Source organism: Megascapheus bottae, chromosome 15 (genome assembly GCF_031878675.1).
Source record: "Megascapheus bottae isolate mThoBot1 chromosome 15, mThoBot2.hap1, whole genome shotgun sequence".
Classification (NCBI taxonomy): Eukaryota; Metazoa; Chordata; class Mammalia; order Rodentia; family Geomyidae; genus Megascapheus; species Megascapheus bottae.
This window is the reverse complement of record NC_143523.1, coordinates 42,727,367-42,969,072: the sequence shown is the minus strand read 5'-3', so window position 1 is coordinate 42,969,072 and position 241,706 is coordinate 42,727,367. Positions and strand designations below refer to the sequence as shown.

The window sequence follows — 241,706 nt, the reverse complement described above, 5'->3', positions numbered from 1 at the left end:
GAGCTCTAGTCTTGAGAAAAGTCCAAGGACAGTGCTCAGGCCCTGAGCTCAAGCCCAGGACTGGCAAAAAAAAAAAAAGAAAAAGAAAAGAAAACAAACTAGGACATTTTCCATGTTCTAGTTTTGAGGCTGCTTACCTACAGGTCACAAGGATTCCAATCACCAAGCTCACACATCAGCACCCACCTCATCTAAAGCAGGCACATGCCGGTGACAGTCCACGTCCATAAAATCCTGGCTACTCAGGAGGGTGAGATCTGAGGAGCACAATTTGAAGACAGCTGGGGCAAGAAAAGCCTATGAGACTCTTCAAGTAACCACCAAAAAGCTGGAAGTGGAACTGTGGTTCAATTGGCAGAGTACCTGAGTTCAAGGCCCAGTGCCAGCGATAGAGAGATGATAGCTAGCTAGCTAGCTAGCTAGCTAGCTAGCTAGATAGACAGACAGACAGACAGACAGACAGACAGACAGACAGACAGACGGATGGAGAGGCAGCTGCCATTCAGCCATGGCTGCCCTGTTCCTCCCAGATCCCCTTGTAGGATGCTGTATGTGATGTGGAGAACAATGTCCAGCTGTTACCCACTGAGGCCTCACATCAGCTACAAAGAACTGAGGTCCATGGCCACACCCCTTTTCAAGGATACCCTCATCCAATCGTCTATTCCAATCTGCTCTCCTCCAATAGGGTGACCCTGATGCAACCCGTACCATCCACTCCACAATCGCATTCCATGCAGCCTCCTGCCCCCTCCCCCACCACTTCCTGTCCACTCAAGGGTTTCCTGAGCACAATCCTGAGGGAGCAAACTGGAACTGGTGTGAGGGTCTCACAGGGGTGAGCAATTTAGGATCTTTTGTGTTCTCTTGAAACAAAGACTGTTCTTCAAGACTATTGTCTATCCAAGGTTCCCTGACTGCTCTGAGCAGCAAAGCTGATCAGCACCCCTCATTCAGAGTTCCCCCCACCCTCTCCTACCCAGAGGCTGCAGGCCTTGAGCACATAGTTGAAAAGCTGCAAGAACATATGATTTAGTGGGGGAAATAAAAACTCAGATTTAGTAGCTCCAAAATATAATCCCCATTACAAATATGGTGGAGGTGGCAGAATGTTGGGAGGGGGGACTTGGACTATTCTGGGCTTGCGGGGCTGGTGACATGCTCTCTCAGTGGGTTTGCATCCAAAAGCTCAACAAATGCTGGCAGCCCCAGAGCCAGAGGCCAGGACAGCAGAGAGAGAGAGAGAGAAGAGCTTTTCTTAGGCTTACATTCTCATTTCCACTCCATTTAACCACACTCCATGAACAGGAGACAGAGAGCAGTTGACTGGAGACCCTAGAATAAGAGACGAAAGTCCAAACAGCTCCTGTGCCTGCTCCAAAGAGGAAATAGCTCTCTGCCCCATGGCCCAGCCAGGACTGGGGCCCATTCTGTCCGAGCTGGCTCTGAAGGGGCAGTGGTCCTGGGTCTCTAGTCTCCCCACTGCAGGAGGAAGAGCCCCTGGAAGTACCCTCCCCAACGACAGGGGATGGACATCCCCAGACCCAGCATCTCAGCACAGCCAGCAATGAATAGAATTATAATGTTGAATGTATTCAGAAGTGCAGTGAGAAAAATCTAAAAAGAAGCTCTTTTGATTTCAGTGTACATTTAAGTTTCATGATATTAATGTTTTTATTTTGAATTCCATAGACTGCATAATCTTTCCCACACTAGAAAACCTTAGAAGGCTTTCCCAGCTATGCCAGGTGGGCAAGAGGCCAAACACATGGAAACTGGCACAACAGAAGGAAGGGAAGCAGGCAGAGGTACCTGGTAGAGGAGATTTATAGCCAGGAGAAATGCAGGCTATGCCGGGCAGAGCCCGAGGCCCCTATGTGAAGGCTGCTGAGAAACAGTCTTCCTAGATTCTCATGAGGGACCTGCTCTGGAGAGCCTGTCCTGCCCTCAGCTCGCATGCCACAGGTGTGTGTGTGTGTGTGTGTGTGTGTGTGTGTGTGTGTGTGTGTGTGTGTACAGGTGTACGTGTACCTGTGTGAGTGCACGCATGTTCTCATCCATCAGCTACACACATGCAATCACTTAGAAACACCACCATAACTAAATGCCCCCAAACCTTCATAGCTCCACCTCAATGGTTTTGTGATGGAGTTTTCCCTGAAGATTTCATTTGGAAACTCTTCCCCCCACCAACCCCTACAAGTTAAAAATAAAAAAGCTTGAGCACCATTCATCTAAGGCTAGAAATGATCAGATTGCTGCAAGTCAGCCAGCAAATCAACTGAGTCAGGGAGCAAGAGCCCAGCCCTCTGGGCTATGGCTACAGGAGAGATAGCCCCTCATCGGATGGCCCCCTCACCACCAAATGTACCACCCTGAACCCCCCACCCCCCAGATGTTTCTGAATGTCTCACTGAGACTTTTTCTCTTTGAGGATTTAAGGGACTTTCCTGGGGGCACTAGAGCCTGGCTTCAGCTCCCGTGGGCTCCCAGCTGTGCGCTCAATCACTTTCTAGATGCGGATCCTGTCCAGGCTGAAGTAAACACTGCTGAAAGCGGTGCCCTGTGAGCTACCCCCCCATACTGTGCCTTCTCCCCTAGGCTTCTCCTGGCCTCCAGCCTGTCTGAAGTCTTTCAAGAGGCAAGAGGTCTAAGGGGGTGGGGGGGAGGACAAGGGTGGGCGGGATATCCCCACCTCAGGAGCCCGCAGCACCTCCACAAAGGCCTGAGTCTGCCTTGCTGAGAAGAGCAGCTGAGAGCGACTGCCAAAGGCTGGCAGCTGGCAGAGCCAGGAAACCCCAGCCCAGCTTGCACCACCCCAAAGCCCGGAGAAGAGCGGACTTGTAAGATCCAGATTCCACTGTTCAAATTCTGGCTCAAGTTCTGGGTTCAAATTCTGGCTTGTGACTAACTTACGGCAAGACCTCAGCAGCTCGTGTTCTCTCCTGGCCTCTCAGTCAGAACCTGTGCGACAGCAGGACATCTTCTCCCCTGAAACCCTGGTGGGAATTCTGGTTTGCTGTGTATTCGGAAGGTCTGGCAGGAGCCTGGGAACCTGACGTGACAATGCCTTTGAAGTGGACTTTCTACTCAGCCAAACTCATCTTGGTTATGAGACAAAGGCGTGGCCTGCAGGCTGGACGTCCCTCACTTTGCCTTTTCCTCTCTCCACCCCTTTCACCCCCATAAATCCACGTACCAAAGAGGATTTCTCTTCTGTTGTTGCACATCTAGGAGGAGCTGCCGAGGGAGGCCCAGAACCTGGACTTAGAAACAGCCATGGGGGCCTGTGCCACAGGGACTGATACCAACGTCTCATCTGACCCTGGGGGCAATGCCACGGGTATCACCGCCTTTTCCATGCCCGGCTGGCAGCTGGCACTGTGGGCCACTGCTTACGTGGCCCTGGTGCTGGTGGCCGTGACGGGCAATGCCACGGTGATCTGGATCATCCTGGCTCATCAGAGGATGCGTACTGTCACCAACTACTTCATCATCAACCTGGCGCTGGCTGACCTCTGCATGGCCGCCTTCAATGCCGCCTTCAACTTTGTCTACGCCAGCCACAATATCTGGTATTTTGGCCGGGCCTTCTGCTACTTCCAGAATCTCTTCCCCATCACAGTCACGTTTGTCAGCATCTACTCCATGACTGCCATTGCTGCTGACAGGCAAGAGGGCAATCGGGGAAGGGTGTGGCCACGTCACTTTGCTCGGGTTCCGGTGTTGGGGCGATGGGCCTGCCCCACAGCAAGTGAGGGGACAAGGGTCGCTCCAACCTGGATGTGATTCAAAGTTATGAATCTGGAAGACAGAGCTAGGGGACTGTGGAGTCGAAGCACATAGAGCTGAGGTTAGACTCAGCTAGGACTCTGCCCTGGGTGGTTGTTTCAGGAGGTAGGGAAAGAACTAGGGAGAGTTGTGCTGTTGGCAGGACTGGATTTGATCTTTGTTTTGGTGTCTTTCTGTCTCGATGAAGACATTGTTCCTATTGATGGGATACATAAATGGTACGTGTAGTTTGTATCTGCTTTTAACAAGGCTAACCATTTCCCCCCACACTCTTTTCAGAGGCTCCGACTGTGAGCCTGGGAAGGGTGGAGGAGTTAACCACAGGCTGGGCTGGAGTCCGAGGAAGGCTGCTGGACTGGGAGGGCTGGGTTTGGCAATGGATGAAGACCTGGGGGCCTGGGGAAAGTCTGTAACGGTTGACAGCACTCAGGATGGGACGTGGGAAAGACCCCGAGGGAGGTGAGGAGATGGGTTCCACAGTGTGTGGGCCCTGCAGTCTCCTCACTCCAGCTCGCCCAGCAACTTTCACAATCGATCCCTCACTGTTTTATGATGACGTTTCCCTGAAGGTTTTATTTAGGAACATTCTTCCATAGGTAAAAAATGGGAAGAAAACTTTGAACGGCATTCTTTTTTAAAATTATCATCAGGCTGATCCATAGAGGGGTTACAGTTACATTTGTAAGGTAGTGGGTACATTGTTTCAACATCCTTCTTAGACGATTGACTTCTACCTTTACCCCTAGGGAAACCAAGGCTAGAGATGGAGTAGTCTTACCTGAGTTCACTCAGGAAGTTCTAGGCAAATCCAGGGCCTGGAGCCCTGCCCTCTGGGCTGTGGACACAGGAGCAGCCCACCACCAACCACCAAGTACATCCCAGTGCCCCCTGGAGGTTTCTGAACATCCTCTTAAAGCTTTTATTGATGCAACTTGGACGGTCCCTCTGTTATGGGTGCCATTTGGGTACTGTGGGGACACATGCCAATGGAAAAATGACAACCAGTGGCTTCCCAGAACTTCAACTTAAAGGGTAGATAGGCTACAGAGGACAGGGTAGAGGTAAAAGGAATAATCAAGGTGAGAGAAGAGTGATGGTTGGAACAGGTCACAGGACTAGGGACTTGCCATTATCTTCTGTTTTACATTCAGCTATTTATTAAACAAATACATGTCTGGTGCCTGCTATGTACAGACACTATTCTGAATATTATAGGAAAGATGATCTATACAACCTAACTCTACTCTGGCACACGTCAAGTACCATAGGCTCCTTTCTAATGAGTGCGTGCATGTGCGTGTGTGCATGTGTGATGTACATGCATGTATGTGTGTGAGAGATTTGAACTCAGGATCTTACACTTGCTAGATTGGCATGATAATATGATACTCCTGAACTATGCCTCCAGTCTTCCTAATACTTTTTCACAGCACTTGTAATCCCAAAATACAACATAGAGCCCAGTGCCAGTGGCTCACACCTGTAATCCTAGCTATTCAGGAGCCTAAGACCAAGAAGCACAGTTCAAAGCCAGCCTGGGCAGAAAAGTCCTTAAGACTTTTATCTCCAATTAACCACCCCCCCCAAAAAAACCCCACAAAATCCTGAAGAGGATCTTTGGCTCAAGAAATAGAGTTCCAGCCTTGAAGAAAAAAAGCTCAGGGACAGAGCCCAGGCTCTGAATGCAAGGCCCAGCCAGAACTTGCATGTACACACACACACACACACACACACACACACACACACACTATAAATTTTATTTATGTGCTTATGATTTAAATTCTCAGCAGAGCAGCCACATTTATCTGGTAAGAGGATGTCAGGATGGGTGTCAGTGGGTGGCGGGGGTTTGGGTAAAGATGACAGGAGAGGATGAGCCTGGTGGACTCTGCAGGAAGGAACATTCCAGAAGACCAGATGGAAATGTTCACCGGGCAGTCTTCATGCCCAAGATGCTGACAGAACTTCCTTACTTGGATTACATAAAATTCAGGGCTATGTGCTATTATGCTGGCCTTGTCCCAAGGCTGAGATTAACCCCTAGGAAGGAAGATCCTGAGGCCATCCAGGACCAAAACCAAAGTTCTGGTGAATTTAAGGGCACAGCACAAACAGGAATAATCACATTTTCCAACACCCAGTCCCTGTTGCTTTCGGACTCTTCATTTCCTTCTCATAACAACCTAACACAGGAATTAGCAATATTTGTCTCCGAGGCTAACGTGGAGTGTTAAAAGCTAAGGCTAATTGCTTGGCATCCTTTTGTTAGAAAGCAGCAGAGACAGGATTGGAATCCAGGTCAGTCTGTATCCAAAGTGGCCCAAGCTGCCCCTCACAGGAGACCTGTCCTCCTCCCCACCCACCCCCAAGAACAGCAGTGAACCAGGGCTCCAAAGCTGGCCCTCAGTCACCTACAATGTCTATGGAGGCAAGAAGGGATGTGTTCAAGAACTTTGTGGAAAATGGCTACTTGTCTGTCTTACTGAGGCACCAGCCTAGGTCCAGGCTGATGAAGGCGAAGCTGGCCCAGGGCCTGGCCAGGGCCAATAGGTCAGGGTTGCAGAGGTAAGAGCGGGGTGCATGGAACCATTGCCTGTGGACTGTGAGGAGAGAGAAAACAGAGGTGCGTGAGTTCATATGTGAACAAGGACAGTTGATATGGCACAAAGACAAACGCAGGCAGCCAGGCGGCTGGCAGGACTGAAGAGGAGCCTGGGCTTCGTCTTAGATGTCAGTTGCTGGGGTTGCAGAAGTATTCAGAAGCTTGGACGCTGGTGGCTCACACTGTAATCCTAGCTGCTCAGAAGCCTGGGGATCCACAGGATCACTGTTTAAAGCCAGCCCGGGGAAGGAAAAGTCCATGAAACTCTCATCATTCATTAATCACCAAAAAAAAAAGCCAGAAGCCTCAGGTGGTAGAGCACTCGCCTCAAGAGAAAAAGCTAAAGGCCCTGAGTTCAAGCCTCAGCACACAGACAAGAAAAGAAATATCCAATCGTGTTGCTTCAACATCACAGTAGGTTCCAGACCTACTATGAGGTCATGTTCAGTGGTACACACACACACACACACACACACACACACACACACACACACACACACACACACACTCTTTATTTGCATATATGAATGGGTTGTCCCCAATAACTCATTGTATACATGTGTATAGTATACTTTGATCATATCTTTCCACAGTTCTCTGTGGTCTCACTCCGTCCCCCTTCTATTTTCATGTTTTTTGTTTTGGTTTGGTTTTGTTGGTGGTGGTTATGGGGCTTGAATTTAGGGCTTGGGTGCTGTCCCTGAGCACTTTTTTTGCTCAAAGCTAGCACTTTTAGCCACAGTGCTACTTCTGGTTTTCCGGTGGTTCACTGGAGAGGAGTCTCATATAGACTTTTCTGCTTGGGCTGGGTTCAAACTGTGATCCTCAGATCTCAATCTCCTGAGTAGCTAGAATTACAGACCAGAGCCACCAATACCTGGTTTCTTGCTCTTTTTTTTTTTTAATCTAGAGAAAAGTTTATATTTGTTCTTCTATGTCTGGTTTATTTCTTGTAACATGATGATCTCTCTGAATTTTCCTGCATACATGATTTGGTTCTTCTCTATGGCTTCTAGTCCACTGTGTGCAGTCATCATCTTCATCCATTCATCCATTGAAGGGCACCCTGGCTGGTTTGCACGATGTGCCTATTGTGACTAGTGCTTCAGTAAGTGTGGGCAGTATTCAGGTGTCTCAATGACTGTAGGTCGACTCAATTTGCTGCACGCTGAGCGTGGCTGGATCATGTGGGACTTCTGCAGTTAGTGTTCCAAAGAACCTCCATACTGATTTCCACAGTGGCTACGTTCATTTACATTCCCGCCAATAGTATGTAAGAGTTCCTCTTTTGCCACCACCTGTCCTCTCCAACCTGTGTTATTGTTGCTTCTTTGCTTGGTGACAGCCAGTCTGACTGTCTGTACATGTCTAGCTTCTTGATGTGGGAGGGAGTCTCTAGAATAGTTTCAACTGCCTTTTCCTGTGCCTTGTCCTCAGGTACATGGCCATTGTCCACCCATTCCAGCCGCGACTCTCAGCCCTCAGCACCAAGGCCGTGATAGCAGGCATCTGGCTGGTGGCCCTGGCCCTCGCCTTTCCCCAGTGCTTCTACTCCGCCATCACTGTGGACCAGGGTGCCACCAAGTGTGTGGTGGCCTGGCCCGAAGACAACGGGGGCAAAACGCTCCTTTTGTAAGGCGGCTGGGGTGGAGGGTACCATGTATGTCTGTGGGGGGGGGCATGCTCACATGTGTGCAGCAGGTACCTGTGGGTATGCACAGAACTCTGTGGGAATATATAGGATTATACTAACCCTCCTTCACCAACAATGGGATCAGGCCTCATGTACACATCCTTAGTTAAAAAGGCCCTCAGGAATCATATCTATTCACTTATTTGCTGGCTGGTGCTCAACCACTTGAGCCATACTCCCAGCCTTACTTTTTGTTTTGGAGATGGATCCTCAGACTTTTCTGCATGGGCTGGCCTCCAACCTTCATCCTCTGGATTTCAGCCTCCTGAGTAGCTAGATTTACAGGCATGAACCACTAGCACCAGCTAAAAATACCTTATATGGAAAACACATTTAATGTACATCACTGAGCAACACAGTACACAGTGGAGTGTCAGCTGTCTCCTCTGCGGCTACATGGCTCACCACCATTGCAGCCTGCTGCTCGAGGAGGCTTTCCCATGAGTCAGAGGGAGCCAGGGACACACATCTCTTGACATCTCAACTGTCCTCTCTGGGAACTGGGTGGTGGCTGTGCAGTAATGCTCTGAGCCACTGGCCTCGAGGTGAATGCAAAGGTGTTTGCTGACCCTCGGGATATTTCCAATCAAGTGCTGATGGCAAGGAGGGGAGGAGACAGTGGCATGTGCAGCCTGACAATTTTCCATTGCCCCTTTCCTAGACCTGGACGCTTACTAGCCCCATATGGCCATATGGCAGCTTTCTCCATCCATCCACCCATCCATCCAGCCAAGTGTAGGTTAGATATATCCTCTCTCTGATATATGCACATATGTATTCACAAACATGCACACATGCATATATAAATACACAAACATTTTTACCTATACATGTATGATTCCAGAAGAAAAACCTTGTTAACAAGAATAGGAACAGGACAATTTTTTTCTATGTGCTTAGCAATATATTATTTGTATTTTGCTTTTAAAAATAGTTTTTCTATACAACCCATGTCCCAGAATTCAGTATGTAGCTCGGGTTAGCTTTGAACTTGTATATCTTCCTGCCTCAGACTCTCATATACCAAGATTACAGGCATGTAGTACCACACTTAGCTGGTATTTTACATTTCCCATTTCCTTCTCTGGTATTTGTCTCACTAAAGCTGGTGGCCCTTTTGCAGGGGAAGCAAGCCCTTTGGGGGCACATATGCTAGCCTTTGTCTTAACTCAGATCAAGGCCTTGGGTGGTGGTCTGGATAGGGGTGCACACACAGAGTCCTAGAGCAAGCTCAAGTGGTCATCAGAATCACCACTTCCCCTCCAGATACCATCTTGTGGTGATCGCCCTCATCTACTTCCTGCCTCTTGTGGTGATGTTTGTGGCCTACAGCGTCATCGGCCTCACCCTCTGGCGACGGGCCATTCCCAGACACCAAGCACATGGTGCCAACCTGCGCCACCTGACAGCCAAGAAGAAGGTGAGCACCAGGACGGGGTGGAGGTCAGCTAGCGTCCGGACAGGCCTGGCCTTAGGAAGCCGCCCTTGCTGGCTCAGGACTTACCCACTAGAAGGTGCCAAGAAGCCCAGAACAGCTCAGAATCACTGGGCTGTCCAATCTGGACTGGACCTCAATGCCTTATCCACTTCATCATTCCCCTGCCTTACTCCACCCCTGAAAGGAGGGTTGACCTTTTGGTCTTTGGGCAAATAGAAGGTTAAAGAAATTCCCTGGAATGTTAGTAGAGTCTTAAATCCCCACAGAATTTCAGATACTTCAAGTATGCTAAAATCTTAAGATTTTGAATAATTGGAGTGTTGGGTTTCAGAAGCCCCCTAGAATTTACATACTGGAGGCTCCTTGCTAAAGTTCAGAGAATCCTCCAGTGCCAGAGCTAAAACCCCACCGATCTTGAGACTTGATTATAGTCCAGCTTCTTTCCATTTCTAAGCTATATAGCAGTATCCCTTCTTTCCCCCAACATCTAAGCTTCCCCTGGGATTCTGGTCAAGCCTTCTATGCTCTAGATTTTCCTCCTTCTTTCAAGCAAAGCTCAACTTGACCTTGGCTGTATCCTCTTCTGGGCAACCAGAGGAGATAAGGGGTTAATTGAAGCATGTAGTCAGGTCAAAGAACACCTGAGCTTGTTACCACTGGTAGATGTGGGGGAGAGGGCGCGAGGGGGGGGTTGAACTCAAGGCTTTGCACTTGCTAGGCAGGTGATCTATCACTTGAACTACATCTCAACCCTTCTTGCTTCAGTTATCTTACGAATAGGAAGTACCTTGAATCCCCCCAGCCCCGCCCCGGGGTAGCTTTAGACCATGATCCTCTTATTTTTACCTCCCTGGGATGATAAATGTGCACTTCCATGCCCAGCCTACAGACATTTTTACAGGGAAATTCTGGGAGGCAGTTAAACACAATCCATTAGTGTGTCCCTCCAAATAGTTGCTCTTCATTTGCTGAACCAGCCCTCGTGGGGAGCTGGATAATGTAGATGTATGTAGATCCATGGCACAAAGGCCATGGATCAATGAAGTTTGGGGGTGACGGTGATAGGAAGGACACCCCATACTGCTCTGGGAAGGGCACAGGGCTCTGGGGCAGAGGACTGACCCAAGCGTCTCTTGGACCAGTTTGTAAAGGCCATGGTGCTGGTGGTGGTGACCTTTGCTGTGTGCTGGCTGCCCTACCACCTCTACTTCATCTTGGGCAGCTTCCAGGAAGACATCTACTACCACAAGTTCATCCAGCAGGTCTACCTCGCACTCTTCTGGCTGGCCATGAGCTCCACCATGTACAACCCCATCATCTACTGCTGCCTCAACCACAGGTGAGCCTCACCTTCAGGGAATCCCCTTCCCTGCTAAGGCCTCCACTCCAAGTCTAGGGGTGCCTCTCACCCACTGGTGAGTACTGTCCTCTAGGTCAGCCCTTCCTCTGGCCTGAGCCTAGCTTGGGTCATACATTCTCCCCAAAGCCTTTCCCCAGGGCAAGTTAGTGCTCCACTTCTTTCTTCTTTCTTTTTCTCTTTTCCTCCCTCCCTTCTGTGCCTAGGCTCTATTTCCGAGTTTTTGTGCTCAAGGCTATGCCCTATCCTTTAAGCTACAGCTCTACATCTGGCTTTTTGTAGTTTATTAAGAGATAAGAGTCTCACAGACTGCTCGGGCTGGTTTTGAATCGTGATCCTTAGATCTCAGGCTCCAGAGTAGCTGGGATTACAGGCACGAGCTGTCATCCGAGGGCTGTCTGTTGTCTTCCAGGGAGAGATGGGGTCATGATTGGAGTCTGGATTGTGGCATGTGGGGTGGGAGTGTTGCATGGATGCCTCCAGGTTCATATAATAGACCTTTAGGCCGAGTCCCAAGCAACATGGCTCTTTTGGAACACAGAACCCTGCAGCCCAGGAAGCAAGAAGGACTGAGCCCCCTGTACCCCCAGCCCCTCTGTGTAATCCATAGCCAGTATTTTCTCCTCCAGCCCCTCCCTCTTACCACATCTGCTTCCTCTTAACTCCAGTATATTCTTGAGCATTCCGCGCTGCCCTGAGGAAAGTTAACTTTTCAAGCTCATGTACCCACACTTGGTGGCTCCATCTGTGAAATTTCCTCCAGAGCAATCCCTTGGGAGAACACCTCTCTTCCAATATTGCCAGAGCCCAACTTTTTTTTTTTTTTTTAATCAATGCATTACTCTTTAAACAGGGCTTTGGAAGTCAGTCACCTGTCACCTGGGAAAACCCATTAGTCATTACACTTGGTTTCTTTCTGTTGGTAATATTGATTGGCCAGCTTGATCAGCCACTCAAACCACTAGACCAAACTGCAGAATATGTCTCTCTGGCAGTTTCCAAAACACAAATGCACTCAAGAATGTACCCTGAAAGAGACCCTGACCCTACAATTGTAGGATCTTGGTGGAGGGGCAGTGACTTTCCTCTGGGAAGCAGCTACATGACATGCTTGCTCAGGTGAGCCTGCACTCTTCTTCCCTGCCAGGTTTCGCTCTGGATTCCGGCTTGCTTTCTGGTGCTGCCCGTGGGTCACACCAACCCAAGAAGATAAGATGGAGCTGACCTACACGCCATCCCTCTCTACAAGAGTCAACAGATGTCACACCAAAGACACTTTGTTCATGACTGGGGACATAACCCACTCCCAGGCTACCAATGGTCAAGCCGGGGGTCCTTAAGAGGTGGGGCCTTCTGGAATCCCAAAGCCACAGGCCAGGCAGCTAATTGAGAACAAATATCAATGTTTGACCCACATCCCACTCTTCAATACACCAATGGAAAATCAAGAAGAGTTCAGAGCCTGCCCATTCCTCAAGGAGCATTTCAGGGATCCAGTCAGAGCCCAAGAGACAGTGTAAGCCACTACTTACCTAATTCAGGAGCTGCAAACTCAAATGCTTCCTGAGCTGTACAACGCAATGAACAGGTGCCTTGTCAATGCGCCAATAAAGGGTCCCTACTCTCACCAGAGGGGACGGATAGTCAGTGTAGGGAAAAGTTAGTGGAAGGAAAAGGTGTTATCCTACAGGGCACAGATGCCAAAGGGGGCACAACTCCTTCCATGTGGTAAGGTAGACCACTGTTGCCAGCTCTTCCAAGAACTGAGAACCTAAATTTGCATGTGAACCCTTCAGGCTTGACCAACTGGACTCACAAAAATGTCTCTACACTTTGGATAAGACCAATATAGCATTATCTATAAGCAGTACACAGCACAGTCAACCTATAAAGACACAAGGACCCTTCTTTTATGGCAAAGCTCATTGGCTGAGAGTTGACGGGGGTGCTTTTTAGATCTAGGAACTCAGATCCTCCTGGGCTGGGTGGTAGTTCTGGGCAAAACTACTCCCAGGGATGCCGTAAGGATCGATAGGAACCATATTCACACACTGGCAGGCAATACACAGATTTAGCCCTCCATAAATAGCAGCCCTGGTTTTGTTTACTGTGCCAGCCATTCACATTTATACCACCTGCAAGTCAGCAACACAGTTCCATCCTCACTTCTGCAGCCAGAAGCTGATAGGCAGAACACCAACTCCCAGAGTGCTCTAGGCATGGCCCAGTCCACACCAAGCCTTATATCTCCCCATTTGCTGACTAACATCTCCCCCCCACCCCCCGCATACCACCACTTGGTGCCTTCTGCTAGACGCAAGGAACACCGTAAATACACACCCAAAGTCTAACGTTATTCTTGCTCTGCACAATGATCACTGGGCCCTGTCAGTGTCCCAGCAAAAGGTGTCTCATCTCACCAGTGTGCATGCAGTCCTGGGAAGCTGATTAGACCCGTCACTGTGGTGGGGCATCACAGGGTGCCAGGATGCCCTGGGGTGGAATCCACCACAGCTTAGAGGAAAATCCAAAATGGCAGTCCTTCTGAAGGTGAGGGAAAGGTAAAAAGGTTCAGACAAAGGCTTATTTCCTGTGGACTGCTTATTATGACAGAAATAAAAGAGAGCGGCTGCCCTATCTCTCTGGGCTGCCACTGGATGCCAGCTGTCACTGGCTGTCATGAGGCAAGGTGTGCGGGTAGCAGAGCCCCACAGTCCTCCACTGGCCATTGGGTTCACTTTGCCTTTGTCCCAGCACATGAAGAAGACAGAGAATTCCCCTTTTTTCCTTCCTTCCAGGTCCTAGGGTAGGAGTTCAGGACACTGGGGCTCAGAAACTGGCAAGGCTGGAGCTGGGAGATGAGGTGAAAGGAGACTATGTCAGTGTGTGCTGTGGGGCTGGTATAGAACTCCTCGTGCCAAACCAAAGCTGAGGGTTACAGACCATAATTTTATTTAAACCCTTCCCCCACCCAGAAGGCCACAAACATCCCAGGATCTGGCTTTTGCCACACGCCAAGATCTCCCCTTCTCCCTAGCAGCAAGCATCACTCGGGTGGGTGTTTGAGTCGGTACAAAGTTTACTAGTCATACAACATGGCTCACAAAAGCGACGGGAAATTCCAGTGATGGCATCATTGGTGGGTTGGTTCCTTTTTGACTCTGTTGGAGACAACACATTTTCCCACATGACTTCCCACCTCCCCCAGCCCCCAGGAGACACACACAGAATGCAAGACTGTCACAATGTGGCTAGGACCACGGACACACGACGTAGTGGCACTGACTCCTCCTGCTGGCATGCCAGGCTGTACAGGGCGGGGTAGGGAGGGTGGCTAGGATGGACCCACAGTACTTGCTCTTCAAGCCATGCCCCCGCGACAGGGAGTCCGGCAGTGTCTGCTGGTGATAATACACTTGACATGGAGGAGGTGACCCCAAGGACGGGCTCTGGAAGCCCTGCAGGCCTGTGGGATGGTGTGTCTTCATCTGAACCAGCCAGGGCTCGGCTGGCGGGGTGCCAGGAGGAGGGAGGCTGCCGTGGCACCTCACTCGTGGGGGGATGCACGGCCGGATGGAGATCAAATCATGCAGAGTGGCAGGGCAGTGAGAGGGGTCAGGGCGAGAGATTATCAACAGCACACACTCTATGTGGGAGCCTACGCGAGGCGCCATTGGTTGGGTTCTGTTCTCCTCCCGCATGGGCAAGGCGGGCTCCGACGCCAGGGTCGCCCAGCACAGCTTGCTGGGTGGAACGGGGGTGGGTCGTGGCTTGTAAAGAGAAGTGCTGGAAGGGCAGCAGGCTGGGGTCCTGGCTCCTAGCTGCTGCTCTCTCGGAGCCGCACGCCCACGGCCGTGATGAGGGCAGCCCCTTTACCACTTCCGTCTTCAGACAGGAGGAAGGACACGTTACACTGGGGTGACAGCTCCTTCACGGTTTGGTGCATGATTCTAGAGAAGCTGCAAGACAGAGAAGGTAGAGAGAGGAGGGTGGGGTCAAAACCATGCTCTTATCACCTCTCCAGCAGGGGGCACACCTGAGAACCCCAAACCAAGCTATCCATATAGCTTGGAAGAGCCAGCGTGTGAGCAATACTCAAGACACCCCTCTCCTCAGAATCCGAGGTCTGGTGCTCTGGGCTGAAAAGGAAAGCAAGGACCAGAATTAGGCTCTTAGAAATTGTCCCTGTCTTGGTGCTCGCTTCGGCAGCACATATACTAAAGAAATTGTCCCTGTCTTTTATGGGCCTCTACTAGGTGCCTACCTTTCATACACAGTTTCTAGCCAGGCCAGGGTTGGCAATCCCAGGAGGAAGACAGGACTTGGCAGAGATGAAGCAATTGAGAACAGCTTCTATATGATGCCAAGACTGAGAGTAAGAATACATGACTTCAGCTAGACACCACTGGCTCACACCTGTAATCCCATCCTCACGAGGCTGAGATCTGAGGATCGCAGTTTGGAGACAGCCCAGGCAGGGAAGTCCATGAGACTCTCACCTCCAATTAATAACCTCCAAAAAGCCAAAAAGTACAGCTGTGGTTCAAGTGGCAAAGAAAATAAAGCTATAGGTTAACACCCAGGATCTGAGTTCAAACCCCAGCATGCACATACGCACACGGGCATGCGCACGCGCGCACACACACACACACACACACGAAGAGCTTATGACTCCAAAGCCTCACTCTACCCCCTCTAGTGCCACCTCTAGTGATGACAAGGATAGCAATGAAGATGGGAGATGGAGATAAGGGTGGCACAAGAAAGACCTTTTATCCCAAGCATGGCATGAAGCACGCAAGGAATGACTGCCCAGAGGTAAGTGAGATTGCTTAGGCGGGCTGTGACGTTACAGTCCAGTCTATCTCCCATGGAGGGTAATTACTAGTAGCATTCTTTTCACATACCCGATTTGTAGACACGGCCACTTGACCCTAGGAGCCAAGCTTTGAGATGTGAGCAGATGGGTTCATGTCCCGCTCCCCATAACAGGGGCATCAGACACCTGACCAAAAGAAGGCCACTCCCTGCCCTCCCCACCTAGGAACCCAAGAGCAAACGCGTTCTTCTGGATCTCCAGAAGCTCCAGATGCACAGGTGAATACAACTCGCCCTCCTCCCCTCTTCTTAGGTTCCTCTCCAATGGAGCAAGCCCAGCTGTCCAGGAAAGGCTGTGTGAGCTAGTCAAGGGTCCCCATTCAACTCCAGGGCTGCCCATTATCCACGCATGCACAGCTTCAGGCTGCTGGGCCCCATGAGGCTTTGCCCCTGGGGGGAACCCCCCCCCACCTATGACCCAACCCAGCAAGCTCTGTACTCACTGGGGATGCAGCTTGTAGAGTGTCCCGTCCACCCCCACGGTCACATTCAGATGGTCCAGCCCTCTGTTCTCACGGATCTTGTCCACCACGGCAGCCATGCCTGCACCACACAGCTGAGCGGCTCGCTTGGACACAACCCCGCACACCATCTTCACCAGGATGCTGTCGTCACACGTGCTGTTCAGACCCAGTTGCTGAAGGATGGCACGGACCTGGAGCAGCGCTAACCGGTCACTGTGGTGGACAACCAATAAAAAAAAATCAGGGCCGGAGCTAAGGTTTAACATTATTATACCAACTGAGCGAGGTCAAAAACCAAATGTAAGAAGAAAAGCAAGGAAGAAATGCTGATACAGGCTGCAACTCGGATGAACCATGAAAACATTCCACTAAGCGAAATAAGCCAGATGTTGAGAGCAATCTACATCTCCACAATGGACCTGAGGCACCGAGAGCAGCAGAGTGCATAACCCTTACCTCTCAATCTGAGAGAGAAACTTGGTCTCAAAGATGCCCCGAGTCTTGAGTGGCTCAGAGATCTGTCCTCGGAAGAGGAAGCCTCTCTTGGTGAAGTCGATCAAGATGTTGCGAACAATTTCACCCAGGTACATCCCACTGATCATCTTCTCATACCTGGGACAAGAGAAGGGGCTGGGCGTCTATGCCGAATGATCAAAACCACTGCTAGCTCTCTACTAGGCTCCTCGGTCTCAGCCACTTCAGATCTCTTACTGTCCCCATCCCGGGCAGAACCACAGAACTGCCCTGTGGTGACCCAGGAGGCAGAGTAACAGGAAGGACCGCCCCCAACACAAAGCCTGCAGAAGTCATGTCAGCTAGATGGTATCCTCCCATGGACTTCCTGCTTTGACCTGGCTAAATCTCTATGGCCAAGGGCCCTGTCCCCAGCAAGGCCTGTGGTGCTCCCCATGTAGGGTCTGCCTGCCTGCTTCAGGCTCCCTCACACCCCCATCCTTTTCCTTCTTTCTGGAAGTACACAGCTCCCTGTCTCCTTCTGTCACCACGGCAGTGACTGACAACCCTGAGGGCAGGGAGAGTGAGGCTCACTCAGATGCGAGTTCCAGGGCACAGTCCAGCATGGTGACAGGCCGTTGGCAAAGTCCAAGTCCCTCTGGTAAATAAGCTCTGAGGCTTAACGGGGTAAAAAGACAACAAAGGAAAATTCCTGTGTTTCTTTCAAAGTTCTGGAAACATCTAGAGGGCCTACTAGCACAATGCCACATGTTAAGACCACACAGACCAAAAAAAAGACAAATTGGTTGGTCACAACAGTGCTACGGTCAAATGAGAGCCCATCTTCCTGCTCCATGGACATGACTTGGGCCAGCTTGTTCTGGCTATCACTGGATGGCCTGATTTTGAGGGAGTTGGGATAAAGAGCCATTCCTTTCAATTCTGAGTGGACACTGCCATTTCAGTACAGTCCCCCAGTAAACTGCAAAGCTGCAAACGGCCACTAGGTGGTGTATGAGTTTGCAATGGCATGGGAGGAATTGAGACGGGGACTAGAGATAACACCCTGCCCTCATATTATTCCAATGGGGAGGAAAAGCAGAGCAATTAGAAGGCCAGAAATGAATCAGAAGGACCAGTTCCCCAAGCCTCTGACTCCACCTCAGTCTTACTAGAAACTTCTTCCACTGTAAAAAGGAAGAATGCAGCTCAACACTCTCCTTCTCCCTCAGCTGCTTCCTCTGCCAGACAGTTACCTCTGCTTTCCAGTGTTTAGAGAATATTCGTCCACCGTTCTGTCATATTCGGTTCTGATGTCGTCCAGACACCCATTGTCCCCAAAGGCACCCCATTCCATGTTGATACACATTAGACCCTGGGTCCCTTCCAACATTTCCACGTTCCTCATTTCCTCCATGTAGCAGGCGTTACAGCCAGTACCTGCAACACACAATGGGGTGAATGATGAGGAAGGCCTGCAGCTGAGCCTGAGGCCTGGGGTCTGGGACTGTACCAACAGGGAAACACATTAGAGAGGAACAAAACTACAGCTTCGCTTTCCCCCAGGTTCTCTAGGAAAACCACAAAATAGAACTTGAGAATCTAAGTCACACAGAAAGCACCTGATACCAAGATATCTTGACCACAGAGTGAGTGTGTGTGTGTGTGTGTGTGTGTGTGTGTGTGTGTGTGTACGCGCGCACGCGCTACTACTCAAACTTGAACTGAGGGCCTGGGCACTGTCCACGGTCCTGAGTTCAAGACTGGCACTCTGCCGCTTGAGCCACTGTTTCATTTTCAGCTTTTTTCTGGTTACTTAATAAAAGTCACATGGGTTTTCCTGTCTGCTGCCTTTGAACCACAATAATCAGATCTCAGTCTCCTGAATAGCTCCAGCAACACCCACACTGACCTGGGCTATATTAATGTCTTACAACAAAGGGAAAGTCACTGGACTCTGGCACTAGCTCCCAGGTAAGGTAGAGCTGCAGGCCAAGGATGCCACCCACTCCACACCCAGGTCCTAGAGACCAGGCCTTTATTCTAGGTGGGAAGGGATGGATTTTCAACACCAAGAGGACAATTCAAGTACATGCCCTGGAGCCAAAGAGACCCAAAGCGCTTGGTCCTTTGGTCATTTCCATCAAGCAAGGGCTCAGAGGTCACTAGACTACAAGGTTGTCTGCACACATGTATCTACTAGTGGTGGAAATACAGACCAATGAGAACCACCAATGAGTCTTCTTCATGCATGCAAAGGGTTCTCGCAGCTATTTCCCCCACTTTTTCTTGTTCAATTAAAACAAATATTGGCTCAACTTCCACCTTGAGAGATTCTCCTTCTGTGAGACCTTTCAAAACACCTTCCATCATCTTAATCCCTGTAATCTATATGGGAAAAGGACATGACTCCTTTGTCCTTCCCCTCTTTTGTAACCACTTCCAGCCTGATCCTCACCCCTCCAACACATCCGGGAGCCCCACACAGCCCCAGTTGGCTGCCCTGCTGACACTCAGCCTTCCTCTCTCCAGTTAGAGACCCTTGCAGGACACCTACCTACGATAAGTCCAATCTCACAGGTGGGCTCCTCATAGGCGCAGGTCATCATCGTGCCCACTGTGTCGTTGACCATGGCCACGATATCCAGGTCAAATTCCTTTGAAAAGAAAGGGCCGCGGTGTTAGAGCAGCAGCAGCTGAACCTAGGCTTGAGTCCTGTTATTTCAGCAACTCTGGAGTCAGGAAACATGGTGTATTCTAGAAGCGGGTTCAGAATTCCAACATGATTACTCTTTATGTCATGCCAGCAGAGCAGTCGTGTTTGACAACTGAGCTCTAGAAAATCACGTTCGTTACAATGTGGTGGTCTAGCGGATAGAGCCAAGCTACGCTATGTACAGCTAGCTGTCAGGGGCTGGCTGCACTTTTCTTTTCTTTTCTCTTTTCTTGGGGGCTTGGGGCTCAGGGCCTGAGCACTGTCCTTGGACTTTCTCAAGGCTAGAGCTCTACCACTTGAGCCATAGTACCACTTCCGGCTTTTTTCTAGGTATGTAGTTCCAATGAATTGAACCCAGGTATTCGTGCATGCTAGGCAAGCACTCTATCACTAGGCCAAACTCCTGGCCTTGCACTTTCCTTTTTTCATTCATACAAGTCATGATTTTTCCTTTCTTTAAAAAGGAGTAGGAGTAGTGTACAGGCACACACAGTTGTAATCCCAGCCCTCGAGAGGCTAAGGCAGAAAGATGGTGAGTATGAGGCCAGCCAGGGCTATTATAGGGTAGAAAGTTCTTGTCTCCAAAAAAAAGTATTTTTTTCAATACTTTAATAACATGGTTTATTGGCTGGCAGATGAGAGAAAAATGAAGAACTTCTACAGAACCTGATCTTCAGATCTCAACCTCCTGAGCAGCAAGGATTATAGGCATGAGCCACAGCTTCTGGCTTCTTCCAAATCTTTACAAGCTGGCATAATTTGGGGGGGGGGTGGGTCATGGGGTTTGACCTTGGCCTGGGCTCTATCCCTGAGCTCTTCAGCTCAAAGCTACTGCCCTACCCCTGGGCCTGGGCACTGTCCCTGAGCTTTTCAGCTCAAGGCTACTGCCCTACCCTTGAGCCAAGCCTCACTTCCAGTTTTCTAGAGGTTAACTGGAGATAAGAGTCTCAGGTCCTTTTGTGCTTGGGCTGGCTTTGAACCTTGATCCTTAGATCTCAGCCTCCTGAGTAGCCAGGATTACAGGCGTGAGCCCCTGCACCCAGCAATGGCACAATTTTATAACCCCCCCCCCAAAGTAGTAAACAGCTTTTACCAACGTTGTTATAATAGTTACCTCTCTCCTTTTTATTGCATCCCTTAGTAAAGTGGCTACATCATGACCAACGCAGTCCGTTGCCTTAAAGCCTTTTGTCCAGGTGACCAGGATGCCCTGAAACACGAGAAGCACCGGCACAACCTAGTGATTAAATGTTCCAGGCACCAGACAACTTGGTGATTAAACAACCCTCCCTGGTAACAGCTATCAAGGCTTCCATTCATAAACACCAGGGTAGTGAGCCAATAAAAAGCAGAGGCCTGCAGGCTGGCTCTTCCCCACTGGCCTGTGTGATTCATAATCCCCATTTCATGAATGGAGAAAGTGAGGCGTAAGGTTCGTGGATATGAGGATGTTGTTTAGTGGTGGAGACCTTGCCTAATATGCACTGGGGTCTTGGGTTTGATCCTCAGCATTGCAAAAATATTGAAGCATTAAAAAAAAAATTGGTCCCAAGTGCTGGTGGCTTATGGCTATAATCCTAGCCTCTTAGGAGGCTGAGAACTGGAGGGTCATGGTTGAAAAACCAATGCAGACAAGAAAGTCTATGAGAGTTCATCCCTGATTAACCAGCAAAAATGTTGAATTAGAGGCATGGCTTCAGTAGTAGAGCATTAGCCAAACAAGCCAAGCTACAGGCAGTCTTAAGTTCAATCCCTGATGCCAACAAATAAATATGTGACTTAAAGATTTTTTTTTTTTACAAGAAAGTGGTAATGGTGGACCATTCTTAGCCTGATTCTTAGCTGGGTAACATCCATGGTGTGAACAAGTTATTCCCCAGAAGTGTTTGCTGACCATATAAACTAAAGAAATGCAAATTTTCTTAACATTGCATTACACCCAAGGAAACTTTAGGGGTGGCTGAACTAACGTCACAGATTTGCTGGATTAAAAGAGTCACAGATGTGCACTACAATAAACAGCATTAAAAAAAAAAAACCAGGAAGCTGAGCACAGTGGTTCCAATCTCATGTGTAATATTAGGCAGGAGGGTTTCAAGTTCAAGACCAGCCTGGGCTACGTAGTCTAATCTTGACTCAAAAAAGAAACAAAGGGGCCTGGAGTTTGGCCTAATGGTAGAGTGCTTGCCTAGCATGCACGAAGACCTGGGTTCAATTCCTTGGTACCACATACATAAAAAAAAAACATCTTCCTGCTAATATTTGGTGGGGAAAAGGTACCACAGCATGCAGCTGCACCACATCATCTTATGTGGCCCTGCACTGCTGCTCAACATGGCTTAGTCCTGGCCTGAGGCCCCCTCCCCTGGCCATGCTTCCACTGGTACCACACAGGCCACCTGAAGCTCTGCAACAGACAGGCTGATTTTGCCCTGAAGACTGCACTCTGCTCCCTCAGCCTGCAATACGCCCACTCCACCCCAGACTCAGCCCCACTCTACACCCCCATCCCCACCCCAGCCCTTCCTGACAGGTACTAAGCTCAGGTGAAAGTGTGGACTCCCCAACAGCAGCACCATAACCCTCTGTCTGTGCCTAGGGCTTGAATTTCCATTTACTGAGCAACTATTACAGTGATTCTCTGCTGACAGAACACTGCACTAGGCAATGTTCACGCAGGTCTTGGCTCAAGGAGCACACACTAGCCAAAAAGAAAAACAGAGCTACCAAAAGTGCACTCAGAGCTACAATGAAAGAAGCGATGGAGTAAACAGGGAGGGCAGCAGAAGGCGAGGCTCTTCGTGATGGAGATTCCAAAGGAGCAAGTGCTCTCCTTGACAGAAGAGCAGAGTCTCAGGATGTGCCTGAAGCGGGGGAAGGAAGGCCTGGGTTGACCCCAGGTGACCTGTGAGTTAGTTCTAGATACCCAGGTAGGATTGGGAAAGGCCTCACAGCATAGGCCGCCTGGGCCATGGTGAGCCTGCGCTGTCCAGGGTCCTGACACCCTCCAGAAGAGACTCACCGCATCCAGACTCGTCTGCTTGCAGGGGAAGGAGAAGGTGAAGCCCAGAGGCATCCGGGGCCCTTTTATTCCCATATAGTCCAGGAAGTCAGAGATGCAGGAGACGATGTGGTCAAACAGCTTTTAGGAGACAAGGAGCGATCACTAGGGCTCTCTTTGCTTTTACACTTAGAGCACACAAGTGTTAAGTACACACGTACACGCACACACACACACACACCACACACAGAGGTACTCTCATACGCTTGCAGCATGAGGCCCTTCAAGACTTTCGCAGGCCCCATTACCACTGAGAGGGCATGGCTGAATGTACCCAATCCTGTGGCTCACAAGGTCCTAGGCACAGGGCTGTGACCACCACATGAGCACCAGCGGCCACGGGCCCTGTGTGTGGCATAGGCATTCTGGGGTGTAAACTCAGGGCTACCTACCTCCTCCCCGGTGCCCTGCATGATTTCCACAGGAATGGCATAGATCTTGTTGTGCATCTCCACTGTTCTCTTTTTCCCACTACGGATTTTCACCAGCAGGACACGGAAATTCGTTCCTCCAAGATCCAGGGCCAAGAAGTCACCATGCTCTGTTACAGATATCAAGGAGAACAAAGAAGGTTGCAGATAGCTGAGTGCTTCTAGGCAGCCAATAACCCGAGACTCCAAATTAGCAAGAAGAGAAACTGCAATTCCCAATCCTGTCACTCCACAGTGCAGGCTCAGAGAAGGGTGGCCATGGGACTCTGACACAAGAACCAGGCCCCATTAAAGGACAAAAGGTCTCACGAGTGAATCACTGTCACAATGAACAAGTTTCACATGGACAATTAAACAGCCTGGCACAATACACTGATTTTAGGGAACCTCATATAAGAATGACTAATTTGTATCAATGTGAATTATTCCTCCTTTCCTACACCAACCTCTGTAGCGTGGCTATGCAATCTCCAACCAAGAGATGCATCTTGGATCAAGAGAGTGCAGCAAAGCCAGACACAGGGTAGTTCAGGCTTGCAATCTTAGCTGCTGGGGAGGCTGAGATCTGAGGATTATGGTTCAAAGACAGCCTGGGCAGAAAAGTCCATGAGACTCTTATTGCTAATTAACTAACAAGAAACGAGAAGTGATGAGTTAGAAGAGAAGGGAAAGAATGATGAGAAAGGTGACAGTGATCGAGATGCATTTTGTTTCCACAAACTGACATGTTGAACAGAAACTCCTTTGCAGAACTACTTAAAGATGAGGAGGAGGATAATAAGCTGGAGTAGCTCAAGTGGTATAACGCTAGCCTTGAGTTAAAAAAAAAAAAAGGCTAAGTGAGAGCTTGAGGCCCTGAGTCAAAGCCCCAGTACTGGCACACACGAATTTACTTATACATGTATCACAAACACTGACTGGTAAAGAGCCACCCCAAAAATGACCTCTAGCCTCTGCCATATCCTGCACACCTAACCCACGGGACGATGAAACTCCCCGAGCCCCACTGTCCCTAGGCCATGGCCACGTAACCCACAGCCCCTCACCTGTCCCATCCGGGGTGCTCCTGACAAAGGAGGGCAACATCTTGACGGAGGCATTTTCGTGTGTCTCCTTCCCCAGCCCGAGCTCCATCTCGGCCCGCATCCTGTCCTTCACCTCCAGCAGCATCTCCTTGGTGAGGCAGAAGCTGGCCAGCGTCTCCTCTATCTGCCGATGCTGCTCAGCCAGGCGATACGCCACCGCGGTCACCATGGCGGCTCCTTTGCCACTGCCGCTCTCCGAGAGGAGGAAACGCACATCCGTGTCAGGCACCAGGCGCCTCAGAGTCTTGTGGAAGCGCCGGGAATACCTGGGGGAGAGAGGACAGGGAGGAGCACTTTAGCAGCCCTGGGCTACCATTCACGACGCGTTCACTCCATGCTCTACAGTGGCTTCTTGTCTTCATGCAAGTCCTATTCGTTGACTGCAAAAAAGGCAACATGCAGACAAGTAACGGAAGAAAGAATACCCGCCTCCATCGCATGAAGGAGAGGTTTCAGCTGCATGCCTGTGCCTCACACTTGGATCCTGCCCCAGCAGGAAGGTATGAAAAATTTCCTTTCCAGGGCTGGGAGTTTGGCCTAGTGGTAGAGTGCTTGCCTAGCATGCATGAAGACCCGGGTTCGATTCCTCGGTACCACATACATAGAAAAAAGCCGGAAGTGGTGCTGAGGCTCAAGTGGTAGAGCTCTAGCCTTGAGAAAGTCCAAGGACAGTGCTCAGGCCCTGAGCTCAAGCCCAGGACTGGCAAAAAAAGAAAAATGTCCTTTCCAATTAACTGGCAAAATGCCAAACTATAGGCATGGCTCAAATGGCAGAGCACCACTTGAGGGAGGGGGAGGAGAGAGGGAAGGGGAGAGGGGGCAAGGGGGAAAGGGAGAGAAAGAGGGCGGGGGAGACTATTTTGTGTGTACTGAGTATACAAGTTTGAGATCCCAAAGGATTTTGTCCTTCCACAAGATATACCACAGTGGTCAAAAACACAATACTCCAAAGTCAGATAAAAAAATGAGTGGACCAGGCTCACACTTGTAAAACCCAGCTAATCAAGAGGCTGAGATTTGAGGAACTCAGTTCAAAACCAGCCTAGGAGCAAAAGTCCATGAAACTTTTATCTTCAATTAACCAGCAGAAAACTGGAAGTAGTACTATGGCTCAAAGTGGTAGAATGCTAGCTTTTAGCAAAAGAGCTCAGGGACCGCACCCAGGCTTGGAGATCAAGCACCAGGACCGCTAAAAATTAAAAAAAAAAAAAAAAAAAAAAGAGGGCCGGGAGTTTGGCCTAGTGGTAGAGTAGCTTACCTAGCATGCATGAAGACCCAGGTTGGATTCCTCAGTACCCACATACATAGAAAAGCCAGAAGTGGTGCTGAGGCTCAAGTGGTAGAGCTCTAGCCTTGAGAAAGTCCAAGGACAGTGCTCAGGCCCTGAGCTCAAGCCCAGGACTGGCAAAAAAAAAAAAAAAGAAAAGTGAATCTCCCCCTTCTCCCCATCCCACACATATAAGGTGACCTTGAGTCAGTTACTTAACCTTAGAATAAACAAAGATCTTAATGTCTGGATAACAATGGCACGGAGTGAACTGAATGAGTCTATTAAATGCTGGGATTAAGAGAAAGGATTAATAAATTATTGTTCTTGTTTTTTATTTTCACTTGGCTCTTTTCCTCCCACTCCCTCACCAAAAGTATGGATACTGCTTGGTGGCAAGAAGAAAAGTTAGGATTGTATGACACATGGAAACTGGCTTACTGGGTCAAGGAATGCCTGCCCCCCCCCCAAAAAAAAACAGGAAAAAAAAGATAATCAAAATATTAACAATGTTACAGGCTTTCTTGTGCAAGAATTAGCCAATGGCTTAGGGATAAGAAAAACATTTATTCTTTTTGTAACTTTATGGACTGTCTATAGTTTCTATTCTGCCCCAAGTACCTGTGGCTCATGCCAATAATCCTAGCTATTCAGGAGACTGAATTCTGAGGATCAAGGTTCAAAGCCAGCCTGGACACAAAAGAAACTCAGACTCTTATCTCCAATTAACCACCAGAAAACTGGAAGTGGCACTGTGGCTCAAGAGGTAGGGCAGCAGCTGAAATTCAAGGACAGTGTCCAGGCCCAGAGTTCAAGCCTCACAACCAAAAACACAAAATCCTAGAGTGTAGTGAGGTGGACCTATACATCCCAGTTACTTGGGAGGATGAGGCAAAAGACGTGCTGTGTTCCCCAGCATGCGCTACACAGCAAGATATCCAGCTTCTTACAGGGGACGTGGGGTTAGAAAGAAATTCCAAAGGAATAGATAGCTAGTTGTACTACAATTTCACACACACACACGCACACACACACACACAACCAATATCTGAGGGTGTGGTGGGTTGTACTCTAGGGGGAAGCTTCTGGAAAGGAGAATGCAGGCCACATCTGTGACACAGGTATAATAAGGATGAAGGCAGACATGCTGTACCCAAGGCTCCTGGCCTTGGAAATCTCTAAGGAAAGTTTGGAAATGAAGAGAGGCAAAGTGTGTAAGAATCTGTTGAGGGTAAGACTTCACGGATGGAAACTCCCCAGCACTCAAGAGGCTGAGGCAGGAAAATCATGAGTTGAATCAAGGCCAGCCTTGGACATGGGGAGTGGAAAGATCAAGACCCAAACCAATGGGATACTGTTACTACTGTTCTGCCCAGAAGTAGGCACTGTCATGTCTGCCAAAAAGTAAAAAGAATAAAAATTTAAAAAAACCTTCCCTAGATGCACCAGTCTGACCTCTGGAGAAGGAGAGCCAGGTGGAATAAAGGGCCAACTCACTGTGGATGCGTCTTGTAGAGAGAGCCATCCACACCAACTGTGGTCCGCAGCCTGGGTGTTCCCTTGTTATCTCGCAGCCGGTTCAAGATGGCACTCAGTGTGGCTGCCACCAGGTTGGCCGAGCGAAATGTGACAATAGTGCACACATGCTGCACCGAGATACAGTCATCGTCGGAGGGCTCGACTCCCAGGCGGGTCAGGATCTCTTTGGCATTGTGGAGACCTTCTTTATTCCTGTGGGTTGGAGGCTAGCAGTTATGAGTTCAGGAGCGCACCAGCAGGGCCGAAAGGACAGGGAATATGGGACCCATGTGGAATGGAGTCTGTCAAAGGCCTGAGGAGGAGCTTCCTCCATAAGAAACGCAGACCGACTGGAGGAGAACTGTGCCCGATGGGGTTATGACATGCCAGGCACACAGATGAAAGTGGACAGACAAGACCACGTAGCCACTGAGCAGGTGGAGGAAGAACTTCTTTCAGGGCCTGGCAGTGGAAATCCCTCTTATGGGATATGAGAGTTGCTTTTGTATCTTTCCTGGTGGGTTTCAGCCATATTTTAATGTTCTGCTATTGCATGTCATCTATATCTTCGGTTGGATTTGTTCACAAGCACTTTCTAGTTTTGTTGTTACTGCACATAGTACCTTAACCTCTTTTTCTCTCTCACACATACAAGGGGAAACCTGGGTGAGGACTATGAAATATTCTTCTATACAGCTACACTTGAAATTCATTTAAAAATGATAATCTGGGAGGGCCGGGAGTTTGGCCTAGTGGTAAGAGTGCTTGCCTAGCATGTACAAAGACGCAGGTTCGATTCCTTGGTACCACATACATAGGGAAAAAAAGCCAGAAGTGGTACTGTGGATCAAGTGATGGAGCTCTAGCCTTGAGAAAGACCAACAGTACTCAGGCCCTAAGCTTAAGCCCAGCACTGGCAAAAAAAAAAAAAAAAAAAAAAGATAATCAGGGGCTGGGAGTTTGGTCTAGTGGTAGAGTGCTTGCCTAGAAGACATGAGGACCCGGGTTCGATACCACATACATGGAAAAAAAGCCAGAAGTGGTGCCGAGGCTCAAGTGGTAGAGCTCTAGTCTTGAGAAAGTCCAAGGACAGTGCTCAGGCCCTAAGCTCAAGCCCAGAACTGGCCAAAAAAAAGATAATCTTAGTTGAATGAAAACAAGTATAAATACAATGCTTTTCTATGATCCCCAGCTCTCTAAGCTCTCCTGTCACTCTCTCATTTGTATTGAGATGTATTTGAAGGCTCCATAGAGGCATTTGATTACATTTGCAATAGTAGCAAATGTTATATTATTCTTATGCCTTTAATGTCTTTTCCTCCCTTTCGAAAACCCTGGCTAAGACACCAGCACAATGTCAGTAAGAGAAATATCATAGTGATTTTAGGAAGAACTCTTACACATGGGAGCATGCTCTTTAGAGATAGCCTTTATTGTGAGCCATGTGCTTTCTAGACCTAGGTCACATGTATTTACGTTTTTTGGTATCAGAAAAACCAGTTGCAAAAGGCAGCCAAGAGGAAGGCAGGCATTTCTTGACCTTACCAATGACTTTGAAGTTATACCATAACCTCTTCCCCTCCCTTCCTAGCAGCCAACCAGGAGACCAAAGAGGGAAGGATGGAAACTCAGGGCTGGGGCTCTGCACCTGTTCCTGAAGCAAAGCACACAGAGGAGTAAGTCTCCAAACACTCCAGAGCCCAGGGCCTCTTCTATCAGGTAGACAGACATAGAAGGGTAGGGTCCAGTCAGCACCCTGCTTTGATGGCCCATAAGGAACCTATGCCTAGAGTTCACTGTCTTTGTGGTTAGTCACAGGCCTCTGTTCTCAGAGAGGTTGTAGGTAAACTTGATTTCATTGCTAATCAGTGTTGAAAATGTGGCAGTGGAGAGTGATTTGAGGCACAAGATTTAGGTTAATCCAAAAGAACTGAGTTTTCTTTAACATGCTAATGAACTTTGTAAATCTCTAAAAGGAAGCTAAGTGGACAGTGTTTGCCACAGATCCACGCCAGTACCACTTTGAAGTCTCCAGGGTTCTAGAAACACAGTCTAGAGAAAGTCAGGATATAGCAAGAGGAAATTCCAGGAACACAGACCTGGGTCTGACTAGCTGTGGGACTGTCCTGGACTCCTGGACTCAAATCTTATTTGTGTGTGTCTGAGTGTGTGTCTGTGTATGGGCGTGTGTAAAAATGCTTTCCTAACCAGGCAGGAAGCACTTGCTGCTATCTGGGCTCTCCTTCAAGGATGCCCACATAGTGCCTACCGTGAGAGCAGTGGGATGAAGGGTTGAGTGAGAGGGGATGGGCCTGGAGGTCCCTCCACTTGGATGAAGAGCAGCTCCCACCCCTGCCCCTGTCACCAGAAGTCCTCAGTATGGTACCTACTTTTCTATGGCCTCCACATCACTGGTGTTAAACTTCCCCCGGGTGAGCAGCTCTGGGGTGATTCGCCCTTCAAATAAGAGGCCCTCCTTGGCCATCTTGACCAGAATCAGCCGGACCAGCTCCCCCAGGTACAGACCACTGACCATCTTCTCAAACCTGCAGGAGAAAAGCACAGGCACCTGTCACATTTTCCTTTGCATGCACCTGGGCCATTAAATGAAGGGAGATAATGATGCCAACTGCAGAGGGCAAGACAGCCAGGTCCAGCCTGTGTCAGAGGACAGGAGCAGGCAAAGAGCTCTGTCTGGAGTCAGGGCAATATGAGCATCTAGAATGGAGAAAACTAAACAGAATATGATCATCCCTTAGGAAACCATCCACTCTAGTTTTGCTGTTGTCCTGCTTTCAGCAGGGTCTCACTATGTAGCCCAGATTGGTCTGGAACTCTTCATCCTTCCGCCTCAGCCAGGACTGCAGGTATGTACCAGTGAGCAGCCCCACCAATCCCATTACACAAGCCCAAGATCTTTCTCATTTGGCAATATTGTTCTCTTTTTGGCAATATTGGATTTTGAACTTAGAGTCCCACACTTGTTAGGGAGATACTCTACCACTTACGCCAAAACATCATCCCTCTTATGTTGTCTTTTTCCCGCCCCCCCTTTATCTGCTGGTCCTAGGGATTGAACTCAAGGCCCTGTGCTCTCCCTCAGCTTGCTTGCTCATAATTGGCTTGTGCATCACTATTGTGGGCCATGCTTCTAGCCCACAATTTTGCTCAGTAGAGCTCGAGTCTTGCACTTTTCTGCCCTGGTTGGCTTCAAACCATAATCCTCAGATCTCAGCCTTCTGAATAGCTATGATTATAGGCATGAGCCACCAGCCCTCAAATTATGCAGCGGTTTTTTTTAAAGGGCTGTCACTTCCATGACTCCATCATAAACTTGGAGCCCTCCTGGAGGAAGAAAATGGCCAGGAGATACTTTCCCCACTTTTCAGCATAGAAAGGGAAATGTCTTCTCAGAGGAAAGGCAGCCATTCCCTATGGGACTACTGTAAGACAAGTGTTGGTCACAGTCTTAGCATTAGTCTTCTTTCTAGCTAAAGGGACCAAGAATTTGCTTTGAAAAACCTCTGCCTCCCTACTGACCTTCAGGGACTAACTCTGGGTAGCTGCAGGCTAATCAATCATCTCATCCCACCAATGGGACAAACTCAAAAGAAACCAGCCCTCTTACGCGTGCCCTCCCCCCTCCGCCCAGGGGAAAGTGGCAGGATGGGTGATTCTGTAACTGCAGCAGTCACTACAGGCCTCTGCTTGCAGGATAGGTAGCCACAGGGAGACTTATTAAGGGCAAGATCCATCCCAGAACCAGTACCCTAGAGCCAGATTCAGCCCTGGGCCCTGGCTAACCAGGGGCCAGGAGGAATCCCAGATCCCAGAGAAGGCAGATCACAGAGCGGACCCACACTGAAGGCCTCTCCTCTGCAGGAGACCACTGGTGCCCCCAGGGCTGGCAGTGACAGAGCAAAACAATCTGCTCCAGTCACAGCCATAGCAGCCAAGGTTGCTGCTGAGACTTGAGGGCTGGCCTCACCCATCAGCACACACAGAGCCTTGTTAGAAACACAAGCCTCGTTGTTCTGGCTTCTGGCAGGATCAGACAGGCCTGCCCAGACACAGCCAGTGGAGGATCCCTGGCAGGAGGGAGCCCTCAGCGCCAGCTGCCAGGCTGATGGCAGGGCTCCTATAGGATCAGTTCCTACAGAGCTGGGTACAGCATGCCTGTCATGCCCAAGCCTGATTCCACAACTGCCTCTTCATTCTCTGGGCTTCAATCTCCTTACCTACGTAGTAGGGAAAATGACAGAGCCTTCCTTCAAGGTCACACAGAGAACATGGAGTAACACAGGTCAAATTCTGTGCTATCTGGTTAATAATGACCCTTCCTAGGTGTCTGTCATTCTGCTAAGGTCTTTATATACATTAACCTATTTTATTCCCATTACACTCTATGAAGTAGACATTAAGTCATCCCTATTTCACAGGTGAGGAAACTGTGGCACCAAGAGGTTGCAGAGCTTGTCCACAAGCATTGCTAACATGTGATCACGTCACATTTTCAACCCACTTAAACTGAACACTACTGTGCTGCTCTGCATGTACCATGGACGGCATCATTCAATTAGCTGAACAGCTAGCTCCCTCCCTAAAGTTCTGCTTGTCCTCCTATAGCTCACTTTCTCCCCAGGAGAGTAACAGAAAGATCTCAACACCAGCCTTCAGTGCCCTCTGTGTATTGTGTTATCATTTGGCTTTTCTAGAGGCACTCAGAACCACTGTTCACACACTCAGATACCAAGGCACCAGGGCCAGGCCAGGGATCTGTCCCTTCCCAGGCTCTACTGTCCTCATCTAACTGTAGAAGCCACCACAGCACTCTGCTGGGTCCTGCTCTGCTCAAGTCAAGGGTTTGTAGAGACCCAGGGAAATCTGCCTGAAAATAACCCAACAACTCCTGCCACAGCCCAGTGGTGGGGGCAGCAGAGGTGCAGCCTGCCTTGCTGATGAGCCTAGGAGGTTCTGGGCAGGCCCAGGGCTTGCATACTGATTAGAAGCTTCCTTGGTAGCACTGCCAGTCCAGCTGCCAGCTAGACACATGAGCAATAAAAAAGTACGGTTGACCACCAGTAATCCTAGCCACTCAGGAGATGAGGGTCATGATTCAAAGCCAACCCAGACAGGAAAGTCCACGAGACTCTGATCTCCAATCAACTACCCCCATTCCCTCCCCTCCCCCCCAAAAAGAAAAGGGACCCACAAGCCTACAGTAGAAGACAGGTACCTGACAAGAATGTAGAAGACCTAGAAATAAAGGTAGAAAGAATTTTTTTATTCTAGTTCTAGATCTGGAGCCAAGGTTGATGTTTTCAGTAGTACCCAAGATAGTTCTGTGTACTGTGTCCAACAATCACCACTATAAAGATCACTAATGAAGACAGTAGTCACACTGCTGCTGGGACAATACATTCCTCCAATGTATACAATAGGTCCTCTTTAAATGCTTACAAAATGGTCTGCAGTGCTCCAGAGCCTACCTGGACACAGAGAGCCTTTGCAAACCTCTCTTACAGTTAGATTTTACCAACCTTGGTTAAAAACTAGAACCACTCAGGAGTTTCTATGATACTGAGAACCGACCAGTGTTAGCCAACTGAACTGGAATTGGTAAGCAAGATGGGGTACCTGAGGGGGCAACTGAGAATCAGTACTTTTTAAAGGCCCTTACATAATTCTTCTGAGCACTCCAAATAGAAAATCAATCCCCAGACCAACCATCCTTGAAAGGTTTTATAACTGAAACAATTCTCACTGCTCACTGAAAATCTCAAACTTTCAAATAAAGCAGAAAACCCCAACCTTCCACCAGATCTGAACTTAACAGTGTCTCGGGCCTATTTTGTCCTGATATGGTGCTCTAGTAGTCAAATGAGCAAGCACCTTTCCCTAGCACAGAGGACCAAAAGCTTTGAAGAAGGGCACAAATATGCTTGAGCAAAATTCTCTAATCAACCTATTTCCAGGAACAAGTGATTTCAACAAAATTCCTCATTTCATCTGTCTTGTTTGGTTTTGGTGCTGGTACTGGGACTTGAACTCTGGTCTGGGGCACTGCTTTAGGTTGGTTTTGTGTCCTCTCATCTCCTATCTCCAGTCTTCCACTCACTGCTCCCTGTGTCATAGTTGAAACTAGAAGCTGAGGGCAAGGACTCACAGTTGCTTCCCAGGGTTAAGCGATCCCCGGTCCAGCTCCCTGTCAAACTCAGTGCGGATGTCTTCCAGGGACCCGTCGTCCCCGAAGGCCCCCCACTCCGTGTTGATGCACATCCTGCCCTCGTCGCCTTCCACCAGGTCGATGTGCCTCAGTTCCTCCATGTAACAGGCGTTGGTGCCAGTGCCTGTGAGAGACAGTGTGGGAAGCTGCCACCACAACAGCAGAGAAAGGCTGCACGGGGGGCTGGGCACAGGAGGGAAGGGGCGTTACCGATGATCAGGCCAACTTCACAGTGCTGGTCATCATAGCCACAGGTCATCATGGTCCCCACCGTGTCGTTCACCACAGCGACAATATTGGCATCATAGTCCTGGGGACAGATAACGAACGGGGAGTTACCACACGCTCGCACATGCACGCACTCTCTCCCCAGCTTAGGGAAATCTGGCAGGTGCACTCTGGTTCTCCTAACCGCCATTGCACTGATGTCGGGGTGGGGGGTACTGGCTTAATTGCTACCAGGCTTCAGATTATTTGGATTAAAGAATAGTGATCACATGCTGAAAACTGCAGTCTCCTTAATCATCCAGCTTAGGATTCTTTGGGGAGAGGATTTTGCTCATGGAGCCACATTCTTCCACAAACCCAGTGCCTCATGCCTATAAGAAGGCAGCATCTCTGCTCTGTTCCAGCCCCGGCAGGCTGCACCTGGGACGGCAGCTCCCCAAAGCCACAAGTCCTGTCACAATCATCCCTGCCCTGGGCCCTGCCTGTGGGCATCACATCTGACAGCTCAGCACCAAACCACCCCTGACCTGCCATATGCTGCAGCCTCATCTCTCCTCTACAAGACTCTGTCTACTCTCTCTACTGTCCCCCAGAAAGTTCCTTAAGTCCACTACAGGCTACAGCTTCCCCTGCCACACCCCATTCTGCAAAGCCCAAGAGAAATTACCCCTCGCTTCTTGATGGCTTTGTCCAGCAGCTTTACCACATCCGTCCCTTCCACACCACTGGCTTTAAACCGCTTTGTCCAGGTGATCAGGATGGCCTGCGAAAGAGCATATGGGTGGGACAAGGGCCAGGAGCCTCCATACCCCGTGACCTGGGACAGCTCCAGGACAGGGATGAAGCAGAGTAACACAGGGTAAGAGCCTTCCTTCCTCCAGACCACATCTGGGGGCAGAACCACTCTGTCCATCTCCTACATCCACACGATGGATTTCTCTGGGAGCAACCATACAAAAACCAGCTCCTAATCTCCAGCTAGCACCTGAATAAAGCTAAGGGGCAACTGGTACTAGAGTGCTATACATTGTACAATTCCTCATGGGTAGCAGCTCTGTGTACAGAAACATATTGGTTTAAAAAATAGCAAGGCTAGGTGTCTGTGGCTCATGCCTATAACCCTAACTACTGAGGAGGCTGAGATCTGAGGATCAATGTCAGAAGCCAGTCCAGGCACAAGACTCTTATCTTCAATTAATCACTGGAAAACCAGAAGTGGTGCTGTGGGCTCAAAGTGCTAGAGTGGCAGAGCTAGAGTTCAGGGACAGCATCCAGGCCCAGAGTTCAAGCCCCATAACAACAACAACAACAACAACAACAACAAAGCTCAGCATTGGTGGCTCATGTCTATAATACTAGCAACTCAAGAGGTTGAGAACTGAGAATGATGATTCAAAGCCAGCCCTGGCAGTCCATGAGACTCTTACCTTCATTTAATCACCAAAAAGCCTGAACTGGAGCTGTGGCTCAAGAGAAGAGCACTAACCTTGAACAAAAAAGCTGGAGACATCACCCCAGGCCCTGAGTTGAAGCCCCAGGAAAGGAAGCAGGGAGGGAGTGAAGGAGGGAAGGGAGAGAAAAGGAAAGGAAGGGAGGGGCCCACACTTACAAGAGACTACATTAGGGTAGGTGAGTCCTTGGGTAGGTTTATGGTTCACTCAGAAAGAACCATAAACAACTATGGTTAAGCTAGGGGTGGCAAAGTCCCTGGATACTCTATTTGCTTCCCTCTGACCTGCCAGCTCTCCTGCCCATTTCCAACTGGGCTGTTTTCTTCACTTTTCTGAAATCCCTTCTGCTCATCCCCAATAAGAGAGCTGGTCTAAATCTGGACAATCTTAGAGGCCCCAGCCTCCTAGATGGGGAACCGCGAGTATGATACACTGGATCCCTGGCAGACAGAGGGAAGCCTGCCCCAGATTAGAGGCAAGGCTGGTAAGTGGGTCTTGCCATTGGCTCCTTCACTAACCCTTTAAGGGGCATCTGCCTCCTCTGCAAAGCTCCAGTGCCTATGAAGAAGTCCCACCCCCTTGGCCACACCTGGCAGGATCAGGCCACATTCTCTCCCAGGGCCTGGCCCAGTGCCATGAGTCACTTATTCATCACTGAGGAGCCATTTCAGTCATCTGATTGATTGATGCAATTTGGTATTTTGAGAGAGGACATTTGCATAACTTCTATTACAGTACATATACTGTTATTATTTGTTATTAGGGATGGTCATTAATCTCTATGACAAATGTATAAACTCCATAATAGGTATGTGCATAGAGAAAAAAATCTTCTGAGCTATGCACAGTCTGGGGTGATGGGACATAATCCTCCACATATCAGGAATATTACTGTTCACCTTTGGGAAAAGGAAAGGGGAGACACCCAGAGGCCAAGTTGATCAGAATGCCTTGGATGGGTCAGCGCTGACCACCACAGGGAGTGTGGATGGCCACAGTAGTCCTAGACGGATTAAGGATGGGCCAGGAACTTCTCCAAGGCCTTTAAGGGAAAATGCCAAATGGAAGGTGGCGCCTGGGACCCTAGTCCAGGATCTCTATTAGCTCTGTAACCTTTCAGAGCCTCAGCTCTCCATCCTGAAATGCAAGGCGTGGCCCCTGCTGCTGATTCCCAGACTGTACAGGTAAACAGGCTTCATGATTATGGGGTCCAGGATGTGGCTCACAGTACAGTGAACTAGTGACAAGGACAAGCCTGCTCTCTCAGGCTGATGAATCTTGGGCAGGTTGCTGACCCCACTGAGCCTCAGTTTTCTCATCTACAAAGAAGGGATAACCAGCATATAGCACAGTGTTTAAAGATTGTGTGACCTGGGCACGGTGGCTCAAACCTGTAATCCTAGCTACTCAGGAGGCTGAGATCTGGGGATCAAGGTTCAAAGCCAGCCCAGGCACAAAAGGACCTGAGACTCTTATCTCCAATTAACCTCTAGAAAATGGGAAGTGGAAGCCTTGACATGAAGAGCTCAGGGACAGCACCCAGGCTGAGTTCAAGCCTCATGACCCACAAAAAGAAAAAAATAAAAATAAATAAAAGATTGTGTGAGATACCTGTGAAATGCACATTAAAGCACCAAAATTATTAAAATTCCTAATATGAGCCTAATCACAGAGAGAGGGGTGTGTGTGTGTGTGTGTGTGTGTGTGTGTGTGTGTGAATGGTACAGGCTACATCTGTTCCTTCTGTGCTTTGACAGTTCTCAGAGGTACAAAACAAGGGCTTCTTAGGAGGCCATTGTACATCCTTGGTGAACACATAACACACGTCAATCAGGAAGATGGTGTAACAAGTCACCCAGCTGACCAGCAGGGGAAGCCAGGCCTCGCTGATGCTGGAGCAGTGAGCAGCACAGGCTATGGAGAGGTGCCGTGACCCCTGAGGGAGGAGGGGCCTGAGCAGACGCACAGTCACCACATGTATGGCTCTGACAAGAGGCCTCTGCCACCTGTCTCCATCATCACTGAAGCCTCATGTACTTTCCTTCCCCTGCTTACATTAATAAACAGTCCCGGCTGGTGGCCACAAACACCATGACGTGTCTCTACGTACACATCAGCAACTCAGTGGAAAGAAAAAAAAAGACACCCAACATGTCCTATTGCTTTCTTAAGTGATCACACATGCAGACCATCCTATAAGCAACAAGGAAAAGTGGTGGCGGACAGAGCACAACGGCCCCGAGTCATCCTTACCTCATCTATTTTAGATTGTCGGCAAGGGAAAGAAAATGTGAATCCCACAGGTAAGTTCTTGTCCTTGATCTTTCTTTTCTCCATGAAGTCCCCCAGGCACTCAGCAACATGATCGAATAGCTAGGAAGAACGAGAGAGTACAGTCAGATAGGAGACAAGGGAGCTGACATTTCAGCTGGAAAATGTCCATAGAGAAGGAGCACATCTCCCTGAGAGGCCAGCCGTGGGCCGGCATAGCTGTTGGGAGGCATCTCAAACCCTCAGAAGGAAACAGCCTTCAGCAGTCTATGTGTCATCGGGCACTGGGAAAACTAAAAACAATGGGGAAAACAAATCAGTGTATCTCTCTATGACATACTGACTGACCACGGGTCTCCATCGACCACCTCAGTGCAGACATCTGGCTCCTTCTGTTAAATCCTGCTCCCTCTAAATTCCCAGATCTTGACCCACTGCTGTGATAGACGATCTTCAGACCATCACATTTTTTAGTCTTTGGTTGGAGGATACTACACACAACACACACACACACACACACACACACACACACACACACACACACACACACATCATACATCCATCCTAAGCTCACTGGTTTCCTACCTATTTCACCAGTACTCACATCAAGAAACCCAACAGTGGGTTGGGGTGCAGCTCAGTGGTAGCATTCTTGCCTCGTGTGCACAAGGCCAGCTACCCTTGTGGGCCTGCTATCAGTATTCCTGACTTCTAATCCCAAGGTTGATTAGTTCTTCCTGTTTATCTCATTTCCATACAGAAATAAGGTAGGACGTGCTCTTTGGTATCTGTGTAAATCATCCAGAGCGAGGGGTCTTTATGGACTGTTCACAAAGTATTGTCCACAACACCACTGCAGTTTTCTGATATGGAAACACTGTATCAGGAATATTTGCCTATTTAACAGCACATGACCGATGATTCATTAGGATACAGACATCTTAGAAACCCACTAGAAAGAGTTCCATAGCTTCAGCATGGAAAATGCCAATGGGTGAAAGACTGCCTTCAGTGAGACTGCCACAGAGTTGCTCAGAGCCCAGGCAAAGGCAGTGAGGAAAGGGCCGGCCAGAGTCACCCCAGCTGTGCAGTACAAGCTCCCACACTAGCCCATCTTCTATATAAGTTTTCTTGGATGGGCTTCCTTGACAAGGAGCTTTAAGCTTATTATGGCCACTCTTGTCTTTCCAGTGCCCCTGACCCAGCTTTCAGGTTGGACTCTGGTGCCAGGATAAAGGAAAACCTGGTCATCTTTTATGTAGGAGCCTCATCCTGAGTCATTATTAACACAGATAATGGCACTGCTGATAGGAGACCTATCAGTGCTCCCTGGAAGAGCCGGGATAAGCTTTCTGTGACCTATTTCACCCTGATACAAACCCATTACTAAGTTGCTCCACACCCCTCCCCCCCTTCTGCACCAGACACTCCAGGCACCTTTGCTGCAGGTCAGTCAGAAGGAAAGGAGCAGAGCTGCTGGAAAAGCAGGGAAATAACTGGGGTTGGCAGGTGCAGAGTCACAAGGGCCCTGGACCCAGAGCCTGGATCCAAACCAGCTCCCCAGGGTGCTCTGCTATGAAATTTCTGAATATTTCCCATAATGTAGCAGAGCTACAAACCAGCCCAAGGGGGCAGGAAGCAGGCCTGGGCTGACTCAGGACTGGCTAGGAGAGCCACCAACTGCAGCCTCATGCACATAAGGTGTCAGTCCACCCAAAAGGCAACACCCATTCCAGTGACTCACCTGCAATAGACAGTGCCTCCTTTCATGCTTTCTGTGGTCTAAAAAGCTCTGAACCCAAACCCTAGGGAGAAAGTTCACGACTACAATTGACCCTCATTGACTCTTGGACAAAGAAAGGCTGGGTGGTCTGCTCCAGGTCCCACCCAAACTAACTTAGAAACAGTTCCAGGAGCCACCCACACAAACAGGAACAAAGAGGCAGCCAGAAATGAAGCTTCCTGGGTTTCACCTCCAAGCCTATCCCAGAACCAAGGGGGCCTCCAGAGATCTCAGCTGTGAGCCTTGAGGTGAACATGTTCTCCCCACAGAAAATGCCTGGCAAGCTCTCAACAGTTACCCTCAATGCAGCCCTAATACCGAGTAAGCACATCCTGGAGAGATGCAAAGGCCCAACAACAGGCTCCAGGGACCCAGAGTTAACTAAAAATAAGAGAGGCGTAAGGGGTTTGCAAAAACTCTGGTGACAGAGGGAGAGACCCACCACTCACAGCCAGACAGGCCCCCTTCCTGGTTATGCCCAATGGAGGATGACAGTGCTCCTGCCCTAGAGATCCACCCAGGTGGGAAAGTGGTGAAAGAATGGATGAGCAGCCTCAGGTATAAGGGTAAGATGACAGTAATTTCCAAAGCAGAATCTGCTTTCTCCGCATGCCAAGGATCCACAGCAAGAAGCCCCAATACCTAAGCTGTGAACCTTACTCCTGTCCAACAAGCAGCCTCTCTGTAGGGAAGCATGTTTCTACCCAATGGCTATGCTAAACCTGTGCTAGGGAACACACAGCACAAATCCTCCAGCCCAGCACCTTCACCCTGACGAAGCCCAAGCCCCACTCCACAACACCCGTTTACTCAAGACAATGGACAGGGCACAAGCCAGACCCATCACACTGCTACCCCTTCTACCCAGGAGTCCTTTATGTGTGCACTATGTCAGACTCCAATAAACACTACCAGGGACTCAGAGCGCCACTCTTTGGCAGCCTGGTCCCGAAAGTGTCCCAGGTGACATCAACCTGAAGGAAATAGGGACCCACCTGGCTTCCACTGCCATGCACAATGTTCTCTGGAGTGTCGAAAGCCTCAGACTCCATGTGAACATTCTGGTTCTTCTCATGATTCACTTGCACCCTCAGAATTCGAAACGAAGATCCGCCAAGATCCAATGCTATGAAATCCCCCTTTTCTGCAGAGGGAGACAACAAGTATCACATTAGATTTAAACATCAGGAGGAGAATACATGCCTGGCCACCCCTTGGACCCAGTCCTGTCTGCCTTCACCCTCAGGGCAGGAATCACATGACCTTCATCCAAACCCTGAGCTGCATGAAGTGGGCAGAGAAAGTTTACCTAGCCAGGTAACTGAGAAAGAAAGGGCTTCAAGCGATTTTAATGGCCCCACTTCCAGCAGAGGAAGCAATACAAAGACTGACTTCGACTTCCTCTACTTTCTCATCCCATTTCAAAACCAGCACTCTGGTAGCCATAGATAAAAATCACACAGCATTTCACTATGAGACAATGCCACACCTGAGGTTGCCCTGTGCCCTGGGGTCCATCCAGGTGTCTCAGCTAATCCACAACTTGGCCTATCTCATAGAGTTGTTTTCTCATAGTATACTAATAGAAAATCTGCACCTACCCACTTTTATGTGTTAAGTGCACTAACCATGTTAAGCAACCATCATGACTTGTTTTCACCCATCCAATAGAAACCCATAAAGCATTAATCTAAAACTTCCCATGGTAGCTAGCATCTCATTTTCTATCTCTGAATTTCTGGCTGGTTATCTTCTAGGTATTTCATGAATAGAATCAGATACTAGTCTTTTTGCTTCCACGACTGGCTTCTTTCACTTAATAAAATGGCTTTAAAGTCATCCAGGTTTTAAAGTATTTTTAATTCATTCCTGTGTCCAGATACTATGCCTGGAGATTACACGTTGTATTTGTTCATCTGCTGCTGGGTGTGGGCTGGTTCCCTGCTCAGCTATTCCAAGCAAGGCTCTCACAAGCACTGGTTCACAAGCTTCTATTGTGAGGACATTTTTGTTTCCCTTGGCTACAGCTCCCTAGGGGGATCGCTACTATGTCAAATGACAGAGCATGTAGCTTATAGAGAAACTGTCCTGTTTTCCAAAGCTGCTACCAATGACCTCCAGGTTCTCCACATCTTCAGCATCACTTGCAACTTCCACTTGCATTTCTCTGAACACTAACAGTGCTCGGCAGCTTTGTTCCTGCTTACTAGTCATTCAGAGACCGTCTGGCCCATTCAGGTCATTTGTTCACTTAAAAAAACTGGGGCCAGGAGTTTGGCCTAGTGGTAGAGTGCTTGCCTAGCAGGCACGAAGACCCGGGTTCGATTCCTTGGTACCACATACATAGAAAAAGCCAGAAGTGGTGCTGAGGCTCAAATGGTAGAGTTCTAACCTTGAGAAAGATCCAAGGACAGTGCTCATGTCCTGAGCTTAAGCCCAGGACTGGCAAAAAAAAAAAAAAAAAACTCATTTGATTTGGTGCCAGAAACTGGCTCACACTTGTAATTCTAGCTACTCAGGAGGCTGAGATCTGAGAATCAAGGTTCAAAGCCAGCTTGAGCAGGAAAGTCCATGAGACTCTTCTCTAATTCATCACCAAAACCCCAAAAGTGGAGCTGTGGTTCAATTAGTAGAATGCTAGCCTTCAGTAAAAAAAAAAAAAAAAAAAAAAAAAAAAAAATAACCCTCAGGGTCAGCATCCAAGCCCTATGTTTTGAGCCACAATACTGGCATCAAAAAATTTTTTTTGTTTTAGCCACTCTAGTTCTCTTGAGCTTTCTAAAACAAATTTTAATGTAATGATTTATTTGTCTACAAAAGTATTACACACACACACACACACACACAATACAGCTCACCCATGCTTGCATTTAACTCATCAGAACTTCAAAAATAGCAGGAGAAGGGGAAAAAAATGAGAATTTTTTTTCTATTGCTAGACCAGTTTTATTTTCAGATGACTCAAGTGAAAGCAGATGACAGCAGCTGGGAGTCAGCTTAGTCAGTATCCGTATGTATACAGAGCAGCAAAGGGTTATCAACCCTGACCGGAAATGGAGTAAAGGGTCAAAGGCCAGGCTACACCTCTGAAAGGCACAGGGCCTGACAATTTTCCAGTGGTAGAGAAATAAAATACAATCCCTGTTGCACAGAGATCTGGACAGAACTTTGCTTTAGTCTTCTCACCGTCCAGTGTTCCTTTGTAAACAGGCATAGATTTGTGGGGTCCAGGGAGTTTTAGGTCAGAGCAGGAAGGATGACTGCCATGAGATGCCTGGACAAAGCTAAAGACCAGAAACATGGCACACTGCAAGTCAAGGCTAATGGCTTCCAGGGCCTCAGTCCCTGATGGCAGTCCATCCCAAGCAATGCATGTGCTGAGGGATCGCTCTCTCTCTTTCTCGCTCTCTCTCTTTCTCTCTCTCTCTGCCCCTGACCCTTCTCCCTAATACATGACTCTGGCTCTATCAGAAGGTTTGTGGTTGCGGAAAAGAAACCACACCTCTTTTGAGAATCACTCTTTCAGCTTAGGAAACACTGGAAAAATATTAACTTACCTCCTCAGTTTATAGGTAAAAGGAAGCACCAACCGAACCGGTCACACCTGTGACCAGGCCAAGGCAAACCCTCCCTTCTCTCAGACTGTGGTTCTCATTCTTTTGTATGTCTAATCCTCCAAGATTGAGTGATAAGCAACTTAGAGCCAGGGCAATTTTACCTGCTATCTCCCGCCCCTCTGCTCCTCACAGCACAGGTCCTACAGACCCCAGGCAGGCAGTGAGTGCAGGAGGGTGGCCTCATCTGACACAGACTGGTCACTGGGTAAAAGACACCAGGCCAACACTTACCTTTTGATAAATTCCATGGAATGTGTAACATTCAAATAAGAATATAAAAGCCATGATTCCCCACAGCTATGCAGGATAATGGAAAAGTGAACATTAAAAAAAAAATCTCTTCAGCTCATTCCTTTCCAGTTTTTCACCCACAAGGCTCGGGTGGAGCTGGTCCTGCTCCAATTGCAAGAATGACAAGGTGTGATCTAGGTTCACACTCGCAGTTATACCAATTGGTTTCAGATGGACACATACCCAAGTTAGCCAGTCATGATCCTGCAGGGAATAAGGCTGGTTCTCTGGCTGTGACACTAACCAAAGGGGAAGATGCGAGCCTCACCCAACAGGGCTACAGGGCGAGAGGTGGCCTGCAAATGAAGCCAAGACAAGGACAGTAGGGTTGAGCAAGAGAGTCAGCGACAGGGAAGTTCCTGGACACAGAAACCAGCTGACAACGGGACAACTTAGACTACCCAATCTGTCCCTCCCAATCTCCCCCACACCTCCAACTTTTTGTTGTTGTTGTTGTCGTTTTACCTTAACTGGTAGGAGTTTGGTTTAGTTCAGCCATAACCAGAAAGTTCCCAAGTTTATTATTGCTTTTAGGAAAGGAATATCCCCAAATACCCTAGCTTCCCTAACAAGAGGAATCTGTCATCCCCCTTGATCTCTCAGTCCAGTTCTTCAAGTCACACTGGAGGGCAACAGTCACTCCACTGTAGAGGGACCAGGGCTGCAGCCTGAGTGCTCACCTCACTTTATGTGGGATAGAGGGCGAGAATCTGACTTGGCTTTCCTTTCTGTTTTCTCTGCTTCCTCCTCCGACAGTCAGTGGATTCTGGAAAACTGCATCCTTCCCTTAGGACTAGGCTTACACAAAGTGGGTGGACTGAAAGGGGAAAATCTTCCCAAAGAACTTGTACAAAGTCACTTAGTGAGCTTCAATAAGGAAAGGACCTAAGCACTCTCCCTAGACCCTATCACAGTCATCACACACCTACCAGACAGAAAGGGGCGCTCAGGGAAGTGAATTCGCCAGTATCATTCCGAGACAGAAGAACGGCAGCAGAGACTCACCAAGGGTTCTCAACTTTTACTTTATTGTGTTTTGTTTGACTTTACTTCTGGCCTCTTTTCTGCAGCAGCACGCTCCATTCGAACTTACAAATCTTGGTCTCAGACCTGCCTGCCTTCCTGCCTTTCTACTCCCAGGCCTCCTGCTCACTCCTTCTCACATTTCCCATTTCCACTGAAGCAGGAGAGCCACTCTGCAAGCCTCATTAAGCACAACACCTGGAGAGCCCGGTGACTCTCTACATCCTAATGACAGCCATTATTATCAGCAAATGATAGAAAACAAACACAGGGACAGATGTCTCTCCAATCCAGGCCTGTGCTGGAATACAGTGCAAACACAAATCGTGCCTTCATGAAGTGCCTCTTTGCCAAAGACATTCCTTCTCTCCTGTCTGCAAGCCAGTCCTGATGAGAACGGCTATCCACAACCCAACCAGAACACAGACAAGCACACTTCACGGGTGGAGCATGTTCCAAAACGATCCAATTCTCTTTCCAGACAGGAAACCTGATATACCTCGAAGGCCCCAAGAGAAAACTCTTTCTTCCTTTGGCTGGGAATGTTTAAACAGGTCCCCAAATATCTATGACCATTCCATGCCCACAGTGGTAGGATATGCCTGCAATCCAAGAGACTGATTCAGGCAAGAGGATCCAGAGCTTGAGATTAAGCAATACACTTCCTCAAAATAATAATGATGTTAAAAGAAAAGAAAGATCAATGAGCACATAACTATAAAGCATTCTGCTTTTTATGAAAAAAGAGACTGCATAGCCAAAAGATTACAAAAAATATTTTTTCGGCTTTCTCTTTCATTAAGATTATGCTATGAACTGTGAAAGAGAAGCAAAGAACTATCCAATAGTAAATACAGAAAATACGGGGCTGGGAGTGTGGCCTAGTGGTAGAGTGCTTGCCTAGCATGCACGAAGACCAGGTTAGATCCCTGAGTACCACATGCATAGAAAAACACTGGGAGTGGTGCTGTGGCTCAAGTGGAGGAGTGCTAGCCTTGAGAAAGCCCAAGGACAGTGCTCTGGCCCTGAGTTCAAGGCCTAAGACGAGAGGGGGGGGGAGAGGGAAGGAGGGAGGGAGGGAGGGAGGGAGGGAGGGAGGGAGGGAGAGAGAGAGAGAGAGAGAGAGAGAGAGAGAGAGAGAGAGAGAGCGAGCGCACGCACGCACGCACACAAAGTCAGGCACTAGTGGCTCACACCTACAATCCTACTCAGGAGGCTGAGATCTGAGGATCAAGGTTCAAGCCCTACAACAGACAAGGAAGGGAGGGAGGGAAGGAGAGAGAGAGGGAGGGAGAGGAGGAGAGGGAGAGAGGGAGAGAGGGAGGGAGGGAGGGAGGGAGGAAGGGAGGGAGGGAGAGAGAGAGAGAGAATATGAATATAGCAGGATGCTGGTGGATCACACCGGTAATCCTAGCTAGTCAGGAGGCTAAGATCTGAGGTTCACGGTTCCAAACCAGCCCAGGCAGGAAAGCTCATGAGACTCTTATCTCCAGTTAACTACCCCCAGAAAAGCTGGAAGTGGAGCTGTGGCTCAAATGGAATAGTGCTAGCTTTGAGTGCAAGCCCCAGAATCACAAAAGAAACAAAATAATAATGACAATCTAAAAGAACTATGTAACTTCAGCAGGGGGACAGGAGGAGAACATATGAAGGGTGTCACTGACCAAGAAGCACTGTACTCATAACCTGACTTATGGAATGATAACCCTTTGTACAACTATATAATAATAAAAATAATCTAAGTAGCATCTATAATACCCTTATTTATGAATAAAAGGAAGAAAAGAAAAGCAGCGAGGGCCAAACCTTTAAGAATATCCATTCAAACAGGCCCCAAGGGGAAAAAAATTAATTTTTCTTTTTGCCAGTCCTGGGGCTTGAACTCAGGGCCTGAGCACCATCCTTGGGCTTTCTTCAAGGCCAGCGCTCTACCACTTGAGTCACTTCCAGCTTTTTTTCAGTGTGTGTGGTACCCAGGAACGGAACCCAGAGCGTCGTGCATGCTAGGCAAGCATTCTACCACTAGACCCAACTCCTAGCCCCGGAAAAAATTAATTTAAAATGAGCTGGCATGCATCAGAAGGTGTGGTTTTATTTTATTAGGTGGTTTTAATTAGGTATGTTTTTCAGAAATCTTTCTGAAAACTCAGCAGTTTCTAAATTCTGAGTTGCGGGTCCGCGGGCAGGAAAGGGAAGGTGGGCTTCTCCCAGGAGGCAGGTGTTCCCCACAGGCCCACACAGCTCTCGGCCTCAGTGGTTTGGGACTGCCACTCATTCGGTGACTAATTACAGAAGAAGAGTGATTAATGTCGTGGACTTCCAACTAAGGATACCCAGGGAATTCTGGGAGAACAAAGGAGCCTGGGACATCAGGAGAGCATACAGGAGGGCCTTGCTTCTCCACAGGCCAGAGAGTGGGGAGGGGGCCTTGGTACCCATATCAATGCCTCAATGGCTGTAAGGACCACTGTGCCTGGAGGGCAGGCCCACCCAGAAATATCAGGAACAAACAACTACATAGAGAAAGGCTATGGGTGGGTTTCTAGTTGCACTGTGTCTCCTCCAAGGTCCACTGGGGTCCTTACCCCTGTGCTCGTGAAGGCAGCCTGTCTGGAAAGGGATCTTCAGAAGGGAACATGCTGAGGCCTCGTCCTCTGTGACTGGCATCTATGAAAAGCACAAGGCCCCACTCTCCTGTGCACTGAAGGCTCCTATGAACTGGAGCTTTGGCTCACCAGCTCCACTCCTCTTCCTTGTCTTTAAAACACTGGTCAGTGCTTCTGAAAGATTTCAACACTTGGGCCCCATGAGTCCTGGAGGAATGAGGCTCAAAGGAAGCCAAGGCTCCCATTCCACATACCAGGATAATGTTTCCCAGGAAGGACCCACATATGTTATTACAGTTAAGACACCACTGGTGGGACATGCACCACTATCTGATATGACATTAATAAACGCAAGCCAAGCAAGGTAGAGCATGTCTGGAACCCCAGGCAAAGGCAGGAGGATCAAACCCTATCTCAAAAACCTTAAAAGGCCCTATCTCAAAAACAAAATCCAAACCTAAGGGCTAGGAGCGTGGAAGTGGTAGAACACTTTCCTAGCACTGCTATGAAAGAAGATGCCGCAAATGACAACTATGAAATGACTATATAAAACTGTGGGTTTTTAGAAATAGTTATTTAAATTTTAAAAAGAATGAGTTTCAAAATAGATGAACTATGATAGCAGATATTAATCACAAACAGTTATGCCAACTTCAACAGGTCATGTCATACTTTAAGACCTTCAAAGCCTGGAAATGGTTCGTGGAAAGAGTGAGGAAGGGCCAGGAGTGTGGCCTAGTGTGCTTGCCTAGCTATGCAGGTTCAATTCCTCAGTACCACACACACAGAAAAAGCCAGAAGTAGTGCTGTGGCTTAAGTGGCAGAGTGCTAGCCTTGAGCAGAAAGTGTCCAAGGACAGTGCCCAGGCCTTGAGTTCAAGCCCCAGGACTGGCCAAAAAAAAAAAAAGAGTAAGGAAGGAAGCATCTTCTGCTGTCCTAGGGTCTTGGAACCAAACTGGCAGGAGGCAGAATTCATGAGAGGGGAAGGGAAGATGGCACCGCCGCTGCCGCCTCCTCCCTCCCTCCTTCCCTCCCTCCCCAGGGCTAGCCACAGCACCAGGTGCCTGCTGGATCAGGTAGCCTTCAGAGCCCCGCCCTAGCAGGTGCTCTCTGGGAACTGCCCCCAACACCTTCCCTCCCTCCCTCCCCCTGCTCTCTTCCCAGACAGGGATATGCTGCTGGCTATGGGGCCATCCAGGCCTAGGGACAGAATGGAACTCAACAGGAGTGGGGGTCTACGCTTCTCAGCCACAGCCACAGGCACACCCAGGGCCCCACACTCTCTGGTCATGTTAATCAGAACCCCTCTTCAGGACTATTTCAAAAGCTACACTGCTAATAACCAAGTGCAGATGTGGAGAAGGCTCTTAAATAACCTCTATGGGGGCCAAGGTTACATAGGCGGAGCGGCCGAGCAGCTTACGCCCTTCGTCAGCAACTCTCACTCAGGACTTCCCCTCTGCATACGCTGCCATGTACAGTGCTCACTTATCCTCTGTCACACAGCAGCTGCACCCGCTGTGGCTACCCTGGCGTCTGCATAGAAGTGGCTTGGGGAACCGAGGCCTCCAGAGCAGGGAAGAAATTGAGCGTGAAGGCCATACTCACAGGTATGTGCTTAGTGCTTCACTTCCTCATAACTCCCCTCCCATGCCAGGCAGCAGGTGAGCCCAGCCTAGAGCAGAGAGCAGGTCACAGTGAATTCTTGTGCAAGTGCCAAGCTGGGGGCAGGCACAGCATCCGCCTCTGCCAACTATTGACTATGGATTTAGCTGAGCAAAGAATGGCTTCCGCAAAGCAGGCCAAGCCCACAGCCTTCACTGTCCAAGTGCAGGGCCAATGCTGGGTACTGATGGCCCTGGAGGGGGTGTCTCTCAGCTCCCCATGCCACAGAGATGCAGAGTGAATTCTACCTTCACGTAGGTCAGCACATCATGGGAGTATAAGACTACTTTGATTTAGCATCCAGGGAATGTTCACATGAGGACTTAAATGCAGCCCAGCTGAATGAAGACACAACTAGCCACTAGGTGGACTGTCACTCATCTGAGTCCTGAAGACAGGGGCTCTCTGAAGAAGAGATTCTCCTAAAATAAAGCCTTTGTTTGCTCTGGAAACATAGGAGCAAAGCCCCAAGCATAGCTAAGCCTTCCAAGTGTCACAAGCTATTGCGCAATCTAGCTCATGAGGACAAGTCAGCCTTTTTTTAATAGTGTCCCCAGGCCTGGCACACGGCAGATGTTCCACAGACTGCTGACAGATAGATGGGTGAAGGCATGGATCAATCCATGGATGAATGGAGGGAAAAACAGATGAACAAAAGGATGGATGGATGGATGGATGGATGGATGGATGGATGGAGAAGTAGGCAGGTAGACAGATGGGCAGATGTATGGATTGGATGGATAAATGGATGGATGGATGGATGGATGGATGGATGGATGGATGGATGGATGGAGAAGTAGGTAGGTGGATAGATGGGCATATGTATGGATTGGATGGATGGATGGATGGATGGATTAATGGACAGATGTACAAAGAAGTTGGAAGGATGATTTCACAGAACAGTTAACCTCAAGAGACTCACCTGAACCATCAGGAATGGACCTGACAAAAGTTGGTAACATCTTGACAGTAGCTGTTGGATTAAAATCTCGGGAGAGGCCATTCTCCATCTCCTTCTTGAAGCGAGTCATAATATCTATCAGAGTTTCATCGGAGAGCCGCATGGCATAGAGATACTTGTCAATCTGGGGAAAGGATGAGAAGGAAAGAGAGTGAAGCTGAGAGAGAAGGTCATTCAGCTCAAGCCTGGCTGGGGTGAGATAAGGAGAAACCTGCCTGTCTAGGACAACCCAGCTCCTGCCAGCCCTGGAACACGTATGCCAGCACATCAGGTGATGAGAGGTCACTGACCTGCCACTAGCCACAATGCCCAGAGCAGCCTTACAAATGCTCTGGTCCCCGTTACCTCACAGTAAATGAACTGTACATGCCAAGATACTGTCCACCCCTGGGATATTACATGAAGACAGGCCATGCTGAAATAGGCAGAGCCCCTCCAGCTGCCTTCCCTGTGAGAGGTGATTGACTCACCCTCATGTGGGCAGCAGTACCACAGAAGTTAAGAATGAATGAAGGCTCTGAGCCAGCCAGCTGGGTACAAATCCCAGCTCCAGTTCTTAACAGTTATGTCAATCTCAGTCTCCCAAGCTGAAAGACTGAGATGACAAAGAAGGCCTAACTTATAAGATACTGTTAAGCTCAAATGAGATAGAGAGGCACTCAGAACATAGTAAGTGCTCAATTAACACCGACTATTGTTGCTAGCATGAGAGTGGTGCTGGAGAGTTTCCCTTGGTGTAACTTCTAGGAAAGCACACATAGTGATTATAGGGCAGGACCTTTGGTGTACAGGGGGTGGCACAGCAGAGACCTTACTCACCTTTCCAACACATGGCCACAGACATGGCCCCCATGGCCCTATACAGGCCAACGTACCAGCTCCAACACACACAAACCTGCATGCACACCATCCTGTTCCCACACCACCACCAACCAGCCTGCTTCTGGTCCCCAGCTCCCCCAACCCGTAGGCCCCCAACTGGTGTTAATCGTTGTTTCTTCAGAGTCTCTTCCCCACTTAATCTCTCATGAGCGCATGAGGAGCCAGGCACAGGTGTGTGATCTTGGCTACGACTTGAGACCTGAGGAGAATGGTTTGAAGCCAGCCTGCTCAGGAAGGTCTGAGAGACTCTTATCTCCAATTAACCACCACAAAGCCAGAAGTGGAGCTGTGGCTCCAGTGGGGAAAGTTGGTAGCCTTGAGTCAAAACAGCTCAGGGGCAGCACTGAGGCTCTGAGTTCAAGTCCAGGACTTATACAAAAATAAAACAAAATTTAAAAAGACATTCCAGCACCTGGGCTTCAGATAACCCACCCTCACAGGGCACTAGCCCTCAGCAGCTCTGGCCTGGATCACTGCTTTCTCTGCACCCATCGCCTCGCCACCTCTGCAGTGTCTCAGCTCCACTCACCTCGCCCTCCCCCGTGCCTGCCAGGAAGCCCTGCACACCAAGGCTGCCAGCAGATACAGAGAGATTTATGAGCCAGTGACTCTGAAAAGAACTCAATGCCGATTTGCTTCTGAGACCAGCCTCTCAGGCTTGCTGCTCAGGGTGACTGGAGCATCCTGATGCGAGGACACAGGGAGTCTGGGCCCTCCTGATCTTGCCTCGTGGACAAACACAGCGCTGGAGGAAGTCCGCCAGCCTTCTATGGCCAGGGATGGTCCCTGCCCCCCCCACTCCCTGCTACCTCCCAGCCACCTTTTCCTTTTCACCTTGCAACAAAGCAGTATGGAGGACAACCAGAAAGCACAAGGAATGGGACAGAAAATTCCAGAAACTGGGGAATAGACAAGACGTTCTCCTCTAAGGCTGGCAGCCCCAATGCCAGCACAGTGCCCTCAGTCTGGAAGCATCAATGTGTGCCAAGGCTGTCCTGGAGGGGCACATGAGAGTGTTCAAGATGTACGAGCAGGTGTGCTGGGAGGGACAAACATGAAAAACAATCATGTTTGCAGTCCAGAGAAATGAGTTCAACATGGATAGACGCAATAACCCAGCCAGGCGCAGTGGAAGTCTCAGGAGGCAGAGATCTGAGGATGGTGGTTCAAAGTCAGCTAGGGCAGGAAAGCCCATGGAACTCTTATCATTAACTACCAAAAAGCCAGAAGTGGAGGTATGGCTCAAATGGTAGACTGAAAAAGCCCAGGCCCCGAGTATGGGGCGGGCAGAGAGGGGAAAGTATACACCTGTTGTCCCCTTCTCCCTCCAGCTGAATGCCCAGCCCAGGGAATGAAATGTCACATCTCACCCCCTCATTGCCACAGAAGAGCAATTCATATAACACTGGCTGCCAGGAGACTGCTTCGTACTTATACATGCTTTACATATCTAACAAATGCTTCCACATCATTAAAGGGGACATTCTTAACCCCCATTCTACAGATGTGAAGACTGAGGCTGCAAAATACTGAGGGATGAGTTCAAAGCACACAGCCAGGGGAGTGAGGTCTAAAGCCTAAGGCTTATCTGTACATTCTTCCTGGATCCTAAGAAAGGCCGTCCCCTACTCTATGGAGGGCTCATCTAAAGCAAGTGCTTGAGGTTTTCCTCGGATGAAGAGGAACTACTAGAAAAGGCTGCGCTCTCTGAAGCCCCACAGCCCCTCCGCCTCCTAGGGTCAGGTATAGGGAAAGGCTGTCCACTTTCCTGCACAGGCACGAGTCACACAGGGCACAAACCCTCTAGGGAGAGACGTGGGAACTGGGAGGCCTCATGCAGATCACAAGGATCTAGCAAAGCCTTTTCTTTTTTACTTTTATTTCTTGGCAGTACTAGGCTTGGAATTCAGGACCTGACATTTACCAGGCAGGCATTCTTACTGCTGAGCCACATCTCCAGCCTAAGCAAGGCTTCTTGTTATTGATCCTCAGCCCTGCAGGGAGGAGGGAACCAGGCAGGCTCAGGGCTCAGCTGGACAGGGGAGCCATCAACCCCCAGGTACCTGGCCACAAGGCCCAGCAGGGCACTCCCTGGCACAAGTCTCAACAGAAATGAGCCCACTGGACTGCGGCCTTTGGGGGCCCAAAAGCAGTAGTACTAGAGAAAAGCCATCAAGGCAACCTGAAGAAAACTCCCAGAAGTCCAGAAGAGGACCTGGTCACAAGGCCTGTTCCCTCTTCAGACCAGTCCAGCCTGCCATCATCTTACACATTTGCTGTGGAGCCTACAAAAACTCCAGCAGAAGCCAGCATGGTGGTACATGCCTATGATCCCAGCACTCGGGGTCAGAGGCAGGAGGATGGTGGGATGAAGGCAGCCTGGGCTACATGGCGAGACTTCACTTTAACAGAAAGCAAGGATGAACCAAAAACTCAGTAGGAAGAGCTGGCAGAGGGCCCCCGGGGTTTGTCCTTTGTGACTCTGTTACTTTTGTAATTTCGGTCCTCAGCATAGCATATTCAGATACTTTTGCTCTATCCTCCCTCATCCCCCCCCACACACATACACAAATTCAAGGATGAGCATGCCCAAGTGAGCAGGCTGGTTGTGGCAGGGCCAGCAGTCACTACTGGCAACTTGGGCATTTTTACCTCCTCTAAGAAGGGGCAGGGCCATGGACGATTTCATTCTCTCTCTCCCATTCACTTTCCCCTGACAATCAAGAATGAATGAATGGCTCTGAGGCTCAAAGCCAACTCAAGCAGAACAGTCCATGAGACTCTTATCCCCAATTAACCAAAAAGCCCAAGTAAAGCTGTGGCTTGAGCAGTGAGAGTGCTAGCCTTGAGCACAAAAGCTCAGGGACAGTACCCAGACCCAGGGTTCAAGCCCCAGAACCATTAAAATTTAAAAATAAAAAGTGAGGCAGTGTCAGGAGGATGGTATACATCTATAATCCCAGCACTGAGGAGACTAAGGTAGGAGATCCTGAGTTCAAGGCCAGCTCAAGGCTCTAGCTCAAAAAAGAGGATGAGACAGAGCAACCAGCAGGACTAAAGCTGATCAGAACATGCCTTTAAAATGAACTTGCCAGGGCTAGGGCCAGTGGTCTATATCTGGAATCTCAGATACTTGGGGGACAGAGATCAGAGTATCACAGTTCAAGGCCTGCTTAGATAAGACATTCAAAAGAACTGAACTGAGGTGCTGGGAATGTGGCTTAGTGGGAGAGCGCGTGCCTAGCAAGTATGAAGCTCTGGATTCGATTCCTCAGGACCACATAAACAGAAAAAGCCGGAAGTAGCACTGGGTTTAAGTGGTAGAGCACTAGCCTTAAGCAAAAGCAGCTCAGGGACAGTGTGTGGGCCCTGAGTTCAAGCCCTGGGACTAGCAAAAAAAAGTGGGGGGGGGGGCTCAGCACGCGGCCTAGTGGTAGAGTGCTTGCCCAGCATGCAGGAAGCCCTGTGGTTCAATTCCTCAGTACCACATACACAGAAAAAGCTGGAAGTTGCACTGTAGCTCAAGTGGCAGAGCGCTAGCCTTGAGCAAAAGTGTCAAAGGTCAGTGCCCAGAACCTGAGTTCAAGCCCCAGGACTGGCAAAAAAAAAAAAAAAAAAAAAAAACAGTTGGCAACATCCCATCTCAACCAACAAGCCAGATGTGGTGACACACACCTATCATACTCCAGCTACATCTCTGCTATGTGGCACACCATGGTAGGAGGAACATGGTTTGAGGCCAGGCTAGGCAAGAAGCATGAGACCCCTCAGAAAAGTAACGGAAGCAAAAAGGGTTGGGGGTATGGCTCAAGACTCTTATCTCCAATTAACCACCAGAAAACAGGAAGTGGCACTGTGGCTTAAAGTGGTAGAAAACTAGCCTTGAGCTCAAGAGCTCACAGACAATGCCCAGGCACAGAGTTCAAACCCCATGACTGACAAAAAAAAACAAAACTTCAGAACCACCCTCAAAAATGTTAAATACAATGAACTTTCCAATCAAGACACTTTACTTGCAAATGAAACTGGAGAACAGGCAGTAAAGGGTGAGGAGGGTGTTACCACACATCTAGGGCGGACATTTCAACATAGTCTTCACTTCCCTTCCCTAAGGAGGCTGGCTGGGGACAGAAGGGTGATACATTAGCAGGGGCTTTCTGTCTGCAGCCCAGAGCCAGAACTTGCACCCTCATTCCAGTACACTTCATAGCAAAGCATGAAATGAGCCAAACACCAACTCACTATAATGCTGGGAAATAGGAAGGAAAAATGTCATCATCTCCATTTTACCAGAGAGGAAGTCGAGACCAGTGACTCATTCAAAGTCACAGGTTTATATGAGGGTCTAGAGTCCAAGTCTTATAACCTGTCATTTGGAGCTTCTGCTTAAGCACATACATTCTTCCTCATGGGTTAGAAGGAACAAGAACTATAGGCAAAGAGGGCTGCATTCTAATCCAAGATCTATCTGCCAATCATGAGATCTTCAGAAAGTTGTTATTTAACTTCACTGGGCCTTGCATTCCTCTTCTAAGGTGAGGATCCACCACCTCCACCTCAAAGGTTTATAATGTGACAGCAACAAAAAAGTAAGCATCGGTAGCACTCGTTTTCCTCATCCTCCACTGACACACTGTGTGTGACTGGGGAACTCCTGGTAGATAAGTAACTTTAAAGTGTACCTGTGACAAAGTCTAAGGAGCTGAACATCTGTAATTCCAGCTACTAGGAGGAAGAAGCAGGAGGATGGATATTAAGTTGGGGCCAACAAGAGTAAAAAGGCTCTTGAGACCCTAACTCAAAACACAGAAGAAAACAAATGACTGGGGAGTGGCTCAAGTGTTAGAACCCTGTGTAGCAGAATCAGTCCCCAATAGCAAACAAGCAAATATATACAATCTCTCTGTCTCTCTGTCTCTCTGTCTCTGTCTCTCTGTCTCTCTGTCTCTCTGTCTCTCTCTCTCTCTCTCTCTCTCTCTCTCCTCTCTCTCTCTGCATCTCTCTCTCTGTCTGTGCCTCCCCCCCCCTCTCTCTCTCTCTGCATCTCTCTCTCTCTCTTTCTCTCTCTCGATTCATTGTTGCTTTCCAAGTGGTTTGGTTTAGAGCCAGTGAGGTGGCACATACCTGTAATTCCAGCACATGGGAGGTTGAAGTAAGGAGACCAGAATTCAAAGCCAGCCTAGGCTACATCATAAAACCTTGATTCAAAATAATAACCATTACTATGACCATATTTAAATTTTTGTTCTAGAAATATTCGAACAGAGCTAGGTATGTGGCCAGAGTGCTTACCTACAAAACACAAAGTCCTGGGTTCAGGACCACAAAAATTAAAGTATACATAAACACATAAAGTTAAAAGGTGTAAATTTTCCCTAAAGCTCCAGAAAATGAGAGAGATAGACAGACAGAGACAGAGAAATACAACTTTCCATCTTAGGATTATTGTCCTACCTAACAAACATTCGAACATTCCAACAGATATCAGGGTTTGTTTTTTGTCTGTTTGTACAGACAAACAGGCTTGGGGCCAGACTCTGTAGGTAAAACCAGGAAGCAAACTAAAAAAACAGTTAAGGGGCCAGGAAGCCTAGCCTAGTGGTAAAGTGCTCGCCTAGCATGCATGAAGCCCTGGGTTCGATTCCTTGGTACTACACACTCAGAAAAAGCAGAAGTGTGGCACTGTGGCTCACGTGGCAAAGCTCTACTCTTGAGCAAAAAGTATCCAAGGACAATACCCAGGCCCTGAGTTCAAGTCTCAGGACTGGCAAAAGGGGGGGGGGAGGAAGGAAGCAAGCAAGCAAGCTCCCTTCTTCACTTTCCTCCTTTCAGTTACAAGGATGAAGAAATCTAAACCTGCCTCCTCTTTTGGAATGGTAAAAAGCTGAGAACCTCCAAGAAAGGTGAGATGCTTATCCCAGAAACGAACAGAACCCTAAAACCCACCAACAGTTCCTCATACTAAGCAGCCCATCCAGGCCACCAGAATAGCCGGGGGTGGCAGCACCTCAGACCTAGTGCATCCTCCCAGTATGAAGGCCACAGAGGAGAACCACTATTTGGAATTTTAACACTTGTTTCTTGCACAGGGAGCAGGAAATGTTTCTCTTTTTTCCACATCTCCCTACTTTCTCTTGCTTTATTGAAATAAATCCTTGCTAAAACTTTCACCTTGTGACATTCTTCTTGTGACACATTCTGAAAGGACTCATAGCTCAAGGACTTGTGGTTTTGCATGAAACCTGGGGAATTCAGGGAAGCCCTTGGATGCCTTGTGATGCCATGACTCTTTCTCTGAAAGCCACATCCAAACTCACCTTGTGTAGAGCACCGACTCCACACCACCCAACCCCACACTGTCCTCTCCTAATCCCCACAGCATAGATGTCACTGCAGAGTGCTCAGCTGGCCCCAGGGGATATCTTTCCTCACCTTGCGTGACCCATACTTCTGCTCAGTTAGGAGTGCCAGGAACACAAGGGCCGTGCCTTCTGCCTCAAGCCCTGGGGATACTGCCCTCAGCTGGGCTGGATGGCTCCTCACTGGGCAAGAGGTCTCTGATGGCACCTAGCCCAGGGAGGTCTCACAAGGTTTGCTGGCTCAACTGAGGCCTAGAAACTCTTCTGCCCGCAATGGGTCAGCCCTTTAGTGCCAGTCAAAGCTTTAATGCCATCTCCAGCACCTGGGAGGTGTGGTTCTTCCCCTCAAAACATCTCTCTTGCTGGGTGCAGTAGCTCGTAACTGTAATCCTAGCTACTAGGAAGGCTGAGATCTTAGGATCTCACTCAAAGCCAGCCCAAACACTAAGTCGGTAAGACTCTTATCTCCAATTAACCACTAGAAGACTGAAGTGGCACTGTGGCTCAAGGGGTAGGACAGCAGCCTTGAGCTTAGCTTAGGGATAATACCCAGCCCCAGAATTCATTTTCCATTCAGTTTCCATTGCTGGCTGAGGCCCAACAGACACTAGAAGCTAATCAGGAGTCTCCTGCTGCTGCTCAGCTTCCTAAAAACTTCTGAAATACGGCAAATCACCAAAGTAATGTGCTTGGGGAAAACAGATTCCACTGTAGACTTTCCTCAGTGCAAAAGCACCAGAGAAGAAACAAAATCCAAGAGCATTCAAATCCCTTAGGCACCCACAAGCCACACATGCCAAGCTTCTGCACTGTTCCCAACTGCTTACACATCAGAACTGCCCTGAAGACTATTCATGCAACTCAGTGTACTCACAACAAATCAGGAAGAAAACAAAATTCTCCATTCGTGTGTGTGGGCATGCACGCGTGCGTGCCCACACACATGCATAGACTTGAATATCTGTATTAGAGCTGAGCTCAGGAATTAAGGACTGTCCCTTAGCTTTTCCACTCAAGGTGGATGCTCAACCACTTGAGCCACAGGTCCACTTCTGGCTTTTTGCTGACTAAACAAGTCTCACAACCTTTTTTGCCCAGGCTAGACTCAAACCACACTCCTCAGATCTCAGCCTCCTGAGTAGTTTAGGATTACAATTGTGAGCCACTGGCATCCAATTTAAGATCCTCATTCTTAAGTGAAGAGTCCCCATTTTTAGATGGAAATTTCATAAACCTTCACCTGCAGGTGGTGACAAGGCCATAGGAGGAGAATGTGGCTAGGAACACGCTGGGCACCCACTCAGATCCAAATCTACACCTCACATACAAGCCCTGACTTCACAATCAAGCAAAACTACCCCATTCACCTAGCAAACAGGGCAATATGGGCTTCAGCCTCCACACTCAATGCTCCTTCCCTTATTCCTCAGTCTCTTCAGCCAGGAGGGCCAGAGTGAGTCTTTGGCCCAAGGTCCTCCAGGTGACTTTTACACCGTAAGGAACTCCCAGGCTGGTAACAGTGGTCAATCCTCTGTCACAAGGAACTAGCTAAAGCTATGAAAGGCTTGCAGGGCCCAGGAGGGAGACACAGAAGCTCCTGAATGTGGCAGGGCAGGAAAAACAGGCTCTAGTGTGTGGCTCCAGAGGGGATCAGCCCACAATTCCCAGTGACCTAGGCATGTCAGACAAAAAGAGGACAACTGAAGTGCAGACAGGTTTCTTGTCCCAACATGCAGGTTACAAATACTGCAGGGAAACACAGTCCAGAAATGGAAAGCCCTTGGGCCGCCCATCCAGTGACATTGAGGACCTGGAGCAAGTTCCTTTCAGCTATGTTCCCATCAGTAAAGCACAGCAAAGTGAAAGGTTTCACCTTGCCCTCCCACGTGGCAGGCACGTGTCTCACAGCACTGACATTCCCCAAACCCACATGGTGAGGCCCAGGAACTCCCACAGTGAGAGGCAAAGGCTGTCTGTGCTCAAGGTGTCCCAGGTGAGAACACAATGCCAACCTGGCAGTAAAATGCTACATCCAGTTTATTGGGTGGGCAGGTAACAGGTAGGAATCACCCGATCTGACAGAGGAGGAAACTGAAGCTCAAGGACCCACAGGAATTCATTGCTTTCAATGCAAGTGTCTGAGCATCCCTTATTATTCCTTCTTAGCAGTGCTACAGGTTTTTAATTCAGTGTATCCACACCTCTGAGCCATCAAAATCACTACCTACCAGGAACAGAATGCAAGGCTAAGCACTGGCAGTTCACATGCACAACCCCAGCTACTCAGAAGGCTGAAATCTGAGGACTAGGGTTTGAAGTCAGCCAGGGCAAAAGAATCTAAGACTCTTACCTTTTCTTGCAAAAAGCCAGAAATGGAATTGTGGTTCAAGTAGTAAACGTAAACAAAAATTTTCAGGAACCACATTTATAATAAACAAATGAAAAATAATACTTTATTCAGTCCAGTAGATCTCAAATACTACTAGAACATGTAGTCAATATTATTACTTTTCCAAGGCCATACACATGCCAGGCAAATGCTCTTCCAGCTAAGCCCCCTAAGATATTAATGTTATTTTATTTTATTGTTTTATGCCAGTGCTGGGGCTGATCTGTCACTATAGTTCTTTCACTCAAGCCTAGTTCTCTGCTGCTTGAGACACAGCTGCTGTTGCTGTTGTTTTGGTTTGGTTTTCTGCTGGTTAATTAATGATAAGAATCTCACAGACTTTCCTCGGCTAGCTTTGAACTGGGATTCTTAGACTTCAATCTTCTGAGTTGTTGTTATGATTACAGGCATGAGTTGCCATCATTCAGTTTAATGAGTTATTTTATATTCTCTTGGCACAGTGAATTTTTTTGTTGGAACTTGCGTGGATTTGACACTCAACAGCATATCAAATCGGACTGGGCACATTCAAGCGACTGGAACCTGCAGGAACAGGTGGCTGCTGCTCTGGAAGGTAGGACTCCAACCTTTAGATGGCTCCACTCTAAGAACCTGCCATGGCAGTGGTGGTTTCTGCTGAGAGGCTTTTATAAAGCAGAGCACTGTAAGGGAGAGAGTTCTGGGATAGGAGTCCCGAGCCTCCTACCATAAAACAGAGATCAATAAGGGAAAATTTACAAATTAATATGTTTTATGTGAACGCCTTCATAGGAAAATGATGGTCCAGGGTGCGGCTCTAGTAGGACCTGTATCTAGCACAAACAAGGTCAAGTTCAAACCTCAGTCCCCACTAAAAGAAAAAAAAAAAAAAGGAAATGGACAGACATAAAATAACATGAATGGACAAAGAAGCTAGAACCCATTGGAGAAAAACTGGGGAAGCTGAGCATAGCACACTGTGATGCACACCTGTAACCCTAAATACTTGGACAGTAAGGCAGAAGTTCAAGGCCAGCCTGAACTCAAAGGGAAACCTTGTCCAAAAACTAAGTAAATAAAATGGCTGGACCTAGAACAAATCCTGTTACATGAGGTAAGCCAATCTCAGAGAGACAAATGGAGCATTTTTCTTCCTCATATGTGGAGGCTAGAGCTAAACTAAGGGACATACTGTATTACACAAGTCTCTACACATTCACACACAGTGAGACCGGAGGAGGATGCTCTTGGGAGAACAGAAAAGCACAATGCCTATGTGCATCTGATCCTACAACATGGTATCTACCAAAATGAATTCTAGGAAATGAAAACAAAAAGTTTTGGTTTTTTGTTTGTTTGTTTTCCTTTTTCACTGTTTTCCTTCTTTCCTTTTTGTTCTGTTTATCTGTCTTTGGGAGTGTAATGGGGAGACAAAGGGTAAGTAAATGCACCAATGGTACTCACTGGACATTATGTTGAAAATGAACTACACAACTTATGAGTGGACATAGAAAATCTGGGAGAGAACAAGGGCTGGGGTGATTTGTCATACATATATATACACACATATTCTTCACCTTATTTATGTGACCACTCTGTACATCCCTTTTATAATAATAAAAAACCAAAAAATAAAGTAAATACATAGCCTGGCACCAGGCATAAGTGGCTCACACCTGTAATCCTAGGTACACAAGAGGCTGAGATCTGAGGATTGTGGCTTGAAGCAAACCTGGGAAGACAAGTTCCTGAGACTTTTATCTCCAATTAACCAGCAAAAGGCCAAAAGTAAGGGGTGGCTTAAGAACAAAAGCTCAAGGACAATACACAGATCTTGAGCTCAAACCCCAGGATTGGCACTAATTAACTGGGGAAATTATCCATAGTTCTGGTTTTGCATGCACAGCAAGATCCACCCATGGAGGGCAGATCAAGGAGGCTGTGTCCCCACATTGGCTCTACTGCTTTCTGACCACGGGGATCCTGTCAACTCAACTCCATTTTGTGGGCCTCACTTACCCTCCAGATAAGATGTAGGAAGAGCTGGGTGCCAGTGGCTCACGCCTGTAATCCTAGCTACTCTGGAGGCTGACATCTGACATGGTTCAAAGCCAACCCAGGCACTAAAGTCCATGAGACTCTTATCTCCAGTTAACCACCAGAAAACTGGAAGTGGCAATGTGGCTCAAATAGTAGAGCACTAGCCTTGAACTGAAGAGCTCAGGGACAGCGCCCAGGCCCAGAGTTCAAGCCCCAGCCCCACGACAAAAAAAAAAAAAAAAAAAAGGAAAGAAAGAACAAATGAACGAACAAAAGAAAGACCTACATCCCTTACATCCCAGCTTACTTTGCAAGAGTGGTGGGGTCTTTACTGTAATAGCAGCCTGGGCTTCCTAATCTACTTACCCTGCCCATGCTGACGAGGTCCTAGAAGGGCCCAGCAGCCATGAGAGAAATGAAATGTAGACAATGAAGGCAACCTCCATGTAATCATGAAATTTGACAGTCACATTTACACAGAGGCTACTAGCAGACATTAGAAGGGGCTCTGGGGTCTTCTTCTAGTATAAGCATAGGGAGGAAGGATTCCTCTTATGTTGCTTCTTTTTCTTTTTTTTGTCAGTCCCAAGGCTTGAACTCAGGGCCTGTCCTTGGGATTTTTCCTCAAGGCTAGTGATCTTACCACTTGAGCCACAGCACCACTTCCAGCTTTTTTTTTCTATGTATGTGGTAGGGAGAAATTGAACCTGGATCTTCATTCATGCTAGGCAAGCACTCTACCACTAGACCAAACTCCCGGCCCCAAAAGGCCACATTTTGTATAATCTCATTTTGATGAAATGTCCAGAAGAGGCAACTCCATAAACAAGAAAATAGATGTAGGTAAGTGGTTGCCAGGAGGGATAAAAGCATTTTACATTAGGATGGTGACACTGGTTGCACACCCTTATGAATGTATTAGATACTAGTGAACTGTACACTTTTTAAGATAGAGAACCTTGAAGCCAGGTGAAGTGGCTCATGCCTGTAATTCAGGTTTGGGAGGCTGAAGCAAGAAGACAGCGGGTTTAAGGCTACAGAGTGGCTACATAATAAAACTGTCTCAAAGAACAAAGCAACAGCAACAAAAAGAATTCATGCTATATGATTTATAGTCCAAATGAAAATAGGTCAAAGCCCCCTTTGCCATGCTCCACGGGTCTGAGCACAGGCTCTATCTTCCCTCTCTGGATGAAGTCCAGGGTCTCCATGCAGGAATCTAGTGGGGGTTGAGAGGGTTAATAACACCCATAATATAGGTTGGCCTTGATTAGGTTGATTAGTGTAACAGTAAAGTAGAAGACCTCTGGTAAGAGAAGCTGAGAAAGAGGAAACACTCACAGAAGGCAGGAATGCCACCCACCTTTCCCTCTCCACAGGTTCCCTGCTGGTCCGAGCATCTGGAGCCTACAGCTAGCAGAGACTGAGTTGAGCCAGAGCCGACATTTTCGGCTTACACAGGGCCAGTTCAGCTTCTGTTTGCACCAGGACAAGGCTATAATCTTCACCATTACCTTTCCTTCCCGCCAGGCCTGGCCACAAGAGTACAGCCACCCTCTCCTTTTAGGAAAGATAGTTAGAAAGAAGCTGCTGCCTCTAAATGGGGGTGGACACACTTTGGGAACAAGAAAGCCTGCTCTGCAAAAGGTGGATCCACAGCACACAGGGTGAGTTTCCAGGGATCTTTAGCCCTCCTCTGCAGCCACCCCACCGGCTCACCATGAGGCTCATCAAAACAGTTGTCAGGTCACTCAATGAAACTCTGCAACCTGGGCTGTTTGTTTGATAAGGGACATTAGGTAGCAGGCTAATTTTAAAGTAAGCTACCAGGCTGTAACATGTATGGAAATGACTGAAAACGATGGATTACAAGTTCGCAAAGGGTTGGCATGAAGAATGGCAACCCCACATACTCACAGGAATGTAATATGGCACAGCCCAGAGGATGGTAACTGGGCAAAATGAAATGAACAGCAAGGTGCCCCAGTTAGTAACTCAAGTTTGAGAAACAAGGCCAGATCAGGGCCCAGAGAAAGTTGCTCAGGTGCTAGCTGCCACTGTTTGAATGTCCACCGAAGCACTGTTAGATGAAAAACTAGATACCATGAAAAGAATGGTCACATGTATAAACAATATAAGAACACCCAGTAGTTTAAATGATTGAGAGTTACATGACTGAGCATCAAATATACATATATATATCCATATATATATATATATATATATATATATATATATATATATATATGTTGGAGTCTGGGAATGTGGCTTTGAGATACAGTCCTTGCCTAGCATGCATGAAGCCCTGGGTTTGATTGCTCAGTACCACATAAACAGATAAAACAGAAGTGGTTCTAGTAGCAGAGTGAGCAAAAGAAGCTCAGGGACAGTGCCTAGGCCCTGAGTTCAAGCCCCCAAGACTGGCAAAAAAAAGGCACATTGGCAGAAGGATGTGTGTGTGTGTGTGTGTGTGTGTGTGTGTGTGTGTGTGTGTGTGTGTATCACCACCAACCAAATCTAAGGCCATAAGAAGCAATACATAAGGCATAACAGCACTTACAAATGGTTAAAAACGTACATACAGCAATACAATATGCTACATACAAAATGCATGCAAATATACTAAAAGTATAAAAGCATTCATGAAATGACAAATGCCCAATTCAGGACAGAGGTCATCTCTGGAGAAAGAAAATGAGCCCCCCAAGAAATGCTGGAAGGGCTCTACCTCCAAGGCTATCTGTGATGTTAACTATAACCTTGTCTAACTTCTCTAGCTAAATACTGGGTGCACATGTACTTGTTATGTTAATCTCAACTTTTTTCCAGTGTGCCTCGAGTATATCAAAATAAAAACTCACAATTGTTTTTTTTCATTTGTGGAGGATAGAACTAAAAAAAGTTCTAAGATGAACTACTAAAATAAGCACAGATGCCTTTTTCTCCTACAGGAAGCAGAGGCAGCAAGATGAACCCTTTGGGTCCCATTCCTAATTTCCTTGCAAGCTAAGAAAAAGGTTCTCTTCTGGGTCGGATTTCTTTCCCTGTTTCTGTGTGAGGAATGAAACCTCTGCTCTCAGGCTTCAGTCCCCAGTAGCACACAGGCAGGCGAAGGGAGAAAGCAGCCCAGATGCCCAGGAATAGTATGTCCTGTGCTAACAATCTTGCAGAGAATGTTTGTTTGTTTGTTTATGAACCTTCTAATGAAATTCATCAGTCACAGAATCAAATAACCCTTTCCTAATTGGCACTGCTTTCTGCACTGACCTGCTGACAACCCTTTCCCCCCTGCAGGAATCTGCCTCCTTCTCCCTAAAGTTTCTGAATGAGCAAATGTCTAGCAGTGTATTTTTTTAAAGTGGCAAGTCATCTTTTAATATTAAAGAGCAGTATATTTTTGCAGTTCAAATACTTATAATGTAATTATGACTCGTTATATGTATATATGTATAAGTAACTGACATCTGAGATGATACACAAAGTACTTTAAGATGATCAGATCTAAACAACCATTGAAGACAGAGAGGAAGAAAAAAACTACATTTTGGCTACTATCTGGCTCCACTTTACAAAGTTTCAAAATAGGAAGGATATCCTTGTTTAGAGAGGTAAGCAGAAGACCAGATACAATAAACACAACCCAGTGTAAATTAGACTAAGCCCACGCTTTCTCAGATTAATAAATCCAGAGCTAGGCTTTATTGGATCATTGTGACCTTCCCTCCCACAATGTGACCACCAGGCCACCATAGCAGTGAGTATTCTACACATTGTGGTTCATTTGCTTGGCACATATCTTAAGACAACAAATAATTACTTGTATTTTATGAGACAAGGGGCCGGGGACCCCTTCTGCCTCATTTAGAGCTGTCACCTTAGCCTACCTAGCACAGTATCCTGAACAACCTTTTTTACAGACATGATTTTGTTCCTGTGATGGGATGTGATTCTAAGGCGCCGCAAATCAATAGCCAGCCATCTGGCCACCGCCGATTCTTGGATATGGAGGTACATAGCTGCCTCTGTACCCAACAGCTCTCCCAACCTCAGGCATGCGCAGAGTTGGCTCCAGAGGTTACTTCTACTAACCAGGCAGTATGCACTCACAGACCCAGACAGTCTCAGTCACGCCCAATCAGCCTTTTGGGGGAAAGCTACCCATGCTTCCCTGAGAACAGCAGGAGCGTAGGAGGGAGCACCGTGCAGCGTGGTCAGACGTGGAAGTACCTCCCAGCCACTCCTCCTGCTCGGTTTATTCCCTCACGACATTCCTGAGTGATCCAAACAGATGATGACAGGCTGCTGTGGGGGAGAAGCCCCAAGATGGAGAGACAGAGGATTACAAAGTGAAGACTCATCAAGGATGTTTCACTGACTATGTGTACACTACCAGGTTGAAAGGTGTAAAGGCATTCTTCATAATTGTATAACTCATACCTCTTTCCACAGCAATAAGGAACAGCCTCTTCCCTGGCTCTGAGGATATGGACCTTGGGTGGCCCTTTAATTACTAAGCATAATCTACCTCAAACTTTCTGAGCCAAGGATTCAAGGGACTCCAGGGTTGGGCTACCAGGCAAATCTCACCAGTTTGTCCACCTCCTAATGGGGATTACTTAGGGTGGGGCTGGGAGATGAAGATCCAATACAGAGATAAGATCCAGAGAAAATCCATTAATATTCGCTTGCCATTGGGACAAGCCCAGGGAAGTCAAACCTTTCTTTAAAGTTTCTTTCGGACCTTCCAGAGCCCATCTTCATTTTCTAAACAAACCACACACTATCCTACACCTTTCTCCAGGTTGGTCAGAGTCAAGCCAAATGGAGGAAGCTGGCAGGAGAGAGGCATGTTAAAAGTCACTTAGAGGTAAAAGGACCCACCTCTGACTGCACAACTAGCATCTAGTTAATGGGGGGTATTCACAAGTACACACATGCCTCCCCCTTCCCCTTTCCCTCCAAATACCATAGGAATTACGCCTAGGCACCCTTTTACAGCACCCAGCACCTAAGCTGGGTGCTCAGAGCTGAGAAGTCAGATGCTGGAACTATCACAGCCCAGAACACACTCTGTGAAGCTGAATGACTGAGGTAGAGAAAGAAATGTACCCTCTGGTGGTAGCTGTGGTATAGTGAGCAATCACAGCATGACCCCACCCTCCTTCCTCCTGCTGGAGAGCCAGAAGACCGGCATGGATTGCCAAAGGAATGGGAGAATGTCAGGTCTGCCTCCAGAGCCCAGGTCTGCCTGGGACTAGAGGGCTGAATCATCATGGCCGGCCCCTCTGGAACACACAGACTTTCCTTTGGGTAACACACTAGGCCCAGCCCCACAAGAAGAAGGGGGCTTGGAGTCCTGAACTCCAGCCAGCCTTTCTCTCTATGAGAGAAAGGTAGATCTCTTAAGTCTTGACCCCTAAGCAGGCCACCCTCAGCAGTGGGTAAACACTAGGTGCTTATCTTCAGGAAGCCCAGGAAGCCTCCCAGGGACCACACTCACACAAGGCAAGGCCACCCAACCCACCATGTAGGTGAATGTGGCACTCTGGGGCCAGAACCAACATGCTGCCTCATCCCAAGAGGTAGAAGTCCTGGGTGAGGTATAAGTAAGCTATTTGGGGGTTTTGTTATTTGGTTACTGTTTTAAGAATCTGATAACAATACTAACTGGTAAAAAGTTTTAGCCTCAGGACCCTCCCTCCTCCAGCAAGGTTCTTCAGCTAGAGGAAAGGGATAAGGGATCCCAGATTCAGAATGAGCAGGATTTAGGATTAGAGAGATAAAAAAAATATCACACACTTAAGATACCTACATGGCCTAGTAAACCGTGCAAACTCTGTGGCTACACCAGACACTGTGGGTCTGATGTCTATGGAGTCCAATCCAAACTTGGGTTCAGCTTAGCTGCTGAGCACCACACTGTACAGCCCATAGCCCCACAAGTGGTAGGTGTGGATGCTGGAGGGCTCATAGAAAGTCCTTATGGTCCCAATCCAGGGACCTGCTGTCCTAGGCTATAGAGAATCCCAAATGCTGGAGGAGGACAGGAAATGTTTGGCTTCTAGAGACTTCTTAGAATACACAGACTATGCTAGTGGGCCTACCTCCCACTAGCATGGTGGGAGAAGCACCTGTGATGCACACCAACACTGAAAGGCATGCTTTTGCTTGCAAAGCTCCCAGAAGGGCTCTCAGGGTGCACCATGCGAATGTGACTATATACCCTAGGGCTTAACAACTCAACCTTCTAGGCAGATTTCCCAAGCCTATCAAGTAACTATTCTGGTCCCCTAGTCAGCATAAAATGTGTGATCAAGGTGCAGGGCCCTTTTCTCAGTGTGTCCCCCACCCCACCCCACCCCACCCCAGCTGATTTCCAGGAGTCCTGGTCAAGTTCTTGGGTGGAGGGAGGCAGGAACCCCACCTTGACTCCACCCCTAACTGGCTGGGTGACCTTGATGAGGTCACTGCCTGCCCTAAGGAAGGCCTACTTTCTAAGGTCTCAGGTGAGAAAGTCTTAAGGACAGGGCCATCCTGTAGACTGCCAAGCAGAAAGATCACAGTCACTTCCAGCTCTCACCTGTACATAGAACTACTATGAACATCTGAGACAGTTTGACTTTGCCAGTCCATCCCAGCTAACCCTACCACTGATGTTACCCAGGTGGGTAAAGGGTTTATGCCATGCTTGGCACACCGATTTAAAAAGAAAAATGAGTGTCTTCCCCTATGGCTTAGGCAGTTTCTGGAAAATACAGTCCTAAAGCTGGCAGAAAGATGATATACATCTCCAAGAGCCTCCAGTGGATAGTATTTTACCCTAGGCGGTGATGTTCTGCTGGGAACACCCGGGCCACATGTCAAGGCCTTCATCCTACCCGAGGGACTAAGTTCTCTTATTTGAGCTCCGGACCCGGAGCTGGCTGGAAAATGAAGCTTAAGAGGAATAAAATATTCCATTCAGACGTGCGGCTGGAGACCTGAGGCCTACGAGCCGTTTCCGGTGGCCTCCACTCCCCGCCCGGCTCCGGAAAGCCAGGCGGGTCATCGGGTCTTCAGATTAAGAGCAGCTGCAAGAGCTAGGGGACTCCTGGTGATAGCTTCTCGGCGTGTGTGCCTGTGGGGGGAGCGGGGCGCTACCCAGTGCCTTCCGCGGGGAACCCAAATATGGGATGCCTGTCGTCCAGCCCGCACCCCCGCTCACCTCCCCGGCGGCATCTCCGTGATCACGCCTCCCTCCGCCCACGGCGCTCAGACCCTTCCACCACGCAGGCCCCGCGGGCCGCCCCGCCGGTCCCCACGCAGCCGGCTGCGCAAGTGCGACCCCGAGCCCCCTCTGACATCCACGGCCCGTCTCAAGGACATTGCAGCAAGCAAGCCGCTGTCGGGGGGCCCGCGGCCCGCCGCGACCCTCCTCCACACACACGCGCGCGCGCACGGACGCACACCGTGCGGGAGGAGGGGAACCCCAGGGCGAGGTCTCTCATCCAACCAGCCGCTGGCCTGGGGGAGGCCGGAGGATGGAGGCGGCGGCGAGCGGATGCGGGAGGCTCGGCGGCGGGCGGGGGCGAGGGCAGGGGCGGCCCGGGCGGGGCTCACCTTTTTGACTTGGTCATCCTTCAGCTCGGTGAAGTAATAGGCCAGGAGCTGCGCGGCGATCATGCTGGCGGTCGGCGGGCGGGGGGGGCGCCGGGCGGCGGGCGTGCGCGGCCGGCTGGTCCTCCGCAGCCGGGGTGAGCGCAGTGGTCCTCCCGGGGCGGCGCGGCGGCTCCTCCTCCGCTCCCCTCAGGCTCCTCCCCTTCGGCCTGGGGCGCGGCGTCAGCCCGCGCGCTCCCGGGCCCGCGCTCCCGTCCCGGGGAGAGTCACCGCGCCGCCCGGTCCGCCTCCTGAGCGCCCATTGGCTGCCGTGCTCCGGGGCGGGGCGGGGACGGAGGTGCCGCGCCCTCTGCGCCGGAAAGGGGGCGGGCGACGTCTGAAATCCCCTGCAGCCTGGGTCGGGCATCACTCCGCACGTCCTCCACGTAGGGAGCCCCGCGCGGGCTGGGAGGCGCTCTGCCGAACGCTCGGTCCCGCGTGGGCCATTCGCCGCCGGGGAGGCACGGGGCGCGGTCCGGGAAGGACGAGACGTCCCCAGCCCGGAGGATTTGCTGCGACACAGCAGCCTAAGGCTTGGCGGCAGTCCCCGTCCTCGGAAATTAGGGCTCCCCTGCACGCGCGCGCGCGCGCACACACACACACACACACACACACACACACACACGCCGAGGAGCCTCGCGGATGGGGAGGTGCCCGGCGGCACTGGGCGTGGAAAGCGAACGGAAGTGGGAAGTGGGAGGCCTCAGGGTCCTCGAACCCGGGTCCCTGCGCTTGCCGGCGCTCACGGCTCCGAGGGTCCAGCCCACCTTGGACTTCGTGGCCATGCTTCACCCCACCCGTGGCTAACCCTGGAGCGAGGCTCTACTGCAGGGCTGCACTTGGGCTTTGTCTCCTAGCCTCCTCTCCTTGCCCTTCACTACTAGTCCCAGTGGGAGTTGGCCCAAGTGCCTTCCTTTTCATTTCTCCAGAGGAAATTGGGGAAAGGGCAGCTTGTAGGAAGAGCTCAAAGTTGTAGCCATGAGCCTTATTCAACAGGTAAAGAAACTGAGGCTCATTGAAGCCTTCAGACTAAATCTTGGCAGGACTGTATCTGACCCGAAAGTTATGATCAGGAGTAAGGCTTGGGTCTGTCTTCAGAGCAGTTGATGCTCACTCCTGGGCTTGCTGTCCTCCCCTTGGACCACAGCCCATCCTGTCCAAATAGGCCAAGGGCCAGGACTCACCTGTGCCATACTGAGATTGCCAGATGCAACCTCTATATAGATGATGGGAGGGAACCTTTGGGCTGCATGAAGGGAAATACAGTCTAGGTCCCAGACAGCCTTCCTCAGGACCCCTGAGAGCCTGAACGCTGCCATTACCCACTGAACCAGTAGTTTAGATGCTGCTTGGATATCCCAGCCCTCAATTCCAAGAACGTCTTCATCTCCTGCTTGATGACCTATGGGAGAGTCATCCTGAGTCACTTTTCTGAGCCTGTGTATCCATAAGGTGGATATACTAATGACTGTCCCCTTCCTTACTGTGAAATACTATAAAATACCCCTGCTTAAAATCTGTCCAAAACATTGTAACAAGACAGGTGTCAGTGGCTCATGGTTACAACCCTAGCTAATTTAGGAAGCTAAGCGCTAAGGATCACAGTTCAAAGCAATTTGGGCTTGCTTTGAACTGCAGAAAAGTCCATGAGACTACTTCCAAGTAACTACCAAAAACCTGGAAATGGTGCTGTAGCTAAAAGTGGTAGAGCACTATCTTGAACAAAAAGCTCAGGGATAGTCTTAAATTTATGCCCCAGAACCGGCACCAAAAAAATAAATAAAATCGGCCCATATTGGACTGGGAGTTTGGCCTAGTGGTAGAGTGCTTGCCTAGCATGCATGAAGACCCCGGTTTAATTCCTCAGTACCGGAAGTGGTGCTGATAGAGCTCTAGCCTTGAGAAAGTCCAAGGACAGTGCTCAGGCCCTGCGCTCAAGCCCAGGACTGGAAAAAAAAAAAGCCCATATGGACTATGCTACCAATGTGCCATATTCAAATTTGAATCGATAAAAGGACAACTTCTGAATTCCCATTGATTTGAATCCTGCAAATAAATAGGCTTCTGTCAAGCTTTTGAGGCTGAGAGCTCTCTGATAATAAAAGACTGAGTTTTGCACCTTTACACTAACTCTACACCTACACATGGCTGGTACCACAGTTGGCAGGCTAACAGAGGCAAAGATAGTGATGTGCATGGCCTGTGCCAGCCCCTAACCAGTGCCATCACCCACCTACTCCTCAACCCTTATCTGAGCCTAGAGTCCTGGAAAAGTTGCCCTGCTTCTTATGCTATGCTATACACATGAGCAGGAAGGTACTTCTGTTGTCTCTTGCCTGATCTAGAGGGAGAAGCTCCTAGTCAAAGTACCTCTGTGATCTGCAACCCCTGCACCCAAGGACCAGCAGTATTTGGTAGACACAGCTCTAGGCCTGAGCCATAATCGCTCCCAACCCCCTCCCCACAGGCCAGAAATATAACAACAGCCTTCCAACATCCTCTCTGCCTGCTGGCTTCCCGCCATCCCAGCCATTCTGAGCTCCAGGCCACATTAATCTTGCTAAAAAGCAGCCTAATCACATCATACCCCTTCCCACAGTTCCACCTAGCCCCTTCCTTTTGTATAGAGCAAATTTAAACATCTCCGGTCTAGTGGCTGCGGCCTTCTGTAACCTGACTCCACTCTTTCACACTTATCTCTTCTTTCACCCAGGCCGCAGGAAGTCACTTCCCACCCTACCCCCACTGTATCCCCCTGTTCTTCCCTCTCATGTAAGGCCCAGCTGGTCCACCTTCCATAGGCACTACTCACCACAGTAGCCTCCTGGGCCTCAGTGCCTCCACAGGGCATGCACAGACAGCGGAGGCAATCCATCCTGAGCAAGACCAAAGCTCTTCTGGACAGACGAAGAGCCCAAGACTCAGCTGGTAGGTCATCTTGCCCATGAGCAGGTTGGGGAAGAATTAAAGCCAGGTCTTAAACCCAGTTCTGATGCCTAGCCAGAATTCTGTCAATCCTAACTCTACCACCTCCAGCGGCCTGGACTCCAGATAAATACCACTGAGTCATGCCTACCTCATAGATAGGGGTTTCTGTCCTCTGGGGCTTTGCTCTTATCAGCCCCCATCAGACAGCTTCCTAGGGATGGCTACAGCCTATCCGGTGTCTCTCCCCACTCTCCCCTTAAACATAGTCATTAGTCTGCCTCTAATTTCTGTTACTTGGCTTTGTAATTCTAGCTTTTTGTTAGTTTACTAGAAAGAAGAGTCTCATGGACTTGCACTTTCCTGCCTGGGTTAGCTTCAAACCTCCATCCTCAGACCTCAACGTCCTACAGAGGAGGATTATAAACCTGAGCCTGTTACATGACTCTCAAACTCCCACTCAGTGGCCTTGATTACTCCCTAGATTTCCTGTGGAGGAAGACTTTAACCCAGAGGGGGTCCCTAATTTCCTCCCTTTTCGTGGCTTTCCACTTTCTATCGTGTCCCCAAAATTCTCAGTTCATTCTTGTGACTCTCCTTATATATGTTACAGGAGAAAACATGGTGTCCTATTACCAGCCCACAAAACACAATTCAAGTTGCACTCTTAAGAATGTCTCCCCCACGGCCAAGAGAGTAGCGTAGTGGTAGAGTGCTCACCTAGCATGCACAAAACCCTGGGTTTGATTCCTTAGTAGCACATATATAGAAAAAAGCCAGGAGTGGTGTTGTGGCTCAAGTGGTAGAGTGCTAGCCTTGAGAAAGGCAAAGGACAGTGTCCTGAGTTGAAGCCCCAAGACTGGCAAAAAAAAAAAAGTCTCCCCCCAGACAGAACGAGGGAATAGATGACAATATGAAAGTAAATGGACATATTACCTGATATATATAAGTGTGACCCCACTGTATATTACCTCTAAAATAACAATAAAGTAATAGATTTTTTAAAAAATATTGTCTCCCCCACTTCTCACAGGTGGAAACCAACCCCGGCCCTGGGAGCAGCAATCGTGTTTGCATAGCGTTGACAATTTACAGAGCAGTTTCACATTTATTGCCTCATTTCTCCTGATAACAGCATGGAGATGTTAGAAAGGCAAATATCATTATTTATGCTTAATCAATCAATGAGGTAGAAGGGTTAGAGAGCTTGTTTAAGGTCGCAGAAAGAGAGAAGAGCATTAAGGCCAGTTGCCTATATTACTGTACATCTGGGAATCCTGTCTAGTTAAAGACTGCCATTTACAGCCCATCCTAAAGGGACCCTGACCCAGTTTTTCTGTGCATTCTGATCCATGGTTTCTATCCTGGCTGTCCATGAGTCATGTGGAGGACTTTTCCAAATGTCATTTCCCAGCATGATGGCAAAGCCAGAGGTGTACTTGCCTCTGAATTATTTAGGCTACTGTCTACACAGAGCCTTTTCTCCCTGGGGTGAGATTCCAGTGCTGTCAGGAATGAGAGCCACTGACATCCACCCTGGCTTTCCCTGGGGACATTTGGAAAACTATTTTTAAATGAATTGATCTCTAGTGCTTGTCATAACCTCTTGTGGGCAGAGCTGAAGACAGCACCTCCAGCCTGGAAAAGACTCTGAAGATTCTGAGCGAGGTGGGGATAAAGTTCATCTCAACTTTTACATCAGCATTGCTGATGGTTCCGCTTCCACTGTGGGAAAGCTAACGAGAACCAAGTGCCAGCAGCTCACCCTTCTATTCCTAGCTACTCAGAAGACTGAGATACAGAGGATCACAGTTCAAAGCCAGCCTAGGCAGAAAAGTCCTGTGAAACTCTATCTCCAAGGAACTATGGGGGAAAAAAAAAAGAAAGAAAAGGAAAAAGAAACAAACTCTGGAGACATGGCAGTTCCAGTCAAGCAAGCAAGCTGAGCAAGCAGCAGGCCCGAAGTCAAGGCCCCAGGACAAAGTAAAAGAAAAGGCTGATGAAGCTGCACCAGCTACACAACTCCCTGGTGTGGCTGGACTTGTAAAAATCACATTCTCACCTGTGTCCTTCCCTGTTTCATTGACCAGAGTTCTACACTTCAACCAACATCCTATCAAAGCCCCCCCCCAAAAAAAAGACACCATAACCTATTTTATTTGGTCCATATGATATAAATATGGGCCACAATTTAAAAGCTGGGGTATATTACCTTAAAACCTCCATCTGTGGCATGTGGAGGCCATTCACACCACCATATAGGTGACTATGTGGCAATAGGGGTAACAGCTGAGTTCAGCCCCTGACCCTCAGACAGGCAGCATAGGAGCCTCCAGCTAGCCCATACCCAACCTACCAATTCACTAGCTCTAACTCACCATTCATACTCCTCCAGCCTCTGTGAGGCCAGTTTTTAGCTCCTAATGCTCACAATATAACAGGCCCAAGGCCTCAGGTGTTAGGACCAGGGTTAGAATGACACAAGAGATAAGAGTAGGGTGCAGGTTTCAGCCTTCCACCTGGATCTGACACCCAGGATGCTTTTCTAGTTTGCCCCAAGCAACTGCCCCTTTCTCCATCCTGACCTATTCACACAGCTCAGAGAGGGTCTGGAGGAGAAAGGGTTAACCAGTCTGCCTAGAGCTTTTAAGGCTTTGACCTGTTCTTTATCTCAAGCTGATCCTTCCCTCCCCCTCCCTCCCAAATGAAACCCCGTATCTTGTTGGGCCAGAGCAATTGCAGATCAACAAACTGTACCCTGAGTTTCCTGGGAATGGGTCTCTCCCTGCCCTTCCCCACCCCTATACCTAGACCTTAGAATTAGCCAAAGTTAGGCTGAGCAGAGCTGAGGCCTCCTCTTCCATACCTAGGCAGGGTTCCTAAATGGTAGAAGTTTAGCAGCCAGCAAATGATAATTAGTTAGCAACTCCTTTTTTATTTTACTAAGAAATTATTTTTAAAGTAATAATTCCTATTTCCTATCACCATAATTTCCTAGAGGAAAAAAAAATGTTTAAACCCAGACATGTAAAAAAATAATAGCAGTTTCTTTGTGTGTATGTTGGGGGGCAGGGAGATGTGGTACTGGCCTGTGCTTGCACAACAGGTTCTCTTAACACTTAAGCCATGTACCCCAGCCTCTTGTTATTTTCAAATAAGGTCTTACTTTTTGCCTAGGCTGGCTTAGGTGTGATCTTATTTATGATTCCCAAGTAGCCAAGATGACAGGAATGTACCATTGTGTTCAACTTTTATTCCCTAAGCTGGGGTCCTGTGAACTTTCTTCCTGGATTGACCTCCAACTGCAGTCCTCCCAGTCTCAGGCTTCTGAGTAGCTTGGCTTCCAAGTATGGGTTACTGTGCTTGGCTTAACAACAATTACTATTTAAGTAAGTTTGACCTTGTGATATCAATGGCTGATACTTAGACAAAGCTTATTATATACGAAGTCATTTTGGAGCTAAAGGTATAGCTTAGCAGTAAGGTCTATGCTTAGTTCTTGTGAGGCCCTTGGTTCGACTCTACCAATGACAAAAACAAAATAACGAAACTCTTGGCTTACTTTATTTGAGCTTCAAAACTGACCAATGAGGTAGATATCTGTAATAGCCTCATTTTATAGATCAGAAAACTGAGTCACAGGGGAGTTGAGCCCAAGGCCACAGGCTCCTCAGTTGGAAGTCTGGTAATACAGCCAAAGTGGTCTAACTCGAGACCACGCTGCCATTCCAGTCAGGTGAATTATGCATTGTCTTCTTCACTCTCATTTTACTAAAGCCCAATAAAACATGTCATCAATATTCTGAGGACCTGCTTTGAGGAGTCTGTCCCTTAAGGAATGGAGTGCCACAGAATTTGAGTTGTAAAGTCTGGTCAGTGGATCCTGACTCTGCAAGCCATGTGTGTGTGGGTGGGTGTGGATGTGGGTATGTCGGTGTGTGTGTATGTCATCTGTGTTTTGTGTGTCTGGCTCTGTGTGTGTCTGTGTCTGTGTGCATGTGTGTGTCTGTACATATGCAGGTCTTAGGGCTGGAACTGGGCACTGTCCCTTAGCTTTTGCACTCCAGTTTGGTGCTCTATCACTTAATCCACAGCTCTACTTTCAACTTTTTGGCCATTAATTAGAAATAAGAATCTCAGCTTTAAGCAGGTGCCAGTGACACACATCTGTAATCCTAGCTACTCAGGAGGCAAAGATCTGAGGATTGAGATTCAAAGCTAGCCTGGGAAGGAAAGTATATGAGACTTTAATCTCTAATTCATCAACAGAAAACCATAAGTGAAGCTGTGGCTCAAAGTTGTAGAGCACTAGCCTTGAGCAGAAAAAGCTCAAGGATGTGGCCCACGCCCTACCCTGAGTTCAAGCCCCAAGACCAATAACAAAAAAGTCTCAGCTTTGAACCCTCATCCTCAGATCCCAGCCTCCTGCATAGTTAGGATCACGGATGTGAGCTATCATGCCTGTCTTCTGCAAGCCTCTTTTACAGGGCAGAGGTATGTGATCAGGGAGGGACGGTGGGTGGTGGGCTCTGTCTGGAAGGCCTTGCTTGGGGGTGGGAGTGGGCATCTGGCTTCAGTTGATTTCAGTGGCTTTCTGAGTGTCCCTGCTCCATCACTGTCCTCTGCTGGCCTGTGTCCGAATGCCCATCTAGCTTGTCAGCCTTTCAGCCTCCATCCCAAGCTTCCCTTGCCTCGGAGCAGCAGCTCCTCAGGTCCCCTGGGAGCCATGTTCTCCTTCTCAAGCTTTCTCTGTCTTCTTCCTCCACCTAGTCATTTATTCTCTCAGCAAATATTTCCAGAGCATCTAATCTGCCCTATCCTGACAGGTCGCTAGAAATGCAGCAATGAATAAGACCAAGTGCCTGCCGCCTGCCCAAATGCTGCGGGGTGGGGGGTGGGGGGTGGGTGGAGAGACAGACAGAAAACAAATTGCTAATTAAATATACATCAGGCCGAGCTCTAGCAGGAAAAATAGAGCCGGGTGTAGCCTGCACAGCTTCATCCCATGCTATCCATCTCTCCCTTGACTTCACTAAAGAATGCTTCAATTTTTAGCCGAACTCAGGCTCCCAAAGGATAATGGACCACATTTCCAGCTTTCCTTGCCCCTAATATGATCATATCACCAAGTTGTGCTTGAACCTAATAGTGTCTCCTGGAAGCTTCTAGAAGTCTGCCTTAAGACTTATGTGCTACTTTCCTTTCTTCCTTTCTCTTTTTCCTTTCTGCTTTCCTTCCTTCCTACTCCCCCTTTTCCCCTCCCTCCCCTCCTCTCCCCTCCCCTTCCTTCCTTCCTTCCTTCCTTGTGGCTCCTTAGATTATGAGCTAACCTGAAAGATGGCAGCCACACAAAATAAAGCAACAAAATAAACAGGTATGTGCCTATCACAAGGGTGCCCTGTATCAGCACTACCAACTTTTCCAAAATAAGAGAAAAATAAAATTCTAGTGCATTTTTTTTGTTTTGTTTTTTCCTCCAGTTGTGGCTTTGGGCCTCCTATTACTACCAGCCAAATCTAATCCTAGCTGATACCCAGGTTAAATATATACAGGGTATAGCCTGGGAGTTTGGCCTAGTGATGGAGTGCTCTCCTAGCATGCATGAAGACCTGGGTTCGATTCCTTGGTACCACATACATAGAAAAGCTGGAAGTGGTGCTGTGGCTCAAGTGGTAGAGCACTAGCCTTGAGGCCCAGGCCCTGAGTTCAGTCCCCAGAACTGGCTAAATAAATAAATAAATAAATACAGGGTCTGATGTGTCCTGTGAGCCAGGAAGGACAGGAGGGGCTCTCTGAGGAAGTGACAGCTGAGCGGAAAATAAAATAAAAGGAGGAAGGGAGTCAGGCCAATGTTAGAAAGTATCCCCCGCATCACTCTCTTCTGTCACCCAAGCTGGAAACCTGAGCAACACCTACATCTGATTAACATCTACAAACTCCTTTGATTCCAATCTTTCTCATCATTCCTTCCCCATAGTGAGTTAAACTGGGCCTTCAAAAAGATGAGTCGGGCCAGGAGTTTAGCCTAGTGGTAGAATGCTTGCCTAGCACGCACGAAGACCTGGGTTCGATTCTTCAGTACCACATACATAGAAAAAAGCCAGAAATGGTGCTGTGACTCAAGTGGTAGAGCTCTAGCCTTGAGAAAGCCCCAAAGCCCAAGGACAGTGCCCAAGCCTTGGACTGGCAAACCCGTGACCTTATTTGGAAAATGGGTTTTTGCAGAGATAATTGAGGATCTCAAAGCCTAGGGCTATAGCTCCTGGGTAAGTATGGGTCCAGCACACTTGAGGCCCTGGATCCAATCCCATGTGTGCACGCACGTGTACATGCACATACACATGTACACATACACAAAAAGTAATCATAAAAAGAAGGATAGTAATAGCAGCTGAGTGGCCAGTGTCAAAGTCAGCCTGGAAAAGAAAGTTTGAAATACTCTTATCACCAATTAACCACAAAAAGCCAGAAGTGGAGCTGTAGCACTTGAGCTCAAGCTCAGAGACAGTGCCCAGGCCCATAGTTCAAGCCCCAGGGCTGGCCAAAAATATAATAATAATAATAATAATAGTAGTAGTAGTAGTAGATTAGGTCCTGATACAAAGCAGAAGAGACCACATAAAGACAGAGGTAGAGACTGGCAAGCAGCAGCCACCAGCCAAAGAACATCTGGAGTTGTCAGAGATAAAGAAAGAAGAAATTCTTCTGGTGATACTTGTAGAGCTGTTGAGAATACATTTCTAGGTGACTGTTTTTTTGTCTTCGTTTTTGTTGATAATTGGGCTTTGGATCTAGGACTCACTAGGCAGATGTGCTGCTACTCCCTGAACCAAGATCCTGGCTCAAATTTCTGTTGTTATAGGCATGAGCCACCGGTACTTGGCTGATTTGTATTTTTTTAATGCAAAAGAATCATTGTATTCATAACTCTGACTTATGAAATTATAATCCCTTTGTAAAACTACTTAAAAATAACAATAAAAAACCCAATACCTCTGAATGCAGGATTAGCTACTCAGGAGGCTGAGATTTCTGGATCATGGTTTGAAGATAACTCAGAAAGGAAAGTCCTTGAAACTTTTATCCTCAGTTAACCTCCAAAAAACCAGAAGTGGAAGTATGGCTCAAGTAGTCGAGCACCAACCTTGAGAAAAAAAGGTCATGGACAACACCCAGGTCCTGAGTTCAAGCCTCAAGACTGACACTAAAACACAATCAGCACAGTTGGGGCCAGGAGTGTGGCCTAGTGGTAGAGTGCCTGCCTAGCATGCATGAAGCCCTAGGTTTGATTCCTCAGTACCACATACACGGAAAAAGCTGGAAGTGGTTCTGTGGCCCAAGTAACCTTGAGAAAGCTTAAGGACAGTGCCCAGCCCCTGAGTTCAAGCCCCAGGACTGGCTCATGCCCATAATCCTTGCTACTCAGGAGGCTAAGGATCATAGTTCAAAGTCAGCTCAGGCTAAAAATATCCATGAGACTTTGATCTCCAATTTAGTTAGCAAAAACCAGAAGTAGAGCTGTGGTTCATGTGATAGAGCAACAGCTTTAAATACAAAAGCTAAGGAACAGTGCCCAGGCCTTGAGTTGAAGCTCCAGGAAAAGTTCCAGCACCAAAAAATAAAAAGGAAAGATTGAACATTTGTCCCTGTTGAGTGCAGAGTGGACAGGTGTCATGTTCTGGCCTACCTATCCCTATACAAGTCAAAAGACAGGGGGAGGCACCTCCTCCCTCTCCAAGGCTACCTCATAGTTGCTAGGCAACACAGCTCTGACACTTAACATTTTGCTTTCAAGAAAAGAGTGAACCAACTGCTGGTAGCTCATGCCTATAATCCTAGCTACACAGGATGCTGAAATCTGAAGATCATGGTTCAAAGCCAGCCTGGGCAGGAAAGTCCATGAGATGCTTATTGCCAATAAACTACTAAGAAAAGAGCCAGGAGTGAAGCTGGGCTCAAGTGGTAGAGCACTAACATTGAGCAAAAGAAGCTCAGGGACAGTGTCCAGGCTTTGAGTTTAGACTGTAGCACCAGCACCAAAAAAAAAAAAAAAACAACAAAAAACAAAAAAAACAGAGAGAAAAGGATGAGTACTGGCTTTTAGAACAAGGCCACCTCAGAAAGCACCTGTGCTGTGGAGATCTGAGCGTGGGACAGAGCGGGCCAGAGGTGCAAGAACTCCCCCCCAAGGGAATTCAACCAAAGCCATTGTCAGAATGCCCAGTGGCAAAACAAACGTGTTGGTGTCTTACCTTACTTTCAGTAAGTGGGGGTTGTATTCTTGCTTCAACTGCTACAGCCTTAAAGAAGGACAGGATGAGAGAAAGCGTTACAAAGACACCTCAGCAGCCTTTATTCACAATGCCCTGATGCCTGTCACAAATCAGTCACACTCCAAAGGCAAATGCAATTGCAAGAGCTTTACAATGTTTAGGCAGATTCAAACACTCCCAAGGTGTCTCTGGTAAAGGCAACAGCACTTTAAAATGTGCAGTTTATGAATTTATTCCCATGCACCCATATCAGGCACTTGCAAATGCGCCAGCACTGTGCTAGACACTGGAGATTTGGAGATGAGAGCAATCCTAGCCCCACAGGTGGATTTCGTGCTCCAGATCAGTGCCTATGCCTTCTGGCTGCCACATGTGGCCTGTCATACTAGCTGCTTTGTGCCCTCTCCAAAGCTGGCCCAGCCTGCTTTCAGCTCTTGGTGGCACCCTGCCTGGGGCTGGCAAAGCCAGCCAAAGTGCACAGGAAAGGGGACAGTGGGGGCTGTGAGGTGGCAACAATCTCTCAAACAAACTTGGTGGCTTGGAAATGTTCCTCCTTTTCCAGAGCGAGCAAAACAATTTCCTGCTCTGTTTGGGAGATGAAGAAAGCAAAAAGGAGGTGTTGGCATTGCAATGACCAAAGGGAAGGCGAAGTTTACGTCTTAATGGCTGCATGCCCTACTGTCATCCGAGCCAGTGCCTTAGCTTCAGCACACGTGAATGAGGCACAGCTCTCTTCCAGTGTTAGCCCAGGCAGGAATTGTAGGCCCTCAAAGCCTGTATGAGTAAAGACATGTCCGGGATGCACTTTGCAAAGCCCTTCTCAGAGCAAACCAAGGGCTGCATTTCAACCACTCCTGCAAGATGTAAAAAATGCAGGATGGGTGGGGGAGCATCCCTGAGCTCATAGTCACAAGTTCCTGAGACGAAGCAGGACCATCCAGGCCCCAGGGATGACCAGGCAAAAGTCTCCCCAAAGCAGGCTGCAGCTTGACAGGATTCTGGTCCTCAGGCACATGTCAGTGGGCATCCCAGGTCTTGTCTTTGCTTTTACCCCATGGTGTTCGATTTCCCACTTGATCCTGTGAAAGGAAACAGCTGGAGTGTTTACTCCAAGGACACCTCTGCCAGGAGGAGGATTGCAATGAGCCAGCTGTTAGCACCATGGGAACTAGCATGGTGGAGAGTTAGGGGTCAGCCACATGGGGTCTGGGCTTGAAGCCAACACAGGACCCTGGGTAAAGGCTGTGGCATGTAAGCCCGTCTCTCTAGAAGAGAGGAAAAGTGATAGAGAGCTTACCCCTTCCTTCTGGCATATCTGCCCCATGGCAAGGAGGTGCTTCTATGCTGGGTCTTCTCTTAGTACCTACTCTCAGCACCAGAGTCTCCAATGCCTAAAGAAAGATCAAGTTCAAAAGAATTAGCTGAATCTCCACAGTCTCATCCCTGTCTTTGCCAACTTCAAAGCTAAAAATCCCAGTACTGAAGATTGAGGACAGGGCAGGCCCTGTTTCTAGAAGGATCCATAAACCTAGATACATCTCCTAAGAGGAGATTATTATAGAAGAAAGTCCCAGGAATCTTAACTTAGAAGAGGGTAGAAAGTCTTTGTCGTTGTCCAGCTCCTCCGTGTAGGAGTCCAGCTGCTGAGCTCTGGGGAAGAAATCTCGCAGAAAACACAGTAGGGAAAAGCTTGAAATAAAACTTTTTTTTAACGTACCCCTAGTGACTTATATCTGTAATCCTAACAACTAAGAAGGTTGAGATTTGAGGCTCAAGGTACAAAGCCAGCCTAAACAGGGAAGTCTGTGAGACTCTTATCTCCAATTAACACCAAAAATGCTGGGGGGGGGGGGGCGGGGCGGGGGGCAGGAGTGTGGCCTAGTGGCAGAGTGCTTGCCTTGCAAGCAGGAAACCCTGGGTTCCATTCCTTGGTAGCACACAAACAGAAAAAGCCTGAAGTGGTGTAGTGGTTCAAGTGGTAGAGTACTAGCTTAAGGAAGCCCAAGGACAGTGCCCAGGCCCTTAGTTTAAGCCCCAGGACTGGAAAAAAAAAGTGGAGTTGTGGCCCAAGTGGTAGATAGTGCTAGCCTTGAATTAAAAAAAAACAAAACAAAAACCTAAACAACCACCACAAAAAACCTAAAGGACAGCATGTAGACCTTGAGTTCAAGCTCCAGTACACACACATGTACATGCATGAAGGAAGGAAGGAAGGAAGGAAAGAACCAAAGGAAGGAAGGAAAGGACAGAAGGAAGGGAGGAAGGAAGGAAGGAAGGAAGGAAGGAAGGAAGGAAGGAAGGAAGGAAGGGGAGGGAAGGAAAACAATGTATATTTGTCAATTACACAGCAATAAAACAAGGATAGGGAAAAACTGCCTGCTAGCTAAATGTCAGATATCCTGGGTTAACTATGGCAATTTGGTTAAACAATCTCTGTCATGTCCTGGAGAGCTCAGAGATGTATGTGGTTTGCCTAACAATTATCACACTGCAGCAAATCGAAGAGTCCTTCCAGTTAAGGCCCCTTCTCCTCTAACAGGAAGCCAAGAGTCCAGCCTTTTAAATGCTGGCATGTGCTGTGCTCCTGGCTGCTGATTGGCAAAGGCTCAGGTATAGCTCAGTTCCACTGGAGCCTGGCTCAAAGGCACTTAGTGGATTGTTTTTGTTATTGTTACTGTTATTTGTTTGTATCTGTAATGTGTGTGTGTGTGTGTGTGTGTGTGTGTGTGTGTGTGTGTGTGCCAGTCCTGGGGCTTGAACACAGGGCCTGAGTGTTTGTGCTCAGGGTTATCCATAGCTCCAGAGTCTTATGACTTTCCTTCCTGGACTGGCTTTGAATTGCAATCCTCAGATCTCAGCCTTCTGAGTAATTAGGATTACAGGCATGAGCCACCAGTGCCCAGGTTGTATCTCTGAGTTCACATGTAATCCTTTCTTCATGAGTTTGTGTGGGAAAGGAAAGCCAGACTTGGGCACTGATGGCATTTTATCTGTTTCTCAGCATGCTTGCACATAGCAGCCACTGTCTCGTGCTCCCTGTCTTGTTACCACGTATCAGTAGACTCTCAGACTGAGGCTGCACAGACTCTGGGTATCTACAGCAAGTACATGCCATACATAATTCGCGCTTATACAGCCCTGAGGTCCAGGGCAGGCACTGAGGCCAGGCTGCCAGGCTGACCATGGATCAAAAGCTTCTTAAACAATTTGAACTTCGGTCCCCTTGACTATAGACTATAAACAGTAAGGATATAACAGCTGCACAGGATGGGGAGATGTTTTCTTATAAACAATACATTTAAAATACAATGCTTAATGGCGGGCACACAGGTGGTTCATGCCTATAATCAGCTATAATGTAGCTCAGTAGGGTAGAACTTGCTAGTGTGAATGATTTGATTCCCAGGGCCACCAAGTAAATCAATAAATCTTAATTTCTTAGCTTATTTTCTGCAATGCACACATCATTCTAGTTCATTACTTAAAGGCATAGAATTTTAAATTTTTAATGTATACTTCTTATCAAATGATTCACTTTTTAACATATATATTTCTGAGTTGGAAGTGTGGCCTAGTGGTAGAGTACTTGCCTAGTATGCATGAAGCTCTGGGTTCAATTCCTTAGTACCTCATACACAAAAAAATCCAGAAGTGGTACTGTGGCTCAAGTGGTAGAGTGATAGCCTTGGGTAAAGTCCAAGGACAGTGCTCAGGCCCTGAGTTCAAGCCCCTAGACCGGCAAAGAAAACAAAACAAAACCCCAGGTCTTCATGCATGCCAGGCAAGCACTCTACCACTTGGCCAAACTCCCATCCCCATCAACTTTGTTTTTATAAAACAGTGCTCTACTAATCATGCTGGAAAGGCTTACAGTTCCACAGATTCCACATCCATCTGCCTTCTTTCTAACATGTAATGGTTTTCTGAGTCTACACCAAAAGTTACTCTGGCCAGGCAGGAGCCACCTGCCTGTAATCCCAGTCACTCAGAAGGCTGAGCTCTAAGGATCAAGGTTTGAAGCCAGCCTGGACAGGAAAGTCTGTGAGACTTATCTCCAGTAAAAGACCCAAAAAAGTCAAACGATCAAAAAAAATGAAGCTGTGGCTCAAGTGGTAGAGAGCTAGTCTTGAGCCCAAAAGCTCAGGGTCTGAGTTCAAGCCCCAGGATAGGACACCAGAAAAAAAATAAAAACAAGATGCTCTGGATCACAGGGCACCTTACAGTGAATGAGCATCATCCTTCCTCACTGTGCTGGTGGGAAAGGCCACATGCAGGGGTCTGCAGGGCTCAGGAGGATCTGGTGTACGGCCCCTTTCTCCTCCTTCCATTCTCTACCTGTTGTTACCCAGGAGTTGCAGGGGGAAGGGAAAGAACTTGACAGACTGACCCATATCAGCAGATGATGCAGGATTGAGGGGAGGGGGCCCATCATACACATAAGATATGCCTCGTGGTCCCACTGTGCATGCACCCCAGTTCATATTGTCCCATCTCTAATACCCTTGTGGATCATTCTAGAACTTTCTCTTCCTGTCTCCCTCTCACAAAATCTAAAATATTGGTATAACCTAAGCCCTGGCCCTTCCAAAAAAATTCTGGCAGAGACATTTTGATACACTTTGCAAATGCCTTATTTTCTGGATCAATTCGCCTGAATTTAGGGTTCCAGCTAGCTCAGTACTTAGAAACAAGAGAAAGCCATCATGCATTCACATCCTGTTCTGTATTTCTTTCTAGTTCTGGCCTGCATGGTGGTGTTTTTGCCTATGGTTCAGAAAGGACATGCCAACAAAGGCCATCTCCCACCTTCCTCACAGGCAGCCCATTGGGAGATCACTACAAACTGCACTATGGAGTTCATACGATCTGTCAATACACTCTAGATAACTCAAACAGGTGTTCACAAGAACCTCCAGTAAGAACCATTAACCCTGTTTCACAGATGAGGAAACCGGGGCCCAGAGAAGTCAAGTGACTTCTCAAGGTCTAACAGAGGTAAGTAGCAAAGCCAAGATTTGAAATCGGGCTTTCACCCAGTCACTTCTTTTTTTGTGTGTGGGAGGAGCTACTAGGGATTGAATTCAGGGCCTCACATTTACTAGGCAAGTGTTTTACCACTTGAGTAATGGCCCCTTTTGCTTTGCCTTGTTCTTTTCCCATGGTCAGCAATGAAATGTGATCCTCCTATCCCCTCCCCTAAGTCCTAAGTAATTAGATTTATAAGCTGGTACCACCATGCCTAGCCAACATTCAAATTCTCCTCCCCCCCTCCCTCTCCCTCCCTCCCTCTCCCTCTCCCTCTCCCTCCCTCCCTCCCTCCCTCCCTCTCTCCCTGTCTCTCTCTCTCTCTCTCTCTCTCTCTCTCTCTCTCTCTCTCTCTCTCTCTCTCTCTCTCTCTCTCTCTCTCTCTCTCTCTCTCTCGTGCCAATATCCTGAGAGCTTGAATTAAGGGCCTGTGTGCTGTCCTTGAGCTTCTTCTTTTTTTTTTTCTCAAGTTTAGCACTCTATCACTTGAGCCACAGCTTCACTTCTGGATTTTTTGACAGTTAATTAGAGATAAGAAAGCCCACTAGGCTTTCTTGCCCAGACTGGCTTCAAACCAAGATCCTCAGATCTCAACCTTCTGGGTAGTTAGGATTGTAGGCATGAGCCACTGGCGCCAGCTATCCCCCAAATTCTGATCACTGCACAACACACAGCAGCTATTCAGAAACTAAGGTTAATAGAGAAGGGAAACTAGAGGCAGAGGGAGTGAGAGTTTGAAGCCAGCCTGGGCTAGAAAAGGAGACCTTAACTGATAGATGAAGAGAGAAAAGGAGAGGAAGAAAGAAGGAGAAAGAGGAGGAGGAGGAGAAGGTAAAAGAGAAGGTAGAGGAGGAGGAGGAGGAGAAAGAGGAGGAGGAGGAAGAGGAGGAGGAGGAGGAGGAGGAGCAGAAGGAGGAGGAATGGGTACTCAGGGGAGAGTTATTTTACAATTTATCAGACTGTGCTATTGGCACAGCATCCATCTTTAAAGTCATCTTCAAACAAACATTTGGGTCCTCTACAAACTATTGTGTAGTCTGGAGAAAGTGCCCTCTCTGGGCCTCATCTGTGAAATCCATCAACTTAAAATGTCAGGATCTACCTTCCAGAGTCTGAGACATACTCTATTATGTATGTTATTTTACACAGGGCTGGAAGCTACCTGACGCAGAAGGAGGGGTATGAGGCCACAGCGGGGCCGCCCCTGCCCGGCCACCTGCACACTTGCCTTGGGATGGCTTGAGTCGCCCCGGCTGGCTCTTCACTCAGATTCACTCTCATGTTTCCGGATGGACAACATACGCTTCCCTTGCAGTCAGCTGTGGATTCTTGGCACAGCGTGTGAGGCGTGGGTTTGGTGCTGGGCTCTTTCTTTCCTCCTTCCTTCAGGAACAATGCTTTGGGTAACAGTTTGTCAGCTGGTTCTTTTGAGTCTTGAGAACAGAAAGAGACAAAGGATGCATTTATTTATCATAAAACCAAGAGTCACCAAACAGTTGGGGTGTGTGATGGCCTGTGGAAAGAAGGGCCCAGGCCTTGGCTGCCACCACAGGCCTTGTGGGCAGAGGCCGGGACACTGGGATGCCCTTGACCTTCACACGGTGGTTGGTGATGTTGAAGCTCTCAGTCCCAAAGGGCCCCACAGAACTGTTGTGGAGGGTGGGGGCCCAGTCTGTGAGAGCGGTGAGGAAAACAGTGATGATGTGTGAAGGTGATGAGTGCCAGGCACCGGACTGGGGACTCCTGGAAGCTGCCCACAGCATGGAGAAGTAGAGAGAACTTCACAGACAGTGCAGCTGAAGCTCAGAGAAGTTCATTCCCATATTCACAGAAGCACCATGATTGCAGAGTTGGGCTCTGAGCTCAGTCTCTGGAGCTCTGAGGCATTAAAGCTTTATTTCAGGGGTATAGTAGCCAAGCATGGAGCTTGTAAGAGATCAGAGCTAATGAAACCAGCCCAGGTTTTAAAGTCTGTGAAGAAATACTCAGTTAGATGGATACGACTGGAAAAGGTAAAGCTGTGGTTGGTACTGGATGGAGCTGGGCTCCACCTGGCAAGACAGAGCTCTACTGAATGTCCCAGGCCTCTTCCTTTTCTTCCTTCCCTCTCTTCCTTTGTTCTGTGGGGACAAAACCTTCTGTTCCTTTCCTGGAGGTGACTCAACTCCGTTTCCCACCCAGCCACCCCACTTCTCCTTGCTCTTCTTGAACAGGGTCCTCTCATGGCACTCACAGACTGCAGGGGAAGGTGCTAAGTTGGATATCACCCAAATTTAAGTGGAAAACTGTGAGTTTAGTAGCTGAGATGAGCCATGAAATCTAATCATGGAAGAATTCCTGGAGGGAGGGATTTTGGAACTGTGTTACGGTCCTCTTTGTACATCCCAGGGTTTAAACCCAGAACTTTATACTTGCTAAGCAGGTATTCTATCACTTAAAGCCATGCCTCCAGCCTTTAATTTTTTTTTGCTATAGTTATTTTTAGTGCTCTTTGTCTAGAGAAGCCTGAACTAAGATCCTCTTAACTATGCCTTCCACATAATTAAGATTACCTCTTTTTTTTTTTTTTTGCCAGTTGTAGGGCTTGAAATCAGGACCTGAGCACTGTCCTTGGGCTTTCTCAAGGCTAGTGCTCTGCCATTTGAGCCATAGCACCACTCCTGGCTTTTTTTGTACATGTGGTACTAAGGAATTGAACCTGGATCTTCATGCATGCTAGGCAAGCACTCTACTACTAGGCCAAACTCGAAGACCCAGCCACTTTTTTTGGAGATAGGATCTTGATAACATTTTGCCCAAGTTGAACTTAACCTACAATCCTCCCAGTCTCTACTTCCCATGTACTGGAGAAGTGTGCCACCATACTTGACCCAAGACAACCTCTTTAACAAATTGCACTGGGAATACTAGATATCTATATGCAGATGACTGAAAACTATGCCCTCATCTCTCACCCTGTATAAAAACCAACTCAAAATGGATCTTAAGTTAAGACACACATTTTTGAAAATACTAGGGGGAAATAAACATTCAAGAAATACTTAAAAACTGAAGCATAAGTAACAACATTCTGAGGAGGACTCCAATATCTCAAGAAATAAAAGCGAAAACTGACAAATGAGTTAGGCACCAGTGGCTCACATCTGAAATTGTAGCTATTCAGGATGCTAAATCAGAAGATCAAAGTTTGAAGCCAGCCAGGTTAGGAAAATTCATGAGATTCTTACCTCCAATAAACTACCAAAAAAGCCAGACCTGAAACTGTGGCTTAGGTGGTAGAGCACTAGCCTTGTGCATATAGAAGCTCAGGCCCTGAGTTCAAGCCCAAGACACACACACACACAATTAAGCTGAGTGTGATGGTGCATGCCTAAAATATCAGCATGCAAGAGGCTGAGACAAGAAGACTGGGAGTATGAGGTCAGCCAAGACTACATATTTTTATTTATTTATTTATTTTTAAGAAAAAGGGTGGGGGAGGGGCGTGGGAGAATGTGAAGAAATAAAAAGCAAAGAAAGGAAAAAGAAAAAAGTTGACAAGTAGAATCAAATTTTTTAAAAAAAATCATCAAAGAGATAACCTTCAGAATGGGGGAAAATCTTTGCCAGCTATTGATCTGACAAGAGATTAATATCCAGAATACAGAAGGAAGAAATAATTGGGACCAGGAGCATAGCCTAGGGGTAGAGCGCCCCCCTAGCATGCACAAAGACTGGGTTTCCATTCCTCAGTACCACATACACAGAAAAAGCCAAAATTGGCGCTGTAGCTCGAGTGGCAGAGCACTAGCCTTGAGCAAGAAGTGTCCAAGGACATTGCCCAGGCCCTGAGTCAAGCCCTAGGACAAAGCAAGAAAGAAAGAAAGAGAGAGAGAGAGAGAGAGAGAGAGAGAGAGAGAGAGAGAGAGAAAGAGAGAGAGAGAGAGAGAGAGAGGGAGAGAGAGAGAGAGAGAAAGGAAGGAAGGAAGGAAGGAAGGAAGGAAGGAAGGAAGGAAGGAAGGAAGGAAGGAAGGAGCCAATGAAGTAAACAGATACTTTCCAAATAAAGTTGTACAAATAAGCAATACATACCTGAGAAAGTGCTCGACCCCCAGCAGCCATCAAGGAAATGCTAGCCAAAAGCTCACCCCAGTCAGAATGGTCATCGTCAAGAAAATGTGAGGTGTATGAGGCAGTGGGGGGACCTTCTCCACCGTTACTGGGAATGTAACTTTGTGAAGCCACACTGGAAAGCAGTATGGAGGTTCCAGAAGTAATTAAAATTATAACACAGCCTTATAACACACTACTGTTTTTGAGTCCATGCCTGGAGGAGTCAGCTTACACCAAAGACACCTGCTCACCCGGGTTTACTGCAGCACCATTCGCATCAGCCAAGTGATGGAATCAGCCTAGGTGCCCATCGATGGCTGGACGAAGTGTGGTACGTGCATACAGCCGAGCACTACTCACCACAGTTCAAGATGAAACCATGCCATCTAAAGGCAAATGGGTGGAACTGTCGATCATCGTGTGAAGTGAATAAGGCCAGACTCAGACGCGCCAGAGCTAAATGCTTTTTCTCATTTGTGGAATCAGGAGGGGTGTGGGTCATGAAAGTAGAAGGGACACTATCTGAGAAGAGGAAAGGGATGGGGGTAAGATAGAATGATGGTGGGGTGACTATGATAAAAGGCCCATATGAAAATGTCACAAAAATCATTATTTTCCGACAATTAATATATGCAAATAAAAACTCTTTTTTGATGGCATACACACTTGTTGTTCAGACACAGGAAGAAGTGAGATGATTCACCATGTCGAGACAGCCCAGCTGAAGTCCAGGAAGCCCTTGAGTAGGGGTCTGTCTGCCCCCCAGCCTGGTACCCACCCAAAGCAGCACCCCCAGACCAGTGGAAGCCCACAGGGACATTGGCACCTGCAGAGGACCTCAGCCTTTCAGCCATGATGTGGCATCCACCACGACAAAATCTCCATAGAACTTACTATGAAATGGGCCCTGACGCTTCTAGCATAGGACGGGCCTTGGAGAGTCACCACAAAGCTCCTTCCTCGGAGGCTGCAGTCTCTGCTGCTCCACTGTCTTGATGATGCCACACAACGTGTGGGCCCACGCTGGCCTCTCGCCATACTCTGGAGACAATGATCATCTGCCCACCACCACGTGATGGCCAAGCCAAACCTCTGTCTCATTTTTACCATCCAACCACAACAGCTCATTTAATTCAAGCCTTTTCACAGAGGAAGCAAAAGACTTCCTAATCTCAAGCAAAAAAATGCCAGCTATGCGCTCCCACATTCTGCCAGCCCTGGAGCTGAGGGCGCCAGGGCTGTCACCCTAACCTCCCAGCTGATCTGCAATTCAATTCTCTTTTGTACACAACCACACAACACTGCAGACAGTTCAGACCCAGGCTTCTCCCCTGGACGGTCCGTCTTTGTCCTCACCCCCAACCCACAGCCTGACCTCACAAGCTGACTCGGAAGCCGAGTCAGACTAGAATCCGAGCCAGAGACTAACCACATAGCTCCAGCCGTCTTTGGGAAGAGAAATGGTTTTCCGGTTTTCCGGTAATCATGGTCTGCTGTGTACCAGGTACTGGAGGGAAAAGGGATGGGGAGTGGGAGTGGGTAGAATTGAATTATGACGGCCTTCAAAAGCCTCACAAGCAAAACACAGGTGAAACACTGGCACTCAAGAAAAGTAAGCTAGGCAGACCGCATAGGAGCCTGCTTTATGCAAGTGCACAGGTATCACAGCATCAGGTTGGGATGCTAGCTTAATCTGTCACATTCTCATTTCCATGTACCCCTCTCCCAGCCATAATCCCACCATCCTATTTATTTTTGCCCAAGCCCTGTCTCTCACCCACCCATAGTTTACTATGAAACATCGTTTTCATCAGCACTGGAGTACCTTGTAAAGCCTTTTTTTTTTTTTTAATAGGCCTATAAGTAAGGAGCTATAGAAATGCAAAGCATGGGGCCCAGAGTTTGGCCTAGTGGTAGAGGGCTTGCCTAGCAAGCACAAAGCCCTGGGTTAGATATCTGAGCTACCACATACACAGAAAAAGCTGGAAGTGGTATTGTGGCTCAAGTGGTAGAACTCTAGCCTTGAGAAAGCTCAAGGACAGTGCTCAGGCTCTGAGTTTAAGCCCCAGGACTGGCAAAAAAAAAAAAAAGAGCAAAACATGACATAAATCATAATGGATATCCATGATTTTTTTCAGAGTCTTTCAATATAGCCCAGGCTAGCCTTGAATTTATGATGCTCTTAACTCAGCCTCTCTATGCTGGGATTATAGGTGTGTACCATCACATCTAGCTTAGCCACATTTTGTGGCTAAAAAAAAAATTTAATAGTAAATCTTATTGTCTGGCCAAAAGAATTAATGCGGCTTTCACTCTTATTAAAAAAAAAAAAAAGAGTGAGACTATAGGTGGCCCAAACCTATAACCTTAGCTACTTGAGGAGCAGAAATTAAGAGGATTGTAGTTCAGAGTCAGGAGCATAGCCTAGTGGTGGAGTGTTCCCCTAGCATGCATAAAGCCCTGGTTGAATTCCTTGGTACCACATACATAGATTCATAGAAAAGCTAGAAGTGGTGCTATGACTCAAGTGGCAGAGCACTAGCCTTGAGCAAAACATGTCAAAGAACAGTGCCTATGCCCTAAGTTCAAGCCCCAGGACTGGCAAAAAAAAGAAAGAAAGAAAGAAAGAAAAGAAAGAAAGAAAGAAAGAAAGAAAAAAGAGGATTGTGGTTCAAAGGCCAGCCCAGGCAAAGTTTGTGAGACCTCATCTCAGTCAATAAAACATTGGGCATGGTGATATGTACCTGTCATCCAGTGTCAAGTATCCTTTCCTTAATAACTCAGTGCCATTGGTTGACTTTATAATTTTATGTATTTTATGCATTTTAAAGCATTGTTTTGGGGGCTGGGAGCATGGCCTAGTGGTAGAGTGCCTAGCATGCATGAAGCCCTGGGTTTGATTCCTTAATACCACATACACAGCAAAAGCCAAAAGTGGTGCTGGGGCTTAAGTGATAGAGCACGAGCCTTGAGAAAGTCCAAGGACATTGTACAGGCCCTGAGTTCAAGCCTCAGGACTGGCAAAAAAGGGAAAAAAAAACATTATTTTTGAACCAGATCTAGATGTCTCACGTGTAATCATAGCTGTTCAGAAGGATGAAATCTGTGGCTCACAATTTGAAGTCAAATGGGGCAGACAAATATATGTGTACACATACACACATATATGTGTGTATGTATATATATATATATATATATATATATTGACAAAGTACCTCCTATAGGTTTTATGTCAGTGCTAAAGGGGTGTGTGTGTGTGATTGGCAGTTCCTGATCGAAGGGATGTTTCCATCTTATGCTTGTTTACCAGTTATATTGTATTACAGGTATTTGGCTTCCTAGATAACTGTGAGTTCTTGTGGGCAGAAGTAGTGTTATATTTTGGGGGGTTTACAATATCTGCATCAGGACTTCAATCTACTTGCAAATGGCTCAAGCTCTGTTGGTTGGGCATAAGCGTGGAGATTCAAAGGAAAGCGATAATTCACATGGTGCCTGCCTGAGCATTTCTTCAAGTGTTCTTCAGGGTTTTTTTTTGTAGCTATTAGATTTCAAAAACCATTTTGTAAAAATAGTCTTGATATAAATTCATCATATAAATTCAGTTTTTCTCATTCTTCTTACTAGAAAACATTGTTTTCATCAGCACTGGAGTTTGGTACTGTCTAGCTAGATATGTTTGGTACTGTCAAGTTAGACACAAGAATCCTCAGATTTACTGAGTGTAACATACAGATGATCATATTTATGTGGCATACAGGGGTAAATTTGAGGGTGTGGGGGCATCTTATATGGGACTTGGTGAAAAGAGTCATAAGTATACCCAAAGTATCAAGTGAAAAGAAAGCTAACATTCCATTTATATAACATTATAAATATTATAAAAAATGTTTTTAAGAGGAAAAATCCAGCTTACCTGTTGTATGGTTGCTGGTATGGCCTAGTAAACCTTGAGGAGAGGGGGGCAGGCCATGGCCCCAGGTGTTGTGGGGCTGTCTGGCCTGGGTAAACACAGGACGGTACCTGCGCTCTCTGGACTCCCCGTTCTGATTCAAGGATTCTATGATGCCATCAATTGCTTAGAATGAGCAAGGTTGCCAAGGTACTGGAAGGTTCCTTTTCCTACCAAGACGTCAGAGTTTGGGGAGAAGCAAGCTGGACAAATGCTAATGTACCGAATGTGCTGAGAGCCCAGGCGAGCTTGGTGGCACAACATCCTGAACCTCCAGGCCAAAACATCTGTTCCAGAAAATGGTACCGATCCAGGAATACAAAGACAGACGCTGGAGGTGGGTGTCCTGCCCAGTAATAAATGTCTGGAGAAAGACAGTAAGGACAGCCAGGTTTCCATTAATCAGGTGAAAGAGTTCTAGAGCAAAGTCTAAATTCAAAATATAAAAGACTAAATTTAATAAACCCACATCACCCTTCATCAGAGAAGTATAGACTTAAAGTACAAAAAGGTTAATGTCAGTAAATCTAGGACTTACCCACAGCGAAATCACCACACACGTTTGTTAAATGTTTAAATGCTTCCCTGGGACCTCTCAGCTCTCCCCTCCACCACACAGTCTCTCACTGTCTGGTACTCTGTTTCCTCCTCCATTCTGTCTGAACACACTGTTTCAGCACATAGTGTCATTCAGTCCTGGAGCCATCTTTTCATGAAGAGCTAGCCAGAACCTCAGTGTAGCTGAAACTGTATGCAACTAAATACGTAAACTCAGCTGGGGCCGGGCTAATGGGGAGGCTGAGATCTGAGGATCAAGGTTCAAAGCCAGCCCAGGCACAGAAGGACCAGAGACACTTATCTCCAATTAACCTCTTGAAAATGAGAAATGGGGCTTAGCTCAGGGGTATGGTGGTAGCCTTGGGCTGAAGAGCTCAGGGACAGTGCCCAGTCCTAGGATTAGGGCAGTAGCCTTGCGCTGAAGAGTTTAGGGATAGCGTCCAGGCAGAGTTCAAGCCCCATAACCCACACAAAAAAATAAATAAAGTCAAATGGCCACCAGTAGCCCACACCTATAATCCTAGCTACTCAGGAAGCTAAGATGAAAGGATTGCGGTTTGAAGCCAGCCTGAGCAGGAAAGTCTATGAGACTCTTATCACTAATTAATCATCAAAAAGCAGGAAGTGGAGCTGTAGCTCCAGTGGTAGAGCATTAGCATTGAAACAAGCTCAGGGACAGCACTCAGGCCTGAGTTCAAGCCCCAGGACCAGCACCCCAAAATTATATATATATATAATATATATATGCATACACATATATATGTAAAGTCAATATAGACCATGTGCAATATTATGTCATTTTCTAGGATGTTGTTCTCTAGTTTTTTAGAGGAGAGGTCCTCAGGAAGCTTTATTTTGTCATCACGCCTCTTTCCAAAAAAGTAGTAAGAATGACACAGTGTTGAGTTCACTCAAGCAAAAGAAACATGCCTAAGAAAGTGTACAACCTCCTGGGCTCACATAGCTATGCGAGAAGTTAGAAAGTCAAAGTAATGCCTAGCATGCATGAAGACCCAGGTTCAATTCCTCATTACCACATAAATAGAAAAAGCTGGAGGTGCTGCTATGGCTCAAGTGGTAGAGCTCTAGCCTTGAGAAAGCCCAAGGACAGTACTCAGGACCTGAGTTCAAGCTCCAGGACCGGCAAAAAATAAATAAATAAGGATGAAAAGAGGGGAGAGGGAACGTCCACTAGAGAAAGGACAAGGACACGCCAAATCCATGTAGCTCTGAAGGGAAGAAGGTACACAAATGTTGTGTATGAGTGAGATCCAATTTAGGGAGACAGTGAAGCTAAGAACTTAGGAGAACTTCCAGTCACTTCCAGGTATTCATAAGCAATAGTTGTAAGATCTGGTGGCAAATGTCTCTGGAAGTAGCCATTCAAATCATAACTGGGTAATGTGTTAAGTGCTATGGAGTTCTCGCTGTTGGTAAGAAGTGTAGATGAAAGGGGTCCTCAAACTCCTTCTGATGCGGTGGGCCCTTGATTCTACCAGCAAGTCATAGAGATAATGAGTGGGCCTCTCAGAAGAAAGATCAACACTTCATTTCTTGGAAACCACGTATGTTTTATTCATTTACTGGATTTCATATACCTAAGAGTTCTTGGTACTACCAACAAGACCCGCAGCAGAGACCACACTGCACACACATACACGGAGCCATGGTGCCTTGAGGCTCACCCCACCCAGGAGGCGGGAGAAGATTCACAAGGCTCCATGACAGACAATTGGCCATTCTGAATCACAGAGCTGACCACTCTGTAGTCTTTGTTCTTGCTTCACATTTGAAACCAACATGGCAAGTTAAGATGAGCTTAGAAGAAATCTTCTAGTATGGAGCATGAGTCTTCCTCCCTCTCATCTTATCATATGCAGAAGGCCCAGGCTACCACCAGAGACAGCATAAGCATCTCAAGGAGGAACTCAGCCAGCCAGCCAGGTACATGGGCAGATTCTATGTATGCTTCCAGTCCACAGGACCCAAAGTTGCATTGAAATAACTGCTCGGGGCTCAATTGAAAAGTTTGCTAACAAGGGCTCTTTTGGACCAGACACTGATTTTCACAAGGTAGCCATAGAGATGTCATTCGGTGCCACTGCACAACCAGTAACAAGATGCTAGTAAGCGCACCCAAGAATCTGGGTTTTCTTTTGACCATGGAGAAGAGGAAGTCAGCCACAGGCTGCTGGCTGGTTCCTGACCAACTCCTCCTCTGGAGGAAGGGCTGGTGAGCATCCAAGGCATATTGGGCCAGAGGGGGATCCCTAGGACTCCTTGTGAGCCTGCTGTAATCGTTTGGCCACTGCGGTGATCAGAGCTGCCCCCTTTCCACTGCCATCTTCTGACAACATGAATGCCACATCACACTTAGGGGCTAATTCTTTCACCATCTCCTGCAGCACCCGGGAGAAGCTGTGAAAAGAGAAATGTCATCAGCCCTTGCCCAAGAGATCAGCAGATTACAAATTAATTTCCTCTGTCCTGATCTTAGTTGCAAAGCATCCACCAAAGAAAAGAAGAAAGAAAGAAAGAAAGAAAGAAAGAAAGAAAGAAAGAAAGAAAGAAAGAAAGAAAGAAAGAAAGAAAGGAAAGAAAGAGAAAGGAAGCCGGGCAGGCAAGCAAGCAAGCAAGCCAGGCAGGCGCGGTGGCTCACACCTGTAATCCTAGCTACTCAGGAGGCTGGGATCAAGGTTCAAAGCCAGCCTGGGAACTAAAGTCCATGATACTCTTATCTCCAATTAACCACTAGAAAACCACAAGTGGCACTGTGGCTCAAGGGTATGGCAGTAGCCTTGAGCTGAAGTGCTCAGGGACAGTGCTCAGGCCTGGAGTCCAAGCTCCATGAACAACAACAATAACAAAAATCTCCACAAGGACTCACTATGTAGTTCTGGCTGTCTTCACACTTGGAATCCTTCTATCTCAATCCCCAAGTGCTGGAATTACAGGCATGTACTACCAAGCCTAATGGAAAATATCTACTCTTTTACCACTAAGCATCATTGTTAGCAGTGGGTTCAGATGATAGGTTAAGGAATTTTCCTTATTCCAGTTGCTTTGATCATAAAAGGGGATGGATCTTATCAAGTTGTGTCTGTGCTATTGAAACGGTCATGTATGTGGTCAAACCTACCTCTCAATCAAGGGAAAGGTAAATAAGAATCAGGCCAAAATGTGTGCCCCCCCCCCCCGCATCTCCAGGGAAAACCCAGAGAACAGACCACCAGCCATCAGTACTAGAAAAAAGGATTAAGAGTTCAGCATGACCGGGAAGGTTATGAGCTTGTTAATACATTTACTTTTTACCAAAAGAAAACATGAAACATTGAATTAAAAAAATAACTTTCCTGGGCCAGGAGCATAGCCTAGTGAAAAGTGCTCACCTAGCATGCACCAAGACCTAGGTTCAATTCACTGGTACCACCTATACAGAAAAAAGCCAGACTGGCACTGTGGCTCAAGTGGCAGAGTGCTAGCCTTGAGCAAAAAGTGTCCAAGGACAGTCAGCCGGGAGTTTGGCCTAGTGGTTAAAGTGCTTGCCTAGCATGCATGAAGACCCGGGTTCGATTCCTCGGTACCACATATAGAAAACAAAAAGCCAGAAGTGGTGCTGAGGCTCAAGTGGTAGAGCTCTAGCCTTGAGAAAGTCCAAGGACAGTGCCCAGGCCCTGAGTCAAGCCCCAGGACTGGCAAAAACAAACAAAAATAACAAAAACAAAACAAAACAAACCAGCTTTCCTGCCAAGCACCAGTGAGCTAGTGGCTTCATACATATAAATCTAGCTATTTAGGAGGCTCACAGTTCAAAGCCTGCCCTGGGCAGATTAATCCTCAAGACTCATAGCTCCAATTAACCAGCAAAAAACTAGAAGTTGAGATATGTTTCAAGCATCAGCTGTAAGCAAAAATGCTGAGCAAGAGCTCAAAGCCTTGAGTTCAAGCCCAAGGACAAGCATAAAACTCGAACACTGTGTTCTAGAATCTAGGTGGTAGAGACTGGCACTGCTGACCGTGAAGACCTGAGGAGTCTGGGGGTCTGTAGAGGTGAACCCACATTCCCACGTGGTACTTTCCACTCTGTTTACAGGTACTCACTGAGGGTGGAGCTTGTATAGAGTGCCATCCACACCCACGGTGATCTTCAAGTGTTCCAGGCCCTGGTCTTCTCTCCTTTTCTCCACAATGGCGGCTAGACCTGCACCACAGAGCTGGGCTGCCCGCCGGGACACAGCCCCACACACCTCCTTTACCACAATGCTGTCTTCACATGTGCTATCCAGGCCCAGCTGCTGCAGGATCCTCCTGACCTGGAGAAGAGCCAGCCGATCGCTGTGGGCAAGCAGGGTGGGATGTCAACGACTGCTTCCTGGCGTCCCACAGCTGCTCACTGTGGCCCAAGAGGCAGAGTGCCAGCCTTGAGCAAAAAAGCTGAGCAACAGTATGAGGCCCTGAACTCAAACCCTAGTGCTGGTACATGAGAGAGACAGAGACACGGAGGGAAAGGGAGAGAGAACAAAAATGTGAGAGAACAAGAACTATGAAAGACATATGGTCAGGTAGGGATAAAGCAGGTAGTATAACCAGAGCATCAATCACTGCGATCCAGTGATTTCTTCCTCCAAGTAGGCAGGATGAATACAAGCTCAGCTGCATAGAGAAGTTATTGTGAAAATATTTAATGCCATAGAAAATGATCAGGACATAGAGGGGGAAATAGATGATATAAACTACATACTATTTTATCTCAGACTTAGTGTATTTGTTTTCTTTTTCTTTTTTGTCCTCAGAAAAAAAATGGGAGAACAGTTATTCAGATGTTAGTAGGTTTATAAGTAGTTATTTTCTTTCTTTTGCTTATCTGATTTTTAACTTTCTGAAGTGTATGTGTGTGTTTAGGGTAAATAAAAAGAAAATCTGCAGGTTCTTCCTGCTTTCTTTCTGGTTTGTTATTTAGTGTCTAGTTCCTCCCTTGATACCAGGGAAACTCTGGAGAGTAACCAGCAATTATTTATCTTATAAAGAAGTAAACAGAGACCAGAGAGAAAGCCACCTGCCTCAGGTCCCACAACACAGATAGGTCAAGATCTGAAGCATACACTCAGGCTCGGACTGTAAATTCTAGGCCCTTTCCCTGAGAACTGTTTCCAGCAGGTGGGCAGTGGGCCACTGTGAGCAGAGCACCTGAGATATGAGTCTCACGGACTTTCTTGCCCAAGCTGACATGGAATCTCCATCCTCACACCTCAGTCTCCTAAGTAGCTAGGATTAGAGGCATGAGGTACTGGCACCTAGCCAGATTGAGATTTGCACATGGAAACATCCAGGCAGTCAAGCTCTATAGCTCAAATGGTAGAACATTGACCTCAAGGACAGCACCCAGGCCCTGAGTTCAAGCCTCAGGACTAGCACCAAAAACAAACCTCAAATCTTCCTGATGTTGACACAACACATCCCATTCAGAGTGCCTCCCACCAAGCAGGTAAACTGATCACACATCACCTTTCAATCTGGGACAGAAATTTCGTTTCGAAGATGCCCCTGGTCCGGAGACGCTCTGAAATCTGCCCTCGGAAGAGGAGACCCTGCTTGGTCAGGTCAATCAGGATTTGCCGTACAATCTCCCCCAGGTACATTCCACTGGTCATTTTCTCATATCTGGGAGAAGAGGGATGAATAAGGCTGGTGAAGGCCTGGGAAACCTGTTTCTGCAGGCCAGTAGGGCCAAGTGTGGAGGGCATGTCTCTGGTAAGTCACAACAACATGGCAAAAATTAGCCTCCCGCCATCCCCTTTCTAGAACACAGCCTACTTACCAGGCAGCCAAGCCTTAAAATGATTAAAGGCCGGGACTGAAATGTGGCCTAGTGGTAGAAAGCTTACCTAGTATGCACAAACACCCAATTTTGTTTCCTTGGTACCACATATATAAAAAAAAAAAGCCTGAAGTAGTACGGTGGCTCAAGTAAAGCTCTAGCCTTGAGAAAGCCCAAGGACAGTGCTCAGGCCCTGAGTTCAAGGCCCAGGACTGACAAAAAAAAAATTGGTTGAAGACCTTAACCCCTAACCCAATCTATGAAAAGCCCATGGAAAGATCTTACTAGGTCACACAACTCTTGGTGCTCCATGACACCCAGCCAGTGAAGAGATATTCTAACAGCTCTGCTTCCTTCTAGAACCACCATTTTTTCTTATAAAGCCTGGTAATAATTAGAAAAAGGGATCCTCCCCCACTTCCTGTCTCCAATCAGAAACTTCATAATTCATTTTCATTCCAGGAAGACACTTCACCGACCTCTGATGCAGACATGTAAGTATACAAAGCTATCATGTCCACGGGGTGAAGATGACACCCCCTCCCCAGGCCTGGAGAAATTACTCGCTGCAGAACCTGTGTAAACACATCCTCCCTTCTCACCTCTGCTTGCCAGGATTCAGGGACCCCTCATCCACCTCCTTGTCATATTGGGTCCGGATGTGATCCATGCAGCCATTGTCTCCGAATCCTCCCCACTCTGTGTTGATGCACATCTTCCCTTCATCCCCTTCCACCAGCTCGATGTTCCGCATCTCCTCCATGTAGCACAGGTTACTTCCTGTCCCTGGAAGGAATAATCAAGGTACTTCAGGCCCCACAAGACAGCACGAGGTCTGAGGGAGGCAGCAGAGCCCAGGGAAGGAGAGTTGAGGCTTGGACTCTGAGCATCAAAAATAACAGGACATGAAAATAACAGGGTTTTATTTCTTTGTTTTTGTTTTGTTTTGGTCTGTTCATTTCTCTGTCTTTGGGAAGGAAAAGGACACAGAAATAGAGGGGCAAAAGAGTAAACAAATGCAGCAGCGGTACTCAACATTTGAAAATGAACTATACAACTTGTGGGTGGGGATGGGAAGCAAAAACTGGAAGAGAATGAGAAGGCAGCAGTGACACTGTCCAAAAAGAAACGTACTCTTAACCTGACTTATGTAACTGTAACCCCCTCTGTACATCACTTTTATAACAATAAAAATTTTTTAAAGGATTGAGGCTTAGAGTGAGACTCAGCTGAACAATATTCCAGCTTTACTCAGCTGATGAGCCTTAAGTAACTATCTTATCTTTGTTTGTGCCTATCAAAAAGGAAATGATGCCTGCCAAGGGTTTGTCATAAAGTAAAAATGAAGCATTTGTAGGCTTTCTCCACATGGTAAGTGTCCAGTGAACAATACCTCTCATCTTTATCGTCACCATAGTCCAATGATGAAGACATGCCAAGCTTCTGAAGAGACACAGACTTGGCAGGCAGAGCTGGAAGGGACCATGAGAAATCCTCTAATCTTAGATCAGCAAACATTTGGCATCCATTCGCCACTCCTCCCTTGCTCATGATCTGACCAATTCTCAACACAGTGTTTCAGACAACTATCAGGCCTAGTGACACAGGCCTCTCCCGACTTCCAGAGCTGGCCCAACCCTTCCCACAGATGAGGAACTTCAAGTCAGACAAAATAAGCAGCTTCCTAAGTCCAAAAGCAGATAGGAGTCCAAGTGAGCTGGAGCCTAGCTCAATGTCCATTATGATTCATACTCAAGAAGTACCACTAACACCCTGGGAAATGCTACCAGATTTTACCACTCTGCGACTTTGCCTGCCACCTGGAAGGCCTTTCCTCTTCATCTCTTCCTGCTCAAATCCCAAGCTCCCAGCCTCTTAGGAAGACTCACCCTTCTAGAACCCAATCTTGGTCTTGCTTAGCACAACTTCTTCCAAAAGCCCTTGAAAGGCCTGCAATGCCTTGAGCCTTTCCCTTCCCCTCTTATAAGATTACTTCCAGCTCTTCCCCTTCCCAGACAAACAGAAGGCAGAAGGCAGGTAAGCAGAGGAGGTGCATACTGGAGGCAGAGTGAGAACCTAGCTTGGTCAGCCCTGGGCCAACATGACAACTGTGCCCTCCTTCCTGACAGCTGGCCCCATGGCCATAGTTGGAATATCTCATCTTTCTCTACCATCTCCTTTTTTTGTGTGGGTCATGGGGTTTGAACTCCAGGCCTGGGTGCTGTCCCTGAGCTCTTCAGCTTACCACCCTACCCCTGAGCCACAGCCCCACTTCCCATTTTCTAGTGATTAACTGGAGATAAGAGTCTCAGGTTCTTTTGTGCCCCGCTGGCTTTTGAACCTTGATCCTTGGATCTCAGCCTCCTGAGTAGCTAGGATTACGGTCGTGAGCCGTTGTACCCAGCTTGTCATCTATTCTCAAAGATAAAAAAAGGATGACTGTGGCTCAGAACCCTTAAGGGAGAATGATATTAAGGAGAGATGTAGGAATGAAGTAACCTGAATCCCAGTCTTAATGAAGGCCATTTCTGCCTTAGAGCCTCTAAGTGATAGATCAATGACCCCTACCACTTTGAGACTCAAAGTAACATAAAACAGAATAGGAGTAGGCCATCAGGGCACAACCGAGTGCTTACCTGCAATCAAGCCAATCTCACAGTTAGGATCTTCATAGCCACAGGTCATCATGGTCCCCACTGTGTCATTCACCACTGCAACAATGTCCAGGTCAAACTCCTGCAAAGGAAGCAGCCTTACCGGAAGCAGACTGCTCAGGGGCCTGTGAGCCCAAGGCAGCTGAAGCCTGTGTCCCAGGTGACATGGGATGGTAGAGGAGAAGGGTGTGGGGAAAGGGGTGAGTCAAGCACAAGCCTCAACATCATGTCCTACATTTCTCCTCTTGATGGCCTCCCTGAGCATGTCCACCACGTCTTCCCCCTCACAGTCAGTGGCTTTGAAGCCTTTGGTCCATCCTATGAGTGTTCCCTGAAAGAAAGGAGGGGGCCATTCACTCAAGCAGTCATTCACAAGATGTGCATGGTGCATCTTCCCCATCTAGAAGGCCACTAGATGTCCTTGCTAGTCCTTGCATGCATTTTGCAGTCCTAACCCAGTGAAGAGGAAACACAGAGATGAATGGCCAGACAAGGGCCACTGCCAAGTGCTTCATAGTCTTCAAGGGTCAGGTGTTAACTTCTGAGGCACACTGTTACCACACAGAATCAAAGCCTGTGTCAGCCTGATCCCACTTCTAACAGCCTACTCCAGGTGGAGATGCCATCCAAGGTAAAGTTACAAGATGCAGGCCAAGGCTTGGCTCTTCAGTGAATACCAGTCATACTCACATTCCAACAGTGGCAAGGAGACCGCTCATCCCATACAGAACATAAAAAAAATCTTTTTCAAATTGATTTATTTATTGTATCTATGTGGTACCAAGGAATCAAACCCAGGGCCTCATGCATGCCATACAAGCACTTTACCATGAGTGCTTAATACAGCCACAAAACGCATGCAGTGGGAGAAGGCTGGGCAGAAAGAACAGAGCTCACTATACACGGTTAAGTGAAAGCTCACTAGACAAATGCACACCATGAGTTATTCAGTTTGTTGTTTGTGTGTATTCCAGTCCTGGGGCTTGAACTCAGGGTCTGAGCATTGTCTCTGAACTCTTTGGCTCAAAGCTGGCACTCTACCTCTTGAGCCACAGTTCCACTTCTGGCTTTTTGGTGGTTAATTGGAGATAAGCGTTTTTTGGAATTTCCTTCCCAAGCTGGCTTTGAACCATGATCCTCAGATCTCAACCTCCCAAGTAGTTAAGATTATGAATGTGAGCCACCAACACCTGGCTCCTATTAGTTTTTTAAAAAATATATACATACTTGAACCTGGAATACCATTTATAGCAAGAGGCTTGAATGTTGTGCTTTTAAAAAAGATGTGTGCCAGTCTGGGGCTTGAACTGTCCCTGAGGATAATTTTTCTTTTTGATCAAGGCTGGCATTCTACCATTTGAGCCACAACTCTTCTGGATTTTTAGTTGTTTCTTAGAAACAAGATTCTCATGGAGCTTCCTTGACTTTGAATCTTGATCCTCAAATCTTAACCTCCTAAGTAGCTGGGATTACAAGCATGAGCCAGCTGCATGTGGCTCTGAGTGTCTATATTCTTTAACTTTTCTAAAATTAACATGTTTAATTTTTTGTCAGTCATAGGGCTTGAACTCTGGGCCTGGATGCTGTCCCTGAGCACTTCGGCTCAAGGCTATCACCCTACCCCTGGAGCTACAGCACCACTTCTGGTTTTCTAGTGGTTAACTGGAGATGAGTTTCACAGTCTTTAGTGCTCAGACTGGCTTTGAACCTTGATCCTCAGATCTGAGCCTCCTGAGTAGCTAGGATTATAGTTGTGAGCCACTGAACCCAGCTCATGTTTAATTTTTTTACAACTCTGAGAAAGTAGTGCTTTGAAACTGCCAGCAAATCTGATGGCAGCTCCCAAACCCTGTGATTACATGACTTCTCCCCTAAGACCCTCAGCCAACAATCTTGTTTCCTCCTCAGCACCATCCTTGGGATCCTGGACCCCCTTGTTCCTTTCCTGGATATCTGTGTAGATATGCTAGATAGATATAGATATGATATATATATTATATATAGAGAGAGAAGTAGAGAGATGTTCTCAACTGAAACCCCTTCTTACACATTGTAGCTACAGAAAAATAAATACCAATTTTATATTTCTTTTTGCCTCCACACCAAAGATGGCCTTGCCTGCAGCTTCCCACCTTCTTCAGTGTGCTTTCATAGGCTTGTCAGTGATGTCAGAAGAGACATCTCCCCTGGGTGAGAGGCTCAGCTCTGTCCTACCCCATAGAGACCATCCATCATTCAGCACCATGGACAGCTGCTCACAGTGCTCCTCCCCGCCAAGCATTAATGTTTTTTGGTGGGTCATGGGAGCTGGAACTCTGGGCCTGGGCGTTGTCCCTGAGCTCTTCAGCTCAAGGCTACCACCTTACCCCTTGAGCCTCATTCCTACTTCCTGTTTTCTAGAGGTTAATTGGAGATAAGAGTCTCAGGTCCTTTTGTGCCGGGGCTGGCTTTGAACCTTGATCCTCAGACCTCAGTTTCCTGTGTAGCTAGGATTACAGGTGTGAGCCATTGCATTAATTTTTAGTTACCCCAGTGACACAAGGCATTAGTCTAAAAAATTTATTAAAAGAGAAAGTTAAAAAATTTTACCTGGATACTTATGAGGCTAAGATCTAATGATCATGGTTAATAACCAGACCAGGTAGGGAAAGTCTGTGAGGCGCCTAACTCCTATTAATTACAAAAAAAAAGCCAGATGAATAGTTATGGTTGAAGTGGTAGATTGCTAACCTTGAGCAAAAAGCTAAGGACCTGAGTATGAATTCCAATATCAGAAAAAACAATGGAACTTAGAAATGTTAGCTGGGCACTGGTGGTTCACGCCTGTAATCCTAGCTACTCAGGAGGCTGAGATCTGAGGATCATGGTTCAAGGCCAGCCTGGGTACAAAAAGTCCATAGAATTTTTTTGTGTGGGGGTCATGGGGCTTGCACTTGACCTGGGTGCTGTCCCTGGGCTCTTCAGCTCAAGGCTACTGCCCTACCCTTGAGCCAAATCCCACTTCCCCTTTTCTAGAGGTTAATTGGAAATAAGAGTGTCAGGTCTAGGGACAGCACCTAGAATTCAAGAAAACAAAAGGAAGAAGAGAGAAGGGAGGAAGGAAGGAAGGAAGGAAGGAAGGAAGGAAGGAAGGAAGGAAGGAAGGAAGGAAGGAAGGAAGGGAAGGAAATGAAGAAAAAGAAAGCGAACAGTGCCACAGAGGAACATGGAGTGTCCCCGGTGAAGGAGGAAAGCTTTGGGGTTGGCTTTGAGCCTGGCAAAGTGTCTTACCTTGTCGATGCTCATCTGCCTGCACGGAAAGGAAAAGGTGAAGCCCAAAGGTAGCTGGGCTCCCTTGAGGCCCATGTAGTCCAGAAAGTCAGCAATGCACTGCACGATGTGGTCAAAGAGCTGTCAAGAGAGAGAATGGCATTCATACAAGGCAGGCACTGCTGAGGGCGGGTGGCTGGTGCCCCAGAGCACAATGGCCTTGCCTGGCACTCACCTCTTCCCCAGTGCCCTGCATGATCTCCAGGGGGATGGCGAAGATCTTGTTGTACATGCGCACTGACCTCCGCCCACTTCTGATCTTCACCAGGAGGACCCGGAAGTTAGTTCCCCCCAAGTCCAGGGCAAGAAACTTGCCTTTCTCTGTGGTGGAGAGAGGAGGCTGCATTGTACAGCAGACACTGAGCAGGTGCAAGCCCTGTAGACTCAAAGCTTTCCTTCTAGGGCCCCTACATGAGAGAGAGGGGCTTCAGGCCCTGGGTTGGTATCTTAAGCTAGTCTGTCAGCCTGCGCTTCCCCTGTGGCAAAGTTCAGGTCCAGGTGGCACTATGGAAAGAGCCCTGGACCAGAGAGAGGTGAAAGACCTGGCAGGTCTGAGCACTGGCTTCTCATCTTCAGGTCTACAAGCCACAGCTGCAGAGAAACTGGCAAAGCACATGCCAACACCAGTTCTCCTGGGGCCTCTGGGATAATTCAGGGTGGGCCACCCTCACTGACAGGAGCTCAGGGTGTTCTCTTGTCTGAACAGCTTAGGGAAGCCCTCCTCACAAGCATGAAGCAACTCTTCTTGCTCTGCTTTTCCCTGGTCCCCTGCCGCTGCCAAAAAAATATAACGAGTTCTATCACTATGGGGCCATACAGCATTCTCTCTCCTCCCTCCCGACTTCTCTCTACGCCAAGGCACACAGGTTCAGAAAAACTAAACTTCTACCTCATATTCCCTTCCCTTCCTTCACAGATTTGAATTCACTCTAAACACTGAATTGTATTTAGTCTTTTTTTGTTTTGGTCTTCTCTTTTTTCGTACCCCAAAAAGAACCCAGGATGTTGCCAGGATGTTGGCAAGGGCTTTGTCAACAAACCACATCCCAGCCCTGCTCTTTTGTTTTGTTGGAGCCTTTTGTTGTTATTGTGTTTTGTTTTATTTCATTTTGTTTGAGACAATGTTTCATGTTGTAGCCTAGGTTGACCTGAAACTCAGGTACCTCCAAAATTCACCCAATCCATCCATTCTCAACTGATTTAAGGGTTTGGTTTTGAGGGGTATTTTTGGGGGGTGTTTATTTTGTGATATTATTAGGGCCTAGAGTCCTGTTCCTTAGTTTATTCACTTAAGGCTAGTGCTCTACCACTTGAGTCATAGCCTCACTTTCAGCATTTTGGTGATTGAGGTAACTACAATCCTAAGGTCTCAGGCTCTTTTTTTTTTTTTTTTTTTTTTTGCCAGTCCTGGGCTTGAGCTCAGGGCCTGAGCACTGTCCTTGGGTTTTCTCAAGGCTAGAGCTCTACCACTTGAGCTTCAGCACCACTTCCGGCTTTTTTCTATGTATGTGGTACCGAGGAATTGAACCCGGGTCTTCATGCATGCTAGGTAAGCGCTTTAACCACTAGGCCAAACTCCCGGCCCTGGTCTCAGGCTCTTGAGTAGCTCAAATTACAGGTGTGAGCCACTGGAGCCCAGCAGTTTGGAGGAGTTTCGAGGGGAGCTGTATGTGACCATTCAGAGAAGGGGCTGTGACCCCACCTGTGCCATCAGGCATCCCGCAGACGTAGGTGGGCAGCATCTTGACCGTGGCCAGGGCATGGGTCTTCTTCTTCAGTCCATACTCTAGCTCAGCCCGCATCCCGTCCTGCACGCCAGCAAGCTGCTCACGGGTCAGCTGGAACAAAGCCAGCACCTTGTCGATTTGCTTCCGCTGGGCTTGCACGCGGGAAGCCACCGCTGTCACCATCGCGGCTCCCTTGGTACTGCCACTCTCTGACAGGAGGAAACGGACGTCACAGTTTGGGACCAGCCTCCTCACCACCTTGTGCAGACGTTTGGGGTACCTAAAGGTAGTGGGGAAGGAAAATGCTGAGCAGTCACGAAGGCCAGGTCTGGCCAGTGGGAACAGACACAAGAGGAGGGAACCAGTCCAGGGCATTGTGCCAGGCCAGGGCTCAACCCTTTATTAGCCAGATGCTACTGGGGTGGGGGTGGGGGTGAGTGGGGTGGTGTATGAGTGTGTGTGTGTGTGTGTGTGTGTGTGTGTGTGTGTGTGTGTGTGTATGGAAAGATCACTTGGAAGTGCCCATTTGATTAGCCAATATTTCATTCAAGGCAGGTCCTCCATGTGTGGTATGCTGACCGGATATTATCTGGTCAATGGAAAGGATTTTTCACAGCTCTTTCTAGGGTACGTCTAGGGTACATCCCAAGAAGCATTCACTCTATATTTCTGAGAGGTTCTCATTTCTGTGTCTTCTTACCAGGTTACTTCATACAAGCTGTACCTTACCTTATAATAGTCTTACCAAATACTCAGTATTTAATAAATAATACAGTGATAAATGGATGGGGCAATGCATACATCCATACATGAATGAATACATGAAAGGATGGATAGATGGACATACATATAGATGGATGGATGGATGGATGGATGGATGGATGGATGGATGGGTACGCATATGCATGGATGTATACCAAGATGAACGGATGCATGGATGGGTGGGTGGATGAATGTACAGATGGATGGCTTTCCTAGTTAGGCAATGGCTTTCTTTTTTATCTGGTCCTGGGACTTGAGCTCTGGGTCTGGGCTCTGTCCCTGAGCTTCTTTTGCTCAAGGCTAATTCTCTACCACTTGAGCCACAGCACTACTTCTGGTTTTTTGTGAATAGATAAGAGTCTCATGGACTTGTGGGGTACAGTTCAAAGCCAGCCTGTGAGACTCTTATGTCCAATTAACCACCAGAAAACCAGAAGTGGTGCTGTGACTCAAGGGGTAAGTCAGTAGCCTTGAGCTAAAGAGCTCAGGGACAACACCTAGGCCCAGAATTCAAGTCACATGACCAACAAAAAAAAAGTCTCATGGACTTTCCTGCCCAGGCTGTTTCGAATTGAGATCCTCATTTCTCAGCCTCCTGAGTAGCTAGGATTACAGGTGTGAGCCACCAGTAACCAGCTTATGCATGACTTTAGCAAAATATTTCTTTTAAGTGTTTCCCAGCTGGGAGAAAGCAAGGGAAAGGGCTGACATTGTCCAAGAAGAAATGTGCTTATTACCTGACTTATGTAATGGTAACTCCTTTGCACATCACCTTTATACTAACAAAAACAGTAAAATTAGGCCAGGAGCATGGTAGAGTGTTTGCCAAGAAGGCACAAAGACCTGGGTTCAATTCCTTGGTACCACATACATAGAAAAAGCCAGAATTTGTTCTGTGGCTCAAGTGGTAGAGCACCAGCCTTGAGAAAGCCCAAGGATAGTGCTCAGGCCCTGTGTTGGCAAAAAAAAAAAATAAAAAGTGTTTTCCCAAAGAAATGTAGCCAACTAGATGAAAATGCTCCGAATCGATTGTTGCTCTTCTTACCTCAGAATGATTTGAGTTAGTTTAAGCTGCTCAGATAAGCAGGACAGACCAGAGCACATAGCAGGCTCTGCTCTGAGGGCAGCAGGTTGTGGGGTATGGATAGGAGTTGGCACTCACTGGGGGTGTATCTTGTAGACAGTGCCATCCATGCCCACGGTGGTCCTGAGTCTTGCCAGCTTCTTGTTTTCCCGGAGGCGTGTCAGGATGGCTGCCAGGGCGGCCGCACAGAGATTAGCCGAGCGGAAAGAGACGATGGTGCAGACATGCTGCACTGCAATGCAATCAGCCTCAGAGGGGTCCAGGCCCAAATCCACCAAAATCTCCCTTGTATTAGCCAGGCCTTCTTTATACCTAGTCAGGAAACAGGATGAGAAGATCATACTTTGCCAGACTAGAGGCTTCACCCTGGAGGAACCAGATCTTCTTCTGCCCCTCAGGACTGTGCAAATCAATAGGCTGGTTCACTGATGATGATGATGATGATGATGATGATGATGATGATGATGATGATGATGATGATAGTAATAACTAAAGTGGCTTCTATTTACCAGGCAACCATTATGTGCCAGGTCCTTGTCTAAGGATTTTATATCTATTAACTCATCTAATTCTCATAATAGTCATTGAAGGAATACTGTCATTACAAAATGACAGTATGAGGCCGGGAGTTTCGCCTAGTGGTAGAGTGCTTGCCTGGCATGGGCAAAGACCCAGGTTCGATTCCTCAGTACCATATACATAGAAAAAAAAAAACAAAAACCCAGAAGTGGTGATGAGGCTCAAATGATAGAGCTCTAGCCTTGAAAAAGTCCAAGGACAGTGCTCAGACCCTGAACTCAAGCCCAAGACTGCAAAAAAAAAAAATGACAGTATGACAGTGTGCATATGAATGATGTGAGGCACAGAAAAGGTATGTAACTTGTTCCTTGCCATACAGTAAGTGCTAGAACCAAGCTTTGAACTCAGGAGATTAGACTGTAGAACCTACACTTTTTAAATCACCGAATGCTATGCTGTCATTTGCAGAAACTCTATTGTGGGGTCAGACTCACACACTGAGCTCAGACTCTGCACTGACTAGAAAGAACAGAACAATGTCAGGGCTTGTCAGTCTGAGGAGTTAGGCGCCAAGTTGACTGAGCTAGCCCCTTCACCAGCCAGCTCTCCACTGCAGGGATCCAGATGTGGAGCTCATATCACCAGGTCCAAAGCCGGCCTTACTGGCAGCAGATGGAAAGGACTCTTTCTGTATCAAGAGTTCTTAGCATTTAGTGTCTTACACTAGAATCCTAACTACGCAAGAGGATTGAGAATCACATTTTAGAGCTAATCCGGCAGACAAACCTGAGGGACTCTTATCTCCAATTAATCTACAATAAGCTGGAAGTGGAGGTGTGGCTCAAGTGGTTGAGCCACCATCCTTGAGCAATAAAGCTAAGTCAGAACATGAGAACTTCCGTTAAAGTTCCAATATTGGCGTACACACACACACACACACACACACACACACACACACACACACACACAGAGCTCTTAGCTTGGGTCTCATATATAGGCTTTGCAGGAGGCAAGAATATCCTCACAATGTAGTAAACCTATACATAAATGTGCACTCGAGGGCTAATGCATCTGAAATGTAAATCCAATTCTCAAATGGATCCAACATTCCAAAAACTTTCCTAGTTCCTCTCAAGGGAAGAAGAAGGAAGCAAGACATGGAAAAAAGGTGGTCCTCTGACAGCCGAGTCCCTGGCTGATAAAGACAGCTATAACCTGGCAACTGAGTCACGGAAGAAACTGCGATCCATCCAAACCTGTGCCCAGACCTGAGCCCTGCTGTGAATGAGGGACATCTTCTATTCACCCACCACCTGGGCACCCTACCCTCTGTCATCTATTTCCCCAGCCCTCTGCAAAGGTGAGGCAGTGGGGAACATGACAGGTGGCTTACTTCTCCATGGCAGCCACGTGCTGTGTTTCTATCTTGCCCTTCGTGTGGAGAGCAGAGGATTTCTCACCACCAAACAGCAAACCAGCTTTGGCCATCTTCAGCAAGATGATTCTGACGAGTTCCCCCAGGTAGAGACCACTGATCATCTTCTCAAACCTGCAAGTCAGTGAACACATCAGTGGAAGCAATGCTTTGGGCTACAGAGCATCACTTCCCAAAGTCCAGGAGTCTGCACCCAAGGTCAAGGATATGTGCAGGGCAGGAGCCCTAGGGACTGAGAGTCTTCAAAGCAGTCAAGGCTCAGGGATGACCTTGGAAGAAGAGGAGCGCCTCGCTGTGCTGGACCATCAGGAGAGGGAGGGTTAGGATTCCTTCCTGCTCGAGAAGCACTGGACTCCAAACCCCCTCACCCACTGAGGGACTTTGGGAATCAGGAACTTTAATGTCACAGGCCTCAGGTACCTTCTTACAAATCAGTCAGCTATGGCTTGGCAAGTCAAGACACAGACACAGATGCTTCCTACATGAACCTTCTGTACAAGAGACTAGAGATGCTGCTATGGGTTGGATCTGGAGTGCCCCTCAAAGTCCCATGTGTGGATGTCTGGTCCTCAGCACTACTAGGAGATCATGGCATCCTTATGGGCCCAGTGAACGATCTTCCAGTCACTGGGACAGTATCCTTCAAGGGGATATTGGTTATTTCTTGTTTTTTCCTTCTTTTTTAATCCAAGACTGATACTTGAACTCTATATCTGATGTTTCTGCACATTGCCTGGTGCCCTACCACCTGGACCATGTCTCCAACCCCTTTTGAGGAGATAATGGGACTTCATCCCTTGCCTCTTGCTCTGTCTCTTTTTGAATCCAGCTATGAGATAATCAGGCTTCCTATAGCACATACTACTGCCATGGCTCACCACGACCCAGAAGCAACAGAACTGATGGAACGTGAACTATGAGCTAAAATAAACCTTTATTGTCATAAGTTGATTACCTCAGGTATTTGTTACAGGAACAGCAAGCTGCCTTCTTGCCACTCTTGTCTCTTCTGTGGCCAATCACTTACAGCCCCAAGAAGTCACAGCCATGTCATTTGGCTTCCAGCCTTATCTCTAATGCTTTGACTGCACGTACACACTTAGGAATATAGACTGGATTAAAGTTAGGGTTAGGACCTAGGGGATAGCTTTCCATTTCCTTAGCTCCCCTGTCAATGCAAGCCTTGTCTTACAAACTCGTGGGACAGCTGGCTTCTCATGACCAGAGTCCTCTCCCTGAGACAAAGAGGACCCACTGCTGATTCCAGGATTAGAGCAAGAGGGACTCACAATTGCTTCCCTGGATTGAGTGAACCAAGGTCCAGCTCCCTGTCAAACTCAGTGCGGATGTCTTCCAGGGACCCGTCGTCCCCGAAGGCCCCCCACTCCGTATTGATGCACATCCTGCCCTCGTCGCCTTCCACCAGGTCGATGCGGCTCATATCCTCCATGTAGCAGGCGTTGGTGCCAGTGCCTGGAAGAGAGATGAGAGAATGAACGGGCAAAGAAGAAAGGGTAGCTGGGCAAAACAAAGGAAACTTGGGCATTCTCCTTAAGATCATGCACAAAGTGCCATTCACTCACCCCTGGGGAATGTTTCTCGTGGAAGAAAGTAGCTTTGGCAAGATGGAGCCATAAGGAAGGAGCTCTCATGTCCTGTGTATGCTTCTCAGAGTGTTAGTTAGTGGTTTGCTACTGTGAATGCAGTTGATTGGGAGGCAGGTCCTGATTAATATGTATGAGAGCAGTCCCCACCCACTTACAAGAGGAGGAGGAGGAGGAGGAGGAGGAGGAGGAGGAGGAGGAGGAGGAGGAGGAGTTAAGCTAACCTTGTAAATACAGAAACCAAACCCTTGCCAATCTAGAATAATATTTATTTATTTTGACCAGTCCTGGGGTTTGAACTCCGGGCCCGGGTACTATTCCTGAGCTTCTTTTGCTCAAGGCTAGCACTCTACCACTTGTGCTACAGCATCACTTCTGGTTTTTTCTGAGTGGTTTGTAGGAAAGAAGAGCCTCAGGGACTTTTCTGCCCCAGCTGGCTTAAAACCACCGTCTTCAACCTCCTGAGTAGCTAAAATTATAGGTGTGAGCCACCAGCTCCCAGTACCAGAGTGATTGTTAATCTTTACTTAAAGCTATTTATATACCTCTCTGTTTGATATTTAAAATATTATTAGCCAAGCACCAGTAGCTCATGCCTAACTCTGAATTCTACATCTAAAGCAAGAGATTTTTTTTTTGCCAGTCTTGGGCTTTAGCTCAGGGCCTGAGCACTGTCCTTTGACTTTCTCAAGGTTAGAGCTCTACCACTTGAGCCTCAGCACCACTTCTAGCTTTTTTCTATGCATGTGGTACTAAGGACTCAAACCTGGGTCTTCATGCATGCTAGGCAAGCACTCTACCACTAGGCCAAACTCCCGGACCTGCAAGAGAATTTTTTATGCCTCAATAAAGCTGTTTTAACTTTTTTGTATATATACCATTTCTGAGACTTGAATTCAGGCCCTGGATGTTTTCCCTAGACTTTTTTGCTCAAGGCTACACTTGAGCCACAGAACCACTAATGGCTTTTTAGGTGCTTAACTAAAGAGTCTCACAGACTTTCCTGCTTAGGTTGACCTCAAATTGTGATCCTCAGATCTCAGCCATCCAAGTAGCTAGGATTACAAGTATAAGCTACCAGTGCCCGATTAAACATTTATTTTAATGTGTTATCCTAGTTGCTATTTTAATCTGAGTTCTTAAAATGCTAATATGAAAAATGAAATGTCAAGAAGCAAGGTATATGGGGATGGGAGAGAAAAACTTGGAAGCTGGGTGTGGTAGCTCAAGCCTGTAATCCTACCTACTCAGGAGGCTGAGATCTGAGGATCATGGTTCAGAGCCAGCCCAGGGAAGAAAGTCTGTGAGACTCTTCTCTCCAATTAACCACCAGAAAACCAGAAGTGGCACTGTGGCTCAAGGGGTAGGGCAGTAGCCTTGAGCTGAAGAGCTCAGAGACAGAGCCCAGGCCCAGAGTTCAAGCCCCAAGATCAACAAAAAAAATTAAAAAACAAAAAACTGGGAGAGAGTTAAGCAAGGAAAGGAGTGACACTGCCCCCAAAAGAAAGTAGCCCATCTGCATATTGCCTTCTTAATAACAATAAAAATATGTAGCTAGATGCCATGAGCAGCAAGTGTGTGACCCAGTGTGTGGCGAGGGGCTCCTGGTGGCGGGAGGATACCTCAGGAGAGTCCTGCTGCTCAAGTACTCTTTAAGGGAGCAGCAGCAAAATCAGGTCAATCTGGCCTTATTGTTTCTCTAGCTGCCACCTCCCTGACCCTAGCCCAGGTCCTTCTGAATATGCCCTCTTGAGCATCACTCTGCTTGAACACCCCAGCCTCATTGCCAGTTCAGAGACTAGAGCTTTCCTCTTTGCCAGGGACTCTCCCTTCCATTTCTGAATGGTTCTCTTATCTTGTCACTGAGGTCCTTGGCTGGATGTCCCCCACACAGCAGCCCTCTCTGCGCCCCTCCCGCTCTCTTGCCACATAGTACACTGACCACCCCCATGTGTGTTTCTTAGCTTAGGTATTCTTGGCTCCTCTAAACTGTGTGCCCCAGAAGCACACATAGGTGTTCTAAACCCAGCACAGGGCCCAACATACCACTGGCATTCCCAAGACACTCAGTGAATGAATGAATGAATGAATGAATGAATGAAGAGTACATGAACTTTCTGTCTCTATGAGCTGCTTCTCCTTACATAGACAGCTTCTGTGCCCTTCCCACTTACTCAGAGTTTGCTGAAACTAAGACTTGGCAGCCCATGCCCACCTCCAGAACACAAGCCCAGCCACTTACCAACGATGACACCGACTTCGCAGTAGGGATCGTCGTAGGCACACGTCATCATGGTCCCCACTGTGTCATTGACCAGGGCCAGAATGTCCACGTCCAGATCCTGCTGAACACAAGGCCCAGAGGGCATCAGATCTGGGAGGAAGATGGGCTCCCCTCTGCCTTCCCCTCAGAGGACGTGAACGCAATGGAGGCACCAGCTGACACATCAGTAAACGTTGTGTGCTGAGCCAGGCTGGAAGAAACAGGCCTTTGCCAGGGTCTAGGGGAGCCTAGGAGGGGACCCCATGCTCCTGAATCAAGGGTGGCAGGCTGTGTGAGAGGAAATTGGGGACAACCTATCAGGAAAACTACACTTCTCAGTCTGCCCCTTGGCTGCAGCCCAGCCCAGTGGCAAAGGGCTTGCCCAGCATTTCAGAGGCCCTGGGCTCTATCCTCAGCTCTTTGGAGGTAATGAGCAATTTCCCCAGCAAGGAGCAAATGTTACTTTGTTAATTATTCAGATTATTCTAAAATACGTTCAACAAATAGAGGTATTCAATGAATAGCGAGTAGAAAATGGAATAGTGGGCAAAACTATAAAGGAAATGATCAGCCCAGCACAGTGGCTCACGCCTGTAATCCTACCTACTCAGGAGGCTGAGATCTGAGGATCAAGATTCAAAGCCAGCCTGGGCACTAACGTTCATGAGACTCTTATCTCCAATTGACCACTAGAAAACCGGAAGTGACGCTGTGGCTCAAGGAGTAGGGCAGTAGCCTTGAGCTGAAGAGCTCAGAGACAATGCCCAGGCCTAGGGGTAGAAGGGTAGCCTTGAGATGAAGAGCTCAGGAACAGTTCCGTGGCCCAGGAGTGTGGCCTAGTGGTAGAGTGCTCAACTAGCATGCACAAAGCCCTGAGTTTGAGATTTCTTGATACCACATACTCAGGAAAGGAAAACAAAACAAAACAAAACAAGTAGTGCTATGGCTCAAATGGCAGAGCACTAGCCTTGAGCAAAAAGCATCCAAGGACAGTGTCAAACCCAGGATTCAAGCTCCAGGACTGGCAAAAAAGGAAAAAGAAAAAAGGAATTGATCAGCCAGGCACTAGTGGCTCACACTGGCGATCCTAGCTATTCTGGAGGCTGAGATCTGAGGACCATGGTTTAAAGCCAGCCTGGGCAGGAAAGTACCTGAGACTCTTATCTTCAATTAACTACCAGAAAACCAGGAGTGGAGCTAAGGTAGAGTGCTCGCCTTGAACAAAAGAGCTCAGGGACAGTGCCCTGTGTTCAAGCCCCATGACTGACAATATAAACAAAAAGGTCTCTTAAGTGTCAGAGAGGAGGGGTGGAAGCACTGCCCATTTCAGAATAGCCCCCATGAAGGGCTGTGGTGAGGGTGGGTACCTTTCCATGTGATGGAGCCAGCCCCGCAACCAAAGACTGATGGCTGCCCTTACCTAAACTGTTGGCACCTGTGCTACATGAGACCTTAGCCCACCCCTGGTTCTTCTTCTAGGCAGATAGGCAAAAGACTAGGAGTGGCCTTGTGCCAAAATGAATCACTCACCTTATGCTTTTTCATGGCATTGGTCAGACGGCTCACGACATCAGTGTCCTGAACTCCCCGTGCCTTGAACTTCTTAGTCCAGGAAAGCAGAACACCCTGGGGGAAGAGTTCACAGTCCAAATGAAGGGGCTGACTGATGGGACATAGAGCCAAAATGTCACAGAGAGCGGAAAACCTATGGGCTTCTCTCTAACCAAGGCTGCCCAATTATTTTCCACTGTGTTCTTTTCCCCGGTTGTTTTGACAAATATTATTTTATATGATCAGATGATCATAGACATTGTGCCTTTGTGTTCCTCTTCTAGGAATATCCTCTTTTGGTCTCACTGTGTGTGAATGTCTAGAATCCTGTATGGTTTACCTTGCTCACATATATATTAGATCTAGCTTCCTCATGTGAGAGTTCATTGTGCTTGTTTGTTTGTTTTTTTGTTTGAACTTTGACTTTTGTTTATTCCACTGGTTCTCCAAGTGTTCATTGTGTTTTTAAATGACACATAATAATTGAATGTATGTATGGAATATGATGTGGCATTTCAGTATATGTATACAACGTGGAATAACAAAATCAGGTAACTAAACAGGATACAGTGACCCATGCCTATACAATCTTAACTACTTGGGAGACAGAGGTAGGAGAATTGCAAATGTGAGGTCAGACCAAACAAAGTAGGTGAGACCTTATTTCAGAAATGAAATAGGTTAATTTCCATATCTTGACTATTTTGAACAAACTCAATGTTGCTGCAGAGGCATTGTGTGTGTGTGTGTGTGTGTGTGTGTGTGTGTGTGTGTGTGTGTGTCATAGGGCTTGAACTCTGGGCCTGGGTACTGTTTATTAGCTCTTCAGCTCAAGGGTACTGCCTTAGCCCTAGAGCCTCAGCCCCACTTCCCATTTTCTAGTGGTTAATTGGAGAAGAGTCTCAGGGTCTATAGTGCCTGGGCTGGCTTTTGAACCTCGATCCTCAGCTCTCAGCCTCCTGAGTAGCTAGGACTGCAGGTATGAGCCACCACGTTCTGCTTGCAGAGGCATTCTCTAATCTCAACATCTTTATTCCTCTCATCTAAGTAGATTGAAATACCATATAAAAGTAACTGGCCAAGAGTCAAAATATTTGGATCAATGAGACATTGGTACCTCTGTTTCCTCATTTGTATAGTGGAACTGCTACATTTGTACAGGGAGAAGGGAGAAGTATCACCTCTCTCCCAAACAGGCTTCAGTGAAAATATCTGACATTTGATAGCTATGAATTATAAACTTCAAAACAAAACTAATATATGGCCTTTACCTTGTAGGACTCCCTCAAGAGCTCATTTTTTATCTTGGAAAAAAATGATTCTCGAGTTGCATTATCAATTATTATTATTATTATTACAAATGATGTTTCCCAAGTATTTCATAGCTGAAATCCCAAATCAATCATTGAGCAGCAAAGAACTTCAAGGTTAATAGAATCACTCCAGGGCAACTAAGCTGAAGCTCACAAGCTCCCCAACCACACCTCTTCCAATCCCCTCAGCTTACAGAGAAACAGATTTAGACATCGGGAGATGCCACGGTGTCACGGAGTAGAGGCTCCAAAACTATTAAATAACGCTGTAGGATTGCAGGTCTCTAAATGCTCAGACTCCAGGTTGTTGGAGTACAAGGGCACCACAGTGCCATGGTGTGGCAGCTTTCTATCTTCTTCCTTCTTAGGCTAAAGCAACAACAGTTGCTTTATCAGAACTAGAGACCTAGCCAGGTGTCAGTAGTTCTTGCCTGTAATCCTATCTACTCAGGAAGTTGATATCTGAGGATCACAGTTTAAAGTCAACCCTGGTGGAAAAGTTCCCATGAGACTATTATCTCCAAGAAACTACTCAGATAAAGCTTGAAGTGGCACTGTGGCTCAAGGGGTAGAGCGCTATCCTTGAGCAAAAAGATCAAGGACAGAGCCCAGGCCCAAACTGAGACACCTGACTCTTTCTTCTTATTTTTATTATTCTCTAGCTTTCATTTCCTGAAGAGACTTGACTTTTGACAACAAACTTCTGGCCCCAGAAAGCCACCCTCCCTCACATTTTCTATTTTTTTGCACTACTGGAGTTCAAACTCTAAATCTTACTTAACTTAAGGAGGTGCTCTACCACATGAACCACGTAGTCATTTTTGTATTCATTGTTTTTTTAATTAGGGTCTCAACTTTATGCCCAGTTTAGATCTCTGCCTCCCAAGTAGCTAGGATTACAGGTTTGAGCCTCTACCCACAACCAGAAAATCATTTTACAGCCAGGCACAGTGGCTCATGCCTGTAATCCTAGCTACCCCTGAGATCTGATAATCAAGGTTCAAAGCCAGCCCTGGCACAAAAAAACCTGAGACTCTTATTTCAAATTAACCTCTAGAAAATGGGAAGTGGGGCTTGGCTCAAGGGTAGGTCAGTAGCCTTGAGCCGAAGAGCTCAGGAACAGTGCCCAGGCCGAGTTCAGGACCCATGACCCACAAAAAAGTCATTTTACATGATCTATTATCTATTTTCATAGATATTCCACAGAAGATTGAAACAGGCTTTCCCTATTCACAAACTGAAAAACTGAGATACACATAGGGCTGAGTTCCTGCCACATAAGCAACATGGCTGAGAATGTATATGCCCTGTGCTGGGTCTGCTCACTGGCATGTTTGCTCATAACCCAGTCCTCATCCTAAAGGCTCACTACAGAGTGAGGTATGGAAAGGTCTGAAGCTTCTCATTCAGCAGCTATATCGGCATCCTAAATCTGCTCCTCAGACTGGCAGTCCTGTATCTCCTGATATAGCTAGAAGTGCAAACTTTGGTTCTGGCTGCAGACTACCACTCCATAGTGCCCAGTGATGGGTCTCCCAAGCCCTCCAGAGGATTCTGGTATCCAGTAAGGCTTGAGAACCAGTGAAAGCCCTTCCGTTCTCTCACACTGGACTCATGGGAAGTATAGAACCAAAGCCACAATGGGGATTTGTTTTGGTTTGGTTTTGCGTTGGTTGTGAGGACTGAACTCAAAGTCTGTCACTTTTGCTCAGCTTGTTTTGTGTCTAAGCTGGTGCTCTATCACACGTAAGCCACAGCTTTGCTTCCAGAGTGGAGCTGTTTTGGTTTTTGGGTTCTTTTTTGGGGGAGGGGGGTAAGGTTTGCTAGCTAATTTAAGATAAGAATCCCACAGACTTCCCTGCCTCGGCTGGCCTCCAAGTTCAATCCTTGGATATCAGCCTCCTGAGTAGCTAGGACTACAGGTGTGAGACACTGGTGCCTGCAAGGTAACGATGTTAACTAGCACTCTACCTCACATGTCACAAATCAAAATGCCCATGCTGTTGCCACCTTACCTCTTCCAGCTTTGTCTGTCTGCAGGGAAAGGAGAAGGTAAAGCCCAGGGGCAACTTCTTATGTGTCAACTCTTTGTTCTTCATAAAATCTGCCAGGCAGTCAGCTACATAGTCAAACAGCTGCGGAAGAGAAAGCACTTACTGAAAGAAAAATGGATGATTAAATCAATAAAGGGGCCTGGACCAAGGCTCTGTTTCTCCTGACGGATCCCAACACCTTCCCTTGCCTGCCGATACCTCCATGCCATTTCCCCGTGCAATTTCATTGGGCATTGGGTAGAACTGACTCTCCATCTGGACGTTTCGTTTCCCCTCTTCTGAGACTTGCACTTTCAAGACACGAAACTTTGATCCTCCAAGATCCAGAGAAAGGAACTCCCCATTTTCTATGAAGAAATCAAAGCAGTCAGCATTACATGAGAGCATGCATTTCAAGAGGATATGTCACAAACTCCATTTAATCTTGAAGCCTCCCTCCTCTCCCCACCCCCACTAGAATCCTGTGTGCTTGGGGAGATTCGAGGAGCAACTCATATTGCCATGCAATAAGGGGCAGAGTAGAGATGAGGCCTGGGCCCAAGTCTTCTCCACAGCCTCTCCACTGGTGAACAGAGTCCTCGTTTACAGATAGATCCATCTTCCATTTCTGGGGACACACTGGGACTGCCTTCCCAGGTCAGCCCTAAGATGACCACTTTGGGGATCCACTTGGAGGGAGGAGAAGGAATTCTTCCCACTTTGTTTTTGTTGTTTCTTTTGTCAGTTGTGGGGCTTAGACTCTGGGCATGGGCACTGTCCCTGAGCTCTTCAGCTCAAGGCTACCCCTGGAGCCTCAGCATCACGGACTTTAGTGCTCGTGCCGGGTTGGTTTTGAGCCTGATCCTCAGATCTCAGCTTCCTGAGTAGCTAGGATTACAGGCATGAGCCACCACGCTCACTTCCTACCCACTTCTTAGCACTAAGCACATACCCAGAAAGAGGCTTTGTCACTCTTATCCTGGGGTATGAGCCTGCATACCTACTCTGTGCCAAGTCGTGTGGCAGGTGTGAGGGATACAAACATGAAAGCCTGAAGGGATTTTGTCAGGACAGGAGTGGACAGGAGCCACTGTCATCTGGTAACATTCTTCTAGAGTACTGCTCTGCTGATGGGACGCACAGGGAGGCACCCAGATCCCCGGGATGGTAAGACAGAGCTGAGTGTGGAGATGAGTGGGAGCAAGGGGCAGGCAGCATCCAGGGACAGGAGCCGGGAGCAGAGGGATGAAATAGCCTACAGGGCTGCAACAGCCATAGGGCTGCCAGGTGGTCAGGGAACTCCGGAAGGATTTGGGAAGCCACTGAGCCTAAGGAGCTCGGGCTTTATTCCAAGGGTGAGAGTGCTTTTTCCTTTATGTGACTTTTCTTTTGTTTTTTCTTTTTGTAGGTCTTGAGGCTTGAACTCTGGGCCTGAGCACTGTCCCTGGGCTCTTAGCTCAAGGCTAGCACTTTACCACTTGAGCCACAGCATCACTTCTAACTTTTTCTCTGTATGTGGTACCAAAGAATTGAACTCAGGGCTTTGTACATACTAGGCAAGCACTCTACCACTAGGCCAAACTCCTGGTCCCATGAGAGTGATTTTTTAAAAAGGGAAAGCCAGCTGAGTGCCAGTGGCTCACACCTATTATCCCAGTTATTCAGGAGGCTGAGATCTGAGGAATGTGGTTCAAAGTCAGCCAGGCATGAAAGTCTATGAGACTCTTATCCAGTTAACCGCCAGAAAGCTGGAAGTGGTGCTATGACTCAAGTGGTAGAGCTGAAAAGTACACAGGCTCAGTGTTCAAGCCCCACCAATGACAAACGAAAAAAAAAGAAAGAAGGAAGGAAGGAAGGAAGGAAAGAAGGAAAGAAGGAAGGAGAAAGCTAAGATCTGATTGAGATTTTGGGGAAATCCCTTTGACAGTCAGTCAGGGGAGCTTTTGGCTTTAACCACAGAAGGTTACTGGGTTGTCCCAATAGGAAGTGAAAAGCCCAGAACTCCTTCCTGGTCATTGACACTCTTATCTGTGACTCCAGATGCCTGAGCACCTGGAAAGGTGTGGTGTAATCCCTTAGGAGGTGACTCTGACCCCAAGGAAGGACTTACTGGATCCTGGGGGAGGGAGGACCGACCTTTAGAGCCATGATGATGAAAACAGGTCTCCAGGAGGGAAGGTCTCAGTTGATTAACTGCTGCTTCTGATCCTCAGAAACCTGGGGCTCCCTGCTCCTGAGCCATTGCCAAGGCTTGTGTTTCTCTTTCCCCACTCCCCAGTGCAGCTCCCCACCCAGATATATTGAGACTCAATGCACAGATTCCCAGAGATTCAGTGGGCAGAGGGAGAGGCCTGAGAAACCATGTCTAGGAATGGCCCAGGTAAAATAGACTCCATGCTTTGTCTTGGTGCAAAGCCCTGGGCCCCTCAGGTGGCCCCGGACGATGTCCTCGAGACTTGAAGGCTGGCCCAAAGCCTACCAAGGAATAGTGACAGAGGCCAAAAAGTCAGCCAGCTCGGGTAGGGCCAAAGAATTGTAATCAGCATTACTGCCATCCTCTTGGGCTAGATGTTTCCCAAGAACTTGCTGTGTGACTGGCAGAGGAAGACACAGATTCTAAAACAATGACTAGGACAGGTTGGTGCAGCTTCCCAGTGAGAGCTGGTAGGCCAGGAAGGCTCAGGAGGGATGAGGAGGGAGGGAAGTGGGGAGGGAGGGTACATATGAGATTCTAGAACTTGGCCCATCTCACTGCTAACCCTTCTGGAGCGGCCTGCAGCCTTCAGCCTCTCCAAGGCCACTTTCCCTTACTTCAGAGCCACACCCTGGGAATAGCTGGAGGAGAGGCTGGTAGGCCAGGAGGACTTAGTTCCCCATCACCCCGCGCACACCCCATGACTCAGAAACTTTGGCAGAATGGCCCTGGATGACCTGTGAAGGACCACAGTCCCCTCAGTGTGCTCATTCAGTAAGTACTGTCAGATACACACCTGAGACAGGAAGCGGAATGGTCTTTCATGGGGGTGCAAGCTGCCTCCCGCCAGAGAGCATGGAAGGCCTTTCCCATCACAGTGTACCAATTCAGCCAAGCTGCCTTGACTCAAGCATTACCGCCAGAGGGGACCCAAACTCATCTAGTCCAATCAAACCCCCTCAGACGTCCTAGCTCTTTGATCCTAGCTCTTTCAGAAAGCACGAGGCTCTGAGCAATTGAACTCTAAATGTGGATGTTTCTTTGCTCCACAAGACTCCCATATGACCTGTAGCTACCCCCATAGTGCTCTATGAGGAACTCATGGAACAGTAGTCCTTTGAATCCACTCAGTAAATACCACTTCTCCTACAGTGCTGCCCAGAGGCCAAGAATGGAGAAGTCATAGGCGCCCTCTAGAGAGCTCCAGGCTGTAGTGGGCAAAATAATGCTCTCCTCTTCCAATGACATCTAGAGCTCCTAATTACCGGGTGAAAGGATGCAAGGCAAAGGGGAATGAAGGCTGCAGAGTGTAGACAGATTCAAAATAATTCATCCAATGACCTTGAGGTTGGAGATGATCCCGGGCTGTATCAACGGGCCTAACCTGGGACAGGGAGAGAGAGGTGGGATGAACAGAAATTGGGAGAGCTAGAACTACTACATCTGAGGATAGAAAGGAAGATGAGCAAAAGACTATGGGTACTTCTAGACATTGGAAAAGAAAATACACAGATTCCCCTTAGAACCTCTAAAGGGAACTCAGAGGCTGAGTTCTGAGAATCAAGGTTCAAAGCTAGCTTGGGTGATAAGTCTATGAGACTCTTATCTCCAACTGAACACCAAAAAGCTGCAAGTAGAGCTGTGGCTCAAGTGGTAGAACACTAGCCTTGAGCAAGTCTAGCATTCAATCCCTGAGTTCAGGGCCAGGATCAGCACAGAAAGAAAGAAAGAAAGAAAGAAAGAAAGAAAGAAAGAAAGAAAGAAAGAAAGAAAGAAAGAAAGAAAGAAAGAAAAGAGAAAAATCTTCCTGGGATGACTACCAATCCTTTGCTCAGGCAAAAGAAGAGCCCAGGTCCAAGTACAGATACGTGGTCTGCCAGCTGACCCCAGCTGACTATCTTTGTGCTCCAGGGCTCCGGTTCAAGAGTTGAACACAGCACTTAGGCCAACTCTCCCATATTATAGCTGGAAACACCAAGGTTTAAACCAGGATTTAACACAAAGGTGTTAAAACCTTTGTCACAAAGGAGTGGCAGAGCTGAACCTAGAACTCAGGTTTGTGGAATTTCATGTAGTGTCACTCCCACTCTACATTCTTCTTTCCATGACTTACTATCTGTAACCTAGAATGGAGACCTCCCGGAGTAATGTCACTTGTTCACCGAATGCCTGTCAGGGCCTGGTACATGTCAGGAATGAGGAACTGGTGAAGAAGGCTCTGGATTCACAGGGTTGTGGACCTGGGGGCTCTAACCAGCCCCTAACCCAGCTGGAGACATGATACAGATACATGCATCCCAGATGCAAGCACTACATGATCTCTAGGCTGTGCTTGCAAAGCTAACCTTCTTGCCAGGGCAAGAAGGAGAGAACAAGGTGCCTCATCTATGGAACCCAAGGAGTTCAGTGAGGCTGAAGCAGAGAGAGGAGGGCAGCAGTGGGAATGTGGACAGAGCAGCAGGAGCAAAGCAGATTATCAAGGATACGTCAGCCAAGGAGCCGGGGACCTGAGGTCCCAGCAGCCCCAGCACCGCTCACTCACCTGAGCCATCTGGGATGGCCCTGACGAAGGTGGGCAGCATCTTCACAGAAGCTGTGGGGTTGGTGTCCTTCCCCAGACCCTTCTCCATTTCAGCCTGGAACCGAGCCATGATGTCCAAAAGGGTCTCGTCGGAAAGCCGCATGTGATACAGGAACCTATCCACCTGGAACAGAGGCGAGGGTGACCAGGGTAGCTGCTGAGGGCGTCTGCCCTGCAGCCCTGCCACGGGGCTGTGCTGTTGACTCTGCAGACAGCCTTGTGATGTAGGGCCCCAAAGCTCCTTGCCAACCCCCTAGCAAGCCAGGGAGGAGGCCAGAAAGGAAAGCTGTGACGGGATATGGATGGGACAGGAGGATCTTGGGGATGAGAAGGATTCAGGGTTTCTAATTCATTTCAGCCATACCTTCCTTGAATCTTAAATTCCTAAACTCAGTTTAGGAATTCTAAACACAGGGATTTTTTTTTTTTTTTGGATACAGGGTCTTACTATGTAGCCCAGAGATCCTCCAGCCTGGGGTTTAGGCATATCCCACCATACTTAGTTTAACATGCTATCACGTTTAGTTTGTTGTTTGGTTTTTGGATTTGCCAGTTGTGGGGCTTCGCCTCAGGGTCTCACTTGGTTATTTGTTCAAGGATGGTGTTCTATCACTTGAATCACACTTCCACTCTCTGCTTTTTGCTAGTTAATCGGAAGTGTTTCACAGACTGTTCTGCCCAGCTCTAAACCTGGATCATCAGATCTCAACTAGGATTACAAACCTAACACACCAGTACTTGCCAATATGAGATTTTTATTTTTCCTTTGTCAGCAGTGGGACTTAAACTCTGGGCCTGGGCTCTGTGCCAGAGTTCTTCAGCTCAAGGCTAGTGCTCTACCACTTGAGCCACAGTGCCACTTCTGGTTTTCTGGTAGTTAATTGGAGATAAGACTTTCATGTCCAAGCTGGCTTTGAACCAGGATCCTCAGATCTCAGCCTCCTGGATAGCTGGGATTATAGGCTTGAGCCACCAATGCCCGACTGGAAGTTTTATTTCACCCAATAATGACCAAAACAACAACAACAAAACCTATCCATACACATCCTCTTTCGTTATTGACTACGAGGATGCTTAGAACTAAATTCCAGTTCCAACTGCAATCTTTAAAATTCTAGTTCTTGGAGACCAGGAGTTTGACCTAATGGTAGATTGCTTGCCTAGCTTGCACGAAGACCCAGGTCTGATTCCTCAAAATCACATACCTGGAAAAGCCAGAAGTGGTGCTGGGGCCCAAGTGATAGAGCTCTAGCCTTGAGAAAGCCCAAGGGCAGTATTCAGGCCCCAAGTTCAAGCCACAGGACTAGCAAAAAAAATTCTGGTGGAGTACTTGCCTAGCATGCATGAATCCCTGGGTTCAATTCCTCAGTACCACATACACAGATAAAGCTAGAAGTGGCACTGTGGCTTAAGTGGTAAAGTGCTAGTATGGAACAGAAAAAGCTCAAGGACAGTGCCCAAGACATGAGTTCAAGCCCCAGGACTGGCAAAATAAATTAAATTCTAATTCTTTAAACATCCATTTTGGTTTAACTGAGGTTGTTCAAATTAAGGTCAAATTAAGGTCATGCTTTTAAGTGTAAAAGTAAAACTTTGTCTCAAGTATAAAGTCACCACAGATTGCACAAGTGCAGGTGTCATTCAAGTAATTAAAAAGCTGAGGCCAAACAACCACTACCCCAAAAGAAGGAAGTTATAAAAATCACTGCAGTACACTCAGTCCACTATGGTTCCGTGAGGAATGGCAAAAAACACCCTCACCATACTAATGTTGGCCAATTGCTGGTGACAATCGGGGCTCGTTGGGGTTCATTAGAAAGAGTTCTTGATGGGACAAGAGCGGCTCTGTCATGCATTAGTTGTACTGACTCAGGACCTCTTCCACCCATCCTCAAGGAAGTCACCACGGGGCTTGAGGGGATTGTAGTCTACCTCATCAAGATCTCCACAACATTCCTCTGAGAGAGATGAACAAGACCGGGCTCAGGGCCACCACGACCAGCCATAATTCGGAGGCAGAACTAAGGCTACAATGCAGTCTCTAAACTTCTCACTCCACAGCCTGGTTTTGACTCACAACTGTGTGGCACCCTCATCCACAAACAGGCAAATCAACAGTCTCACATCACCAAAGCTTCAGCCAGGCCTCAGAGGCCAGGGAAATCCAAGCCAGAGAAATGGCCCCATGAGAGGCCAGAACACCATTAAAGAGCCATCAACCAAGAAAGGACAATTGAGCATTCAGCATATTGGAAGATGTAACCAGGTCATGCTTCGTTAAGGGCTTCCTGCCCATGCTGTGTGTGACTAATTGGTTGGCACAACCACATACAAGTGGGGCAATCTGGATGGAAGGGACGTGACCCAAGTAATTGGGGTAGAGTGGTAGAATGCTCTTCGTGGGAACTAAACCTGATCCTTTATCATCATGCCTGAACCCCTCAGAACCCACTGATGAGCTTTGTTCAGACCACCAGCACAAAGAGCTTCCCCAAGCATCACAGCATGTCGTCTTCCTCCCTAAGTGATGGTAGTTGAATCTGCTGCATAAGAATCCTGTAGTACCTTGGCTTATTGATGCTCTTGGAAGAAATTAAAGATGTCAGTGTAATAGTTTCTTACTCTTTGTATCGCCCTAAGGGAAGATAAAACATAGTAATAATAATAATTATTATCGGGCTGGGAGTTTGGCCTAGTGGTTAAAGTGCTTGCCTAGCGTGCACAAAGACCCGGGTTCGATTCCTTGGTACCACATACATAGAAAAAAGCCGGAAGTGGTGCTGAGGTTCAAGTGGTAGAGCTCTAGCCTTGAGAAAGTCCAAGGACAGTGCTCAGGCCCTGAGCCAAAGCCCAGGACTGGCAAAAAAAATAATAATTGTTATTACTATCTAATAGTAAGTCATCTTTTCCATGCCAAGAGGTAACTTTGGACAAGTGTAAGCAGGGACACTCAATCTCACACTGAGGAAGGGAAGCTGAGTTGCAGGGAAGCAAGCCTCTTCTGGAGGTGTCACAAACAGAACGGGACATATGGTCTGCACAGGAGAGCCAACAGCACCCAAGTGTTTAGAAAGAGCAAGTTAAAAGAAACCGAAACTCAGACCTCTTTCATTGCAGAATGCAGGTGCTGAAAAGGAAGCTTGGAGGAAGTGGTGCTGTGGCTCAAGTGGTAGAGAGATAGCCTTGAGCTGAAGAGCTCAGGGACAGTGCCCAGGCCCAGAGATCAAGTCCCACAACCACCAACAACAATAAAAATAAAAAAAGACCTTGGGCCAAGAGTTTGGCCTAGTGGTAGAGTGCTTGCCTAGCATGCAAGAAGACCCAGGTTTGATTCCTCGGTAACACATACATAGAAAAACCAGAAGTGGTGCTGTGGATCAAATGGTAGAGCATTAGCTTTGAGGAAAGCCCAGCGACAGTGCTCAGGCCCTGAGCACTTTGAAGGTTAGTCCAAAGGTCCCATATGATGGATTGAGTCATAAAGAGGTTCTACTCTTTGATCTATTGATTTCATTTTTGGAATCTAACCTCAGGAAATATCTGATATACAGAGAATGATAAGCATATGCCAATGTCCAAAAGGTGATTTTTTTCATTGAGAGCATTTAGTCTTTCTTATGAATCAAAATTGTAAAAATTAACCAGGTGCTGGTAGCTAGTAATCCAAACTACTCAGGAGACTGAGATCTAAAGATTATAGTTCAATGCCAGGCAAGGCAGGGAAGTCAGTGAGACTCTTATTTCCAATTAACTACCAAAAAAAAACCAGACATAGAAATGTAACTCAAGTGGTTGAAAAAGCGAGTAAAAAAATCTAAGGGATAGCAGGGCATGGTGGCTCAAGCCTGTAATCCTAGCTACTCAGGAGGCTGAGATCTGAGGATCAAGTTTCAAAACCAGCCCAGACACACACAAAAGGACCCGAGACTCTAATCTCCAATTAACCTCTAGAAAATGGGAAGTGGGGCTTGGCTCAAGGGTAGGGTGGTAGCCTTGAGCTGAAGAGCTCAGGGACGATGCCCAGGCTGAGTTCAAACCCCATGACCCACAAAAAAAATATATCTAAGGGATAGAGCCCAGGTCCTGAGTTCCAGCCCCATTACCAGCACACAAATGTGGTGCATACACACACATACACATCAGTAAAAATTTTGAACAGAGAACCTGAATATTCTCTGTTTACATAGAATAATATTTTAATCGTTTCAAAGAATGTTTGATATTATCCAAATGCCCTACAAGCCAGAAAATGTTGAACAACTTACAATACCTATATACTTAAGTGAATATTAAGAAGACATTTAAATGACACTTATGAAGATGAGGGAGAAATGTATGGAAGTGGTCAGTATAATAGCATATTATTATATTATAATTATGATAATAAGTGAGGGTAAGGAGATTCAGAAGTGCATGAGAGGACTAGGAATGTGGCTTACTGATAGAATGATTGCTTAGCATGCATGAGCCCTCAGTACCACATAAACAGAAACAGCTGGAAGTGATGCTGTGGCTCAAGTGTAGAGTGCAAGCCTTGAGCAAAAGAAGCTCAGGAACAATGCCCAGGCCCTGAGTTCAAGCCCCAGGACTGCAAAAAAAAATAATAAGTGTATGCACATTATCAATAAATTTCAAGAACCAAAAAGACAAAGAATGGTGCTGGAGCATGACAGCACAGGTTTAGTGACTGGCGGGGAATTGCTCAAAAGTGAGGTTCCTACTTTCTGTAATGTTGACTTACTATACTGTAAAAAGCACAACCAGTCCTGCTCTGATGAATGGATAATCTGCAGGTCAATGACCAGGCTTGGCCCAGTGTTACCAATAGGTCAAATAATGTCAATATATTGAATGGAAAAGAAGCTGTGGTTTCTTTCTTTCATGTTTTTTTTTTCTTTCTTTTGTCTTAGTATTAGTATAGAATACTGTCCCAGGATCCAACTGGAACCCTCACAGGTAAGTGTAGTCTAGCATCTTGACACTTCCTGAGGCAGGAAGTACACAGTCAGGCAAAGGCCACCTGACCCCTGATGGGGAACAAGCTGTGTCTTTGAACAGACATAGACTTGCTACTTACAGGAATGTTCTCAGAAGCTGTGACTCAGTCCAGACACCATAAATCAGCCTCCACCAGTCTCCCAGAGACCTGCTGGGCCTTTGCTTAAGGTGCCTCCAAAATATGTCCTACTTTCCTGTCTCCCACAGGGAGGGAAGGTCAACTCCAGCTTTGACAAATGCTGACCCTTCTTCTAGAAGGATTTGAAACACATGAGTGGAGTACACATCTGGGCGGGTAGACAAACAGCTCCCACCTTATCCTAGTAGAACAAAGGCCAATTACCACACATGCACTACGGAAACTGACTTTGCAGAAGTTCTCCCAGGTTACCAAAAATTCCCTCTGGGGTAGGCGCGGTGGCTCAAGCCTGTAATCCTAGCTACTCAGGAGGCTGAGATCTGAGGATCAAAGTTCAAAACCAGCCCAGGCACAAAAGGACCCGAGACTCTAATCTCCAATTAACCTCTAGAAAATGGGAAGTGGCACTGTGGCTCAAGGGGTAGGGCAGTAGCCTTGAGCTGAAGAACTCAGGGACAACGCCCAGGCCCCAAGTTCAAGCCTCATGACCCACCAAAAAAAAAAAATAATAATCCCCCTGGTGTGAGAGACAAATGCAGATTGCATCTTTCCTAGGCACATAGTAACAAAGCGGATGCTACAAGACTTTTGACCTCCTGCCAATAAGCACGCGTGCTCGTGCGCACTGGTCTTAGGACTTGACCTCAGGACCTGGACACTGTTCCTGAGTTGTTCTTCCCCCCCACCCCCACCCCCACCCCTGGCTAGCACTCTACCACTTGAGCCACAGTTCCACTTGCAGTTTTTTGGTAGTTAATTGGAGATAAGATTCTTACAGATTTTCCTGTCTGAGTTGCCTTCAAATCTTGATCACTAGATTTGGGCCTCTTGAGTAACTAGGATAAAAGGTGTGAGCAACAGGTGCTTGGGTGATACACACACACACACACACACACACACACACACACACACACACACACACACACATAGAGAGAGAGAGAAAGAGAGAATAAGAGAGAGAGAGAGAGAAAGAGAGAGAGAGAGAGAGAGAGAGAGAGAGAGAGAGAGAGAGAGAGAGAGAGAGAGCGTGTACCAGTCTTGGGGGCTTGAATTCAGGGCCTGAGCACTATTCTTGGGCTTTCTCAAGGCCAACTGAGACATAGCACCACTTCTGACTCTTTCTGTATGTGTGGTATCGAGGAATCAAACCCAGGGCTTTGTGCATGCTAGGCAAACACTCTACCACTCTCCGCCCTAATTTGTATTTTTAAGTTTGCTGCAACTCTAACTCTAGTGATTAGAATGAGTAGACGTTTACCCACAAACCACTTGAGGGCTGGAAGAGGCCACGCCTCTTCTCTCTTACTCTGAAACATAGTAAGGCATTCTCTTTCTTTGGAAAGAAGGAAAGAAAGAGAGAACCATTGGTTTAAGTTGAATCCTCATTTTTACTTTAAATACCTGAGTAGTCTGGTTCAATTGAGAGATGCTAAGTGCCCTCCCTTATCTACCCCGCCCCACTATCACTGCCAGCCTGCAGTTGTGACTAGTGAGACAGGTTGGCCTCATTTCAGCTGCCAGGAGGGGATCTTGAGTCCCCAATAAACTAACACAGTTTGGCACAATTTTTTCCTAGACTAGCTTATGAAGCAAAGTGACAAAATCAAGCATCCCACTGGCAAATAGCACATGCTAATAATAAGTACCTCAATGATCATATATCAAAACTCATATCTCCATTTAAATCCCACTATCAGCAAAAACAAACCCCAAATCCTCACATCTCAGCCAAACACAGTGATACACCCCTGTAATCGTAGCTACTCAGAAGGCTGAGGCAGTAGACTTGATAGCCCAAGGCCAACATAAGCCATACAGAGAGAGACCCCTATTTCAACAAAACAGTAATCTTACTAATTGTTACATTGCTGTTAGTGCCATGTTTTATATGCTTTTAAATATATAAGCCATCAAATCTGGCTTCAGGTTTCATAAGACTTCTTTACAAATGACTCTCCTCTTTGGCTGTTTCCCCCCAAAACTCCTGAATTGAGCACAAAATTCCTCAAGCTTTCTGAAGCCTTCTTCATTCTGCTCTACAGCTGACATCATCAGAAGCTCTGACTGAGACAGTTTGGTTTGGGACAGTACTGCAAAGCCCGGGGGAGGGGGCATGGGGCATGGGCTTTGCTTTCCTCTTCCTCCTGAGTGTGTCACTGGCCCTCAGTATCTTTCTAATAAGGTCTCTTAAAATTGTTCAGTGTTGGGTTTCTGATGCCAGCCCCTGGCACTCCTCTGGCAAGCGCTCTGCCGTTGAGCCCTACCTCAAGCCTCTCAATCCTTTCTGGCACCATCAGGAAGGCTTTTGGGTTGGTCAGTGGGAAAGAGTCTCTCAGCTTCACCGTCCTTACCTTTTTGATCTGATCTTCTTTCAGCTTGGTGAAGTAAAACGCCAGCAAGTGGACTGCAAACATCTTCCCCAAGTTCCGTCTCTCCTGAGGTGGGCAGAGAGTTCTGTGAAGTTTGCTCTGTGTCTAGAGCGCTTTGCACTGCCTGTTCAGGCTGGGAGACAGACGCTGTGTACTAAATACTTTTAGCCTGCCTGGATCAATGATTAAACTTCACTCGTCTCTTGTCCCTCCCTCTGCCACACACTTAATTGTCTAACAGGAGATCACAGTAGTAGCTGAGGGCCAGTGAACAGGGAGGAGGGGAATGGATGGGTTGCTTGACTATTTGAGACTCGAGTGCCACAAAATCTTGTTGCTAAGCAACGCCTTCAGGCTAGTGCTCCACCAAGCCCACTGAGCTGAGGAAAATCTCCTGAGAAGTCGAGTACAAAACAAAGCCAACGTCCAACCTGCTCTGCAGATCTCTAGTGGCCAGCTTTCTTCTGTTTATTCCTTTTCTCCTCTACCCAGTAAAATAGCTTCATGACTCCCTCGTCCTCAGAAACTCTCTTAATTAAGACTAAACAGTGCCCTGGTCAGGAGAGTGCAAGAATGTTGAGGCAAATCTTCCTTTTGTGACTGAGGTTAGCTAACAGCTCATCGTTAACGGAAAACCATCAATAAAGGGTTGTCTCTTGGCAAAGCCACACAGCCCCTTATTTCACGGGCAATGATTCAGAAAATAAAAGCATAAAAATGAATGGACACTACCAGGGCATCCTAGGAAGCTGCCAGAGAGAACACTGGAATTGGAAGGTGGGAGAGAGTCCTTGCCACTGTGATCTTTGGTTCACGTGCTTATCTCACTTACCATCCTTGAAGTGCGAAGGGCCCGGGAGGAGCCCATGTGTGGAAAGGATAAACTTTGGACTTTTCCCACCATCCCTGGCTGCCTATAGAAATCAATAAGAACTCTTGTTAACAGCAACTAACATGGATGGAGCATTTATTTACTAGACTCATTTTATAGATGAAAACATTGAGGTCCAGAACAGTTAAGCATGTTACTCAAAATCCTAAAGCTAGCTTGGTGCCAGAGGCTCACACCTGTAATCCTAGCTACTCAGAAGGCTGAGATCTGAGGGTCATGGTTTGAAGCCAGCTTGGACAGAACAGTCTCTATGAGACTTTTATCTCCAATTAACCACTCAAAAAACTGAAGTGATAGGATAGGGAAGGGAGGAAAACAAGATGAGGGGAGGGGGTGGGTGAGGGAAATGGGGACAAAAACATGAGAAGAGGTAGCCATGATTGTTAAGTAATGCACCTTCTATCTGGCCAATATAATGTAACCCTTCTATTAATTACAATAAAAAAAGAAATAAAAAAACTGAAGTGGTGCTGTGTAGCTCAAAGACAGTGCCTAGGCCCTGAGTTCAAGTCCCACAGACAAAAACAAATAAACAAACAACTATCTTAAAGCTTGTGAATGCTTCAACCAGCAATCAAACCCAAGAGTGTGATTCTCCAGTCTAGTTCTTAACTAATATATATCACCGACTTACAAATTCTTCTTTTTCCATGCAATGCTCCACTGACAAATATCAGCACCATTCTGTCTGCTTACTGTTAAGAATTTCAACTATTTGGGAAATCAAATACAGGTCTATCATATCACTTCAATAGAATCTTCCGTGCAAGGGAAAAGATTTTCCAGAAAAAGAAGTTCCTGATTCTAATGTTCCACAAATTGATCAAATGCTAGGCGCCTGTAGTTTATGCCTATAATCCTAGCTACTGAGAACGCTGAGATCTAAAGACCTGAGGTCTTCCCAGCCTGGGAAGAAAAGTCTTGTCTCCAATTAAACCAGTAAAAAGCCAGCAATGAACACGTGTCTTACATGATAGGGTATCTTACATGGTAGAGCAAAAAAGCCAAGACAGTGAGAAGTCCTGAGTTCAACCATCAGTACCGGCACACGCATACACACAAAAACATTCTTATCTTGATCAGCTTAACACCCTCCACTTTGTCTGCTTTTCTGCTGCACAATGGACAGTGGCCAGCACAGGCCAACACCTGCTTCACCAAAGCCACTGCAGGCAGCCTTAGGCCCAAAATGCAGGGAGGGGAAGGAAACTGATCAAAACAAGTCCAGATCCAAGTACCAGCCTTCCAGATGGAAAAAAACCTGTCCTCTGTCTGTTTAGCCCCCAAAACCTATGTCTTTAACTCCATTGCTTATCTCACAAGCAAACAAAGTCTAACCTTTGCTTCTCAAAGCCATCTCAATTCCCCTGCAGGACAGATTGCTGGCATTCTGAAACAGCATTGTGGTGCCCTTCCTTGGGCTAGCCAGGATAATATCCCAAGCGAGGTCCCCTGTCTAAGAATGCAGATGTCACCAGTTTTCAATCCTTCATTTCCATCTGCAATGAACAAGGCACTGATAGGGTTGATTTACTCAATAAGAAGCAACAATGGTCCCTAGGTGAAAGGAAACCAAGACATAAGCAAAGTTCTCCAGAATCTCAGGATTGCTGTGTGAGTCAGACAGGTGAGTCAGACAGGCAGCCTTTGGCATTTCAATCAGCAAAGTGACACCATAGGCTTTTCGTATGTTGACACCAGGCTATTCTTAAGCACACTACATCTACATTCCAGGTGTGAGTTAGCAGGCTAAACCAAGAAAGTTTAATGATTATCAAAGATCACATGCATTTGGACTCATCTAGCCCAGTCCCCTCATTTTATAAAATCAAGATAAAATACTTAGCTTACTTTACTATTCCTCATCTGATTCTTTCCAATTCAACTCTAGCAATATTTCACCCTAATGAAAGCTTTATAGACCTACTGAAAGATACTTGGGTATAAGGTTTACCAATTCAGGTTTTACTTAAGAACACACATCCAGTTGTTGCTAAGTAGTTTCAAATAAAGCAGATTATCTATGTAGCTCAAATTTTCCAATAAAAAAAATCCTCTCATTTCTTTTTCCCTTTTCTTTCTCTTCTTGTCTTTCCTTTTCCTCTCTGCCTCCCTGGCTTCCTCTCCCTCTCCTTCTTCTCTCTCTCCCTTTTTGTTTTGGTGTCAAACCTGGTGCTTGAACTCAGGGCCTTCGGGCTTCAAACCAATAATCCTTAGGTCACCTAGCTTCCTGAGTAGCCAGGACTACAGGTGCGAGCCAACAATGTCTGGTTTTGCTTCCCCACCACCCCCCCTTTATCAGTTCTGGCGTCGGAACATAGGGCTTCTTATTTGCTAGGCACATGATCTTCCTGAGTCATGCCTGTCTATCTCTGCTTGAACAGGGTGGGAGACCCAGGAAGTGCAATCATTTTCTGCTGACTTGGCAAACACCTGTGCCTACTGGGTGCTTTGCAGTATTATTAATTCCCCAAGTAACTATCATTCTTCCTATTTTAGAGATGGAAAGACTTAGTGTCGAAGTCCTACTGGTATGTGGCAGGATACAGACAGCTGGTGCCAGAGTCATGCCTGTACTGGCCCTGACTGCCCTACAAAGACATGAGGAAATCAGGGGATTAAGGTAGGAAAAGAGCCCACTGCCCTGGAAATCACATGGGTCCTGAGTTCTCACTTCAGCCTCTCTGTCCTCTCAAGATAAGTCAAGTTCACAACTGTAAGGGGTTCATGGACACCTCAGTGGTCCCTCTGACAATGAAGGCAAATTAATGAGGTCACCCAAGGGAAAGCAATGTGACACTGGACATGCTAACCGCATCTCCTGAATCTAAGCCTTCACTAGTCCAGGGACCTTTCATTAAACTCCTCTGTCATCTCAGACCATTTGGTCTCTCAGAACAACAGCATATGTGCAGCCCTTTTGGCCAAATCAGTTCAATACAACCATAAATCTATTTGGGGATAATAGGAACAGCTAAGAATTTTATAAACATTCTGCTTCCATTACTAAACAAAGTAGACCTTGAATTCTGCACAGTAGTCTTTTGAATGGGAAGTCTGAAGTTAAGTTATCCATAAATCAGTTGATATTTCACTTGCCACAAAAGAATGAGTGTGTGAGAACCAATGTCCACCAAAAAAAAATCAATGTAAAAACTTCCAAACTCTGCCAGTACTTACAGTTACTATGGTGTCTCCATGGGAGCAGCCACAAATGCAACAGAAATGTTAACTTCAGCAAGTGAAAAGAATGCCACTAGCCATTTTTATACATTATTAATCCAGAGAAGGTCATGAATTTATAACACAACCTTTTCCCCCAAACTGTACATTAAGAGTTACTTTTGCTAAACACACATCAAGAAAAATAAGCCTTACAAGGAAATGCATTTTATATGGCTTTTGATGTTTTTTTGCCAAAATTAAAATCTGAATTGCACAAAAATAACTATCTCTTTTTTTTTGCCAGTCCTGGGCTTCAGCTCAGGGCCTGAGCACTGTCCTTGGACTTTTCTCAAGGCTAGAGCTCTACCACTTGAGCCTCAGCACCACTTCCAGCTTTTTTCTATGTATGTGGTACCGAGGAATCGAACCCGGGTCTTCGTGCATGCTAGGCAAGCACTCTACCACTAGGCCAAACTCCCGGCCCCCAAAATAACTATCTTCTAAAAAGCAAATGTGAGGGCTGGGAGTTTGGCTTAGTGGTAGAGTGCTTGCCTGGCATGCATGAAGACCTGGGTTCAATCACTTCATACCACATACATAGAAAAAGCCAGAAATGGTGCTGTGGTTCAAGTGGTAGAGCACTAGCCTTGAGAAAGTTGAAGGACAGTGCTCAGGTCCTGAGTACAAGTCCTGGGACTGGCAAAAGAACAAAAAGCAAATGTGATTTCTGGTTGAACATGACATAAACCCAAGATGATAGAGAAACAGGAAATAGTGATCTTAATGCAATTTTGGAAATAGAAAGCTAATAGAGACATAGATTTTAGCAGAGGAAACACTGAATTTAAGTGCTTGGCTATTTCTGAGGAGCCTGTCTTGTAGGCCTGATTTATTTGTGGATTTATTACCTTTGGTTAATAATAATAACAATAAACAAAAAGAAATTTCCAAAACAAAAATGTTAAATTATACAGCATAGTTGATACAGTTCTCAGTCAGTTCTGTAGTGTGGTCAGTTGTGTCTATCATTGTTGTAATCCAACATTTGTTTCCTTACCCTTAATTTTGTGAAAATACACAAAGCCTTCCTCAAAGCAAAAAGGCTAAAAAAGGTCATATGATGTGCTTAATTAAATTATGAAGTTAACAATTTGGGATTTGTTGAGAGGCAGCATGTCTTCAGCAGTAACCAGATGGGGCTAGGGGAGAATGGATCATAATATTTGAGATAAAGAACAAGAAGGAAGATCTAGTTTGGGGTGAGCAGTGAGTTCTGTGACAGTTATGTAGCCCACTCCATGTTGCTTCAAGTTACAGATACTCAGACTGAGTGTATATATGGTGTTGATAAACTTAGTAATTGTTAGAAAGCTGAACTACATCCACATCCTGAGAATTTTGGTTTTTCCTGTGTTGGTCTCCTTGCAAATACAGATTCCAAAGGCCTACTATACATAAAGAAGTAATAGGAGTGTGGCCTAGTGGAAAAGTGCTTGTGTAGCATGCATGAAGCACTGGGTTCAATTCTTCAGTACCACATACACAGAAAAAGCTGGAGATGGTGCTGTGGCTCAACTGGTAGAAAGCCCAAGGACAGTGCCCAAGCCCTAAGTTCAAGCCCCAGGACTGGCAAAAAAAAAATCAGATTAGAGATGCAACACAAATTGTGCGGAAAGAATCGAATGGTATCTGGGTATCAGTGTATCAGTGGTTCATGTCTATAATCCTAGTTACTTGGGAGGCTGAGTTCTGAGGGTCAGGGTTTAAAGCCAGATAGGACAAAAAACTCTATGAGAGTCTCATCTCCAAATAACTAGCAAAAAGCTGGATGTGGAACTGTGACTCAAAGGGTTAAGTGCCAGTTTTCAGTGAAACCGCTAAAGGATAATGCCCAGGCTCTGAGTTCAAGCTCCAGTACTATCAAATAGAAAGAGAGAGAGAAGAGAAGAGAAGAGAAGAGAAGAGAAGAGAAGAGAAGAGAAGAGAAGAGAAGAGAAGAGAAGGGGGAGAAGAGAGGAATAGAATCCACTAGTATTACTGAAATATAAAGTAGCCTCACTAATGAGGAGGCTAGAATAGGTGTCAACCTAGCTAATGTTTGTGTGGGGTCAGTAAGTTGGAAAACAAAAGGAGCTACATGTAGCACCATACTTCAGTTGATAAAGTTATTGCAGTCTTTTTGTCTTTGTTTTCCTTTGCGTTGTATGTGTGTCCTAGTACGGAGGATTGAACTCAGGGCCTCAAACTCTTGCTCGGCTGAGAAAGAGTTGAGCCATGATGAAGTTGTTCTCCACAAAAGTATTACCAACCAATTCTAAACCAGAGCCATGCACACCTGCACCAGATAAACAAGTCAATAGATGGTGGATGGTGGAGGTACGTTTTGCACTGATGGAATGAGAATTCAGGCAAGCAAGAGAGAAGGCTAGAATGGATTATGTTCCTGAACATCAATGTAAACTTATGTTTAGCTTTAGATAATACAAATGGCTAAGCTGGGCACCAGTGGCTTACACCTATCTGTAATCCTAACTACTCAGGAGGCTGAGATCTAAGGATCACAGTTCAAATCCAGCCTGGGCATGAAATTCCGTGAGACTCTTATCTCCAATTAACCACCAGAAAACTGGAAGTGGCACTATGGCTCAAGGGGTAGAGCTCTATCAAGCTCCATGACCAACAACAAAAGAAAAACTTTCAACTCTACTTCATTGTTACTACATAACTTGCATCCCTAATCTCCTAAATGATCATTTTTTAAGCAGTAACTAGCTATCTCCTATTATGTAAAGGGGGTTTGTTTTGTTTTTCCTGTTGGTTCTGAGACTTGAATTCTGGGCCTGGGTGTTGTCCCTGAGCTCTTCAGCTCAAGACTACTGCCCTACCTCTTGAGCTACAATGCCACTTCCGGTTTTCTGGTGGTTAATTGGAGAGAAAAGTTTCATGGACTTTAGTGCCTGGGCTGGCTTTGAACCTCCTGAGTAGCTAGGATTACAGGGGTGAGTCACCACGCAGGATATACATGTGTGTGTGTGTGTGTGTGTGTGTGTGTGTGTGTGTGTGTGTGTGTGTGTGTGTGTGTGTGTGTGTATGTGTGTGTAGCAAGGCTGGGTCTTGAACATTCTGTCTCATATTCCCATTAGATGGAATTTTACACCAGACACCAGAGGTTAAGCCTATAATCCTAGCTACTGCAGAGAATGATCAGCCCACGAAAAAAAGTTCTCAAGATCCCCTTTTTTCCAATACCTGGATATGGTGTGTGAATCTGTCAGACTAACTTTATAGTATAGATAGGATTGTAACCCAGGTGCATAGCCACACACGAATTAAGACGCTATTTCAAAAGTAACTAGCACAAAAAAGTACTGGAGCTATGGCTCACTGGTGTATACAATATTTATTTTGCAATGCTAGACTGAGTTCAAACTCCAGTAATGACCAAAAAAACCTCAGAAAGTTCAATCCTCTTCTCCCTGTTTTTTTCTTTTGCAATACTGGGGATTGAGCTTGGAGGCCTGTGGTTGCTAAGTACTTGAGCCATATACCCTCAATTCTTTTTCATTTTTGCTAATCCCAACTACTCAGGAGTAGGAAACAGGAGCATCTCAAGTTTTAGACCAATCTGGGCAAAGTTACAAGATCCTGAGATGCCTGGCACTGAACTCATGCTTGTAATCCTAACAACTCAGGAGGCCGAGATCTGAGGATTAAAATTCAAAGCCAGCCTGGGCAAGTCTCCAGGACTCTTTCTTACCTCCAATTAACCACCAGAAAACTGAAAGTGGTTCTATGGCTCAAAGTAGTAGAGTGCTCACACTGAACAAAACAGCTCAGGGACAGTGCCCAGGCCTAGAGTTCAAGACCCATGAGTAACAAAAAAACCAATCAAACCAAACCAAACAGTAGGGGATCATGGGTTGCTTTCTAAAACACAAAAACAGAAGTATTTTTTTCCTCTATCATTATTTTGCTCATAAAGGCAGTTATTGTTTTTCAATTCTGTGTAAAACTGCTCCACTGTCTTCAATGATAGATGTTTAGAGAACATTAATCACTCAGAAATGTTTATGAACATTACAATATCTGTTCAGGATTAGTATAGTCTAAAGCTCTGAAAGAGGAAGGATATCTCAGCATGATTCATCTGCCACTTGAGGAAACTGCACTTTTTCATTTTATTCTAATAGGCTTCAGTTGGGCAACATAGAAAGACTGCATCATAATTACAAATCCTGGTTCTGGGCATGACACTTTGATAGCTTGTGATGATAATTTTGTCTATCAGAGATTCACAGTAAGTCATTTTTCCAACACCCCAGTGCCAATTTATAGCTTTGTATTCGTCCACAGATATAATGTAAAAAGAATTTAAATCATTGGCTATTACTACTGACCTATTATTATTATTATTATTATTATTATTACTGGTGGGTGATGGGGCTTGAACTCAGCCTGGGCACAGTCCCAGAGCTCTTCATCTCAAGGCTACCGCCCTACCCTTGAGCCAAAATCCACTTCCTGTTTTCTAGAGCTTAACTGGAGAAAGGAGTCTCAGATCCTTTTGTGCCCAGGCTGGCTTTGAACTTTGATCCTCAGATCTCAGCCTCCTGAGTAGCTAGGATTACAGGCGTGAGCCACTGTGCCTGGCTCTGCTGGTCAATTATATTCTAACTACGTATCTCTTAGTTATCTAGCTCTGTAGTAAGATTCGAGGTGAGCATCCTCAGGCCCACTTCACACTGAATGGCATTCAGCTGCGCCACACTCATCTATGATGAGCTTTCGGGCAGGCATTTCAAACTATTAGAAGACCCCAATGAGGAGGGAAAAGAGCTGTGCTTTAGAAAAGGTAAATATGACTATAATGCAATGTGTGCCTAGAAGTAAACGGGTGGAGTCCACCCGAAAGATGACATGTTGAACTTATACCGAAGAAGGCAAAGCTGCTTGCATGGTAACAATTTTAAGCCCACTGCAGATATATCCAGGGCCACTCCAGTTCTATTTTTCCTGTTTTGCCTGCCCTGAAGTTATCTTGTTTTTGTATCTTCTGCTTAACCTCACTGCCCTCCTGTCCCCAAAGGGTAAAAGAGCAAATTATTTATCACCTTCTTCAACATTCTTTAGCTAAGTGCTCAAGCAGCCTCCTCTACAGCTCTACCACCACTGGGGCTTTAGACATTTTTAACTTGCCCAAGTTGTTAAGAGCCTTGCTTAAGTTTCTTCTCCTACTTCACCAACTTCAGCCTCCAACTGAAGAAAATGGAAGAACTAAGAATACTCTTAAGTCTTACATCTTACCACTTCAATTTAATGGGACGAAATCTGCTCTCCAGTTCCATTCATGGGTGTTTTGTGAGACCATCTGGGCAAGAATGGCTCCTTGTTAATTTGTAAGTCACAGAGAAAGGACAAATCCTTTGCTAGGAATCAAATTTAGGTCCTTGCTCATACTAGACATGCACTCTACACAGTTACAACCTCAGCCTGACAAGAGCTAATTCCAGAAGCCAGGGTTGTCTAAGTTGCAGGCTACCAAAAGAATACAGCCTTCTTGGAACTTCACCATTCTTCTACCCATAACCAAGAGAAACAGTCCGTTCTACCTGCTCAGCCTTTATGCCCACAAAAGCAAGGTCTAAAAGAATGAAGATTCATCAGTTAAATGAAAAGTCATCCTCATTCTGAACTACCAAAGGAAAAAGTCTCGTCAAATTTGGCTCTGTTTTCTGGCCTAATTTGATCCAAGTCACATTTAATCTCTACTTCGGAAGAGGCAGCCTCAATATAGCAGTTACTAGAATTATTGCAGTTCCAGAATGATCTGAGAGTTCATTTCACAGCCAGAATGGACCTAAACCTTCAGATCCATTTACAAAATACTCTATGGCAGGCTGTGGACTAAATAAGTATACCATTCTACTTAATCTCTCAGACAACTAGAGACACAGATTGTCCACTTTCAGAGGCAGAGACCAAGCCCAGTAAGGACAAGGTTGTAAGGCTGCCAGTGATAGAAAGGCCTAACCAGGCCTGTGCAACAACGAAGCTGTCACCTTGTAACTCTCATTACCTGTGTTTCCTAAATAGGGTTCAAAACCTTGTTGGACAAGTAGAGGTCACTATTCATCAGGCTGGCCTTTTGACTGGAATGACCATGCCATCTAAAATAGGTCAATGTACTACTTATCATTCTCTCCTAAGTCTACTTCTTTCTACCGTTCACCTCTACAATCCTATCTATTCATTCCAGCAAGACTGTTGTGTTTTGCTATAATCCAGCAGTAAGCATGAGAGACGCTGTCCCAATTATCAAGGAGCCAGTATTTTGCTAGGGGAGACAAGTTAACAAATTAAATACTGTGGCTTCTTGGGGGTATTTCTTCAGCCCTTAGAGAAGCCTCTGATATAGTACATCCACAGAGCAGGAAATGAGTCAAACCATTCACCAAACTGAAGAGTCCCTTATAGTACAGTGTCCTAGTACTATCCTACATGAAAAAATATCTTTACATTTATTTTTGTCTGCTAGACTGTATTAGTATGATGGGTGATTTCTTCTTGTCTCTGGTCCTTAGATCTCTTTTTCTTTTGGTGCCAGTCCTGGGGCTTGAAACTTAGGGCCTGGGCCACTGTCCCTGGGCTTTCTGGCTCAAGGGTAGCATTCTACCACTTGGGCCACAGCTCCACTTTCAGCTCTTTGGTAGTTTATTGGAACTAAGAGTCTCTTGGACTTTCCTTTAAACCTGCCTGGGCTAGCTTCAAACCGTGATCCTCAGATTTCAGCCTCCTGAGTAGCTAAGATTATATAGATAAGCACCACTGAGTCCAGCTCAGTTTAGTCATCCTTAAAGGCTCATTTTTTCTGTGCAAAAAACCCCCCAAAACAAAAAATCCAATATAAGATGATCACAATACTATAGCAGGCAGTAATTCACATGGGCAAAAGGATTTAAGTTTTTTATTTGTAAAAACTAAAAAACCTATTCAGAATTGGGTTCCTTCTTCTTCTTTCTTAACCCTTTTGAGGTAAGTCCAGGCTCAGTTCTCTCTTGGTTCTGTTCAGTTTGCTGAGTTAGCCACTCTTTCTCAAGCTGCTTCAGCATGTCTGGAGTAAGGAGTCCTTGCTGCACCAACCTGGAAGCCAAGGGGATCTCACTGGCACTGGGGCTGGGAGGCTCAGCAGCTTTGCTTCCTAAGATTTTGATGCTGCGCAATCTTCTTGACGGGCTCTTCAAGGTTCCCGACAAGCCCTCCAAATTCAATAGCTTCCGTGTCTCAGAGATTTTAATCAGTTTGGTGATGTTGTGCACACCATCTTGGATAATTTCATCTAGTTCTTTCTGGAGCTCTCGAATAACGCTGGCATCTGGAAACATATCCATAAATCGATAGCTGGGGAAAGGACACAATACACTATAGTAACCACTTGGCGTGAACTAGGCAATATGCCTACCTTTTTGATTCTAAGATTCCAAACATTCTCTTTTGGCACGCTTTCCAGTGCTTTTGGTCAACCTATTTCTACCCTACACACCTCAGGACTAACAGAGTGGATGAGTTCTTTATCTTAGGTAATTGTGATATGTTCTCCAAGAGGACCAAACCCGTCCTTTAAGAAGCCTCTCTGAAGCACAGCTTTACAAATTTTAAGGTACAAATGAATAGCCTGAGGAGCTTGTTAAATCTAATTACGACTGGGAGGGACCTGTGATTCTTCAATAAAGTCCCCGGTGGCAGTGATACTTTTGGTTTAAGGATCACTGTGAGTAGCAAGTGTTGACCCCTGTCACTTGGTTATCTGAAAAAGAATCTCAGAGACTTCTGAAGGCTTTTATGGAATGAGCATAAATACTTTACTTGCAAATATTTACCTAGTTGAATGAACATAAAACCTTAGAAAAATGAGAGCATATGAATGAAAAAGTATGGTACCTTAGCCACAGGTAAAGATCCAAGACATCATGGACAGCTTCCAGATCCACAAGGTCCTTAATATTTTTAGGTGGAAGTAAAGGCCATTTGATGTATTTGCGTAACCATGCAAAGGTCAGTGGCTGATTTCTGCTAAACTGCCTGGCAAACTGAGAGAAAAGCTAGAACTCAGTAAAAGAATCCGAATTCCTTTAAGTCTATGACTAGAAAGTCGGTCATGGGGCTTGAACACTGGCACTGGGTGCTATCTCTGAGCTCTTCAGCTCCAAGCTAGTACGCTCTACTACTTGAGCCACAGTGCTACTCATGGTTTTCTGGTGGCTAACTGGACATGAGTCTCTGGCTGGCTCTGATCTGTAATTCTGAGCTCTTAGCCTCCTGAGTAGCTAGGATTGATTACAGACATGAGCCACCAGTGTCCAGTCTGCTTGATACTTTTCTATATTTTTTGTGGTGGCAGTTGTTATGCTAGTACTGGACTCAAACTCAGCCTCATGCTATCACTCAGCGTTTTTCTCATGACTGGTTCTTATAACTTGAACCACTTACACTTCCAGCCTTTTGCTGGTTAAATGGAGATAAGAGCATCTCAGATTTATCTGCCTGGGTTTTTTGGGGGGTTGATTTTGATTCATGCTTCTTAGATTTCAGTGGCTAGGATTATAGGAGCCACTATGCCTGGCTATCAGGCACTCTAGTATTCAAATTATACTTTATAAAGATATTTTTGTTTACAAATGAAACATACCTGTAATACATTTTTGAAGCCTGAGGGAGGAGGCCAGCCTGTGATACACAGTGAAAAATCCTTACTTCTCTTTTCAAAGCATGAGTGAATAATATGTGCATCAGATGTTCAAAAACTTTCAGATATAATCCTAGGTTCTCAGGAGAGTTAAGAACTACAAGACTGCAGATTGAGGGTGACTCAAATAAAAAGTTCACAGGAGTCCATCTCACTTTAGCTACTCAGGAAGCTAAGACTATGAGGATCATGGTTCTAGGCCATGACACAGGCAAAAAAGATTGCTAGACCCTATCTTATACAATAAAAAATTGTGTGTTGTACCAGGCACTGGTGGCTCACGCCTGTAATCCTAGCTACTCAAGAGGCTGAGATCTGGGGATCTTGGTAGACCGGGCACTAAAGACCTAAAGACCGTGAGATCTTGCGACCCTTATCTCCAATTAATCACTAGAAAATAGGAAGTGGGACTATGGCTCAAAGGTAGGGAGGTAGCCTTTAGCTGAAGAGTTCAGGGACAGTGTCCAGGCTCAGAGCTCAAGCCCCATGACCCCCCCCCCCCAAAAAAAATTGGGTGTTGTGGTGCACTCCTAATATCTCAGCTATGTAAAACATACCATAGTTCAAGAAAGAGTATCATAGGCCAGAATGGCTGAAAAGCAAGACCCTATTCAAAAAGTAATGGGGTCAGGAGTGTAGCCAAGTGGTAGAGTGCTCGCCTAGCATGCACAAAGCCCTGGGTTCGATTCCTGGGTACCACATACCCAGAAAAAGTCAAAAGTAGCACTGTGACTCAGATGGCAGAGTGCTAGCCTTGAGCAAAATGTGTCCAAGGATAGTGTCTAAGCCCTGAGTTCAAGTGCCAGGACTGGCAAAAAAAAAAAAAAAAAAAAAAAAATGAGGATGTGGTGCTATGGTTGTAGGAGTAGCCTTGAGCTGAAAAACTCAGGGACAACACCCAGGCCCAGAGTTTAAGCCCCAGACCACCACCACCACCAACAACAACAAACAAAAAAACCCAATAAGGCTACTAGTGGCTCATGACTGTAATCCTAGCTACGCAGGAGGCTGAGATCTGAGGATCATAACTCAAAGCCAGGCAGGCAGAAAGGCTGAGATTTTATCTCCAAGTAACCAGGTAGAAAGCCAAAACTAGAGATGTGGTTCAAGTGGCAGAGCGCCAGCCTTGAGCAAAAAAGCTAAAGGACAGCATCCAGGCTGTCCTAATCCAAGGATTAGTACTAGCAACAAACAAAAAATCTACACACACACACACACACACACACACACAAACAATTTCTATAAGAAAGTTCCTTTATATTTAAGATTTTTATGAAGTTTCTCATATTACAGAGTACTCTTTCCAAGTGTTTACTTTTAAATAACAAACTAAACTTTGGGGAAAATACATCAATCAGGAACCACTCAAAATCAAAACACCAAGGCTTACCTGTAACAATGAGGAACAGACAAAAGGCTGCTTCTTGTTGATAGGAGCTGTGCAGAACACATACCTCACTCGCAGACTTAATGGAATATGCTGGATTAACTCTGCAGAAAATTTAAAATCATCCATATTGCAGACAAAGTACTGTCCATCAACTTGTGAAAAGTCTACAAAAATATCCTGGGGGGAAAGGATATATGAAATTATTGGATTGCCTGGCTACATGAGTAAAGGGCTGAAGCCTACAGACAATTTCTTTAATCCACAGCAGACTTCCAGAGATGACTCCTTTAGCTACTGCCTCTTTAGGTTAAAGAGTTTTTTTGTTGTTGTTGGTTTTGCCAAAGTAGTCATAACCTAAACCTGAAATATTCAGAAAATTCCCCAGGACAAAACTCTCAGATATTCTGGTTTTGTTTTGAGTCTTGTTCTGTAGCCAACAACCAAGGCTGGCCTCAAGCTTTTGATCTTTTTATCTCCACAATACTGAGATTAGAGGCATGAACCACCATGACTAGCACTCCCAGAAGCTTCTGAAAGAAAGTTTCTACTACAAGATACATTTCACAGGAGCTGGACACAGTCTAAATCTCGTACTCCTAACTTCTTGGGAGGCAAAGATCAGAGAGCATCGAAGTCCAGAGAAAGCACAATGACTGGGCACAGTGGCACGTGTCTGTCACCCCCATTAACATAGGGAAGCACAAGTAGGAGGACCAGAGCTATATCTGGCCCCGGCAGAATAGAAAAAAAGAATTGTGGGCATGGTTGAAGTTTTTCAAGTATTCACCTAGCAAATGCAAGCCCTAACCTGTACTGAAGAAAAAACAAAACAAAACAAAAAAACAAGATGACACAATTCAATTTCCACTTACAATGAGATTAGAAAGTGTTGTATCAGGGAGATGGTAGGCAAACATTTCAATCTGCTCAGCAGTTGGATGAAGACCAGCTGCCTTTAATGAAAGTAAAGGAAAAAAAAAGAATAATTAATTAATTATTTTATTTATTTATTTATTTATTTTTGTGAGTCATGGGGCTTGAACTCGGCCTGGTCACTGTCCTGAGCTCTTCAGCTCAAAGCTATGGCCCTATCCCTAGACCATAACCCCAGGTAAGAGGTAAGAGTCTCACAGTTTTTAGTGCCCAAGCTGGCTTTGAATCGAAATCCTCAGCTCTCAGCATCCCGAGTAGCTAGGAGTACAGGAGTAAGCCACTGTTCCCGGCTTTATTTTCTGGTTTTTAAAAAGAGTTTTCCCATTTCAAAATAAAGTTCTATGTTCAGATCAAGTACTCAGGAAATCAATTTCATGTCAAGAATTTAGACAAAATAGAGAAAAAGACATTATCACTTTATGATTTGCTGTCAATTTTAAAAACTGATGACTTAATAAAAATGACAGACTATTCACCGAATAAAGTCTTTAGCTTACGTGTTAGTCATATTTCTAAAACCTATTATGATATAATGAAATACATAAGATGCTTTCCAGGACAGAATGATTTTCCAAGTTTCACTTCTCCCTACTGAATACAATTGAGCAAGGAAAACCCAGTTACTTTAACTAGGGTAATAAAACTCACACACAAGCACACGACCAAGTCCCTAAACTGGAAGGGACATCTCTTTATACATCTTACACAATTAAGAAACAGCCACAGATAACTATAAGGAATGCAAGATGGGAGGAAAGGAAGATAAATTTAAATATAAGAAATGGCGTACATGGGCAGGAAATGGGGTGTCAGCATCAAGTACACTGTGGCTGCCTGTGAAGCTAACTCTTAACAAAAGCTTACACAAGTGACTCCTGTCAGGGAATATTTTTCTTACACAGTCTTTAGTGTTATTGACAAATGAAAACGTGCCATACAAACAAACGCTTCTAGTAAGTATTTTTATGTATGTATTCTAGCTAAGTATTTTTTTAAAAGTCAGTTTAAAATATGTACACTTCTGATTCAGTTACTAATATTAAACAAAATACAGTATCATTCTTATTGGCCCAGGGCTGGGATTCTTCTCTAATCAAGCTCCTGGTTATTTGCTGATCACATGAAGAAACTGCAATCTCTACACCCATCTCCTGCTATAATTCTAGGAAGAATTATAGGAAAATCAATCTGGACTTCTCACTGGAACACCCAGGTATCTCTGTGCCTCTCCAAGACAATGGAGGAGGGATTTACGGATATGATTTTTACTATACACATTTCTCTTGTGTATATTTCTAGGTGTCTGACATAGGAGTCTATGTAGTAATACATGTGCTTCATCTTACCTTTATTGGAGAAACAGGCCTATTCAAAATTTCCTTTAATAAACTGAGGTCTTCTCGATTCATTGTTGTCACTTCTCCTTTTTTAAACTGAGAGCTGAACCTCCCGGCTCTACCAGCAATCTGTAGAGCTTGCGAGGTACTGATCGGCTCTAATTCTTTCTCTCCCTTTTCATTGACACTGGGCTTTATAAGGGAGTAAAATATGATTCTCTTTATGCTCCTGAAATAGAAATAAAAGTGATCCACAGCCTGCTACATCTCTGCCACCTAGGTTACCACAGAAATAGTCACTCCAGCTCTACCTTAAGGTAACTTGGAAATTGGTTGCCATTATAAATGTAAGGAAAAGTTTGTTGATAATGGTTTTCTTTCCTTCGAGCAGTATACCAATTGTGTATATTTACTAAAAATCATGAAACTGTACTATGGATAAACTCTATGATATGCAAATTATATACCTTTAAGCTATATAGAAAATAACTTTTGGGGTTTTTTGTTTTTTTGGTAAGTGTGGGGCTTGAGCTCTGGGCCTGGACTCTGTCCCCGAGCTCTTCAGCTCAAGGCTACTACCCTACTCCTTGAGCCCACAGTGCTACTTCCCATTTTCTAGAGGTTAACTAGAGATAAGAGCCTCATGGACTTTACTGCCCAGCTGGCTTTGAACCGAGATCTCAGCCTCCTGAGTAGCTAGGGTTACAGGCATGAGCCACCACGGCTGGCTATAATGAGAATTTTTTTTAAAAATTAATAATTTTTTAAAAAACAAAATGATTTTTAAAGATAGGCACTGGTGGCTCACACCCATAATCCTAGCTACTCAGGAGGCTGAGACCTAAGGATTGAGGTTCCAAGCCAGCCTGGGCAGGAAAATCCATGAGATCCTTTATTTCCAATAAACTATTCAGAAAAAGCCGGAAGTAGTACTGTGGTAGAGTACTAGCCTTGAGCACAAAGAGGTTTGGGCCCAGGATCAGAGTTCAAGCCCCAGGACCAGCCCCCACCCCCCCAAAAAAGGCTTTCTAAACAATGACTCAAATAAAGCATCTGGCTTTAAAATATAAGCTTCAGGACGCCCCAGGTACTTGGGAGGCCAAAACAGGAGGACCTCTTGAGCCCTGGCGAGTTTAAGGCCAGTAAAAAAAACAAGTTAGTCACTAAGCTGTTAATAATTGTTTTGATTCATGAAGGTATAGCTCCTCTGTCAGTGAACCAGAGCAAGTAGACTTAAACATTGTGACCAGTAAGGAAAGGACGTGACAACTGTACATGCATTACTGACAAAGGAACTGAAAACAAAGTCAGGTAATGACAGATTGCAGCAGGAGGAAAGACATTTAGAAGTCTTTCTCCAATAGGATTTTTTTTTAAATCTTAAGGTATAAGCAAGATCAAATTGCAGTATTTGGTCATTAATGTAAGGTAGAAAACTGAACACAAAACAATGCCCACCCCAGTCCACTGAATGTCCATGTTTACTAAAAACAAATTACTTACAAATTAAGCCCCATGCCAATTGCATCTGTGGCAACCAGGATTTTGCATGGATCATTGGGATCATTAAATTTTTTTGCTTGGGCAAGTTTGGTCCCTAAAATAGAAACAGTTTTTTGTTAATTAATGCTTTTAATCTTTTACCACAACATACTAAATATATGTGTTCTTTTCATTTTTATAGGTAAACTTTTATGTTTCAAACTGTATTTCCTTTTTTTTTTGTTTCCAGTCCAGAGGCTTGAACTCAGGGCTGAGCACTGTCCTTGGGCTTTCTTAAGGTTAAAGCTCTACCACTTGAGCCACAGCACCACTTCTTGCTTTCTCTATGTATTTGGTACTGTGGAATCGAATTCGGGTCTTTGTGCATGCCAGGCAAGCACTCTACCACTAGGCCAAACTCCTGTCCCCTCAAACTGTATTTAATTCAGTCTCTTATCCCACTTCTACCGCTTTCAACAGGCCCTCGGGAAGCAATAGTCCAAGATAAGATTCATGTAGCAACAGACTCCAACATTCATACAACAATCCCTCAACACACATGCAATAGACCCCAACACTCATGCAGCAACAGTCCCCAACATTCATATACCAGTCCCTTAACATCCTCCTACCATTTCTTTCGTTCTTTTTTTATCTTTTTGCCAGTCCTGGGGCTTGAGCACAGGGCCTGGGCACTGCCCTTGGACACTTTTTCCTCAAGGCTAATGCTCTGCCATCTGAGCCATAGTGCCACTTCCAGCCTTTTCTGTGTATGTGGTACCGAGGAATTCAACTCAGGGCTTTGTGCATGCTAGGCAAGCATTCTACCACTAGGCTACGCTCCTGGCCTTACCTACCATTTCTTTTTTCTTTCTTTCTTCTTCTTTTTTTTTTTTTTTTTTTTTTGTGAGTCATGGGGCTTGATCTCTGCCTGGGCTCTGTCCCTGAGCTCTTCAGCTCAAGGTTACCACCCAACCCTTGAGCCAAGCCCCACTTTGCATTTTCTGGAGGTTAAGAGTCTCAGGTCCTTTTGTGCCTGGGCTGGCTTTGAAACCTGATCCTCAGATCTCAGCCTCCTGAGTAGCTAGGATTACAGGAGTAAGCCACCATGCCTGGCTTCACCTACCATTTCTGATTTTTTTTTTGTTGTTGTTGTTTTGTTTTGTTTTTTGGTGGGTCATGGGGCTTCAACTGGCTTGGATACTGTCCCTGAGCTCTTCAGCTCAAGGCTATCACCCTACCCTTGAGCCAAGCCCCACTTAGCATTTTCTAGAGGTTAATTGGAGATAAGAGTCTCAGGTTCTTCTGTGCCCGGTCTGGCTTTGAACCTTGATCCTCAGATCTTAAGTCTCCTGAGTAGCTAGGATTATAGGAATGAGCCACTGCCAGAGCTCTAAGACCACTTTGTAGATTTCAGGACTACTTGAAAGACTTTACTAGGTCCACAGTTTAATGACATTTATTCAACATTTAAAATGTAGTTAAACAGTAGCAAATGATATAAGCTAAAAATGATTAAGATACTCCTATTTTCATTAGGTAGGTAGAGAACTGTTTATCTCATATAACCTATAGCCTAAGCTGTGTGATATATTGGTACTGTGTTATAGATCATGTGAAGTAAACATTTCTTTTACTACATTTTCTATGCATATTTCAACAAAATGGCAAAAGTGAAGAGATTTCATATCTTTTCATGATGAAAACAAATAATTACCAGGTGGGAGACTGCCATATATAACAGCTGATTCCAACCCTCGAACTTCAATCTGTCGACTAACAGAATAAATATCATTCTTGCTAAAACAGACAATGCAGTCTCCAGGCTGAAGGTTATCTAAAGATTCCAGTGCATGGTCCAGAATGGAGATGGGAGTTAGCCTCTCATACCTTTGAACCTAAAAACAGGAAATGGTAGAACACACTCAACTTTTTGTTACTAGTCACTAAGAAGCTTACAAAGTAATAAGGGGAAACAAATCAAGGGGAAAAAAAAATACTTATTTTGATACTGTATTACTTCTCACCAGGATTTCTTTTTCTTTTCTTTTCTTTTCATTTGCCAATGCTGGGGCTTGAACTCAGGGCCTGGGCACTGTCCTTGAGATTTCTCAAGGCTAGCGCTCTACCACTTGCGCCACAGCCTCATTTCTGGCTTTTGCCGTGTATATAATACTGAGGAAACATGCATGTTCATGCATGTTAGGCAAGTATTCTATCTCTAGGCCATTCTCCTGGCCCCTCTTTTCCTTTTTTGAAAAGTTTAACCATAACCTGGTCAAAGTAGAAAGAAACAGAAAAAGAAACACTGCCAGTGAGTTAAAGGCTCCCTCACATTGTGTTTCATTCTACTCTCTCACCCTAAAAGCTGAGCGTAAAACTAAAGCAATGGGCTAATTTAAAAATATTTCTTCATCCTAGTATCTTGTTAAAGAAAAGAAGTATTCAAAAGAAACTAGTAACTTCCTAAATTAGCAATTTGTACATGTGAAACAAACTGGGCCTGACACTAATGGACGCCAATCAGCCTTTGGGCTGGATCTCACACTTGGTTGTCCTGATTTGTAAATTCAATTCTAAAGCAATCTGTTCACCCTAGGTATATAAGGGAAGATGAAGACTCACCCTTACCCTCGGAAGACCTGAGGTGTCACACACCATGGTGGCTGTCAGAACTTCCTATTAATTATGTAATATGTATACATCTATACACACATATATATGTGTATATGTACATGTATACACACACACACACACACACAGAGAGAGAGAAAGCCAGCCAACTAAAAGAAAATGAAGCGGCCTCCTCAGTAGAGTTCCAAAGTTCTGATGTGACGCAGTCTAGACCTGTAAGGCCTGACACAGTGAGCCTCAGCCCTGGAAGATGAAGCCCGTGGTCAGTACCTCCACCTCCTCCCCGGTTGTGTAGAGCAGTTCAGTGACCAGGTCAATAGCAGCAGATTCTCCACACAAATGGACTTCTTCAGCACAGAGTCCTGGCAACACACAGTTATTGCTTTTGTTAAGCAATTTTAAAGATTTACAATTAAATACATAACATTTACATAGCAAAACTACTTTAAATTTATGTTGTCTCTTGGATGCAAACCTCAAAACAACCACCATCTTCTAATATTCAAAGAAAATCCTATTTTAAGTAGGATATTTTTAAATAGAATTTTAAATAGGATATTTGCATACCAAATGCTATGGACATGGTATTGGAAATATAAACACAACTACATAGACATAAAAATTTATGACTCTATAGACTATAGACAAAATGTTTTATTACATAGATCAATATGTATCTATGACATACAAACCCTCAGCCTAATTTTAATTATGTTCTAAAATCTAAGAGCCAATGATTGTATATAGAGACTCCCTGCTTGAATACTTGTTTGTTAAATACATCATTTGAAATATGATGTAAAAATTAATGTTAATAAATTGTTTAAATAAAAAAATTAGGTATGATAATAAATCAATCAATCAATAAATAAGGCAGCTGGCACGATGGCTTATGCCTATGATCCTAGTTACTCAGGAGACTAAGATCTGAGGATCAAGGTTCAAAGCCAGCCGGGCATAAAAGAATCTGAGAGTCTTTCTTATCTCCAATTAAACTCTAGAAAATAGTTAAGTGGGTCTTGGCTCAAGGGGTAGGATGGTAGCCTTGCGCTGAAGAGCTCATGGACAGTGCCCAGGCCCAGGGGTAGGACGGTAGCCTTGAGCTGAAGAGTTCAGGGACAGGCCAAGTTCAAGCCCCATGATCCACACAAAAAAATAAATAAATAAAATAGACAAGGGGCTGGGAGTTTGGCCTGCTAGAGTGCTGTGGTGCTGTGGCTTAAGTGGCAGAGCGTTAGCCTTGAGGAGAGCCCAAGGATAGTGCTCATGTTTGATCTCAGGAGATCAAACCCCAGGACTGGCAAGAAATAATAAATAGGGCTGGGAGTATAGCCTAGTGGTAGAATGCTCATCTAGTAAGCATGAAGGCCTGGGTTCGACTCTTTGATACCACATACACATAAAAAGGTGGTAGGGGTGATGTGGCCCAGGTAAGAGCCCTACCCTTGCGCAAAAAGTGTCCAAGGATAGTGCCCAGGCCTTGAGTTCAAGCCCCAGGACTGGCAAAAATAAAATAAATGTTGGGAGTTTGGAGTTTAGCCTAGTGACAGAGTGCTTGCCTAGCATGCACAAACACATACATAGAAAAAGCCAGAAGTGGTACTGTGGCTCAAGTGGTAGAGCACATTGAGAAAGCCCAAGGACAGTGCCCAGGCCCTGTGTTCAAGCCCTAAGACTAAAAATAATAAATAATAAAATATGTAAATATAAACAAATACATTTCGAGTCTCTTAAATTGCTCAAGGCCAAGATCTGAACTCTAATATAGGGTGACGCCAGTCAAGACTGGACTGCGGCCAACCTGATGCCAGTGCTGGACATCACTCCTATGTGACATTCTTCCAACTTGGCTCCGTGGACTCGCTGAGGTGTCTCGACGGTAACAACTGGAGGGTAAAAGTAACCCTGAGATACTTAATCCCTGAGCATATCCATTTTCATCTAATTTGTAAGAGGCATCAATGTCAATTTGAAGAACAAGTTTACTTGTTTTTTTTTTTATTATTTAGAGAATACTTTATTAGTTTCTGTAATCAAACCCACGTACATAAGACCTTATTTATTTATTTATTTATTTATTGCCGGTCCTGGGCTTGAGCTCAGGGCCTGAGCACTGTCCTTGGACTTTCTCAAGGCTAGAGCTCTACCACTTGAGCCTCAGCACCACTTCCGGCTTTTTTCTATGTATGTGGTACCGAGCATTCGAACCCAGGTCTTCATGCATGCTAGGCAAGCACTTTTAACCACTAGGCCAAACTCCTGGCCCAAGACCTTACATATTTAATACAGTGTGTTTACCCCTGTACAAATGAAAAAAAAGTTTAACGTTTCTAGACCAATATGGCTATTAATTTCTGTACAACAGTAACAGAACTTTGCATTTTTCTGGGGTTTTGTTTTTTATCTTTTTCTTTGTATTAATGGAGTGTGCTGGATGTCTAATTTTGTTCAGATGACTGCAGAACCTGGAAAAGCTGTTGCTGCTATCGATGCATAACATACTGCTATTATTGATCTTTTTATATAAATATAAATATATACATACATATATATAATTTAAATTTTTGGAAACTTTAGCTGTGCTGTCAACTTTGGAAAAAAGTATCCCAGTTTACCGTATTGAGTTGGCATTGTACAGAGTTTAGTTGTTTTTAAACCTGAAAACATCTGCCAGGAAATCGATGGTCATGCCTATAATCCTAGCTATTCAGAAGGCTAAGAACTGAAGATTGTGGTTCAAATCCAGCCCAGGTAGGAAAGTCTATGAGATTCTTAATCTCCAATTAACCACCAAAAAGTCAGAATGGGGCTGTGCCTCAAGTGGCAGAGCATCAGCTTAACAAAAAAGCTAAGGGACAGAACCCAGACCCTGAGTTCAAGTCCCAGTACTGGCAAACACAACAAAAATACCTGCTTTACAACACACTTGATCAAAATTTCACTCCAGCTGGTGTGATAGTACATGCCTGTGATCCTAGCATTCAGGAGGCTAAGACAGAAGAATCTCAAGTTCAAGGTCACTATAAAACACATAGTGACATTTTCCCTCAAAGGAAAAAAAAGGGGGGACAGGAGTTTGGCCTACTGGTAGAGTGCTTGCCTAGCATGCACAAAGACCCAAGTTCAATTCCTCAGTACCATATACATAGAAAAAAAAGCCAAGGCCAGCAGTTTAGCCTACTGGTAGAGTGCTTGCCTAGCATGCACAAAGACCCAGCTTCGATTCCTCGGTACCACATACTTAGAAAAAAGCCAGAAATGGTGCTGTGGCTTAAGCAGTGGAGCTCTAGCTTTGAGAAATCCCAAGGCCAGTGCCCAAGCCCTGAGTTCAAAGCCCAGGACTGGCAAAAAAAAAAAGAAAGATCACTCCCAAATCAAGCAGTAGAAAGGTTACTCATGTCAATGGACCTAAAGAATCCACTTCTAAGAACCTGCCCTAAAGAAATAAACATACAAAAGCAAAACACTGTGGCCACACAGGTTTTTTTTGTTTATGTTTTTTTGTCAGTAGTGGGACTTGAACTCTGGGCCTGGGTGTTGTCCCTGAGCTCTTCAGCTCAAGGCTACCTCCCTACTACTTGAGCCACAGCACCACTTCCAGTTTTCTGGTGGTTAATTGGAGATAAGAGTATCATAGACTTTAGTGACTTTAGTGCCCAGGCTGGCTCTGAACCTCGATCCTCAGATCTCAGCCTCCTGAGTAACTAGGATTACAGGTGTGAACCACCACAGCACACTATAAATGTTTCTGATTGACTTTTGTCAATAAGAGGATCTTGAAACTACTATCTCACAAGGTCAGCAGATAAATCTTAAAATGCAAACATCACAAAGCTCAGGTCTTATAACATAAAAATGACCAACCTAGGAGTGCTCTGGTCCAGGCCCATCCTCTGGCTGGATCTCTAATCATCTGAATTTCATCTATTACGGCCACTTCATCTTAAAACAAAACAAAACTGTTATGAGCAATATATTCTACTTAAAAAATACAATAAGTTCCCACATCAAAATTTAAGCTTTCGCTGGATGTGGTGGCTCACACTTGTAATCACAAGGCCTTAAAAGAAAAAAAAACAAAAACAAAAAACCGAAGAGCTGAAGAGCTGAAGAAGAACGTGTACCAGGGGCTCACCTGTAATCCCAGCTACGCAGGAGGATCACAGTTCAAGGAAGCCCAGGCATGAAAGTTCATGACTCTTAGGTCCAAATAACCACCAGAAAACTAGAAGTGATGCATGGCTCAAAGCGGCACAGCAGTAGCCTTGAGCTGAGAGCTCAGGGACAAAGCCCTGGCCCATGACCCACCAAAGTCCCATGACTGACCAAAAAAAAAGCAGAAGGCATCAGAAGACAGAAAGACATTCAATGCTGGTGGACTGACACTAAATATTGTGAAAATGGCTATCCTGCCAAAAGCAATAGAAAAATTCAATGCCACAACAACTTAAAAGCATCACTTATAGAAGGATAGAAATCAATGCAAAAGTTCATATGGAGGCAAAAACTGTTAGAATGTCTGCCATAAGCAAACTCCAAATCATAAAAAAAGAGAAAGAAGATGAGTATACAGAATGACATTTGTCATTTTTTACTGGTGGTAGGCTCTAAGTGTCTGTTGTACTAGATGTGCTAGAGTCTAGATTTTCAAAATGGGTTTCACAATAAAAAAACATAGTTAAGTTCAGTTGTGATTTTTTTTTTTGGTGGGGGGGGCAGGGTCATGGAGCTTGAACTCTGGGCCAGGGCACTGTCCCTGAGCTCTTAAGCTCAAGGTTACCACCCTACCCCTTGAGACATAGTGCCACTCTCATTTTCTGGTGGTTACTTGGAGATAAGAGTCTCATGTTCTTTTGTGCCCTGGCTGGCTATGAACCACAATCCTCAGATCTCAGCCTCCCCCAGTAGCTAGGATTACAGGTGTGAGCCACAGCGCCCAGCGGCAGTTGTAATTTTTTAAAATAGCAAAGCATCATTTTTAAAACAGCATATACACATGGTATTGGAAATACAAACACAACTATATAGACATAAAAATTTATGACTCTATAGACATGTTTTACTACATAGATTAATATGTATCTATGACATACAAACCCTCAGCCTAATTTTAATTATGTTCTAAAATCTAAGTGCCAGTGATTATACATAGATTCCCTTCTTGAATACTTGTTTGTTAAACATGTCCTTTGAAATATGTTGTAAAAGTCAATGTTAATTAATTCTTTAATAAAAAAATAGCATGTACATACAAGGAGTAGTAACACTGCACATCTCAACAGTACAGGACACATGGGCAGCTTGTCGGCCATCAGCCTCCACTGCCACACGCTCTTCGCCTGTCACCAAGTCACATGGTATGCCCTAGAATGACAAAAAAGAACATGAACTTATTTCTATCATGAAAACAATAGCATAAAGTACTGCTGGGTGTTTAACAAGGTATTCTCTCCATTATCATTATATTTGGTAGCTGAAATACAGTATTCTCAATGTTTTCTTCTTTATTTATTAAAAAAAAAAGACCAAAGTTTACTCAGGAGGCTGAGATCTGAGGATCAAGGTTTGAAATCAGCCCAGGCACTAAAGAACCTGAGACTCTTATCTCCAATTAACCTCTAGAAAATGGGAAGTTGGGCTTGGCTCAAGGGTAGGGCGGTAGCTTTGAGCTGAAGAAGTCAAGGACAATGCCCAAGCCATACTCAAGCCCCATGATTCACACACACACACACACACACACACAAAAACCAAGTAACAGGCCAGGAATTTGGCCTAGTGGTAGAGTGCTTGCCTAGCATGCACGAAGACCCGCGTTCAATTCCATGGTATTACATACTTAGAAAAAGCCAGAAGTGGTGCTGAGGCTCAAGTGGTAGAGTTCTACCCTTGAGAAAAATCCAAGGACAGTGCTCAGGCCCTGAGGCTAAGCCCAGGACTGGCAAAAAAAACAAAAAAACAAACGAAAAAAAACAAGTAACATCTACTTCTTTATATAATTTAGGCAAAACTGGAACTATTTTAAATCATCTAAATCCTTAAATAAGAGTGGCACGAAAAACTGCAGTAGTTTCACTTTTTTTAACTGTACATTTCTGTACTAATAACAGTTAATAGATGCTCACTCCTAGTAGTCTGAATGTAATTTATCACTTTCACTTTAAGGAAAATCATTCTCAAAAATTTACAAAAATAGCTGGTGGCTCACACCTATAATTCTAGCTACTCAGGAGGCTGAGATCTGAGGATCAAGGATCAAAGCCAGCCTGGCACAAATGGACCTGAGACTCTTATCCCTAGAAAATGGAAGTGGGGCTAGGCTCAAGGGTATGGTGGTAGCTTTGAGCTGAAGAGCTCAAATATGGACAGGAATGTAGCCTAGTGGTAGAGTGCTTGCCTCACATGCACAAATTCCCGAGTTCAATTCCTTGGTACCACATACACAGAAAAAGCTAGAAGTGGTGCTGTGGCTCAAGTTGCAAGAGCATTAGCCTTGTGCACAAGGACAGTGCCCAGCCCTGAGTTCAAGTCCCAGGACTGGGAAAAAAATTAATAAAACTTTACAAATAAAGAACTACTATGTATACAAATTACTCAAAAAATATAGAATGTAAATTATCGAATCCAAACTGGATAATTATAAAGCCACAATACACATTATATCAATATTATATATATAACATAAAAATAATAACTATAACTACATTATAGTCGTAATAAAATAAGCCAAAATGCAGCTTATTTAGTAAAATCATACCACAGACAACAGGCTTACTTGTTTTTGAAAAATTGGCTTTAGTCTTTTTTCAATAGGTCCAGCTGACAACATCGAAACTCTATAAAGAGGGAAATAAACATTCCGACAGAGCACTAGTTAGCTCTGAGGAGGTAAAGCTGTTCAAGAGGACATTCTACTCATCAGGAACATTTTCTCCCCACCCCCTTCTCTCTTTCTCTCTCTTTCTCTTGCCAGAACTGGGGCTTGAACTCAAGGCCTGAGCACCGTCTTTGGACTTTCTCAAGGCTAGAGCTCTACCATTTGAGCCACAGCATCACTTCCAGCTTTTTCTATGTATGTGGTACCAAGGAATTGCACCCGGGGCTCTGTGCATGCTAGGTGAGCACTCTTACCACTAGGCCAAACTCCCAGCCCTCTCTTAAAAAAAAAAAAAAAGTAAATAAACCACATGTTGATGGCTCAAACCTCTAATCCTAGCTATTCAGGAGTCTGAGATCTGAGGGCTGTGGTTCAAAGCCAGCCCAGGTAGAAAAGTCTATGAGACAATTTTCTCCAATTTTAGAAGCACAGAAGATCAGGGACAGAGCCCAAACCCTGAATTCAAGCCCCTGGACTACCATACAGAGACAAAGACACACACACAGACACATACAGACACACAAAGTAAATAAAGCAAGCTGGGTATAACAGAGTTAGTGTGATCATATATTCATGTTATCTCTGCATTTCTATCCACATGTGATATATTCATTGTCAGTCACTGTATTGTATACTTTTTTTTCTCCCATTTTTGTTGTTTATTCGTCAAGACACGGCCTCACTATGTAACTGAGGCTGGCCCAACCCAGGGTTCTGCCTGCACCTGCCAAGTGCTGGTTACAGGCATATACCACCATGCTCTGCTTTATGTTTCCACATTTTAGATTCTTTGACATTGCCAATGCAGCTTAAGTACTGATGGCATATTAGAGCTCAGCAGCCTTATTGCTTGATTACAACGGCAAAAGAATTAGTGCAGTAAAATATGGCCATTTCCATTTAACAGTAAATAACTTCCCCATTTTACTTTTACCACCCAAAGAAAAGAAAAATAACAAAAAAAAAAAAAAGAATAGATCAAAGAGTTCATAATACACTGACAGCAGTATTACTCTTTTCAAAGATCTCGTGGGCCAGTAATTTTAAAGGGCCACAATATACTCCAGACTTGGCTGAAAAGTATTTCTGGATTGCATGGTAAGTCTTTCCACTGTTTGTGGGGCCCGAATGAAATATTATCTTCCGACGTATGGCTCTGGCTTCTGGGTACCTAAATAATGAGCAGACAAAACAGCTTAATTTCATTAATCTGAAAAATATCCTGGCAAATATTCTAAGAACAATTCCAAATAAAGCATGTTCTAAACTCCAAATGCAAATTAATTTCTTGGGTAGTTTCTTTACTGTACAATTCTCTTTTCCTCAGTAATTATTAAAAGTTAGACAAGTTCACATCCTCCCTAGAGCCCTAAACATGAGACTCTAAAAGCAGTACTGCTAGGCCTCCGCACTTCCATCTGTACAAACACAGCAAGTGCATCTTTTGATTCTGGCCAAGAAGGACTAACTGGTAACGGGTCCGACTTGTCCTTAACCAAATACAAAACAAGACAACTACTTGCATGGATAAAGACAGTTTGAAATCTCTGGGAAGAGGGTACATGAGCCAAGTTTTTCTGCATTAAACAGGACATGGGGAGGTGCACTCAAAAATGTCATAGTGGGGCAAGGAGTTTGGTCTAGTAGTAGAGTATTTGCCTAGTATGCACAAAGACTGGGATTCAATTCCTCGGTATCAAATACATAGAAAAAAGCTGGAAGTGGTGCTGAAGCTCACGTGGTAGAGTTCTAGCCTTGAGAAAGTCCAAGGACAGTGCTCAGGCCCTGAGCTCAAGTCTCAGGACTGGCAAAAAAAAAAAAAAATCATAGTGCTACTCAACAAAGCAACAAGACTCTGAGGGGCAGATGTGGAAAAGCAATAGGGTGTAAGGAAGGGAAGTCCTGAAGTCTGTGTGAGGATTCCCTTTGGGTTCTTAGACAAGAGCTGCACTACACATGTGCCACTTGGAGACTGGCCAGGCCAACCAAATAGATGAGCAGGAAGTCTCAAAGGGGTCTTTCAGTGAACTACAAGGAGTCTATAGTCCAGCCATGGTGGAAAGGACTCATTATACATAAACATTCCACTGAGACACCAGGAATGCCTATAAAGACCTTAGGAAAATATCTGGAAGCAGGGCAACTTCAGGTCCATCTTACTGAAACCTAAATACAAGCTCAATTAAGCTTGTTCCTGTTTTTTTTTTTTTAAGGGAAAACAACAAAATCCAAACTTTTTCTAAAAATCTATCAGCTAGCATGCATTAATAATTATTATAGATACAATCACTAGTTTTTCCAAATGAGAGACTGAACACTACAAATCCATAGCTAAAGGAACTAACCAGTTAGGTGGTATTCTTAAGTCACTGATTTTACGTAGATCATCCTTACAGTCCAACACAGGAAATATTTGTTTGGCATGTCTCAGGAAAAATGGAAATAAGTCATCCACATGGGCTGGAAAACAAAACACATACAATCTATATGCTATCCAAAACTAGAACTTTGGTTTGCTCAGACAGGAACATACTATGTTACCCAGGCCTGGCCAGCCTGGAGCCACCCTCAACTTTCTGAGTGCTAGGCAAATCTTTTCTTAGTGAGATGAGTCATAGCAGCATTGCCAGGATAAAAAGAAAAGGAAGGGGTCTCTTGCTGTATTTGGGGGAAAACAGAAAATGTTCCTTCAGTGCAAAAAATCAAAGATTAACATTGGTGGAAATTACACTAAAAATAAATACCCTGTATCTACATTTTTTTCCCCATGCCTGGCAAGGTCTCAGAGTCAAATACATTTAAAAATTATAATCCTAATGGGCTGGATGTATGGGTCAGCAGTAGAGTATCTGCTTAGCAAGATTGAGGCTCTCAATTCAAACCCCAGTACCAGGGAAAAAAGTTATAACCTGCTGGGCACAGATGTGTGTTACCCCAGCACTCAAACAGCGGAGGCAGCCTAAGGTTCAATGTTAGCTTGAACCATGTAGGGAGGATCTGCCTCAAAAAAAATAAGCAAAATAAAAAGCCAGACTATCAGCGGGTGAGGTGGCACATGCCTGTAATCCTAGCTACCCAGGACGCTAATATCTGAGGATCAAGTTTCAAAGCCAGCCCATGCACAAGACTGTAAGTCTCATATCTCCAATTAATCACTAGAAAACAGGAAGTGGGGCTGTGGCTCCAGGGGTAGGGTGGCAGTCCTGAGCTGAAGAGCTCAGGAACAGCACCCAGGCCGAGTTCCAGCCCCACGACCTCCCCCTATTCCGCCCCCCCAAAAAACTAGACTATCAATGGGAATAGAATGATGATGCTTTAATCTATATCCTGATAAAGAGGAGAAAGAAGCCAGTGGCAGAAACAGATGGAATCATCATTTACTAATGTAATGTGGGAGCTAGTTTCACTGTGGCTAGCTTCCATGTTAATAGCTAGCGGAGAGCAGAAGATGACTGACTGACTGATCAAGGGTCTTGTCCATACATGACTTTGTGACTCGTGAGGAACCAATATAAAAAGCAAGTGTGACTTAGCAGAATTCTCATAAAAGCATTGAAATGCTCACAGAACTCATTATAAAGCAAGTCCTTGGATAAATGAACATAAAGTATGGGAAGAAATGGAACATGTATCTAAAGAATTGAAACAAATCTCTCAACACTTGCCTGCACTGAAGCAAATGTCATTCAAAATAATGTGAATGTCCACATCCAGGGAATGAGACTGCAGAATGTAATTTCGGAAACTGATGAAAGCTTGGTGGAAAAGACGAGCTGTGGAAAATATAAATCCAAGAATGTATTATTTAGTTTTCTTACAGTTCTCATCTTCAAATCATACATACATACCATACCAACTCCAAGTGTCTTGTGTATTATTTTGGCAGTACAGCTGATTCGCTATGATCTGAAAAGCTGGAATCCTTGCACTATGTTTAACAAGGATGAAGGAATAGCTCCCCTGATGAGCAGTTGGGCTCACCGGGTGAAACTTGCCACCTGAGGTCTGCTTGGAGAAGCCAAAGCCAAGAACTAGTTTTATCTGTAGACTATATAATACTAGAAAAGTTGAACTTTTAAGAAATAACTCTAGAAAGAAGTTATTGGCCTTACCATCGAGTCCATAATCAACAGCCAGTTTTTGAACTTCTTTCCTTTTGTAAAACTTGTCTAAGATCTTCTTTACCTCATCTAGAAAATAAAAATTTAACATTTGTTTCTTAGTTTAGACATCCAAAAAGGAAAAGAAACCTGAAGTCATTACATCAGATGTGACAAGAACTTGATGGTTTTAGGTGATCTCTCTTCATAGGTCATGGTGAGCAAAGTGTCTAGAAACTGACAGTGCACCATTCCTGCTGTACTACAGAGGAGTGGATGAGATGTGACCTCCACCTTTCTTTGTTTTGTTCTTTCCAGTCCTGGGGCTTGTACTCAGGGACTGAGTACTGTCCTTGGGCTTTTTCCTCAAGGCTAGCACTCTGCCACTTGAGCCACAGCACCACTTCGGGCTTTCTATGTTGGTACCAAGGAATCCAACCCGGGCCTTGGTGCAAGCACTCCACCACTAGGCCAAACTCACAGCCTGAGCGTCCACCTTTCTCAGACTATTTTAGAAAGTGGTCTTCTGTTTCACTTACTTATAACCAGTATCCAGTATGCATAGCAAGCAGTCAGCAGCACAAACCCAATCAAAAAGGCAAGGACTAGATTACCCAGCTTCTATGCAAATGATTAAAAAAAAACTGAGATGATTTTTAGTTTATAAATGATTTATGTTACAAAGAACACGCTATTCTTGTTTTGTTTCGGGGAATTTATCTTGTTCTATCTTGCATTATTGCCGATTGTCCGCCTAATCGGTGGAGAGTGAGACTCGCTGCTCTTGGCAACCACCACGCAGCTAACAGTGTCAGGGTATTATCAGGGCTGTCAATGATCAAGAACACTGGAAAAGAAAAATCCTCTGGTTTTTCACTGCTCTAACCCGCTGGACTCTACTTAGAGGTAATAATTCTGGAGATCGAAGGAGGAAAAAAGAAGAGTGCTAGGAAAGGCAGTGGACTGCCTGATGACTAAAAGTGCGAATCACCCCAACAGGAGAAAAAGAGAGCTGAACCCATTCAGAGAGACTGAAGGGGAAAACGCCACCTGAGGCGAGAGGGTAAGGATGAATTAGACACGCACGCCCCCTGTACCCTCAGACACCATCCTGGCTGCCGTGGCTCCGGCACTCACTCTTGTCCAGAGGCCTGGTCAGCTCAGCCCCGACGTCGCCATCAGCGCTGGGGCCCTGAGGTTTCACCGTCAGGGGCACGAACAAGGACGTGTTTGGAGTTTTGGAGCCATCGGATGCCGAGGAGGAGGCGAGGGCGGGAGCGTGCCCCAAAAGCCCAGGAAGGGGTCCAGCGTGGACGCCCAAGGCAGAGCACCTGGCCGCCCGCTGGCCCGCCCGTCGCCCCACCGTGAGCCGGGCCCACAGCAGGGCGCACCTGGGGAAAGACATGGAGGCCGCACGCTCTAACCAAGCCTGGAAGGACCAAGGGACACGGCGACGGGCAGTGACGTAACACGGCGCCTGCGGCTCGGAAAGACCCAAGGTGGTCAGAGATGTGCCTGAGCACATTTTTCCTGATCACTAGGGGAAAAGGTGGTGCCGAAAGGTCACTCTCCCAGGAAAGGGGAGCTCGGGAGAGCCTACCCAGGTGGTTTACTGTCCTCTCTGTCTCCATCCATTAGGAACAGTCTCTCCTCCCTCCGAGGAAGGACTAATAAGCAGGCATCTCCACGGATGTCACGGAATGGGGAAGGGGACCTTTTCTGGCTGTCACGTGACACAAACCGGACGTCGGCTGGCAGACTCAGGGCCCCGGAGGCGCGGAGGCCACTCTAGTGGTTTGCTGGCCCTTGCGCTTCAGGGCATTTCGCGGGAGTTCCCTGCGCTGTTCGCCTCCTTCCTACCACCAGAGAGAATGTTAGAGAGCAGAAATGGATCTTCCGCTTCCAAGGGGTGTGGGAGACTTGGTTTACTTCAGTAGACGCTCGAGTAAGTACTCAGCCGCCGGGGCGGGTCATCCTACCAGCCGAGGAGGAGTCGCCGCAGCCACGTGGCGAAAGGCCGTGCGCTCCACGCGGCCGGAGGGCGTGGGCTCGAGTGGAAGTAGAAGGAAACGCACTGGATGTTTCAGGAATCGAGGGGCCGGGAGAGTGGTGGAGGGTAAAGATGAATCGGAGTACGTGGTTCATCGCTGTGCTGACCCCTCCCTCACAGCTAGTGTCCACTACTTCCCTTGCTGTGTGACACCGCTACAAGCAAGCTGCTGACGTTCCACGGCCACCCTCCTCCATACGTTTATTAAAATCTTGCAAGTTAAAGAAACACAGGGATCTGTGTTGTCTAATAGGAAGTTAATACGTTTCCCACATTCTTTTAGAGCTATCGGATAGAGCACAGCCCTTACGCTCAAGCTCCCATCTGGTCTGTGGTAGTCACTACATTTTAGAAAATTCCTAGGATACCCTAGCAAAAATACGTAGCGATAAGTAAGTAGCCTTGACCTGAAGAGCTCAGGGACAAGTCACCCAGGCCAAGAGTTCCAAGTCCCACGTCTTACCAGAAAAAAAAAAAGTGCGGCTGGGAGTTTGGCCTAGTGGTAGAGTGCTTACCTAGCATGCACGAAGACCCAGGGTTTGATTTCTCGGTACCACATACATAGTAAAATGCTGGAAGTGGTGCTGTGACTCAAGTGATAGAGCTCTAGCCTTGAGAAAGTCCAAGGGCAGTCCTGAGCTCAAGCCCAGGACTGGCAAAAAAAAAAAAAAAAAAGTGTGGAATTGTTGGATCCCAGGGCATGTATGATGTGTGTATTAAATATATATATATATATATGTATATATATATATGTAGAGAAGAAAGCCAATTTTAGCAATAGCTGCCACCTAAGGTGAAGGATTAGCATGTCCAAATTATACTAGAATAACATGTGTGTGGGATGGGATTTACAAGAATCTACACTGTTTATTGAGTGACAAAATGTTAGAGGAGATACCACTAAACAAAGATGTCTTATAGTTGAAACGGAGTATGAGGGATAAACCAAACATTTTGCACACAACAGCTGTAATTTAGTGTAATGGTCTTCCTTTTAGTCCATCCTTGTTAGTGATACTGACTTAGGACCAGCACCCAGGATAACTTACCTCATCCCACTCTGCTGTCTAGTTCTCTCTTCAGGACCTAGTAACACCTCAAGTTAATGCTCGGGTGTATACATTCTTATGTATCACTTTTTTCATATTAAACCCACATTTTTCCTGAGAGGGCTCTTTTGTTTTTGCCAGTCCTGGAGCTTGAACTCAAGGCATGAACTCTGTCCTTAGGCTTTCCTCAGCACTCTACCACTTGAGCCACAGCACCACTTGTGGCTTTTTCTATGTATGTGGTACCAAGAAATCGAACCTAAGTCTTTGTGCATTCTAGGCAAGCACTCTAATGTTATAGTCCCACTAAGCTCTTTTGGCTTACACCTGTAATCTTAGCTATTCATTAAAACAGATCTGAGGATCTGGCTTCAAAACCAGCCAGTACAGAAAAACTTGAGCACAAGCCATGGGCAAAAAAAAAAAAACTGAGTGCAAGGCCTGAGTACAAGCTCTGATAAGAGCACCAAAGATTATTCTCCAGGAAAACAGTGTTCACTCAGTGCTTGAATTTGTGAGTGTAGTCTTCAAGTTTTTCTTCCCTAGCTGTATTAGAACAAGAAACGTTCCATTCATGGAAGAAACAATTTAAATAGTTTATATCCATGTTTTCCAACTCTAGGTAACTTTTTTGGGGGGGGGGGTGTGGGGGTCCGTGCAGTTGAAATCTGGGCCTGGACACTGTCCCTGAGCTAGCATTCTGCCACTTGAGCCACAGTGCCATTTCCAGCTTTTTCTGAATAGTTTATTAGAGATTAGACACTCACAGGCTTTCCTGGCTTCAAACCACAATCCTGAGGTCTCAGCCTCCTGCATTCAGCTGGGGTTACAGTGTGAGCCAGGCTGCCCAGCAGTCATTGTTTCTTAATGCTGACAGCTGAGCACCAGAGATTTTTATTTTATTGGTCTGGGTGGGTCCGATATGTGATAAAGACTAAATTACCTAACACTGAATTCAGGTTTGTTTTTTCCAAATTGGTTGTGTAAAAAGTCTCAAAGTGAAAAAACATCATTATATGACCGCTTTAGCCAGCTAATTAAAAGCATTATATAACTATTTACTATTGAAACCAGTACTATTTAGAAAAACTCACCAAACAGTAACTTAATGAGATTTGCTATTTTAGTCAGTCAAAAGCAAACTCAGTTTTGTTTGAAATTCTTTATTATACATCATGGTTGCACAATCTGAGGCTGGTTAAATACAACTGGTTTTCAAAATCTCTTTGAATATTTTTTACATTACTACATGCAAGTGACCATGAAAATATTTGGCTTTTTAAAATTTTGAAACTCTGAACAGGCACTTACATGAAAGATATTACCATTTATAGATGCTCCAGCACATGGTACATGGAACCTTTGGCCAATAAAGAAGTTGACTTATCAAAGTGCCATAGTAGTAAAATAGCATTAAAGAAATGTACTTTGCTTTATTTAGCTTACTCATAAGGTAAGGTTAACCAACAACTTGCACTGAAGTATATTAAAAATATTGGTAGAAAAACCAATGAACTTATTAAGTGAAAGAAGTTTTCACATAGCAGGCCTTGTTTTGGTTCCCACAGCCCATATTTAGTGTATTTGCCACCATACCCCATGCACTTGAACAGATGATTGCAATCCTCTCTAAAGGTACTGAATTTAGTGTTAAAGAAAAACAGGGTGAAGTTTAAATGTGGCTTTGAACTAGCCAAAGATCCACATGACACACACAAAATTGTCCAGGTCTAGATAACTATATATGTGTCACAGGACCTGCTGAGTCCATCATACCCAATCTTCTACTGAAACAAATCTGTAAAGTCAAGAAAATGGTATTTGCATACACATGGCAAAAATATTCCTTAAATTAAAAAATATACATGTTTTAAAGAACTTATGGAAAAATTATAGTTTTAGTAAGTTCTAATAGGCCAACATATGTCACCTCTACATTGCAACAAATGTACTGCTAGAGAGTAGCAAAATGGCTACTTAATATGGGGGGAAAGAGTGCCACAATGACATGCCACATAACCCCTTGGAAAAAAATTAATACTCATACTACAGAAGACTCTAAAAGGAGATAAAAATGCAAGAAGCTATGAAATGGTAGGTCCCAAAATACTCTACAGCAAAATATTCCATATACATTTCTAGAATGCACATGTAAAAATATAATTCTCAAGAAATAATAAGGTACGTTTTAAAACTAAGATGTAAGGGCCATTCAGATTTTTCTAATTATATTTGAACACAAAATATTAATTTTTTGCATGAACAGAATAAGAGGTAATCATTAGCATGAAAAAGGACGCCTTAAAAAAATCAACATTATTCAAAAAGAAAGCACAAATTACAAATACCAGCCTACTCACATGGAATCCTTAAATGTCTCTGTTGATGCATGTCTGAGTGCTTACCAGTGTGCAGTTAAAAAAAAAAAAGGCAGCTGAAGAAATTTCCAGTGTTTCAAAGAAAGCACTTTTAAAAATGTATATACATGGAAAAACATTTAGTTACTCTATAAAATAAATGCAGCACTGTAAGACAAAAAGGAAGACTATTACATGTGGAATTTTGGCCTTTTTCCTGCTACAAGCTGCAACCATCTTGAACCCGCTCAACTTAAAGGTTACAGTTTTTTGTTGTTTCCCCCTATTGAATTCACATTTCAGGTTGTTCAGCAGATGCCTGTGATTCTGGAGATTCAAATCGCTGGTGAAAGTTAGTTCTCTGTTTCCTCAGTTTTTCAGGAGCTTTTCTCCATAAAATAATCTCCTAGAAAAACAAATTCATGTTTTCAGCAAATTAATGTTCCCTGTCATGCCTCCAGTTTTCACCACAGAAATACTAACTGTAATTTTTTTTTTTTTTTTTTTTTTTGCCAGCCCTGGGCTTGGACTCAGGGCCTGAGCACTGTCCTTGGACTTTCTCAAGGCTAGAGCTCTACCACCTGAGCCTCAGCACCACTTCCGGCTTTTTGCTATGCATGTGGTAACGAGGAATTGAACCCGAGTCTTCGTGCATGCTAGGCAAGCACTCTACCACTAGGCCAAACTCCCAGCCCTGTAACTTAAATCTTATTTTATCTATTTCCTCTCCCCTGAGATCCCATGAGATTTTTTTTTTTTTTTTTAACTTGGCTTAGGCAATGTCCTTGACCCTCTGTGCTCAAGGCTATTACTCTTCACTTGAGCCACAGTGCCACTTCTGGCTTTTTCTGAGTAGTTTATTGGAAATGGGATCTCATGGACTTTGCATGAGCTGGCTTCGAATTGTAGTCCTCATATGTTAGCCTCCTAAGTAGCTAGGATTACAAGTCATAAGCCACCAAACCCAGCTTCCAGGAGACTCTTATCTCCAGTTAACTATCAAAAGAAAAACAAAAGCTGAAGTGGAGTTTGTGGCCCAAGTGGTAGAGTGACAAAAAAAAAAAGCATTGAGCCAGGCATGGTGGCTCACGCCTGTAATCCTAGCTACTCAGGAGGCTGAGATCTGAGGATGGAGGTTCATTCAAAGGCATTAAAGTCCCAAAGTCTGTGAGACTCTTATCTCCAAATAGAAAACTTGAAGTGGTACTCTGGCTGCTCAAGGGGTAGGGCGGTACCCTTGTGCTCAAGAGCTCAGGACCAATGCCCAGGTCCAGGGTTCAAGTCCCACAATAGACAAGAAAAAAAATTTTTTTTGTCAGAAACCTTGACAAAATTAGCTCACTTTAGAGTCCTGTAGAATGACTGCAGTGGAATCATAATAGCTACATTTTTTTTTTTTTTTTTTTTTGGCCAGTCCTGGGGTATGGACTTCGGGCCTGAGCACTATCCTTGGGCTTTCTCAAGACTAGTAGTGCTCTACCACTACCACTTGAGCCACAGCACCACTTCAGGAGTTTTCTGAGTATATGGTACCAAGGAATTGAACCAAGGTCTTTGAGCAGACTAGGCAAGCACTCTACTACTAGGCCACGCTCCCAGCTCCAATACCTACATTTTTATTATACCCTCAGGGTTTTAGAAATTCACACTCAATACAATAAAACTTTAAAAAAGAGAGTGCTATCTAGGTGTTTTTAGATCTGCCATGGAATCAGACCACCATGGGTAACAACATACCTGCTGCTTGAAGTACCTTCTGTCTTCCTCATCAACAAGTACTAGATTCAAAAAATATCTTACTGAAAATTTTTTATTCACATCTCTCATTGTTGGAGTTGGGTCATATCCTGCTAAAAACAATCTTATTGGAATTGATTCACCTGAAAGAAAAGCAATTTACATTTTTAATGTATGTGATGACTTACAGTCACACAAAATGTAGGACTAATTAAGGATTACAGTAAACACCAATGTTTTGATTCCTTACTAGATATAGAAAAGCAGATTTTCTCTGTCACTGTGTAATTATGGGCCAGAAATTCTTTGCTGTGGGAAGGTCTTATCTATTTATTAGCAGCCTGGCTTGTACCTTCCAGATACCAGCAACACTTATCAAAGTGACATTCCAAAATCTCCACAGACAATGTTAAATATCCCTTGCGACGAGAACTACTGCTCTAGAGAGCCTGCCTGGCAAGCTCAACACCCTGAGTTCAAACCTAGTCCCAGCAAATAAACAGCAAAAAGCTTCATAACAAGCATTGTTTTAAGAATTCAAAAATAAACTGGGAATCAGTGGCTCATCCTGTGACCCTACTCACTTAGGAGGCTTAGATCTAAGGATCAGGGTCCAAAGCCAGCCCAGGGAGGAAAATACATAGATTCTTATCTCCAGTAAACTACCAAAAAAGCCAGAAGTGGAGCAGTGGCCCATGGAAGAGCACTAGCTTTGAGTAGAAAGCCTAAGGACAGTACCCAGACCCTGAGTTCAGGGCCCAGTACTGGCAAAATAATAACAATAATAATTATTATTATAAACTAGTTTCACAATGAATGCTCACTTACAACTTAAATTGCCAAAAAAATACTGCCATTGGCATACACAAAAAAATAAATGTAAATGGGTACCTGTACCTTTAACTGGTGCACCATCCATTATTTCATATTTGGCAATTGTTTCTGTTTCTGTTGTGGTACTGGGTCCTAATGCAATAATGTAAATGATGTTAATTTCCAAAATATTATTCCCAGCCCTCTATTTACATCCTGCTTTCCAACAGATTAATGTATTTTATCTTCCTGTTTTGTGAAAATATTCATTCTTTTCTAATTTTTGTACTTATACATAACATGCTCATCACAAAATGCTTTATCCTCTTTCCTAAGGTAACAGCAATTCAGAAAGAATCATCTTCTCATAGATCACTTAAAATATCTGCTAAACAGAATTAGCAATACATATCAGAATTAACAACTACATTCAGGTTTTCTCATCAAGTTAATTTGAACACAGAACATCAAACTGTAGCTAACTGATGTATATACATAAAAGATTCATCTCCTAAGAAATTACATGAACTCAAAACATTGAGACGCTGGTGGCTCATGTCTATAATCTTAGCTCTGCAGGAGGCTGGCTTCTGAGGATCCCAGTTCAAAACCAGGAGGAAATCTGTGAAGATGCTTATCTCTAATTAACCACCAAAGGCTGTAAGTAGAACTGTGGTTCAAGTGGTAAGTGTCAGACTTGAGCAAAAAGAGCTAAGGGATAGAACCCAGGTCCTGAATTCAAACCCCAGTACTGGCACAAAATAAAAAAATTTAAAAGTCAATGTTAATTTATACCAAGGTTGATAAGTGGGGATAGCTTGGTGGTAGAACACGTGCCTAATGTACAAGAGAAGTTCCTAAGTTCAATCCGTAATACCAGAAAAAATTACATAACTGTGTTTCCGTGTATATATACACATTTATTTATACATGAGCACATACTACTTATTGCAGGCAAGTGCTACCACTCATACCTGCTCGTAAAAGTTTACGTGGTTTTAAGGTACTAAAACTTTGGCCAAGAGTAATGACACATTACTGTAATCCCAGTATTTGGGAGGCTGAGACAGAAGGATCATGAGCATGTAGCCCTTTGAGAGGCACCTAGTGAGACCTTGTCTGAAGGGAAAAAAGGAGCCATGTAACCCGGGCTGATCTTGAACTCAAGTCATTCTCCTGCCTAAACCTCTAAAGTAGCTAGGACTAAAGGTATATTTAGCTCATACACTTACTGTTTTTTGTTTTAATTGTTTTTTTAAAAAAAGAAAGGCATGCCGGGGTGTGGTGGCTCATGCTTGCAATCCTAGCTACTCAGGAGACTGAGATCTGAGGATCAAGGTTCAAAGCCAACCCAGGCACAAAAGGACCTAAGACTCTCATCTCCAATTAACCTCTAGAAAACTAGAAATGGGTAGGGCTCAAGGATAGGGCTGTAGCCTTAAGCGGAAGAGCTCAGGGACAATGCCCAGGCCCAGGGGTAGAGCTATAACCTTGAGCTGAAGAGCTCAGGGACAGTGCCCACGCTGAGTTTAAGCCCCATGACTCAAAAAAAAAAAAAGGCATTACTTAAGACATTTTGAGTAGTGTAGTAGGTAGATACCAATTTCATGTTTAAAGAATGTAAGATTTCCAAAGTTTCAGCCAGGCGTTGCAGTGACTTTAATAGCTAGCTACTCAGGAGGCAGAGAGCTGAGAATCATAGTTTTAAGCCAGTCCAGGCAGACAAACCTGAGCTTCTTCATATCCCCAAATAATCACCCAAAAAAGCTGGAAATAGAGCTGTGGCTCAAGTGGTAGATGCTAGCCTTGTGCACAACAGCTCAAGAATACTGCCCAGGCAGTTCAAGCCCCAGGACAGGCAAAAACCAAACAAAGAGTTGCAAAGCTCTAACTAACATTTTATTTCAAATATATCTCAACTTACCTATTCCTGTGATCTCTTTTTTGATTAGTTGTAATTCCATGTGCTGTATTTTTATTCTTACTAGTAAGAAGTAAATTTTTCCAACAATCACATCTTTTAAATGATACCTACAGGAAAAAAAAAATATACTTAATTATCAGTTTCAAAACAATCAAAAAGAATGAAATAGGTTGTGATAGTTTGTTTTTCTTTTTTGCCAGTTCTGGGGACTGAACTCACGGCCTGAGCACTGTCTTTGGACTTTCCTCAAGGTTAGTACTCTACCACTTGAGCCACAGCACCACTTCCAGCTTTTCTATGTGTGTGGTACCAAGGAATTGAACCCCGGTCTTCATGCATGCTAGGCAAGCACTCTACCATTAGGCCAAACTCCCAGGCCCCGTGATAGGTTTTTTGTTTAATTTTCAGTGTTTTTTTCTCCTTGTATTTTAATTAATTTTATATGGTACCAAGGAATTGAACCTAAGGCCTCATGAATGCTAAGCAAGCACTTTACCACTAAGCCACATTCCCTGCCTGGTTTCAAAAGGTTTCAATAGGTACCTTTGTGATATTTAGCCAGGCACCTCACGCCAGTAAACCTAGATACTCAGGAGGCTGAGATCTGAGGATCAAGGTTTAAAACCAGCCCAGGTACTTAAAGACCTTGAGACTCTTATCTTTAATTAATCTCTTGAAAGTGGGAAGTGGGGCTGTGGCTCCAGGGGTAGGCTGGTAGCCTTGAGTTGAAGAGCTCAGGGACAGTGCCCAGGCCCAGAGTTTAAGCCTCATGACTCCCTCTCCCACCCCCCCCCCCAAAAAAAAGGTATTTAAGAGTACCAATTAACAACTCATTGTTTACTTTCCCTCTTTTTTAAAAAAACAACTGAGCTGGGAGTTTGGCCTAGTGGTACAGTGCTTGCCTAGGATACACAAAGACCGGGGTTCAATTCCTTAGTTCCATATACATAGAAAAAGGTAGACACAGCCAGGTGTGGTGGCTCACGTCTGTACTCTTAGCTACTCAGGAAATTGAGACCTGAAGATCAAGGTTTAGAGCCAGCTCAGGCATTGAGCTGAAGAGCTTAGGAACAGAGCCCAGGCCCAGAGTTCAAGCACCATGACTGACAAAAAAAAAAAAGTAACTGATTGCTTCATTATGCAAATAATCAAACTTTTACTTGACCATCAATGTATCTCAGCAAGAATAACTAGCTTTATTATTTGTTGTCCTACATACAACTCAGTTTTCTGAGAAGTTAAACACTTAATGGAAAATTTTATTTCAAGCAAAAAGTATGAAGGCATTTTTCAATATTAAACACTCTACCCAAGAGTTTAGTATGGTTAGTATTGAAAGTGCTAAACAAAGCAACTAATATATCTGGGCACAAAAAGATTAGGAGACAATACCTCCCCAGGATGGATTTGCTGCTATACTATATGATAACCATAGGCTTTAAAACTATTTGGTAGGGCCAGGAGTTTGGCCTAGTGGTAGAGTGCTTGCCTAGCATGCACAAAGACCAGGGTTCGATTCCTCGGTACCACATGCATAGAAAAAAGCCAGAAATGGTGCTGAGGCTCAAGTGGCAGAGCTCTAGCCTTGAGAAAGTCCAAGGACAGTGCTCAGGCCCTGAGCTCAAGCCCAGGACTGGCAAAAAAAAAAAAAAAAAAAAAAACTACTTGGTAGTAAACTTGGGGACCATAACCAGAAAAGCTTCCTAAGGTTGAATCCCAAAATAACATCCTAAAAATTAATACAATTATGTAAGTCTGAAGGGAGGCTTCAATCACAGAAACTGATAATTTTATCAACAATATGTTTCTCACATTTATTTTTAACCACACGTTCAGAGAGATATAAACTTGGGAATAACAAATCACATGATAGAGCAATGTGAAGAAGGATAAAAAAAAAGGCATATTGTTTCTTTAAAAGAATAAAACAACAAAAAAAAGCCATCTTTGCCAAGTGCTAATGGCTCACATTTGGGACCTAGCTACTCATAAGGCTGAGATCTGAAGATCGTGGTTCAAAGCCAGCCCAGGCAGGAAAGTCTGTGAGACTCTTATCTCCAAATAACCACCAAAAAACCAGAAATAGAACTGCAGTTTAAAGAGGGACAGTGCCTAGGGCCCCAAGTTCAAGCCCTACAACAACTTACAAAACCAAGTCACCACATAAAAAAATGCATACTTAGTTCTCCTCCCTCCTGAAGAGGATGTATTAATCGCGGCCAGATGGTACTGATTTTAACTTCATTCAAACTGCCAATAGATAAAATGTATTGCTGAAGTAGACTCAAAAAACAAAGACTTTATTAGTTTAAAGAAATTCCCAGGCTGGGCAGCATGGCTCACGCCTATAACCCTAGCTACTCAGGAGGCTGAGATCTGAGGATTATGGTTCAAAGCCAGCCCAGGCACTACAGACTGTGAGACTCTTATCTCCAATTAATCACTAGAAAATGGAAAATGAGGCTGAGGCTCAGGGGTAGAGCAGTTCCTTTGAGCTGAAGAGCTCAGGGACAGCACCTAGGCCCAGAGTTCAAGCCCCATAACCCACCAGGACAAAGCCAATAATTGATTACAAATATAATGGGATTGGCTGCCTTCTGAGACAGTTAGATCCTCTACATGAATAATAGAATATGAGCCAAATCAAACTCCTAAAGTATTTTAGCTTAAAGATTTTCTTAGCAAGGGGCCTGGTGGGTCATACCTGTAATCCCAGCTACTCAGGAGACTGAGATCTGAGGATCAAGGTTCAAAGCCAGCCAAGCACAAAAGGACCTGTGACTCTAATCTCCAATAGCCTCAAGAAAACGGGAAATGGGACTTGGCTCAAGGGTAGGGGGGGTAGCCTTGAGCTGAAGAGCTCAGGGACAGTGCACAGGCCTAGCTCAAGACCCATGACTTACAAAAAAAAAAACTTTTTTCATAGCACATTAGCATCAGTTAATCGTCAATTGTATCCTAAAATTGATCAATTTACAAAGTTCTTTAAGGCTTGTCTACTACATATATCTGTGAAGAGTACTTACTTTGATTTATTATATTCAAATTCTATATGGAGACAATCTTCAATACCCACTTCCATCTTAATGGAGTTGTTAACATCAGGATAGGTGGCAAGCTGGTGAACAATAAGATCATACTCTTTCACCATATCTGTCAGTCTCCTCACTATTGTCACCTTAAGAAAATACCTACAAAGTTTAATGAAAAAGATGATTAAATAACATGTAATGAATTTAAGTGTTTTAAATAAAGGATAAACTCCTTGCTGGAACTCCTTTGGAATCAGCTTACTTCATTTAATTCATAAAGGAGTTTTGTTTTTTGGTTTGTTTTTTTTTTTGCCAGTCCTGGGCTTGAACTCAGGGCCTGTGCACTGTCCTTGAACTTTCTCAAGGCTAGAGCTCTACCACTTGAGCCACAGCATCACTTCCAGCTTTTTCTATGTATGTGGTACCGAAGGATCCGACCTGGGTCTTCGTGCATGCTAGGCAAGCACTCTACCACTAGGCCAAACTCCCAAAGGAGTTAATTTCTGAGGGGGCTGGGAGTCCTATAGTTTGAACCCAGGGTCTCATGAAGGGTAAACAAAATTATATGCTGTATTTCTAAGTTATACCCTTAGCCATCAGGTGTGTGTGTGTGTGTGTGTGTTTAATATACTCAACATAGAAAAACACAAAATTCAATTTTTTTTTTGTCCATCTGGGGCTTGAACTTTAGGCCTGGGTGCTGACCCTGAACTCTGCAGCTCAAGGCTACCGCCCTACCCCAAGGCATAGGTGTTGTCCCTGAGGCTCTTCAGTTCCAACCGTCCTAACCCTGGAGCCACTTCTGGTTTTTTAGTGGTTAACTGGAGATAAGAATCTCTTGGACCGAGGCCAGGACTTTGATCTAGTAGTAAAGTGATTACCTAGCATGCACCAAGACCCAGGTTCCATTCCTTGGAACCACATACCTAGAAAAAGCCAGAAGTGGTGCTGTAGCTCAAGTAGTAGGGCTCTAGCTCTGAGAAAGCTCAAGGATAGCACTCAGGCCCTCAGTTCAAGCCCCAGGACTGGCTTTGAACTTGGATCCTCAGATTTCAGCCTCCTGAGTAACTAGGATTACAGGCGTGAGCCACTGCACCCAACTACAAAACTAAATTTTAAGAAAACTTTTCACATGTGTTTGAAGGGGCTATAATCAAGCCTACTGGTGGAAAACTCTTCATATGACTGTTCTTTTTCTGTTTGTTTAATCCCTATCTTATTAAGGCACTACTGTTTGACATTCCAAATATCAAACCCAGTACACAAATGGATAATGCAGTATTTAACAGAAAAAAACAGGCCATTACATGGATCTGATGACCTTATCTCTTATGTATTCCTGGCTTTTGCATGAAGACTTGGTGAAGAGAAATGCCACTAGACTGGAAAAGTAGAACTGGTTCCTACTTCCTACTTCAGTTTGCCATTCATTCCTTTTGCACAAGTTTGTCTCTCAGTTAAGATCAGTTCTTTACCTTATACTGAGTACTAATTGTAAGATAATCAATGGATCTGGAAAGTAAGTAACTTTACATAACAAACTAAGTACCTAAGGGACAAATTATTGAAGTAAAGCTTATGATGGGTTGGTCTGAATGTATGTCCTTACTATTTCAGCTCATCATTAGCCAGATAAAACAAAATGTGGCAGGATGTTTTAAATCTTAAGTCATTCCAGAATTGTAACTGGAAGTTCAAGTATAAGACATCAAAAGTAGCCACTATTTTCTGATTGACTCTGCTTATAGTTTATAATACATATTCATACCTCAATCGGACATTGGCACCAATGTAAGACTCATATGGCTTTTCAACTTGCATAAACTCAAAATCATAACTTCTGCTCTGAGTCAGTTCTCCAGGTAGGGCTAGTTCTTTCACTAGATTTACAAATTCGTGAGTATTACTCTTGTCATTGAAAAGTTCTAAGATTTAAAAAAGCAAAAAGAACAGTTATATTTAATATCCATTTCAATTAACCCAAACTTCTATTTCAAAGCAAGTAATTTTACCAAAAGAACGAAGCTGATTTGTCTCTAATAAACAATGTATAATCTGAATTTAATTACCCTCATTATTATGCTTCATTTAGGCATAAATTCAAAGAAGCATAGCACAATGACATTTCTATTATAAATGAGTTCATTCTTCAGTTAAATTATAATTAGTCTTCTCCCAATGTGAAGTTGTTTGACACATTACCAGGAATAATTTGAACTCTCTTTCTTCCTTTTTTTGGTCAGTGGTGGGACTTGAACTCTGGGCCTGGGTGTTGTCCCTGAGCTTTTTAGCTCAAGGCTACCATCCCACCCCTTAAGCCACAGCATCACGTCCAGTTTTCTGGTGGTTAATTAGAGATAAGAATCTCACAGACTTTAGTGCCCGGGCTGCCTTTGAACTATGATTCTCAGATCTCAGCCTCCTGAGTAGCGAGGATTACAGCTGTGAGCCACTATGCCCAGCTTTGAACAATTCTCTTTAAGGCAATAATTTTGTCATTTTATTCATCAGACAAATATATTACCTTGATCAAAATATAATATACACAAGAATAAAATCAACTTTTCCCACAATTACAATGTCCTACAAAATAGATTTGTCCAATAATTAATTTTAAATCTTTCAGAATGTACAGTAAAACTTAGCTAGATTTTAAACCTATATTACAAAGACATGCTTTTTTTCTGCAGCTGTAGGACCAAAATATATTAAATTGCATATAAATTTATATATAATTTAACCCCTTACTAAATCAAGAATGTCTCTGAAATTCATGTTTGGGAATGTATACAATTTGGTCTAAGTCAAGAATAAATTACTCCTTTCCTTTTCATATGGAATTTTCTGTCAACAGGTTGAGTCTGACTACAGGCACACAATACATCAGAAAGACAAATGGCATGAGTAATTAGCAAATGAAAGATGAAGGTAAACTGGTAATTGTTAGGCCGATGAAAAATAATAGACATTTTAACAAGTCAACTGATTCGTATTTTAAGGCTGGTAGTTTGTATAACTCTATAATCATTTTCAGCAATGAAACCAATACAAAGGCAGAATGGTTCAAATATTATTTCATACAATTAAGAGGCACATGATTAACTACACTGTCTCCTCTTATTATGCAAAATCATCTCCTTCCTTCCATAAAGCTCTAATGAAATTATTTAATCACCAAATCCAACTCTTTTCAAACTCAGTTATCAAAGGAAAAAAATATACTATTTTAAAACTCACCAATTTGACCTACAAATTCAATTCTAATTCCTTGGTGTTCTAGCCTCTTTCCAGGTTGCTTAAAGGCTAGGTTTACCTGCCAAAACATGAAATTGTAAGACATGTTAATAGTTCTTTAAGTGACCCTACTAGATTCCTTCCAGATGAAGGCAATACAGAAGTATTTCAGATATTAATTTATGAGGTATAAGATGCCACTGACCTTGTAACATCAAAAGAGGTATAATTTATTCATACAAAATCACTAATGAGCCAGGCATGGTGGTTCATGCCTGTAATCCTAGTTACTCAGGAGGCTGAGATCTAAGGATCACAGTTCAAAGACAGTCTGTGCACAAAAAGTCTGGGACTCTTATCTCTAATTAACCACCAGAAAACTGGAAGTGGTGCTATGGCTCAAGGGGTAGGGTAGTAGCTTAGAGCTGAAGAGCTCAGGGACAATGCCCCGGCCCAGAGTTCAAATCCTACCACCAACGAAAAATCACCAACGAACCTATTACTTACACTGAAAGCATCAGCATCAACTTTATTAGGAAGGAATCCCTCATCACAGCTGGAAAAATTCAAAAAGACTCAGAGAATTGAAGTCATGGTTCACGTAGCAGAGGACTAGTAAACTCAAAGCTCTTAAGTTCAAACTTTCCTAGTACCACCAGAAAAAAAAAAGACTCAGGAAAATCCTTCAACTATTCCTATGCTTTCTGGTCAAACAATAAAACAGTTTTTGCTTTTTGGGGTTTTTTTTTTTTTTTTTTGCTAATCCTGGATGTGAGCTCACGGCCTGAGCACTGTCCTTACTCTTTTCTCAAGGCTAGAGCTCTACCGTTTGAGTCTTAGCACCACTTCTTGCTTTTTTCTATGTATGTGGTACCGAGGAATCGAACCCGGGTCTAGGAATTGAACCCGGATCTTCATGCATGCTAGGCAAGCACTCTACCACTAGGCCAAACTCCCAGCTTAAAACAGTTCTTTGAACCTCGATCTTCAGATCTCAGCCTTCTGAGTAGCTAGGATTACAGATGTGAGCCACCGCGCCTGGCGTATGTACACTTTTACAACCATATCTTATAAGCAATGTGAAGTTACTTGCCTTCAAAAGTAACATTTCAGAAGTAAATGTACATATGATGAAACATTAAAAGTTTAAAAATGGGAGTTTTTAATGACCTGGGAAGATGTACATGGAATGTTACATGAAGAAAGCAGTCAATTGTATACAAGTATATTGCCAATTATATACTTTGAAAATACACAGAACAAAAATGTTTGATGCTAGTGCTGGAACTTAAATTCAGAGTCTAGATTCTGTCCCTGAGCTTTGGTGCTCACGGCTAGTACCACTTGAACCACAGCTCTACTTTTATCTTTTTAAAGCTAAGTGAAGAAGAGTCTCATAGACTTACCGGCCCAGGCTGGCTTTGAACTGAGATCCTTAGATCTCAGCCTTCTGAGTAGCTAACACTATAAATGTGAATTATCAGCATCTTGGCTACAAAGAAAGTTACAAAGAAAATGTTCTTAAAAATCAGTTGTGAGGCTGGGTGCGTGGGCCTGTGATTCTAGCTACTCAGGAGGCTCAGACCTGAGGACTGAGGTTCAAAACCAGCCTAGGCACTAGAGAATGTGAGACTCCAAGCATACCTAGCATGAATGAAGACCTGGGTTAAATTCCTTGGTGTACCACCTACATGGAAAAAAAAAACAACACCAAAAATGGTGCTGTAGCTCAAGTGGTAGAGTTCTAGCCTTGAAAAAGCCCAAAGACAGTGTTTAGGCCCTGAGTCCAAGCCCCAAGACTGGCAAAAAAAAAAAAAAAAAAAGAAAGAAAAAAGAAATCAGGACGGGAGTTTAGCCTAGTGGTAGAGTGCTTGCCTAGCATGCCCGAAGACCCGGGTTCAATGTTCAATTCCTCGATGTACCACATACATAGAAAAAGCCAGAAGTGGTGCTGTGGCTCAAAAGATAGAGCTCTAACCTTGAGAAAGCCCAAAGACAGTGCTCAGGCCCTGAATCCAAGCCCCAGAACTGGCCAAAACAAAAAACCAGGTCCTTCTGAATTGATCTTAAGTAATTTTTTTCTTCTTTGTATGTATGTGTGTGTATGTGTTTGTGTGTGCATATGGTATGTGTTTTCTCTTTTAGCCATCCCTTTTATCTGTAGTCTGTGTTTAATGCAAATCAGTGTTGTAACATAAAATGTCAGCATGAAATCAAACCATAAATACACAAATAACAAACAATCCAAATAGATGGACAACATTCAGGTATGAAGCAAAAGCAGATGTTAATTCAAACCCATTGTAGATTCAGGTCTGTGTGATCTGGTTGCCTCTGTAGAGATTTCTACAGAGAGAAAAAAATGCTATCAAGACAAATATAGCCACATTTGATTTTCTTTAAGATGTCTATCAAGGCAGTTATAAAACATTTACTGCAGAATCAAACCCATTTTTAAGCCTAGAGATTGGTTCCAACTACCTAAAAATATTAACTGATAGCAAAAGATTTCCAAATGCAGCCATTCTGAACCACAGGAAAGTATCAAATTTAAGGATTTTTTAAAAAGCATAAGGTCTATGCAGTTTCAGCTCCTTTACATATTTTCTTTTCTAATTTCAAGATCTATAATTGTATCTTTTTTTTTTTTTTTTACCAGTCCTGGGCTTGAGCTCAGGGCCTGAGCACTGTCCTTGGACTTTCTCAAGGCTAGAGCTCTACCACTTGAGCCTCAGCACCACTTCCGGCTTTTTTCTATGTATGTGGTACCGAGGAATCGAACCCGGGTCTTCATGCATGCTAGGCAAGCACTTTAACCACTAGGCCAAACTCCCGGCCCCTATAATTGTATCTTTAAAATAGATTATTTTGCTGGGTGCCTGTGGCTCACACCTGCAATCCTAGCTACTCAGGAGGCTGAGATCTGAGGATCGCAGTTCAGAGCCAGCATGGGCACAAAAAGTCTACGAGACTCATTTCTAATTAACCAGCAGAAAATCGCAAGTGGGCTGTGGCTCAGGGAGTAGGGCGATAGCCTTGAGCTGAAGAGCTCAGGAACAGCCCAGAGTTCAAGCCCCACAACTGACCCCTCAAAAATATTTTTTTTAAGTTGTGAAACTTATCCAACACATACAGAAATCAAAATCAGCATTTTGAAATTAGTTGAGGCCAATGCAGTTCTATTCTTTGGAATCAGTTTGGCTAAATGAATCAGGTGTTCTTATGATAAAACAGGTGATAGGAAATTACCCTATTATTACCCTGCACATCAATTACTACATAAAAGTCAAATATAGATTAAGCTCCAAGATCACACACACCAAATCCAAAAACCTTATAGGAGGAAACAAAATTTTGTTTTATTTTTTTGCCAGTCCTGGGTGCTGCCGTTGGACCTCTTTATGCTGAAGACTAGCATTCTACCACCTGGGCAACAGCGCCACTTCTGACCTTTTTAAGTAGTTTATTGGAGATAAGAATCTCATGAGGACTTTTCTGCCCGGGCTGGCTTCAAACCATGATATTTCATATTTCAGCCTCCTGAGTAGCTAGAATTACAGACATGAGCCACCAGTGCCCAGCTTAGGAAGAAAAAATTAAAGAGTTCTAACAATGCCCAACTATCTAAATATCTCAAATTAAGTACAGCACCAATGGTTCATGCCTCTAATTCAGGAGGCTGAGATTGAGAATCAAGGTTCAAAACCAGCAGACAAATCTAGCAGACAAATGTGAGATTCTTACTGGCAATTAATTACCAAAAAGCTATTAATGGAGCTGTGACTCAAGTAGCAGAGCACTAGCCTTGAACAAAAAAGCTCAGGGACAGAGTTCAAGCTCCAGAACGGACGGACAGACAGAAAGACACACACACACACACACATTTTCCTAAAAGTACAGATCAATTACTTTGTAGAGTGTCCCTTTAAATCTTGTATTGGATATTTTAGCAATAATATTACAGAAGAAAAGCTGTGTTCTTAGTGCATTATACTAGGAAGCACACCATCGTAGTTCATACCAGCACTGGAGACACTAACTGCGATTTCTTCTTACACGAAGGCCATCTACCTCATTTCTCCAATTTAAAGTTACAATTGTCTGTTTCTTATTTTCAGTAAAGCAATTTATGTGGAAAAATATTAAACTATTTCTGTATGCTTAAAAAGCCATGAAAACTAAATGTTGGGAAACCAAATCTGTATATAAAAAACCAGGCTGGGAGTTTGTCCTAGTGATAGAGTGCTTGCCTGGCATGCAAGAAGACCCAGTTCAATTCCTTGGTACCACATACATAGAAAAAAGCCAGAAGTGGTGCTGTAGCTCAAGTGGTAGAGCTCTAGCCTTGAGAAAGCCCAAGGACAGTGCTCAGGCCCTGAGTTCAAGCCCTGGATCTGGCAAAAAAAAAAAAAAAAAAAACAAACTCATAAACCAGTCTCAACGCTCATACTAACTAAATATATGTCAATGTACTATGAACCATTTACAGTGTTGTTTAGAGACACCAAAATATCTGTATACTATTGTTACTCAATAATGTGATTATCTAAGATTATGTTTTCAAGTGCTACCAACACATCCATATCAGTGAGAGAACACAAAAATATTCCCTACTTCAACAATCAACTGAACAGATGCCTTTGCTCACTTTTGCAACAAAAAACAGACACACAGTTTAGTGTGGGTGTCCTGCCATTCATATAATTTCTTCAACATATTCCACAGGGTAATCCAGCCACTTTCTGAAGAATAAAATACTAAAAATGTCTATAAATGAAGAATGGAACAGTAAAATTTATCTCTATAGTAATATATCACTTTAAAACAATTAACAATTATCTAATTGCTACCTCTTCACTCAGTAAGTGGTCTGTCTTTTCTCCCTCTAAATATTTATAGAATAAATAATTCTCATAGCAAGAACTGTCTCATATGCAAAAAGTGCTTCAGGAAGACTATGATTAAGTGGTAATACTTGCCTAAGCACAGGCCTTAAATCCAACCTTTAGAACAACAAAAAAAAAAAGGAAAAGGAAAAACAATTCCTTTTAAAACTGCTGTCTCAAAACTGATTAAAGAAGGGGCCAGGAGTTTGGCCTAGTGGTAGAGTGCTTGCCTAGCATGCACAAAGACCCAGGTTTGATTCCTCGGTACCACAGCACCACGGTGGCTCAAGCCGTAAAGCTCTAGCCTTGAGAAAACGCAAGGACAAAGCTCAGGCCCTGAGCCCAAGCTCAAAAAACAACTGATTAAAGGAGGCAAGTCCTCTCAGTTAAAAACCAGTTTTTCAGGGCCAGGAGAGTGCTTGCCTAGCATGCACAAAGATCTGGGTTCAATTCCTTGGTACCACATATATAGAAAAGGCTGGAAGTAGTGTTGTGGCTCAAGTGGTAGCGCTCTAGCCTTGAGAAAACCCAAGAACAGTGTTCAGGTCGAGTTCAAGCCCCAGGACTAGCCAAAAAAAATCAGTTTTTCAGGGCCAGGAGCATGGCCTAGTAGCTTGTCTAGATTCAATTCCTCCATACTACTTTCACAGAAAAAGCCAAAAGTGGTGCTATGGCTCAAGTGGTAGAGCATTAGCCTTGAGAAAGTCCAATGACAGTTCTCAGGCCCTGAGTTCAAGCCCCAAGACTAGCAAAAAAAAAAAGAAAAAAAAATCAGTTTTTTCTTCCTGTACTTCATTATAAATTTGAAACACAAACCAAAGGAAAGAATATCAATTAAGGGCTGAGAGTGTGGCTTCATGCTTGCCTAGCATGCATGAAGGAAGCTCTGGGTTTGATTCCTCAGTACCACATACACAGAAAAAGCAAGAAGTGGGGGATTGTGGCTCATGTATTAAGAGCATTAGCCTTGAGAAAGCCCAAGGACAATGCTCTGGCCCCCCCAGGACTAGCAAAAAAAAAAAAAAAAAAAAAAAAGGACTTTTTACATAATGCCTGGTGAAAGAACTCTTCCCCTCAAAATAAAGTCCTAGATTAATCCCAAGTTAAAAATGTCACAATTTCCAAAACTTCACCTAAATAATTAAACAGAATATGATTCTATTAAAAACGAAGGAAGGAAGAAATCAAGAAAGAAAGAAAGAATATTAGGTGTGATTGATTTATGACAGTACTAAGGCTTTGAACTGGGGCACTTCGTTTGTTAGGTAGGTATCCTATCACTATATAAATGTGTCACTGTACTGTTTATTTTAAGATGAATGAAATGTCAAAATTTAAATATATTATCCTAGAGTTAAATTTTTTAAAGGGGGGGTGGAGACTAGGATGTGTGTGCACACACATGGCCAGGGTGGGGGAGGGAAAAGAGTTGATCTGAATTCTAGCTACTTTAGAAGATAATTGGGAAGATGGTGGCTCAAGACCAACCCAGACAAAACACTTCACAAAGCCTCATCTCAAAAATTAAAAAGTTGGGCATGCTGGTATCCATTATACATAGGAGGATCAAAGTCCAGGCCAGCCCGGGTATAAATACAAGACCCTGTCTCAAACAACTGAAGGAAAAAGGCACAAGCATGGCTCCAGTGGAAGAATGCCTGAGTGCCTGCCTAGCAATCACAAAGCCTTAACTTCATACTTAAAAGTTTGTTTTTTTTTTGTGTGTGTGTGTGTGGTCTTTTGTAAATTTTAAGGGGTCATAAACAATGAATCTTGAAAATCTCTATAATAATGTACTCATTTTGGGGCAGAAGCATAGCCTACTAGTAGAGTGCTCACCTAGCATGCAGAAAGCCCTTGCTTCGATTCCTAGGTACCACATATGTAGAAAAGGCTGGAAGTGGTGCTGTGGCTCAAGTGGCAAGGTGCTAGCCTTGAGAATGCCCAAGAACAGTGTGCAGGCCTGGAGTTCAGGCCCCAGGACTGGCAAATAATAAAATAATAATAATGTATTTATTTCTACATCTCTAAAATGAAAAGGCCATGCAAAGGGTAAGTGCTTTTTACATCTCTACTTAGAGTTGTACATCCTATTTATTGCAAATTATTTCCACTAATGACTATTAAATTAATCCAAAGTACTCATTTTAGAATATGTAGAACAAAATCACAGCTGAGAATTGGTAATCCTAGCTACTTAGAAAACTGAGAATGGAAATATCAAGGTTGGAGACCAGCCCAGGGAGAAAAATTTACAGGACCCCCCTTCCTCAATATATAACTGAATGCAGTAGAACAAACCTATTATCTTAAATTACATCAGTGGTTGAGACTGGAAGGATTTAGTTTTCTGCTCCCAAGCAGAAAAGTCCAGGAGACTCCATAACATCAAAGAGAAGCTGGACATAGTGGTACATACCTATCATTCCAGCAATAAGAAACCTAAAATAAGCAGATCAGAGTTCAGGAACATACCAAGGCAGGAAATGAGGCCTTATCTCAAAGATAACAAGCAGAGTGGAGTTATGGATACGCAGTAGAGTGTTTGCTTCTTAAGCTTGAAGCCCTGAGCTAAAGCTTTAGTACTATCCAAAAAAAAAAAAAAAAAGAACAAAATGAAACTTTTTGAAGTATTTTTCACATAGAAATGAAGACATTGTCCTGTAACCTATTTTATTCACATCATGTGTAATCTCAAATAAGCTTCTCAACAAGGAGCCACTATTTCCTCATCTAGAAAAAAAAAATTAGCTATGTACAGAAGTTACACTTGAAATTCCAGCTACTTGAGAGATTAGACAGAATCCTGCCTGAGCCTAGGTGTTCAAGGTCTGCCTGGGAAATAGCTAAACCTTGTGACTGGTAGGTAGGTAGGTAGGTGGGTGGGCAGGCGGGTGGGTAGGCAGGCAGGCAGGCAGGCAGGCAGGTAGGCAGGCAGAAAGACAGATGATAGATCTCACACACACACACACACACACACACATTGATACCTATATCTCATTAAGTTCTTGATCTTGATATGTTTATCAAGACCTTAGATGAAGCCTGGTGCTGGTGGCTCACTCCTGTAACCACAGCCACTCCTACTCTGAAAGCTGAGATCTAAGGAGTGTGGTTCAAAGACAGCTGGGAAGAAAAAGTCCATGAGACTCTTATCTCTAATCAACTATTCAGAAAAAGCCGGAAATGGTGCTGTGGCTCAAGAGACAGAGCACGAGCCTTCAGTACAAAGACACTCAAGGACAGTGCCCAGGCCCTAAATTTTACCCCAAGACCGGCAAAAAAAAAAAAGAGCTTAGATAATTATTGAAGACCTTCCAAACAAGATGTAAAGGTGAACAACACTGATACTGAGAGGGCTAACTGTGTAAGCCTCTACTAATGTGTATATATGTGCCCTAGAATACAAAAGTTTATAGCCAGGTGCTGATAGCTCACACATAGCAACTCATGAGGCTGAAATATGAGGATAGCAGTTGGAAGCCAGTCTTACAGAATACATCCTTAATATATCTGACTATGCATAGGCATTCTAAAATTATATAGGCCCTCTACAGTATACCAAGAAATGAAACCAAGTTCAGTAAGATAAGCTACCACAAATGACAAAAGAAACCCTTTGAATGCCTTACCAGAGAATGACTCCCAATCTCTAGAACTCAACTGTTAGGGGAAACTCAAATTTTAAGGGGATCACAGCCCTATTCTGGAGAAACTCTCCAACGTAAGATAGAGGTACAGTCAAAAAAAAAAATTGAAGTTTAAACACTCTGCTCTACTTGTGGGAGTTGAAGGTCAAGAGGAGGGTAGACAAATGAAGAGAAAAAGAGAAGAATGTAGTCATAATGTTCAATACATATCTCCTATGAGACTAGCAAAACTGAGGGGAGGGGCTGGGTTGAGAGGGATGGGGGAGAATGATGAAAGGGTGGTATCAATTAAGACACAATATTCATGAACTGAACTGTTCAATGGTAACTCCTTTGTACAAATTACTTAAAAATAATAAAAATATAATTTAATAAAACAACAAAAGGGCCAGGAGTTTGGCCTGGTGGTAGAGTGCTTGCCTAGCATGCACGGAAGACCCAGGTTCGATTCCTCGGTACCACATACATAGCAAAAAAGCCGGAAGTGGTGCTGAGGCTCAAGTGGTAGAGTGCTAGCCTTGAGAAAGTCCAAGGACAGTGCTCAAGCCCTGAGCCCAAGCCCAGGACTGGCAAAAAAAAAACAAAAAAAAAAAAACTCTGCCCCTGAATCTCTTTTAGGGTTAAGAAGTTTCTCCTAAATTTTCTGTCTGATGAATCAAGCATTTTAACTGACCTTCAGGGGGCAAAATGTCCATTTCTAGAAAAAAAGCTCAAGCTTAGACATAGTATAGACCATTGATTAATTTTAATATCCTACAGTTAGGTAGCTCTGCCAAACAAAAATTTACCTTTCCTGAAACAGATTCTCCATCATAGAAGAGATAGTGTTTTTCTACTTTGCCATCTTCAGTTTTCATTTCTGCCATTTTCCTGGTTTCCTCATCATTAAGGACAACATCAATCTCACAAATGGGACCAAAAAATCCTCCAAGAAAACTCTGAAACAAAAAAATAATTATAATTATCATGTTTAGCTAGTCACTACATTTTATAATTCAAATTTAATTACCCTTGACCTAAAGCTAAAAAGACCACAAATCTGAATTTACAAGGAAATATCATTCACAACAAATTGACTATGTGCATATAGTTTACAACACTAATTACATGTAAACTTTTGTTGAAAATAGATTTCATATTGTATTCTACAATTTTTTTAAAAACCCTCTCAACAAATGTAAAAAAATCATTACTTTCAATCATTTCCATAGGTAACCAATCTAGATAATCAAATACTAATATATCAGAGAACTAGGAAGTAAATTCTTAACATCTGGGTTTGAAAAGTTACCTTCTAGGCTTCAAGTGTGGCTTGGCAGAACAATGCCTGCCTAAGGTAACTAAAAGCCCTGAGTTCAAACCTCAAAACATCCAGAAGAAAAAAAGCTTACTTTTCATTATACTGCTAAGAGGGTTTTTTTTTTTTAATCATAAAAGAACTATATAGTCCAAATTACTCATTGAAGCCTAAATAAATTACTTCAAAGTGCTATTTATTATACAAATAAAGTGCTACTTAGTATAGTAGTATTACTACAAATCTATGTTTGGTTTGAACAGGATATGTTACATTTCTGGAAGCTCTTCATAATAAAGTTTCCATTAGGAGGAAATTCTGTCAATTTTTGTAAGCATTGTTCCATAAGCCTAACTATGACCAAAATATAAAGGACATTAGAAAGGAGGGGAGGACAAAGATGGAAAGTGACAGAGGAGGTGAGCCTGATCAAGATACATTGTTTGCATATATGGACATGTCAAAATGAAATTCCCTGTACAACTTATTGATGCTAATGAAAATAAAGAAAAATTAATTATACATATAAATTGTTTATAAATACCAAAACACATCAGTTGGCAATGATCAACTAGTAATTAGCAGAATTAATTAGCAATCTAATACTAGTTAAGTTATACACGTTTTTTATTTTTAATTTTTTTGGCTGGTCCTAGGGCTCAAACTCTGGACTGGGCACTGTCCCTACGCTCCTTTTTGCTTACGGCTAGTGCTCTACTGAACAACAAAGCCAATTCCAGCTTTTTCTGTGATTAACTGGAGATAGTCTCACAGATTTTACTGCCTGAGCTAGCGTCAAACAAATACCCTCAGATTTTAACCTCCTGAGTAGCTAGTACTACAGGGTGTGACTACCAGTGTCCTGCTCTAGATTTCATCACCAATGAAGGCTAGTCTCATCTTCAAACAGTTTACCAAGTAGCAGTCTCCTATCGTGTATGTCATCTTATATTCCTTTTGCTTTTTGTCCATGTGATTCAAGCTGGAGGAACTCAAGGGCTCAAGTGACCCAGCCCAGCTGATTATAAACCACTGCACGCATTTCTATACCTCCTTCTTACTCTTCCCTACAAAAACCCAGAAGCTTTTGGTTTTTTCAGAGCAATGTTTGAAAACATTAATTTGATTATATCATTCAATGTCTATGTTCTTTCTGCAATAACTCATTAGATTTTCCAATTTCCTTCTTGCCCAAGAACCAAGCAAAGTACCTTAACTCATTCATTCATTCTAGGAATTTCAGACTGACTTATCTCCACAAGGCTTTCCCCAACTCAGTAATCCAAGGTGGATTCTCCAAACTTAGGTCTCACAGACTGTTTACTCTCTTACTCTCCCTATAGACAGACACATTTATCCTCTGCCCATCACTGAAGACACAATGCTAACCCAGCATTGGTGGCTCATGCCTGTAGCTACTCAGGAGGCTGAGATCTGAGGATCACAATTCGAAGCCAGCTCAGGCAGAAAAGTCACGATGAGACTCTTACCTCCAATTAACCACTCAAAAACTAGAAGTAGCTCTGTGGACAAGTGATAGAGTGCTAGCCTTGAGCAGAATGAAGCACAGGGACAGTGCCCAGGTCCTGAGTTCAAGTCCCACTACCGACAAACAAACAAAAAGAAAGATGCAGTGCTAAGAGCAGTATGTGGCATTTAACAGAAGGGACTCAAATTCCAATTGTTAAATTAACTTTGAACACACGCCTATCATTCTAATAATAGAAAATAAATGAATATCAGACCAGGAGTTTGGCCTACTGGTAAGAGTGCTTGCCTAGCATGCATGAAGTATGTGGGTACCACATACATAGAAAAAACCAGAAATGGTGCTTTAGGTCAAGTCGTAGAGCTAGCCTTGAGAAAGCCCAAGTTCAGTGCTCAGGCCCTGAGTTCAAGCCCCAAGACTGGCAAAATAAAAATAAAAATAAGTGAATATTAAAAAGAAAGAAAGAAAGAAACTGAAACAATGGGTTGAGACTAGTCCTTCCCAGCAAATTAGCATTAATGCAGTAGCAAAGTCTAAGGTACCAAACTTGCATTAAGTCCCAGGTCTGTCCTTTGCAGTAGCCAGGTAACCACAAATATGATGGGCCTCTTAAGGCTATGTAGTTGACAAATGATATACTACAATCAAGTATGTGTGTTCCCACATTCCAGGTTTGTTTTCATCACCCCTATATCAACAAGTGAGGTTATGGTTTCAAGAAAACAACTGAAGGGGCTGGGAGTTTGGCCTAGTGGTAGAGTGCCTGCCTAGCATGCACAAAGACCCGGGTTCGATTCCTCAGTACCACATACATAGAAAAAGCCAGAAATGGTGCAGTGGCTCAGGGTAGAACACTAGCCTTGAGGAAAGCCCAAGGACAGTGCTCAGGCCCTGAGCTCAAGCCCAGGACTGGCAAAAAAAAAAAAAAAAAAAAAAAAAAAAAAAAAAACTGAATCACCATACTAGTACTTCTGACATATTCCAAAGACACAAACTATTTTTGTTGACACAATGTTTTAATTCTCTGGCAACATTATAAATAATTCTTAATCAGAAGACTAATTTTGATCAGAAGTACAGTAACTACTTTAGAAAAGAATAAAAACATAAAATAGAGGAGGTTGTATAACCCATGTCCAGCTAGCCTTTTTTTTTTTTTAAGGCAGCAACAGTTAAATTCAGGGCCTCATGCATATTAGGAAAGCTTTCTGCCACTGTGCTACAATCTCCACCCCTTTTTAAATTTTGAGGTAGTGTCTCATTAAGTAGCCAGACTGGCCTCAAACTTGGGACTCTCCTGCCTCAGCTTCCACAGTAACTGAGGTTATAAACTGTGCCATCATATCCAGTATCTTCGTTTGCCTTACTCTTAAATTCAGAACATGCTCAAAAATGGTAAATTTTTCAACAGTACATTTTTCTCATACATGAGATGCACAGCAACTCAAAACCAATTAGTAGATACTTACTAATTATCAACTACATGCAAAGCACTGAAGGGAGGGCGACTGCTGTGAGAAAATCAATTGTAAACAGATGAAGACAACATTTACAAGCAGCTGCCTATTTTATATGGGGAAGCAAAGTCCAACACATTAAGAGATAATGTCAAGCCAGGCACTGACATTATCTAGCTATATTTTCTATCTACTCAGGAGGATGAAAAGTGGAAATGGCCCGAGCAAAAAGAGCTCAGAGACAGAGCCCAGGCCATGAGATCAAGCCCCACAATGGAATTCCCCCCCTCCCAAAATACTGTCAACTGTCAGTGGGAATGAATGAACTTTCTTGAAGACATGAGTTAATTCGAGTCACAAAATAAAGGTAGGTAACTTAAAATTCATTTCCTCCTCTAACAGAGCTATTTCAAGGAAAATTGTGACCATAAAAATTGTTTTACAGATAAAACTATGTCAATTAATTCCACATGTATTTTATAATACACAAAACTGAACTTGGCATTTGAAATGACACTTAGAAGATCAAATAATGGAAAACTAAGCAAAACATAAAATTGAAGCTGCCATTAAAGTTGCTAACTTTGTTTTGCTTTTTTTTTTTTTTTGGTCAGCCTTGAGGCTTGAACTCTGGCCCTGGGCGTTGTGCCTGAGCTCTTCAGCTCAAGGCTACCACCCTACCCCTTGAGCCACAGTGCCACTTCCAGTTTTCTAGTGGATAATTGGGGATAAGAGTCTCACAGACTTTAGTGCCCAGGCTGACTTTGAACCACAATCCTCAGATCTCAGTCTCAGATCTCAGGTGTGAGCCACTGAGACCAAGCCACAGTTTTTTTTAATAAAACTTCACAGCTTGGGCCAGGAGTGCAGCCTAGTGGTAGAGTGCTCACTTAGCATGCACAAAGACCCAGGTTCAATTTCTCAATACCACATATACAGAAAAAGCTGGAAGTGGCACTGTAGCTCAAGTAGCAGAGCACTAGTCTTGAGCAAAAGTGTCCAAGGACAGTGCCCAGGCCCTGAGTCAAACCCCAAGACTGGCGCAAAAAAAAAAAAAAGCCAGGCGTGGTGACTCAGTTCTCTAATCGTAGCTATTCAGGAGGCTGAGATCTGAGGACCAAGGTCCAAAGCCAGCCAGACTGAGCACTAAAGAACTTGAGACTCATCTCCAGTTAACTACTAGAAAACGGGAAGTGGGAAGTGGGGCTGTGGTTCAAAGGTAGGACGGTAGCCTTGAATTGAAGAACTCAGGTACAGCGCCCACGCCCAGAGTTCAAGCCCCATGACAACAAAAAAGTCAGACATTCTGGCATAATTTTTCGATGCATATATGTATGAGACTTGAATTCAGGCTTCAAGCTCTCCCAAGGCTTTCTTGCTGACAGCTAAATCTGGAGATAATTCTTAAAATTTTAAATTTGTAGAAATTAAAAATGTATGCAAAAACTATGTGTTACATACTTTTTTTTCTCCTTGCCCGTAGTAGGGTTTAAACTTATGGCCTTGCACTTCTTCAGCTGGTGCTCCATCACTTGAGCCATGTCTCCAACCTGGCTTTTGGCTGGGGGGAATCCACGGGCTTGAACTCAGAGCCTGGAGTGTGCCAGCCTTTTATAGTCAAGGCTAGCACTCTACCACTTGAGCCCCAGCTCCACTTCCAGCTTTTTTTGTGGGTAATTGGAGATAAAGAGTCAAAAGAACTACACTAAGTTGGGTGCTGGTGGCTCACGTCTGTATTAACCACCAGAAAACTGGAAGAGATGCTGTGGCTCAAGTGGTAGAATGCTAGCCTTGAGCTTAAGAGCTCAGGGACAACACCCAGGCCCAGAATTCAAGCCTCACAACCAACCAAAAAAAAATACCTATACTGATAAACTGTAACACTTTAGTAAGTTAACTATACCATGAAAATCAAGTAAAATACCTTTAGGGGCTGGAGTTTGGCCTAGTGGTAGAGTGCTTGCCTAGCTTGCACAAAGCCCTGGGTTCAATTCCTCAGTACCACATATGCAGAAAAAGCTGGAAGTAGTGCTGTGGCTCAAGTGGTAGAGCTCTAGCCTTGAGAAAGCCCAAAGACAATGCACAGGCCCAAAGTTCAAGCACCAGGACTGCTAAAAATAAACAAGCAAACAAACAAAATAAATAAACTACTAAAAAACCTCCAGAAAATTATGGGTGTCTCATATTTAACAAGTCAATGATAGAAAGAAAAAAATACTTGGAACTTCATTGCTTTGCTGTTCTTTCTAAAGGGAGATGAAAGCTTTGGGGGAGTTTTTGGTTTATATTGGGAGGATGGATTGTTCATTTTGTTTTTTAGACATGGTCTTATTCTGTACCTCAGGCTATCCTGAAACCATGTAGGTAGCTCAAAGTGACCTCCAATTCCTATGTGCTGAGATAACAGGCATGCACAAGCCTACCTGGCCTAAGAAAAACACTCTCCACCCAAAGTCTTGCTTTCAAAGACTTTATTTCAAGATGTGCATAGTCTATCATTTCAAATAAAAATTTAATTTTGGGGCTGGGAATGTGGCTTAGTGGTAGAGTGCTTGCCTAGTATGCATGGGTCCCTGGGTTTGATTCCTCAGAACCACATAAAACAGAAAAGGCCAGAAATGGCGCTGTCGCTCAAGTTGTAAAGTGCTAGCCTTAAGCAAAAGAAGCTCAGGAAGCCTGCGCAGTGGCTCACACCTATAATCCTAGCTACTCAGGAGGATGAGATCTGAGGATTGAGGTTCAAAGCCAGCCCAAGCACTAATGAATGTGAGACTCCAATTAACCTCAAGAAAACAGGAAATGGCACTGTGGCTCAAGGGGTAAGCCTTGAGCTGAAGAGCTCAGGGACAGTGCCCAGACCCAGAGTTCAAGCCCCATAACTAGCCCCCCCCCAAAAAAGCTCAGGGATAGTGCCCAGGCCCTGAGTTCAAGCCCCAGGAGTGGGAAAATAATAGTAACTAATAAATAATTCAATTTTGAAGTTATTCAAAAACAACTTACAATACTTCTAATATATTAAATAGTGAAATACAAGAAGAGAATAAAAATGTAAAAAGAGTTAGTATACATTAATGTGAACTAATACTGAAATTACAGTCATTTTTAGTTCATTTAAGTAGAAGAATACTGCCCAGTTCTTTTGGAAAAGACACCTTCAAGTGAACAATCACAGATTTTGTACTGGGAAGGTTAAAGCAGAAGAGTGAGTGCTCAGTGGTGAAGTACTTGCCGAATGTGGAAGGCTCTGCGGTTCCAGCCTCAGCATCACAGCAAAAAAAAAAAAAAAAAAAAAAAAAAATCCCCAGGAATAGCCAATTAATATACAAACTGAGGCTTTAGTAGCTTTTAAATAACTACACTAAAATATGCATTACTAACAAAACCTTTCGGTAAATGTTTTTATTTTGTTAGCGTAATCCTCTCATCACTAATGTTAGGTTGATTTAAATTTTCACAAATAATTTGCAAACCCTGTACTAAGCATTACCATCTAGCAAAAATGTATATATATTAATGCATAATCAACAAGATTTTTCATTCTAAGAAACTTCATTCAGTACAGTGAATAAATGAAAGTGGAGAGGAAATGAAACAGAGGTTTTCCGAATTTATTTCACTTAACCTACACACAATGAAACAGCACATTTTCATACATACATTGCCAATGAGTCCATCTCAATGTTTTAAAGCTTTAAAATTTCATTCATGTGTAACAAGTTACTAATTACACACGTGAGCAAAGTCTCCGAGGACGTTTTAGGCTTCCTTTTCAAAGTATAGAGAAGTCTTCCCTAACTCCTCGGACAGACAAGGTCTCCCAGTTAATTCTTCCTCAGAATTCGTCACAATTTTAAGACCGTCTTAAACTCGTTTACACATAAACGATTCTCTCTTCCCAAGATCGTAAGTTATCGAAGAGTTAAGTAGTTTTGCTTCCTCCTGGTATAAACCGAAGTATTTGTTGAATGAAAGGAAAAAAAAGCTCCAGGAACGACCCCATCTTTTTGTTTCTTTAACGAAATCGATACGACTTCTGACTCTCATGTCTAGTCCAAACAGCGAGGGTTTTTCCTCTTTATTGTTAAATTAACTTGGCCGGGCCTGTAGCCCCAAAAGTATCCAGCAGTTTCTGGAACTGGAGCGCACACAGTAGGTGCTCAAGGTGGGCGGGCCACCGCGTCCTGAGCGCGGGGCTCAAACACCCCGGGGAAAGGAGGCACGCAGAGCCCTCATCCAAGGGTCCCCGCCGGAACCCGAGGACGGCCGCGCCTCCGGTGTCCCTGGGTTGCAGGCCAATTGCAACATCGCCGAGCGCCAACTCAAGAGGAAGGGCTCCGCAAGGAATCCACCGCCCTACACCAGCGCGCCGACCGACACCCTTTTCCTTCTCCCGTCTACAAGTGTCCCCAGCCAGCCTCCCCTGGAGGCCACGGGAGCGTACGACGTCACCCGTCCAGGTTCAAAAATACCAGAGTTTACCGAGCTCGTGACACACAGATGGGGATCAAGTCCCGCCAGAGTCCGGAGCCGCGGGGATCCCGGGCCCCCCAACCGGCACCGATGGAGCCCGGGAGGCGCGGGGGGACCGGAGGAGGGACCGGCTACCTTGGGAGAGGAGGCGGCCGCGAGCCCCCGCGCAGGTGGGGTCCGGGCGCTCAGCCACGGCCCCCACAGCCGGTCGAGGAAAGTGGGCAGAGGCTCCGACATGGCCGGGAGAGCTCTCCGCCGTCCGCAGGTGCTTGGGCCTGGCCGGAACCGGGAAGAGCTGGCGCCGCCCCGCTCTCCGGCCCGGTGGTAGCCGGACAGGCCTAACCCGCTCGGCGCCCGGCGCGCCCGCCCCTTCCTCCTCCGACCCGGCTCCTGCCGTTGGCCGCCCGCCGCGCGCACCGAAGCCCAGACGGGAGGCGACCACACAGGCCGCCGCGCACTCACCATTGTCAAAGCCGCCGCCACCGCGTTCCCCCCACTTCACCAGGCTGCCCACAGGAGAACTCCCAGATCGGTTCCCTCCACCCGCACGCCCCGTCACGTGACCCCAGGCGGCCCACCACACGTGACCACCACGCTCCTCCCCCTTCCCCTCCGCCGGGGGGGACCCGCCCAGGCCTCGCCCCGCCCCCTGTTAGCCAGGCCCTACAGGAAGGCCGTTTCGAGGCGGGGCTTCGTGCCCCTCCTTTCGGCGGGGGCGGAGCCTCTCGGATGACGTATGGGGCGGGGCCTTCGGGAGGTCGCTTTCTGACTGGGGGTGGGAGGCTGGGTTGGGTCACGTGACGGGCAGTGGTCGTGGGCCTCCCAGGACACAACCAGTCTCTCTGCCCCGTGCGGGCTACCGGGGCTAGCGAGGAAAGAGGCTGTCTGTAAGTGGACTGCCGGGCTGCGGACCTGCTCCCCTCCTGGGGTGCCTAGACCATCTGGATATTCGTGACGTCGTTCCGGGCCACAGGAAGTTATCCTTCGCGCAGCTGGCCCGAGCCGTCGAGGACAATCTGGGTGTCCCAACGGACTTCCGGGACTCCTGACCGCAGTGCGCCTCCCCTTCTCCCGAGGGCTTCTGGTTTGAAAACTGTAGCTTTCTCACTTCTGAAAAATAGACAAATCGGGGGGGATCTCAGAGACCCCATCCCCTGCCTCCCCACGTCCACGGGTAGCTCGGTGAGTGATCTGCCCCCAGGCTACCCTTCCAGTCAGAGAACATGCCTGGCAAATACTGAGTGCTTAATTATGGTGCAAACCTAGAGCACCTCCAGAAAAATGCAGCGGCGTTCAGGCAGGACATGCGCTCCGAACATAACCAAGGCAGGGGGGAAAAATGCACCATAATTATCCCATACAACAACAAAAAAAAATCTAGAAACAGGTTCATAAAGGGAGTATCAAATTTGAAAGGATTGAAATTAGAGTGTAGGCTTCTAATTAAGCTAGATATTTAATGACATCCACAAGATAGAAATCCAATATTTGGAAGACAAGCAACATAATTCTAAACCTCTAGGTCAAAAAGAGATCAACAGAGGCCTGAGAGTGGTAACGTGGTAGAGCACTTGCCTAGTTAGCATGTTGGAAGACCTAGGTTCAGGCCCAGGTATCTGGGACACACACACACACACAGAGTATATTGGTCTTGGTTTGGGGGTTTGTCAAACTGGGGTTATAACTCAGAGCCTTCCGCTTGCAAGGCAGGTGTTCTACCACTAGAGGCAAACTCCAATCCTGTTGGTTTTTAGTTCATCAGATAGAGACACATGCTTTTGCCCAGGCTGGCCTCAGGTCAAAAATCCTCTATCTCTTCTTCCTAACTAGTTTGGTTCCAAGTGGATATTGCTGTGCCTGGCCCTATATGTGACTTTTCTTTTTTTTTTATTTTTTTTATTGTAATTAGTAAAAGGGTTACATGATATTTGCCAGATAGAAGGTGCATTAATTCACATACATTGATACCCTTTCACATGTCTTGGTACCCGTTTCCCTCGTGACTTTTCTTTATTGACTTTGTATCTTGAAATTTTTATAAATCTCCTTGATTTCCCTCCATCTTTTTTTTTTTTTTCCCTAAAGGCCTGAGCAGTGTCCTTGGGCGTTTCAAGCCTAGAGTTCTACCGCAGTGGTAGAGTGATTCTGCCCAGCACCACTTCTGGCTTTTTCTGTGTTTGTAGTACAGAGGAATTGAACCCAGGTCTTCCTGCATGCTAGGCAAGCACTCTATACCACTAGGCCAAACTCCCAGCCCTCCCTCCATCTTTTTCCTCTCTCTTACAGGATTTTTTTTCTTTGCACTGTTGCGAATTGAACCCAGAGTTTCATGCATGCTACACAAGCACACTTCCACTGAGTTAAATCCCCATCCCTCCTCCTTGGTTTTCTGTTAGTAGCCTGTCGAACTTCCTGAATTGACTCTCCTTTTCTTATTTTTCTCTCCTATTTCCCATCTATCTATTTTCTTGATGGGTTGGGGGGGGGTTAGTCAGTTGTAGGACTTGAACTCTGCATCTGGGTACTGTCCCTGAGTGCTTTTCAGCTCAAGGCTACCTCCCAACCCCTTGAACCACAGCACCACTTCCAGTTTTCTGATGATTAATTGGAGATAAGAGTCTTTCAGAGTTTTTAGTACCCGGGCTGACTTTGAACCAAGATCCTCAGATCTTAGCCTCCTGAGTAGGTAGGATTACAGGTGTGAGCCACTGCACCTGGCTCTTGTTTTGTTTTTAATACAAGGCCTTGATAAATAGGCCAACCTGGCCCCAAATTTGTCATCCTCCTGCTATCAATACCAGCCTCCTAAGTGCTGATATTGCAGGTGTGTACTATCCTGCTCAACCTTTTTGTCCTCCCTTCCACATGATTTCTCCATCTCCTGTTGTAACACTTGTGATTTTTTTTTTTTTGGTAGGTTGTGGGGCTTGGACTCTGGGCCTGGGTGCTGTCCCAAGCTCTTCAGCTCAAGGCTACCACCCTATCCCTGGAGCCACAGTGCCACTTCCAGTTTTCTAGTGGTTAATTGAAGAGTCTCACATTCAAAGCCCAGGCTGGCTTTGAACCATGATCCTCAGATCTTAGCCTCCTGAGTAGCTAGGATTACAGGCATGAGCCACTGCAACTGGCTTTGTAGTGCTTTTTTTTTTTGCCAGTCCTGGGCTTGAGCTCAGGGCCTGAGCACTGTCCTTGGACTTTCTCAAGGCTAGAGCTCTACCACTTGAGCCTCAGCACCACTTCCGACTTTTTTCTATGTATATAGTACTGAGGTATTGAACCCGGGTCTTCGTGCATACTAGGCAAGCACTCTACCACTAGGCCAAACTCCCAGTCCCTGTAGTGATTTTTTTGATAGTCCTGGGCTTGAGCTCAGGGCCTGTACACTGTCCTTGGGTTTTCTCAAGAATAGAGCTCTACCACTTGAGCCACAGCACCACTTCTGGCTTTTTTCTATGTATGTGGTACTGAGGAATAGAACCCAGGTCTTCGTGCATGCTAAGCACGCACTCTACCACTAGGCCAAACTCATAGTTGCTGAGTGATTTTAAGAATAAATTTCCTGCCGGGAGTTTGGCCTAGTGGTAGAGTGCTTGCCTAGCATGCACGAAGACCCGGGTTCGAGTCCTCGGTAGCATATACATAGCAAAAAGCCGGAAGTGGTGCTGAGGCTCAAGTGGTAAAATGCTATCCTTGAGAAAGTCCAAGGACAGTGCTCAGGCCCTGATCCCAAGCCCAGGACTGGCAAACACCCCCCCCCCCAAGAATAAATTTCCTACTTCTTACAGACTAATGCTACAGCATATTCAGCCACTGAAGATGAGAGTGTAACTGATGAGACTTGAATCCAAAAATGCCTTCAGTTTAGTACAGTGGCTCTGGGAGTTGGGGTGGGGGTGATTTGGAGATGACTGGAGACTTTCTGGTTGTCAGGGGAAGGAGGATGCTGGGAAACTCATGATTATAGATCAGAAATAAAACATCTCAATAAATAGTAGAGCCTCCCAATTGCAGTAAAACAATGTTCTAGAGGTCTATAATGATGAGGAGGCTGAGAAGTTTTCGTTGCCTGGATGCTTAAATAGACTTCTGAAAAATCAATTGTATAAATATTTTAAACAGTGAACATGCCAAGAGAATGGAGACCCAGAGCTTCTGAGTGATGGATCACCCTCCCCTTGGCTGACTTAGCAACTTCCCTTATAATCATTATGGATTGGAACACATAGCTCTGTGTTGTCTCTACTACATTAGGAGTTGTTGAAAATGTTGATTCCTTCTGGTTTGGTCCTTAGAAGACTTTCATTCATTGGATAATAACAGATAAGAAAAGTGACTATGAATGAGAGTCACTCAAAAGTATAAACTAGAAGGTCCCAATCTTTCACCCTCCAAAGAAGCCTTAGAACTGGGCCAGGTTGATAATAAATAAACCCAAAGGTAAAAGAGTGAGCATCAGAAAGAATACACACAGGTTATATGCCAGTTCCCCATGTGCCTGCTCGTATTTACTTCATACAGTGCTCACATTCTGGCTTTTTAATAATTTATTGGAGGTAAAAGTCTCATAGATATTCCTGTCAAAGCTGGCTTTGAACTGTGATCCTCAGATCTCAGCCTCCTAAGGAGCTAGGGTTACAGGTATGAGCCACTGATGACTGGCCTTTTGTTTGTTGTTTTTGTTGTTTTTGTGTTTTGTGTGTGTGTGTGTGTGTGTGTGTGTGTGTGTGTGTGTGTGTGTGTGTGATGGGGCTTGAACTCAGCCTGGGCACTGACTCTGAGCTCAAGGCTACCACCCTACGCCTGGGCCTGGGCATTGTTCCTGAGCTCTTCGGCTCAAGGCTACCAACCTACTCTTGAGCCAAGCCCCACTTATGTTTTCTAGAGGTTCATTGGAGATAAGAGTCTCAGGTCCTTTTGTGCCGGGGTTGGCTTTGAACCGTGTCCTCAGATCTCAGCCTCCAGAGTAAGTAGGATTACAGGAGTAAGCCACTGCACCTGGCCTTTTATACCCAGTGTACATTGGCATCTGAGACCCATCCTTGGTTCCTGTAACTATTATAGCAGAGAAAATAACACAACTTTTAGACAATACCATGAACATAAATGGACATACTAAGTTGCATTACACTTACACAACCACATGAAGATAAATATTAGAATGAGGGCTGGGCGTTTGGCCTATTGGTAGAGTTCTTGCCTAGCATGCCTGAAGACCCAACTTCAATTCCTCAACACCACATACATAGAAAAAAGCCAGAGTGGTGTTGTGGCTCAAGTAGTAGGGCTCTCTCCTTGAGATAGCCCAAGGACAGTGCTCAGCCCCTGAGCTCAAACCCCAGACTGGAAAAAAAAAATAAAAGGAAAATAAGTATTCATCAGGCCATTGAATAGTGACCATATACCTGAAAATGAGTAACACTGAACTAACAAAGTATGACAGCTAGCATTGCCTATTTAGTAGAGCTATCATATGGTCAAACTTGTGATAGTTCATTTTTTTCAAGGACCAGCCTGGTAAATTAAATAGAAACATACTGGAGACTGATATTCGTGTGTTCTTTAGTTTTGTTGCTGTTAGTTCTGTGCCAGTACTAAGGCTTGGACTCAAGGCCCTGTGCTCTCTTTCAGCTTTTTTGCTCATGGCTGGTACATGATTATTTGAGTGACATTTCCAGTCCAGCTTTTTGACTGGTTAATTGGGGACAGATTCTCATGGACTTTTCTACTGGGGTTGATTCTGATCTGTGATCTTCCAGATCTTAGCCTCCTGAGTAGCTAGGATTATAGGTGTGAGCCACTAGTACCTAGCTTGTTCTTTAGGTTTTTGAAGAAACTAATAAGCTCTGATATTCCCCCTTAAAATTGAATACTGCTTTACCAGTAGATGGAGAAGAGTATAGTTTTCTTTTAGCTGGTCTTCTTAATTGCAATAGCTCTTATTACAGTGATTGAGAAACTGAAGCTGGATATGATAACACGTACCTGTAATCCCAGGACTTGGAATGCTGAAGCAGGAGCATCATGAGTTCAAAGCCAGCCTAGACTACAAGACTACCTAATGAGACTATTTCAAAAACCCCTTTCTCTCCTGCCAAAAGAGAGAAAGAGAGAGAGACAGAGTCGGAAAGATGGAGATACAGAGAGAGAGAGAGAGAGAGAGAGAGAGAGAGAGAGAGAGAGAGAGAGAGAGAGAGGAGAGAGAGAGAGAGAGAGAGCGCACAAGGAAGAGGAGTGAGAGAGGTAAGAAGGGGAAAAATGAAAGAAATAGGAAGAAGGAAGGAAGGGAAGGAAGAAAATCAGTGTGGAGATTATGCTAAGTACCGAGTATTCCATTCAATTCTACATTCAGGAAAGAAAACGAGCACTGTAAAGCAGATGTAGGCTGGGGGTCCATCAAATTGAATACTTGACAATCACTAACAGGTAAGTTTGGATTTAAAGTCTAAAGATGTTTAAGTATAAAAAAATCTTTTAGGGGCTGGGAGTTTGGCCTAGTGGTAGAGTGCTTGCCTAGCATGCACGAAGACCCGGATTCGATTCCTTGGTACCACATACATAGAAAAAAGCCAGAAGTGGTGCTAAGGCTCAAGTGGTAGAGCTCTAGCCTTGAGAAAGTCCAAGGACAGTGCTCAGGCCCTGAGCTCAAGCCCAGGACTGGCAAAAAAAAAAAAATCTTTTAGAGGGGCTGGGAGTTTGGCCTAGTGGTAGAGTACTTGTCTAGCATGCATGAAGCCCTAGGTTAAATTCCTTGGTACCACATACATAGAAAAAGCCAGAAGCAGTGCTGTGGCTCAAGTGGCAGAGAGCTAGTTTTGAGCAAAAAGTGTCCAAGGAAGTCAGGCGTGGTGGCTCATACCTATAGTCCTAGCTACTCAGGGGGCTGAGATCTGAGGATCGAGGTTCAAGCACTAAAGCACCTAATACTTTTATCTTCAATTAAGCACTAGAAAATGGGAAGTGGGGCTGTGGCACACGGAGTAGGAAGAGCTCAGGGACAGCATCCAGGCCCGGAATTGAAGCCCTATGACCCATCAAAAAAAAAAGAGGGGGGGGGGGGGTTCCAAGGACAGTGTGCCCAGGCCCTGAGTTTGAGCTTCAGGCCTGGCAAAAAAGAAAAAAAAAGAAATATCTTCTAGAGAAACAGCTGATTTAAAAAAAAAGCTTAGTCCCAGACAGCTTAATCTTTTGTTATACTTCTACTTCAATAGAGTAACATTGGAAAGTAGACTGATATCCAGAGAAAAATGCTAAGTAGTATGAGATATGAGACCACAGCTAAGCTTTAATTGGAGTCTTTGGTTTCTAATTTTAACAGTTACACCCCCAGATAAATAGTGTCTACTAGCTCTGTAACACACCCCCATGCAATGGTACGGTAAGGCTCATCACACAGGAAACCCAGTAAATCCCCCATACTATAAACTCTCCATGTTTCTACTTACTTGGCTATTTTTTCCATCAAATTCTTGAAAATTTTATTATGAAATGTCACATAAGCTTCTGCTTTTAAATTTAATTTTTTCAAAACCCTGTAATTTTTTTCTTTTCTTTTTCTGTTCTTTTTGCCAGTCCTGGGGCTTGAACTCAGGGCCTGAGCACTGTTCTTGGACTTTCTCAAGGCTAGTACTCTACCATTTGAGCCCCAGAACCACTTCCAGCTTTTTCTATGTATGTGGTACCGGTAACTGGAACTCCGGGCTTTCATGCATGCGAGGCAAGCACTCTACCACTAGGCCAAACTCCTGACCCTGTAATTCATTTTCTTTAGAGAGAGAGAGAGAGAGAGAGAGAGAGAGAGAGAGAGAGGGAGAGAGGGAGAGAGGGAGAGAGGGAGAGAGGGAGAGAGGGAGAGAGAGAGAGAGAGGAGAGAGAGAGTGTTGCCAGTACTAGGGCTTGAACCTGAAACCTGGGTGTTCCTGAGCTCTTTCTTGTTTTTTGTTTTTGTTTTTGTTTTCCCCTCAAGACTACTGCTCTACCTCTTGAACCACAGCTCTACTTCCAGCTTTTTGTGGTTGATTGGAGATAAATCTCATGGACTTTTCCTTCCCAAGCTAGCTTTCAATCACTATCCTCAGATTTCAGCCTCCTGAATAGCTAGGATTACAGGTGTGAGCCATTGGCACTTTGAAGGTGACTTATTTTTGTTGGTTGTGGGACTTGAACTCTGGGTCTGGTCACTGTCCCTGAGCTCTTCAGCTCAAGGCTACTTCCCTACCCCTTGAGCCACAGTGCCACTTCCTGAAAAAGTGATTTGTATATATGCTCATTAATTTCATAATGATGTTAGATATGATACTAGAAAAAAAACCACAGGTATTTTCCAGAGCACTAGGAGATATAATAGCATTAAAGCATTAACAAGAAAAAACAAGCAGCCAGAATTTAGGGTTCTTTTTCAGAAGTTTAAAATTTCTTTGAAACTCTTTTTTTCCCCTGAAGATAAATCATTGATCATGGTACACAAAGCATACTGAATACATGGCCCGGTGTCAAAGTGGGAAACGCTCACTTTTAGATGATAAAATCATCTTCGAACCCCTTTGGACCCAAGTTCAGGTTATCCAAGGGTAGTTTTGTTTTGGGAGACCTAAAGTTGTAATAGAAGGCATCATTTTCGTCTATGGGCTGGTATTCCCATTCCGCTTCAGGCAGGAAGCCACTTCCAGATCCAGACCCAGAGCCTGATCCAGAGCCTGATCCAGAGCCTGATCCAGAACCTGATCCAGAATAGTCCTCAGAAAGAGGAAAGGCGTCAGTCAAGCTCTGGATTCTTGTCATTCTGAAATATGAAAGAAAAAATACAGTAAGGATTGATTCATGAAGACTAGAATTATATTTTTAAGATAATGAAATAGGGGCTGGGAGTTTGGCCTAGGGGTTAAAGTGCTTGCCTAGCATGCATGAAGACCCGGGTTCGATTCCTCGGTACCACATACATAGAAAAAAGCTCGAAGTGGTGCTGAGGCTCAAGTGGTAGAGCTCTAGCCTTGAGAAAATCCAAGGACAGTGCTCAGGCCCTGAGCTCAAGCCCAGGACTGGCAAAAAAAAAAAAAAAAAAAAGATAATGAAATAATGAGGCCATTATTTACTTAAAAGAGTTTAAAAGCTTCTGAATAATTCAACATTGTGTGTGTGCATTTGTGCGTGTGCACATATGCATGTGTGCACATGCACAGACACACACTCATTCTGTTCTTGAACTCAAGGCCTAGGCACTGTCCCTGAGCTTTTTTTGCTCAAGGCTAGTACTTTACCACTTAACCCAAGCTCTACTTCCAGCTTTTTAGTAGTTAATTACAGATAAAACTCTGATGGACTTTAATGTCAGGATTGGCTTCAAACCATAACCTTCAGATCTTACCCTCCTGCAGTCAGGATTACAGACATGAGTCATTGGTGCCTAGCTGAAGAGTAAAACATTTAAATCTATCTCATTTTTGCTATGTCCTATTTAACATTGATTTTCATCAAAATGAATTATTCTAATAAAATTCAAGTTTTTATATTACCTATGAATTCCTCTTAGGTCTGTTTCACAAATTTGAAGCAGTCTATTTGATTTAGAAGCAATTTGATTTCTGTTTGACAGTTATGACCATTAGGTCTTCCTTTCCCTAATTCCTCTTTTTATTCATCACTATCTAAGTCTAAAATATTTTTATCGCCTCTTCTTCCACAGAAAACCATAGCTAAATCAAAACTATTAAAAAAAATTACTCTCCATCCCCAGCTGCTGAGAACCACAAGTTGACTTGCTGCTTCTAGGACATTGCCTATTCTGGACATTTACATCAATGGTATCACACAATATTAGTTTCTTCTATTTTGCTTAATGTTTTCAAAGTTCACTTATGTATTTGTACTTTTCTTTTTTTTTTTTTTTGAGACAGTCTTACTATGTAGCCCAGGTTAGCCACAAATGTAAGATTCTCCTTCCCAAGCCTTCTGAGTGCTGAGAGGAGAGGCTGCCACCCCCAGCCCTATTAGCTTTTTTTTGTTTTTGGCTAGTCTTGGGGCTTGAATTCAGGGCCTGGGCACTGTCCTTGAACACTTTGCTTAATAGTGCTCTGCCATTTAAACCACAGCATCATTTCTGGCTTTTTCTGTGTATGTGGTCCCAGAGAATTGAACCCAGGGCTTTGTGCATGCTAGGTAAGCACCCCACCACTAGGGTGTGTTCTTGGCCCCTACATTATTATTTATTTAATAACCAAATAGTATTCCATTCTATTGATATACCACCTTTTATTTATTCATTCAATTGATCTAATACTATTGGATTTTAGCATGCAATATGCTGAATGAAAAGAACAATCTTCAGTTATTCTTATTACATGTTAGGGAAGAATAGTCAATGCTTGTTTCTGTCACCAACAAGAAAAGTCACAAAGACATAGATGAGTCAGTATGTTTGCACATCTTATTGCACATGTACATATATGGCACATTTTTATCATGTGTTATGCAACCAAAACCCGACTATCAAAGTGACAGCTTCAAGTAGAAACACTCCGACACTCCCACTGCTTGCACACCAAGATTTCAACAGAGGTTATGATGTTACAGTCACAGCAAAATCAGAGAAAGTTCCACTTACAAGGCAGGGTCATTTCTTGCAGGGAGAATCTTGTTGGTTTCCCCAGGCAGCAGATCGAACAATGGGCCCTTTTCATCAATGCAATTGGCAGAATTGCTGTCTGGACTGCAGCGTACCCACTGGTACCTGGCCCTCCGCATAGGATAACCTGCAGACAAGGATGCACGCAGTGGTAAGGATCTCTTCTACAGCTTCTAAACGCTACGGCCCTAGGAGGTTTTTAATTGCCTACTTTCTAACCTTGGCAGAAGATAAAGTGTGGCCAGCTTTAATACAACAGCAACACCCACTGTGCGGTAGACTTTTGTATAAAATATCCCGATCACAATATTCCTATGAAGTGGCTGGGAGTTTAAGACTAGAATAAGATTTGGAGTCAGCTGTATGGTGTGAAATACATGTTACTGTGGAAACTCAAAACTTTAAGTTACCTTAGCCCCGCCCCCCACATACATACTGTAAAATGATCTCATAGTATCATAAGCTTATCACACACACACACACACACACACACACACACACACACACACACACCAAGAAAAAAATACATGTAAAGCTGGGTGCAGTGGCTCATGCCTATAATCCTAGCTACTTAGGAGGCTGAGATCTGAGCATTGTCATTCAAAGCCAGCACAGGCACTAAAGAATGGTAGATACTTATCTCCAATTAATCACTAGAAAACAGGAAGTGGGGCTGTGGCTCAAGGGGTAGGGCACTAGCCTTGAGCTGAATTGCTCAGCGCCCAGGCCCAGAGTTCAAGCCCCATGACCCACAAGATACCACCTTACCCCAATTAGAATGGCCAATATTCTGAACTCAGACAATGACAGATGCTGGCGGGGTTGTGGAGAAAAAGGAAACCTACTGCACTGCTGGTGGGATTGTAAACAAGTTCAGCCACTCTGGAAAGCGGTTTGGAGGTTTCTAAAAGAACTGAAAATAGGCCTTCCCTACAATCCCGCCATACCACTCCTGGCATCTATCCTGAACATAACCCAGGATATGATAAGGACACCTGCTCAGCTATTTTCATCTCTGCACTATTCACAATAGCCAAGCAATAGATACAACCCAGATGCCCTATTGCAGATGAATGGATACAAAAAAATGTGGTGTATATATATACAGTGGAATTCTACCTAGCCACCAGATAAAATAAAATAATGGCATTTACAGGGAAGTGGATGAAACTAGAGCAAATCATGTTGAGTGAGATAAATCAAGACCAAAGGAACAAAGGGTGCATGGTATCCTTAATATGTGGCTATTAAATCCAAACAGTACAAGAGTGATGACTCAATATTTGTGTAACCAATGCAACGGACATCATATTGGAAATATAGACACAACTACATAGACATAAAAATTTATGACTCTATAGACAATGTTTTATTACATAAATATGTGTCTATGACACACAAACCCTCAGCCTAATTTTTATTATGTTCTAACATTGAAATGCCGGTGATTGTATAGATTCCCTTCTTGAATACTTATTTGTTAAGCACATCATTTGAAATATGATGTAAAAATCAATGTTAATTCTTTAATTAAAAAAAAGAAAATACATATAAAGAACTTAACCTTGCTGGGTGCAGTGGCTTATGCCTATAATCTCAGCTACTCAGGAGGATTGCAGTTCAAAGCAAACCTAGGCAAAAATGTCTGTGAGATTCCCTCTCCAACTAACCAGAAAAATGCTGGCTAGACTAGACGTGTAGCTCAAGTGGTAGAGCATCAGTCATGAGCAAGCAAAATGATTGAGGGTGTGAGGCCCGTCTTCAAGCTCCAGAACTTGGGGTTGAAGAAAAGCTGGAGGTCCAGGCGTTTGGCCTAGTAGTAGAGTGCTTGCCTGGCATGCATGAAGACCCGGGTTCGATTTCTCGGTACCACATACATAGAAAAAAGCTGGAAGTGATGCTGAGACTCAAGTGGTAGAGCTCTAGCTTTGAGAAAGCCCAAGGACAGTACTCAGGCCCTGAGCTCAAGCTCCTGTAATCCCAGCTATGTAGAAAGCTTAAATAGGAGGATTGAAGTCCATTTCAGCTTGGGCAAAAAGTGAGATCCTCTTGGAAAACTATAACAAAAAGGAGTAAGGGCATGGCTCAAGTGGCCAATTACTAGCCTAGCAAGTACAAGATCCTGAGTTCAAACCCCAGGACCACTCTCATACCGAAGACCTTAACATTAGACATATCTTAAACACTTGATAATAATAACTGTTGTTTTGCTTTGATTTGTGTCTGGAGACAGGGTCACGCTATGTAACCCAGACTGGCCTACAACCTGCACCCTCCTACCTTAGTCTACTGAGCACTGAGATTACAGGTGTGCACCATTACACCCTCAACTATTATTATTCGTATTTTTTTGCCAGTCCTGTGGCTTGGAGTCAGGGCCTGAGCTCTGTTCTTGGGCTTTCTCAAAGCTAGAGCTCTACCACTTGAGCCATAACACCACTTCTGGCTTTTTCTATGTAAGTGGTACCAAGGAATAGAACCCAGGTCTTCATGCATGCTAATCAAGCACTCTACCTCTAGGCCAAACTCCTGGCCCCTTATTTTGAATTATTATTACTACTTTGCACAAGGACCATTTTACATAGAAGTCAGGATTCCAATTAGTACCCTCAGCTCAAAGTCTATCTCTATTCATAAAAAGTATTCAAATTCAGAAAGGCTGAGTACATGGGAGCATCTAAAACATTACAGAGCCAGGGCTTTAGGGGTCTGTTTGAGGGCTATCTAGTGTTAAGAGTTACCAAGTAAACTGGATAATGGTAGTTTATGCCTATAATCCTAGCTTTTCAGGAGGCTGAGATCTGAGGATCACAGATTAAAGCCAACCTAGGCAAGAAAATCTATGAGACTCTTATAACCCAATAAACCATCAAAAAAAGCCACAAGTGGAGCTGGCACACTCAATGAGTAGAGTGACAACCTTGAGTAAAGCTAAGGGACATAAAGCCCTGATTTTAAGCCCTAGTACCAGCACACGGACACAGACAACACACACACAGAGTTAAAAGTAGATCAAAGCTTGTTCTCTATGCTGTCAGATTTAACGACCTTATATATAGGTTGGATTCTCTTCCTATTTCTTTGGAATGTTTTTTTGCCAGTCCTGGGCTTGAGCTCAGGGCCTGAAGACTGTCCTTAGATTTTTCTCAAGGCTAGAACTCTACCACTTAAGCCTCAGCACCACTTCTGGCTTTTTTTAAGTATGTGGTACCAAGGAATCGAACCCGGGTCTTCGTGCATGCTAGGCAAGCACTCTACCACTAGACCAAACTCCCAGCCCTTCTTTGGAATTTTTACTGAAAAGTTGCCAAATTTAGCAGTTTCCAGATTCTTCAGCTATACTATTGATACTTTACTATTTCATGAAGTATATTCTGTTGGGTTTTTTTTGTTGTTTGTTTTGCCAGGCCTGGGCTTGAGCTCAGGGCCTGAGCACTGTCCTTGGGCTTTCTCAAGGCTAGAGCTCTACCACGTGAGCCTCAGCACCACTTCTGGCTTTTTTCTATGTATGTGGTACCAAGGAATTGAACCTAGGTCTTCGTGCATGCTAGGCAAGCACTCTACCACCAGGCCAAACTCCCAGCCCATGAAGTATAGCAAGGGCAGGGAACTACTGGTGAGAAATACTGCCCCATCTTTCAAATGGCTCATCTCTTCCCCCTCCAAAGCGCATGCATTATTCAAACATATACTGGGGGAAATGGAAAAAATACACAAAAATAAGTATGGTTATAGAATCTTTGGTGAGTTTTTCCCCTCATTTTTAAAACAACTGCTATAATGAAGAATAGCCCTCAAAAATGCAACTTTTAAAAGACCATAGTATGCTAGGATCCACTAGCTGGCATCTGTAAATCCGAATTACTCAGGTAGCTGAGATCTGAAGTCTGAGGTTTGAAGCCAGCCGAGACATGAAGTCCATGAGGCTCTCACCCTCAATGAGCCACTGAAAAGCTAGTTTCTCTGTTGCAGAAGATGGGGAGAATGACAGCGATGCGCTCTGAGAGGAGACAAGCTTATAGGAAGACTAGGTGGTAAATTTTCATCTACCACTTAGTCTCAGTTGATCACATGTCAAACGTGAATACTTGTAGAGTTCTTGTTTAAATAGATCAAAGTAACCAAACCGAAAGCAAGCCTTTTCATATGGCATGTAGTTAATACATTCTCCCTCCTTCTAACTCGTTCTCCCTCCTTCCCCCTTTTTCTGGTTCTTTCCTTCTCGCAGCATTAGTCTGGCATCCAGTTACTGCTTAGGCGCCTCTTGTAGCTGGGATGAGTGTCTTGCCCAGCAGAGGGTGACGTCTTCACACCTATGCGCTCCAGACCAGCCAGCCCTGTCCTAATGAAATGAGGCCAACTTCACAAGGAGTTTGCAATGTTTTAAAAGCAACGTTTTGCAAAGTAAAAAGGAACCAGTAAAATTTATTTAACTGACTCACACTTGTAATCCCAGCTATTCAGAAAGCAAATACCTGAGGATAGTGGTTCAAAGCCCACCTGGGCAGGAAATTTTGCAAGATTTATCTCCAACTGGAAATGGAGTTATGTGTTCAAGCCCCATTACACACACACACACACTGGTAGTCTTTAAGCATTTATGGTTATTTAAACTAGCGTTGCTTCCTATTGGCCTGCCACTTCCACGGAGCGGTAAGTTCCCCTCCATTTGTATCGTTTGAGAAGCTGTAAAAAGCTCCACATTTACTTTCGATTTCTTCTTCAACTCAGTAATAAACAGCAAAAGGGCCGGGTGCCAGTGGCTCACGCCTGTAATCCTAGCTACTCAGGAAGCTGAGATCTGAGGATCAAGGTTCAAAGCCACCCTGGGCACAAAAGGACCAGATTCTTCTCTCCAGTTAACCTCTGGGAAGTGGGGCTTGGCTCAAGGGTAGGGCGGCAGTCTTGAGCTGAAGAGCTCAGGGACACTGCCCAGGCCCAGGGGTAGGGCGGTAGCCTTGAGATGAAAAGCTCTGGGATAGCACCCAGGCCAAGTTCAAGCCCCACAACTCACAAAAAAATTAAATAAAAAATAAACAGCAAAATTGATCAGCAAGGTTTTCATTTTAAATAAAGAAAATGTCTAGGGTTGGAGTAGGAAATGAATTCTGACCTTGAAATCCAGTGACCAGTCCTTCCATGGGCCTCACACAAAAGTCCCAGGCTTGCAGGCACAAATGAGAGGACAGAGTCCGTGTTTTCCTCTATCAGTCGGTACTCATTCCTCCTCACAGAGAACAGGATGGTCATGAGCAGAGAGTGGATATCAAACAGCCACACGTGCTGGCAGCCACGTCATCGCTGAGATCCATGAGACTAGCAAGGACCCCTGGGCTAGCCCTGGCTCCTTGGCCACACATTGTCTCTTTAGGACTATTTGAAAATGAGGCACTACAGTGCAGGACTCACACGCCTTGTCCACAATGTCCTGGATCTCCCATTAACTAGATCTGTCATCTGTGCACTTTACCATCTACCACTTGTTTCCAAATTCCCATTCCTTTGTACTCAATAGATACAGTTCAACATCATGTGTTAATTGGATTGCACTTTTTAAAGTATACTATAGGCTGAATTATATTCCTTGCAAGATTCACATATTGAAGCCCTAATGTGACATCCTTTGGAAATAGGGTCATGGTAGGTGTCCTGTAAACTTTACAAGACAAGGATGTAGGTAAGGTGTCTTAATCAGTTGAGGGGTTTTTTTGTTATTGTTTTTTAAGATAGGGAGGGAATGCTCTTGAATTATATCTGGTGTTACAGAGGGGAATGATGAAACAGTGTCATAGTTCAACATAGCAGTCTCTCTGCCGTCATTAACATTGGGACAGGGTTCTAGTTCCCTTCAGTTTCAGACATGAACACTAATCTTGTGAGCCAAACACCTAGATCCCTTAGGAACACTCTCCTTTTCCAGTTCCTTCATTGTCTCTTTTTTGGTTTCTTTTTTCCAACAAAGAGCTGAAATCCATCAGATGATGACATAAATGTTAGCATGTTGTAAACCTTCGACATGCTTCTTTCTCTGTCAGTTCTTTCTAATGAATATGTATACAAGGAAGATTTTCGTTCTCATTGTAGTTTTACCAATCTCAGTAGTGCAGATTGGGAGTGTCCTAGGGATTTTTTGAAGCTATAAAGATTTGCATAGTTCTGGGAAGAAGGACCAACATGAAACTGGTCACTCGTGTCTATGCCACAGAGGGACTTCACCGTCCTCAACCTTGCTGGGACATGTGGTCATTAGGGAATCATTACTTTCAGCTGAAGATTTCAGTAAGAAAAACACACAAAAAAGTTGGTTCTTGGCCAGGAGTTTGGCCAAGTGGTAGAGCGCTTGACTAGCACAAAGATTCAGGTTCAATTCAGTCCTTATTATCACATTCATAGAAAAAGCTGGAAGTGGGGCTGTGGCTCAAGTGAGAGAGCACTAATTAGCCTTGAGAAAACTCAAGGACAGTGCCCAGGCCCTGAGTTCAAGCCCCCAGAACTGGCAAAAAAAAAAAAATGGTACTTTTTGTTTTATGCTATAACAACAAGCAAAATTTCAACAACATTACTTTTTTTTCCCCTCCCATGTTTGCATCATTAGAACAAAGTGATTGTTTGTTTGCTTGTTTGTTTGTTTGTTTTGTTGTGGGACTTGGATTCTGGGCCTGGGCACTGTGCCCGAGCTCTTCAGCTCAAGGCTGCCACCCTACTCCTAGAAACACAGCACCACTTACAGTTTTTTAGTAGTTAATTGGAGATAAGGGTCTCATGGTCTTTACTGCCCAGGCTGGCTTAAAACCACAATCCTCAGATCTCAGCCTCTTGAGTAGCTAGGATTACAGGCATGAGCCGCTGTGCCTGGCTTGATATTTTTTTTAAATAATAAATTTCCAAAATGTAAGAATTTTCTGTGAGATCATCTAGAAGATTTCTGTTCCACCGGAAGTAAGAAGATGAAGACAGTTAGAAGTCACTTTGAAGAAACAAATCCAGACACATATGACACTATGATTCAACATTTCCTTTACCATTTGTGGGAGGGGGGAACTTGGTGTTTTTCTACCACATAATTTTGCCATCTAGTTATCAGACCAGACCTTCTTTCAGCTTTATTTAGACATAGTTCCCTTATGTACCACAGGAAAATAAATTATACTTTTCTTAGAAATTGATCATTTTCATTTTCTTGGCCATTAAAGGCCTTTAAGCTGTGTTAGTCTGACTAAACAGCCCTAAATGATAGGGAAATGTATTTCCAAATGAGATGTCCTCAGAGCAACAGCTCAAATATTAACATTCTTTGTGCTTTTTTTCTCCCTTAATCTGAGGTTTGTGTTATCTATGTTTGAATATAATCATAAATTTCAGTAAAGAACTAAACTTAAAAAAAAAGAGGGGGTAGCAGGGTGTTTGGTCTAGTGATAGAGTGCTTGCCTAGCATGCACGAAGACCAGGGTTCGATTCCTCAGTACCACATACACAGAAAAGGCCGGAAGTGGGGGTGTGGCTCAAGTGGTAGAGCTAAGAAAGCCCAAGGACAGTGCTCAGGCACTGAGTACAAGTCCCAGGACTGGAATAAAAAAAAGGGGGAGGGAAGAGCAGGGCACTGTGGCTTATGCCTGTAAATCCTAGCTACTTAGGAGGCTGAGATCTGAGGATCTCAGCCAGGGTACTAAAGACTGTGAGACTCATATCTCCAATTAAGTACTAGAAAACAGGAAGTGGGGCTGTGGCACAAGGGTAGGGTGGTAGCCTTGACTGAAGAGCTTAGGGACAGTGCCCAAGCCCAGAGTTCAAGCCCCATGATCCCCCCCCCCACACACACACAAAAAAAAAAACAGAGAGGAGAAAATACAGGCAATTTTCTCAGTTAAAAAAAATAGCTGGGGCCAGGAGTTTGGCCTATGATAGAGTGCTTGTCTAGCATGCATGAAGATCAATTCCTTGGTACCACATACATAGAAAAAAGCTGGAAGTGGTGCTGTGGCTCAAGTGGTACACAGCTAGCCTTGAGCAAAAAGGAGGAGGAGGAGAAGGAGGAAGAGCAGGAGGAAGAAGAGGAGGAGGAGGAAGAAGAGGAGGAGAAGGAGAAGGAGAAGGAGAAGGAAAAGGAGAAGGAGAAGGAAAAGGAGAAGGAGAAGGAGAAGGAGAAGGAGAAGGAGGAGAAGAATCTCTCAGAGCTAAACTCATAATAACTCAAATGCAGTATTGAGGTAGACATTCCAGGGAAGATAGATATTCCCAAATAGTCCACAATGCTACCTTCATCAGACACCTGGATCATTTTCCTTCTCTCTTTCCTGAGCTCTTCCAATTGAGAATCTACCCATTTTTCACCCTCAAAATAAATTGTGTTTCAACCATTCTGCAACTTACAAGACAGCACCTGCCTCAGAGTTTAATTTTTCTTGGTACTAAACTCAGCTGAACTCAGATTATAGGATTCAGTCATCCCAAATTCTTCCTTTCCTCCACTCCTACAAGGTGATTCATGTGATACGTGCCAGTGAACACAGTTATTTGCATGATCTCTGGGGGTTTCAGAGAAGATTACAGGGGAGCCAGATTCACAGGTCTTACCTTGAACTGAAGATTCCAGAATCAGGATGAGCAGGAGAGCCAGGATAAGCCTACTGCTCGTGAGGGTCTTGAGCATCCTGAGCAGCTCGACGCAGCACGCCAGCCTCACAATGAAGAAATGCAGCAGGGTGCTCTCTGTCCCTTTTAGACAAGGCTCCCAAACCTCAAACCCTGCCCAGAACACACGTCACAATTTCCTGAACAAATAGAAAGAGATCCACATCAACACCCAGCAAGAAAGAAAAGGAAAACAGCAAAAATGACTATTCATAGCCATTATGAAACTACACTGGACTCTCCCCAGGCCTTGCTTCTTCAAGGTTGTCTGTTTATTTTCTTTTTCACCCCCCATCAAAACAGGAGACTCAGCATTCACAGCACTTTGGTTTTTCCTTTCTTCAGGTAGCAATCTAAACATAGCTAAGAGGCCTGCTCTACTGATAAGTAACGGGCTCCCACCATTAGCCAACAGCTTCAACACAAAATGTTCTAGAATTTTCTTTCTCATCAATGACTACCAGGATCCCTTGAGCCAAGCTCAAAGCAGGAAACTTCCTTACTGACTTGTCCTTTACCAGAAGGACTTGTCTGATTTCATATAAGCAGTAATTTTCTCCTTGGATTCAATGTTTATATTGGATCATTGACTGTCCCTCTACCTCAGAAATAATAATGAGTGCTTGGGTTACGGGGGGAAAAAAAAACAAAAAACAGAAGGCAAAAATATTTTACATTCCTTTTGCCTTTTTTACACAATCTGATTTTCCTGATTTGAGTCCATGCACTTTTTTTTTTTAATCTTTCCTCTTGGCTAAGAAAAAAACTTCTTTTTTGGGGGGAAAGGGGGAGGGAAGTGTCTTCTGACCTTGAATAAGGCAGAAAGCAGGACCACAGGTTCCCAACAAGGAGCTGCTATCTGTGAGAGCACACACACACACACACACGCACACACACACAAACACACACCCTCCACTTGCTCCCTTTCTCTTCAGCATTTTCCTTAGTCCTGGAAAGGGGCAGATTTCTAGAAGGCAGAGGCAGCACAGTAGCTAGTAAGGCATCCTAGCCCCTACCCACAGGCATATACTTTTCCTGAACTTCCTTTGAAGCTTTCACTCTCCACTTTGGTCTGCCTTACCTACAATCTCTGCAGACTTTCCATTTCACCCCCTATTGACAGGAGGGAGGAGTTTTCCTTCTCTTGTTTTGGGCTTCCTGCTGACTCCTTGCCATTTCCTGCCAAGGATGGGACCTTGGCGTCTCATGGCCGAGAGCTTCAGTACATGGATTTGCCTGTCCTCAAAATCCTCACTGCGACTGGCTCTAGGTGGGTCCTAGCACCTAGGGGATCGTAGGAATCTCCAAATGAGCAAGTCAGTCAGAGAGCTCTCCCCTCTGGAATGGCAGTTTCATCTTGGGTCACTTTTACTCCAGGCCCCCAATCTAAAAACCTGGCACTGAAGCAGTCTCTGTCCATAGCTTTGACAAGTTTCCTGCAAGGCCTTAAAAGTGGGTTACAGCTGGTGCCTGAAAACGGGCATTTAGGGGATTTTTCTCATTTGGATACCTTTCCCCCCATCCCCCCAGTCTGGGTCATGGCAATTGCTTAACATAAAAATAATTTGGGGTTTTATAATAAGCATTTGCTCTTCCCTACTACATGAAGAACTAACAATTTTGTTTAGCTAACAGCCTTCCTGCAGTCACGGTCCCCAGGCCTCAATTCCAGACATAAAGGAGCAAGAATAGTGCATGAAGCAACAGGAAGTCCTGGGTCTTAGTCCTGGCCACTTATCTTCCTGACATTCCCCCCCCCCACCATCTCCTTTGGGTTATATGGACAGAACCTATGGGAAGGGTTCTATGCAACACACACTGGGGAGAGGGGTTCACACAGTCATGCAATACTCTCAATAAGGCTTCACTATCTGCTTCCTCTGCATATGCTTGCCTGGGGCTAGTCTTGGACAGTGATCCTCCTCTCTAAGCCTTTGTAGCATAAGCTGCAATAAGTAGATATACATCAACATGCCTGACTTTTTTGTTGAGATGAGGTTTTGCTAACTTTGTGTCAGGGCTGTCCTCAAACTGCTATCCCCTCAAGTACTTGGGATTACAAGTGTACCAGGCATTGGAGATAACAATCTCACAGACTTTCCTGCCCAGCCCGGTTTGAAGGGTGATCCTCAGATCTCAGTCTCCTAAGCAGTTAGGTTGACAGATGTGAGCCACTGGGACTAAGTCTCTACTGGACATCTTAAATGCTATCTTTTTCCTAAGCACAGTATCAGAGATGCTCTATCATCATTTTTGCATATCTTTAGTTAATTTTCTTTTCTAATCAAAAGTTTGCAAGGGATTGTTCTAGAAAAGTCAGGAATTGGAGACATTTAAATAAGAACTATTTTTTTTAAAAAAGGTGTGTGTGTGTGTGTGTGTGTGTGTGTGTGTGTGTGTGTGTGCTATATCCCTTGTTATCTCCCACCCAGAGACTAAAATGTCCTCTCTGCCTCCAGAAATTCAAAGTGACACACACTATGCCCTAGCACATGGGCTCCCATTTCATCTCCCTTTATTGCATTTTTTTTTTGCCAGCCCTGGGGCTTGAACTTAGGGCCTGGGCACTGTCCATGGGCTTTCTCAATGCTAGTGCTCTACCACTTGAGCCACAGCACTGCTTCCAGCTTTTTCTATGTATGTGGTACCAAGGAATTGCACCCGGGGCTTTGTGTATGCTAGGCGAGCACTCTGTCACTAGGCCACACTCCTGGCTCTGCATTTATTTTATACATTCGTCTGTAGCAATATGTAGCCCAGTGATGTTCCCAAAACTAACTTGGTCATTGCTTCCCACCAATCTTATAACTCATCCATCAAAATCACCACCTCAGCTGGGCATTGTATCTATGCCTAAAATTCAGTTACTTTGGAGGTAGAGGCAGGAAGAGGGATGAGCCAAATTCAGGCCAAGTTCAGTGGCACACATCTGTAATTCTAGCAACACAGAAGGCTGAAATCTAAGGATCATGGTTCAAAGCCAGCCCTGGCACTAAAGAACATAAAACTTTTACTTCCAATTAACTATTCTAGTAGTTAAAACAGGAAGTGGGGCTGTGGCTTAAGGGTTAGGGTGGTATCCTTGAGCTGAAGAGCTCAGGGACAGTGCCCACGCCCAGAGTTCAAGCCCTATTTATAAATAAATAAATAAATAAATAAATAAATAAATAAATAAATAAATAAATAAATAAATAAATTCAGGCTGAGGCCTGGCAAAGTTATTAAGGATCTGGCTCAAAAATAAAGTACAAATCAAAAGAGCTTGAACGCATGACTTAAATATCAATAATTTCCTAGCAAGGCCCTGGATTCAATCTCCAATTACATTAACCAAAAAAAAAAGAAGAATACCACCTCAAGTCTCTAAACTTTCTATGAAATAAATAATCTGTCCAAGTTCCTAAATGCAACAACCAAATTTCTTAAGCTTCAAATCCAATGTATCTGCCATTCTATTTAAGGTTCTCAGTCACTAAGGAAGAGGGAAGTTCCTACCCCTTAATGTGTAACCACAGGACATTGGCCAGATAGATCTTCAACGGCCTTTATGTTTCAGTCTCCAGGGACTGACCACAATAACCAATTAGGTTACTACATTTTAGTGGTTGATTGGTTCCTCTCTCTCTCTCCCTCTCCCTCTCCCTCTCTCTCTCTCTCTCTCTCTCTTCTCTCTCTCTCTCTCTCTCTCTCTCTCTCTCTCTCTCTCTCTCTCTCTCTCTCTCTCTCTCTCTCTCTCTCTCTCTCTCTCTGTTTCTCTCTCGTTTCTCTCTGTTTAAGACAAGGTCTTGCTGTGTACTGAAGGCTAGCCTGGAACTATAATTGTATCTTAAGATTCTTCTGCCTCTTTCCACAATTGCTGGGATAACAGGCATGAACCACCTTGTTCTTCACATGGTGAGTTTAAACTTGAAATCCCTATCAAAGAATGAAAGAATATAAATACCCTCCATTCAAAAATACAGCACTTCGTGCTAGAGAGAGACTTGTTCTTCTTCTGACTTTAATGATATGTTCTGTACTTTGATGACATTTAGTTGATTGATTATATCCCGAAATTGACTGAAAACCCAGATTACTTTAGCATACTGGAATTAAGTGATCTAGACCAGAGAAGCTCATTGAAGGAAGGCCCATACCCTAAGGGACTGCTCTGAGGAAGGCCCTATCCATACTGCTTTGAAGCAATGCTGCAACATTTCAGTTTCCAAGCAGAAGCCAGCAAGGCTTCATCTTCACCCCACCTTAATCATCTACTCTCAGCTGATAATCCGTGAGGTACAAGCTCACAACTTTTTCTTTTGTTTATTGAATTGTTATTGAGACAGGGTCTAAAATGTGACAGGCCCGATTTGGAATATGTTATTTTTGTAAAATAAAACATTGGATTTGCCAGGACTACTCAAGAGCTGAGTCTGAGGTTCATGATTTGAAGTCAGCCTAAGCACATAAACCCGTGAGACTCTTTTTTCCAATTAGCCTCTAAAAAGCCAGAAGTGGAGCTGTGACTTCAAGTGATAGAGTAGTACAAGTCTTGAACACAAAAGCTCAAGGATGTACAGCGCTAGTGTTGAGCACAAAAAGGCTCAGGGACAGTGCCCTGGCCCTGAAGTCAAGCCCCAGGACTGGCACAAATAAGTTAAAAAAAAAAGATTGTATTTTTCATATAGCAGGGGAAACTGAATGGAAATATTTTGCTCATATTTTTTCATCTTCTAGAGACAGTCTTGCTATGTAGTGCTGGCTAGCCTTGAACTCTGGATCTTCCTGCCTCAGTCTCCCAGCTGGGATGCTGGGATTGCATGCATTCACCTTTTTGTTTTTGTTTTTCAGTCCTGAGGCTTGAACTCAGGGCCTGAGCTCTGTCCTTGGACACCTTTTTGCTCAAGGCTAGCACTCTACCACTTGAGCCACAGCCCCACTTCTGGCTTTTTCTGTGTATCTGGTACCAAGGAATTGAACCCAGGGCTTCATGCATGCTAGGCAAGCACTCTACCACTAGGCTACACTCCCAGTCTGTGCATTTACCTTTATACCTCACTCTAGAATAGTATTTTGATTATGCTAGGATGAAATATATAATAAAAGCATTTTCTTGTTTATATTTATTTTAGTTGATATAAAAATGTACCATTCAATTTTACCTGCTGCTTTTACATCTTAAAAAAATAACTCTTGGGTGCTGATGGCTCATTCCTGTAATCCTGGCTACTCAGGAGGCTGAGATCTAAGGATCTTGATTTGAAGCTAGTTCAAGCAGAAAAGTCCATGAGACTTTTATCTCAAAAAAACAACCACGTGCTAGCCTTGAGCAAAACAGCTCAGGGATGGTAGACAGGCCTACAACTGGCACAAACAAAACTATTAGCCCCAAATGAGGATCAGACTCAGGGCTTTGCACTTCCCAGGCAAGGGATCTTCCATGGAGCTAGATCTCCAACCCCCAAACAAACCAAACTCTTGCCATGGGCAGGGGCATATGCCTGCAATCCTAGCAACAACCCAGTACTGGGGATGGTGAAGTAAGAGGATCATGTGTTGTCCAAGCTGTAGAGTTAAACCCTAGCAAAAAAAAAAGAAAGGTGGGGGGAGGGAGAGGGAGAAGGAGGAAAGAAGGAAGGAAGGAAGGAAGGAAGGAAGGGAGGGGAGGGAGGAAGCAAGCTATTAAAAATTGGGATTACGGGGCCGTGAGTTTGGCCTAATGGTAGAATGCTTGCCTAGCATGCACAAAGACCCAGGTTCTATTTCTCAGTACCACATACATAGAAAAAAGCCAGAACTGGTATTGTGGTTCAAGTGGTAGAGCGCTAGCCCTGAGATAGCCCAAAGACAGTATCACGCCCTGAGTTCAAGGCCCATGACTGGCAAAAAAACAAAATTAGGATTACAAATGACAACTATATAAAAAAAACTGAAATTCTGTTTATAGTGTGCATTATTAGTTTTCTGTTGGACAATGATCATTAAAAAGTGGTGGTTCTTTTATTTTAAAGTTAAGGAAAACCTTGGTTAGGAAGAAAAGAAATACATTACCTGAAAGTGTATCTATATTAAAAAGAAGTGTTCCCTAAATACACTGTCCTCAATCTTAAAAACAATCCACACACTCTTTGGGAGAATGCACTAGGGCAGCTGCAGGAATCCTTCACAGAACTGTTGGTCCCTTGCGCATCCTACCTGTCCTGGATGTGTACATGACTTCATCCCTATCGTAAAGCAGTGAGAGATCAAAACACAGGCGGGAGATGGCTTTTGACAATCTGACTATAGTTCCTGACTCTCGCGTTCAGTGATTCCTTAGCAGAATCTCTCCTTTGCTCAAGAAGGGGATTTTCCTCGTCAGTCTCTTTTCCAGGCAAGCCAATCCTCCTTCTGCCTTTTTCCAATTACAAAACAAAAACCAAAAAACCCCAACACTCCATCCATCCTGAGAAAAGAAAGCTGTTCCCTGAAGTCCTGGCCAGAATTTAAGTAGTGACAAAGCCTGGTGCAGGCCAGCCTGATGCTCTCCAAACACTTCTTTAATAATCAATTTTCCATTCTGACCTCTACATCCTAAAGGATAAGATAACTTGGTCACTTTTTTGTTTGTTTGTTAAATTGTGAAAGAGTGCGTTCCCTCACCATTTGAGTCATATTTTCTAAATGTTCCCAGTGAACAGACTGACCGTTGGTGCTTGTAGATTCTCCCTGGCAGGAAGCCCCCAAAACACAGTTCCCAAAAAGCACAGGCTTCAATGCTGCAGAAAGAAATTGGTGGGGGCGTCAGTGAACTCTGAGGCAGGGGCTCCACTTGATATGCTCACAGCCCCTCCCTGACTTTTGAAAGAGGGATCAATTAACAAAGGAAAATTTCATCTTGAGGGGTGACACACTGGTGGACTGACAGGAGAACATTTTCTTCTTTCACTGCATTTTCTTTGCCTTTTTTCCCCCCTTAGAATCTACTGAAGTCATAGAGTTTTACTTTTGATATTCCCAATTAATAAGCAAAAAGCTGGAAGTAGGGCCTAGAGTGTGACCTAGTAGTAGAGTGCTTGCCTAGCATGCATGAAGCCCTGGGTTCAATTCCTCACTACCACATACTCAGAAAAGCTACAAGGGGTGCTGTGGTTCAAGTGGTAGAGTGCTAGCCTTGAGCAAGAAAAGGTTATGATCAGTCCCCAGACCCCAAGTTCAGGCCCTAGGACTGGCAAAAAAAAAAAAAAAGCTGGAAGTAGAACTCTGGCTCAAGTGGAATAATGCCAGCCTTACCAAATAAGTAAGGGACAGTGTCCAGACCCTGAGTTTAAACCCTAGTACCAACACACACACACACACACACACACACACACACACACACACACACACACAAATAAATAAATAACAAGAATAGATCGGAGGAAAGATGCTGCAATTGCCATCTTACTGTTAACATCATTATCACGGTTACAGAGAACTCTCAGGTCCTGCAGTTGGGAGACCAGTGGGTGCCCAGATATTAACCATTTCCTTGAACAGTGTGACCACTGCGTCCAGTTTAGAGCAAGGCACTTACTCAAGGCCATAGTCTGATTGCAAAAGAACCTGGATCACAGTTATTTCCATCAGCCACATTGGTGCGATGTCTGTTAGCCCAGGGGTTGCACAGTGCTGGTCCCCAGTGTCCTCAGGATGGGCTAAGCAATCAGCATGGGCACAAGCCTCTCCCTTCCTTCCTCTCCCCATTTCACAGACTCCTTATCTTTTGGATGGCCTCTTTCTGCTGTTTATGTTGGATCTCATTTCTTTTAGTCTCTAGTTGTTTTCCAGACTTTTAAGCAATGTATTCCCATATACTGACAAAGTTCCATTCCTAACCCTCATCAAGTCTCGGCTTAAATCTATCTCACCTCACTATGAGGTCAAGGCTGACCCCTCAACATAGCCCCCCCATCCCATCCATAGCATCGCCCTTCCCAGCTCTTCTCCCCTACCCCCTCCTAGTGATAGGAACTCACTGCCTACCCGGCCAGCATACAAGCTTCATGGGGACAGGGCCCTGGCCTACTGCTGGGATACAGAGATCTAAGTGCCAAAAGACACCTTGGCCCAGTGGTCACACTGTAAAAAAAGACAGAACTATCTAAGTGCCCACTGGCCTTCTCCAAGGTGAATAAGTTAGTTGTTCCTGTTGCTGAGTCTTTCAACGTCAAAATCAGATTCATCTGACATCATTGGATTCTGAGGAAAAGTAAAGCTGTTAGTTGATGCGCAGTAAATATGGGCTGAAATGGAAATTGTTCAAAGCTGCTTTCATTTGTTTGTTTGGTACTTGCACTGAGGATTGAACTCAGGGTCTATGCACTGTTCCTTAGCTATTTTACTCAAGGCTGGCATGCTACCACTTTAGTCCATCTCCATCTCTGGCTTTTTCTGGGTTAAATGGAGATAAGAGTCTCATGTACTTTCCTACCAAGCTGGCTTCGAACTGCAGTCCTCAGATCTCAGCCTCCTGAGTAGCTAGGGTTTTAGTCATGAGCTACCACTGGCTTTAAAGCTGGTTTTGATACTTTGCAAGCCTCAGAGCAAGGATCAAGCCTTATCAGCCCTTGGGTTCGAAATAAACTCTCACTTACATAAAATTCCAGGGAGGGGTCTGGGATGTAGCTCAGTGGTAGAGTCTGCCTGGCTTCAGAGAGGCCCTGGGTTTGATCGTTAGTATCGTTTCAGTTGGGAAAAAGAGAGATGATGATAAACATTCCTCTTCCTACATCTTTATGCTTTTATTTCATCCTGAAACAGTTTGGAATGTGAAAAAAATACAGCAAACTCAGACCAAAGTTCTGAGTGGGTAGGTGGGCAGGTGGGGATGCATTATGTTCACCACTCAGCCAGTGGATAATAAGAGCCCAGACAACACTAACTACTTTTCTCAGAGCTGGGGACAGGAAGCCAGCCTTGGGAAAGGTGCCAGGACTCTCTAGCTTCACAGAGAATAAGGTCAGACACACTTTGAAACACCAGGAGATTCTTTTCAAGCCTTGAAAGAAACATACTGATCAGCAGTTTTCCTGCTCCACAGATGATAAAGCAATAGGAAATAGGCCTATTTTTGAGCACAGAGAGTTCAATGAGATTTTTTCTTAAGGATGCCTCATTCAGAAGACTAAACACTGGCAGACATAACCAGGGGTGAGGCACCAATGACTTCTTATGCCTATAATACTAGCTACCCACGAGGCTGAGAGGTAAGGATGATGACTCAAAGCCAAGAAGAAAAGTCTATGAGATTCATCTCCAATTAACTACTAAAAAACCAGAAGTGGAGCTGTGGTTCAAGTAGTAGAGTACTAGCTTTAAGTGAAAAAAAAAAAAAAAAGCTAAAAAACGGTGCCCAGTCCCTGAGTTCAAGACTCAGTACTGCACACAAAGGGGAGGGAGGATGATAACATTTTAAATGCTAGAGAGAAAAGTATCTTTCCATTAAAAAGAAAAGAAAATGAAAGGCTGACATTTATTTCTCAGATTAGAGTTCAACTGTATGGGTGAGACTTAGTAGGTTTCAACTCACCACGTATCACCTGTAATACTGGACACGTTGTTTAATATTTAGGAGCCTCAGTTTTCCCCTCTCTGAAATGGGGATAAAAACAGCACCATCCAGCAGGGCCCGGTAGCTCACACCTGTAATCCTAGTTACTCAGGAGGTTGAGATCTGAGAATCAAGGTTCAAAGCCAGCCTGGGCACTAAAAATCCATGAGACTCTTATCTCCAATTAATCACGAGAAAACCTGAAGTGGCACTGTGGCTCCGGGGGTAGGATGGTAGCCTTGCGCTGAAGAGCTCAGGGACAGCACCCAGGCCCAGAGTTCAAGTCCCACAACTGACCAAAAAAAAAAAAAGGGCACCATCCACATGTAAACATTGTATGGATTAAAAAAGCACATCCAGGGCTGGCAGTTTGGTCTAGTGGAGGAGTGCTTGCCAAGCATGCACAAAGACCTGAGTTTGATTCCTTGGTACCACATATATAGAAAAATGACAGGAATGGTGCTGCCTTGAGAAAGCCCAAGGACAGTGCTCAGGCCCAGACCTCAAGCCCCAGACTGGCAAAAAAAATTAAAAATTAAAAAAAATAAACACATCCATGTGCAGACATGGCACAGGGTCATTGGGAACAATGCCAGTCACTGTCATTGTCTCATTGGGGTGTAGAATGTTGGAAGTCCAGGAAGGCGCACATCATTTCCAGAAATGGGGGTGAAATAGAGGTCAAGAGCATACTGCTTAAACAGAAGCTAAGATAGTTGCTTAGTTAGATCAGGGAGCTAGAGGTTGAGAAGTTGACACAAATGGGTGGAGAGTTGGGAAGTCAAGAAGGAAAACCAGAAGTAAAACTTTCCACAGAAACCTTGAAGCTAGAGAAAGGATCTGCCATGTGCCAGGCAGAGTGTGGGTGGTGAGATATCACCTGGACCTCAGATAGCGCTGCTAGGTTAGCCATCCCATCTCTATCACTGGTGAGAATGCGGAGGGGGTGGCGACCTCACGGCTGCTTGGTGAGGGGGCAGAGCGGTGGGGACTCAGATCTGCCTCCATCTTTGTTCAAGAGGCCAGGTATAATCATAATCACCCTGCATAAAACAAGCCTAGGAGAAGTGGCACTGTGGATTAAGTGGTAGAACACTAGCCTGGAGCCCAAAAGCTTATGGTCAGTGTCCAGAACCTAAGTTCAAGCCCCAGGACAGGCATGCACGTGCGCGTACGCACGTGCACACACACACACACACACACACACAAATAAAAACAATAGCAATAATAATAATGGCAGGGCCTGCTCTAGGTAGGGCCTAGACTATGTGAAATCCTCTTTACGGTCTCACCCTCCCCCCACCCCAAGCTGAGGATTGCTGTAATCCAGGGCCACCAGAACCCCAGCTGAGTGGTGAGACTGCTTCATTGTCCCCAAATCTCCCCAGACAGGGTTGTCAAACACAATTACTACCAGCAGAAATTTCTATTTAAGCTTCATAATCCTGTCCTCAAAAATCCCCATGGGGCCGGGAGTTTGGCCTAGTGGTAGAGTGCTTGCCTAGCATGCACGAAGACCTGGGTTCTTTCCATTCCTTGGTACCACATACATAGAAAAAGGCTGGTGTTGTGGCTGAAGTGGTAGAGCACTAGCCTTGAGCAAAGTCCAGGGTCAGTGTTCAGGCCCTGAGTTCAAGCCCCATGACTAGCAAAAAAAAAAAAAAAATCCCCTGGGCCTGGCCTCTGGTTTGGTAGCATCCCGGACAGCATCTCCTGTTCTGTGGAGGAGTGCGCATTTGTGAAGCAGAGATATGAAAAGCTTACCACACAGCCAGTTTGTGACACAGACCCGCAGAGATCCAAGCCCAGAGATAAGCAGGCCCACAAGACATCTCTCTGCTTGCTTCAGTCCCCAAAGAGGGCAATCATTGCATCAGGGTAGCCACACAGGACGAGGTTAGGGTCACCCTTGCTGGCCCATCCCTGGCCACTGAGACTGGAGTCGGGATGGCTTCCTGCTTGGACCCAGGACCCCTCCCCACTTCCCATCTCTACCTGGTCCTGGTACGATGCTGCCAGCATGTGAGTCCCTACAGGACAAGGACTGCTCACACTAAGACAACTGTGTGTCCGGTACGCACATGCACGTTTGAGGCTCCCATGTGGCCAGCTCCAGCGACCACACCTGCTCCTATGGGGATGCTCCAAGGGTGGGGACAGGAAGCCCTGGAAGTGGCCTGGCCACAAAGAGCTCAATAGTGTCAGCTGTCAATTCACAGGACTATATTTAGTGCCATAATATCAGGCCAATCGATTATCTGGAGCCTCCATTTCTGTTTTTATAAACCAGGGGTATTACCTCTCTTCCGGGGCTGCTCGGAAGCCTAAAAGAACATGTGGTGTATAAAGGCGTTGCTTTCGTAAGAGACCAGCAGCCTCTCTTGTACCCCACTCTCTCAGGGTCTCACAAGCTAAGACACCACATACCTGTGCAATTAATTACTCATATTCTAAATCGACGCTTCGTCTGGGTTGTCCTAGGAGGAATACTTCATGAACAGTTCCCAAACATTATTCCTTTCAATGCAATTCCTTACTTAAATTCCCCAGAGCTAGCAGGGCCGCAGTGGAACAAGCCTGTAGTCCTCGCTACTCAGAAGGCTGAGATCTGAGGACTGAGGTTTGAAGCCAGCCCAGGCAGGAAAGTTCATATGACTCTGATCTCCAATTAACCAGGAAAAACCAGAAGTGGAGCTGTGGCTCAAGTGGTAGAGCATCAGCTTTGAGCAATAGATGCTGGTACCCAGGCCCCAAGTGCAAGTTCCCAAGACTGGCACAAAAGCATTCTTCAGAGTTACCTATGGTTCTTTCTTCATGGAAGAAATGGTTCCGAGAGACCCCTTTTCTAGGTCTATGCCTGACCAGAGTTGATAGAGTTCAGTTCTCAGACTACGGGTGCATTGCAGACATGGGGTGGTGGATGTAGGAATGTTTGGAGGGGATGCTTTTACTAGCCAGCAAGCACCACACTAACCAAACTATACAACCTCCTATCAGCTCCTCTCCAACAAGCCAAGTTGTCCCAGGTACTGACATAAAGCTCCCAAGGAGGCCAAAATCACCGTGGACATAGACGGACCCCAGCCAGGGAAAGATGGCAGAGGACAATTCCCCACCCCTCCAAATCCACAGATGGCCCTCCTGAGCTGGGAATGGTCTCTCTGTGGTTATTTATTCTGCTTCAGCATGAAAGGGTCATCAGTTAAGCCGTGGCTCCATCCCCCTGGCAGGGTTTGCTCTGGACTCTGAACCTAGAATGGGGCTCCTTATCTGACAAAGGCTTTTGTCCCCTCTCTGGTGATTTTACTTACAGGTGAAAAAGCTTAGAGGTATAAAGAAAGAAGTAATTTGGTTACACATAAAAAAACCCCAGAGGTATAAATAAGTAATTTGGTTACACATTTACTGTACTACTTCACTAAAAGAACTGACTTACAAGCAATCCAGATGACAGATTATTTGGTTCTCCTTATTCTAGTTCCAATGCCAGAAATGACAAAACTATCCTCCTAGTGTCGGATTTTGGAGTTTCCCTAATTGAGGGTTTCTCCTCCCACCTTTTGTTTTGCAGGTGTTGATAGGGAATTTTCAGATAAGGTCTTAGTATATAGCCTGGGTTCATTTTGAACTCATGATTCTCCTGTCTCAGCCTCTTGATTGCTAGGACTGTAGACATGGCCCACAAAATCCCACTTTGGTTTTGTGTTTTATTATTATTATTGCTTTGTAGTTGTGAAAAATTGCAGTTTCATAGATTTAGTAATGCCTCTGTGCACATCCTATGGAGATCATTGTGATTTCAGCTACAGTTGCTCACAGAATACAAGGTCTCATTGAGACTTAAAGACAAAAGGAATAGTAGCAGACTATTTTAATAAAATATGAAATTTCCAAGATAAGCGCAAGCAGTTCACACCTATAATTCTCGCCAGTCAGAATTCTGAGATCTAAGGATTGTGGTTTGAAACCAGCCTGGGCAGGAAAATTTATGAGATTCTTTTTTTTTTTTTTTTGCCAGTCCTGGGCTTGAGCTCAGGGCCTGAGCACTGTCCTTGGATTTTCTCAAGGCTAGAGCTCTACCACTTGAGCCTCAGCACCACTTCTGGCTTTTTTCTATGTAGGTGGTACCGAGGAATCGAACCCGGGTCTTCATGCATGCTAGGCAAGCACTTTAACCACTAGGCCAAACTCCCAGCCCCATTTATGAGATTCTTATCTCCAAGTAACTATCAAGAAAACGAGAAGTGGAACTGTGTCCTCAAGTGGTAGAGCTCTAGCCTTGAGCAACAAGGCTCAGGGCCAGCGCCCAGGCCCTAAGTTCAAGTCCCAGGATGTGTACCACAACCACAACAGCAACAAAAATGAAAATTCTTTGGAAGGGACATAATGTAATTCACATGAAAAGGTCAAACAAGAAGGATACAAAGAGTTGCTTAGAAGCATTGGAATGAAGCAGGGGAATTCTGCTCAAAAGCTGAAGCCACCAGCACAGCTAAAACTTTTTCCACATAATGTTCTATTTCTAAATGCCACTCTTCTGATCTCATTGGGGAAAGCAAGTTGCTTTGACTTCAGATAGACTCTCTAATCCTATTGACCAGGAAACCCATACCCTCTCCTGACCACCAGGATTATAAATTAAAGCGTAAGTTCATGAACTGGATTTCTACTTTAAACCATTTTTTTTCAGTTTACTTAGAAATAGGAATTAGATTCCAAGTGGGGTGCCAGTGGCTCACGCCTGTAAACCTAGCTACCCGGGAGGCTGAGCTCTGAGGATCGTGGATCGAAGCCAGCATGGGCAGGAAACGCTGTGAGATTCTTATCTCCAATAAATGACTCAGGAAAGGCTGGAAGTGGTGCTGCAGTTCAAGTGGTAGAGTTATCCTGGAGCACAAATAGGCTCAGGGACAGCAATCAGACCCTGAGTTCAAATTCCAGGACTGGCAAAAAAAAAAAAAAGGAAAAAAGAAAGGAAGGCGGGTGGGGAAGAGGAAAGGAAGGAGGGAAGAAGGGAGAAAGAAAGGAAGGAGAGAAGGAAGGAAGAAAGAGGGCCTAGAGTGTGGCCTCGTGGTACAGTGCTTGCTTAGCAGACACAAAGCCCTGAGTTCAATTCTTTAGTGCCACATACACAGATAAAGAAAGCCAGAAATGGTTGCTATTGTGGCTCAAATGATACAGTGCTAGCCTCAAGAAAGCTCAAGGACAGTGCCCAGTCCCTGAGTCCCAGAACAGACAAAAAAAAAGGCCAGGCACATGGCCTAGTGTTAGAGTGCTTGCCTACCACAAAGATAGTGCCCAGGCCCTGAGTTCAAGCCCCAGAACTGGCAAAAAAAAAAAAAAAAAAAAAAGAACAAAGGCCACTTTTTACTTTCAAGGAGTAATGTGCTCACCAGCTGATGAATGCAACTGTAACCCTGTAGACATCACCTTGACAATAAAATCAAAATTTTAAATGACAATCTTTTTTTGTAAAGAAAGAGCCAGGCACGGTGGCTCACACCTGTAATCCTAGCTACTCAGGAGGCTGAGATCTGAAGATCGAGGTTCAAAGTCAGCTCGGACACCAGAATGTGAGACTCTTATCTCCAGTGAATCACTAGAAAACAGAAGAGCCCAGGCCCTGAGTTCAAGCCCCATGACCCGCAAAAAAAAAAAAAAAAGAAGGAAGAAAGAAAAGAGAGAGTGTAGGGGGGGGGAGACTTCAGAGGCTGAGGCAGGGAATCATAAATTCAAGACTAACCTGGGTTACATAGCAAAACGAAAGGTACCCAACAGATATCCTAGGACAAATCTGTGAGTATATGGGGGGCAGTCTTTCTTCTGCTGTATCCCAGCGTCCCCCTGGAGCAGTGTGAGTGCAGTGATGTGGGGAAAGAACAGATGCCCCCTTCTGTTTTTACACAGCAGACCCCAAGGCTATCTTTAGAGTTTCGCTGGCCCTGGAGGATTTGCCAGAGCATTTATCACACAAGATCCCACCGCACTGTGAAGAGCAGTTTACTTAGTCTTAGGAAGCCTGAGTTCTGAGGGAAGACCCTGAACCCAAATCACAGCTTAGTCAGGATTGTGAAATCTGTAAATAAGGAGCTCTTTCTGGAAGATTCATCTCTTCTGGTCTATGTTAGGTACAGGATGCTGAGTAAATCACATCCAGTTCCAGTCAGTCCTGACGATAATAAAACATCAACAAGAGCTACATACTAAGTACATCTGACTCCTTGGCTGGCCTTCTCTGGAGGGTAGCTCAGTGGCCGAGCATGTGTTGGGCCTGTACAGGTCCTAGGTTCTATTCCCCAGTGCCAAAACAGGGCCAAACAAACCATCACAAAACACAAAATTCCCCCTTGACTCAGCTCAAGAGAAGGGAATCCCCAGTGGTGCCAGAGAAATGTCTTCCTTGTTGGCAAAGCCCAAGGGATAGGGAGGGCATCTGTAGAGACCCCCAGATTACAGCCAGAAAGCTCACAGAGGATAAGCCCCGCAATGCTAGCTCCTTGGTCTTCAAACTTGGTAATGGGATTGGAGGCATTCAGAAATCCTGCCAACAGGAAGGAGGAATGGCGAGGCGTGTGGTGAAGCAAGCATACTGCAAGGTAAATGGCAGAATCACGGTTGGCAGTGCTCACTATAGGATTCTGCCCATTTGGTCACAAATGGGAACATGTTCATAATGCCATATCCCCTGCCAAGATTTGGTGTTTATAGACAAATCATTCTGATACTTCATTTATTTTGATTGGTTGGTTTGTGGGTACCCTACTCTAGTCTTTAGTCTGTCTCTCTGTTTCTGTCTCTGTCTGTCTCTCTCTCACACACACTCTTTTCATCTCTCAGTGAGAAGAGAGTTATATGCATCATAAGGTCAAGTTTTCACAGCCCAAAACCAACGTGACTTATGAATGAAAATCATTTATAGAGTCCAAACCTGGGAAGTGTAGCTCCCTGCTGTACCACCAGCTTGCCCATACCCTTGAATTGTTAGAAATGGCCAAGGAGCTCGGGGCAATAAACAAAAGTACATCCTCCTTCTTACCTTCCTTGTCTAAAAAGACCCAGGAAATGGTGCCTTGACATATTGTTGTGAAGAACAATGTTTTTATTTTTTTTCTTGCCAGTCCTGGGCTTGAACTCAAGGCCTGAGCACTATCCTTGAGCTTTCTCAAGGCTAGAGCTCTACAACTTGAGCCACAGCACCACTTCCAGTTTTTTTCGATGTATGTGGTAGTGAGGAATTGAACCCAGGGCTTTGTGCATGCTAGGAAAGCCCTCTACCAGTAGGCCATGCTCCTGGCCCTATGGAGAACAATTTAAAAGAAGAGAAAGAGCTGGGCATGGTAGCTCAGGCCTGTAATCCTAGCTACTCAGGAGGCTGAGGTCTGAGGATGGCAGTTCAAAGCCAGCCCACACAGGAAAGACTGAGAGATTCTTATCTCTAATTAATCACTAGAAAATGGGAAGTGGTGCTGTAGCTCCAGGGGCAGAGCAGTAGCCTTGAGCTGAAGATCTCAGGGACAGTGCCCAGTCCCAGGGTTCAAACCCCATGACCTACAACAATATAAAATAAAATAAAAAATAAAAGAAGGGAAAAAATGAGTTGAATGCTAGCAACTCACACCTATAATCCTAGTTACTCAGGAGGCTGAGATCTGGGGATTGAGGTTCAAAGTCAGTCTGGACAAGAAAGTCTATGAGACTTTAGTCTCCAATTAACTACCAAAGAAGCTGGATATGGAGCTGTAGTTCAAGTTGGTAGAGGGCCAGCCTGTTCCTTAGTCTGGGTTTGTCCTGGCCAAAGTGACTGAGTGCTAGAACACAAAGACCTGCGTGGTGATTTTTTTCTTTCTTTTTTAAATTAATTTACTTTATTGTTATTATAGAGGTGATACACAGAGGGGTTATATTTCCCTTTTATACAGTGTTGTCCGTTCCTTCATTCTTTCCTACTCCCTCTCTCCCATCTCCACCCAAGAGCTGTATAGTTCCCTTTCTTCTATGTCCAGTCCCCTCCACTGCTGCACTTTTTCACCTTTTTCCCTCGCATTCTGTGACTTCCCCCCACTCAGACCTTTTTCTTAAATTACAAGTAAAAAGTGGACTAGGAATGTGCCTTAGTGGTAGAGTGCTTGCCTAGCATGCATGAAGCCCTGGGTTTGATTCTTCAGTATCACAGAAATAGAAAAGGCCAGAAGTGGTGCTGTGGCTCAAATGGTAGAGTTCTAGCCTTGGGCACCCCCCAAAAAAACCCAAACAAACAACAAAAACAACAACTTAGCAAAGTGCCCAGGCCCTGAGTTCAAGCCCCAGGACTAGCAAGAAAAAAAAAAAACTCACTATGTGCTAAAACAAGACACCCACACACACACCATTGTGTGTGTGTGTGTGTGTGTGTGTGTGTGTGTGTGTGTGTGAGTGTGGTTGCTTGCACTGGTCCTGTGGCTTGAACTCAGGGCACTGTCCTTGAACTTCTTTTTGCTCTACCATTTGAGCCACAGCACCACTTCTGGGTTTTGTGCGTGCGTGCGTGTGTGTGTGTGTGTGCGTGTGTGTGTGTGCATGAGTGTGTGCGTGCGTGCGTGTGTGTGTGCGTGTGTGTGTGTGTGTGTGTATGTGGTACCAAGGAATCAAACCCAGGGCTTCATGTGTGCTAGGCAAGCACTCTACCACTAGTCCACACTACCTCCCTCTTCCCTACCAATTTCTACAAGAATCACCAGTTCATTTCCAGAAAAGGCACGAAAGTAGAAACCTCCAGCCACTCACCAGTGTCTGCCTCCTGTACCTGTGCTGCTGAAGACCAGGTAAGAAGAAAATCTCAGACCTCTAGGGATCCTGTCGTCCAGGGAATGAGCTGGGGTCTCTGGATACCTGACAGACTCATATAGGGAAAGCTTGAGTCTTTTACATACAATAGGACCATTTTCAATCAGCTGACTGTCTGGTCCAACCAAGGGGCTCAGAGATTGCAAGCTAATGTCTACCTGAGCCTAGCTGGGAGTCCTCCTGGAGGGGAGGGGCTCTCAGCCACGAATCCAGAGTCCTGGGTTCTCTATGGCACCAGGGCTAACTTGCTGCATTTTGGACTTAGTAGAAAGAGATGCAGAAGGGCTGGGGGCATTGCTTCATGGTGGTTGTTCTTCGTATGTATGTGTGTGTGTATTTATTTATTTATTAGATCTGAGACTGAGACTCAAATTCAGTACCTAAGGCTTTCACTCATTGGCTGGCGTGTGCTAGCAACCTCATCAGTGGGGGGTCAGAGTGCTTGCTTAGGATAAGCAAGACCCTAGGTTCAATCTTTAGCACACACACACACGCACACACACACACACACACACACACACACACACACACGCACATCATAAAGCATCGATAAACTCTGTTCAGCCATTGACTATAACCATGAAATTACTCTTATATTTTTAGGCATTATCTTTTCCCCAAACCAAGACTCAGCTTCTCCACTTATAAGATGAACTCTCTAGACTTATTTGGCTCTAAAATCCCTGAATCCTGCGCACATCTCACACTGTTGATTGCAGAACCTCACCCCACCCCACCTGCTCACAGTTGTCAGAGATCACATATGGAAGAAAGCCGAGGTGGGGCCTTGGAGGTACTGAAGGGCAATCAGTGAACATTGCCGACCATTGTTCTTGGGAGAGATAATGGAAAGAATACCTGTTCCAGCCCAAGATACAGCCAGCCTTCTCTAAGGACAAAGGTTGCCTGGACCTGACAGGAATAATCCTCTTAGAAAGGTGAGGGACAAGGAGCCACCATGTTCCTGGAAGCCAGCTTGTCCCTTCATCAAATGAATTCCTCAAAGGCTGAAGTCAGAATTCTTCATCCAATCAGGAAATAATGACTAAGGGGAATTCTAGGGTTGGTAAGCAAGGCAGGGGAGGGCTCTGATCTCATGGAAGGACAGGCCAATCTTCGGTAGCTATAATTGAAGAGAACAATGTCCATGGAATATGCAGAGGGTCGGGCCTCATTTATGGAAGGCTGTAGAAAAGCTGACAGAGATTAGATCTGATATTCTACTTCCTGTTTCATTAGCTGGTATGACAGAAGTGCATCACTTACCTCAGCCACTGGTTAAGATGGAATCTCAAACAATGAGCCTCCCTCATCTCCACCTCCTAAGCAGCTAGGTTACAGGCTTGGGACACCACTCGACCACGTTAGTCTTCTCCACGGTACAATGACTCACATGCTTGCCTTTGGAAAGACGTGTCGGGTGGGGGGCACTGTCTCTTCTGCAAATGAACTTCGTTAAAGAGGAGTTGCTTTTTTGTACTAAAACAAAGATTTCAGGATGTTTTTCCACAGTAATGAGCAAAAATCTAAAAATGAAAGCTATAAATAGATAAATGAAGTGGTTTTCATTTTTGTGCTGTGGTGATTCCGAGTGCAGAGAGGGCTGTTATTTCAGAGTTCAAGACTGTTGAGAAGGACAGCCTGCTTCTTCCCTGATCTGCATTACAAAGTGGAATTATGACACTGAGACAGGAGATGGCCAGGAAGATGAGCTTTGACTCAGAGACACCATGTCCATTTTGGCAAAGGTGAGCCTGAAACAAACCTTTCTTTGGCAAACTTATGAGACAGAACAAATACATTCACAAACTAGATCCAAGAAGCCAGGTCCTAGTGATTCAAGGAATCACTTTCGGTCTCTGAATTGATCAAATTCAACCTGAAACAAAAGGGGTGGTTCTCCTTTCCTGGTGACTCACAGTGGACCATGAGAAGGAAGATAGGAAGCAGAAGAGGAAAGAACTGGTTCATTTTGAACAATGACCAAGAACCAATGAGGCCCAGAGAAGGAAGCTGGGGGCAACTCTTCAATCTCTGTACCCTGTATCCTATGCTACAAACCCCAGGACTTTGCTGAGACTTGAATGACAATTTTTTAATGGTAATGTATAGAGGGGTTACAGTTATATTCGCCAGACAGTAGGTGCGTTACTTCTCACATATTGATACCCCTTCTCATGTTTTTGTCCCCATTTCCCTCCCCCTTTGCTTTTAACTCAGTAACTGGAGCATGTATAAAATAAGCAGCTCAGAAAACCCAGGGCCCCAGGCATTGCTCTTTGGAAGCCCACCCTGGAGCCCCTGAAGCCTGGATCCCTTTGCAGGTGATGGTCAGCCTGGCTCTGAAAAGGGATGGTGAGGAATCACATCTTATGCTTTCCCCTTTGTGCTGCTCTCAGTATGTTCTTTTGTCTGAAGCAGCCCTTCCATAGGGCCAAGGGGAGTCCCATTAGAAGGAAGAGGAGTCTCCTGCTGGGAGGACACCACTTCCAGGCAGCCAGGAGCACAACATCTCTGACCACTTCCCTTTCAGGTTCCAGTCAAGGTGGACACTTTGAAGTCATTGTGGTTTGGTTCTTGTATTGCTCTGGTCCTGAAGTCAAGAAGTCAGTCAGTGGGGAGGTTGAGAGCCAGGCAGGTCCCAAAGCCTCTGCTTCCTTTGGTCCTGTGTTTATTTCTAACAACTAGTGCACAAGTGCAGGCATACACACACACACACACACACACACACACACACACACACACACAAGCAATATGGAACCAGAAGTGTAGACTACCCCGTGTCACTTTCTCCTCTCTGAGACAGTGAAGGAAAGGAGAAGGCAGGGAGACAGGGAGGGAGATGGGCTCAGTTACCATCCAGCCCATCCAGTGACCCTGGGGCTGTCATCCATCTCTCTCTCTAGCTTCCTTCTTCCTCCTCCCTATCACCTGTGGATGATGAGGTCTGAGCAGTGCACAGAATTCAGGTGACACATGTGCTTTCACTCAGGGTTGGAATGCTTTCCCAACCCCAAGAAGGAGAAAGGTCCTGTCTTGTGACCTTGTCTTCTGGTTGCAGACAGCATGGCAGCTCAGCTATCGATGCAGATACCCAGAGCTCTTGCCATCTGAGACTCTCCCTTAGGCTTGAACAAAGCTTTGCTTTTGTCTGCTGGGCTGAGAGATCAAGTCCCCCCATAATGACACCCACACACACACCTCTTGTGTGACACCCACAGTATGGATGCCGTTCCTCTCCAGGGAGTTGGGGCAGGGTGAAGACACATTGCAAGGTTAGACACCAAGCCTCTGGCCTCCTCTCTACCCAAGACCTTGTTTCTCAAGCAAAGAAGGGTTCAAATGAGAAGGGACCCCCGTGACTGTGCGTGTACCCTCCCTACATGAGAGGGAAGTGAGCTTGCACAGGTTACCTTGTGTGACCTCTTCTCAGCAGAAGCAGAGCAGTGTAGGTCTCATGGGGGCCTCCACTCCCTTCCCAGAAAGAGTTTCAGCCCCGCTGAGCCCTAGGTTGGGCCTGAGGGGCCCTGGGAAGTTAACTCAGCTGGTTCTACTTTGGCTCATAGTACACCTGCACCAGCCCCAGCTGACATGACCTGTCGTGCCAGGTCGGTCATCTTGCCATTCCCAGCTCTAATTTCCTGACCTAGCTGAGTTCCCTGGGGCTCACTGTAACTCACACACAGGCCATTGTCCATAGAGATGAAGAGGGCCTCTGGAGAAGGCCACTGAGCTGCAGGGCTGCCCTTTTCCTTTCTTTCCTTGGGCTCAAATGCTGCTAAACCAGAGAAGATGGGAAGTGAGGGAAGCCACGAGTCAGCTGAGGCTCGGGAGAGCTCTCCTGTCCAACTGGGGGTGGGGGCTGACCAGGCTTGGCTGGCAGAAGTGAAAGGCTGTACTGGGCCACTTCCAGGACTTGCTGTGGCAGCCAGTAGGGGCGGGGTGGGGAGACACTTCCTCCAAGAAATGAGAAGCAAAATAGACGGAGGTACTCACCCCCAGGGAAGATTAGCCATGCCTGGTGTGACCTGCAACCCATAAAGGACAAGATGGGGACTTACTATCTCTACCACATGCCACTTTGCCTCCCAGAGCCAGGAAACTCCCTTGCTTACTTTGGTTAAGGGACCATTGGCTATGTGGAAAACCCATGGATCTCCCTCTTCTTAGAATGCTGGGGTTTGGTGGAACTTTAGTGCTGAAAATTGAACCCAGAACCTCATGAATGCTAAGTACAAACTCTACCCACTAAGCCACATCCAATTTTGGAGCAGGAATGAGCATAAATAACTATTTCAGGATGCCCACAACAACCATAAAGCAGTAAGAAAATATCAGTGATTTCTCTGAATGATCAAGTCACAGGTACTGTGGACACAACTGGGGCTTGACATCTATATCTATATAGATAGGGGTTTGTGAAAGTTAAGGTATAATTTGTTTATGTTCAAATTCAGGGGCGCCTTTTTAATTTTATCTGTATAGCTACAAGATTAAGAATTTTGAACCTGGATCCTTTCACAGGCAGGTGGGAACTTGTAAAATGGCTGTTCTCAAACCCAGCTCCTAATCAGTCGAAATCACCTGATAGAAAATGAACACTGAAATTGGAGCCTCAGAGTCAGTGTGGTTGAAAATTCCCCAAGGTAATTCAGACCCTCCCAAGCAGCCAGCGAGAAAGGGCTACACACAGCCAGGGCCTTGAGCCTGCTCTGGGGACTGGAGCCTGCCCACACCAGAGGCTTCATCTACAGAGTGTGGTGTGGGTCAGGACTGATGCTGGGTGTAGGGAACAGTGTGGAAGTCAAGCGTGCACAGAATGCGAGTCTCCTAAGAAGGCATCCAGTACATCCAACTCCTCATCTCCAAGGAACTTTCTACGTAGCTGGGAACACTGGACTTCCAGGAGCATTTCACAAAGATTTCCCGGCCCATTCTTGTCACTTCCAGAAAGAGGAAATGATGAACCTTTAAAACTGGGGCTGACACGACAAAGGAAAATGGGGTGGGTGTCATCACAGCATGCCCTGTCCAGTCCACACACAGCACCACACAGGCTGCAGTCGGATGGTCCAGCCACATTTTCACAAAGTGAGAAGAAATAAATGAAAAGTAAATAGGGAGGGTTTTTTTTTCTTTCTCTTTTTTTCAGTCCACACTAGGCAACTTTTCTACACTGAGCTACATATAACCCAGGGCCTGGACACTGACACTTAGTTTTTGTGCTCAAGGCTAGGTAAGAGTCTCAGGGCAGAGAGTTTGGCCTAGTGGTAGAGTGCTTGCCTAGCATGCATGAAAACCCGGGTTCGATTCCTCGGTACCACATACATAGAAAAAAGCCAGAAGTGGTGCTGTGGCTCAAGTGGTAGAGCTCTAGCATTGAGAAAACCCCAGGACAGTGCTCAGGCCCTGAGCTCAAGCCCAGGACTGGCCAAAAAAACAAAAAAAAAGCTAAGAGTCTCACAGGACTTTCCTGCCTGGACTGGCTTTAAATGTAAATCCAGCAGATCTCAGCCTCCTGATTAACTAGGATTACAGGTCTGAGCCACCAGTACCAAACCACACATCAATATTTTTTTGTTTGTTATTTTTCCTGGTCCTGAGGCTTGAACTCAGGGCCTAGGCACTGTACTTGGGCTTTCTCAAAGCTAGCACTCTACCCTTGTGCCACAGCATCACTTTCCTTTTTTTGTGTGTATGTGGCACCAAGGAATTGAACTCAGGGCTTCATGTATGCTAGGTGAGTATTCTACTACTAAGCCACTCTCGCTCCTAGCCCCACACATCAATGTAAATAGTGTATTTTAGCCCTAAATATCAATTAATGAGGTATTTATTTTTGGTCCTGGGAAGTCAGCCAGGGCCTTGTGTAGAGCTAGCTCCTAGATCACTTTTTTTTTTTTTTTTTTTTTGCCAGTCCTGGGCTTAAACTCAGGGTCTGAGCACTGTCCTTGGACTTTCTCAAGGCTAGAGCTCTACTACTTGAGCCTCAGCACCACTTCCAGCTTTTTTCTATGTATGTGGTGCCAAGGAATCAACCCTGGGTCTTCATGCATGCTAGGCAAGCACTTTAACCACTAGGCCAAACTCCCGGCCTTCCTAGCTCACTTTTTGATCATAACTCTTCCATTCTGTGTTACCCTTCACCCCGAGTTCAGAGCAGCTGTGTTTCAAGTGCTCCATGGCTTCCTATGGCTGGAGGCTGGCACTGTGGATGGGGCATCAGTAGGTTCTTCAACATACTGGCAGGGCTTTCCATAGCCCCGGGAGGGGGGACCCAGAGCTTTTCTGACAGAGCTATGGGAAGTCCACAGACTTCTCCAAGATTGTCGGCCAGGATCTGGTTGATTTTCAAAGTGATCTGAGAATCCCTGTGGGGTACAGATTCACAGACTGCAGATGGAGTGTCCCTTTGGGTAGATAGAAGTCTGAGAGAGGAGGGCTTCCTTTGGGGGACTGCAGCAGCTCGTGACAGCAAGCACCAGCTCAGGTCAGCTGACTTTCTCAACATGATGTCAGCTGAGGGAGGGCATGGGAGGGAATTGTGTCACCTTGGCAGTTTCCGCAGCCTCTGCCTGTAAGCATGTCACGTCCTGGGCTCAACCCAGTTCTCACAGAAGTTTGGGCAGCAGGCAGCTTCCTCCTTTTTGAATTCCCATCTCACTCATCCAAGCCTCCAGTTCCACGGATGGGTTCTGCCTGGCCCTGCACCTCAGAGGCTGGTGCCCAGCAGACACCCTTCAGGCCCCCGGGCTACCTGCAAGAGAGCTCTGTGCAAGGTGCCCAGTCTAGCTATCCTTAGAATCACCTAGGGGCCCAGCACTCCTCCACTGTCCTGGGAACCTGCTGGTCAGTGATTCTGTGCTTTGCTTTGGGGTCTTCCCGAGGGAGGGAGCTGTGGCTCAGGGAAGCTGGCCTTTACAGTCACACTCCTGGCTATCTCCCAGCTACGTGTCCTGGGGCAAGTTTTCTTTAGCCCCTTGGGGTTTTGTTTGCTGCCAGGCAGAAGGAAGATAACATGAGATTAAATGATTCCTAGCTATGAGGGCTCAGAGCTGTGTCCATCCTCCCTCCCAGCCCCTCCGTCTACCCTCCCTTGTCCCTTCCTTGTCTGACAAGGGCGCATGCTCCAGGAGTTTGAGCACCCAAATGCGTCAGATTACATTTTGGCTCTAGCTTCTTCTTTGATTTTCCTCTTTGATTTCCAACACTGGAACAAAATGCCTATGAGAAAGCAACTTAAATAATAAAAAGGTAGCTTTCAATAAATCCATTCGTGGGGTTTGGGCCCTCGTGATCCAGTCATTCCCCCAAGGCCCCATCTCTGAATACCACTGTACTAGAGACCCAATCTCCAAGACGTGGGCTTTAGGGGACCACTTTCTATCCAAACCACCATACTCCATGACACCAGAACACGGGCAGTTAGAGTTATTGTCCTCCAAAAGATGGGAAAGAGCCGGGCGTGGTGGCTCATGCCTGCAATCCTAGCTACTCAGGAAGTGGAGATCTGAGGATTGTGGTTTAAAGCCAGCCCAGGCACTAAAGACCTTGGGACTCTTATCTCCAATTAACTACCAGAAAACCAGAAGTGGGCGGTGCTGTGGCTCTAGGGGTAGGGAGGTAGCCTTGAGCTGGAGAGCTCAGGGACTGTGCCCAGGCCCAGAGTTCAAGCCCCATGACCAACCAAAAAAAAAAAAAAGATGGAAAAGGATATTCCTGCAGCCAATTTCAGCTGTACATGTGTGTG

At 45.3% G+C, this 241,706-nt stretch overlaps 6 protein-coding genes across 16 annotated transcripts; 1 reads left to right on the top strand and 5 right to left on the bottom strand.

The window, feature by feature from the left end:
- The first annotated feature begins 3,151 nt into the window (after window positions 1–3,151).
- Tacr2 (tachykinin receptor 2) lies at window positions 3,152–12,842 on the top strand. Of its 2 annotated transcripts, none has more exons than XM_090346467.1 (5): window positions 3,152–3,671; window positions 7,832–8,026; window positions 9,354–9,507; window positions 10,668–10,864; window positions 12,030–12,842. In XM_090346467.1, exons 1-5 carry the CDS (start codon window positions 3,280–3,282, stop codon window positions 12,220–12,222), a joined length of 1,131 nt encoding a protein of 376 aa, XP_090202593.1. In that variant the 5' UTR covers window positions 3,152–3,279; the 3' UTR covers window positions 12,223–12,842. The 2 variants fall into 2 exon arrangements, with proteins under 2 accessions (XP_090202593.1, XP_090202594.1); XM_090346468.1 differs by having other exon boundaries at window positions 10,748–10,864; window positions 12,030–12,186.
- A 969-nt stretch (window positions 12,843–13,811) lies between these two features.
- On the bottom strand, window positions 13,812–92,519 carry LOC150054226 (hexokinase-1). 2 transcript variants are annotated; one of them, XM_090346465.1, is made up of 21 exons: window positions 92,393–92,519; window positions 85,613–85,817; window positions 80,657–80,750; window positions 79,339–79,386; window positions 48,839–49,001; window positions 39,710–39,858; window positions 36,914–37,033; window positions 33,877–33,972; window positions 33,192–33,291; window positions 32,922–33,105; window positions 29,146–29,301; window positions 26,735–26,968; window positions 23,932–24,236; window positions 22,847–22,995; window positions 22,416–22,535; window positions 20,508–20,603; window positions 19,235–19,334; window positions 17,934–18,117; window positions 16,681–16,836; window positions 16,204–16,437; window positions 13,812–14,841 (listed from the first exon to the last, which is right to left on the bottom strand). In XM_090346465.1, the coding sequence occupies exons 3-21, from the start codon at window positions 80,681–80,683 to the stop codon at window positions 14,700–14,702; spliced, it is 2,763 nt and encodes a 920-aa protein (XP_090202591.1). In that variant the 5' UTR covers window positions 80,684–80,750; window positions 85,613–85,817; window positions 92,393–92,519; the 3' UTR covers window positions 13,812–14,699. The 2 variants fall into 2 exon arrangements, with proteins under 2 accessions (XP_090202591.1, XP_090202592.1); XM_090346466.1 differs by lacking the exons at window positions 79,339–79,386; window positions 80,657–80,750; window positions 85,613–85,817; window positions 92,393–92,519 and adding an exon at window positions 68,126–68,228.
- Window positions 92,520–94,580: 2,061 nt separating this feature from the next.
- Window positions 94,581–131,384, bottom strand: LOC150054225 (hexokinase HKDC1). 8 transcript variants are annotated; one of them, XM_090346960.1, is made up of 18 exons: window positions 131,322–131,384; window positions 123,795–123,957; window positions 119,278–119,426; window positions 119,041–119,160; window positions 115,692–115,787; window positions 114,141–114,243; window positions 111,584–111,767; window positions 110,253–110,408; window positions 108,419–108,652; window positions 106,470–106,774; window positions 104,943–105,088; window positions 104,729–104,848; window positions 101,694–101,789; window positions 101,441–101,540; window positions 99,407–99,590; window positions 98,492–98,647; window positions 97,088–97,321; window positions 94,581–95,404 (listed from the first exon to the last, which is right to left on the bottom strand). In XM_090346960.1, the coding sequence occupies exons 1-18, from the start codon at window positions 131,382–131,384 to the stop codon at window positions 95,257–95,259; spliced, it is 2,757 nt and encodes a 918-aa protein (XP_090203086.1). In that variant the 3' UTR covers window positions 94,581–95,256. The 8 variants fall into 8 exon arrangements, with proteins under 8 accessions (XP_090203086.1, XP_090203087.1, XP_090203094.1 ...); XM_090346961.1 differs by having other exon boundaries at window positions 114,141–114,240; XM_090346968.1 differs by lacking the exon at window positions 131,322–131,384 and adding an exon at window positions 130,968–130,976 and having other exon boundaries at window positions 114,141–114,240.
- Window positions 131,385–142,347: 10,963 nt separating this feature from the next.
- On the bottom strand, window positions 142,348–164,294 carry Supv3l1 (Suv3 like RNA helicase). Its single transcript, XM_090346464.1, has 15 exons — window positions 164,027–164,294; window positions 162,902–162,979; window positions 162,455–162,562; window positions 161,135–161,249; window positions 159,792–159,960; window positions 157,168–157,279; window positions 155,780–155,857; window positions 152,186–152,277; window positions 150,999–151,179; window positions 149,303–149,396; window positions 147,809–148,028; window positions 146,402–146,482; window positions 145,530–145,706; window positions 143,335–143,483; window positions 142,348–142,794 (listed from the first exon to the last, which is right to left on the bottom strand). Exons 1-15 carry the CDS (start codon window positions 164,292–164,294, stop codon window positions 142,383–142,385), a joined length of 2,334 nt encoding a protein of 777 aa, XP_090202590.1. The 3' UTR covers window positions 142,348–142,382.
- Window positions 164,295–167,135: 2,841 nt separating this feature from the next.
- Window positions 167,136–196,889, bottom strand: Vps26a (VPS26 retromer complex component A). Of its 2 annotated transcripts, none has more exons than XM_090346463.1 (9): window positions 196,797–196,889; window positions 188,410–188,559; window positions 179,089–179,164; window positions 177,620–177,776; window positions 175,846–176,010; window positions 172,820–172,926; window positions 170,980–171,048; window positions 170,083–170,225; window positions 167,136–168,751 (listed from the first exon to the last, which is right to left on the bottom strand). In XM_090346463.1, exons 1-9 carry the CDS (start codon window positions 196,797–196,799, stop codon window positions 168,638–168,640), a joined length of 984 nt encoding a protein of 327 aa, XP_090202589.1. In that variant the 5' UTR covers window positions 196,800–196,889; the 3' UTR covers window positions 167,136–168,637. The 2 variants fall into 2 exon arrangements, with proteins under 2 accessions (XP_090202589.1, XP_090202587.1); XM_090346461.1 differs by lacking the exon at window positions 196,797–196,889 and adding an exon at window positions 196,470–196,727.
- Window positions 196,890–204,715: 7,826 nt separating this feature from the next.
- Srgn (serglycin) lies at window positions 204,716–215,660 on the bottom strand. Its single transcript, XM_090346460.1, has 3 exons — window positions 215,527–215,660; window positions 206,932–207,079; window positions 204,716–205,113 (listed from the first exon to the last, which is right to left on the bottom strand). The coding sequence occupies exons 1-3, from the start codon at window positions 215,600–215,602 to the stop codon at window positions 204,846–204,848; spliced, it is 492 nt and encodes a 163-aa protein (XP_090202586.1). The 5' UTR covers window positions 215,603–215,660; the 3' UTR covers window positions 204,716–204,845.
- Between the last annotated feature and the right edge of the window lie 26,046 nt (window positions 215,661–241,706).

Excerpts from the sequence above, each read along its gene's own strand:
- LOC150054225 (XM_090346960.1), bottom strand. The coding sequence starts at position 131,384 with ATGTTTGCAGTCCACTTGCTGGCGTTTTACTTCACCAAGCTGAAAGAA. Across the intron at positions 99,591-101,440 it reads TGAGATTGGCTTGATTGCAG|GGACAGGAAGTAACCTGTGC; the intron begins GTAAGCACTCGG and ends TATTCCTTCCAG. Across the intron at positions 95,405-97,087 it reads CTATACAAGCTCCACCCTCA|CTTCTCCCGGGTGCTGCAGG; the intron begins GTGAGTACCTGT and ends CTCTTTTCACAG.
- Srgn (XM_090346460.1), bottom strand. The coding sequence starts at position 215,602 with ATGCTCAAGACCCTCACGAGCAGTAGGCTTATCCTGGCTCTCCTGCTC. Across the intron at positions 207,080-215,526 it reads TCTGGAATCTTCAGTTCAAG|GTTATCCTATGCGGAGGGCC; the intron begins GTAAGACCTGTG and ends CCTTGTCTGCAG. Across the intron at positions 205,114-206,931 it reads GCAAGAAATGACCCTGCCTT|AATGACAAGAATCCAGAGCT; the intron begins GTAAGTGGAACT and ends TTCATATTTCAG.
- LOC150054226 (XM_090346465.1), bottom strand. The coding sequence starts at position 80,683 with ATGGGGCAGATATGCCAGAAGGAAGGG. Across the intron at positions 26,969-29,145 it reads GATGTGGAGGCCATAGAAAA|GAATAAAGAAGGTCTCCACA; the intron begins GTAGGTACCATA and ends TCCAACCCACAG. Across the intron at positions 16,438-16,680 it reads TTTCTCTCTCAGATTGAGAG|TGACCGGTTAGCGCTGCTCC; the intron begins GTAAGGGTTATG and ends TGTCCACCACAG.
- Tacr2 (XM_090346467.1), top strand. The coding sequence starts at position 3,280 with ATGGGGGCCTGTGCCACAGGGACTGATACCAACGTCTCATCTGACCCT. Across the intron at positions 8,027-9,353 it reads GGGGGCAAAACGCTCCTTTT|ATACCATCTTGTGGTGATCG; the intron begins GTAAGGCGGCTG and ends CTTCCCCTCCAG. Across the intron at positions 10,865-12,029 it reads TACTGCTGCCTCAACCACAG|GTTTCGCTCTGGATTCCGGC; the intron begins GTGAGCCTCACC and ends CTTCCCTGCCAG.
- Supv3l1 (XM_090346464.1), bottom strand. The coding sequence starts at position 164,294 with ATGTCTTTCCCCAGGTGCGCCCTGCTGTGGGCCCGGCTCACGGTGGGG. Across the intron at positions 148,029-149,302 it reads ATTGGCATGGGGCTTAATTT|GAGCATAAAGAGAATCATAT; the intron begins GTAAGTAATTTG and ends TTTCTATTTCAG. Across the intron at positions 143,484-145,529 it reads TCTGTTCCTCATTGTTACAG|TTTGCCAGGCAGTTTAGCAG; the intron begins GTAAGCCTTGGT and ends CTTTTCTCTCAG.
- Vps26a (XM_090346461.1), bottom strand. The coding sequence starts at position 196,571 with ATGTCGGAGCCTCTGCCCACTTTCCTCGACCGGCTGTGGGGGCCGTGG. Across the intron at positions 179,165-188,409 it reads GAGAATCTGTTTCAGGAAAG|GTAAACCTAGCCTTTAAGCA; the intron begins GTAAATTTTTGT and ends ATGTTTTGGCAG. Across the intron at positions 176,011-177,619 it reads GGTGCCAATGTCCGATTGAG|GTATTTTCTTAAGGTGACAA; the intron begins GTATGAATATGT and ends TAAACTTTGTAG.